The sequence below is a fragment of the Emys orbicularis genome, chromosome 20, assembly GCF_028017835.1.
Source record: "Emys orbicularis isolate rEmyOrb1 chromosome 20, rEmyOrb1.hap1, whole genome shotgun sequence".
In the NCBI taxonomy this organism is placed as follows: Eukaryota; Metazoa; Chordata; order Testudines; family Emydidae; genus Emys; species Emys orbicularis.
This window is the reverse complement of record NC_088702.1, coordinates 1,310,516-1,544,050: the sequence shown is the minus strand read 5'-3', so window position 1 is coordinate 1,544,050 and position 233,535 is coordinate 1,310,516. Positions and strand designations below refer to the sequence as shown.

The 233,535-nt window shown below is 55.2% G+C and overlaps 9 protein-coding genes across 9 annotated transcripts; 2 read left to right on the top strand and 7 right to left on the bottom strand.

Moving 5' to 3' along the window:
• Positions 1-544: 544 nt before the first annotated feature.
• On the bottom strand, positions 545-30,115 carry GATAD2B (GATA zinc finger domain containing 2B). The gene is made up of 10 exons (XM_065420491.1): positions 29,787-30,115; positions 21,432-21,561; positions 21,010-21,141; positions 20,519-20,650; positions 17,444-17,614; positions 12,804-13,119; positions 11,102-11,304; positions 9,311-9,421; positions 8,130-8,247; positions 545-7,357 (listed from the first exon to the last, which is right to left on the bottom strand). Exons 1-10 carry the CDS (start codon positions 30,113-30,115, stop codon positions 7,224-7,226), a joined length of 1,776 nt encoding a protein of 591 aa, XP_065276563.1. The 3' UTR covers positions 545-7,223.
• Positions 30,116-86,109: 55,994 nt separating this feature from the next.
• Positions 86,110-100,548, bottom strand: DENND4B (DENN domain containing 4B). The gene is made up of 27 exons (XM_065419821.1): positions 100,230-100,548; positions 99,726-99,978; positions 99,500-99,569; positions 98,901-99,070; positions 98,026-98,267; positions 97,807-97,873; positions 97,004-97,062; positions 96,680-96,824; positions 96,416-96,591; positions 96,057-96,157; positions 95,764-95,979; positions 95,535-95,680; positions 94,785-94,924; positions 94,587-94,710; positions 94,141-94,347; positions 93,880-94,008; positions 93,599-93,749; positions 93,289-93,456; positions 92,687-93,147; positions 90,406-90,528; positions 89,946-90,121; positions 89,436-89,586; positions 87,414-87,659; positions 87,203-87,308; positions 86,910-87,075; positions 86,558-86,622; positions 86,110-86,255 (listed from the first exon to the last, which is right to left on the bottom strand). The coding sequence occupies exons 1-27, from the start codon at positions 100,526-100,528 to the stop codon at positions 86,110-86,112; spliced, it is 4,503 nt and encodes a 1,500-aa protein (XP_065275893.1). The 5' UTR covers positions 100,529-100,548.
• An 8,068-nt stretch (positions 100,549-108,616) lies between these two features.
• Positions 108,617-134,602, bottom strand: CRTC2 (CREB regulated transcription coactivator 2). Its single transcript, XM_065419981.1, has 14 exons — positions 134,438-134,602; positions 125,597-125,698; positions 125,035-125,151; positions 124,751-124,812; positions 121,129-121,197; positions 117,546-117,649; positions 116,927-116,956; positions 116,412-116,494; positions 115,986-116,035; positions 115,395-115,639; positions 114,013-114,449; positions 112,237-112,518; positions 110,613-110,826; positions 108,617-109,620 (listed from the first exon to the last, which is right to left on the bottom strand). The coding sequence occupies exons 1-14, from the start codon at positions 134,600-134,602 to the stop codon at positions 109,415-109,417; spliced, it is 2,166 nt and encodes a 721-aa protein (XP_065276053.1). The 3' UTR covers positions 108,617-109,414.
• Positions 134,603-139,296: 4,694 nt separating this feature from the next.
• On the bottom strand, positions 139,297-142,166 carry SLC39A1 (solute carrier family 39 member 1). The gene is made up of 3 exons (XM_065420310.1): positions 141,968-142,166; positions 141,116-141,246; positions 139,297-139,986 (listed from the first exon to the last, which is right to left on the bottom strand). The coding sequence occupies exons 1-3, from the start codon at positions 142,164-142,166 to the stop codon at positions 139,297-139,299; spliced, it is 1,020 nt and encodes a 339-aa protein (XP_065276382.1).
• Positions 142,167-149,703: 7,537 nt separating this feature from the next.
• On the top strand, positions 149,704-162,377 carry CREB3L4 (cAMP responsive element binding protein 3 like 4). Its single transcript, XM_065420477.1, has 11 exons — positions 149,704-149,856; positions 150,437-150,629; positions 151,353-151,489; positions 151,828-151,923; positions 152,483-152,589; positions 152,901-152,969; positions 153,880-153,964; positions 154,556-154,652; positions 155,193-155,457; positions 161,442-161,525; positions 162,350-162,377. The coding sequence occupies exons 1-11, from the start codon at positions 149,704-149,706 to the stop codon at positions 162,375-162,377; spliced, it is 1,314 nt and encodes a 437-aa protein (XP_065276549.1).
• A 3,614-nt stretch (positions 162,378-165,991) lies between these two features.
• Positions 165,992-168,292, bottom strand: JTB (jumping translocation breakpoint). Its single transcript, XM_065420605.1, has 5 exons — positions 168,228-168,292; positions 167,574-167,614; positions 166,795-166,880; positions 166,441-166,520; positions 165,992-166,148 (listed from the first exon to the last, which is right to left on the bottom strand). Exons 1-5 carry the CDS (start codon positions 168,290-168,292, stop codon positions 165,992-165,994), a joined length of 429 nt encoding a protein of 142 aa, XP_065276677.1.
• A 1,832-nt stretch (positions 168,293-170,124) lies between these two features.
• RAB13 (RAB13, member RAS oncogene family) lies at positions 170,125-183,458 on the bottom strand. Its single transcript, XM_065419877.1, has 8 exons — positions 183,326-183,458; positions 173,838-173,898; positions 173,348-173,408; positions 172,855-172,932; positions 171,849-171,938; positions 171,482-171,547; positions 170,938-170,988; positions 170,125-170,199 (listed from the first exon to the last, which is right to left on the bottom strand). Exons 1-8 carry the CDS (start codon positions 183,447-183,449, stop codon positions 170,125-170,127), a joined length of 606 nt encoding a protein of 201 aa, XP_065275949.1. The 5' UTR covers positions 183,450-183,458.
• Positions 183,459-186,072: 2,614 nt separating this feature from the next.
• RPS27 (ribosomal protein S27) lies at positions 186,073-188,411 on the top strand. The gene is made up of 4 exons (XM_065419876.1): positions 186,073-186,139; positions 186,466-186,574; positions 187,283-187,393; positions 188,168-188,411. Exons 1-4 carry the CDS (start codon positions 186,134-186,136, stop codon positions 188,194-188,196), a joined length of 255 nt encoding a protein of 84 aa, XP_065275948.1. The 5' UTR covers positions 186,073-186,133; the 3' UTR covers positions 188,197-188,411.
• On the bottom strand, positions 188,204-232,809 carry NUP210L (nucleoporin 210 like). The gene is made up of 40 exons (XM_065419857.1): positions 232,637-232,809; positions 230,729-230,865; positions 230,061-230,192; positions 229,041-229,134; positions 228,251-228,401; positions 227,047-227,179; positions 226,343-226,501; positions 225,709-225,777; positions 223,869-223,975; positions 222,597-222,737; positions 220,563-220,700; positions 219,493-219,648; positions 218,710-218,908; positions 218,208-218,353; positions 216,992-217,213; positions 216,286-216,459; positions 215,633-215,825; positions 213,996-214,084; positions 213,572-213,676; positions 210,365-210,466; positions 209,339-209,467; positions 207,975-208,102; positions 206,889-207,021; positions 206,200-206,262; positions 205,543-205,722; positions 204,768-204,848; positions 203,323-203,454; positions 202,508-202,666; positions 201,096-201,187; positions 199,607-199,781; positions 198,764-198,939; positions 198,105-198,325; positions 195,983-196,119; positions 195,317-195,443; positions 194,486-194,635; positions 193,940-194,190; positions 192,383-192,587; positions 191,479-191,583; positions 189,745-189,819; positions 188,204-189,260 (listed from the first exon to the last, which is right to left on the bottom strand). Exons 1-40 carry the CDS (start codon positions 232,807-232,809, stop codon positions 189,169-189,171), a joined length of 5,631 nt encoding a protein of 1,876 aa, XP_065275929.1. The 3' UTR covers positions 188,204-189,168.
• Between the last annotated feature and the right edge of the window lie 726 nt (positions 232,810-233,535).

Sequence of the window (233,535 nt, the reverse complement as noted above, 5' to 3'; positions counted from 1 at the left end):
CAACATGATGTCATTGAGATCAGCTGTTAAAGGCATAAAGGGAATCATCCACTGAGAAGAATATCTAGTTAGAACAGTCAAACTGCAAACAAGGATCCAAATGTTCCTGCTTCAGGACATGAGCCAATCTCCAACTGCAGGTGCAAAGAAGACACTTCCCAGGGAAAGGCAGGCCGGGGAGCAGGCCAAAGAAAGGGGATTGGTGTCTGGCAGGAAATTGCAAGATTTTGAAACATGGTTTAATCCCAAATGGGGACAAAGTCAAAATCTCAGAATTTTTGGCAGACCCTCCCCCCCCCAAAAAGTTTTATTTCTAGAAACAAACAGTTCTGTAATTTCTCACTAAAACTGATCAACATGTTTCATGGCAATAGATTTGAATCAGTGTTTTCTGAAGGAAAAACGATTCCTGGAGAAATGTTTCTGCCAACTAGAGGGACAGGGACATGTTCCAGGGGGCTCTGCTGCTGGGTGAGAGCGGATCTCCCTCACCCCCTCTGGGGCACCCCCCCCCACCCCAAATGCAACGCACCAGCCTCATAAAAAGTTATAAATCATTCCTTTCTTTATTAAACATAGCTTGCAAGTGATAAATATTACAAAGTTTTTTTTAATCCTTTCTCCAAAAATTAGCTTATTTTTAACCAGTCACTGCATAATCGCTTGGCAGTATTTAAACAGCTTTTTTTTTTTTTAAACCAGATTTCAAAACACAATGCAAAAAAAAAAAAAAACAACTTAAAATTGTGCAAAAGGCCTGGTTTCCCCCCCCCTCGGTTAGCTAGGCTGCAGGTGTGAGGCTGGGACCCCTTCGCTTTGCCATGCTGTACCCCTTGCTATCCACCCAGACGTCTCTCTCCCCTCCGAGCTCAGAGGACATCACTCAGGGAGGATGTGCAGTCAGGACCAGGGCAGAGCACGGCACCAGTGCCTTTGCACCAACTGTTTGGGGGAAGTAGACCTCTGCTGAGAAGTTCGATCCAGCAGCACCTGTCCAGGGACGTCGGGCATTCAAGGCGGTGACTCCAGGCCCTGAGCAGCTAGACTGGAAGCAGCTACGGAACGAAGTTTGCGGAAGTGGGTAGCGATTTTGCGTGCCCAGTTGGAGATGCCTTAAAGGGGTCTAGGCTTTCAGGAAGGGCTGCCGGAAAAGCCAGGCCCCTTTGAAAGGCTCCAGTTGGGCCTCTAAAATCACCTGTGAAGGTTTGGGCTACACTTGAGGTGGCGGGAAGGGACATGACACCACCTGGGCCAACCCTGGGAAGTTCTGTTGAGAGGCGCGGCGGTTTCTGCTCTGAAGTGCTATGCTAACGGGAAGCCTCTCGCTCCCGCTTTACCGCCTTTCCCTTGGTTTGCTCTGTCAGAGCTAGCCACAGCCTGGCTGGAGAACTCAACCTCCTGCTCGGTTTCAGCCCTGCAAACTGGGTGCAGACACAGCGAGAACACGCTGGAGGAGAAGGGCGACGACCCGGCTCCCAGCTCCCGAACGAGTTTAGCAAGAGTCGTTGATCTGGAGTCTTTCCAGAGCAGAGCTGCACGTGCTGGTGACAGAGTGCAAACAGAAGTCTGCAAAATGCACTGGAATTGCCCCTGTCCTCTCTAAAGCACCCTGGTGTAGCCCTATGCCCAGACCGTCCCTACCACAGCACCCCGAGGGAACGGGGTCTGCCTGGAGCTGCTTAGCCCGTTTCTGAGCCAGCCAGTCACCTCCGTCAGTGCAACCTCTTGGCCACACGGACAGCTGGAGGGGCTGAGGGTGTTCGTGGGAGGGAAAGCACGTAAGTGAGACACTAACACACCCTTCTCCACCCCCAGAAAAGAGAAGGGGCTGTAGCTTCCCACCCCACCCAGTCCAGCGCATTTCAGTCCCCTCCCGTCATGCACAAACGGCTGGGGCAGCCTTCGCTGCTGGTACCAGGAGCCCACCCTGGAAGGGGATCAGTCCCTGGGTGTTCTGGTGCCGTTGATCCCTGGGCCCTCTGCTCCAGCTGCCAACAGCGGGATGCTCGCGGGGAAGCAGGTGGGTGCATGTGCTGATGTGGAAGGCTTCAGAGGAGCCAGGAACTGGCAGGCAGGGGTGAGGGGGACTGGAGAGAACAAGCCATTACCCAGCCCTGGGGAGCAGAGACCCCACACAATGGGCTGCCTGTGGGCCACGCTAGGGCAGCCCTAGCACGATGCTGCTCACCCCGTGGGGTTTGATGGTTTTTCCAGCAGGGCAATGGGTGGGCGAGCAGATTCTGAGCCAGGACCCGCCAGGCTGCGGCAAGAGAAATGCACCCAACTGGGGTGAACGGGAGTCGTCAGGCAGGGTCAGTTGCAGGGAGTGTAGGTGTTGGCTGGCTTAGACTCGGGTGCCACGGGGGGGAAGGTGACGAGAAGCCGGGGCTCCAAAGGGCTCCGGATCTTACAGATGCCATTTGCTCTGGCAGATGCACCCAGGGAGAGTGTGGTCAGGCATTGGTAAGACACTCGGAACCCGGGGAAGGGTTAAACCAGCACCCAGTGCCAGCACCTTTATGTCGGACCAACAACTGCTGACGCTGCCCCTCCACGGGAGGGGCTAACGACCACAGGAATCCTGGGGCAGCCAGTCACAGAGCACTGGAGACCACGCGTCTCGAGCTCTTTGGATTGTCATAGCTGCTGGGAAGAGATGTTCCCCCCATTCCCAGCAGCCGGTCTGAGCAGCTCTGTATCGTTTCATCCTGGGACTCTGCTCAGCATCTGCACGGGCTCTGGCTGGCAGAACATGAAGGAAGCCGCACACTGCAGGTTGTTATAGATGTATATTGTATATATGCCAATGCAATAATAAAAACAGTGCAAATACAATTACAGTTCATAATACTTGTCCCCACCCCGGTCCCACTCCCCAAGATCCGGATGCTCCCCACGGGAATGCACCACCACTGCTGGTTAGAGAGACATCACGAGCTGTAAACCTAACGCTGGGGGAAGAAACTTCCTGCCTCCACTGCACTAGGGGGTGCTGGTAACTTGTAGGGTCCTTCTTTGTGTGTGTGAAAGGCACAGATTTGGGAGGTGGCGATTGCCACCAGTGCATTTCTGCAGGCTAGCAGTTCCCGCCCGGACAAGAGCGCCAGCCTCTGGGATCTTTGCCCTCTGCAGCTGTCTGACTTCGCTTCCCTAACCCACCCGCCGGAAACCACCCCTTTTGCACGTTTCAGGTCATACACAAAAGGTCACACTACAAAAGGACGTAACAACTTTCACAATATCCATGGCGAGGCTGTTTTTTTTTGTTTTGTTTTGTTTTCTACACAATGTACAATTGTTTTTAATGTGTCAAGAAATAGCTTATATACACGAATGAGTCCTTGTTATAACATTTCGGCAGCAATATCATAAGCTAATTAAGATCTTGTCGGGGTGGGTGAGTGGAGATGGGTGAGGGTTAGAGAAGAAAGGGGGAGGGATGGGTTATGCCTTTGGAGGAACAAAAAATAAACCCCACTAAGCGTTCACAAGCAGCTCTACATCTAGCTGTAAAAGAAAAGCTAACCAAAGCGGGGAAAAAATCCCTATTTCTGTATCTAAAAAAAGAGACGATTTTCTACCGTACATCACATCCATAAAGGGGGAGGGGCACTTTACCAGGGACTGGGGGGTGGTCGCGCGCTGTGGTCAAGACAAAAAAAATTTAAACCTGTGCAGATCACAGACAAAGCAAGCATCTTAATTCCCCTTAGACACAGAGATCAGTAGGCAGAGTGAGGTGGGAGGGATGGGGTGTCAAATACTGCAATGAACCAAACTGCTGTCTGTAGAGTCGGACACTCCATCCCCAGCGGCAGTGCAAGGGTCTAGGCACCAGAAACTCACTGGGGATTTAACAAGACACAGCCAGGGAGATTCCCCAGTGGAAGGGGTAAGGTGCCCAGGGCAGCAGGAGGAGTGAAGGATGGGCTCTGATGACTGGGGGATGGAAACAGCATTGAAACACGAAGCAGTTGCCATTTTTGGTGCTCCCAGGTGACACCTGCCGACTGCTGCTGGATTGCTGTGCATGAACCCAGCCCAGGGCCCTGAGGGAGCATTTGCTCTGTGCTTTCTAACTTGGGGTGCCCCTCTACGAAGTGTGGGAAGAACCCGCTTGTTGCAGGAAGCGTTTACAGAACCAAGGAACAAAACCAGAGATGAGGTTCAGCCCCCCCAGGCCTGCTGGAGATGAGAATTTCTGTTTCACGTGAACAGCTGGGGCTGCACGCAGGGAGAGAGCCCCTTAGCACCACAGAACCCATCGATGTGCGGACACACACTTCCAGGACGAGAGTCGGGGGAGAGGGGGGATTCATGAGTGATTTTACGATTCAGCAACCAATCGGCAGGAGTGTGGGAACACGGAGAGGGGGGAAAACAGCTGCGGGCCAAGTAATATGACTGGCTCCCGTCGCTGGCTGGGGCTTGAGAACAGCTCTCTGATGACATCAGCCAAAGGGAAGGAGCGATTCAAGGCTACAGCCAGCAACAGATGGGCCAGCAGGGTCTGAGCAGGCCTCACCTAGCCCAGTAAAGCCACTGGGCACCTCCAGCACTCGACGGACACCCGGTAGCCCACACAACACCCCTGTGAGGCAGGGAAGCACTACCTCCAATCTACAGCTGGGGAAAGAGAAAGGTGGAGTGACTTACCCAAGGCCACAGAACTGGGAGTAGAACTGGGGAGTTCCTGGCTCCCGGACCCAAGCTCGGACCATGCTGCCTGCCACAGACGCAGGTCAGCCTTCACTGCACTGGGTCAGACAGGGTGATCTGCGAGGCCCGGGCTGCAGGATGGAAATAAATCTATAAGCAAGCGACAGGGAAGTTTTCTTTCACCAACCACTGCAATAATCAACCTGGGGTGGGTGGGGGACCCTGATCCCCTTCCCAAGAAATTTCACTTAGCACCATTATTGTTAACTTGCTCTCTGACAATTAACTAGTGCACCAGGCCCCAGCCGCAGGGACTCATTAAGTATTGCACATTTTTAATTTTCGTCTCAACTAATCTGCTTGGGCCACCTCGTACCTCTCGGTAACACCCACTGGGGGAAGATGGGGGCAGGGGACAGCGGGATAAAGCCAACTCCATGTCGAGAGGGGGCACAAAGAACGGGCTGATCATTTCTCGGGTTTATCAAAGGAGAAGAAACAGTTAATCAAAGTGCTTCCCTCTAAGCACAGCAGGTTGATACAGAGAATCAACGTCCCAGTGCCGCGCCAGCTACACAACAGTGAACCACAAAACAAAAGAAAAAGAAAAAAGCCACTGCGCATTCCACTAGTTTCCAAAAATCCTTTCACCTCTGGAGGTCCCCGGCCACACATCCACGCCCCTCGGGTATTATTAAGTGCTCACTGAATCGAGGGAGTGGAGACAGGGGAAGGGCCTGTTGTACCAGCACAGCCCCCCCCCCCCCCACTTTGAGATGATGGGGTGAGGGAGAGGAGAAGTAGGGGGGGCCTAGTTCTTGCATTGATACAGACCCTCCTCTCCAAAGACAGGGGCAGGTGTGCTGTGCCTTTTTGGGAGCAATCCGGCTGGCTTTCAAAGGAAAGGCATCAGACCTGCTTCCTCAGTCACTCGGCAGCTCTCCGTGCAGACTCTGGCAGTTCAGGTACGGCAGCCACAGTTGCCAAGCAAGACGGCGGCGACGCAGCCCGGGGGCATGCTGGAAAGACGGGTGCCTCTTCCCAAACAGCAGGGACTGCCGGGCACCCCGACAATGAAATCCACGCGAGTGGCGACTTAGCACTTCATTGCACAAGTAATGTTCCATCAGGAAACGCCTTCCAAGGAGGGCAGGGTCCCCCTCAGGAGCAGCAAATCAAGCATATTCGCTTGGTTTTGTAACAGTTTGGCCAAGGAGGTTCCCCCCATTAACATAATTCAATCAACAGCAAGTGGGAAGGCTCCCCACCCGGCTCCTGCTCCCCAGACTGCAGTTCTGCTGGGCCTCTTTCCAGGGCACCGGCGAGGATGTGGCGCCCTCTGCTGCCAGGAGATGGTTCTGCTCTTTCCGGGTTCAGGTGCGGGCCCTCTCGGCGCGAGGGTAAGTGCAAATAGAGCGATCCGCGGACGACGACTCTCAGCTTGCTCTTGCTTTGGGTTTGCGAACTCAATCCAATCCAAGCTCCCACCACTGCGCCCTGCAATGCTTCCTGCTCGGCAGCTGGGACGCTTACAGCTTCATGGGGTCAAGGGCAGGGAGCTGCCCTTGAGAGCACAACAGCATGGGGGCGGGGGGATTAAAAAGGCATGAGGCCCCTGTGCCCTTTGGTAGTTCATCACAGTCCCTTCGAGAACTTCAACTTCTAAACAGGGAGCATCAGAATTACTGGGAGACGGAAACACACACCAGGCGGCATCCCGGGTCCTCTCCTGGGGCACACGCCCCATGCATTGCCGCTGCACTGCATTACGGGGTCTGGTAGCCCAGCCGCATCAGCACAACTGATGGGATTCCCTGGCACAACTCGTCAGCCCTGCCATCCCTTGCACTGCTCTGTCAAGCACAGAGATCTGCATCCAGCCACACGTGTTGCAAGTGGCAGGCGCACTGCACTGAAACACAGCTCCTTCACACCCTGGGCTGACTTCCCCAGGGAAAGACGACATGCCCCATTAACAGATGCATGTGGGCCAAGCTACTATGGACCAACCCCTCAGCGAGATTCAATTGGACGCATCCACAGAACCTCTGTCCCTTACCTCTTTTGGTGAGCAACTCAAAGAACGCAAGTCCTAATTCGCCCTACTAAGTGCATAGAACAGCTGTCCAAACGCCAGCACACTGCCACCTCTCCCCCCTCCTTCCCTCGAGTCAGCACTGACCACCCTTTACAAATGGTCACTTGGAGTAGAGTGGATGCTCTTAAAAAAAATCTCTGGAAAGGAAAAAAGTTTAACCATCCATTTAGCAGAGGAAAAAATAAAACACAATTAAAAATTCTATGCTTTGTCATTACAAAAAAAATAGCATAAAACGAGCATTAACACATGTATAGTGCTGATTTCAAGCAGACAATTGTCCTGACCTCGGGCAAGGGGAATGACCTCACTGCTATAGAAAACCAAAGAGAAGAGTTAAGGTTTGGGAAAGGACAGGTCGCTGAAGTTTTGAAATGTTTTTTTGTCTTTTTCCCGTGGATGGTAGGCACCAGTACAGGCACTGCATGCGACGGAAGTGGGGAGGGAGGGGAAGGGTCAATAGGCGTTATTTCTGTCCACTGATGGACTGCGATATAGACCGGGGTGGGATCATATCTAAAAGGTATTCCCGCTGCCGGTCTGCCAAGCTCGATGCTTTGTGGCCTCCGATCCCAGCATTCAGGTATGCAATGTTAACACCTAGAGGGGAGAGAAAAGCAAGTGGGGACAATTACTCCTGTAACCAACGTGACGCACCCAAACCCACCCCATCCCACAGAGCGCAGAGGGGGCGAGCTCAACAGAACTCACGTCATCGGATCTTACCGCCACTCCCTGTAAGAGAAGACTCCACCCCACATCCCCGGTCTGTCCCCTACACGAGCCAGCATCCTGCCAAGCCACGAGGCTTCCATGCCTTCCTTTGGGAGCATGCGCCAAGTCAGGAGCAAATGTGTGCCAGGAATAAATGAAGGTTCTACAAGGTCTCTATTGTCCTTGACTGATAATCATTACGCTCAACAGTAATTAGTACAACTGACCCCTATTTGTTTGAAAGGCCATTTGGTTACAGAACCAATGAAAACACAGGCCTAGCCTTATAATACAAAGCCACTGTCCCAGAAGGACACACGAGCCGTGATCAGCTCTCTCGTGTGTGTCAGAGCACTGAGCAGCCAGCCAGGCAATATTAGCACTTGTGCAGGGTCTCCAACTTCCATGCACTTGACAGACATTAACCTGTCCTCCCAACGACCCTCAGGTCAGTGGGAGTATCTGTTTTAGAGATGGAGGAACTGAGAAGTGCAAGCCCAAGGCCCCGGAGCAGGTCCCCGTCAGCACAGCGAGTTCCTGCGCTCAGGCCACGCTCTGGGGAGCGGACTTCCAGCCAGCGACAATGTGGTTAAGGTTCTTAGTCTAGTCTGCAGCCCGGCCTCCCCTTCCCATTCCGCAGGCCAACGTTTGACATTACCTGGCATACCAAGGAGACCACCCGCAACAGACAGCTGGGGCGCCTGGGCGAAGTTGGACAGCATCGAGCGGGCAGAGGTGGGGATGCCACGCTGCAGAGTGCTCTGGGGCTGTGGAGCCTGTGGGCCGAGAGAGCAAACAAGTGGAAAGTGAGCAGTACACAAGCACCCCAACTTTTCCAGGAGCAGTACCAGTGAAAGAGCAAGGGCCATGAAGGGCTCTGGCCATAATCCACACCCACTAACACAGAGATCCTGACCCAAAGCCCAGCTCCGGCACGGGGAAGTCCGGCAGCTTTGGTTTCACTAGGCAGGGACAGGGGACGTATTCAGAGCTCCCATCTCTGTGGGAACAAGAGGCAGGAAGGTCCCAGAGCAGTGTCAGAGCAAAACGGTGACCAACCTTGACAGGTCATTGACCGTCTGGCAGCAGGTGCAAGTGGAAGTAGCAAGTGAGCAGCAGCCAGAGCCAGACTGCTCTCTGCCTTTGGCCACGTCTTGAAAACCCAACGTTTGCCAAGGATTGATTCCAGGCCTTAGGCAGCCTTACCGGGCTGGGCGCTCACTCCGCTGCCTGCTCCCCCTGCTGGCTGATCTGGGACTGACCAGGCAGTCGACAGAAAGGGGGTCACACGCCTTCCTGGCACTTGGCATGAGGTGCCAGGGGAGCGCCGCAGGGCAGGCAGCAGAGGGAGACCAAGCAGCTCAGAAAGCTGCCCCCATCACCTCTGCTTGTAGACCAGGTGCCACCCAGACTCAGGATCACTGCAGTGCCTTCGACTACTACAGCGTGTGGACGGGGGGAAGAATGACAAAGGGATGGGAATATTGAGAGGGAAAGGGCCCACAAAGTACAGGGGATGGATGAGAAATGGCCCCCCAGTGTTATGAAGAGCTGCTTGGAGGCGACAGGATAAGTCTCTCGAGGTAGGCTGGCTGCTACCTCTGGTCTCACACAGCACTGCAGACTCAGCGCCCCAGCTGCATGGGCGCTGGCTCTGGCCATCAGGGCGATGCATTCCACTGACGGAAAGGGCCTGGCCACCGAGAGGCTGGCTGGTCTCACACAGCACTGCAGACTCAGCGCCCCAGCTGCATGGGCGCTGGCTCTGGCCATCAGGGCGATGCATTCCACCGACGGAAAGGGCCTGGCCACCGAGAGGCTGGCTGGCTGCTGTCTCACCTGTCGGAGTGTGTGGTGCCTCATGATGGTCTCCTGTTTGCTGACACTGGACACGGCAGGAGCTGCAGTGGGAGACAAGGCTGCCTGCTGCTGTAGCCTCTGCTCAATTTCCTGCAGGAAGCAGAGGCATTTTAGAGCAACACACAAGGGGCCAATTTAGGAGCATTTACCCCACTGGCTATTTTCAGTGATACGCAGGAACAATCCCTTCTCTGGGGCCTTTATGGGCAGCAAGGTCAGTGTATAGCAGAGAGAGTCCCAATTAAATCTGCTGCCTAGGCCGGGGGGCCGGGGAGGCGGGGGTAGAAAAAATGCCAGGGAAAGCCAGCCTTGGGGTCCTTCTGCCCTCAAAGCAAGAGGAGCACAAGCGGCAGTGATGTGGTTACTGAGCAGCCCTCACTGACGCTCCCCTTCCTCCCAACACCCCTCTGCCTGAACTGCTGCCCAGGGTCGGATGTTTGCTGGAGATGGTAAACTCGGTCCGGCTAGGTCTGGAAAACGCCTTGTGCACCAACAGCGATACACAAAGACATCTAATCAGCCCTACCCAGAGCAAAGGGCGTCCCAGTTTAGTCTGAAGTGTGAATTGCCAGACGGGTGAGAGCTGACCAGACTGGCACTAGAGGGGGGATCTTAACCTACACCCCCCAAGCCTGGACCAGGACAAACGGGCTAGTTGGAGTCCTTGCAAAGGAGGTGGCTTGCAATGGCCAGGCGGGGAGAGCAGCAGCGTCAGGGGATGTTCCCAGTATTCCCACCCCACACAGGCTGAGTCATAGAGAAGCCATCCCAGTGGATCTCGGCAGCCCTGAGGATGTGGGGGTCAGTGCTCCCCACTGGACTTTAGGGGAGCTTTTCAAAGACTGCCCAATTCCCACTGGCCTCCACAGGGGGCTGGGCAGCTCCGCCCTCAGGGGGAGCTTTCCGAAGGCACAGAGCGACTGAATACTGCAGCTCCGGAGTAGCTGGCCGTTTGTCCGTCCTGAATTACACATTCCCCAGCCCGCTTCCCGCATGGACCTCAGTTGGCTGAAGTCTGTTCACCTGACCCAAGTGATAAGGAGGGGAGGAGAACCTGCTCAGGGTCCCTCCCCCTGCCCCTAAGCTCTAACCCCCACACTACGGTCACCATCCATCTAAAAAGGGAGTCGGCAGGACTTTGTTCAGAGCCGCCCAGCACTGCTCCCCACTTAGCTGCTCTGGGGGGAGCAGAGCTTCCCAGCAACGATGGCAGCAGCTAAGTACACGGCATCTAGAACGCTCCCAGCCACAAGCAGAGGGACGAGTCCTACTCCAGGCCCCCACGATGTTCATTCAGAATCACTCCTGTGGCCCGGCAGGGGCTCAAAGCACTGCAAACACCAAGTGTGGAGGTAGGCAAATGTCCCCATGTGACAGCGAAGCAAACAGGCACTGAGAGGTTCAGTGACTTCTCCAGTATTACAGGAAGGCAGTGGCAGAACTGGGAACAGAAGCCAGTAGCCCTGACTCCCAGTTCCCAGGCCACTCTGCCTCCCACGGCTAGTGTGGCAAATGAGTTATCAAGCCATTGGGAGACCGTACAGAAAGGGAAAGGAGTAACGGACCTCAGGAAATACTCCATTCACTGCAGGAGAGGGTATTTTTAGATACCTAGCATTGAAACAGGGCCCCCCTCAAGGAACTGAAACATCGCAAGGCTGCGCGGAGGAAAGGGAACAGATTGCCTCTGCACGCACTGCCGGGGAAGGGAGGAGCAGAGACTGGAGCTGGAGAATGCCTGGCTCTCCAGCAGGTTGGGGTAGAACTTGCCTGCTCCTGCTGCAGTGCTTTCACGAAGGCATTCTTCAGCCGGTTGGTGTGCTCGGCTTTCAGCGCCTTCTTCTGATTGGAGGTCATGCACTGCTCACACAGGATCTTCCCGTTCTTCTCCTGCTTCCAGTGCGGGGTGAAGTCAGTGCGGCACTGAGCACAGACAAAGGGCTCCATGCGCAGGAGGGAAGCGCAGCCTTTGCCTAGACACCACCAAGAACAGGGGTTATTGGGGTGGCACGGACTCCCCCAACCTCCCCCACAATCATGGGGACAGAACCAACCTGCCCCCTTGGCTGTGTTAGGAGAACCTGGGTCAATCTGCATGCTAACTCAGCACTCAAAGCATGTGTCAGCATTCCCAAAGAGTAACTTTGGATGGGAGAGACTAGGCTTTGCCATAAGATATGCTCAGGGCGAACGCGAGCATGGGTCCTCCCTGTGCAGCCATGGATGAGATTCCAGTCTTCTCTCATTGCCAGGCTCTAGGGAACTGCAACATCAGGAGGCTCTCAGGTAGGGGGCTGCCCAGTTACTGCCCACAAGGATGGAAGTTGCCAGTGGCCAGCTTTAAAACCAAGAGTTAAACTGTCAGGTTCCAAACAGGGCAGACACTGACATCTGCTGAGTTCCACTGGCATTCAGCAGGACAAAGCCAGCAAATGATGGATGACTTTAAAGAGACCTCATCTAGAACCTGAAATTCCCTCATGCAAACAACTCCACTCTGCAGAGTAACCGCTGTGACAGTGCATCCCTGTTCCAGGGCAGTTACCCTACAGACAGTATTTGCTCCCCCTTCCCAGATACAGATTGTATCTTGCCTAAGAACACTGCAGAGGGATTTACATAACAGAGTTCTTACAACTCTGCTCCTGGCTACTCTTCCTGTTCCCATGGTAACAGACATTAGAGCACTGAAATCAGGGTGAGGTGCTTTTAAAACAATTATTTCAAAAGAAGGTGCTTTAAAAGACAGGCTGTCGGTGGAGATTCAAAGTCCATTTCCATGGGAATGGGAACAGCGGGCCAGACAAAGGAGCCCTGGGCAATTTCAGTGCCAGAGAAGAGGGACTTGTGCCATTCTGCATCTGAACTCCAGAGGTTTGTTTTGTGGGTTTTCCCAGGTAAAGGGGTGGGGGGGGGGGTTCTTTAAGAAGTCTCCCCTTTACCCCCTCACTCAAGGATAGCGTGAAGGGGGCTAAGCTGACCAGGGACCCGTTCAATGCTTGCTAGCCAATCAGCAGTCTGCTCTCTCAAGGACCACACCTTACGTGTGTACACACGCAGGCAGTTCTCCAGCCTGCTCGCTGCCATTAGCACAGCACTAGGATTCCACTGCCCTGGGCACTGCAATGCTAGACTACTACTTAGCGCTGACCTTCGAAGCACTTTACAGCCATTAATCCTCCCAACACCCCTGTGAGACCGGCAGCCACGCACGGCCTGTTTTTCAGATGGAAAGCTGGAGGTGGAGAGGTGAAGTGACAGAGCCAGACTCCCATTCTTTAAGCCAAGGATCTCAGCACTATGCAAAGGAAAGTATGGCCCCATTTTACAGAAGGGGAAAACAGAGGGAAAGTGACTAGGCCAAAGCTACCAATCTAGGAATAGAACCCAGGCATCCTGACCTCAGGTCTAGCCACTGTTGTCTTTGTAGTAGTCATGCTGCTCACCCAGCTTGTGCTGCCTTGTAACTCACCTTGACTGTCAATAACACTCTGTACCACCTCCTCCAGCCCCACCATGTAGATGAACTCGCTGTTGGCTGCGCTGGGCAGGAAGTGAAGCAAGGGTGCCGGCGGTTTCGGGGGTGGAATCTCCAGCAGCGTTTTTTCCAGTTGCTTGCGCAGGGCAAGCTTGGCGGCTGCCTGGGAATTGGCGGCATCATTCAGAGCACTGGGGCTGGGGAGTGGGGACGACACCCTGTTCACAGGCCCGGGCTGGATGTGAGAGGCAAGGTTCATGTAGATGGCTGAAGAGGTCGTACGCTGGCAAGGAACAGAAGAACTTGACTGCTGGAGAGGGAAAAGAGAGGTTAGGGCGGGCGCCTGATGGCCATGCAAAGAAAGGACAGTGCAATCTGACTGATGGGACTTGCGAGCACACTGTACTATGGCTCTGGGTAGCCTGCTGAAGCCAGGTACGGCTCAGTGTTAGAGACGGAAGTCACTACAACAGAAAGCCAAGGGCCAGGAGTGACCTGGGTCCCAACTACAGGGTATGTCTTAGCCTCTGCCATTAACTCATCAGCAACATCACAAATGCCCCAAGAGACATCTCTGGAGGAATTAAATCTGCATCAAAATACTCTTCTGCAACATCCAATGGTCTAATGAACCCTACAGCCAGCTTAAGGAGACCCTGGCTACAGGAACACAAACTCAAGCCCTGCATTTGGGCGCCTGCACCACCCTCGGCTGGAGTGTAGGCAGCACTATGTGCTGTGACTCACTAGCTGGCACCATTGCGCTCCTCCACCTTTTGCCTCACTCATCTGGCATGTGCCCAAGCACCACCACCACTGCCAGATGGTGTCCCTCTCCTCCCACACAGGTGTGCAGAATACACCAGCTACCTCCTCTTCCATCCCCAGCAGCTGTCTTCTGTATCCTCCATTTGCTTGGGTTCTCAGCCCTCGATTCCTTTGGCACATGATAGGAACAAAGCACCTCACACAATCCTCTGCTGACTGCAGATACAGTATTCAGAACCACTTCCTGCAAGGAACCAGATCCACATGTGCAACCAAAGTGCGCTTAGAGGCCTTGGCTGCCAGTCCTCCCCGTTCCAAGTGGCTTTCCCATTTCATATGGCTGAACATTGCAATATGGGCAAACAGAAGACTGTCCCAACCAGTAAGAATATATATATTTGGTTCTTCAAGAGTTAATTTCCCAAAGCTGCAGAAAATTATGAATTAAACTGATTGGAGGAAAAATTTAGACATCCAGTTCTGCTATCCAATTTTCAAAAGAATGTTGAAGATTGAAGAGGGTGCAGAAAAGGACACAAAAATTATTCAAGAACTAGAGAAAGTGCCTGAGTGAGAAACTTAAAGAGCTCAAATTGTTAGACTTATCAAATGATTGAGAGGTGACTTGATAACAGTGTCTAGAGACCTTCCTGGGGAGAAAACACTGGGTAATAAAGCGCTCTTTAATTTAGCGGAGAAAGGCAGAACAAGAACCAGACTGGAAGCTGAAACTAGACAATTAGAAATTAGGCACAAGTTTTTAACAGGGTGATTAATCACTGGAACCAACCATTAAGGGAAGCAGTGTATTCTCCACTGCTTGGAGTTTTCAAAATCGAGACTGGACGCCTTTCTAAAAGCCAGGCTTTAGCCAAACCATTGCACTCAATACAGGGGTAACGGGATGAAATTTAATAGCCTGTGATATGCAGGTGGTCAGACCAGATGATCTAGTGGTGTGTTTCGGCCTTGAACATGCCCAGCTCCACTCCATGTCATGAGGCATTCGCCATCCTATCAAGGGCAGCAGCTGACTTAATGCCTTCACTTTTCAGCAGTTCACAGCGTTGTGCTCGCAAAGCATCACCGTCTTGGCCCTTTCACACTCATTAGTTTCAGCCAAATCATTCACAGGTCCAGAAGACCTTGCCTGTGACTTGGAATGTACACGTCAGGACAGCATCTGAGTCACAAGAAGCAAGGCCATTGTGCTGCAGTGACTACCACGCCCAACAAGCAATGTGAGCATCTGGTTTCTCCAACTGCTGTGATGGAGTTGGCACCAGCAGCCCTTTTTCTAAATCTTTAGAGGACATTAAAGCCTTGATTCTAGTCAGGCTTTTGACACAGTCCCACATGACATTCTCATAAGCAAACTAGCAAAGCGGGGTCTAGATGAAATGACCAGAAGGTGGGTCCACTACTGGCTGAACTTGAAACCGGTACTTATAGTGACCAATGGTTCACTGTCAAACTGCAAGGGCGTATCTAGTGGGGTCTTGAGGTGGTCCACTCCAGCCCTATAGGTCTATGAAAGTACCATGCTGTACCCTCTTTATCCACTCTCAGCCCTAGTGGTCTGATTTCCAGATGCAGCCCCTGTGTATCCTGATCTAGGACAAATGATGGCTGTAAATTTCTTGCCTTCAAACTGCAAGGAATATTCTGTGATCTTCAGGCTCTTCCTTTCTCTTTGAAAGGAAGGGTAGATGCCTAGACTGCCCTATATCAGTCCTCTGATCATTTGATTTATTACGTTCTTTAAATCTTGGGCGGGTGATGGTTCTTGCTCCTGCCAGCAGCTAGAACTTATTCACAAGAGACAAAGTTGCCCCAGCTGACTGAGATCCACAACATCCTCCTTCCAGGTGTATCACAATTAGACTTGCTCTGCAGTGGACCCCCACCTGTAGGATCAAAGCCTTCTGTAGCCAGCAGTCCCATTACAGAAAGTTTCCCAGTTGAGGATGTGGGGGAGAACCCCACCCCCAAGCCATACTTTTTAGGTAACAAATCTGAGGAACTGTCCCAGAGCGAGGTGTCAGTACAGAAAGACTTGGAACAAACTGATCAGTTAAACAGCGGTAAGTCACCAGGACCAGATGGTATCCCCCAGGAGCTCTGAAGGAACTCAAACATAAAATTGCAAAACTACTAACAGTGGTATGTAACCTATCGCTTAAATCAACCTCGGTACCAGATGACTGGAGGACAGCCAACGTAACAACTTTTAAAAACAGTTCCAGAGGTGATCCTGGCAATTACATGCTGAGGAACCAAACTTCAATACCAGGCAATTAGGTTGAAACTATAGTAAAAAAACAGAATCAGACACACAGATGAACACAATTTGTTGGGGAAGAGTCAACACAGGTTTTGTAAAGGGAAATCACGCCTCACCAATCTATTAGAATTCTTTGAGGGCATCAAACATGTGGACAAGGGGGGATCCAGTGGTTATAGTGTACTTGGACTTTCAGAAAGCCTTTGACAAGGTTTCTCACCAAAGGCTCTTAAGCAAAGTAAGCAATCATGAGATATGAGGGAAGGTCCTCTCCTGGATCAGTAACTGGTTAAAAGATAGGAAACAACAGGAATAAGTGGTCAGTTTTCACAATGGAGAGAGGAAAATAGTAGTGTTCCCCAAGGGTCTGTACTGGGACCAGTGCTCTTCATAAATGATCTGGAAAAAGGGGTGAACAGTGAAGTGGCAAAGTTTTCAGACAATACAGAACAACGTAGTTAATTCCAAAGCTGACTGGAAAGAGTTAAAACTGGGTGACTGGGCAACAAAAAGCAGATGAAATTCCATGTTGATAAATGCAAAGTAATGCATGCTGGAAAACAAACCTAACTATACATACACAATGATGGGGTCTACATTAGCTGTTACCACTCAAAAAAGATCTTGTAATTATTGTGGATAGTTCTCTGAAAACATCCGCTAAATGTGCAGCGACAGTCAAAGTTAAATGTTATGTTAGGAACCATTGGGAAAGGGATAGATAGATAGTAAGTCAGAAAATATCAATGCCACTATATAAACCTATGGCACACCCACACCTTGAATACTGCCTGCAGTTCTGGTTGCCCCATCTCAAAAAAGATATATTAGAATTGGAAAAGGTGCCAAGAAAGCCAACAAAAATGCTTAGGGGTATGGAATAGCTTCCATATGAGCAGAGATTAAGAAGATTGGGACTGTTCATCTAGAAAGAGATAATACTAAGGGGGGATATGACAGAGGTCTATAAAATCATGACTGGTGTGGAGAAAGTGACTAGGGAAGTGTTATTTATCCCTTCACATAACACAAGAACCAGGCGTCACCCAAAGAAATTAATAGGCAGCATGTTTAAATTCAACAAAAAGTATTTCTTCACACAACGCACAATCAACCTGTGGAACTCATTGCCAGGGGATGTTGTGAAGGCCAAAAGTATAACTGGGTTCAAAAAAGAATTAGACGAATTCATGGAGGATACGTCCACCAATGGCTATTAGCAAAGACAGTCAGGGAAGCAATACCCAGGCGTCCTGCAACCCCTGTCTGGCAGAAGCTGGGACTGGACAACAGGGGATGGATCACTCGATAATTACCCTATTCTGTTCTCTCCCTCTGAAGCATCTAGCCTGATGGACCATTGGTCTGAACCAAGTATGGTTGTTCTTTTATTTACCCTTCCACTTCTTCGTGCTTTAGATGTATTTCCATCTAGTGGCTTCATTTGGTGTCTTCACCCTGAGCTCTGCTCTCCTACAAGTGTTTTGAGTCATTCAAGTGCATAAAAAAACCTAGCTGGCATTTCCCTTCTTATCTCCACCATACTGAATCCAATTTTAAGCAGAAGTAAGAGGTAACTTACCGGCTGGTAGTTGATGGCTGGATTCATGCTTGGAGTTGTAGTGCGGATGAGGCCAGGTTTAGGAGGAACGCGCTGCCCTTGTAACTGGGCGGGATTCGGAGCAATCACACGCTGTGACATAAGCATATGGGGAAGGGTCGTGTTTGTGGCAGACCTAATGACACTGTGACCCTGTCCAGGGGGAAAAAAAATAATAGGGGACATCAGGCAAACTGGGATTTTTAACAGAACATGTAAAATACAAATGGGTGTAAACATGAACTCAAATTAACTTCTCTCTCAATAATCAATTAATCCGACTTTCCCTTTAATCGCTTTGTGTATTTTACATAACCTGGTTTTACTTGGACTGGAGCAAGGTCTGCTATAAAATGAAAGCACTGGCCTCTCAGGTGGAGAGACTGGGTTTTCAACTGCAACAAGAACACGAGATTAATGATCTAATCTCAGTTGCTACTTCCCCGGAATCAAGCAATGTTCTCTGGAAACTGGATCTGTATTATCTAGCTCTGGTGGACTGTCGCAGAAGTTTCACATCCCAGAAACGTAAGCTTCCTATGAAACCAAGTGTTCAGTCTGTCTTCATCTACCCGCCTCTGCTATTAATTGACTGAGCTGGTCTAATCCATGTGCAAAACTGCAAGTTGAAGAAAAAAAGTAGGTAGTTTGCCAGCTACATGGAGGCTACTATATTCAGATTTCAGAGTCAACTCCACAAGGGTTGAAACAGTGCCTGCATTTAAAATAAAACCGTTATAGCAAACAGGATTTCTCCGACTAGTGCTGAAGGATTTTTGTCTGTGACGTCATTACAATAAAATAATGTCCAATAGAATTTTTTTGGGTGGGGGGGTGGAGAAAGAGTTCAGAAAAAATATCAGTCCATCGAACCATGCTACCAAAACCACTAACCAAGTGCTTGGTATGGGTTGAACCATAGCAGAAGGTCAGCAACTAGCTTCCCAGGCGAGTTCTCTACATTTCTGGGAGCCATGGCAATGTTCAGACAGGAGGATGGATGTGTATTAAAGGGATGATTTCTCATTTAAAAAAAAAAAAAAAAAAGAGGTAGATTTAAAAATCTGAGTGCCTCATCCCTAGCAAGGCTACTGTTCCACAAGTTTCTCATTTCACAAATAAGAAAACCTCCACAAAATGTGCAAACAGTGTGCTTCCTCTTTCCTTAAAGCCCATTTCCTTTACCAGCCTGATCCTGCTGTGAAGTCACAATAGGCTTGACCCCAGAATCGTTACCATAGCAGGGAAACAAATGCCATAAACACAAGGGGATGGCTAACAGGAGGAGAAACTGATCAGTGAGATTTAGACTGAAACCTCAGCGATAGCAGGCGAGAAAGCTACAGGCAGTAAAACAGCTGAACCTCTAATCCATGCACCCCGTGACACATAACGTGGACTATCGCACCACCTCACAGCCATGATTTGATGGAGCGTTGCTGTGAGGTTGCATTCCTGAGACTTCCCTCTATACTATGGACTATATTGTAAACGCAGTTGAGTAAGTGAAAACCATGCTTGTCCAATAAATAGATGAGGCACATTGTAATGTACTAGCCTTGCTTTTCCACTGCACACAGTCACTTACTCAGTCTGAGAATCCTTTATGGGCTGTGTCAGTCAGGGCAAACTAGCAAGATTCTACTGTAGATGGATTGGACTGAGTCAACTCAACTGAATGTTGTGCAGATTCCCCCAGGGAAGGGAACAGCAGCCCACAGCAGACATGGGAGGGAGGCAAGGGGTAATTCAGGAGGCTGATCTGCAAGCGTTTTTAGATTTTATAGTTATTGTAGAACTCTGTTGGAGGCATGTTTTGTAGCAGATGCTTTGATCTGGCTACCAGGGGCCTGTCTAGATTTTTAAGCTGTGTCCATCACTACATATTGCTCTGCTTCACAAAAAAAGGAGTGGCTGTGTAATCTGTGCCGGAGAGTGCACATGGCAGCCAAAGCAGAGGAAGTTATCTGCTAGTGAAGAGAGACACATTTCTGGTGGGAGTTCTTCAAGATGGCAGGAGAGCACTGGGCCCTACAGCAGAGCCGGGTGAAATGCCAAGAAAAAAATCCATATCGCTTGTCAGTGTAAACATCCTGCTCCGCACACGCACACTCAGAGTCCTTGTTCTAGTGAGCTCATACTGTTGGCTTTTCGTTTATCTCCATAACATTAAACACTGTGTGACATCTAGGATTAGCATTTTTCCAGTAAGCATACATGAAGGTATCTTTGTTCAACAGCATCCAGCTCTGTCTATATTTACCTTCTTTGGGAAACAGCTATTCCAGCTTGACGTTTTGTTTGTGTTTTCCTTCACCCCCTTTCCCCAGGCACACTGCATTGTCTCAGGACCTAGTTCCACTGAGAGTAGCCATCCTTGCTGCTAAACACACGCTGGTGGATTTCTTTCAGTAGTCTATATGCCAGCAACCCTGCAACTCATATCTAAGACCCTTACCGCTCAGTATGTGATACCAAGTGGTGACCAAACACAGCCTACCATCATCATCATCCACACCTTGCACTGTGCTAGCCCTTTCATCCCACAGGACCCCAAAACAATGTGTGCTATTAAACCACCTACCACTTTACTGAAAAGCATCCAGCTTTGAAACGGAAGGATAACAGCCAGAATAACCCATTCGTAGCATGCACTGCAACACTAGAGAGGGGGAAATCTGCCAGGGACACAGGGTACACTAGAAATCTTAATTATGCAGAACAGAAAAATTATCTTCCAGAGCCTCTTTCAAGAACCTGTCCCCTACAGAAGGCAAGATCGACTAGATGGCAGTGTCTGTCTGGTCTGACAGTGCTCACTGCATCTGCATTTTGTGACCACACACAAAGAACAAAGACAGTTCTAGTCACGGGGCTCAGAAGTGCCAACAGGTATTTATTGGAAAAGCCATCTCATCTGCAATACGGTTAGAAATTATTGGCAAAGAAGAAGGTTTTGGCTTTTTGAGGAAGCATTGTGGTGAACCCGATTTTAATACGGCACAGAGAAAGTCTCGGATGTCACTGACAGCAGAGTGTTGTCTCCATGATGCTTACCTGTAATGTTCTTAAATTCTGAGGCTCAACCCCCTGGGCTCCAGGCCTGGAGGGAAGCTTGGACAGTCCCTGCTGTCCCACATGGGCAGGAGATGGCTGAACAATCGATGCAGCATTCTGCACAACTGGAGTCTAGATTGAGAGAGGAAACATTGGCATCACAGTGGAGCACTTATGAGAGGAAATGCACAAATGGACTGATCCTGGACCAAGCCGGAGTATGATCAATCAGATGCTAACACTTAAGCGCTACCTAGATTTATCTTTTGCTGGTCTCAAGGACAATGAGCTGGTTTCGTCACAAGAAACAGATATTGCCCAGGCTCTGGAACAGGCACCTACAGGGAAGCCAGTGTGAAATAAGGGGCTAATTCTAACGCGAGTATCGTCCCAAGAGACCTATTTGGCCTTAAGATGTACCACCGAATGGGCTCCCACAAGCCTGACTGAACACACAATTCCATGCACCCACCCATCTCCCAGAACTTCACCTTCTGTACAACATTCTCCTTTTGCAGTTGACTTTGCCTCAGCTTCTTCAGCAACACCAGCCTGGCCTCTTCCAGTCGCAGCTCATCCCGGAGTTGTTTGATAAGCTGCTGTCGCTCCTCTATGCCTTTACCCTGCACAGACAGAGAATCACTCAGGACTTACATGGTTACTCTTTGGTAGCAAGAGATCGTTAGCGAGAGTTAACCAACCTGGCCCTCAAACAGTCTTTTTGTGCTGTACTAAATCTGAACTAAGGAGGATTCTTGGGGTGAGCTGGAGCATTATCAACAATGTCATTGTACTGCCCACTATTCCCCTGCAGCTCCCAACTCTCCAAGAGCTTGTGCCCCCTTTCCCAGGGGTAGGGCTCTTTACTGCACCAGACTCCAGTTTCTCAGGGAGCAGACTGGATACACCTTACCTTAAACATTTCAAGATTGGCTGCTTTAAGTCTTTCTTCCATGCGAGAGCTGGAACGTGGACTTGATGCCTCATTATCGGAAAGGACAATTATATCTGGTGAGGGGGTCAATCGACCCCTGTCCTGGTCACTGCACAGAGGGAAATGAGACAGTTGAACTGCAATGCTGTTCCAAACATAGAGACATTTAGAAATCCGTGACCAGTATAACCCCCGCACGCCAGACAGAACCATTCGAGTTTTACACTTCTCCTTATAGCCGCACACGTGAAGCTGCATAAACTGGTGGCTTCAAAAAGGAAAAGACTGCTTTCTGCTCACAAACATTCACACTGAAGATAAAAGGATTCACTCCAAATGCTTTCTTCACTAGCAGATTTCTCTAGGGACAAGGTTAACACACAAGCCCATGTCTGAGACAGACTTGTACATGTTGTTAATAAGGAGCTAAATATTAACCAAAACAGGGAAATGACAAGCGATTAGGTGCTGAGGCCCTGGATAAAAATTAAGGGGGCATAGGCAAGCATAACTCCAGACATCTTTGCCTGTTATGCAGACATATTGAAAAAGTCACTGCTACTCACATGATGCTTGAGATGATAAAGGGGAAAGTGCTCAAAATTTAAGACACATGTAAATACCCCAAACCTATATTCATACACATCTGTTTAAAAAAGGCCATAAGGGAAAAGCTACACAGAAATATTCCGCCCAGTCAATAGACCCAATAACAGAAAGGAAGAGCAGCTACAGAAGCCTGTCGCTAGGAAATCAATGCTATAATCCAGTGGTAACCGAGCAGAGTTACATTCATTGTGACATCATTTGGAATAAGGTGGTTACAATAAAACCCCTTCAGTGTCACCAATTTAATGTAATGGAGCTTGGGGAGGCGAACTAGTGAAAGCACGCTTGGGGTAAGGTCCTCTAGCCCTGAGTGGCAGACAGACAACTCTCAGGACTTTAGTTTGAATCCACTGCTATGACTGAGGTGGGGATGTAGATTAGTTTATCTGAAACTTGGCTGGTGAAACCCAGAAAACAGCATTAGGTTAAACCAAAATTAATTCCTAGGTCTGACTGCTCTGTAGCCTTTGATTTCAGACAGGACATTAGGCTCAAAGGGGCCGTTACACACAGATTAAAAGACACAAACGCTTTAGAAGAGTCAGATCAGAACACTGATTCAGCCTCAGATTCCCAGGTGTCACTGGCAACTCCATGCAGCTAGGAGGCACCTTGACAGCATTAGAACAGGGCAATCTCAACCTCTGACTGCACAAGCTCTGCCCAACTGGCCGCTGCTGTTTGCGCAGGCTCCGCTGTCAGATGATGGTTTTGGCCTCCGCAGCTCCCTGCTGCCATCACCTTCTGGCCACCAGCGAGACTGGGAAAGCTTTGTTGTCTATCACCATTTGTTATGCATCTTCCACGCGACTGGATTTTTATCCCCACACAGGACAAGCACAATGTCCAGTCAGGGGATCGTAAGATGTGGTACTCGTCTTAGATGAGAGAATCTCTGCTGGTGTATAACCATGGGAGAGTAAAATGGCAAAAGGGCAAAGGCCAAGAGGGAACGAGGGGTGTGTGTCAGACAATAGGGAGGAAGAGAGGGCATGAAAAGAAAAATATGCACCAGAGATTGTTGTCAGAGGCAAGTGGTACAATCCCCAGAAGAGAGCGATTCAGGCATCCAGGAAATGGAAGGGGTTCTGTGGAAGGAGGGGAACACAGCTATCATCTCCTGACCTGTGTAAAAGAATTGGGGCATAACCCTCAAAGCTTTTATCCCCAAATTACTGAAATGGTCTGACTTAAGGTCAGCCTCGCTTTCCCTTTGAGCCATTGCAGAGATACTGCAAGAGTTGCATTCTGGTCTCACTTCTGCACAACTTTGCAATTCCTGCCAACCTAAGGAAGGAGGCTAGCATTTGCTACATCTTGGCACGTATTAGCCAGTTCAGGCTGTGTGTCAGTGTGATCGGTTACCAAAAGACAAGCTCATCACTAGCTGTGACCGAGATAAAAGCCAATTGCCGAGTACTATGGAGATGGGCTCTTCCATCCACTGCCGTCCTACTGATCAGAAATCTAGTGTGTTAAATTACAAACTCAAGTTTTGATTGACAGCTCATGGATGGCAGTACATCTAGAGAAACACTCCAACAGCCTGCTCCCTAAAAATCAAAAACAGAGCCATATAAGCAATTTGCTGACACTGCAAGCACTGGGACATTACTACGCAAGATTTTAAGGACTCTAAAATCATTATGGCAATCAATACCCTCTTTGTGGGTCATTACATGCTTACAGCCTCATATGAATACGACACCGTACAACATATAGGATGCTCAAAAGAACAAAATCCCTATCCCAGTATAACGAGACAATGTGACTTAATCACAGGACCAGAATCCTGGAGCTCTTGATCAGAATCCCAGCACTCTTTTTATGGCCTTATGAAGAGATCTCTTTGCCTCAGTTTCCCCATCTGGAACAGAGGGGAAACTCCTACCTTGCATGGGGGGTGGAAGACAGTAAGCAGGAAATCAAGGCCAAGTATTACCAGCTTGAGTAATTACAGTACAAACTGGTACCACAGGCAGACACAGGACTCTGGGGTCACTGCAGCTTGAAGGCTTCACAGAACAAGAGGCAGGATGCATTGGTGACGATTTGGCTCCATGTTACTATGCGCTCAACCACATCCCTTAGTTAATAATGAGTCTTTCGAGGTTCAAAATCTTGCATACTGTGCACACACACTGCACAGAGATCTGGTCTGGCTTGTTTCAGCAATCTGCTGTGCCTTATGTTTTGAGCAGTACCCTCAGGTCTACTGCAGCTGGCCTATTTGTGACTCCTCTATTGGTGGGATCTCTGGGGTGCACCTTGGAGCTAGGATTCCTTGTTTCTGACGACTCAACTGACAATTTCAACTCGCCGTATTAGTTTGGCTTACCGTCTGCCTTATTAGCACAATCAGCGAATCGGGCCCAGGACATCCTAGAGGCACATGGTGGCTGCGATCTGTTCAAGGCAGATGACTCTATGCCCAGGGTTTCACATTTAGCCAACTGGGGTAGTTGCTTCTTGACACATCTGAAGTAGTCTCTGGTGCGGGAGTTATGGGTAACCCCGCTCTGTTTGAGTAGCGGAACTCTGCTGTAAAGTGCTACCAGCTTCCAAACACACCTATTGCCACATTACTGGGAACTGGGAATTAGGGCTTGCCTCCACACAGCGCTATTGAAACACCTGGCACTGGCCGCTGCCGGCAGACAGGACACTGGGCTAGATGGACCTTTGGTCTGACCCGGTACGGCCGCTCTTATCGCCAAGTGTGGATGCTCTTATTCTGGTACAAGAGTGCCTTGTTCCATTTAAGCATAATCTACTTTGAAATGGGAGATGTGAGCAAAGCAACTATCTCCATGCCTTTCAGCCAGCACCTGGCCCAAAAGCTCTCGCTCTCTCTCTCTCTCAGCACCAGGGTCCCCGTGTTTCTGTTGCTGTCTGGTGCTTCCTTTCAGGCTGCCTTCTCTTGGTGTTTCTCCTGCTTTTTTATACACCCCCCCCCGTGAAAACGGATTAAACTAAAGCAGAACAAGGCACACTCATTCTGGAATGAGAATGTCCACACACAAAGTTCATTTCGATTAAGGTAGGGTGTAAATTTAATGTAAATAAGCCCTTAGCTGATCTACTTGTGATTGGGAGGCTTTTTTGCATATATGGAATGTCGGAGGCTAAAAATAAGAGGCATCTCGACTCTCTCTTTATTATTAAGTACCAATAGCTAATATCTAAGCTAGTTCTCACTTTCCAATATGGCCTGTTCCTGGCTCTTGACCGTCAGGGCTGATCTACACACAGAGTTGCACCACTTTACTTAAACCAGTTACCTAAAACCAATTTAAAGTATTTTGATGCAAGTCTGTGAGAATGCTCTTATTTTGGAATGAAGGGGCTTAAGTCAGTAACAAATATCCCCACGCAGACTTTGCACCATTATACCCCGATTTTAATTCACACCTTTTGTTATTTCAGTGAGAGTTCATACATAGACACGCCCTCAGACATCTCAGGTGGTCTGTGTTCATGGGCAGAATGAACCTCTGTTAACAAGACTGCTCAAAACATCCGTTTGTCACAACGGATTGCTGCTTTCCTCAGCATTCCTGTAGTCTTTTCTTGGTAACTGTAGTTGCTTTGCTTGCTCCAGGAGGGTTTAAACTCCTCATATCTTTGGCCTCCACTTTCCACACAGGCACACTCCAACGGATTAGAAAGCACCATATTTTGGCTCCTTTGAGATTTTCCTGAATTCAGATGACGGATAGAATTTCTTGCAATTATTTTGGACAAATGTTCAGATGTGGCTGGTGCATTTTATTTACATTCCATTGACAAAAATCAATGCCAAAGCCAGAATCGGTAATAGGTCAGGACTGTTATTTACTTTTGTCAAGGCAAGAGCAGAATTATAACAAAGCCACTGGAAGAGAAGCAGCATGGGGCACGCAAGAGACAGGCAGAAGTGGAGGTGGATGAAGCAGGCCTTTGCAAGCCAGACCTTGGTCTTTCCAACAGGACAGGGAAACGGAATAGCAGACATACTTCTATTACTACAGAGTCTGTTTTTCCTAAATTATGCTTGAAATTTTTGAAATATTTTCTCCCCTCTTCTTTAGGGCTGGTTCTGTTTGATTCATCAGTGTTTACTTTTGAAGCCAGTGTCTCTCTTTATGGTTATCATCTTCCACTCCAACCTCTTCTGGGAACACACATCATTGGTAGAAACTTCTTAAAGAGACAATGCCATCCCTACACATTGTGTGGTTATGTCTGGTTTAGTGCAATTCTAGCACTTGGCCAACTAATCTCAAATTCAACTTCCTCTCCCCTCCCCACAGTGACAACTGAAAACTCAAAACGGGGACTCCGAAGGAGAGAACAATCCCCTAACCATGCCAGGCCTCCACTCTGCCACAGACTGATCCACTGGCCCTTGCATGAGGAATACACAAGTTAATAGCCCATGATAATGCATCATACAGAGCTGCTATTATTCCCGGTATACTGTGCATCTATATGGAGCTTTAACACTAATCTCATCACCATGGTAAGGTGGCTAAATGTTATCCACGTGTCACAAATGAAATGAGTTGCCCACAGCTGCAGGGCAAATCAGTCACAGAGCTGGGATGAGAACTCCCCATTCCTGGCTCCCTGTCCATTGGGCCATGCGGTCTCTCCCCCAAATGATACACAATATGAACCTTGAGTGACCTGACTAACTAATGGCGACTTCACAGCTCAGAGGGGCTGTGGAACTTGCTTGTGCCACAGATCAGGCCAAGCCCAGGGTCTGCAAGGCTCACGCCTTAGATCAGACAATTCTCCAAAGAATTAGTGGGATTGCGACGACACTCCTGAAGCAGAACCTCCACGTAAGAGTTTAAACAAAGGGAGACCTCTGGCTCCATTAAAGTGTTTCTTGTACATGAAAATATTTCTGTAACAATGAAGGATGTAAAATATTAAACCGTTAACCAGTAAGTATTAGTCTTACCGTTAAGCTGCCCTAACAGTTAACCCCGTGCGTGGGTCTCCTGCCCTGGGCCAGCGGATCCCAGTCCTGGCTGGCTCTGGAGGCTTCGCAGGGGGAGTGTGTTTAGGCCATGGGGGCGGGTAGGGACTGCGGGCCCCGTCAGGAGGTAAACGTAATCCGCAGCCTCCCCTTGTGCCAGTGGAAGGGGTTTGGCTGCGGAGGTGGACAGCCTACTGGTCAGTGAAGGGAAGCTGCTGCTGGGGTGGCATGGAGTGTCTGCGGAGGCCGCATCAGGACAAACTAGGTACCTGGGGCCCTTCTCCCTTTAACTGGTTAAACAATACAATTTAAAAAGAGAAACGTAAACTATTAAAACGATATTTACATCCCTAATAATGATTACCAAGACTCTACACTGATGGATACAATGTTTCCGCTTGTGCTCAATTGCATTTCTTTGTGATAAAGGAAACAAAATCAACAGCAGAGGCAACTTACTAGATGGAAAACACATGATGGGTTATTGCTAGCCAAAATGAAATAATCCAGGCAAGTGTACATTAGAAAGAGACTTTCTCCCTCCTGCTATTGGTGTCTCAGGCCTACTCACCACCCATAACTCATTGCAAGTCAGAATTTGACACATAAGCGAGTGTCTAAAAGCATTAATTTGTGTAGAACACAATACACTAGCATCACCCACATCAGCAAGGAGGGGACCCGGAATACATGTAAAACCTCCCACCCCTGTACACCAGCTATTTCGAAGAACCAAGGAGTCCTCCTTAAATCCAGAGATTACTCTTCAGCCAAAAAACTCACTAACACAAAAATACTTGGAAAACAGTAACTAAGACAGACAGTTAGGGTTTTGCTGAATCACAATCCAGTTGCTTTTAACTCGGAATGGGAAGAACAAAGCGCTGGCCAGAAAGCATCCCATCACCAAATGAGACGTCTTTATTGTTAAAAGAACCATTAGGAGGAATTTTTCCTGCCTGCTGTTATATGCAAAACAGTTCCATTAAAGAAGCCGCTCTGCTAGTCCATGAGCAAAGAACTATTCTGCCAACCAGGAGATTCAAATCTGGCTAGCCCATAAGGACATGGAGCAAGCTGCTAGCATAACAGGTTGCAGTTCTTGAAGTGGAAGGAATTTGGCTTTTAGGAGCACTGCCTCTTTCAAAGAAGTTTCATTCCAAGTCACTAACAACCGGTTTCTGGATGCAAACCAAGCCCCTCCTGTATACCATACCAATTTATTTTATTTTTAAACTACATGACATCTGCACCCAGCAGTGGATTTGTTAGACCAGCAAGCAGCAATCTGCACAAGGACCAAAATGAGTTCACAGCTAAGTGTCAGAAAAAACAAAGAACCTGATAGCCCACTTAAAGAGAGTGTTAAAACTTCAAACCCCCCCCTCCCCCCCGCACACACACACACCCCCTCCCCAAGGTCAGAGCACTGTACTCTTTAAAATAAAAAGAACAGGAGTACTTGTGGCACCTTAGAGACTAACAAATTTATTAGAGCATAAGCTTTCGTGGGCTACAACCCACTTCTTCGGATGCATATAGCATGTAGCCCACGAAAGCTTATGCTCTAATAAATTTGTTAGTCTCTAAGGTGCCACAAGTCCTCCTGTTCTTTTTGCGGATACAGACTAACACGGCTGCTACTCTGAAACCTGTCTTTAAAATAAGAATCTCCTATTCAGTTTCTTGCTGTATGGTGCTACTGCCTCTTCTAGTTCACAAGTTCTTGCACATGTGGCTATGCTATCTCAAACTTCCTTAATATTCACCACCAGCCCACCCTCAGGGGATGCCTGAAGAGAATTTGACAGCTGGAGCCCCGCTGCAGCAAACCAAGTAGGCAGGCACTGCCCATGTGCACAGGGTACCAAACCCTCCTCCTGGAAATGGACGGAACTCACCAGCCACTGATAGCCTTTTCACATGCGGTCTAAGGGCTTGTCTACACTACCCGCTGGATCCGCGGGCAGCAATCAATCCAGTGGGGGTTGATTTATCCCGTCGACTCTGGCACTCCACCAGAACGAGAAGTGCAAGCGGAGTCGACGGAAGAGCACCAGCTGTCAACTTACCGCAGTGAAGACACCGCGGTAAACAGATCTAAGTCAGTCGACTTCAGCTATGCTATTCACATAGCTGAAGTTGTGCATCTTAGATCGACCCCGCGCTGTAGTGTAGAGAAGCCCTTAGACTCTGCTAAGAAAACAATTACCTTCTTACTCCTGGAGTCACCAGTTTCTCCAAGGTTAGGGTCAAGATTGATTATCTGTGCAGTTATACCATACTTCACCTTCAGCTAAATAGAGGATTTTAGTTGTCACTTTTGTAGGAGCTAATAAAAGACTAAATGGAGTGGGATTGTTTTGTTAAATGCACAGACAGGCGTCTGCCCAGCCACCATGTTACTGCTGTAGTTTATATACGATACACAAATTTATCGGTAAGGGAACAAAATCCACTTGCGTGTTGAAGGGGGGTGGTTTGGACAGCAAAAATAACGGGTAGGCTTCTTGACAGTGGGAGAACACTGTTAATGTTCCCAGAGAACCTCTGCTGGGAAGCACAGCAACTGCTCCTCCTAGCTGAGCCTGCCAGAGAGATTTCACAAGCAGACATTCAGATGCCATGGAAGATCCGCAGGCAGCCCCACTAAATGCTGCTCTAATTCCCATGACTGTGGACTTCATATCTGGCTGAACAGATAGAGTCTGTGCTGAGATGTAACTGACACAAACTCCAGTTGTTCAGTGGCCTACCTTCTCCTTGCGCTCATGTCCACCGGCTCATCATTAATGTTCTCCTTGCCCGGCCGCCCTGCAGTCCTGCCATCTGCATGGGGCCGCAGGCTCCCATTCAGCTTCTCTTCATAGACTTTAACACCGTCCTGCTTCACTGGGAGCTCATGGGGCACCTCGAGGCCAGAAAGATCCTTCCTCTTCAGCAGTGCCAGCATCTTCAGGCGCTCCATGGCCTCGTGCCCTTCCATTTTCAACCTTTTTGCCAGGACATCCTCCCGGTCGTCTGCTTGGTCCAAGCTCCGTTTTAAGAGGTTCAGGCGCAGTGCATCTTCAGTCATTCTGTCCATCCTATGGAGAGAGATTGGCATAAAAGCAGGGTCAGTATCAGGGCAACAGGGAGAAAAAGCAGCAAATGCAGCCAATTAAGAGTCTCATGTGTGGAGTTAGGAGACTGTTAAGCTCGGACCACAGAGGCTCTTTCCAGGCTGATAACTTGGGAACACCCAAGCTCTGGTGCAATCGCTAGCATTCTTCCCCTTGCCTTACTGTGTCCTTCCTCCCCTGAACTCTAGTGCCAACCATTGGGCCCAGCCACTCTACTGGGCACTGGTGTCCCACTGACATGGCACACAGACGGCCGACCTCCTGCTCAGCTGGGCAAATTAACCCATAGACGCAGCTCAGGGTGCTTTTGTTCCCAGCCTCACGCAACCTGGTGTCTTCCATGATTGGATTTTCCCTAAGTGCTATGGGCTAGAATGCACCCAACAGAATACAGAGGGTGGGGGAGAGCTCCAGCACAATGGGGCCCAAGAACAGGGAATGGAGCCGCAAGGGGACAAGGCTGAGGTCTGAACCAGTAGGATAATACATGAAAACCATTCAGACAGATTACAGGGGAGGTTCAACCACTTCCTCCAAGAGATATTTGGGCTTGGCTTTCCTAAGAAGCCTCCTGTTTTCTTTGCAAAAATAGTATGTTTGGTAACAAAGAAGCCAGAACCCTTGTCTACACTTGAGAACTGCCCCGTGGCAACCTGACTTGCTGGAATGGCATGCACCCAGGGTGCCTGGTCCAGGGTGCACAGCGCACCCCCTGCCAGTATTGCATGGTCCACCTCCAGACTGCTGCACCTCTCCCAAAGCCCAGCAAGTCCCTGGAGCAGGTGCATACTATCTATGGGCTATGTTTGTTTACACCTGTTCATAGAGGTGTCAAATGGTTCCAACCCATGTGGGAGAGGGTTGAGGTGCATCCTGCTATGCTCCCACAATCAATAGGTCATGGCAGAGAGACAGAAGAGCAGCCTTGTGCCAAGCCCATGAAAGACTAGCTCGGAGCATGGAGGCCCAAGGCTGGATTATAAGCACAGTTACTTTCAGAAGTTTGACCATTTTCATTTGTGCATACAAGAGTTTTAACAGGGTTCATGTTCCATCCCATTCTCATTCTATAGCTGAACTAAGGGTCTCTCTCTTGTGCTTTCCCTTCAGAAGCCAACTGGGAGAGGGGTCTGGGCCAGCAGGAAGGTTGTACCTCTTGGCCCCTCCATGCAGGTCATGGAGTTCCACCACACTCCCTCGTAATGTACTGGGGTCGCTGAAGGCTGTTCTTGTTGCCCAGGGGTAGGGTGGAGAACAGCAGGATGTCAGGTGTTTGCACTGGAGCACCATGGGAAGGGGTTGTGCTGGATGAGGGTGGGGCCTTTAGTCTTTGGGTACGTCTATACTTACCGCCGGACCCGGAGGTAAGCAATCGATCTTCTGGGATCGATTTATCGCGTCTTGTCTAGACGCGATAAATCGATCCCGGAAGTGCTCGCCGTCGACGCCGGTACTCCTGCTCCGCGAGAGGAGTACGTGGAGTCGACAGGGGAGCCTGCCTGCCGCGTGTGGACCCGCGGTAAGTTTGAACTAAGATAGTTCGACTTCAGCTACGTGAATAACATAGCTGAAGTTGTGTATCTTAGTTCGAAGTGGGGGGTTAGTGTGGACCAGCCCTTTGAAAAAAAGACACTCAAACCAAGCAAAAAAAAGTATTTCAAGTCATCAGGTCAGAGACAGGGGAGCAAAGCTTTTTTTCTTTAAAGAATAAAGTCTTCTGTAAAGTGTCATTTTTCTGCAGTCAGCTGCTTTCAGTTAAGTTACCCTGTTAGTCTGTAAAGAATGTGATGCACTTACAGTGACAACGCTGCATCTTACCAAAAAAGGTTAATACAATACAAGACCATTCCCTTCACTTTTTTCTGCTCCAGACACTGCCATGCACTCGAGGTGCAAAACCCCACGCAGTGCAAATCAGAGCGGATAATTATTTAAATCAATGTATTAAAATTTTAAATTACAGGTTTACTTTTCAAAACAACCTATTTAAAGTTTAAAAAGGACAACCTGTATTAAGGCTTAAACTTGCTATAATCTATTAAAATCATTTAAATTAAACACAAAGATATTAAGCAATACATGAAAGCTGCAAAGTTTCAAAAGAAATTCAACCCACTGCTCTGATGGAAGTCAGTGGCTAAGCACCTGGAACCACGGTTTTCTGAAGTGCTAAACCAGCTTTTGGCAGCAGTAGCTTCTTCTCCAGGCGCAGAGAGAATGATTTTCTTCTGCTATGTACACGCCACAGCGTATGTCGGTATAAGTTATGTCATTCAGGGGGGTGAATAAGCCACTCCCCGGATCGACGCAAATTACACCGACCTAAGCTCTGGTGTGTAGAGCATTATGTTGGCAGGACAGCTTCTCCCACCAACACAGCTACTGCTATTTGTGGGGACTGGAATAATTAAGTCAATGGGAGAGCTCTCTCCTGTCAGCTTAGAGCGTCTGTGCTAGAGCAGCGCAGCTGCATCGTCGATGCACCACTGTAAGCTCTGTAGTGTAGCCATAGCCTCCGTTTGTTTATTCCCCTAGTTCAGTTCAATGACCAGTTCATTCAAAGTTAAGAAAACAAATGGAAGTTGAAAAAAGCTTGTTTTCCTCTTTCAACTTATGAATAGAAACTAGGTGTGAGAAGCTGAGATCGACTAGTTCCATAATCTTGAAGGACATGGTTACCAGAAACAATCATTAATTACAGATAATACTTCCTTTTTTTAAATGAAGCAGTTAGTTTTAAATGCAGCATGTTTTGATAAGAAAAAAGTTTATCAAAAAGTTCAAGTATGCAACACTTAAGGTAGTTTTATTTACTAAAAAATAAAATACTGTTTTGTGCATGTAAGAAATGCATCATTCACCAATTTCTTAATTTTTATATTTTTATGTTAGAATCTGAATAATGTAAGTTAAGCTATATAATTGCTTAAGTAAATGTATTTAGATATACTGTATCCTCGTGTTAGCAAAAAGTAGCACCAAAGTTAATGTAAAGGCTGTACTTAGCTGCAAACAACATGTTTTAATGGTTACCAGCTAATGAGACCCAACCTTTCTTCAGGAAAAGAACTAAAATGTACCAATTAAAAAAACCCAACACAATTTAAATCAAAGTTTCCTGTTTGATTCAAATCAAAGTGATTTAAACCCCTGATTTTAATCATGATTTAAAAATCAGCCACATACCCTGGTGCAAACGGGAACGGAACATGAAATTAGCTGTAATGGGTTATCCCTTAGACCTGACAAAAAGCTCACTACACAAGACAACAAAACTCCCATTTGAAAGGAGGTCAGTCTCCTATGGTCACTCAGAGAAAGGTCAGTTCTTCTAACAGGATCTTCACCATTCAAAAAGTGGTTTGGAAGAAATACAAGTTATGGAGGAGAATCCTCTTGAACTAACAAAATATATTAAAATTTTCATGCATCCTCAAAATATCTCCTGTGTCTAAGTCAAAAAGTCATGATGGCACAACGAAGATGCTGGCAGTTTATTTCAATGGCCTTTCTACATGAACAATTGAGTAGCAGCACGTAGGACAACTCAACAGAATAAGCCCAGCTAAGTACAAACTATCAAGGGGTTTAGCAAAACGTCACAAGCACAACAGTAAGAGTCAGTGGAAGCTGTGTCCCTGAATTTATACTTCTCTGTACCTAACTGCACGTTTGGTACCAAAGAACCTGCGATTTGAAGTTCCTTGGCATTTGCCAGTTATGATCCCCATGATTTAAATGCAATCTATATTGCAGCACCAAGGCAGCTGGGTAGGAATGCCAGACTAAATGTTAACTAATCTCTACCAACAGAAACAACCCAGAAGCTGATGCAAAAACTCTATAGAAATCTTCACTGGCCTTGTCTACTCTACCACAGAATACTGCTCACCTGTCTGGTGTCACAGCTCCCACACGTCACTTCTGGACTTCCCACCACCACGCGGATCACTACAGGCACAGTAAAAACACCACAACTGTGGCTTTCTATACTCACACATCCACACACGCCAAATCTGCTGCAACATGAGAATCCTTTGAGTCCCATCGGATTTGAGGGAACAACGATCTTCCAATACATGAAGCCCTAAATAATATATCAAGATTCTGACTGAAATCTAGAAAATCTTGTTCCTTTGCAGCGCAAGAGCTCGAAGACTCAGGGTTCTTCCCCAATCATCAAGATGAAAGGTCGCCAATGTCCCAAACAAACACCTCATTAAGGACCCAACTAAAGAATCCTGTGGCTTCTCAGTCCCATGGAAACTACAGTCCACTTTGAACTACATCTGTGTACCACAGGGCAGATGCACCTAGCTCCTCCATAAATGGGGACTGAGACAATACTATTTGTGATTGGAGAAACCAACTGCAAACTATAGAACATCTGGTCAAGTAGTGTCCTAAAATGATTGCATCCTGATATATGCCACCCACTTTGTCACCTGATGCAACTAGTTGGATTGCCAACCTAGACTTGGACATCTAACAGAGCTGTTTTTAAGCCATAGAAAAGAAGACTAATCTCTTCCCCGTTTCCCCTTTTTAAAAATCAGACTAGTTTTTGTACTCTATGAGCCCTGAAACATGGCCAATATGAATCAAGCTCATATACATGAACTCCACCTTAAAGGGGGAAAAGAGGTAGGACTGTTTCTAAGTTTGGTTTTAAAGTAAGTCACTCATGGGCTGAAGTCTTGAAACCTAAATTTCTGCCAGGAATAAGTTGTTTTGACTCCTTTATACATCCCTCATAATTACATGTCTTTAAAGTAGAACCCCAATACAAGCCGAACTAGCCTAGAGCATCAAGACAATGCTGTGATATGACTGCAGAGGTATCAGCTATGCCATAGCAGTAGTGTGCTGTTAAAACAGTACAACCACTTTACACAGCAAGGAAAACACGTGGAAATCTGCACTGCAATATAAAAAGTCCAGCCAGCCTGCTAAGGCAGCTCTGACCTCGAACAGGTTCTCTTACTAAAGTGAACACCAGCTAGAAGTCTTCCTAGTCTATAATTGGGCTTCGCTGCCGGAGCATTAACGTATTCGGTAACCAAATACAGAAAGGCAAGCACAGACAAGCAAAGAAAGTGCTTTGGGAGAGGTGTCAAATGCAGATCCCTGATTTAACTTGGGGTCACTTCAGAGAAAGAAAATAATTCTTTAAGTCTAGGTGAGTCACATGACACCACATGCAGACACACAAACTCATCACACCCAGAGTACCAGCACAGCTCCAGCTGCTTGGAGAATGCACAGCTGCAGTTAAGTCTGCACGAGAGGACTTCAGCACAACTTTCCTAGTTTTAATGCTCTTGGAGTTGAAAAGAGGAGGGTACGGCTGAACAAGAGGGCTATATACTTGGCAAAGGCTGGCACAGGATACAATGGGTATGAACAAAATTTCCTCCTAACTTGCTTCACACTCAGTATCACTGAATGGCAGTCCTCACTATTTGCTTTAGGATGTCTGAAGTTCCATACCCAACCTCACTGGGTACAGTACGTCCCACCCAGGAGGAAAGGCATGTTGCAGATTTTCTTTCTGAACAGAAGGCCATTATCTTGCATATTAAATGTGCTCCAGTTTGATATATAAACAAGAAGCGCCACTGTGTTAAACAAAAAAAACAAAAAAAACCACCCTAGGAAAATAGATGCCACCTTAAGTGATAAGCAATCTAATGCAATTTCACTGAATTATATCTTGGTACTCAAAAGCCTTGCACTGCTTCATGCACAAAGATCTTTCATGTCGCATGACCTGGCACTAAGACAAATGCAGCTATAAGATTTGCTGGCAAGCAGAAAAATAAAACAATACCAGAGTGCATAAAGGAGATTTAGGCCTCCTGAAGACACAATGGTCTTGTCCTGGACTGCAGAAGGGCAACAAGCCCATCATTCACACTGACAGATTTTCACTCGGTTCCAGTACTTTTCCATGGTAGCCTCTTTTTTTTTTTTCCCTTTTCTTTTTTCGGGAAGGGATGCAATAATCTTTGTCTGCACCTGAAGTATCTCCATTTTCCACAGTGATTCTATGAGCGCGACACAGAATAACGCTGTTGTATTTACCAACAACCAAGATCCACCTATTCTAGCATTGCACTTTCTGAAGTGTAAAAGCCTTTTAAACAAAAAATAAAAGGTTATTTGTTAAAGCTGCCAGACTAACTTAAACTCACCAGCTATGTTTGTTTGGCATCTCAGAGGCCCGTCAGTTCAGACCACTGGATTGGAGAAAGTAAGTAACCTCTTCCTACTAGTAACTGTTCTTCCAGAGTTGCGGCTGGGCATTCACACTGACCGGATTCAGCATCTCTAGTGCTGAGCTGCAAAACTGTTCAGAAAAGCTGTGTCCACTGAGAGAGCGGTAGCACTCTTGTGCTAGGTATCACCACATACCAGGAGCATTTTGTTGGCTCCATGTACATAAGGGTGTGCACCCCCACCCACTTCCTAGGTGCCCTTTTCTCCCTCTTCACTTATCTGGTCAATCTTATCCGCAAATACGAACTCAACTACCATCTCTATGCTGATGGTTCTACCTCTCTACTCCAGACCTGTTTGTCTAAACAGAAATCTCAGCCTGTCTCTGACATCTCCTCATGGGTGTCTGTGCATCAGCTCAAGCTCAACATGGCTAAACCAGAGCTCTTTAATCTCTCCTCCCAAAGCCCGCCCCACTACCTCATTTTTCGATCACAGTGGACACCACCACCAGCCTGCCTATTACTCAGGCCTGTAACTTGAGTGTCATCTTTTGACTTGGACTTCTCTCTAGGGCCTCACATCCAGGTTGCATCTAAGTCCTGCAGATTCTTTCTGCATAACATTTCTAAGACACAGCCTCCCCTATCCATCCACACAGCTAAAACTCATCTCACATCTCAATTACTGCAGCCTTCTTCTTTCTGGCCTTGACAAATGCAATCTTGCCCCACTGACGTCCTTGCAAAACATTGTTGCAAAGATCATTTTCAAAGCCCGTCACTTGGACTATGTCACCCTCTCTTCACTGGCTCTACCTTCTATCATATCAAACAAAACTAATTATTTTCACTTTCAAGGCCCTTCATGACTTATCCCTACCAATTGTCTCGTCCAAGTAACGAAAGGTAGACTCCAGTTGGCCCAGGATGAAAGCCTCTGTCGCCCACTTGTTAAATTTTCCAACAAGTACCTGCGTGTTTTCTCCCATGCTGCCCCTTGTGCCTGAGACAAGCTCCCTGTAAACTTTTGCCAAGTTAATTCATTATGCTCCTCAAAACACTCCTTAAAACTCCCCCTTTGCTGTGAGGCCTACAAAAGCATTGACAATTAAGCTGCTAGTGTGCTGAGACTACAGCCTACCATGCTGACCATACGTGTTTCCTTATACTCCCTCATCAGTCAGCATCCATCTGTTGTCACTTGTCACGCGGAGACTGCAAGCTCTTTGGGGCAAGGACTCTTCTGTTTGTACAATGCTTGGCACAATGGGGTCCTGGACTCTGAGTGGAGCTCCAAGGTGCTGCGATAATACCAATAAAAAACAGCAACTTCAGTTCCTTCTCCCACGTCTGCAGAGTGCCAAAACACAAAACTCCGAGGCAGAGGGAACGGTGGGTGGCATAAATACAACAGTCACTAGTAACCATGGGGTATAATAGGCTGGGGAGGCCACAGCCGCCGAATCCCTGGTTGCAGGGTTCGGGGGGGGGGGGGGGGGAAGAAGTTTTTGCTTTATTATGCTCCATAAGAACGGCCGTACCGGGTCAGACCAAAGGTCCATCTAGCCCAGTATCCTGTCTACCGACAGTGGCCAATGCCAGGTGTCCCAGAGGGAGTGAACCTAACAGGCAATGATCAAGTGATCTCTCTCCTGCCATCCATCTCCACCCTCTTACAGACAGAGGCTAGGGACACCATTCCTTACCCATCCTGGCTAATAGCCATTAATGGACTTAACCTCCATGAATTTATCCAGTTCTCTTTTAAACGCTGTTATAGTCCTAGCCTTCACAACCTCCTCAGGTAAGGAGTTCCACAAGTTGACTGTGCGCTGCGTGAAGCAGAACTTCCTTTTATTTGTTTTAAACCTGCTGCCTATTAATTTCATTTGATGACCCCTAGTTCTTGTATTATGGGAATAAGTAAATAACTTTTCCTTATCCACTTTCTCCACATCACTCATGATTTTATATACCTCTATCATATCCCCCCTTAGTCTCCTCTTTTCCAAGCTGAAGAGTCCTAGCCTCTTTAATCTCTCCTCCTATGGGACCCGTTCCAAACCCTTAATCATTTGAGTTGCCCTTTTCTGAACCTTTTCTAGTGCCAGTATATCTTTTTTGAGATGAGGAGACCACATCTGTACGCAGTATTCGAGATGAGGGCGTACCATCGATTTATATAAGGGCAATAATATATTCTCAGTCTTATTCTCTATCCCCTTTTTAATGATTCCTGAACTCCAGAGAGATCACTGGGGAACCCAGGAAGCTGAGTAGCAAATATGCCTCCATAGCAGCCCCTGAACCTGCATGGGGCATATCAAAAGCTTCTTCGCAACAGTGAGACACTTCCACCCTGGGCAGCTTGAAGTCTGGGAAGGGGAGGCACAACTGGCCTGGGGCTCCTCCAGGCAGGGGGAGGGAGGGCAGCTTGTGGCTCCAGCCATGCGGGGAGCAGGGGGTCACGGGGCTGCGGCTGAGGGGGGGTACTTGGGCCTCCAAACAGCCTGGGGCTCCTCTGGCCTAGGGCAGGCGCTTGGGTCTCTGGTTGCGGGGGGGATGATGGACAAAGGAGGAAGGTATGGGGCCGGGGACTAGCCTCCCCAAAGGGGGTCTCCACCCACCGCCCATGCTAGTAACTAGCCTCTCTTCAAAGGCCTGTGTGAATACCCACTAATGGAAGATTAGCAAGCAGTGCCCGCATCCGAGGACAGCAGGGGAAGAGTTCTAGGCAAAAAACCACACTGTAGCATCACTCTAACAAAAACAGAATCTGAACAGGATGGCAAGTCCAATGAGTGGTGCTTAATGAGAACATGAACTGGACTCCACGTTGTTGCTTTGAAAACCTTTACCGGGGGAATCTGTCTTAAACAGGCCTCAGAAGCTGCCGTGGCCTTAGCACAGGGGTGGGCAAACTTTTTGGCCCGAGGGCCACATCTGTGTAGGGAAATTGTATGGCAGGCCATGAATGCTCACAAAATTGGGGTGCAGGGGAGTTCCAGCTGGGACTGTTGGCTCTGGGGTGGGGGGTGCAGGTGGGTGCTCCGGGCTGGGACCGAGGGCTTCGGAGGGCAGGAGGGGGATCAGGGTTGGGGCAGGGTTTGGGGGCATGGGAGGGAGTCAGGGTGGCAGGCTCCGGGTGACGCTTACCTCAAGCAGCTCCCAGAAACAGCGTCATGTCCCCCCTCCAGCTCCTACATGGAGGTGCAGCCAGGCAGTTCTGCATGCTGCCCTGTCCACAGGCACCACCCCTGCAGCTCCCATTGGCTGTGGTTCCTGGCCAATGGGAGCTGCGGGGGGCGGCGCTTGTGGTGGGGGCAGCATGTGGCACACCCTGGCTGCCTCTATGCATATGAGCTGGTGGGGGGAGTGCCGCTGCTTCCGGGAGCCAGGTGGAGTGGAGTAAGACCCTGACCCCGCTCCCCAGCTGGAGCGCCGGAGCAGGGCAAGCCCCAAACCCCACTTCCCGGTGGGAGCTCAAGGGCCGGATTAAAACGTCTGGAGCGTCAGATGTGGCCCCTGGCCCATAGTTTGCCCACCTCTGCCTTAGCAGAATGTGCCTTAGCCCCCTCCCGCCGAGCACTGGCTTCCTGGGTAAGAAGTAGCGTGTTCAACACATCTCTTGTTACAGTGGGAAAGAAAGTCTGCTTTTAATTGGTTCCCTCTACATCTCCCCCATAAACTGCAAACAGTTTGACCTTCAAAGGATTTAGTCTTTCCTAACACAAGGCTCTTTTAACCTCCAATGATTACAAATGCAACTCCCCTGGATGAGCTGGGGAAGAAAACAGGGAGGGAGATGCATCGGGACAGGTGAAAAATCGGAGACAACCTCAGGCATAAAATTAGGGTGAGGCCTTTTGACAATTTTATCTCCCTACGACTGGGCAGCAAGCTCACACCCTCCTAGAAGAACTAACAGCTATTAGAACACTGCTTATTCGAAGATGCCTTAGCCAGGGGATTGTAGGGTAGACACAGCAGCACGGTGAAGACTAGATTCAAGTCCCAGGTAGGGGGAGCCTCTCTCACAGGGAATAGGCATTCAACATTCTCTTAAGGAAAAATGAAACCGAGGAGTGAGAGAATATAGGTTTCTCTGACCACACTGTGATGAGCAGAGAACTGCTACATGAACCCTGAAGGAAGTCACTGCTAACTTTCTGATTTCAAGTACAGTAGATATTCTAAAACCCCAGGGATACTTGCCCATAACAGGGTTAACCCTTTAGTCCGCTTCTAACACAAACCATGTCCATTGCAATCTGGAGGGCAGAGTTTTCCTGGATTGTAACAGTACCAACTTGACCCTAACCCTAAGTAAAATCAGCCTCCACAGTGATCAGCCGATTATTCTTTCTGCTGTCAGATAATGTGTGTTTGCGTTGGGGTGAATACTTCCTTGTTGCTGCGAAAGGAAGCCTGGAAGGAGTGGAAGACAAACCTGCAGCTCTCTGGACAGCTGGAAGTCTGTGCACCAGAGATATCGGGGCCAGACTGGCTCCGCTTGGCTGATTTTCCTTCTGACTCTGTGGATCAAGGGAATGGGAGGGAAGGAGTAAAGGAGAGGACTGCTCCAGTCCTGCAGGAATGTGCCTGACCGAGATTTTCTGTCCCCGTGTGCCCTGATGAAGTACTGATGGCACTTGGCATCCTGTCTGGACTCAAACAGGTCAATTAGTGCTTGTCCTGACCTGAAGAAAATGAGGATTTCATAGACTAGTTTAGGGATTAAAGCAGAGGTGTTAATGGACCACTTTACCTTGAATGGTTTCTTAGAATGTGTTTACTTATGTTAAAGAATCTGTTCCACATTGCATTTAGCTGTGATACTGAGTACCTTTCCAAGAGCTGAAGAAGAGCTCCACATAGCTCAAAGCTTGCCTCTCAGCAGCAGGAGCTGGTCCTAGAAAAGATACTACCTCATTCACCTTGTGTCCCCAGGACCCCTTGAATGCAATACAGGACCAGGATCCCTAGACATCTTTTTATAGGAGCCATTTTAGAAAAGGCCGGTATCGCATCTGAGGCTGGGTGCTCTGGTGGTGCTGAACTGTGGGGGGCTGTCTCTGAAATTGAAAAGATGTACGTCTCTCTCCTAAGCAGCAGAGGCAGACTTGGAGAGTCTGGACACCAGGCTGTGACTCTTGGTCTTGATTTCTTCCAGAGTGTCGCCTGTCTTATCACTTATACGCATGGAGCCCAGGAGATCGCTACCGCACCCCTAGTGGACACGGCTTTTCTATATGGTCCCACAACTCAGCACTAGAGGTGCTGAATCCCATTGGTGGGAATGCACAGAGGCCCTGGATGAAGAAATAAGGGTTTTGATTTTGACAAGTTGGAGGCAGAAATTCAGCTGCCCTGGCACCCTGAAAATGAAATACCCACCAGAAGTGGGACATTTTGCTCTGGGCCATGAAAACTAAAAATGCTCCAATTCCAAAACCACTCTGGCTAATAATCAGCTGGATGTTGACTATAATATCGTTTGCATAAAGTAGTCCACTTGCTGAAGGAGAAAAGCTGAAGTTAGCCTACTACGGATAACATCCTGACTCTCCCTGCCACAACCCATCTGAGGGCAAAGAGTCCTAAAATGCTGCCGATTCTTTACTAGAACAAGAAACCAAACCCACAATCGCCATAAGCAGATATCGTAACATTTTAATCCTCTTGACAGGAGACGTTACTGGCTTGGTAAATCAACATGCACTTTGAGCAAGATTCAATAAAAATTAAATCAGGCTTCAGACATTTTACTTACTGGAGCCCTTCAGTGTTAATAATTCAGTTGCAAAAGCAAGCATGGGGGAAGGAAGAGAATAGAGGGTTGATGAGGGGAGAAACTGCAGCTTTATTAGGATTTATATGAATTTCCAAAATACCCTCCCCTCTTCCTTAACTGTAGGAAAGAAGGCACCGTGGGAGTAGCTAAGTATTTTTTCATCTAACTTAGAAGGAAGAAGAAACTTAATATTCAAGTAAATCTGAAGATCTGACAGTCATGAACTTGCAAAACGCTTCCCAGTTTTGTGTCAGAGTAACCCAAGTAAAAAGTAGTTAAAAACTAGAAACACTTCTAATTTGACTCAGCTTTGAGAGTGAAGCAGAGCATGCACTGATTAAGGTTTACCTTTATACTAGTAATCTGGAAGTAAACAGCAAACAAAAGCATAATTTTTTTTACTCCTAACTTTACATTGATATAGACTTATCTATCAGAGGAAGGCATTTGAGTGTTTGGCAGTTAAAAAGTTGGCTGGCAATAGGATTACTTTAAGATGGATAGATACATAAACAAACACTCTGAATCTTATCATTCAAGTGCATTAAACAATATACTTCATTTCAGGGTCACACCTGAAAGCCAAGATATGATGGGCTTTACAACACATCTTAATCAAAAGATAATACAAACCAGATGATTCAGAATTTTCTCCTGCTACCTAACACAGCAATTCCCCTGTAAATCACTCCGAGCAATTCTGCACATCCAAGGAAGCGGATTCTCCATTTCACTTCCCTAAAGAAACTCACCGGAAAAAAAAAAAAAAAAAGAGAGAGAAACAAAATCCTCAAATGGTGGCGAAGTCCCCTAAGGGAAAACAAAAGAGCTATAAAACATGTTTTGTTTCAGACTTGATAGAGACTGTAATTATCTCCAACTGTATCTCTGTAGGTGCGCAAGCTTTATTGACTGGATCACAAAAATGCTGGTGTCAGAGTTTAGAACCAACACTTAGGAGTTAACAGACCCCAGGGAGAAGGAGTCCAGAAGAGAAGCAGAGAGGACACCCCCATTACACCCCCACCCCATGCAGTCCTACAAGAGAAAGTCTAGAGACATAGTAAATACTTTGATATATAGGGGAAAACTTCCCTCATTGGTTGGAGCCTATTCCTCTCTCTTCTACTCCTCATTAGTCATCTCTCTTTTGGGGGGGTGCTGAACCCCACTCTGGAGAGGCAAAGCAGCTTCTCAGTTGGACAGTATGTGACCTGGGGCTGGGCATGCTGCCTTCACACCAGGTTTGTTTTTCTCCAAAGGCTACAGTACAAACTTGCTTTTTGATCAGATTCCTGTAAGGCGAAGCTGGGGACATACAGAAAGACCCTCACCACCCTTGTTCTCCACCTACCGTCAGTAACTTCCTGACAAAGGAACAAATTCATAGACCCAACCAAGGTGCAGAGACCAGAGCTTCCCACTGCCCCCAGTTACTGCAGCTCCCTTCTCCAATACAGCCTCATGCTTTAGCTCCCCAGAGTGCCTCATGTGCCAAACACTGCTGCTGCTAGGACCTTCACGGACTTATTCCAACCCCTCCTTTTCTACTCCCCCACGATCCCACACCCTTTACCCTCACCTAGACTCAGCCGGCCCACTGAGCCCCTCCCTAGTTTCTCAGCAATGAGTGCAAGAGCCTTCTCCTGGACATCTCTTGCCATCCTGAATGGTTTTGCAGCATCTCTGCCTTGTTGACTCCCCAGCTGCACCCATTCTCTCCCCCTTGATTGGGCATCTTGGGATAAAAGCCCTGCAGCATGGCTGTGGCTGGCCCAGGTCAGCTGACAGACTCATGGGACTTGGGTTGAGGGGCTAAAAATTGCTGTGTAGACATTTGGACTCAGACTGGAGCCCGATCTCTGGGACCCTCCCCCATTGCAGGGTCCCAGAGATCGGGCTCCAGCCCGAGCCTGAACATCTACACAGCAATTTTTCAGCCATGAAGCCCAAACCCCGTGAGCCTGAATCCATTGACCCGGGCCAGCCACAGGTTTATCCCTGTGTAGGCAGATGCTTAATTTCTCCCCCTGCCTCGGCTACTATTCATCTCTAAATTAGTTCACTCTAATGTGCACTGGGGTACAGTGTAGATAAGAAATGCTACCTAGAGTGTTGCATTGTTCTGTATTTCAGTTCAAGAAAAACATGCAGCCACAGCCACAAGATTTACAGATGAGCTGTGCTAGGATGAGCTGTGCTTGCTACTCCAAGTGCAAAGCTTAGAGTCAAGTGCGTCTGTTGTAGCCTAGTGCAGCGACAGCCAGGGAGCCAACCCGTTACCAGGCTCACATCATTGAGCTGAAGTTCAAGGCAGTCACTGGCAAGGCAGAACTTTCGCCCTAACTTGCTCCTTCACAGGTCTCTCTAGCTTTGGGCTGTTTCACTTCTCTGGTACTAGAAATGCAGGTTTTCCATTCCCAGACACTGAAGAAACAGTATGACCCAACGTCTCATTTCCATGGCATCCTTGTGCTGCATAGATTAAGCAAAGAAACAAGAAAGAGGATTTGAAAAGCTACATATGAGTTGTTAATGTAGACAATCAAGGGATGGATAGTGGACCAGAGCTGCTAATGTTGGACTGATTCGATGAGACGTGTGCACACACACCACCCATTACACACGTGGGAGTGGGACAAGTGCTGTTCCGAGGTTGAACTGATAAGCCTCAGAAACAGTCAGTAGATCAACAAAAACTCAATTACAACTGAAACTATTCAGTAAAGCTAAAACAGAGGGGCCAAGCTACACAGCTGTGCATGGAGACGGTTTTCCTCCAATGGCTCCTTCGCTCCATGGCCCCCACCTTTAAATGTCGCAAAACATCTCTCCATGCTGGAGCAGCTACATCCTTCCTCCAAAAAGCAGAACTTCCATTAGTCCAGGCTGATGGGTTACAACTCTTGGACTGACACTCAGCAATGCCAAAGCAAGTTTGTTAACATTGTTGCCCCTTCGTCCTATGTGCCATCCTACATGCCTAACGCCACATAACCCACAAATACAAAGAGGAGGCCTATGGGGGAAAAAAAGCAAGGCCTTTGATTAAACAGATTCTCCTAGTAAGGAGATGATAAAACTTTAACCATCACTCAACAACAGGGAAGAATGCTCCAGGCTGGGGTATCCAGGGGCAGAAGCACAGTTGTAGCTATAGTAATTCTATGTTCTGTACCCTCAGAGCTGACCCAGACGGATGGAACGTGAGTAGCACTGTCTCCCTTGCAGAAATAATAGGGAAGGTAGTTTGGAACCTGGTGCTAAGGCTACAACATCCAAGTGCCACAGAAGCAAAAACAGGTGTTTCCAGACCTAAACGTTACACATTTCTATTTCTACGAAGGCCTCCAGTCTACACACAAGCAGCAGCTACAGTAGCAATGACAGCAAGCAGGCAGCAGTAATGCTGGCTAACACATCCCGAAAGTTTAAGTCTTCCTTTTACCAGCCAGATCTCTGGCCTCAATTACACTGATGGATTATCGAGGACTAGACAAATTCTGTTGCCCCGTCCCCTACCTGAAGCAGGGCAAAAGGAACAATTTTGCTGGTTTCTTCCCATGCTGACTATGCCACAGGGAAAGCTTCTAAAAATGATGTTTTTGAAAAAAGGTCCAGAAGACTAAGAACAGCATCTCCCCGGGAAGAAGTAGAGCCCCTGTCAGAGACCCTTCAATACCTGGTCTGGTGCCACTGCAAAAATATGTAACGCTTTGTTTGCACTTTTGCTCTAGCAATCTCAAAGCATTTTACAGAAGTAGGCAAGCCTTACTCCTCTTCTACAGATGGGAAAGAGGAGGCATAGAGTGGTTAGGGGACCTAAACTTTGTCTAGTCCTCGATAATCCAGCTGTGTAATTGAGGCCAGAGATTTAAGCTTCTTGGGTCACAAATCAGTAACGGAAGAGAACCAAGGAGTCCCCACTGCCAGTCCCCTGCTATTAAGAACAAAGAAATTGCAGAGTGGATCAGATTTGAGACTCACGTAGTCCAGTATCCCGTCTCCAACACTGGCTAGCACCGGAGGCTTCAGAGGAAGGCAGAAGAGCTCTGCAGTAGGCAGACGTGGGACAATCTTTTACTCCCCTATTAGTTAGAAAAACCCCTCAGGATTTAAGCCAAAGGGTTAATCTCTCTTGCCTTTTTTTTTTTTTTTTTTTTAAAGGCATTCTGGGTATTCTTGATATCCATATAAATGTCCAATTCCTTTTTGAGTCTGGTCAAGTTCTGGGCCTTAACGTCTTCCTGTGGCAATGAGTTCCATAGTCTAATTATGCGTTTTGTAGTTCCTTTTATCCATTTTTAATTTGCCATCTTTTATAATCCATTGAATGTCCCCTTGTTCATGTGTTTTGATAATTTATGAGACAAGAAAAAAGTTCTCACTACCTTCTGCCTACAGTTTATCATTTTATACACTTATATCCCATCTTCTTCTTCTTCATATTACCATTAAAACTACACTCTCCCACACTTGTCATTAGACCCAGAAGAGTCTTTCCTCTGTGGTGCTTTGAACACCACTCTCCTCCACATAAAAGAAAGCAAGTCAGTTGACTTCAGGACTGACCTTCAATCCCAACTGAGCCAGAAAGTTTGTCTGGTTCTTGCATGTGGAAAGCGATCACTTTCCACAGGGTTTCATTCTACACGACGTCCTGGGAATCACCTTTTGAAGGGCGCTATCATTACCCCACATTCAACAACAAACCTGGCTGTATACCAATCATGGATTAAATTAACAACCTGTGTCATAGATAAATCAAAGGCTGTTCCTACCCTGCAGGACCTTCTTGATATGACAGATGAGGGTTATCACTGAGAACAGCAATGCCATACTGACACAGGATGCCTCTGCTAAGTATACGTGGGTGACATTCCCTCGATGCTGAATCAGGTCCTGGAAGGCCTAACAGCTTGGAAAGCTGAGGGACGTGGGATGGCAAAGCAAGTTTGCTAACAAGAGTCTGCTGTGTGTCCGTAGATACTGCAGATTATCTGGCATTCTAGTTAAAGCAAGGGACTGGGAACCTGGGCTCCGGTCACAGGTCTGCCAGCAACACATTGTGTGCCTTGGGGAAAGTCATCAGTCCTGTGACAATTTCCAAGTGTAAAAGGGTAAGAGGGCATGTATTAGTAAGTCATTCTTTAACATATGTACATGATTCTTCCTGCACAACATCTCAAAGATCCAGCCTTTCCTCTCCATCCTGTGAGAACTCTCATCCCAGATCTCAGTCATGTCTTGACTCCTGCAGCACCCTCTTCTGTCGCCTTGACAAATCCATTCTTGCCCCCATTCAAAACATTGCTACAAATATTTTCTTCTCTCCTCACTTTGGCCAGTGTCACCACACTTTGTGTCACTCCACTGGCTCTCCCTACTCCACTGAACCAAACAACTTCTCTTAACTTTCAAGGTCCTTCACGGCCAATCGCCATAGTACCTATCACCTTATATGCTACTGAGATGCGGACTCCTGCCTCCGCTCTGTCAACCATGCCAGACCTTACTGCCCAGTTCTTAAACTTTAAACAAGCACCTTTGTGCTTTCTCCCATGCTGCCCCTCACTCAAACCGTCACAACGTTACCTCACTGCCCTCCTTAAACTCTCCTTTGCCACAATGCCTACAACAGAATTGGTAATGGTTAGACAGCTAGTATGCCATGGCCACTGCCCATCCTGCTGACCAGTACTGTTTCACTGTTACCTTCATCTCCAACCATACTAAGACTGTAAGCTCCCAGGGGCAGGAACCACCTTTTTGTTCCATGTTTGTATATCACCGCCTAGCGGAATGAGGCCCAGGTCCAAATAACTTGGAAATGCTCTACTAAACTGATGAATGGGGGGGCATAGCTTTGCTGGTCCCTTCCTCCACACGCATAGAGCCTCTAGCATGAGTCTTCGGGTCTAAAGGAGTGAGAATTACATTTCTAACTAAACAGATGCCTCTATCTTCTTTGGCTCAAAGATTCCACATCTCTATCGCAGTGAGAACGATTAGAGGCATGAAAAAAATCTCCAATGGAGATTGCAGAGGCGGGATGTTTGTTTTACTGAGGAGATGTGGTAAGGGCACAAAAATAATGGTCTCAAGATAAATCAGGACCTCCTATTCACCCTGAGATGAGATGGAAGAACAAGTGGACATTCAATTAAACTGAAAGGTGGCAAATTCAAAGCTGTTAAGAGGGAATATTTTCTCGGACACTGGAACTCCTTGCCCCAAGAAATCATTGGCAGGATTAAAACAGGATAGGGCATTTGTACTAAATGTAAGTATTACAGTATACATATTAGGCTAGATGGACTGCTCAACTGATCCAGTCTGGCATTTCTTAAAGGAAAATTTCCCTGGCCAAGTTAGTCTTCAGCAACACAAGGCCTCTCGCTCCCGCCCCCCTCTCACCTGAGAACAAGCAGTGCCCACTTTCCTTAGTCATCTTTGCTCCCGCTGCACCAGAAGCTATTATGAAGTGAGCTGCCAGTGAGGCGCAGGTGCAGCTCCCTGGGCTCTTGCCCCCGAGAAGAAAGCAGGACAATACCAGTGAAGAAGAAAGGAACACACATCAAAACGGGCCCCAGCTCCTGTTGCTCATGGAGCTGGTCATCTTGCATAAAGTCAGAGAGGTACAGCTTATCCAGCATGCCCTTCTGCCGCTGCCTCGGTAGTTGGTCCACAGTGTCTGTGCACTGCTGCACATGTGTCCTGTTATTGAGCACGGGGGGGGAGGGAGAGTTTCACATGCAAAACTTCCTTTTCTTTTGTTTTTTTCCTTCCCCATCCTTCCATTTAAAAGTCTCAGTTCCCCAAGCAGCAGACGTGCTGCTGTGACTACTGACAACGTGGGACATCCAGTCCCTGGAAGCAATTCATGGGACATAGTTTAATTGGGGCTGCTGTCCACCACTCACACAACAAGAACTACAGTCCATCAGTCTGGATTCAAAAGGATGTTAAAAGCCAGTTATTTATGGGTCACCCTAGATTGCAAGCTCACATACAAATACTATTGCACTAAAGTAGCTTGAATAGTCCAAGAGCAGAACCTGTCTCCTGAACAAGTTGGTAGGGTCCACCTGGGGAGCCAATGCTCAAACACTACGTAGTTTGGGGCTCATTCTCTGCTACTCATTTGGAGAATATTGTGCCCTAAGTTTGATTAAACTCTGCTCATGTTACACTAGTAGACACTAAGCTTGATCATACCATGAGAATTATCACAGGCAAACTGAAACCAAACAAAACTTGTATGGTTACCAGTCCTAGCCAATATTCCTCCACTTATCTATCGTCAGAATGCAGCCAGTAAACTGAATGCCAAGGTAAAGCAAGGAGAGAGATCACTTGATCATTGCCTGTTAGGTTCACTACCTCTGGGGCACCTGGCATTGGCCTCTGTCAGCAGACAAGATGCTGGGCTGGATGGACCCTTGATCTGACCCAGTATGGCCATTCTTATGTTCTTAAATGCCACACTTGCCATTGATCAGGGATATCTGAGATGCACCCCACCACCACCTGTGCAAGAGAAATCCTACATGGACAGTGCTGCATGCTCACCATCCAGCTGGTATCAACAGCTCACTGAGGCAGACAGAATGGGAGAGAGCTGCTGCCATTACCACGAACTCCCACATCACCAGGCTGGACAAATGGCTACCAGGCTTTGAGCTCCCATACCACCTTTAAAGCCAGCTTAACAGATTCAGGTGTGGCATGGTTCACTGTGCCAAGACCGACCATACCCGGGGCATCCAGGGAAGCCCATTGTGCATCTGTGGAGGATGCTGCATACATGCTGGATGGTTGCTCTTTTTTGTGTTGGGCTCCCTAGGGGCTTTCCCAAATTGAACCTTGCTGACTCAGCAGCTGCTGACTGGCTCAAGACCATTTAGCTTTTTCTTCCTTTTAAACCTTGCCTTGCCCATATCAATCGCTATCTATAGAAAGAGTCTGGACTGGTAAATGAAAGGGCATGTTGGCCCTGCCAGCTCATACCAGAGGACTAAGAGAATCTCACAGCCCTTCTCCAGTTCAAGAAATTCATCAAAATATTACACAATTTAAACCAATAATTAAAGCATTTCATTGTGTCCACTGAAACCCACTGTAGGGGACAAGCCAAGACAAGTCACTTAAGGCTCCCACCCAACTGCTGGTGAAAGGCTCAGGGAGTCTAGGCCTCCTGTTTGAAACAGGTCTGAGTCTAAGCAAGACCATCTCTGCCCTCCAATGTTTTCAAGGAAGAATAACCAAGTTGCCCTGGGGGGATTTAGCAGAGGAAACCTTAGAAGCAGAGTTTGTTTCAAGGATCTGCAACCTTGGTACCAACACATTTCATCTCTCTACAGACCTCAACTCTGCCTCACCTGCACCTTCCTTTCCCCTCCCACTAAACTTGTATATTAGGGAAGTCTGGGACCGGAGGACAAGGCAATTGAAATGCAAGATGTTACCAGGCACCAGCTTAAACATACAGGGAAGCGACAGCACATCAGCCTCCATCTCAAACAGCTCCACTGGCTCCCTATTCATTTCAAGATCCAGTTCCCAAGAGCCCTCCCCCTTTACACAGACTCTCCAGGGACCTGCTCCCCACAATACCAAAGACCTTGCCTCACTCCACTCCCACCTCCCTGCTTGTCTAAACTCTTCCTCCAGGCATCTCCACTCTGCACGCACCGTGGAGACCCCAGAGCTTTCTTTGCACCTTCCATGATCTAGAACAGGGGTTCTCAAACTGGGGGTCGGGACCCCTGAGGGGGATTGCGAGGTTATTACATGGGGGGCTGCGAGTTGTCAGCCTCCACCCCGAACCCCGCTTTGCCATCAGCATTTATAATGGTGTTAAATATATTTAAAAGTGTTTTTAATTTATAAGGGGGGGTCGCACTCAGAGGCTTGCTATGTGAAAGGGGTCACCAGGACAAAAGTTTGAGAACCACTGATCTAGAACATTTGTGAAATGTATCTGATCATTTGCAACTCATCTAACACCTCTCCCCCCTTTGCCTATAGAAAGTAATTAAGTTAACTACTCTGCTGGGAGTGGGAGAGGCTGCCCTGGTGTTCTTGACCAAAATTTGACACCATCCTGTGACACAGGCTACTCTACAGTCCACCTACCTAGGGAGGTGGTTGCATCTCACTGCAAGTGAACTGATTCTTGGCATATGGGGACACAGGTCACTTGCCTTGAAGGCCAGTAATCTCAGATCCTGTCAGTTGCTCCATACCAGCGCCACCCTGCTTTAAACACAGACATATGGCAGCCCCTATGGCAGCCATTGAGATTTTTCTGTGTAGCCATATTTGTAAAGTGAGATCCCTCAGGACACAAAGATGTTAGAAAAGATTCTAAATGAACTACAATAAGGGAAAGGACTGTGCTAAAAGCAGCAAAGTAACACTCAAAATGGGAATAAGTCTGTATAGTCCTTTGAAAATGCTATCTGACAACTTTTCAGAGTAGGAAGTTGTGGTAAAAAGACAGCTACCATTGCCACCAATACAGAGAAGCAAGAACAGAACTAGACTGCCATCTACAATAACTGAAGGACATTTAGAAGCCTCCTTCATGCTAGCTGAGAGGCAAGAAGATTAGCTTGTGTTCTCTTCTTCCCAAGTGGAAGGCAAACAAATACACCTACATGACAAACTGACCATGTCCCTGCACAGGAAGCCTCAGGAAACAATGGGACAATTCCCACCACCATGTGAAAAATAGGACCAGGGAAGAAGAGAAGCCATCCAATCCCCAGGGCACCGCAAACAGAGTGGACCAGTCACAAGGGTTCCAGTTAGCTAAAACCAGCCTTCATGCAAGCCACACTCAGACCGATTGGTTTTTACTCAATTTCATTCTCCCACCCACCTCAAATCTCAACTCTTCTAGGCAACCCAACCCAAACTGTTTCTCCACCTGCACTTCTGCACCAGACCCACGCTCCCTAAAACACAGGATCAAACTAATGAAAATCAGTCTAAAAAACTGGTAGAGCATTATTCTCACACAGGTCTATGTAATCTTCTTCTTCACCACCCACAGGGAGAAGAACTTGCAATCCTGTAACAATGTCTTTCCATTGATTCCCATCTTTTATGCTGTGGTGCACCTTAAACTAAACCTCTTACTAAAGCATACAGGACCTTACCCCAACTCACCAGCAGGAACTCCACAGACAAATGGATTAAACTTCAGAGACCAGAGGAAGACAGTAGAAGCAACATATACATATATACACATATATACACACACACACACATATATATACACATACACACACACACAAAAACAAAAGCCACAGGAAAACAGATTCTTCAAACAGAAATCAAGAATAGTTGAAGTTGCATTAATTCAAAGATGATTTACTAAAACAAGTTTATAATCCACAAGGTTTGGGGGTAAAAAAAAAAAAAATGTGAGCCTACTCAGATGTATACAATATTGAACACGTAACTCTAACAGCTTCTTGGTCTGGAAGCATGCGAATGAAGTTATGTATTGGTCCAGTTTAAAGAAACACATGACATCCCCACATTATCCATCACATTTGCACAGAAAGAAAACTAGAACTAAGCATTCAACCTAACCATCTCAATGCACATTAAAGCTACAGGCAAATTAAAAATGCTGAAGTCTTCTTACTTCTGCAAATCCAACTGATTTTCAACAGAGGAGTCAATCCAAAAAGCCAATTTCCACCATCTTGGTATCTAGAATTTCAAACAGAAACCCTGCTAGATCCTAATTAATGTATTTAAAAATAAATCTTTTGGACAAAAGAAAATATTAAATCAGCCTTCTATTGTTTACTGGTATTGAAAATTCTTTACATGCTCTAACAAAGCAAAGGTCCTGCTTACCTTAAGACTCTCCACTCATGCTACCCAAGAGCCACTTTAAATTCAGACATGCTAAAGATTCCAGTTTCACCCTTAAACAAAATGCAAGCCTTTATATAAACTAAAGATTTTAAACAGATTTTGGCTTCTCATTCTGAACCTGCTGGGGCAGCTAACCGGCAGCGTACGATGAAATCATTTGTCTAATGACTCAAAAGAGCCTGACATATGCAATGATACAATGTCTTAACTTCCATCTATGCTGAATACAAACCAACATCTATGTCGTAAAATGCATTTCAACACAGCACATACAAAATGGCTGGCTCCCAAGATGAGCATTTCCATACAATACTATAAAAAGGATAACAACCTAAAAAGGTAATTATGACTTAACGACTAGGCAGTCAGAAGAGAGATCTTCAATAACACCGGTACCTAACGCTAACAAATAAAAACATGCTGCTCTTCGAATCCTGATACTTCGGCTTGTAAGTTGTCAAGAAATATTACACACTAACGTGAATTGAGTGTAACTTGCAAAGAAATACTATGGTGTGATTGGGTATTTGTGGATGGGGAAAATTTTATGCAGCTAAGGAGGCAAAGTAGGCCTATCATGTAGGTTTTATCATGAACAGAAAATGCATCTTTCTTTAAAAGGAACACACAATCCTAAATCCTCCTTGACAAAGGAAAAATTGAAAGCAAAGAAATATTCTTAAATATTCCAAATGCTGAAAGTGAGAAGAGTCATTCATAAAATTAAGAGATTTAAATTAGGTTTTTATTCATAATTTAATTCAGATTGTGCAAGAGTAAAACAATAAAGATAACATTCAAAAAGACAAACCGTAATGCTAGTTCTCAACAGAATCAGGGAGCTGTCTCTAGATTGCAGCAGACCATAAATTCTTATAGTCATTTCAGCGCAAACTCACTAAACAGTCCCACTGTTTTCCCTTACAAACCGGTTCTTTAGATCTGAATGATCAGAGCAAATATAAGTACTCACATAGAGGAAACGGTAACATTACGACAGCTCTATTCATTAATGTGCATACTTAATTCTCATCTCTCCAACACAAATTCGGGGTCTGTGCAGTACAATGTATCTAGAAAGCAAATTTAAAAAAATGAATGCAAAAAAATTGTTGTGGTCAGTAAGATAAAATTACAACTTCTAAATCAATTCACTGTCTCACAGAACAAAATGCCCATAACTGCAACGGAGTATAGGAACCGTACAGCAGTTAACACACCATCACCCCAACCAGAACCCAAAACTGCAACTGTCCAGATGTGTGGAAGCTCAGAACGTTCTATAATTTTGCTGCCATGTGTTTGACTTTTGTACGGTACAAACCCAACTGTGTGTAGCAGATGGCATAAAAAAAGTATTTCTACTACAATTTGTCAGACTCTACCAAGAAAGAGGAGCAGAATGAGCAAAATATTAGTATTTGCTCTAGTATCTGACATTTCATTTTTCAGGTGTTTTTTTTTCTGAAAAGCTAAGTTATTAAAACCAGTTTGGTATTAAAACAGAGACCTTAACTAACCACAGCTGTTGGATACAGCAAGGCATTCTGTATGTTTCCCCACCTCAAAATCATTTAAAATATGAGGAGACAAAAATATAAGCTGCTTCCCCCCTCTTTCCAAAAGCCAATGGGGGGGAGAAGGGGGGGAAGAAGAGGAATCTCTTTTCCTCACTAGAAATGTGGCTGTAATTGAATGTTTGGGGAAACTGGTCCTGCAAGGCTGCAAACATTATCCACTCTCAAAGAACTGGTCATTTAAAAATAAAGAGGGGGCAAAGGGGGAGTTTTCCTCTTAACAATCCTCCTCCAGCTTTACTCCCCATCCGTCAGCCTGAGCAAGCAGAGATGACGCAGGCTGCCTTATATAATAGCCTGTGATTTCCTAGACTGCAGGCCTTCCCTTTGTGCTCTGTATACACTTACACACACGCACACACAGATTCACAGCCCCTGGCACCGTGCCAGCACTAACCCTCGTCAGCTGGTTGACTCCATTCACAGAGAGGGGTTGGAGCTGACATGAAAAGAAGGGGGGGGTGAGCTATTACATCAAGCCATCAGCACTACAGACAAAAGAAATTTTTTTATATACCCAAAATAAGCCTTCCCTTGCAGCTTTAGATCAGGGAGAGTCGTATTTAGTAATTCCACAAGAACACCGCACTATGAACAAGGAACCTGAACAGAGGTGAGGTTTTTTTGGGAGGTAGGGGAGGGAATCAGTCCAACAGCAAACACAAGCAACAGTGCAGTTTTCTCTTTAAATATAATGTAAAAACATTACATTTAACCTTCCAACTCATGTTAAAGGAGAGAAAAAACAGCCATGATAATCCATAAAGAGCCTTTTGTCTGTTAAAAAGGACAGTCTAAAGAATACTTACAGGTACAATATCTTGCTGCCTCCTTTAGTTGTCAAGAAAATTAGAGACAGAGAGAAAAGAAGGGGGAAGAGAGACAGAAAGAAGAGAAGACAGAGTGAGAAGGGGGAGGGAGGGAAAGAAAGACAGATTTTTTTTTATGAGAAGCCCTCTCCGTAGAACATGGGCGGCCCCGCGTGCCATCCCCCTCTAGGGACCTGCAGAAACCCTGTCTCAAAACGGGCACTTCCCTGCCAATCATGCGCTGTACTGTTATATTAAACAAAAGAAAAGGGGGATGCTTACTTTTACCCATGATGCCTAGCGGGGGCAGGGGAAAAAAAACCAGTTGCAGCCGGTTTGTAACCTCAGGACATGGAATTATCTCTTAATTTTTTTAAGTCGTTTGTGGTATAAAAGTCAGTTAGCTGCCTCCCCCCGCCCCTCCCAGCAGATTCTGGCATCTTGCCAAACTTTGTCTTCATTCATGAGAGCTCATTTCCTCCAACGCTATTTTAACTGTTTAGTTCCCAAAACAAATTTTAAGGACATTCCATCAATGTGGAGAAGCAATTAATAAAGATGTATCCATAAGAAAGAGAATGCCAATAATCTCATTTGTCTGCATCTCGCCAACACACATGCTTACCTCTCTGGTGTTAGGAGTCAGAGAATAGCCAATGCAGGAAAGATGGGGATTTTTGTAGCATTCCTGAAATCATGGCGTCAGACATCAAGGCATCAACCCCTCAATTTTTCCCCTCCAATACCAGTAACTTGATTGTAACTGGCATACTCTCTTCCTACAATCAATTTGTTACAGGTGTTTCAGAGGTGATCAGTTACAGCTCTTGTACACGTTCCAGCCAAACCCAGGTAGATCACCATACCAAGATTACTCTACCTTCCATGCATGCCACACCATCAACGGAAATGAAACCACTTCTTCACAGCATCCTCATTGTCTTAACAGCTCTATCCCTGACATGCTCACAATGCATTTCTCTACACACTAGGCTTATGACTGATATTTTGTTGGGGTTTGATAACACACTAAGAAAGTACCCAAAGGTTCCGACCAAGGCATCATGTTTTTGTAGGAAAGGTGGTGTGCAAAAAAAAAAAAAGTTACTTTATATTCCATCTGGTGTTCATGTAATATAATAGCCCTTATTCCAATACCTGTGCAGATCAGCAGGGCTTGAAAAAAATGTATCCAATGCTTACTAGTCCAAGTAAGCACTCAATTTATTGTTCAGGCCAAAATACCCCAAACCCTCCCCCGACCCCACTGCACGTCAGTCGCTATTACCTAGAGAGAGATAAAACAGTGCATGTGCTTACAGTACTCAGCAGTACCTCCCCAGAGCAAGGGAAATCAAATCAAGTGGTTTTAAGTCTAATTTACATGCTTTTTCCCCTGAACCCCCTCCATTTGCCTAGTCTAGCTAAGTTGCCCATCTGCAGATGGTCGGACATGTTCAGGCTGTCCATCCCCAGAGTAGGTCTGGTCTCAGATCTTCCCTGACTGGCTGAGCTCAAAGACTCTGGCCTCCTGCTCTCAATTTTCCTCTACCTCATCCTCCACTGGTCAGCCATCCACTAGAACCCTGGACACCCCAGACCCATAGTAGTTGGGGCCCCATCTGCCCAGTGTCTCCTGCTCATCAGGCCTCCCCATGACTTGACGTCCTAGCAGCAAGATGTTGGGTCCTCCCCCAAAATTTGGGCCTGAAAGCTCATCTTCCACCAGCTGTTTCCTTTCTGACTATATCCCTATGAGGACTAGGTCTTGCCCAATGGACTGGACTCAATACCACTAATCTCTGCTCCCCACAGCAATGTTGGTCCTTTGGAGATGTGGTGTACCACTCTGGTATGCCCAGTCTTTGCTTCTCTTGGACTTCTGCTACATACTGCATCTAACTCCAGGCTCTGAGCTATTCCTTAGCCCTCTCACTCAGACTTTCGCACACTGCCGGGGGACAGTTGATGGGGGAGACAGCAGGGCTGAAGAGCACCACTCAAATGGTATAAGTAGGAACTGCCACACCTGCACTCCTAAAGGAGCCCCAATCACCCAGACTAATTATGTTTGGGGAGAGTAGGTTTTTCAAGTCCTACGTTGATGCATTACAACTGTGCCAATATAAAGCAATTTCAAACTGCAAATTCCTGCAGCTCTATATAGTACAGCATGTGTACATGGCACTTTATAGGTACACAGGAAGGCAAGGTCCTTGCCCCCAGGAGAATTTAAGTCTAGATTATATAGGTGCAATCTAACAACTAAGGATCAGGTGCAAGAGTGGAAGCAGATGGCACTGGAGGCTTGTGAGGAGAAAAGTCAGATGCAAGTTGTGAAGAGAGATTTGACAGAGGAAAAGAAGGTTTGGTTGGTGCAACAGAGATAAGGCAGATCCATTATTAGGGAATGGTGTGAAATTGGTGGTACTGAGGAATCTCATGAGAATTTTGTTCAGTAGAACAAAAAAACCTGAAAAAAAAAAAATCCCTCAGTAACCATACTGCTGGCTTCCTCCAGCCCAATGAATGCCCATCAGCTCTGGGTCTCTTTACTGAGATCATTTTCAAACACTGCCATGAACTAGAATTAAGTCCTACTAAGATGACAACATTCTACACCCATATTTGCTGCAAAAATATACTGAACTACTAAGAATGCTCAGCTACCATGAGGTAACCCAATACAAACTAGCTTTTGACAGATGTTCCTAGCAAACATCTGCTGGCAGCTTCAGCCCTTCAAAGCTTATTGTCCTAGAACTGGGTGTGAATTTAGCAACACAAGATAATAAAGGGCATTAATTTATGTTGCATTTACAACAGAGGCCTATGGAAATCTGTCACTATCAGAATACCCAAAAAGTTCAAATATGATGAGGGTGATTACAAACTGATAGTAAATAGCAGACCTTTCTTAAATGTTACCATGAAGACTTCTGAATTCAGACACTCATGCCACATTGTTGGAAGGCGCAAGTCATTAATTCATTTGGTCTAAGTGATACATTAACTGAGGCAAATTCTATCTTCAGACATAGGTACCCAATTCCATTGATGTTAAAGAGGCTGAGCACCGCATACCTACATAATAGCAGAATTTGGCCCATTATATTTAACTCTTTAGTTACTTGTTGTTATATTGATAAAATATATACTAGTTCTATAGAGAATTAACACTTGTATAGTACTTTACATTTTCAAAGCTATACCTGGACTACCTCACACCTGCAAGAGAGAGAAAATGAGGAACAGACACGTTAAGTGGCTTTCTCCAAGGTCAGTGAGTCAGAAGAAGAGCAAAGAAGAAAACCTAAGAGATCCAACCCCCTGCTCTATCCTCTAGAGAGACTGCTGCTCACACTCCAGTTCATGTGCCTTTGAAAACCAAATCCCCACACCCGCAGAGAGGCTTCTGATCAATTCTCAAAGAAATTCAGCTAATAAGCAAGAGACTTGCTGCACTTAGGAAATTCATATGCAGCTTTCATCCGAATATATTGAATGCTTCAGCACTGAGTGCCTAACACACATTATATACATACACACACACACACACACACACACACACACACACTTAAAATTTGCAAAGCAAATTTTGGGAGCAGTTCATCCCTGTTGCCAACACACAGTACTGAGCTCGTGTCCCTGTTTCATGTCTTGTCTTTTTTTGTTTCAAGTAAACTTATACAGTAGATAAATTGTTCTGTACAACTTTCATATAAAGTATCTCCATATCACCTTAGACCTCACAAGCAAGACTACACTAAGGATATACACATCATCCAACTCTGTTTGTAGTGATCTCTAGAGAAGTTTTCAGCCATTATATTGTGTGTTGGTGCATTTGCTGCCCCAATCTGACCCACTCTAATACCAAACTAAGATACCCTTGTGAGCTTTTGAAGTGTGGCCATGACACCTTGAGACCTTGTTAAGGAATCAGATTCTGTTCTAAGCTTTGTACAGTACAATTCTTCTAGAAAGCGACAAGGACAACAGCAACTCAGATTTGACCCAGAGATTTACATTTTGCTAAAAACCACCAAATATTTATGAAATCTGGACTGACTGAGTTTTTAAAATAATCCTGGAAATATTTCTAATACAGGCAGTTTTTACAAAAAATCTCCCCTGCATTTACAATCCAGACATTACAGAATTAAAAACCTGAAAGTGAAATCCATCAAGAATGTGAAACTTAATTTTCATCACACAAGCACCATGTAAAAAGTTGTATTTTTAAAGTTTTCCATTTCAATCATTAATGCATTAACACAGGCCAAAGAGTTAAAAACATCTAATGTTTAAATTCGTATGCAGGATTGTTGTAGCTGTGTTGATCCCAGGATATTAGAGACAAGATGGGTAAAGTAATCTTTTACCTAATACTTATCTATTTCAAATATCCTATATTGGACCAAAGAAGTTCTTCAGTCCAATACCGGTATCTCATTCACCTCGTTTTTCTAATGTTTAAATAGACAATATCCTTTTAATTATATATAATTTTCAACTTATTCTGTTATGAACAGGATTAAAGCTCCTACACAATATTAGACAACTAAAAACTACAGGTTAACTCACTTCTCTGTACCATCTATTAGAAATGGACTGTTCAATTCTAGTAAAATCTAGTACATTAATGAAGGTTTTAGTATTTTCCAAAGCTGATAAAACATTACTTCAAAACTTAGCACTCCATTCTGTTCGGCAAACACAAATTAAGAATCCAATGTGTCAGTCAAACAGGATGTAAACTGTTTATTGTGTTAATACACAGCAGAAATATCTTGCGAAATGGGATGTTTAATTTTTGGTGGCAAGTTACAAAATTACAATAATCAAAGGTTAACAAGAGCACTATAGTAAATTTGGAGATACTTACTGCATGTAATTAGTACTACATTTAATTTATTTGTGGAACAACCATAAATATGACCAACTTACAAATTACATCTTTTACAATGTTTTGCATGCAAACCAATGAAACCTGCATGAACTAAGTATCCATTCTTCTAAAGATAAACTATTATACAGTGCACAAATAACCATGTAATCTATAATACATAGTTACTATCATGCACTTAATCCATGAGGTGCAGAGAATCTGGTAATTATACTAGAGTTTCCATGCCATTCCAAGCATTGGTACCATCTGAGTTAGCCTTATTAAATAACATGGAACAATTTGGTTTACAAAAGGGAGAAATATCTAATTAGTCTGTAATTACATAGTAGTTACCATAGAATGATGACCTAATGAGGTGGTTGTTTGGGCCCAACAAGATGTCACCGCTAATTCTTTTCAGGATGTGCACGCACTGAAAATGTTACAAACAGCAAGTGATGAAAGGATGCTCAGCTTTAGAAGCAAGGAAAGGAAGTGGCCAAGCATAGACTATACGCAAGTGAAGGAGGGATAAATCAATCATATGGCGCTAAGGAGTAAGAGAAATCAAGGCTAAAAAAGGAATTCCAACACAGCTGTCAAGCAGTCTGCACTGTGTAGAGTGCTTCATAGTTTTACGGAAGATCCTGAACATCCTTTGTTGTACTGCCTGTGGAAGCAAGGCTTCTTCAAAATGTATTAAGGAAATCTCTCTCCTATGAAGAGTGGAGCTTTCTGAAAGAACACATCAGCTCAGTGTAGATGGCTTGGCCAAGAATTGTCTCTGATCTACTCAGAGCCAGCATGTTTCTTTAGACATCATGCCCATGGGTTAGTGGCAGCAATTTCTCTTCACTCAAGTGAAGGGTTTTTTTTTTTACTTGCCTTTCACTAGGTTCACAATCTAGGAGTCCCTGTTTGGATTCTAGAAATTCAGGAGCCACCTAGTTAGCAAAGAAGTCCAAGCGAGCTTCCTCTCATACAGGGCTTTGGAGCTGTGCTCCGGAGCAAGCTCCAGGCAAAAACCTGCAGCTCCACTGCTCCGGAGCTGCTCCGCGCTCCAGCTCCGGGCTCCGCTCCAAAGCCCTGTCTCAACCACTATATCCAATCATATTTACTTGCCAAAGTGTTCATAACTTTTCCTTTTGGATGCATGCTAAGTTACCATCATCCACTCCTTGGCTGCTCCTACACCAATTCCTACAGAGCACTTTGAGGTTACCCTTGAAGGCCACTAAGAAAATTCAGGTAATGTCAGATGCTACCTGCTTAACTCGCAGTGTTTCTTGCGTGGAGTACATCACACACGCGCCCCACAGACTGCACACATTTCCAATTCATTTCCAGGTAATGCCTGCCTTGATCTAACACACACTATACACTCTGGGGTCATGATTAGGTCAGAGATTGCCCCTCCTCTCCTCAGGCTTAATCTCAACAGCTGAGATACTCTTGCTGATTGTCACTAGATGTGTCCATTTGGGAACTGGGTATTCTCAGTTGAGGGCCTTCAGATTTGAAATTCACTCCCAACAGAGCCATGTTTGACCTTCAAGGTTCACCTTCTCACAATAGCCAACACTTTTAAAGCCAGGTGCTTAAAGTTAGGTGACTAAGTGGCCTGGTTTTCAGGAGTGATAAGAACCCACAAAGTCAGTGGGAGATAAAAGGTATTCAGCACCTCTGAAAGCTGTGCTGCTTTTACTCACGTGCCTGAACAGGGATTTAAAAACAAAAATTTAGGCAGCTAGTTTTGCAAGCCACAGGCTTCTGTGGACTGGGTCAGTTGGGAGGGATTCTTTGAGTTTGAATTGTGTCAAGTTCAATTTTAATTCATGTGATTTTACAGTTTGTTTTGAGGTCATCAGGCATATTTTGTAAAATTCAAAGCATCTTGCGTTAAATAAGGTCAAACCACTCATACATCAGTTTCCCCATCATCGTCTCACCTTGGCTTGCTCCAAATCACTGGTTTATTTCTCTACAGGGCAATGAGCATCATCTTCCCAATCCTGGAGCTCCAAGCCAGTAGTTTCTCCTCCATGTGGTAGACAGTAGTGAATAAAGGGTGTTTACCCTTCTGATACACTATTGTCTAACCCATACCCCTCCACAATCCAGTCTTCTCTTCACCTCATTTCCTGGTCTGCAGTAGTTGGTAGCAATTGGCCCAAAACAGACAGTTTAACAGTATTTGCTATCTTTATACACCAATATTTTTGAAGATGCTTTTTTCCTTCTCTGCATTCCTCATCGGTGTCCAGCTCTTTAAATCACTGCTTTGAGGTCTCTCGGTGATTCAGCAAAAGTGAAAGCTTTTTTTTACCAACTGGGGTTGGCGCAGATGCAGAGCATATGCGCCTCCAATCCCCTCCTCTGCCTCCCATCCAAGACCTCTGATGATTTTCTATAACCAGAAGGCAAAAGGTACTGGTAAGATGTCACTGGACTATTCACTTAAATGTATTTTAGGATCGTTTCCTCTGGATGCTTCTATTTCCACTTATTCAAAGGCCTTTTCATAGTCTACAAGAGTGGTAACAATAGCTGGTTGTATGCAGCACTCTTTCCAGAACCTGATGATCTTCAGGTGATCCATGGCTGAGAAATCTCTCCTGAATCATGCTTGCTCTGCTGAGAGGTTAAAGTCCAGAAGTCCTTGCTTTCTCTTCACTTGTACTTTTTAAAGGATCTTTATATAACTCAAAGGGCCAGTGTCAGGGGTCTATAGTGTGAGAGCCTTCATGTTACCTTTCTTATGAGTTATCTGAGAGTGAAACAGGCAGCTGACCAGAAAGGTAGGAAAGGATGGTATGTATGCAATTGCTTTGAGTTATTGATTTAGATTTATTGGAAATCTATCCAAATTTCACACAAATTAAGATTTGTTGCAGTCACTTTTTCAAAAGTGGAATAAATCATAGCATATGTAAGCAATGACAAAACAAGATGTATGGCCTAACTTGGACACTGCACACCAAACCGGAAAGCTGGGCTGATAGCACAGTTCTAAAATAAACGATAAAGGTGGCTAGGGCCTTCATAATATTTGGGACAAGTACCAGACAAGTCTATTAAATGTAGCCGGGCAGGACAAGGGTTAAAACAGGCACAGGGAAAATGGCAGCCAGGAGTGAAGGCATACACTGTTGTGCTGAACCTTGCCCTTGGTTGAAGTCTTCGATCCTCTACAGTAGGCGAGACATGGCAGAAGGTTATTTTAACCAAGAAGCACGTTATCAGAAATTATTGTTGACAGAAAGCACAGAACTGACTCTCCCCACAAACAGGATATTTAATGCCATTTGAGACATTCAAATGAGAGGGGAAAATAAGGGAATTAAAATGAAGGCCCAGTTGATTTTTAAACAGTCAATATTTTAATTTCTCTCTCTCCTGCACTCTGTGTGTGTGCGCGCATCTGCACACACACACACACACTTTAAGAACTTCTTGTTTGGTGGCGTTCTACAAGCAAAACCAGCTACCTGGCAACAGAATATCCGAGCACAAGTTTGTTACTGTTGTAAGAAAAGCAACAAACAAAGCAATTTAAAAGCAACAGCCCAAAAACAAAACCTCATATCACCAATACACAGCAACGTGGGCACCATTAAGTTTTCATGCTACTTCATTCTAGGCGCTCAGTCCAATGTTTGGCTCAGAGGACTGGAAGCGATCTTCTGGTCATCAAGTCCAGTCTTTTGCTATCACTGGCAACCCCGTCATAATCCCATTCATAAATAAGGACTTCCAGGTCCCCTTGAAGCTACCAAGTGTAAATTGGGGAGGCTGAGCTGATGAATCCAGGTAGGAGATGTTCCTGTCTTGTTAGGTGGGTGAGGCTACCTCTCATTTACATTTTATTTTTTTGGATAAAGTGCTGTAGTGTCAGCAAAGACACTGGGCATGACCAGGGCCCTGGAGGAGGTCTCAATGACAGCAGGCTCCCCACTCCGAAAGAAGACATCTTAAACTCAACTAGCGTTTTGTTAGACAATATAAAAAAACTGCAGGGCTGACACAAGATGATCAAGTTTGCCACCATGGGTGGAATGGGCCATTTCTGCTGATCTTTGTTCTCTTAGGATTCTTTGCTTTCCTGTGCAATATTTGAGTGAATAATTTGACCAAGCATTATAACGACTGCGTGTGTCTTTCAGAGCAGGTTTTTCCATTCTCACAATTGGCAGCAACTACCAACTGCTCTCTGAAGTAGAAGGGTGAGAGATCCGCTTTCCTATAAACATGTACCTTGACGCTAAATAGGAGTGAGGCAAGAGGCTTCTCAGACCTTGAGAGACTATGCACTGCATATAGTCTGAAGGTTGTAGCTCTATTAGTAAAGGCATATTTGAGTAACGCCTAGCAAGAAACGGTGCATTTATGGTTTCAAGAGGTCACAGTGATTCCATAATTCAGAGAATTAACCCAACAAGGCTGATGCAGTTTGGTAGAATCCTGCAGGTTAGCCAGTGGGACCATCACACTTTAAGCAATTGGAAAGCCTTTTTTATTATTATTATTAAAGCAACGTGGATGAGAACAGCGTCCATTTCATGAGGGCTCATCTGCTCCCCTGTTGCTTATTCTTCACCTTAGGTTTTCCTAGGTTACGAATCTTTCACTTCAGCAGTGCAATGCTCTTCTCTTCCAGACCAGAGATCCTGAAGCACCTTTTCTCCTCTTATTTTAAGTGTGGTTTTGTGGCGGTGTTTTTTTACATTAACAGTCCCCGGTTGCAGTCAGATGATGGCACAGTTTAGGATCAATGCTAAGACATTTGGAGAGGCTTTCAACAGAGGTGGGTCACAGTTTTGCTAGGAAAGGTGAGAGAAACTTTTTTAAACAGGAAGCCCAAGCTCACATTCAACATAACTTCAAAAAATGCTCTGAGCCAACCACAGCACAAGGAAACTGATTATGCAATAACTGGGTGTTACCCCCAAACTAGAATGGAGCAGAAGAATGGGGATAAACAGGAACAGGCAGCAAAAAGTGGCTCAGTGTAGGTCAAGGACATTTCCATTTCAGAGGAATGGGAAAAACGAAGGAGGAAATTACAACTGGAATACAACCACCTCACACAGACTTCAGGTCAATTTGTGTCTGGCATTAGCCACCCTGAAGTTATGACGTTTCCCAGTAAATAAAATGCAATTAAGGATTTACTGACTTAAACATGCCGTTGGACTTGTTCATCTCCTCAGCAATTACACTGCAATGCTAAAGGGAGCTCCCCCACCCCACCAGTTGTTCTTAATATCCAAGACAATTTAGATCTCAAATTAAAAAATAATGGACTCTGGTTACTAGTCTGTGTTATGTACCTTACCTGCACAGGAACATTTTCATGACTGTTACCCAACTGAAAAGCTAGTTCACAGCTATGCTATTTCATAGATTCCAAGGCCAGAAGGGATGACTGTAATCATCTAGTATGACCTCATGTAGAATACAGACCAGAACACTGCCCCCAAATAATGCCTAGAGCAGATCTTTTAGAAAAACATTCAATCTTGAATTAAAAACTGTCAGTGATAGTGAATCAACCACAACCCCCTTGGTAAGTTGTTCCAGTGGTTAATTACCCTCTTTAAAACATACCTCTTATTTCCAGTCTGAATTTGTATAGCTTCAACTTCCAGTCATTGGACCGTTTTAAGCCTCTCTTTACTAGACTGAAGAACCCATTATTAAATATTTGTTTCCCACGTAGATACTTAAACTAATCAAGTCAACACTTAACCCTCCCTTTATTAAGCTAAGTAGATTGAGCTCTTTGAGCATATCACTATAAGGCTTGTTTTCTAATCCTTTAATCATTCTTGTGGCTCTTCTCTGAACCCTCTCCAATTTATCAGCATCTTTCCTGGATTGCGGACACCAGAACTGGACACAGAAGTCCAGCAGCAGTCGTCGATCCCTTGAGGTTGAGGATGATCTTTCACGGGTTTTATTTTTCATGGGTCCTTTGGTGACAGAGAAGTCTGATCCTTGAGCCACAGGCTCGTTGGCAGACAGTGCAGATGGTGTTGGACAACAGGGTTGGCCCCTGATTGCTGTGTGACGGTTGTCTTTCCTTTCTTTTCTGGTGTTTTTCCTGTGACCAGGGCAAGGCGATTTTCCTCATAAGTGGACGTTCCCTCTCTGACAAGTCTTCGCCGGTTATCCTATCCTGGGCTGCTGTCTCCCAGTGTGTGGTGTCGATGCCACATCTTGAAGTTTATGTTGAGGGTGTCTTTGAAGCATTTCTTTTGGCCCCACCAGAACTGGACACAAATTCCAGCAGCAGTCACACGAGTGCCAAATACAGAGGTAAAATAACCTCTCTGCTCCTACTCAAGATTCCCGTTTATGCAGCCAAGGACTACATTAGCCCTTTTGTCCACAGTGTCACTCTAGGAGCTCATATTCAGTAGATTATCCACCATGACCCTCAAACCTTTTTCAGTCACTGTTTTCCAAAAGTTTCCCATCCTGTAACTTTGGCCAACATTCTTTATTCCTAAAGGTATGCATTCACAGAGCCATGTTAAAACCCATATTGTTTGCTTGTGCCCAGGTTACCAAGGCTCCAGATCACTATCAGTGATCTGTCCTCTGCATTATTTACCACTCCCCCAATGTGTGTATCACCTGCAACTGATCCCCACGGGACGCCTCACCACTGAGAGAGAGGAGCTGCTGGTGTCCAGTGGTTACAGAAAACAGCTGAGTCACAAGAACCAGTAGAGTCCAAGGCTGAAGTGTAGAATGAGTCATTAGGACCAGATCCTGTGAGGTGCCAACTGCCCTTCTCAACCTGTGGATCTTTAGGCCAGTTCAGGGGAGGATGGGGAGCAGAGGTCAGTAAAAAACATGAAATCATATGAAAAGAAAAAAAAAACCACAAAGGGAACTTAGAGAGAAACTAGACAGAAAGCAAGGAGTCACAGCATTGCCTGCCAGGACATGGTGTGAGGGGAGCCCATCCATCAACCCATCACAAGGTGGGGCTCCAACACCCCCACAGGATGGTCAGGAACCACCATCTGATGCTCAGCACTTTGCAGGACCAGTCCCTCAGTGATCTCTAGTGAGGGCCTGGACCTCCCATTGTTGCTTTAACCCAGTTTCCCACTTGAGCAGACAGAGTCCAAACCTCACTGAAACATTCAGCCTTAACAAAACCACTAAAGTACGTTAAGACTAAGTTAGATGGATAGAAAATCAGAAACTGACATTTTGTTAAAGCAGTCCTAAAAGACTATCCCAGAATCTCCTATTTCAAGATCAAGGTATTGTAATGGATACACACCCTCTCATGTGCTCTTGCTGTATGTCTTAGAGGGCTACTAAATATACAGCATTACATTAAACTAAGCAGAATTCTAGAAAAGATGCCCCTGAATTCAAAGCAGAGATACTCCAGTGACTGTATCTGTGCATATTTCAGTGCCACATTCTTCCATACTGCTGCTAGTTGGTTGAAAATTGTTGTGAAGATTGACACAATAAGCTATTGAAATACCAATTCAGAATCACATTGCACTAGTAGGTATTTAAAACTGTCAAGTCTCCAAGATTAAATTAGAATTAGGGACTTTAACAAGCAAGTAAGTTAACAAATGATTCATTGGGTGGCGGGGGGAGGAGGGGAGAAAGGAGAATGCATTAGATTTGGACTTATTCAACAACAAGGGACTATTACTAAGCAACCATTTTGAAACTCCCTGAAAGTCTGCATCTGTCTGATTTCCTTTCACTCAAGATTTCCTTTTACAAACAAAATCTGAAGATAACTATCTCTGGCTTGTTACAAATGTATTCAAGAAACTCACATGCATAGCCACACCTCACATTAAATCAGAACTGTAACAAATTTGTTTAGCAAACAGACAATATATTTTCAAATGCAGGCATAATCATCTTCACCTGCACATATAACAAGCTACCCCCAATACATTAGAGTCCCAGGGTGCCTCAGTGAATATTACCAGACACTGTTTAAAAAGAGAAGACAACTTAAAGTTGAGAGTAAGTCAGCTATTCTGATCCAAACACAAGCCTATGGAGGATACAACCCCACCACCTGAAAGCCATGCAGAGCACTTTTATTTAGCCATATAACAAAAACAAAGGGAATTTCGTTCAAACATACAGTATTGTTACTCCTTATAGAATGTCACTTAAGATTTCCCAATGGCTTAAAGATCAAATTACTTATAGTATTAAGGTTAAGAGGTGTAACTTTTTCACAAATCCTTTTAATCCATTAGGTAACAGGACAGAAAACTGCCAGAATTTACAATGGGAAGTGTAATATTCCAGAGATTTCACATACATTCGATTAAACAGTTTCTTAAATTTTATGGACCTGCTTTGCCTCTGGATACATGTACACAACATCCATTGACTTTAAAAGGGAAAGCAAAAAGACAAGATTTCCAAATAATAAAAACACAAATAATGTCAGTTTTAAATGGCAAAGTGAAAGAAAACCTGAACCCTCCAAAACATTACGATCACCATAACACGCGTGTCTTACCGTACTCACACATGCCCTCCTACAAACTCACTGGCAAATAGTTTCAGTCTCTGAAAGGGTGAGTTAAATCTAAGTGAATTTTATTCTAGTCAAACAGTAAATCTGCTGCAGAAAGAAAAAAAATGAAGACCCACTGCAGTGAAACAAGTTTTATAATTTATTAAAGTTAATTATTTTTTCTCAAACAGTATTAGGCAGTGAGGGGAAGGAAAAAGAGAAGAAAACTGTTAAACCAAGCGCTAGTCAGCAGTAAAAATCTTGTCTCCTGAAGAATTTGAAGTTATCCATCTCACTTAATGGCCCCCACACTCCTCGAATGTAGCATTCAATACCACCAGCCTACTGCATTGTACAATCTCACAATGACTCCTCACACAGCAAATGCCCATGCAAAGATGTTAATGAGAAAAACTTATGTTAAATATTTTTTTGGGGGGGGGAGGAGGAGTTTAGATTTTAGGCAAAAACTGTTTTTAACCATGGCAAGAACATGCCCCCTTGCCTCACAGCAGTGCCAAGGTTACTGGAGTCGAGTTCTCTATTCAAGTTATTTCCTTGTGGGAAAAGATTGACAAAAGGTATTCTGGAGTGGACAAAGGAGAGAAGGGGGTCACAAAGCAGCACAAATCAAGCAGATTATTTTACCAACACAGATTAAAGGAGTGCTTATGTTTTTACTCCTTTTCTTTGGAGTCTCAGTTTAATCATCCATTTCTTAGGATTCGTCTGTTGGGAAAAGGGCAGGTGCTCCTATCTGCTCCCACCCTAAAATAAAGAATTACAAGGAATTTCAAAGCTCCCGTGTCACCCCAGACTTGGGCCAACTGGGATTCAGACACATTTGGGTTTGTCTCCACAGGCTAGCACAGGGGTCGGCAACCTTTCAGAAGTGGTGTGCCGAGTCTTTATTTATTCACTCTAATTTAAGGTTTCGCGTGCCAGTAATACATTTTAACGTTTTTAGAAGGTCTCTTTCTATGTCTATAATATATAACTAAACTATTGTTGTATGTAAAATAAATAAGATTTTTAAAATGTTTAAGAAGCTTCATTTAAAATTAAATTAAAATGCAGAGTCCCCCGGACTGGTGGCCAGGACCCGGGCAGTGTGAGTGCCACTGAAAATCAGCTCGCGTGCCGCCTTCGGCACACGTGCCATAGGTTGCCTACCCCTGGGCTAGCATATCCATCTGAGAACAGACTTCACAGCTCAAACATTCTTCCACCTACCAGTCCAAAGGAGTTGTGAGACTAAAGCTGAAATTAGAAGGTCTGCTTGTTGATTAATCCTGTTCTCTCTCTTTGGAAGGTCACATATATCCTTCCCCTGTTCATCCACTTCAGCGCTCCAAAAGGCTAATAGTTGGACAGAGTAAGCCATCACCTGAGATAGATAGCATGGAGAGAGGGCTTTTTTCTATTCCCTTCCTACTATCAACTTGCAGTCCCTCCTCTTTGGAAATAAAGATATTGCAATAAATTTCAGTGACATTTATCTAGATGTTGCTATGGGACCATTTATGACACTGCAACAGTGAGATTGTCTCATGAAACCTGAGGCCTCAGATCCCTGCATGCACATGGAGACCCAGTGAGTTCAACTGAATTCCAAATGAGCACAGGCCTACATGGATCAGAATGTGGTATGAGGGCCTAAAACATGCATTCTTTGGATTAAAGGAGAGGACATCATCCATTTTAAAGTTTAAAATAGTTTCAGATACCCCAAAGTCTTCAGGCCAATTGTGAGCTTTTCACAGTTAACATAAACAAGTGTCCCTCTCCTCTGTTGTGGCTGTGCTTAAGAAACTGACCAACTGCCTGCACCAGGGGAAACACTGAAGCCAACCATATACAAACTGAAAAAAAGAATTCCAGGCCTCTCCAATCTCTTTTAGATGCAGTAATTTTGGCTCCTCCTTTTAGCAAGTGTAGAGAGACTTTTCAGACAGATGTAAAATTTTTAGACTGGCTCTGTCTCTTAAAAACCTCAGTCAGTTATTTCATAATATTGGCTTTTATTTCTGGCTTTGAGATACCTCAATAGCTGAATAAAAACACCACAGATTAACTTGGACGAAGTGCACTATTTCATGCTTTATCTGCACATACTGAAAAATGTAGGAGCTTTAGTCTAATTATTAAATATTTAATATGGTATGACGGAGATGAGAAGGCGAATGAGGAATAATGGGTAGTTCTCATTTGCCTGAATGGCGGACAAGACTCTGGCTGGGCACGTTCTGCCAGAAGGAATGAGGCCTTTCCATTCTCTCGATAAGGCCTAGGGAGACTGAGGTCTGGTGCTCATTCGCCTACAACAGATAGGGTGCCACAGATGAGACCTGATCAAGCACCCAGACGGCGCCATCTCCAGTGTCTAGGTCTCTGCCGAAGCATCCTCACCAGGTTTAAAGGCATTCAGGGTGGGCTTTGCCATTCTGTGCTTGTCTGTATTTTGCTCTATATTTTGGAATTATATCATTCCACTGAGGTTTGTTATGGAATCTCAACGTGCCCATTTGAGAGTTAACTGTGTTCACACAATTCATTTAGTGATACAAATTCTAGCCTATATTAGTTACCGCAAGTCTGTTCCCTTGGTACCATAATGATGGGGCCCTTTAACTGCACAGAGTTCAAAAGTCTAAACCCAGAAGAAATAAGTTTGGGGACAGAGAATGGAACAAACTGCTTCTCTCCTCAGTAGCAGAAAGGGGAGTGCAGGCATGCATACCACACAAAACAGAGTATTGGTTTATCACCATTTAATACACTTTAAAAATTCCCCCAGTACCCTTCATATTATTTCTACACAGTCTCCTTTCTATCACCGTTGAACTATCCATTACATTCTTTCAGCATGCATGCATTACAGAGGTAGTTCGCTTGAAACCCTGAACATTTGTTCCTAAAGATGTTCAGAACAGGACATGTCCACAATGGCTCTCAGCTGTTTTAACATAGCTACTGGCCCACTTATTGACATGTAGCTCTGACAATAAGCATGCTGCTCAGAGAAATCACACACCAGCAGCATCTTATGCCACCTAAGTACAGTACAATATATTTGTATATTGAACAGAATGACGTTTGCCTTTTTAAAAAAAAGTAATGAAAATTTTACACAGGAAAGGAACTGCCAGGACGATACCAACTGCTGTGATGAAAACCAACAAAAGCAAGGAAATGTATAGTTAAGGGTGAAATCTACCACATCTCCTCCAATACCTCTGCACACAATGGGGCATCTTCCACTCCTTCCTTAGCGCTCCCCGTGGTGCTGAGTACTGGTGGAGATACAGTTCATTTAATCCCTAACTGAGAATTCCTTTGGCTTTCATTTTCTGTTGCAGCCTTGATGTTCTTTTAATGGATTTTTCCCCCTTGTGACTCTTTCAGTCATCCTGCAAGATACTTCCACTTTGAGGAACGAGACAGGTCCCATGGACACTGTGAATGAGGACTATTGTTAGAACTGGACTGGGATTTCTGTCTCAAGTCATTTAATAAGGTTTACCCCCAAAACTGTGCCAACTCCCACAAATGAGGTAAGTAGAGAGGATCCAACATTATACACAAACTACTAAACCATTTAGCCACCACACCATAACTGACCACACCAGCTAACACTGTAAATTTTAAATACTTCAATGAAAAATAAAGCAAAATGGATGTGGCTGCCCAGAGATTCTAGACCCAGCCTTATGATTGATAGACAATGGTCATATTGACTCAAGTTGCTAAGGCTAGCGTGGAAAAAGGCCCCTAAGGTTCTTTAGATTCCTCTGCAGTTCTAAACAATTCTTCATTCTAATTTTAGACCGAAGCTTTGTAAAGTATTCTTTTAGCACCTTCATATTTATATGGGCTTGAATTTCCAAATGCTGATTTTAACTCTTATTCAGGAAGATTTCAGCCATATTCTGGATACTGCGTTGTGAATAGCCAGTTTAATGCTCCCTTGTTTTAAGCTGACTAGATTTTAAGGTTTGCACTGTTGTAGCCAGATTGGTCCCAGGATATGAGAGAGACAAGGTAAGTGAGGTAGCATTTTTTATTGAACCAACTTCTGTTGGTGGAGAAGACAAGCTTTCACACTTCACAGAGCTCTTCAGACCCTAAGGTCTGGAAGCAGTGGCATTAGATGAAACAGTCATTGGAAGGCTGGAAGCAGTAGAAATGAGAGCCCTTCTGAGGATAGCAGGCGTAAAGGAGAATTAAGTGGAAATGAAAGCAGGCTTTGAAGTCAGGGTACAGGATTGGCTGCCATCAAATGTAGAAGAAAAAAAGATGACAAGAAAATAATGCAGACTCAAACAAGGTCAGTCAGACCTAGAGACCGACCACCAACTAGATGTCAGGAAACTACACGGGGGCACGACCAGGCTGGGCTTAGCGGAGGACAAACCATGGACAGGACAGAATGGCACTGCTGTACTGCTCCCCATGTCTGTAAAGATGCTTTGGGATGAGAAGTAGTAGGAGGCACAGGACCAAGAGTGCCTTCAAAGGGTTATTTACTACATGAGGAAGACACTAAGACTGCAGCAAAGGTTCTTACTGAACCTTCCAGCATCACAACTACAACTGTAAGCAGCCCTCCCCCCTCCCTTCAATAACCTCATACGTATCCACATCACACTAAAGATCCCAACCTTACAAACACTTACACACACACAACTTTACTAATGTAAGTAGTCTCATTGAAGTTAATAGACCTTCTTATGTGAGTAAAGTGGTACACAGGACTGGGGTCTAGACATACACAACATGACAACGTCGATACAACCTGTATCCCCTGCCTCATTAACAGAGAAAAGTACTGTATTTGTCAAAGTCAAATCCACTGTACTTATAACACAGCAGTGTTTGAAGTCCACATTTCCAAGAAGAGAGTGTTAAAACACATTTCCCAGCTCATGCATCCACCACACAAGTAACACCTTTGGGTATGTTCTATTAAGTTTGGAATGCAGGGGGGAGTTAGTATTGCCCTGGGTTATTTTTAAATAACTAGAAAGCACCAGAACTACCACGAGGTACACAGCTCTGTTTTAGGTTAGCTAAACATTATGTTCATTAATCTCCACAGCATAAGAAAAAGAAACATTCCAATTCCACGTCCCTAAAGATTTTCTACCTTCTGTGCAAGAGATGGAATGGAGGCTGGAAGATTTGCTGTCTCAGTGGGCCACCAGCATCTCTCCGGAAATGAAGTTTTTGTTGCTCCTGGCCCAGACTCACTGAGAGTTGAAACCTTACTCTCCTGCTTCCACTATGTCAAAAGTAAGAAGGTGGGGGCAGGAGTTCAATTACACCAGACACTCAGGGAGAGAAAGAAGAGAGAAGCCCAGGCCAGCAGCAGTAAAAACAGCTTTCCTGTAGAAGCATCAGTGCTCCGGAAATAGTGTTGTCACTGTAAAAATATGGCAGTCCACCCCAATAGCACTAGAGCACGCTGCACAAGTTTGGATGAATTGAGAACACTACTACTGCATGCTGTCTGATTCCACAGCAATACCTTGGCAAGCTCCAAATGCAAGACTCAGATTCTTGCATTATCCTGATTTAGGAACTGAAATATTTCAGACTCTACACATTGTACAAGGGCTTTAAGATGCCATTTTCAAAATAATGATGTTCCTTAAGGGAAAAAAAATACATATTTTTTTTTTTAAAACACTACTCAGATAAGCATGGCAACTCCATTTCTTCAAGCAGGCACATATTATGCCAAGACTGGCTACTCTTTCACAATATTTAGGCCTTTTTTGTCTCCTGGAAAACATGCAACTGTTGCTGACACCAGCACAGCTCCATGCATTTTCACTCATGTTCCTTGCAGAACTCCTTTCAATAGGTTCAGACAACACAGTGGTTAAAATGCTAGTGATCACCTGGAACCATCTCCTAACTGCTCTGGCACTAACAATAGTGAGACATTCTCAGAACAGAGTCAGTATAGAAATAGCCATACAGAACTACCCCATTATTCCAGTGTTACAGAAATTGACTCTCCGGCTCTCTGACTGCCTCATCTCACACTTGTCAAACAATAAAAGGTTTGGTGTGTGCTGGCAAGGAGCAAATTCATCAAGATTTTTTTTTTTTAATTGCCAAATTATCCCCAACTATTATGCTGATGTTTAAAACTGATTAGGAGTAACAACTTACAGTTACACAGATAATAGTGAATGCAAGAAATATGGGAAACAATACATTTTATTTTCTGAGAGCCATTGTTTGGTTTATCACACCGAGCAGATGTAAACTAAGAACATTTGTAGAATGGAACTACATCATCCTGCACGTTTCAAAAGGCTACCCCGTGCAGATACATTATACATGCAAGAGAAATTATTCAGAATGAAATGCCAGCACTCTTACATTGGGCTTCTCGGAACTAACCTGAGACAAAGGAGCAAACATACAAGATATGATTGTTTCTTATATTCTTTTTGACGTAACCAGGAATCTGTACATTCTACATGGAGATTGCTGGAAGTGTTCTGAGAGTTAGAATATTCAAAGGAGCCAATGGAACGCAGGCTCTTCATGTGCACATACAGAAGTACCAGCAAGGTTTTGACACAAGAAAATGTACTGAAGGTATGTGCAAAAGTAGAAGTTTCTTATGCATTTTAGAGGGGTTTATCCAATGCTATAAAACTGCAGCTCCATGTGGCACGGTCTGATGGGTTGAATGTTTGTGAGCGAGAGGCGGGTGGCTTTACACTGGGATTCGATTTATAGCCGGGGGTGGTGGGTTTTTCCTTCAGCAGAAACATTTTGCTGTTGTGCCTCAATATGAACATGATGCAGAGCTTCAAGTTCAATATTTATTATATAAGAGCGGCTTTAAATGGCACCTTGCAGCTCCTAAAGTAGAACGGGACTTTCTGAACAGATGTCTTTTTATTAATGTATGAAAGTGTCCATCCTCTGCCGGGCTGTTGGAAGCATGAACTTTTAAAAACAAAAAAGACACTTTGACAGTGGTTACAATTTAAACATTTCTCTTCATCCAGTGGCAGGGAGCCCCATGGCTTAGGCTGGCCCAAGGTTCATACTTCAGTCAGGATCCAACACAACAGAGTTTTTCCCACCAGCCTGGGAGCAGAGGGGCTACTTTCTAGACAAAGGTTTGCATTTTCCCCAAACTGGGCTTCTAAAAAGAAACACATTCAAAGTCTTAACCTAGCCTGCCACACTGTAAACGTCCACCTCACCCAATAAACAAATGAGAGGAAAAACAAAGGGAACAGTAAACAATGAGACGGGTAGGGTTTATTTTAAAAAACTTCAGTTTTTTAAACTGCAAAGCAGATTAAAGAAATCAAGAGAATGCATCCAGAAAATACACTTCCTTAACCCTGCGCATTTTCTAAATAGCTCATCTTAAGCACCATGTCTCCTCTCCAGCAGAAAACATTGGCTGAGATACAAAAAGGCAGACAAGACACTTCCAAGAGCACCTAAATTTAATTCATTCTGTTAATCATGTATCCTCCTGCCGCTCCTAACAGTGTTTAAGTGGAGACATGAAGAGCCTCAGCTCTTTTGTTTGAGTAGCCTAGAGCCTAACAAAAAAACAGTTGTTCCAAGTCAAATATCAGAATTCACAGATACCATTTAGACAGCTAAACAGGAAGTCAGACCATACTAGGTAAAGGCAAACCACAGTACCACAAAGATGGATGCTCCCTGTCAGCTGCATGTCACATTCAGTTTCACACAACTATGTGATCAGGAAAGCAGAGAGGCAGAGGATCCACCTGGTTCTGAAGGCCTTGGCTAGTCAGAAACCAGGTCATCAGTCCAAAGAGACCTTCTGAGCACCTAGGGCCTCTCAGTCAGCCAGGAGACCAAGGAATGCAATCAACCCCAAACATGTGCTTAAATCAAAGCTCATACACACAAAGGTTTCCTTTACACAGCTGTCCAGGACAGGATCTCAACTGTGCTAGGTGAACCACATTTACACACGTTGTCGCTATAGTTTTGACTTGAGGGTGGATAGGGCCCAAGCACCTTTGTTCCTATGGTATGTGCAGCACCCTTTACCACCTGGCTAAAAGAAGCTCAAGTAGTCTATCAATCATCATCAAAACTTACAGGAAGATGCTTGATGACAGAGGACACTGTCCATTTAAAACAAAACATGCTATTCACATGTGCAGAACATAGAAGGCAGAACTGTCTTGGATAAATAGGGTTTCCAGGGGAGGGGAGCCTTCCCAACGCACCTAGACTGATAAAGAGCTTGGTCAGTCCTTTACTCCATGCACACTTAGAGGATAGAATAGACTCATTTGCCTGCAATCAGCCATGTATGATCCTTAAAAATCACTGTCCTCTCTAAATGCTTGTTTGTTGCAGCCACCCTCCAGAACTGCTGCAAAACAAGAGTCAACCTCCCACATAATCTTCAACAAGGGCACAGTCCCCCACCCACCCGAACTCCCCACTCCACCCCCAGCCTGTCAGTATCCAAGCGAGGCGCTACAAATTCCCTTTTGGGGGTATGCAAAGCAAGTAGAATGCAAAACTGCAGATCACTAAGCCAGCATTTATATGATGCCTCTTCCTCCCCGGTTTTCTTCTAAATTCCCCCTCCCCACAACACCACCACTTCTACTGCTCAAACCCTCAAAACCGAGACTTGAAGTTTTAGACTGGTTGCACAGGAAGGGCGACAGTGTGATTTAAACTGCTTGCAAATAAAATGTCCTCTCCTAGGGAATCAGGTGAGGAGCTGTACCATTACCACACAAATTGCCAAAGCCCAGGATGGGAATTTCCTGGGAAGGGGAAGTCTTCCAGGGCTTTCTAAAAATCTAGGCTGAGGCAGCCTCTGAAGCCAAGAGCTCAGTGCACCCTCCCTGTTGTGAAACTACCCCTGCCCCAAACAGGAAACATGGGCATGGACATTGCTGCTCATACCACCCACAGGGGAGGCAGTAATGCCTGGGCAGGGGAGGAGACAAGGCAATTACTGGGCTCTCTGTTCAATGCACCACATGAAAGCATGTGTGTGGAGGTGTTCTTGGCAAACGATGGTCTCCCTTCCCACTTCCAATGTGGTGAAACAGCACGAGGAGGGAGGGGATGGTGGAAGTGTCAGGCAGAAGAACCTAGATTTCCAAGGAGGGGGTGGATTTCCAGAGAGACACCACAGACAGACACACACAGGAGAGCACAGGAAGGCCAAAAGGAAACGCAACGGGAGGGAGAGAAAAATGACGATTGTTCCCCAAGACCCACTGTGCGGGACAGCAGGAGAATGACCCCGCCCCCAGGAAGGGGGAGAACAGGCGGCCTCCCCCTCCCCCCCGCCTCGCTTTCCCGGGAGAGGGGCTCCCACACCCGCACCCCATTGGGGAGGCTCCATGGCAACAGCACGGAAAGGGGCCACTGCCCCGACCCTGCTGTGGGGGAGGGGATCCCGCCCCGCCTGCCCAGGGGTGCGGGGGGGGGGGTGCTCCCGCTCCATGCCCCGCCCAGGGAGCAGCCAGCCCCCCTCCCCCCATGAGCCAGACATAGCCCCCGCCCCGCCCCCTCCCGAGCCCCCCCCGCCAGGGAGCCCCGCCCCCCGCCTTCTCCTTCAGAATCCAGCGCCTGCCCCTCCCCCCAGGGCGGCCCGGCCTAACCGCCCCCCGGCCCGGCCCGGCCCGGCCCGCCGCGCGCTCCCCCGGGAGAGGAGGGGAGGGGCTGGGCCGCCCCCCCGAGCCGGCCCCGCTCCCGCTCCCGCTCACCTCGGCCGGCAGCGGCGGCCCCGCTCGCTCCCCTCAGGCCGGGCCGGGCGGGCGGAGCAGACGCTGCGCCGCAGACACCAGCGGCAGCCGGCACCACCACAAACAATGATGCTGATTGGGCCGCGGCCCCGCCGCACCGGCTCCGCCTCCCGACCTGAGCAACGACGCCCATTGGTCGAGCCGACAGACCGACGGAAGCCTAGACCAATCGAAGCGGAGGCTACACCTCGACGCCCGCCCTCTCGCTCCCACTGGCTGATGGCATCGTTGATTGGCGTAGGCCGCGACCACTGGGCGGCGGCAAAAGCGCCCCGTGGGGCGCCTTTAATGGGTCCCTTAGCCTGGACATCCGGGTACCCTGTGGCCCTATTATATGTCGGCGGGCAAAAAGCAAACTTGGCCCTACTCGGAAGTTTTGGGCCATGGCGGCCACCGTACATCTGTTGCCCCAATCCTCCTCCTCCCCCACACTGTACCTGGGGGGGTGACACAGGGGTGACACCCAGCTAAGGCCCCATCACCAGAGTGGGTGCTGGGCACCTATGCCAGCACAGGCCAGGCCGGGGGGCGCCACGGGCAGATGCCAAGTCTGGTTGGACGTAGTCCTGGAGGTTTCATCACAGGCCACTATTGTCAATTCCTGGCGACGCCAGGGCCCCTGGGGGTGGGCACCCCTATGTGGGGCAGGCTGGCATGGGGGACAAGAGAGGGGCGCGGGGTCAGGCTGGCACAGGTGACGGGGGAGGGATGCGGGGTCAGGCTGGCACAGGTGACGGGGAAGAGGTGCGGGGTCAGGCTGGTGCGGGTGACAGGGGAGCGATGTAGGTCAGGCTGGTGCGGGTGACGGGAGGAGTGCGGGGTCAGGCTGGCGCGGGTGACGGGAGGGGTGCGGGGTCAGGCTGGTGCGGGTGACAGGGGAGGGGTGCGGGGTCAGGATGGCACAGGTGATGGGGGAGGGGCGCGGGTTCAGGCTGCCGAGGGTGACGGGGGAGGGATGTAGGTCAGGCTGGTGCAGGTGATGGGGGAGGGGCGTGGGGTCAGAATGGCACAGGTGACGAGGGAGGGGCGTAGGGTCAGGCTGCCGAGGGTGATGGGGGAGGGATGTAGGTCAGGCTGGTGCGGATGATGGGGGAGGGGCGTGGGGTCAGGCTGGCACAGGTGATGGGGGAGGGGCACGGGGTCAGGCTGCCGAGGGTGACGGGGGAGGGATGTAGGTCAGGCTGGTGCGGGTGATGGGGGAGGGGCGCGGGGTCAGGATGGCACAGGTGACGAGGGCGGGGCACGGGGTCAGGCTGCCGAGAGTGACGGGGGAGGGATGTAGGTCAGGCTGGTGCGGGTGATGGGGGAGGGGTGCGGGGTCAGGATGGCACAGGTGACGAGGGCGGGGCACGGGGTCAGGCTGCCGAGGGTGACGGGGGAGGGATGTAGGTCAGGCTGGTGCGGGTGATGGGGGAGGGGCGTGGGGTCAGGATGGCACGGGTGACAAGGTGCCAGGCTCAGGTTGGTGCAGAGGATGGGGGGAGTGCTGCCGAGGTCCAGTGGCCCAAGTGAGGGGGGGGCACCACACCTGATGACTCTCGGGGCTGCCCCTCACACAGCTCTGGGAGCCAAGGGGAGAAGTGGGGGGGTGTAGAGGGAGATGGGGGTGCATAGCACTTGGAGGGGTTTGTGCAGGAGAGGGCCACATGGAGGTGTTTGGAATGGGGTTTGTGCAGGGGCATGGAGCTGGCGTAGAGAGGCACAGGGAGGCAGCAGGTTTTGATGCTGCCCAGAGGATAATGTTTCAGATTCCCCCCAGGCCTGACAGTGAGATTGTGAATTATCACCTTTAACATTTATTGTTTGCATTGTGGTAGCATCTAGGGGCCCTAACCGGGGCCCAGGGCCTGTGGTGCCAGATGCTGTGCACACACAGAACAGACCCACAGTCCTTGCCCCGCAGCACTTACGTCAGAGTACAAGAGCTGACACAACAGGTGGCTACAACACACAGTCAACCTGTGGAACTTGTTCCCAGGGGATGTGGTGAAGGACAAAATGATAACAGGGTTACAAAAGGAATGAGAAGTCCTGGAGAATAGGTCCATCAGTGGCGCTTAGCCAAGGCGGTCAGGGATGCACCCCCATGCTCCGGGTGTCCCTAAACCTCCAACTGCAGAAGCTGGAAGTGGACGACAGGGGATGGATCACTCAATAATTGCCCTGTTCTGTTCCTTCCCTGTGAAGCACCTGGCACTGCCACGCTCAGAAGACAGGATGCTGGTAGCTGGCACATCGCTCTGCCCCACTATGGTCGTTTTTATATTCTCACAAATGGTCAGTCAAGCACTAGGTAACAATGAGAATTATGAACAGCAGAACACTCCCTGCTCACAGCACAGCCGTGGCCTAAAACGAGGTCCTCCCCATAGGTGGCGCGTCAACCACTGGCTTGGGAAGCCCTGCCCTTCTGCCCAAGGCTCTGCCCTTTCCACCCCCCCACCGCGGCCGCTGGTCCCCGCCCCACACTAGCACCCCCAGCCCCTGGAGCTGGGCCACAGAGCGGAAGCAGGAGGCCTGGGGGCGGAGCGTGGGCAGGGCCACCCCTGGCTGTTTGGGGAGGCACAGCCTCCCCCAGCCTATGGTACCCGCCACCCCTGGTCTTCCCCGTGCACTGCGCTGCACCCCACGGGAATGATATTCCACCCCAGCAGTGTCACACTGCCACAGAATCCAGGGCTCCTGCCGCCCCAGGGCATCGCACGGGGCACAGTGAGATTTCGGCGCAATGTTGCATTGCTGTTTTTCGATGCACCAATGTCCCATGGCTGCCGGAGGGCACTCTGCTGTGACTGTTCTGTGGACACTGCACAGCCCTGCTCGCAGCGTGACCGTGCTGGGCTGCATCATCAACCAATATGGCCTCACTGTTTCCTTGCAGGCCCCCCTGTCGCTCTGTCTGTCTCCACTTGTCTCAGACTTAAACCAAGTCCCCCCCTGCGTTCCTCACTCCAGCCGTGGCAGCGGTCGAGCGGCAGCCCACCCACCCTGCCGGGACAGCTTCAAAATCCACCTAACTCGAGCTCGAGGTTCCAGTCGCGTCGCAGTTTAAGCCGACTGTGCTGTGAAGACACCCCCTAAGCTCGTCGGTTTCTCTTGGTTCGGTATGTGTAGCGCCTAGCGCCAGAGGCTTGTTGCTGGTACAGCAGTAATATCGCATCACAGCAGCACAGGTCTGCGACACCAGCTCGGCACCACAGCGTAAACGGCTCCATGGAATTTCCCCCGTCCAGCTCCGTGGGACCCAGAGAACGCTACGCCTAGTTGCTGCTGGAAGCAGGGGGAGTCGGCCGTTGGCTTTGCCTGCCTGGAATATGTCACACCAGCTCCAGGTTTATCGCTCTCCCGCTAGCAGCACCAATCCCAGGTTTGCCTGCCCCACGCACGCAGCGATTCGCCCCTTTCTCCTTTGACATGGGGGCCGTTGACTAGGGGCAGCTCTTTTTTCCTTCTTTTGGGGAGAGGGGATTTCCCTTGGCAAGCCGACGGGCCAGATGCTGTGTGTGCCTGTGCCCTGTCGCCATCGGTGGGTGGCACAGCTCTTGTGGGCCCAGGGAATGACTCAAACGTTGCCTCCTTCACGCAGCCGCCTCGGGAAATCGCGTCACAGGAAACCACAGAACTTCTGAATGTAAAAACATGTGGCCCGGGCCTGGGAGCCTGTCTGCCAGAATTCAAGATGGCTGCCAAGTGAGAGAACTGGAGTCAAGCCAACACTCTAGCCTTTCTTGTCCATGATCTATGGTTTATTAGCGCCTCTCTCACCTCATTGGCTACCCGCAGGTGATTGACAAGCCCCCATTGCAGACACAGGGCTCTCCGATTGGCCGGGACTCACTCAGGCCCATAGCTTGGACGTAGCCCAGCCAATAAGCAGGTAGGGACAAAACTCAAAGCCGGGACCTACTGATTTCCTCCCCTGGCTAGTTGTGGGGCGCTGGAGCAAGCGGCTGTGAAGTGTCTGCGCGGGCCGTCCCGGGGGAGGCTGGAGTTCTCTTCGCCGGCCCTTCCCGGCCGTTTTCCGGGCGCTGGGCTCCGTGGCAGTACATCCCAGCCACGGGAATTGCTTTCGCCTTGGCCTCCGGTGTTCGATCTCCTGCCAGGCTGCGCTCGGCGCACAGAATGGGGAGGAGACGCCGAGGGGGGGGGGGTCACACAACAGCAGGAGGCTTTGCTGCGAGGCGCCCCAGCCTCTCTCACTCAAACAAGGGGGTTGAAAGCTCGCACCAGAGGGGCCGTCGTGGCTTCGGCTGGCGCTTTGCAGGGACCGTGGGGGGGTGGAAGTGTAGACGCCCTGCATCCAGACAGCCCGAGAGCGCACGGCTCACTGTGCCCTTGGCTTCAGGCCGGCGGCCGGGCTGCGTGAAGTAGGAGGGTCCCAGCCCGCAGGGCCAGGCCGGCGTCTCCCACCCCTGGCACGAGGCTCGCTCAGAGGGGTTTTATTGGCCTAGGGACAGGCCCCAAGCCTGGGGGTCCCCACTCCGCTCCCCGTGCACCGCACCACAGAGGCCCCATGGCCCTGGGCCTGGTGCGTCCCTCCTTGGCGGGCAGCAGGCCAGCCCCAAAACACTAGTAGGACCTACACAAAAACAAGGGCTACATTCTACTCAGAGATTGTTTTTAAAGTCTTGATTGGAGGTGGGGGTGGCGAAGGGGGCAGGGACACACCATGCTCAGAGGGGCATGTTAGGGGCAAAGCTCAGGCTAACAATCCACACGTGCCCTGGGGGCAGGCAGAGCCCCACACAGCCGTGACGTGGCTCCAGATGGACGTGGCCCTGCCCATTGCTGCAGGCGGGATGCCCGTGGGCAGCTGCTCTACAAGGACGACAAGACAGCAGGAGCCAGGGCACCCGCTCTGTTTGCAGCCCCCGGCCCTGCTGCTGCTCAATGCGTCGTCGGCAGCACAAGTGCCGGATGGACAGAGCCAGCCCCATGCCGCGGAGGTGCCCGGGGTGCCCAAGGCCAGGGTGGCGGCGAGTAGCTCCTGCCAGCCTCCTGGACAGACCTCCTCTGTGAGCGGCTGCTGTGAGGCCGGAGATGCAGAGGGTGCAGCCCGCAGGGAGCAGCGAGGGGAACTGGGGGGGCTGCACACAAGGGGTGAATTGTACACACAGGCCGCAGCAGCGCTACCTTGGCTGAAGCCACCCGCGAGCAGGGCAAGGACGAGGAGCAGCCGCCCCAGCCCCCACCCGGGACCAGCCTGTGGCACTGCAAAGGGAGGCTGCAGCAGCTGCCCGGGGAGGGAGGGGCTCTCGCCTGGCATTAGCAGAGAGGTTCAGCCAGTCCTGGAGCAGCGAAAGGAGCCAGCAGGGCTCGGAGACACAACGCGCGGGGGCCTGTCGGCGCTGTGAACCTCACTGCAGAGCCCCCCGCGGTGGGGCTGGGACGGGCCCCGGCACAGCTCAGGCCACGGGCCTCTGCCAAGCAGCCGATGGAGCCAGACCGCTCCAAGGGGGAGGGCGGATGCCAGGGCGAGACTGGGGGTGATGGGAGACACCTGCTGGGAGTCATTGGAGCCTGGGAGGGGAGATGGGACGAGTCCTGAGGGGGGGCCTGGGGCTCCCCATGGTGCTGGATGCCCCCAGCTGGGCGGGTGGGACGTCTCACCGAGCCCTGAGTCAGGCTCCAGAACCCATGAGATGCTGGTAAGGGCCCGTGCCTGGATTTTTGGGGTGTCTTTGAGCCCCTGCCCCACAGCAGGGGTGACGATCGCAGCCCTGCCGCTCCCCCAGGCAGGCGCTGGCGGGATCCAGACACGCAGCTTTGTGCGAGATGCTGCCGGTGGCATGGAGCACCCAGCTCCCTGCCCCCCGTGTGCCAGCCCCCGGCAGCTCCAGTGATCCCCCCCGGCGAACACTGGCTCTGCTCCCCCTTCCCTGCCTGGCTCCTTCTGTTCCCCCAAAACTCCTCCCAGCTCTTCCTGAGAAGGGGGGGCTCCGCCTCACACTGCAGCCGCTCTGATTGGCTGCTCTGCCCAGGGAGGCAGGATACTCGGGAAGGCAGCCAATTAGATGCTAGGGGGCAGGGGGCTGCCTCCCAGCTCTGCTCCTCTGGCAGCAGGTGGGGCCAGCCCAGACCCGCGCTGCTCCTCGCCACCACACCCCACTTCAGCCATGGGGGCTCCTCTCGGCCACCCAGAGCTGGGGGGGGGTCAGGGCAGAGACAGATGGTTGGGGGACGGGGGCAGAGGCTGCAGCCATGCAACACCCCCCCACCCCCGCACACACACACACACACACACACACACACACACACACACACACACACACACACACACACACACACACACACACACACACACACACACACCACCAGGCAGAGAAAATACTGAAGCGGTTTTATTTACAGACCCAACAAAAACCCAAACGAAACAAAGGGGTAGGGGAGGGGTGACGCCATATTGCACAGTGTGAGCCCCAGAGCTAGGGGAGCCCCCACCATGTCCCCCTCAGTGCCACATACTGCCCCCTTCCCAACCTCAGGTGGGGAGAGAAACAGCTTCCAGTGCAGGACAGAGTGAGATGGGGAGTGGGGGAGGGCGCAGCGACCCAGCCCCACGGCAGCCCAGGGTGTCCCCCGCCTGCTCCAGCAGGGGACACTGGGGGGGCCGTGGGGCCCGGTTCGCGTGGCACCAGCTCACCAGCACAGCGGTTACAGCACAAGCTAACGGCGGCCGCGGGGAGAATAAATAAATTACAAAATATATTAACACTGACGTTAAAAAAAAAAAAACACCACCAACTGCCCCTGGGGGAGGGGCCGCCCCCTGGGGGACCCCCCAGGACAGTGTCCGAAAAAAGAGAGCGCTCTGGGGAGGCAGGAGCCGTGGGCTGGACGGACGCTCACCCGTCTGCGTGTCCGGTTCATTACCAGTGTCTGGCCGGGCCCCGGGGCCTGGGGGGGAGTCACCCGGCCGGGCTGAGCAGCGCCGACCCCCCGAGACCCAGCCCATCCCTCCAGCACGGGACAGCCGCTGAGAGCGGCCGACAGCAGAGCCATCAAGGGCCCCAGTCCACTCGTCACAGGGGGGGTTAGGGGGGGCTATGCCCAGAGCAGGATCTCAACCCTGCCCGACCAGCCCCCCACTTCTTTGCCCCATGCCTGGGCAGCAGCTGCCCCTGCTTCTCTGCCCAGCCCACGGGGTGGGGCCCAGCGCAAAGACGCCCCCAGGGGCAGGGCTGGCTGAAGTGCCAGGGGGCAGCCGGGGGCTCTCCAGGTCCCACCTGACCCTGCCTCGGCTCAGAGGGCACCAAGTGCTGCCCCCGACTCCCAGGAGAACCCCCAGGGGGCAAGTGGGGGGGGTGCATGGTTTGGTAGCAGCTATGCCCTGCCCCCCCCCGCCTGCCGTAGAGCTGCTCACTCCCCCCACAAGACCCGGTCCAGTCCCCGAATTCCGTCCTGGGGGGAGGGGTCCTGGCCCGGCCTGGCCCCCAGCTCTAGCACTCCAGCGTGGCACCGAAGCTCCGGCGGCAGTCGATGGCCTTGGAGCTGGGTGGCTGTGCCCGCCGCCTGCTCAGCTCCTCCTTGCCCAGGCTGCCGGCCACCTTGGCGTAGGCGGCTTTGTACTTCTTATCGAAGGCGGCTGCGGAGGAGACGGGGATCAGGCGCTGCGGCAGCCGACCCCCCGCACCCCGGGGCCCCAGCTCCCCCGCAGGCCGAGCGAGTGTGGTGGCCCCCCCCCCCGCAACTGGCTCAAACCAATGGGCCCGGCTGCACCCATATCCCCCCTCCACCAATGGGCCCAGCTGGCCCAGTATCCCCCCCCAACCCCGCCAGCCAATGGGCACAGCTGGCCCAGTATTCCCCCCGCACACCACCACCAATGGGCCTGGCCGCAGGCTCCTCTCTGTCCCTGTTCTTTCCAATGCCCCCCCAGCCCCATACCAATGTCGACGTGGTCCCTGCCCAGCGCGGCCAGCATGAGGAAGAGGATCTCCCGGTAAACGCTCCTACGGGAGGAAGGGGAGAGAGAATGAGTAGGGGGGAGAGCACGGGGGGGGGCAGAGTGGCAGGGTAGAGTGGGGGGAGGGGGCAGAGTGGTGGACAAGGAGCAGAGCTGGGGGGCAGGAGGCAGATCCAGGGGGCAGAGCCGGGGCCAGGGCAGGGGGCATACCTCTGCAGGGGGCGGAGTCAGAGACAGGGGGTGGTACCTCTGCAGGGGGCGGAGTCAGAGGCAGGGGGTGGTACCTCTGCAGGGGGCGGAGCTGGGGACAGGGGGCGGAGCCAGGGGCGGTACCTCTGCAGGGGCAGGGGGCTGGGCTCCGCAGCCAGGGTCTGCAGGAAGAGGGCGATGGCCTTATGCATCTCACCCAGCCCCACGTGGCTCAGCACGGCCTCCAGGAACGCCAGCGAGAAGGGGCTGCTGGGGCACCGCCAGGACTGAGGCCGGGCAGCGCTGTTCCCTGTGGGGAGAGAGTGGGGGTCACCGCACCGGCCGATCCCCCCCAGGCCCCCGCGCTGACCTATGGGCACCCCTCCCCCACCCCAACCCCCCTGCGCTGGCCCATGGGCACCGCCCCCGCTACTCACTGTGGACCCTCCAGAGCACATAGAGGGGGGGGCAGCTGTCGGGGTCTGGGGTCAGGACATCCCAGAGCAGGCGCACGCACACCGGGGGGCCCTCGGGGGCCTGGGCCTGCAAGAGAGACATTGTGGGGAGTGCGGATCAGAACCGGTGGGGACCCCCCCAGCCCCTGGGAGCCCCTTGCCGGTGCCCCTCCCCCTCCAGCTGGTCCCGTACCTGGGGCGCGGGTTGGAGGTGCTGGGAGGCCGGCACCAGCTGCAGCAGGTTGCTGGGCAGGCCGAGGCGCCGGAAATACCAGACCAGGTTCCAGTATATTATGGGATGGCTGTCCACCAGCTCCGGCTGGGCCAGGAAGTCGCTGCCCTCATTCTCCAGCAGGCTCTCCAACTCCTTGCGCAGCACCAGGGGGCTCAGGTAGGCAAAGGTGACCAGCTCCGAGCGCGAGGCAGGGCCCCTGGGCGCCTGCGGGGAGACAGCTGTGCTCAGGGCCCACGGACCGGGCAAAGCCCTGGCCCCTGCTCTGCCGCTCGGCCCCTGCCCCTGACTCCCGACCCGCAGCCCTCGCCCGGCGCTGCCCCTCACTCCTGACCCGCAGCCCCCGCCCGGCGCTGCCCCTCACTCCCGACCCACAGCCCCCGCCCCTGACTCCCGACCCGCAGCCCCCGCCCGGCGCTGCCCCTGACTCCTGACCCGCAGGCCCCGCCCGGCGCTGCCCCTCACTCACGACCCGCTGCCCCCGCCCCTGACCCGCAGCCCCCGCCCGGCGCTGCCCCTCACTCCCGACCCGCAGCCCCCGCCCGGCGCTGCCCCTCACTCCCGGCCCGCAGCCCCCGCCCCTCACTCCCGGCCCGCAGCCCCCGCCCGGCGCTGCCCCTCACTCCCGGCCCGCAGCCCCCGCCCGGCGCTGCCCCTCACTCCCGGCCCGCAGCCCCCGCCCCTGACTCCCGACCCACAGCCCCCGCCCGGCGCCGCCCCTGACTCCCGACCCGCAGCCCTCGCACGGCGCTGCCCCTCACTCCCGGCCCGCAGCCCCCGCCCGGCGCTGCCCCTCACTCCCGGCCCGCAGCCCCCGCCCGGCGCTGCCCCTCACTCCCAACCCGCTGCCCCCGCCCCAGACTCCTGACCCGCAGCCCCCGCCCGGCGCTGCCCCTGACTCCTGACCCGCAGCCCCCGCCCGGCGCTGCCCCTCACTCCCGGCCCGCAGCCCCCGCCCCTCACTCCCGACCCGCAGCCCCCGCCCGGCGCTGCCCCTCACTCCCGGCCCGCAGCCCCCGCCCCTCACTCCCGGCCCGCAGCCCCCGCCCGGCGCTGCCCCTCACTCCCGGCCCGCAGCCCCCGCCCGGCGCTGCCCCCCACTCCCAACCCGCAGCCCCCGCCCCTGACTCCCGACCCACAGCCCCCGCCCGGCGCTGCCCCTCACTCCCAACCCGCAGCCCCCGCCCCTGACTCCCGACCCGCAGCCCCCGCCCGGCGCTGCCCCTCACTCCCGGCCCGCAGCCCCCGCCCCTGACTCCCGACCCGCAGCCCTCGCCCGGCGCTGCCCCTCACTCCCGGCCCGCAGCCCCCGCCCCTGACCCGCAGCCCCCGCCCGGCGCTGCCCCTGACTCCCGACCCGCAGCACCCGCCCCTGACTCCCGACCCACAGCCCCCGCCCGGCGCTGCCCCTCACTCCCGGCCCGCAGCCCCCGCCCCTGACTCCCGACCCGCAGCCCTCGCCCGGCGCTGCCCCTCACTCCCGGCCCGCAGCCCCCGCCCCTGACTCCTGACCCGCAGCCCCCGCCCGGCGCTGCCCCTCACTCCCGGCCCGCAGCCCCCGCCCCTGACTCCTGACCCGCAGCCCCCGCCCGGCGCTGCCCCTCACTCCCGACCCGCAGCCCCCGCCCCTCACTCCCGACCCGCAGCCCTCACCCGGCGCTGCCCCTCACTCCCGACCCGCAGCCCCCGCCCCTCACTCCCGACCCGCAGCCCCCGCCCCTCACTCCCGACCCGCAGCCCTCGCCCGGCGCTGCCCCTCACTCCCGACCCGCAGCCCCCGCCCGGCGCTGCCCGCGCCCCTGACTCCCGACCCGCAGCCCCCCGCCCGGCGCTCGGGCAGGGGCGGGTAATCCTTGGGCACTGCAGCCAGGTGCCTGGCGGAGTCAGGACCGTGGGGCTCTGGAGACCGTGCCCGCAGCGCCCCCTTCTGGCGGCTCCGGAGGGAGCCTCACTCAGCTGCTGGGGGCAGGGGAGGCGCCGTACCGAGGAGTCCATGCAGCCGTTGCAGAGCGACGGGGGGATCCCCGGCTCCGGCTCGGCCTCATCCAGAGCCAGGCACTGGGAGCGGTCGCTGAGCACCGGGCCCCGCCCGGCAGGCGGCTGCTCCCCGCGGCTCTGGGGAGACTCCGAGGAGCTGCGGAGGGAGCGGGGAGGGGGCAGGTTACTGCTGGGCTGCTCGGCACCAGCCCCCACGCCCGGGGGGACACGTCCGCCCCCCCATCAGCCAGCCCCCGCCCAACGGTTCCCATGACAACGGCGTGAGGGGGACGGCGAGATCCCAGAACGAGGCAGGATCCATACCCCTGAATGATGTGAGCCCGCCCCCCGGGTCACCCCCCCCGCCCATCGCCCCCCCAAGACACCCCGCCCCCCAGACTTCAGAGGGCAGAGCATGGCACGGCAGGGGTCCCCCCAAGGACAGGAGAGCTGCAGGGCGGTTTCCCAATGAGGGCGGGGGGGCAGCAGGGGGTCCCCCCGAGGGCGGGGTCTCACCTGGGGGGCTGCTGGAAGTCCTGGATCTCGATGCTGAGCAAGGGCACGAAGGGGCGGGTGCAGAAGGGGCAGGTGGTGTTGAGGTTGGAGTCGTCGGGCGTCCAGCCGGCCATCACCTCCTCGTCGTGCACCAGGGAGCCGCATGTGTGGCACCGCGAGCAGCTGGAGAGCCGGATCTGGGGGGAGGGGGACTCGGCTCAGCCGCACCCCCACACTCCTGCCCCCCCCAGCTCTCCCCAGGGGGCAGGGGACTCGGGTCAGCCCCCATGGTCGCTGCCTCCCCTCTCCCGGATCACAGGGCCCCTCACTGGGCCGTGGGGGGGTCGCTGTCAGAGCCCCTCGCTACCCCCTGGCTGGGATGCCGCCCCACAGCCCCATGGCTACGGGACCCCCACCCAGCGCAGACGGCCTCAGGCAGGTCCCGAGGGGAAGTCTGGCCCAGCTCCGGGGGGGGGCTCACCTCCACGGGGGGCAGCTCCGGCCCGGCCAAGGCCTCAGGCAGCGGGTCCGACGACTTGCGCAGGCTAAAGCTGCCGAGTGACGTGTCTGACAGGTCAAACTCGCTGCCCAGGGAGACGGAGCTCTGGGGGGAGAGGAGACGTGAGCCCCACAGGACCCCCCCAGCTCAGCGGGACCTGCTCCTGCCCGGCCCCGGTGGCACCAGGTCCCTGCCCGTTCCAGGAGTGCAAAACCCCCAGCTCCAGCTGAGACCCCAGCCCCGGAGCAGCAATGTCCCCCCCGGAGCAGTGGGGGGCGGTTCCCAGCCCAGCAGCAATGTCCCCCGCCCGGAGCAGTGGGGGGGCGGTTCCCAGCCCAGCAGCAATGGGGCCCCCCCGGAGCAGTGGGGGGGCGGTTCCCAGCCCAGCAGCAATGTCCCCCGCCCGGAGCAGTGGGGGGGCGGTTCCCAGCCCAGCAGCAATGTCCCCCGCCCGGAGCAGTGGGGGGGCGGTTCCCAGCCCAGCAGCAATGGGCCCCCCCGGAGCAGTGGGGGGCGGTTCCCAGCCCAGCAGCAATGTCCCCCGCCCAGAGCAGTGGGGGGGCGGTTCCCAGCCCAGCAGCAATGGGCCCCCCCGGAGCAGTGGGGGGGCGGTTCCCAGCCCAGCAGCAATGGGCCCCCCCGGAGCAGTAGGGGGCGGTTCCCAGCCCAGCAGCAATGTCCCCCGCCCGGAGCAGTGGGGGGGCGGTTCCCAGCCCAGCAGCAATGGGCCCCCCCGGAGCAGTGGGGGGCGGTTCCCAGCCCAGCAGCAATGTCCCCCGCCCGGAGCAGTGGGGGGGGCGGTTCCCAGCCCAGCAGCAATGGGCCCCCCCGGAGCAGTGGGGGGGCGGTTCCCAGCCCAGCAGCAATGGGCCCCCCCGGAGCAGTAGGGGGCGGTTCCCAGCCCAGCAGCAATGTCCCCCGCCCGGAGCAGTGGGGGGGCGGTTCCCAGCCCAGCAGCAATGTCCCCCGCCCGGAGCAGTGGGGGGCGGTTCCCAGCCCAGCAGCAATGGGCCCCCCCAGAGCAGTGGGGGGGCGGTTCCCAGCCCAGCAGCAATGGGCCCCCCCAGAGCAGTGGGGGGGCGGTTCCCAGCCCAGCAGCAATGGGCCCCCCCAGAGCAGTGGGGGGGCGGTTCCCAGCCCAGCAGCAATGTCCCCCGCCTGGAGCACTGGGGGGGCGGTTCCCAGCCCAGCAGCAATGTCCCCCCCGGAGCAGTGGGGGGCGGTTCCCAGCCCAGCAGCAATGTCCCCCCCGGAGCAGTGGGGGGGCGGTTCCCAGCCCAGCAGCAATGGGCCCCCCCGGAGCAGTGGGGGGGCGGTTCCCAGCCCAGCAGCAATGGGCCCCCCCGGAGCAGTGGGGGGCGGTTCCCAGCCCAGCAGCAATGGGCCCCCCCGGAGCAGTGGGGGGGCGGTTCCCAGCCCAGCAGCAATGGGCCCCCCCGGAGCAGTGGGGGGCGGTTCCCAGCCCAGCAGCAATGTGCCCCCCAGAGCAGTGGGGGGCGGTTCCCAGCCCAGCAGCAATGTCCCCCGCCCGGAGCAGTGGGGGGGCGGTTCCCAGCCCAGCAGCAATGGCCCCCCCCGGAGCAGTGGGGGGGCGGTTCCCAGCCCAGCAGCAATGTCCCCCCCGGAGCAGTAGGGGGCGGTTCCCAGCCCAGCAGCAATGTCCCCCGCCCGGAGCAGTGGGGGGGCGGTTCCCAGCCCAGCAGCAATGGGCCCCCCTGGAGCAGTGGGGGGGCGGTTCCCAGCCCAGCAGCAATGGGCCCCCCCGGAGCAGTGGGGGGGCGGTTCCCAGCCCAGCAGCAATGGCCCCCCCCAGAGCAGTGGGGGGGCGGTTCCCAGCCCAGCAGCAATGGGCCCCCCCGGAGCAGTGGGGGGGCGGTTCCCAGCCCAGCAGCAATGGGCCCCCCCGGAGCAGTGGGGGGGCGGTTCCCAGCCCAGCAGCAATGGGCCCCCCCGGAGCAGTGGGGGGGCGGTTCCCAGCCCAGCAGCAATGGGCCCCCCAGAGCAGTGGGGGGCGGTTCCCAGCCCAGCAGCAATGGGCCCCCCCGGAGCAGTGGGGGGGCGGTTCCCAGCCCAGCAGCAATGGGCCCCCCTGGAGCAGTGGGGGGGGCGGTTCCCAGCCCAGCAGCAATGGGCCCCCCTGGAGCAGTGGGGGGGCGGTTCCCAGCCCAGCAGCAATGGGCCCCCCCGGAGCAGTGGGGGGCGGTTCCCAGCCCAGCAGCAATGGGCCCCCCCGGAGCAGTGGGGGGCGGTTCCCAGCCCCTACCTCCGAGGCAGTGGAGTCGGGGCGCTCCTGGGGGTGCAGCAGGCTCTCCACAGGGCTCTTGCGCCGCAGGGACTCTGTCTGCACCGAGGCCCGGCGCAGGGAGCCGGCGTCCTGCCGGGCGCTGGATTGCTCCACGCTGGCAGTGTGGCGCAGGGAGGGGCGCTTGGCTGGGGACAGCAGCTGCTGCAGCTTGGCGGCCAGCCCCCGGCGCGGCGTCCCCCCCAGGCTGTTGTGGTTCTCGTCGCGCCGGCTCGGCTTGGTGCCCCGGGCGCCCGGCCCCAGGCTCAGCTGCACCTCGGCGCTGTCCAGGGCCGGCCGGTCGCTCTCGTCCGTCTGGAAGCTGACATCCGACAGGCTCCCGTCCTCCGAGGTGCCGGGCCCGTCCAGGAGCTGGCGCAGGCCTGGAGGGAAGGCGACTAACGAGTCCCTGCCAGGCTCCAGCACCCCCAGGGCCTTGATCACTGGGGGGTGGGGGAAAGAGTTACGGGGGGGCCAGAGCCGGGTCCCTCCCAGTTCCTAACCCCAGCACATCCCCCAAGCCTGGTGACCCCTGCGCCCAGGTTTCGTCTCCTCCCCCCCCCGCCGGCTGCGATGCAACTCACTCTGGGCCACGCCAGCCTCCACCGCGGAGGTTTCGCTGCGGGGGAAGGTGCCGCTGCTGCTCTTCACCAGCTGGCGGCCGGGCGAGGGCTCGCGCAAGCTGTGCCCGGCCCACGTGGTCTGGCGCTGGAGGCTGGGACGGGGACGGGTGTCCTGGGTCTCTGCACAGCCTGGGGGGGAGAGAGAACATGGGCTGCTGGCCCCGCCCCCTACCCCCGCTGCATGGGCCCGGCCCCTCTACCCCCGCCCCAAGGCCCGGCCCTCCTACCCCCGCCCCAGGGCCCCGCCCCCTACCCCCCGCCCCACACGCACCTGGCAAGGCGCCGCCACGGGCCTCGCTCTCCAGCTGCCGCTGCCGCAGGGGCTGCCGGAACTGGGCAGTGCCCAGAACCACGTTGCGCAGCTTGGCCCAGCGCAGCCGCCCGCCCTGGGTGCCCGAGGGCCACTTGCTCTCCAGCACAGCCTGCAAGAGAACGGGGCCATGGTTACCGGGGAGACGGGGTTCCCCCCGTGCCCCCCCCCGGCAGCAGACACTGCCTGGCTCACCCCGCCAGAGGGAGCTCCTCCCCCCAGCCCCCGGCCCAGGCCGATACCTTGTTGTAGTAGCCGTAGGTGACGGTGTTGGGCACGATGCCGGCCCGTTTCATCTCCAGCAGGACGCGGACGGAGAGCACCGGCTCGCCATACTGCCCGCACAGCTGCATGAGGCTGCGGTAGCAGACCTGGGGGGCAGAAAGCACAGGGCCCCGTGAGGGGGTGGGGAACCCAGGGGCTGCTGGGACACACGGACAGGGCCCGGGGGGGTGGCGCCAGGGAAGGGGCCGTGGGAACACGGGGGGGGGAGGTGTTCGCACCTCGTCCGGCAGCACCACCTTCCTGCTCTCCATCTGCTTCAGCACCTCGTAGGCCGTCTGCAGCGCCCGCACCTTGGAGGGGGCGGCCCGCACGTAGGTGGGCAGGTAGATGAACCACAGCCCGTAGCAGTGTCCGAGCAGGCACCGCGCCCACATGTCGGGCACGGACGAGTACTTCTGTGCCACCCGCTGCGCCACCTTCATCTCCTGGGGGGGCAAGCCGGGTCAGGGGGGCCAGCTCCGCCCAGGACAGGCCCCCCCACCTCACCCAGGCCCTGGCACCCCCCCCGCTCCACCCAGAACAGGCCACCCCACCCACCCAGGGCCTGACACCCCCCAGCTCCCCCGAGGACAGGCCACCCTCCCCCAGGGGCTGGTTCCCGGTGCTCCCTGTGGGAAGGGCTGAGCCCAGCCCACTCACTGCATGAGTGAGCCTGGGCCGTCACCTGCTTGGTCCTGCGCGGCGCAGGGCTGCTGGGGGCGCTGCTCTTGGGCTGGCCCAGTGGAGCCGCCAGCTGGTCCTGGGGGCGCTCAAAGAACTCGGCCCGCAGCACGGGGAAGCTGTCGTAGCTGTGGGGGAGCAGAAGGGCCATCAGGGGGCGGCTGGGGATATGGGGGGGCGGGGAGCTGGGGGGGTGTCTCACCAGTAGAGTGCAGGCAGCTCGGTGCCATCGGGGCCCAGGGGCTCCTCGGGGGGCATGATGAAGACCGTGTGCTCGCTGCCGTGCGAGTCGTCCAGCTCCATCAGGGGCGCGTCCTCAGCCTTCTCCAGATCCACCTGCACCTGGGGAGGGGAGGGCAGCTCAGGGTGGGGGCCGGCACGTCCCCCGGAACACCCTCCGGCTGGGAGCTCCCTGCCCCCGACAGGGCCCCCTGGGTCTGCCCCCCCCCCCCGACACTGGCCCTGGTCCGGGAGCCACCTGAGCCCCCGCCTGGTCCAGTCACAGGGTCAGGGGCGGGGCGTTGCTAGGGGTGTCAGGGGCAGGGTGTTGCTAAGGGCAGGTGTCGGGGGCAGAGGCAGGGCATTGCTGGGATGGGGCGTTGCTATGGGTGCATGGGGCAGGGTGTTGCTAAGGGCGGGGTATTGAGGCAGGGCATTAGGGGTGTCAGGGGCAGAGTGTCGCTATGGGCGAGGCATTGGGTGGGGCGTCGCTAGGGGTGTTGCTAGGGGTGGGGCATCGCTAGGGGCGCCAGGGGCAGAGTGTCGCTAGGGGCGAGGCATTGGATGGGGCGTCGCTAGGGGTGTTGCTAGGGGTGGGGCATCGCTAGGGGCGCCAGGGGCAGAGTGTCGCTAGGGGCGAGGCATTGGGTGGGGCGTTGCTAGGGGTGTTGCTGGGGTGGGGCATCGCTGGGGCGAGGCATTGGGTGGGTCGTCACTAGGGGCGGGGCGTCACCTTGTCCACACAGGTGTCGAAGAACTCCAGGCAGGCGTGCCGGTCGCTGACGAAGGAGCACTCGTGGATGAACTGTGTGAAGAGCTGCGTGCGCAGCAGCTGCCCGTAGAACTTGTGGTAGGCGCGGTCCCGGGACTTGAGGAAACCTGGGGGGGACGGGGGGAGGGGGTCACACGGGAGCTCAGCCCCCTCCCCCCCGCCCCGCCCCCCCGGGTTGGCGCCCCCTCACCCTGCAGGGAGAAAAGGCTGCTGGAGTCGTGGGTGGTGTCGCAGGGCGCCCGGGTGATGGGCAGCAGGAAGGAACGGTAACCCTTCAGCACGCAGGCCATGAACCGCAGGAAGGAGGCCTGGATCTCCAGCTCCAGCTGCTTGCGCCGCCCGTACACCAGGTCGTAGTCGGTGAGCAGGAACTCCAGCGACGCCTCCTCCACCGGCTTGTTGTACACTGGGGGGAGCGGCGGGGTTAGCACGGTCCCCCCAGGCTCCCCGCCCCCCAGAGCTCCCCCCCAGCTCCCCACTCACTCTCATCCAGCTGCTGGAAGTGGGCGAGTAGCGCAGCCTGCAGCACCTTGCAGGGCCGGCGAGGCAGCGCGCGGGGCGACAGCAGCTTCCTCTCCTCGCTCCTGGCAGGGGAGACAGAGACGAGCACAAAGCCGGGCTGCCCTCACCGTTAGCGCCTCCTGCTGGGCTGCCCCGGCCCCCCGCTCGCCCTCCCCGGCCCAGTGCCGAGATGCAGCCGCTTCTGGGCTGGGACCGCGTTAGGGGAAGGCCGGCCAAGGGCCCAGCGGGAACTTGGCCAGGACACCGGGGTTCCGCCCGGGGACACGCCCAGGAATACGGACGCGGCGGCTGGGGAGGGGGCCGGGCCCAGGGGAACTCACAGGAAGATGGTGTTGGTGTCAAGGTCGACACAAATGACGTCGCGGGGCGGGTCGTGCAGGTCGAAGTAGCTGGAGTGGATGCCGACGATGAAGGGCACCGGGGCGCACAGCACGTCCGCCAGTGTCAGCGGGCACAGCGGGATGTAGGGGCACTGCCAGCGCAGCGGGAAGATCATCTGGGGGCGGGGCAGGGAGAGAGGAGTCAGCGAGCCGAGGGGGCGGGCCCCACTGCCCCCCCCCCCCCCCCCCGGGGGCCGGACTCACGGAGACGAGCGCCTCGCTCACGCTGGTCAGCACATCGGGGCGCAGCGAGTGGATCAGCAACTTCTGCTCGGTCAGCACAGCCAGCAGCAGCGTCACGGCGTTCTCGGGGCCCAGGTTCTGCAGCAGGGTCAGGAAGCTGGCTCCGCTGGGGGGCAGAGGGGGGCAGAGCATGTAGAATCCAGACAGCACAGAACCCCCTCCTCCCGCACCCACAACGCAGCCACGGCCAGAGGGGGCACAGCCCGTCCCCCCCACATCACCAACGGGACCCTGAGCCCCTGATCGTCCCCCCAGGCTGCCCCGACCACCCCCCCGGGGCTGTACCTGAGTGGCAGCGGGGAGGACACGGGCTGGCACAGCAGCAGGTTATCGTAGGGAGACATCTGGGGGAGAGACGAGATTGATGGCGTAGTCGGCTTCCCCACCCAGGCAGGCAGGGGGCAGCCCCAGGGCAGTGGTGGGGCGGGAGGCAGGGACGGGAGAAGTGGGGGGCATCCCAGGGGCCAGGGAAGGAGAATGCGGGGGGCAGCCCCGGGGCAGGGATGGGGGAAGTGGGGGGCAGCCCCGGGGCCAGGGAAGGGGAGAAGCAGGGGGCAGCCCCGGGGCCAGGGATGGGGGAATGCGGGGGGCAGCCCCGGGGCAGGGATGGGGGAAGTGGGGGGCAGCCCAGGGGCCAGGGAAGGGGAGAAGCGGGGGGCAGCCCCGAGGCAGGGATAGGGGAAGTGGGGGGCAGCCCCGGGGCAGGGATGGGGGAAGTGGGGGGCAGCCCAGGGGCCAGGGAAGGGAGGAAGTGGGGGGCAGCCCAGGGGCCAGGGAAGGAGAATGCGGGGGGCAGCCCCGGGGCAGGGATGGGGGAAGTGGGGGGCAGCCCAGGGGGGAAGCCCAGGGGCCAGGGAAGGGGGGAAGCGGGAGGCAGCCCTGGGGCAGGGGTGGGGGGCAGCCCAGGGGCCAGGGAAGGGGGGGCTCACAGGAGCCTCGGGCTTTCATAGACATGGGCTGGGAATCACTGACCCAAAACATCAGCTGAAGGCCAAATGTGAGCAGAGTCACCAACGTGGGGAAGAGCAGGGTCGGGGGCCCAGGCAGCCCCAGCAGAAGAGCAGCTGCCCGGGGCGGGGGCCACTCACCTGCACCAGGATGCGCGGTCGCTGCGGAGACGGGAAGGGGACGTTGTGCATGAAGTGGGAGATGTGCCTGGGGGGAGACAAGCCCGTCAGAGGGGGGTGGGGGCTCCCCAGTCCCTTTCCCGGGGGGGGTCCTTCTACCCCCCATCCCTTCCCTACAGATCCACCCTGCGGTCGCCACCCCCAGGGCACTTCCCCCCCCCACCTCCGCCCAGCGCTCACGTCTCCAGGGGCAGCACGTGGGGCCCCGAGATGGAGTAGCGATAGATGAACATGAGGAACTTGCGGAAGACGTCGAAGAGGGGCCAGTGCGACAGGACGCAGATGCTGCGGCGAGTCTGCACCGACTTGCTGGCGATGGGGCGCCGGTCGACCACACTGAGCAGGCCCAGACGCAAGCTCTGCTTCTCCGACAGCTGCTCCCGCGGGTAGGCCTCGTGGAACTGGATGGCAGCGCCGTACACCTGGGGGCAGGGGGGCCTGGTCACTGCAGGGCACAGGCGTGGGAACTGCCCCCCCAGGTTTTGTGCAGGATCCCACCCGCCACCCTGGGGTGCCGACTCCCGGCTGCAGGACCCACGCCCAGGGCTCCGCTTCCGGCCCCACACGTGGGGTCCCAGCCTTGGACCCTTACCTCTGTCCGTGTTCCGCGGCCCCCCCCGCCAGAGCCATGGCCCCACTCCTGGCCCCAGCTCTGGGGGGTGGGGTGGGGGACACGGACAGGAGTAAGGGGGGGTGAGGTAAAAAGTTTGGGGACCACTGGCTTTCAGCACCCCCATTGTAAAAAATGCTCCAGCGCCACTGGGGGGTGGGAGACAACGGAGCAGGGGGCCCGGTCATGGGGGAGGAGATGGGACAGGGGGCCCAGTCATTGGGGGAAGGGATGACGGGGCAGGGGGTCCCAGTTGTGAGGGGAGGAGACGGGGCAGGGGGGCCCGGGCCATGGGGGGAGAAGGGAAGATCAGGGGCAGGATAAGCAGCACCTTCGCTCACCTGTCAGGCAGGACCCCCTGATTCTGGGCTGTTCACCCTGTTCCAGGTCCCCGGAGACCCCACCCCACCGGGATGGCCCAGGCCCCCCCTCCAGCCCCTCCTACCTTGTCCCCTGAAGCCCCCGTCAGCACGAAGGTGGAGAAGATGGGCAGCTGGTACTTGGTGTTGATGGGCCAGCTCTCAATGGTGGCCCCCATGGGCAGGCAGAAGACGGGCACCGAGTCGGGCAGTGGGAACGACTCACTGTCCTGCTCAGGGTAGCGGCTCAGGAGACCTGGAGATAGACGCACGTCAGGCGGAGCGTCTGGGGGGGGGGGCAGGGCTGGCAGGGGCTGCGGGTCGGGAGTGAGGGGCACCGGCAGAGCTGGGGGGGAGCCCAGGGCTGGGACGGCAGGGGGCAGGAATGCCAGGCAGCAGCAGTGCTGGGGAGTGGGGCTGGCACAGCCCCTGCCCACCCTATACCTAGTGCCATCAGCTCCTCACTACATGTCACTGGCGGGAGCCAGGTCTTCCCTCCCCCCATCTCAGGGGGCAGCGGGGGCCAGGTCTCCCCTCCCCGCAGGCTCGGGGGCAGCGGGGGCCAGGTCTTCCCTCCCCCCATCTCAGGGGGCAGCGGGGGCCAGGTCTCCCCTCCCCGCAGGCTCGGGGGCAGCGGGGGCCAGGTCTCCCCTCCCCCCATCTCAGGGGGCAGCAGGGGCTTTACCTGCTTCGTAGACCAGGGTGTTGGCTTTGGACATCGCCATCTTGTAGCACAGGAACACGGCCGGGCCCCACTGCGAGGAGAGAGCAGAGCAGGGTCAGTGGGGCTGTGGCACGGGGCAGAGGGACCTGCCCCTCCTCCTCCCGGGAGGGACAGTCGGCCCCAGCCCGAGGAACCCAGCACAGCCTGCCCGGCACCGGCCCAGAGCCAGGGGGCCGCCAGCACCCACCATGCCAGCGTTGAGGTTCCTGTCCACCCGGCAGAAGGTGTGCGGCGTGTTCTCCCCCTTGCTGGGCACGACCAGGCAGATGTCGGTGATGCCCAGCGTGTTGTGGCCCTGGGACTCGGCGGCCCGGCGGTAGGTGAGGAAGGTGCGCTGGTGGCCGGCGGCGCCCGAGCTGAGGTTGGCAGAGCGGCTGTAGGGCGTCGTGCGGATGATCTCGTAGCCCGGCTTCAGGCGGTCCTTCCCCTCACAGTGCACCCTGCGAGGGGACGGAAGGGGCTAAGCAGGCCCCGCTGAGTGGGGAGAGACACCCCACACCCAGAGCGGCTTGCCCAGCCAGCCCTGGGGAGGGGAACAGAGGGGCCCAGCCCAGCAGGAGGGGTGGAGTCCAGTCGAGGGGGAGGAGCTCTGCCCAGCCCTGGGGAGGGGCCCAGCCCAGCAGGAGGGGGTGGAGCCCTGGGGAGGGGGCGGGACTCCCAGAGAGCGGCTGAGCGCGGCCCCCTTACCCACCCCAGCTCGATGAGGGGCGGCTTGCCGCGGCCCCGCTTGTAGCAGAGGTACATCTGGGGGCTGTTGAGAAGGCTGGCATTCAGGTCCACGGGGTGGCCGGACGTGCTGCTCTCGATGCAGGTGAAGCCCTGGGGCACCTCCTCGCCCTGCGAGCGGATGACCACGGCCACGTCGGTGATGGGCTCGCTGGGCCGGGCCGGCCGGGGCTGCTGGCTCTCCTCTTCCAAGGCCTTGGAGGAGTCGGTCAAGCCGGCCACCACGAAATAGTCGACGAGCTGCGGCGGCTTCTCCTCCGCCATGGCGGCGGGGCTCACGGCATCTGGGGAGGGAGCAGGGGGGCGTCACTGGGGAGGAGGGCAGGGCCAGGAGGGCAGGCTGTGGGGTGAGGGAGAGTGCCACAGGGGTGGGGGCCAGGGGGGGGGCGAGGCCAAGGAGGACGGCGCCATGGTGGGGGGAAGAGGTCGGGTGGGACGGTGCCATGGGGGAGGGGAAGAGGCCGTGGGGGAGAAGAGGTCAGGTGGGACGGCACCATGGGGGGGGGTCTGAGGCCGGGGGGGGGAGGGGGGAGAAGAGGTTGGGGGGGGGGGGGGAGGAACGCCACCCGGATCCCAGGGACCAGCCCACACAACAGACCCACAAGGTGACGTCACAGAGGCTGGGCCCAGCGTGGCCAATGGGAGCTGCGGGTTCCAGGACAGAACACTCTGTATGGTGACATCATGGAAACAAGGCTGCCAGCGGCCAATGGGAGCTGCTGTTCCTGCTCCCCTCCCTGGGGGAAGGAGTGGGAGCGCTGGGGGGGTGTCACAGGGAGCATGGGGGCAGGGCTGTTTGGGGGGGGCTGTAGGGAAGGAAGGAGATGGGGCTGTTTGGGGGGGATATGGGGCAGGAAGGGGGTGGGGTGGGGTGGGCTGTTTGGGGCAGGGGAGAAAGGAGATGGGGCTATTTGGGGGGGATATGGGGCAGGAAGGGGGTGGGGTGGGCTGTTTGGGGCAGGGAAGGAAGGAGACAAGGCTGTTTGGGGGGGATATGGGGCAGGAAGGGGGTGGGGTGGGCTGTTTGGGGGCAGGGGAGGAAGGAGATGGGGCTGTTTGGGGGGGATATGGGGCAGGGTGGGCTGTTTGGGCAGGGAAGGCAGAGGAGGGGGCTGTTTGGGGGGAATATGGGGCTGGGTAGGAGCTGCCCCGGGGCCAAGCTGGATTGATTTCAGCGCAGAGTCAGCGAGAACCCAGGGTACCTGGGGGGCGCGACCCACTGAGCCCGCCGGGCTGAGCTGACAGAGTGAAAGTGCCGGGAGGGAGGGAGGCAGCTTCCTGTTTCCTGCTCAGGCCCAGGCCGGCTCTGACATCAAGTCAGTCGCTGGAAAATCAGGGGGATCCCTGAGGTTTGGGGGGATCCCTCCCCCCCCGGATCCCCACAGCACTCCTGGTTTCTCAGACACTTCCAGGACTTCAGGCCGGCTCTGCCCAGGGCCTGTGGCAGCCCCAGCCTCCCTTCCCCCCTCTCCCGACCCTGCTTCCCGCCCCGGCCAGCTGCTCGGCCCCCAAGCAAGGCAGCACCCCCGGCCATCCGGGAGAAAGTCACAGACCCTCTGAGGCAGCCAGGATGTTCCCAGGGAAGGACCCGAAAGGGGAAGGAAGAGGCTGACGGCACAGGGCGAGCAGGGTTAGTCACGGCGGATGCAGGTGCAGGACCGGGCGGGGGGCGAGATGGAGGAGAACCGAGAAGCCCGGGTCACGATGGGGCGCCCACCCCTGGCCACTGGTCCCCGTCTGGGAATGGGCAGGGCCGGCCGGAGAGGGGAGCCTCGGCCGAGGAGATGCTCCCATTGCCCCCGCTCACGGACCAGCACCCGAACGCACACGCTTACAACCCAGAGAGGGAAGCCCCATTTCACAGCACACACCAGCAGCCAGCGGAACTCCCCACCACAAGGTCCCAGCGAGGCCCAGAGCTGGGCAGGGGTCAGGAATGGCTCCGAGGGGGAGGGCACTCAGCGGAGAGCAGTTTTCGAGGGCTCGAGGCCTGCTCAGGGGAAAACACCCTTCCTGGGCAGGGTACCCCAAACCGAGGCAGCTGGTACCAGCCCGGGGGAGGGGGGAGAAACCTGGCCGTCTGGGCCCCTGGCCTGATTCGCTCTGGCAATTCCTGGGATCCTGGACGCAGGGTCCTTTGGGCGAATCAAGCCGACCCCGGCACAGCCCCCAACCAGCCGGGTCTCCCAGCTGCTCCGCAGGCCCCCAGCAGGGTCACGCCAGGCCAGTGGGAGCCAGCTCCCTGCACACAATACTTCATTCTCTCCCCGTAACAGGGGCGCCCTGGCACTGCGGCCACCACCTCCTGTCGGGGGGCAGGCCCACAGCTGGCAGACTGGGCAGCCCCCCTGACACGACACAGCCGAAAAGCTAAACCAACCCAGCTCCTGCAGCAGGGTTACCATGGCGAGGGAGGCATGGGGCCCAAAGGGGACCCCCCCCCACCCCAGGGGCGACCCAGAGAGGAGCCGGGGGTATGTTGGGGCTCACCAGCAAAGGGCCATGAACGCCCCTCGGGCCCAGCACAGCACAAGGGAAGAGACGCTGCTCCAGCGTGGGGAGCACATCACCTGTTCCAACTTCCCCAGCGGCTCCTGCCCCCCATCTCCCTCTCTGGGGCACAGCTGCCCCCAGCCCACTCCAGGGTTACCCTGCTGCTGGTCTAGATCCCGCCCCTCCGCCCTGGGCAGCTCCCCAGGGCACGTGGCGAATGAGGGGGAAACAGCTGCCCCCCGAGAAGAGTGGATTCCCAGCTCGCCCATGTGGCTGGGCAGGGGGGTGTTACACTGTCCCCCGAGACCCCCCATGCCCCTAGTGCTGCATGACATGGACCGGCCTGCCCTGGCCCCCCAGTGACAGGCACTGCCAAGGTACCACCCGCGCTATATTTAGCCCCGGCCCATGTGATCCCTCGTGCTGCGGCAGGAAGACACACAGGCGGCTCTTAATTTAGCTTCCTGTAACCTAACGCGGGCCGGGGAGAAACTGCCCCTGCTGCCCCCCCAAATCTACCCCCACAGCTCGGGGCTCAACCTCCATCCCACCCCCAGCCAGCCCGGCAGGTCATCTCGACCCCCCTTGGGGGCTCAGCGGGGAGCCCCCCACACGCTACACTCTGGGTTGTACGGTCCAAGCACAGAGCTAGGGCTTCCCACCAAGCCCCACAGGAGGGGCCCTGCTGACCTGCCTCGCTCGGCCCCAGGCCTCCCTAGCAGGACCCTGCGCCCACCCCAGGGGACAGCAAAGGCCAGGCCTGCCCGGGATGAGAGGTGCTGCCGGCTAACCCACGCTGCCTGTAGCCCAGCGCTCCCAGTCCCGGGGCAGACGCACCAGACAGGCCGAGGGCGGCATGGGGACAGCCCAGAGCCGGGTCAGCCAGAGCCAAGGCCTCCCGCGGTGCTGGGAGCTGCACAGACCTATTTACCTCTGATCTGCTGCCAGCGCGGCCTAAATAATGCAGACTGCTCCAGACTGCACAGCTCCCCGGCCTGCCTGGCACCTGCCGCTTCGGAGACACCCTGCCCCACAGCTAGGCGAGCCCAGGGGCCAAGGACAGCAGGTGCCTTTAACCCCACTGTCCCTTGGGTTCGGTTCCTTGCTCTGGGAGAAGAGCAGGTGTGGAGTCGGGGGGGGGGGGGGGGCTGGGAGCCAGGACTCCTGGGTTCTATCCCGGCTCTAGGAGGGGAGTGGGGTCTGGTGGGTTACAGCATGGGGGGCTGGGAGCCAGGACTCCTGGGTTCTATCCCGGCTCTAGGAGGGGAGTGGGGTCTGGTGGGTTACAGCATGGGGGGCTGGGAGCCAGGACTCCTGGGTTCTATCCCAGCTCTGAGAGGGGAGTAGGGTCCAGTGAGTTAGAGCATGGGGGGCTGGGAGCCAGGACTCCTGGGTTCTATCCTGGCTCTGGGAGGGGCGTGTGGTCTACCAGTCAGAGCACGGGGGCGGGAGCCAGGACACCACAGCCGTCGCTAACTAGCCCCTGGGCCACCGACAGCACGCCCCCCTCTCCCCCGAGCGGGAGGCCCCTCAGGGCCAGCAGGGAGCTGGCCCCCCCCGGCCGGGGCTGTACCTGCTCTGCAGACACACAGACACCTTTGCTCTGGCGGCGCGTTACACCACCACCTCCTCGCTGCTCCGGAGGGACCTGCCGGACCCCGTCTGCTGTGGGCAAGGGCCGCGGGCAGAGGCCGCCCGCCTCCCCGCAGGCCAGGCAGGGAGAGTGGGACTTTCCATTCTTGGCTGCAATCGCAACCAGGGCAGGAGGCAGCAGCCCAGCCAAAGCAGAACTCAGAATGAGGAAGCCGAGAGCTCCCTGCAGAGGGGCGGGGCGGGGCGGCCCCCCAAAGCCAGCCTGGGCGGCTCAGGGCCCGTTTCCTGGGGGGCAGCAGAGAAGGGCTGGGGTCCAGGCGCGTGTACATCTAACGGCACCGCTCTGGGGCTGCTTAGACAGGTCCAGCCCTTCAGAGCCCGCCTGTGCGGGGGGCACCCACCCGGGGGACGGGCTGCAGGGACCAGGCCCTGGCACCAGCGCGGGTGGGGCCGTCCCAGGCTGCCAGCCAGACCCCTCGCCTGTTTCCAGGGCCTGCCCCGTACTGGTCTGGATCTGGCCCAGTCGCTGAGTTTGGGGGAGGTCCCCCCACAGTGCAGGGGCGCAGCCGGCCACAGGGGCAGAGCTCCCGGCTCGGGGCAAACAGCCCGGCTGCGCCTGCCCCACGGCTGCACAGGGGGCCCCCAGGCACTGTCCCCCCCCCCCGACCGCAGGGGAGGCAGCTCCCACCCGAGCAAGGGGGCAGCCCCTGCTGCCGGCCCAGGGGGCACAGATCACAGGGACCCAGACCCACCCGCCGCCCCGCCTGGGACCTGCACCGGGGGTGGGGGGCAGTGAGCTTTGTGCCCCCCCTTGGGCCAGCGCAGCGCAGCACGGGGGGGGGGGGGGGCTGGTCTTTAAAGAAACCCAAACATGTAACTGGTTCCTGGAACAACCCAGTCACCCCCCCCCGTGCAACTGGCCCCTGCCCCCCACCTGTCCACACCCGGCCTGCCCCAAACCTGCCCCCCCGTGCAACTGGCCCCTGCCCCCCACCTGTCCACACCCGGCCTGCCCCCCACCTGCCCCCCCGTGCAACTGGCCCCTGCCCCCCACCTGTCCACACCCGGCCTGCCCCAAACCTGCCCCCCCGTGCAACTGGCCCCTGCCCCCCACCTGTCCACACCCGGCCTGCCCCCCACCTGCCCCCCCGTGCAACTGGCCCCTGCCCCCCACCTGTCCACACCCGGCCTGCCCCCACCTGCCCCCCGTGCAACTGGCCCCTGCCCCCCACCTGTCCACACCCGGCCTGCCCCACACCCGGCCTGCCCCGCGCCCCCCGGCCGTGCTGACCGGCGCTCGGGCCCTACCTGCCCCGCCGAGGGAGCGGGCGGGGGCTGCGGGCGGGTCCCGCGGGGGGGGACGGGGCGCGGGGGGGTCCCGGGGGGGTCCGGGGGGGTCCCGAGGGGCAGGGCCAGGGGACGCCCCGCCCCCTACCTGCGCTCGGCCCCCAGGCCCCGCTACCCGGCTCCCGCCATCGCCGCCGGCCCCGCCCAGACCCGCCCGGCACCGGCCCCTGCCGGCCCGGAGGACGCGCTGCACCTGGCGGGCCCGGCCGCCGGACGCCTGGGTTCCGGGGCGCCCAGCTGTCCCTCTGCCCGCAGCCCCCCTTCCCCTCCCCGTCCCACTGCTCGGGGGCAGCCCCCCAGGGCCGCCGGCCAGTGTTGGGGGGCAGCGCGCCCCGCCCAGGGCGGAGGGAGGGGATCAGGGTTCCTCGCACGACGGCACCATTAGCTCACCATGACTCGTGCGTTCACCATGACTCGTGTGTTCCCGCCGCGGTAGCCCTGGCACGTTGGCAGCACCAGGGAGGAAAGACGCAGCCTGGCCCAGCTACCCGGGGCCCCGCCACACCATGACCCCCCAGCCCCCACGGAGGCGGCCGCTGTGTTCAAGGGCCCAGTTCCACCTGGCCCCTCCTCCCTCCTGCATTCCCCAGCCGATCAAACCCGGGGGCTTCCAGGCGACAGGGGCCAGCCCTGGGCCTTGGTTGGCAGGTAGCCAACGTCTCGGTGATTGGCTTCATGGACTCTCCAGTGACGGGGGGTCCAGGCCCCAGACAACCGGCGCCAGCCCCACCTGCATCGCTAGGCCTCCCCGGAGCCTTTCCCACCCCCTCTAGCTGACAATGCACCATGTGGGGGAAACTGAGGCACGCACAGTCTTCATATAAAATATTTACAGAAAATCCCCCCTCTGTCCCACGGGGTCCACCGGCGACCAGGCTCACCAGCCCCCGGGATTATACTGCAGCCTCTAAGCAGGAGCGTGATGGCAGCTGCAGGGTGGGGGGTGGAGGAGGCAGTAAGGCCAAGGGGCTGCGCTGGAGGAAGAGGGGGATCCCGGGGGGCTGGGGCTGGCTCACTGAAGGGAGGCTCCTGGACACGAGTCCAAAGCTGGGGCTGTAGCACCGGTTCTGTGGATCCCGGGGGGGAGTCCAGGCCTCCTTTATTTGGGGCCTCCCCAGCAGGGAGCTTTGCACAGCAAGGCCCAAGCAGAGTCAGGCTACGAGCCAGAAGGGTTTGCAGGGAGCAGAGGCGGGAGGGGGGGTAAAACGAGGAGCAACAGGCTGAAATTAATGGCAAGAAAATGTCCAGTGACCAGGGGCAGCCACCACCGGGATTGCCTGGGCCAAGGAACCTCTGCCCATGTGTGTGGGGGGGAGCAGGGACCAGGAGCCTCCTGCTGCCTGGCCCAGCAGTGGGGAGGAGGGCTGAGGCAGCCAGGCCGGGGCAGGGAGCACGCCGGGTTCCAGGGCCAGGGAAACGGGTGAAGCAGCTGCTGTAGAAATGCAGATGATGAAGGGCAGAACCTAGCGAGGTGGCCCAGCGTGGGGGGCGAGGGAGTGCAGCACCCAGCTGCAGGCCCAGGATCTGTCCCATTCTCCTGGAGAGAGAAATAGCAGGGCCCCCACGGATCTGTACTGGGACCAGCCCTGTTCAAAGTGAGCTGGAAAAAGGGGTAAACAGGGAGGTGGCGACGTTTGCAGACAATACTAAATGACTCGAGCTAGTTTCGTCCAAAGCTGACTGGGAAGAGCTCCCAGAACTCGGCGAGGGGCAACCAAACGGTAGAGGAAATTCAACGTTGATAAATGCGAAGTGATGGACATTGGAAAACACAATCCCAGCTACACCTACAAACTGATGGGGTCTCAGTGAGCTGTTACCGCTCAAGAAAGAGATCCTGGAGTCATGGTGGATAGTTCTCTGAAAACATCCGCTCCGTGTGCAGTGCAGGCAGAAAAGCTCACAATGTGACACGGGCTAGCTAATAACACAGAGCACAATGCAACTAGATCAATCCACGGGACACCCACACCTTGAATATTGCCTGCAGGGCTGGTCGCCTTCTCTCCAAAAATCATACCACAACTGCAAAAAGTACCGAGAAGGGCAACAAAAATGCTTAGGGGGCTGGAACAGCTTCCAGGTGAGGAGAGACTAGAGAGACAGGGACTGCTCAGTTTGGGAAAGGGCCGACGAAGGGGGGATATGACAGAGGTCTATACAATCATGGCTGGGCTGGAGAAAGTGACTAGGGAAGTGTTATTTACCCCTTCATGTAACACAAGAACCAGGGGTCACGCAATGATATTAACAGGCAGTGGGTTTAACACACACACACACGGAAATACTTCTTCACACAATGCACAGTCAACCTGTGGAACTCACTGCCGGGGGATGCTGTAAAGGCCAAAACTGGATTCAATAAAGAACAAGAGAAGCTCATGGAGGACACGTCCAACAATGGCTGTTTGCCAAGATGATCAGGGATGCGACCGCCTGCTCCGGGTGTCCCTAAACCTCCAACTGCCTCCAGAGACACCCCCGCTGCTCAGGCTGCCCGGCCCAGAGGGGATTTGGAAAACTCTAGGTCAGGGACTAATGTTGGCTGCAAATGCCCCCAGTGCACAATCCCCACCCACCCCCGTGCAGGCCCCAGGGCAGCATCAGGGTCCCCCCAACCTGGGCCCAGGCTTGGAGGGATATGAGTGAGGGGACCCCACTCCACCAGACCCACTGCCCCCCCAACCACCCCCCATCACCCACACATCAATGCAACGCTGTTAATTAACAGAATATATTTAAAAAATAATAATAATAATAAATCACTCTGGCTTTCTCCTCCATAGCAAGGGGTCCGTCGGGGAGCACAGAGGTCTGGGGCCCCCACCTCCCTCAGCCCCACGGCATCTGCTCCCCCCTAAGGGCCCCCCCAACACAGACGCAGGACGTGACCTCACAACAGACAAGGATTCAAAGTTACAAGTGCTTTATACATAGCCCTGTCCTCCCCCGCCCCCGGGCAGGGCCCCCCGTACACACGGCTTGGCAGGGGACGGGGTACACACAGCTCAGCGGGGAAAGACGGGGAATAAATTTTGTCTTTAAACGTTATGATTAGCAAAAACAAAAACAAAACCCAAGGCCCAGGCCTGGAGCGCTGGGGCTCAGGTCACTAGCTAACAGAACAGCTATATACATGGCCGGCCCGGGGCTGCACACGCAGCCACGCCAGCATGTGGACAGACTGTCGCCCGGAAGCTGGGGACACAAGAGCCCCATGCTCGCCTCCACCCTGGCCGTGGGGTTAGGGGACCCTGGACCACCACGGGCCCACTCCCTCCGGCACGGGGACGCTGGATTCACCACCACCCCTCATCTAGTTGGAGGGTCGAGGTCCCTGGACGCAGACTCCATCCTTCACAGAAGTCGAGGTCCCCCGGACCTCTGGCACAGAGCTAGAGGACCTCACGTTCTCCCCTGCTTAGCGGGCGGAGAGCCCTGGCCACCTCCCAGCGCAGAGCGAGGGGTTGCTGCTGGGAGCAGAGGCTGGCACTGGCCCGGCTTCGAGTGATTCTTGGCGGAGTCCTGGCGCCTGGGCCCAGCTGCTCAGTGCTCTTAGCCCTGGGAGGTTTCACGCAGAGCAGGGCAGCGAGGGTGGGCGCAGCGCCAGGCCCAGGGCGGGCGGTTTGTCCCTGGAAGTCAGGCTTGTTTGCGATGCTCGAAGTCTGTTCTCTCCTCTCCAGCACTCCTCTGCCACCTGCCCAGGGCGGGTCCCCCTCACTGCAGCCGGTCCGTCCGGAAGGAGTCCTCCACCGCGGGGTCCGTCAGGAGGGCGTAGGGGTCGCTCAGCATGCTCAGGCCGTCCAGGGTGAGGGGCTCGATCTTGAGATCCTCCTCCAGGCCCAAGGACGTGTCCACCTCGAAGCCGGGGACCCCGGCCAGCGCCGATGCGATCTCCTTGGAGATGCCGGGCGGGGAGTCCCCTGGGGTTGGAGAGGAAGGGTCAGACCCAGGGCAGGACGGTGTGTGGTGGTGGTGGTGGGGCAGCCGGAAGAGCCCATCCCACCAGCGGGGGGGACTGAGCATCTGGGGGGCCCTGGGAAGTGGGGGGCACGGGGCAGTTTTCCTTTGGCAAAGCCCAGCCACCCTCTCAGCTGGCTCCCAGCTGCATTCCACTAGCAGGGCAAACTCCCGCCCTGGAGGAACCCCCGGAAGAGGGGCCTGGCCTCCATGGCCCACGCGGTGTGTGGCTCTGCTATTGGCTGCCGACCAGTCCCACTGCAAACTGGGCTGAGACCCAGCAAACTCGCTCCACCGCACAATCCGCACGGTGCGGGAGGCCGCTGGAGGGGGTGGTGCCCAGCCCCTGAGCCGGGTGCACCCCAGCCCAGCCCCCGAGCCGGGTGCACCCCGGCCCAGCCCAGCCCCCGAGCCGGATGCACCCCGGCCCAGCCCAGCCCAGCCCGAGCCGGATGCACCCCGGCCCAGCCCAGCCCAGCCCGAGCCGGATGCACCCCACCCCAGCCCAGCCCGAGCCGGGTGCACCCCACCCCGGCCCAGCCCCCGAGCCGGATGCACCCCAGCCCAGCCCAGCCCGAGCCGGGTGCACCCCACCCCGGCCCAGCCCCCGAGCCGGGTGCACCCCAGCCCAGCCCAGCCCGAGCCGGGTGCACCCCACCCCGGCCCAGCCCCCGAGCCGGATGCACCCCAGCCCAGCCCAGCCCGAGCCGGGTGCACCCCACCCCGGCCCAGCCCCCGAGCCGGGTGCACCCCAGCCCAGCCCCCGAGCCGGATGCACCCCAGCCCAGCCCCCGAGCCGGATGCACCCCAGCCCAGCCCCCGAGCCGGGTGCACCCCAGCCCGGCCCAGCCCCCGAGCCGGGTGCACCCCAGCCCAGCCCAGCCCAGCCCGAGCCGGGTGCACCCCACCCCGGCCCAGCCCCCGAGCCGGGTGCACCCCGGCCCAGCCCACGTACCTGTGAGGATGATGTTGGGGATGGGCCCGTGGCGGCTGCAGTTGCTCAGGTTCTGCCGGCTGAGGAGATGGGGGTCGTGGAAGCTGCTGCCGCTGGCCGAGAAGCCCAGGCTCTCTGCCGAGTGGTAGTTTAAGGCACCCAGGTCGTCGGGGAAGGTGTTGTGGTTGAGCGGGAAGCTGCCCGGGGGGCTTTCGCCCATGCTGAACTGCTCTAGCTGCAGGGAGACACGGGGCGGGGGACTCAGTGACTCGCCCAGGAGAAGGGCCCCGGCGGCCGCTCCGTGGGCAGAGCCGGCGCTGGGAGCCGGGATTCCTGGGCCAAAAGGAGAACGTCTCAGAGCCGTGTGACCGACGCCATCTCCGGCGCCACAGGCAGGCTCCCTGCTGCCCCGGCCCCATGCTGCTCCCGCAAGCGGCCAGTGCCGGTCTCCCTACACGCGCTGCTCCTGCCTGCAAGCACCACCCCCGCAGCTCCCATTGGCCGGGAACGGGGAGCTGTGGCCAATGGGAGCTGCGGGGGCAGTGCTTGCAGAGGGGGCAGCGTAATGAGCCATATGCCCCCCATGTTGGCCCCTGCCAGGAGCAGTGTGGGGTAGGCAGAGGCCTGCCTTAGTGGCAGCCACGTTGTGCCGCGCCGCCGACCGGGAGCCGCTGGAGATAAGTGCTGCCCGGCAGGAGGCTGCACCCCAAGCCCCAGCCCCCTCCCAGAACCAGCAGCACCCTGTACCACCCTGCACCCCAACACTCTGCCCCAGCCCAGAGCCCCCTCCTGCACCAAACTCCCTCCCAGAGCTTGCACCCCTCACCCCTCCTGCACCCCAACCCCCTGCCCCAGGCTCAGCCCAGAGCCCCCTCTCACACTGCAAACCCCTCGGCTCCAGCTCAGAGCCCGCACCCCCTCCCAAACCCCTACTCCAACCCAGTGAAAGTGAGTGAGGGTGGGGGAGAGCGAGTGATGGGGGGGAACGGAGTGAGTGGGGTGGGGCTTTGGGGAAGGGGGGGTAGATCCTGGGTTGCCCTTAAATTCAAAAAGTGATCTTGGGCGTAAAAAGGTTGGAGACTGACTTAGAGGAACCCGCTGCAAGGACCAATCAAACCGGCAGCCTCCTCTACTCCTCGGCATCTACGGCTGCAGGGGGCACGCGAGGAATCGCCCGCGGTGGGGCCAGCAGCCGCTGTGACAGAAATCTCCATCCTGCTCCCACTGCCTGCGCCCCCTGCTGGTGCAAGCCAGTCCTGCCTCACGCCGACTCCACCTCCCTTGCCCTGAGCTGGAGATGGTGCCACCAAACCACCCCCCAAGGAGCCCCGCAGGCTAGTCATGGCTCCCAGAGATCCCAGCACTGACTGGCGGGCGAGGCCAGAGACTGGGGGGAAGCAGCCCAGAGATGGCAAAGAGCAAACTCCAGAAGCAGCCTGGAGGGCCGGAACCGGGGGCTGGGACGGCCCCAGGAGCGTGGCCTGAACACAGCTGGGGTCAGGTGGGCCAGGCCAGGGCAGCTGAACGGCTACGTTACTGGTGACTTGGAAGGAAATCCCCAGCCCCCCGAGGGTCTCTGCTTCTATCGCCCCGGGGGCGAGCGCCAGGGCCCCCCAGCAGAGACTCAGCCTGCGCTGGCACTCACGGGGCCCAGGCCGAAGTCGCCCAGCGGCTGGCCGAGCTGCTGCTGTAGTGAGGAATTATGCTGGTACTGCGAGAGGTACGGCCGCTGCGTGGGCGCGCTGTGCTGCTGGGACGGCTGCTGCCGGGCCGGCTGCGTCTGGTGCTGGGGCTGCATAGGCTGGTGCTGGGGCTTCTGAGTTTGCTGCAGAGGCTGCTGGGATTGCATGAGCAGGCCGGGCTGGTTGTAGGGGTATGGCGGGAGCCTCTGGTCGGCTGGCAGCTTGCTGGTGTCCAGTGGCACGCCCTGCGAACACCCAGCACAGCAAGGGTTACAGCCACGCACCAAGCCTGGCAGGGATCCGGCCCAGGGGTCCCGCTCCTCCTAAACAGCTAGGCTATTTGTGAGACACCACCCGGCCCCCACCTCTGGAGCCAGCCCCCGGCCCACTCTCCTGTCGTTGAGCCATCAGCGCCAGCTGCTTCAGGGACCATTCTGAGGGGAAGGAGCCTGTCTGCTCGAGGCCCAACCAGGCGGGGGCTGACCCGTCCCCTTGTTCTCTACCCTCCAACGGGACTGGGGATGTTCTCAAGGACCTTGGCTACGTCTACCCCCTTATATCTTGGGACTCAATGAGATCCTGTGGCAGAGAGTTCCACCGGCTACTTGTGCAAATATGCCCCCTGCACCCGACAGATACTCCAGGCTTTTCTCTGGCCAGCCATCTGCGTGCCAGAGGTCAGGGGAGGGAAATGCACCCGTTTCCCTCCCCCGCCTAGAAGCGCATTCACCTGGGGCATCAGACCATCCCAGCGAGGCTGGGGGGAGGGCGCTCAGGAGAGGCAGAATTCAGAAAGCCTCGGCCAAGACCAATCTCCAGGTCCACAAGGACCGAGGTCCCTGGATCCCACCAGCCCCTGCAGAGATCCATGTGCGGGGGAGACCCCCCTTCCTCCAACCCACTGCAGGGTGTTTCTGCCCCTTCCCCAGGGCACGGGAGCCAGTGCTACTCCCCGGCGGGCAGCAGGGGGAGCCCGGTGCTGCTGCGCGGCCCCACGGCTCAGCTGGAGCGGAGCTTTGTGCACCCCACCCACGGCCAGCAGAAGCCTGGTTAATGGGGTGCAGTCCAGCAGACGCCCTGCTGCTAGCGCTGGCCCCCGTCTGCCTCGGGAGCAGCAGCCAGAGAAGCCTTCACGCCCAGCGCCACGTTGAACCTTCCACGTCCCGAGCAGCTGCGGCTTCCCCGACACCCAGCCCTGGCCCAGAGCACGCTCAGGCCCCCGGGGCTGCCTCCCTGCACAGCCTGGCCCGGGGGGGGGGGGGGGGGGGGCGGGTGTGTGGGTTGCTGGGGCCTGGGACCGAGACCCTCCAGACTGGTTCCCAGCTAGACTGGCTGCCTTCAAGTCAGCTGGAGACTACCTCCGGCCCCCGGGGCCAGCGGAGGAGCTGGGAGTCGGGACAGGACGGTCGTGCTCCCAGCTCCCTGGGCCGGTCACTGCGTCTCTCTGGGCCTTGGTTCCCAGAGTGTGACCAGGGAGAACAAGGCTTCCCTTCCCCCACCCTCTGACTTGTCTGTCGACCGCGGACCATCTGTGCGGCACCCGGCCCAGCCCGAATACACACAATCATCTCCGACTTCTCCGAGCGCCCCGTGGAGCAGGGACCCGCGAGGGGCCAGGGCAGCGCCGGGCGCCAGCTCCCCGCCCTACAGCTCCCAGCCTCCCACTGAGATGAGGATGGCAAAAACAGGACGACAGGAGGAACTGAAAGAGGAACGGGGTGACGATGGATCATGCATACCTGGGTGATGGAGGACAATGTGGGTGACATTGTTGGTGAGAACTGTTTGGGGTGCTGCCTTCTCGAGTCGCCGCCCATTGGGAGGGTGAGGGGGCTGAGCGGGGCCCTTCGGCGGGGCGACGTGTTTATGGACGCCTGCATCAGGGGGGAGTAGGAGGAGCTGCTAAAGCTGGCCTGCAGGCTGGGGTTGCTGGGCGAGGACTGCATGGACTGGCTGCTGAGGGAGGAGGGGAGCGAGGGGGTGCTGAGGGAGGAGGGGAGCGAGGGGGTGCTGAGGGAGGAGGGGATGGAGGAGCTGCTCTGGGAGGACTGCAGGGAGGGGTTGCTAAGGGAGGAATTCAGCGACTGGGGGCGCAGGGAGGCCTGCAGGTTGGGATTGCTAAGCGAGGACTGCAGGGCGGGGTTACTCAGGGAGCTCTGCATAGGTGAGGTAAGTCCTGTGGGGACAAAAAAAGAAGAGACACCACCGTTACCCATGGCAATCAGCTCGAGCGAGGCTCCGCCCCCTGGGCGGGATGGAGGGGGAGGGGGAGACCAAAACGATGGAGACGCAACAGAAACAAACAAACCCAGCGATGGAATCGGATCATGGCCCGAGACCCCCTCCAGTGGGCGCCTGGCTCAAGGGACGGCTCCCTTCTGCAGGGCAAGCACCGGGGCCCCCGGGAGGGGGGCTCGGCTCTTCCCTGATACGACGCCCCAGCTCGTGTCCTGCTAACCCTGACGCTGAAATGACCTGAGAGGCTCTCGTGTGCCCAGACGCTGCAGGGGGAGGTGCCCAGCTCGGCCCAGGCCAGGCCATTCTCCGTCCCCACCTGGGACAGGGGCAAGGCAGGAGCTTGCTGGAGGTGCAGAATCACCAGACCCCGCTGCAGCTGCTCAGTAATACCCAGTCCCCCCCGACCTCCCAGCGCCAGCAGCCCCCTCCGAGCACATGCTCAGGGACCCCTGGGGCCTGCTTGTCCTCCAGCTCTGCTCCGCGGGGATCCGACACCCCCACCACCCTGGGCCAAACTCAGCCCTGGCTAAGTCCCATGGGCCGGGGCGGAGCTAGAGAGAGAGAGAGAGAGAGAGATACCTATCTCATAGAGCTGGAAGGGACCCTGAAAGGTCATTGAGTCCAGCCCCCTGCCTTCACTAGCAGGACCAAGTACTGATTTTGCCCCAGATCCCTAAGTGGCCCCCTCAAGGATTGAACTCACAACCCTGGGTTTAGCAGGCCAATGCTCAAACCACTGAGCTAGGCCCTGGGCGGCCTGGCTGACGTCCCATCCTCAGCACTGGGCTCTGAGGAGGAAGGAGCCCAGTACGAGTCCTACACAGCCCTTGCCCGCACGGTCACAGGTCGACTCCTCTTCTGGGCAGCAGCCCGGAGCCCTCACCTGCGGAGCCGTAGCCCGTCCCCAGGCCCATGCTGCTGCTGATGCCCAGGTGCGTCATGGTGTTGGCCAAGTTACCGGTGCTGCTCCCGCCGCTCAGGCTGGGGTAGTTCGACTCGTCGGGGTCCAAGGGGGTGGGCAGTGGGGAGGGGAAGTGCAGGCTGGTGAGGTCAGGGAGGGAACCGCCCGTGTTCAGGGCGTTGGGGATGAGCGGGACGTTGGCAGGCTGATCGGGGGATGGAAAGATACTGAAAGAAACAGAGAGACGCTGCTCAGCAAAGGCGACACTCCCGAGCGCCCAGAGTCAGAGGTGGGGGCTGGGCACCAGGACTCCTGGGTTCTGGGCCCAGCTGCGGGAGGAAGTGTGGCCTAGTGAGTGAAGAGAGGACTGGGAGGCAGCACTCCTGGTTCTGTTCCCTGCTCCGCCATGGACTCACTTCTGTGGCTTTGGGCAAGTCCCCATGCCTCAGTTCCCCCCCCCCTGCCCCCCCGTGAAAGGGAGACGACCCAGACACTCCCCCGAGGGGCTGAGCGATGCCCACAAGGTGCTAACAGTTATTACGGCAGCGTCACGCGCCCGGGCACAGCACTTACTGGATCCCGGGGACTTCGCAGGATCTGGGCCTGGCCGAGGACGACGAGAGCTGGGAAATCAGAGAGGGGAGGGGGGTGAGCCTGGGCAGGGCGTTTACCTCACCCCACCCCCCGACCAGCGCGGGTGGCCGCAGTTTCTGGGCAGGAGAGAGGTAAACACACATTGCAACACTCCAGGCACCAGAGGCAGGAAGCCGGCGCCCACAGCACCAGCCGAGCTGAAACGTACGGGCACTGGGAGCAGCACGGTCCCACTCCCCACCCCAGGACCTCCAACCCCGTCATGCAGGCCCACCCCCCACCACGCGGGGAGCCCTCCCACCACCACATACCCCATACCAGTACTGGGGCTCTCACACCCAGCAGGGCATCCCCCATCCCCCCACTGAGAGCAGCGCAGCCTCACCCCAGGACCCCCACACCCACCTTCTTGGTGTCCCAGGGCTTCAGTAAGTGCTTGTTGTCATCCAGGAAGTTCTCCTCGATGGGAGGCACTTGGAAAAGAAACACTGGCAAGGGGAGAAGGGCAGGGGTGAGCCTTGTGCAGAGGGGGCCAGCCCAGCCCCCGGCCCCGCCAAACCCCAGGGCGCTGGCGACTGGAAGTGTTGTTAAACGGTAGTCATGCCTGGCATTAACAGGGCAATGGGCCCGAGAGACTACGGGTCCCAGCATGCAATGCTCCATGTGGAGCCAAGCAGCCTCCCGATGAAGCAGTGCACACTGGGAACTGTAGTTCTGCCAGGCCTGCTGGCCCCTTAGGCTTTTGCGCTCCCAGGCAACTCCCCTTCCCTGCCCCGGCAATGAAGCAGAATGTGCCACCCTCTCCGAAGCTCCCAGCCCTGCAGGGGCCAGAGCTGCCCCCCTTCCATGCACTGGGATCAGACCCCGCTCCATGCCCCACTGTGACTGCCAGGCAAGGTGGGCAGGGACGGGGCATTTACCTTTACTGTCCATGTCCCCGTCCAGAAAACCTGAAAGAGGGATGGGGCCACGGTTAGCTATGAGCAGGGGACCCACCGCGTGAGCCAATGCCCAGACACACCCCTGGGGAGAGAAGGCAGGAGACCCGACCAGCTGGGCACTGCGAGAGGCAGGGCACCAAGCAGCAGCGCTCGGACCAGCTGCCCAACGGGCGAGCCAGTGTGGACGGGAAGGTGAGGCCGACCGTCTGGGGTGACGCGGTGCAGCAGGAAAGGGGGTGCTGAGCTAGACATGCCTACGGGGGGACGTGGTACAGCCGTTCTCGGACGAGGCTAGGAGATGGATCTGGCAGATACAACCCCGCCGGGAAGTCTGCGGCTTTCCTGGCATGTGGGAGCTAGCGACAAAGAGTATCCACCTGCCGCCAGGCTGGCGCCCCAGGGCACCGACCGTACCGGGCGGCCCGGCCATCAGAGCTGCCTCCTGGGCTACCACAGGACTCAGCCGGCCTGCACACGGCCCAGGGTACAAAGCAGTGGCCAGAGGCTGGGCAAGGAGGGCAGGTGGGGAGCAGGGAGAGGCAGGGAGCCGGGACATGCACCTGCTGCAGTAGGGGAGCAGGGCTGGGGCGTTACTCACCGCTCCTGCGACTGGGAGGGGGGACGCCCTGCGAGGGGCCCAAGTACATGTCCTGCTGGCTGGGGTTCATCACACTCGTGTGAAGCGCCGAATCCGAATTTGTTCTAATGGCAAAAGATAAGGCCCCAGTCAGACCCCCCCTGGGCGGAGACAGGACCCAACAAGGCTGGTGCATCCTGGGAGGAGCGCGAGCTGCCAGCATGCCTGCTGCGGCGGGACCCCTCCCGCCCCTCAGCTGGGGGATCCACGCTCCCCTCCCTCCGGCTGGGGGATCCACGCTCCCCTCCCTGCACGCGCTCAGCAGGAAGCTGCCTGGCTCTCGTGGTGCCAAAAGCCGCCTCCTGCTTCTCGAGGCTCGCCGGGTGGTTCTCAGGAGAGCAGGCTGGTGGGATGATGGGGACCCTCGGAGCTCAGACCGCGCAGGGATCCCCGAGGGAGGAGACCCCCACTGGGACAGCGACCGGGGACGGGACAGCACAGGGCAGGAGGCTGTTTTCAGTGAAACACAACAGGTATCTACAGAAACCCTGGGGAACAGCCCTGGGGGAACCCCTTCCCAAGCCAGCAGCTGCCCCGGCCCAGCTAAGATTTAAGGAAGCTCTAGGGTACCCCAATGTTCTGCTCGCTGTCCCTTGGGGGAAAGGCCAGGCGGGGGGAGCTGTGAGCTGGAGCAGGAGGTGACGTCTGGTTTCTAGAGGCAGCTGTCAAGTCCCCACCGAAGGACCCAGCCCCTTCCTCAGGACATTCCTGTATCTGCCGTACCGGGTTTGCTCCAGCCCAGAGGTGGCTGCGAGGCGAAGGATCTGTTGGGGGAGGCGCTGCGCACACACGGACTCAGCCCGAGGCCACCCCAACCCGGGGGCACGGCAGGGCCTAGGCCCTGGAGCCACTTTTCCTGGGCTGGCACAAAGCATGTGCTGCAGCGAAGGGGCTCCCTGAGGCCCCAGGGAGACACGTGCATTGTCTTCCTAATGAGTCGGCCTGGGGCACGGGGAGGGGGCAGGGCAGGCTACTCCAGCTAACGACACACAAGGGGGAGATTGTTCAGCTGAGGGGCCTAGCCTGCTCACAGGCAGGAAATTCTCTCTCCCGCCCCCCACAGCCCCCCATGGGCCCAGCCTCTGCACTAACGAAACCCCACGGTGGGCAAGACGTCAGCGCTGAGCCCCACGGCGACGCCCCGGGAGCATGAATGGGGACATTGTCCTTGCTCCCGGCACACGGTGCGCGCCGAGGGGCCGATGCTGAGCACGGTGCATGCCGGGAGGGGAGCCGGCCGCTGCGCCTGGGCACTGAGCCAGTCCCGCAAAGCCGGGCCACAGGACAGGGTGGCTGGGCCTGCCTGCTCTTACACCCGCCGCTCCTTCAGTCCCCCCTTCACTTCCTGTCCTAAACGGCCCCCTGGCACCAGCAGAGCCCAGGGGTGGGGGGCTGTACAGCACCCTGGGACCCATTTGGGGGAAGGCCCCTGTAGAACAGCAGCTAATTGTTACCCCCACCCCACCCGTCTCCCAGGCAGCAGCCAGCAAACAGCGCCTCCTGCAGCCCTCCCAGCGCCGGCTCCTCAACAATGGCTAGGAAAGCAGTGGCTGGAGCCCTCCCTGCTGTGACATAAGGGCAGCTGCACCAAGCTGGGGAGGGGCAAGGCCTGATCAGCCAGGGGCAGATCACCTGGAGCAGATGGGGGGGGGGGCACAGGGCAGACCAGCTGGGGGCGGGGGGCACGGATCAGACTGGAGCAGGATGGGGGGGCACGAAGGGCAGACCAGGTTGGGGGGGGCACATATCAGCCTGGAGCGGGGGGAGGGAGGGGCACAAAGGGCAGACCAGGTCGGGGCGGGGCACAAAGGGCAAACCAGGTCGGGGGGGGGGCACAGATCAGCCTGGAGCAGATGGGGGAGGGCATGAAGGGCAGACCAGGTGGGTGCAGAGGGCACAGATCAGCCTGGAGCGGGGGGGGCAGGGCAGACCAGACCAGAGTGGGGGGGCAGGGCAGGGGCCGATCAGCTGGGGGCAGGGCAGGGCGGGCTGCCTTCAGCTCTTGCTGCCTGTACCAAACTCCCCCTCTGGCCGGTGGCTGTTTCCTTCTCCCCGGCCCCTGGGGCGCCCAAGGCCACTGACTGGCCCGTTCCCCCACCCAGGGCCTGGTGGGAAGGTGGGGGAGGCAGCTCCCCAAGGCCAGCCCGCCCGACACTTGCAGGATTCCAGCCGCTGCGCAAGGCCAGCTGGAGCTGCAGCCTCCTCCCGGCTCCCCCGGCAGAGCTCGCGCCCAGCCAGCCAGGCACTGGCAGGAGGAGCGGGGCCTCGGCCCCCAGTTCCCCCCAGGCCCAGTCACCAGCCCTCAGGGGAGCGGAGCTGGGAGGGGCCCAGCCCGGCTCTGCCAGGCGTGAGGGTGCAGAGTGCAGCTCGCTCGCGGGCGGGCTGCAGCCGGGGCCGGGGCCTGGCAGTGCTGCAGCCCGTTACTCCGTGGGGGCTGGGCAGTGCTGCCTGCCGAGGGTTTCATAACTGCAGCCCTTGGCAGGCCGGGCCTGAGCCGGCATTGCCACCTGCTCAGGACACGGGATGCCCGGCAGGGGAGTTTAACGGCCCTGAACCTGCTGTAACAGGACCAGCTGGGGGCCGCTGGCCGGCTGCTGATCACCCCCTTCCGCCCACGGCCAGCAAGAACCCTCTTCTCCTGCCAAGAGGCTGGGCTTTCCCGGGCAGTTCAGTGGGCTGCACCCCAGGACATGGCCCCAGCCCCCTTGCGCCCAAGGGACAGACCCGGGGCTCCAGGACCCACTCCCTCCCTGCTGACACTGTCACCAGGGGGCACTGGGGGCTGTTTGAGAGGTCTGGGGAGGCTGGGCCCTGCCTTGCCCCCTTGATTAGTTTCTCCTAAGCCCATGAACAGGAACTGGACTAGAGGAGCTAGCAAAGGCTCCCCCTCCCCCCCCCCCCCGCCCCATCCCCTCTCAGCGGCATGGCCAGCAGGACCTGGCTAGGGCACTGCGTGGGCCGACCCATCACTCCTGGGGCAGAGCTGCCGGGCTCTGTGCTGCTCCAGGCGCAGCGCGCCCGCCCTCCCATGCCCAACAGGCTCGTGCCCTGCTCCGAGGGGAGAAAGACGAGGGACACGTGAGCCCTGTTACTAGCTAGCTCAGTGTCTTTAGAGGGGCACAGCTGGGCGCACGAACCCGGCAGCATCTCACGGAGGGCGCTGCCCTGAGCCCAGAGAGCCGTTCGCGAGCCTCCCGCTCCCTTGGCCAGACACCTGGCAAAACGCCCCGCCACTGGCCCCTCAGCGGGCTACCGACCCCACCGTGATCCCTGACAGCCAGGTGGGGCGGCCATGTGAACCCGAGAACCAAGCTCTGAAGGGCAATGGGACCCTGGGCCAAATCCTCAGCTGGTGTAAATCAGCGCAGCCCCACTGAGCCGCCCCAGCCTGAGCATCCCAGTCACCCATCGGGGGTCAGGACCTCAAGATCCCCCCGACCCAACCGGACACTGGCCATTGGGCCAGGGCCCACTGGGGGCTGCGGCGTCAGCCGGCTCAGGCACAGAGAGGGAGAGAGAGAGAACGGAATCAAAAACCATTCACCTGTTGAGAGCCGACGGCAGCCTAAACAAGTGTCCTTTCTCCATGGGAAAGTTACCCCAGGGCATGGTCCTTTGTAACGAAAAACAGCAGGTTACTTTGAGGGGCAGGGAATGGGCCCCGGACCCCACCCGGGCAGCAGGGAGGGGTTAGTAACGCAGGCGGGCAGCAGGCAGCCTGGAGCTCCGGGGCCCGGACGGGAGAACATGGCCAGGGGGCACAGCTGACCTAAGGGTGCCCCACGGCAGCCTCCTCTCAGACACACCCAAACAAGGCAGCGCCAGCCAAGCAGCCCTGCCCTCCCAGGCCCAGGGCACCCCGCCCAGGAAAGCTGCTGCAGCCTTGGGCCTATTCCAAGGACCACAGCAGCTCCCGTTCAAAAGAGAGGGAGCCTGAAACAGCTCCATGCAAAGCTGCCAAAGGGCCCCAAGCGTCAGCCCCGTGGGGCTGGGGGCGGCGGCCGGACGCCCTCCTTGGGCAGGTGGCCCACTCTCCCCTGGACAGCGCCGAGCTCTCTGCAAAGCATAGACAGTGCCCTGCCCCCAGAGCGTCCCCTTGATCCGCATGGGGGCGCTAAGGGGTCTCCCCTGGGCTGCCCAGAACCCACCACCTCCGGGCCCCTCAGCGTAGCAGCAGAAGGGACCTCGGCCGGGGGAAGGGGCGGTGCCACACCACGGCCAGCTACACTGAACCTGGCCTGGGAGCCAGGGGCTCCCGTGTCCTGCCAATCCCGGGGGGAGCCAGAGGCTGCCTGGGAAGGGGGGGCTGGTGCTGAGTGAGGCGCACTAGAGGGGTGCCAGGTGACCGGCAGAGAAAGGACTGAATGCAACAGAGCGGAGAGGGAAGGCTCAAGCTGGGGGGAGTTAGCAGCGGGATGCGCAGCAAGGGGCGACCCCGAGCCGGGGTGTTAGGAAGGTGGGGGAGGAGTCCAAGCTGCTCTGTGTGCGGGGGGGGGGGGGGGGAAATGACCCTGCCGCCACACCCCCTCCGGGCGCCCGCGAGGCGCTGGCCGTCTGCCCCAGCAGTCCCTGGGCTGCACAACTCAATGTGCCAAAGGGATCTGGACCAGTGCGGGGCTGGGAGCTCAGCACCTAACTCCCCTAGGCCAGAGATTCCCACCTGTCAGCTCTTCTGGTGCAAGTGGCATCCAGGGGCCCTGGTGCCTGCGGAACTGGGGCTGGATCTGCTCCACGCACAGCAAACCTTGGCCGGGGCACCCCATGCCCAAGCCCCCCCCAGCAGGGCAGGACCCCCAGATATCTGGCTGTTGGACGGTGATCCGAGCCCCTCCCTGCCCCTCTGGGCTCAGGGGGTTTCACCCTCATGGGGCCTGGCTCTCAGCGCTGGCTGGGACGAGCACCGGCAGCCTCGTGCTGCTCTCGGGGGGATGGGGGGCTGCACGGCCTCCACCAGAGAAGCAGACAGTCTGGCCGGTCCCTGGGGAGAGCCCCGGCCAGCTGCAGCCCCAGCAGGTGCTTTGGGCCCCAGGGCTCCCGAGGCCTCCAGACGGAGGTAGCACAAGCCCCAGCATGGAGCTGCCGACAGGTGACAAGACAGACTCCTGCAAGCCCCTGGGCTGTTCCCCACAAGGTCCAGCTGTCTGCCCCCGATCCACTGCCTTTCCTGCCCAGCCTGGCCCCGTGGAGGGAGGGAACACCCCCTCTCAGGAGCGGCCCCAGGCTTTGAGGCCTCCCTTGTGTCCCCTGGCACAGCCAGCGTTTAACCAGGAGACGCTCCAGCGGGAAGCGTCCTGGCAGCTGCCCCCCAGGGCGATCTGCAACCAGCCTGCTAGAGGGGTTTAGGCCAAACCACAGCTGCAGTTGGAAATGCTGCTCCCTCCACCTTGGAAAGGTTCTGGCAACCCAGGGAGGGGGGGACTGGCCCCTGGCTATGAGGCTGGGGGCTGAGCCAGGCACTGGGAGGGAAGCACCACACACAGATCTGTCCTCCACCAGGCCAAGCAAGGTGAGCCCCCCAGAATGAAATGAAGCCACGTTTGCACATCACGCATGTCCAGAGACAGACAGATTTATCCCATACCAGCCCCACAAGCCATCCAGCCCCTGGGACCTTGTGCCACCCCCACCAGCCTCCTGGGGGACTCGGGGCCACACGCAGCCTGAGTGTGAAGTGAACAGAGCGACTCTAGGGCTGACTGTGGTCCCACACAGGCTGCTCCCCGAGACACAGGCTGGGGAGGCCTGGGGAACGGCTCAGCAGCAGAGCTCTCAGCCAGCCCCCAAGCGATGCGCCGTCTCCACTGGGGGAATCGCGGGGGGGGGTAAAGGGAACCAAGACAAACCGTCTCCCCTACACACCTGCTCCTGCAGGGCAAACAAGCAGCACCAAGGCCCTTGATGTGCGACACTGATGGAACGGGGGAGGGGACCGAGTACATTTTGAAGCTCCCTTCCTCTCTGGGGACACAGGGTCCAATCTGGCCCAGGAGAGGGGGGTGGCTCTGCCCGGCCATCGCCCGGGACGGCAGCCACCCGCTGGCACTGGGGCACCAGGGCTTCCCGGGGACAAGACAGAGTTAACAGTCGAGGCAGCCAACATGCGAGGAGCAGAGTTAACTGCTCCACTCCAGCAGGGAGACAAGTCCCAGCAGGTAACGCGCCATCCCGCAGTCCGGGCCACGCAGGGGCACTGCCCGCTGGGACTTGGGGCTGCCAACGGCTCCATCACCTACAGATCGCGGGCACCCTGGGGGCTCCCGGCAAGTCACCGGTGCAGCCTGGGCTGGGCCCACCAGCTCCCCAAGGCCGAAACACTGGCTCTGTCCCGAAGCAATTCACACCCAGCCAGAGGGCTGGTTCTGCTCTGACCCTGGCTCTGGCCAGCCCTTGGCGTGTCACAGGCAGCAAGCTCCAAGCCCCTGGGAGAGCCCTGGAAGGTCCCTGCTGAGTCACTGCCCCTCAAACTGCTCGGCCAGCTGGACGCCTCTCGCCCGCAGCTGGAGCTGCTCCCTGACTAGCCTTGCTGAGGCCCAGCGAGGGCCCGGGCCCCTCCCCACGGCGCCACGCCTGGCAGGGCTCTCCCTGGCAGCCCCTCCGGGATTCCAGAGGACACATGCTGGGACTGTCACCGTATGGCAAACGAGGAGGCCTGGTCCCTTCCACAGAAAGGGCCTATGGGGCCCAGCCCAGCCGTTCCTCCCCCTGCTGCTGCAGGAAGCTCCGGCCTGCGCAGCCCCCTGGAAATGCCACACCCACAGGAGGCCAGGAGCGAGGGGACCCCCCAGCCCTGTCCAGCCACAGAGGGCGTCCAGGCAGCTGGCTCCGGTGGGAGCTTACGGGGACACCGCGGGGATGGGACGTTGTACCCAGGGTCGTGGCAGGTAACTCCTGAGATTACTGAACTGGGTGTTGGGTCAGTCTCAGTCGCTCCCTCCCACTAGCTCCTTCTGCCTGGCTGCAGACACCAGCAGGGAGCAGGAAACCTGCAGCCAGCTCCCCGGGACTTCGGGCACAGGCCGGGTCCTGCAAAGGGGATTTCATCAGCGACCCTTCAGCTGCAGCTGGTATCCCAGGGCCAGTGACCCTGTGGGCTGGGGGGGAGGGGAAAAGCCCTGGCAGTCCCGTGGCCCAACAGGGCTGCTCCTACGTGTCCGGGGGGCGATTACCTTCTCCAGCTGGGCTCGGGGGGAGGCGACAGGTAGGCCGGGCTGTAGGGCGAGTTGTCCACGTGAGCAGAGAGTTAAGGATCAAGCCGAGAGCGCCTATGAAGAAGCAGAGTTGGAGCCACCCGGAGGGGCTCTGGCAGGGCACGTGTGATCACAGCAGCCCCACCGAGGGGTTAGTGCCCCCTAGCCCCAAGGAGCCGCGCGCCCCGGGCCCACGCAGGAGCCGGCTGGGAGGCAGCCGCGGGCGCTGTCCTGGAGCAGGCCACAGCACTGCTAAAGGATATATGGCGCACGTAGCGGCGCAGAGGAGACACCATGCGCCGGGGGTCTCGCTGCACTCGCTCCACCAGGCCATGGTGCCGGGTGCTGCGTGCCGAGTCCAGCGGCGAATGCAAGGGGCCCTGCGGAGACACAAAGGGGCGTTGCTCTGACCTGCCACGGGGCTTCGCCGTCCCACCTCCCCCCACAACTGCTGGCGGCCGGCCCCAGCGCACTCCCCCCGACTCCCATGCACCGTGAAGCATGCAGGGCCCTGCAGTATTGCAGATGGGGGGCCCCCAAGGGAGGGGGGATTTCTTCCCAGCCCACTGGCCAGGGCTTGGTTGAAGCCTGTGCGTGACGGAGAACCAGCATTACCCAGCCTTCCTCTCCGACTCAGCGCCTGGTATCCCAAGCAGAGCACCACGCATGCTGCCCCGTGTCTACGCTCCCCTGGTTTTCCCATGAGCCCCAGGGCTGTGCGGGGTCGCCCCCAGGCAATAGGACAGGACCTTACGGATTGGGGACGGGAGTGGAGCCTGCCAGTGCCCACAGGGGGAGCTGCCGCCCGGCTTCTGGGCCGGTTACCTGGAATTCAGAGACGCCGCTCCCGATCTGGTTGACGTTGGGCAGCGAGCCGCTGTAGTAGGGTCCCCGGCTGTGAGCCAGCCGCAGCTTCTGAGCCTGCAACTGGACCAGAGAGAGATGAGGCAGCGTCAGAGCCGGCTGGGCAGCCCCCAGGAGCAGGAGTCAGGGACACTCCGTCAGCGGCAGAGCTAGGAACACGCATCTAATCCCTGGACCCTGTTCTTGCCACTGGACCATGCTGTTATCAGGGGGGCGCTGAGGTTCCCGAGCGGCCCGGCCCTCCACACGCAGCCCCCAGCTGGCTTTTCCAGCCCATCCGGAGCACCTCATGCCCGCCAGCCAACTCGGCGCCACAGCTGGGAACGCTCTCACGGCTCCTTAACCCCCACTCCTTTGCAGGCCTGGTGGGCGCAGCTGTGTGCGCCAGAGACTGGAGGGTAGCGAACAGAACACGATCCTGCCAATGACAGGCCAGCAGCCTCATTCCGCACCAGGGAAATTGGTTGAAACGGTTGTGAAGACCAGTTACCAGAGAACCCGGCGTCTGTAAAGGGACTCATGCCTCAGCACGATTAGAAGACTTGGATGGGGTCACAAGCATGTGGACAAGGGGGATCGGTGGTTATAGTGAACTTGAACTTTCAGAAAGTCTTTCACAAGGTTCCTCACCAAAGGCTCTTCAGCAAAGTAAACACAATCGTGGGATGAAAGCGAAGGTCCTCTCCTCCCTCAGTAATCGATTAAAAGACAGGGAACAAACAACAGGCACTAAGTCACCCGCGTGCCCGGGCGCCGAACACCCCATTCCCAGCTGCACGCCCGAAGCTGGGTCAGATCCCCACATTTGGGACCCATCCCAGGCCCGAGCGAACATGTTCCAGCTACTCAGCGCACCCCTGCGACGCGAGCCGGCTGCCCAGGAGTCCCCGGCTGACTGCAACGGGGGGCTGGACACTTCACACCAAGTACTGGCCCAGAGCCAGCGTCCACATTCCCTCTCTGGCCTGAGGCTCCCAGCTCTGCAGCGCTCTGGGGAAGCCCAAACTCAAGGGCAGGGGAAGGAGGGGAAGTCTGGCAGGAGAGGCTGTCATTGCAAAACCACAGGGAGGGGGAAGCACAGAGGAAATTCCTGTGCCCGCGCTGCTGTTCGTGGCACAAGCTGGCATGGAGGGGCAGGAGCCGCAGCACGCTCGGCAGCGGATACCCTGACAGCCCCCAGCTGGGGCAGCTGTTCAGATCTGCAAGCCACACACTGGGGGCCGACCTCCCCCGCCCTCTCGCTGCTGGCATGGCAAGGAAGGGAAGCGTCTGCCAGCAGCCGGGGGCATGGGGCTAGGGCCACGACCACCAGTGGACCCAGCTCAGCTCGCAGGCAGGCTCCAGAGCAGAACCAGCGGCACGTTTCCCGTGCCCATCTTGGGGAAGGCAGGGCCACAGCGCTCTCACCAGCGAGCCAACTCCCAGTGGGAACAAGCCCGCCAGGCTGGACTCAGATACGTGGCCACCGGGAGCAGCTCAGCCTGCTTCTGCCCAGCATCGGGAACGGATGAGGAGGGCCCTGGGACGGGCCAGGCACGAAGCTGGACCCAGCCAGAGGCTGTCTGGGGTGGAGGGGCACGGAGAATCCCGGGGCTGAACTCACCCCCCCACTCCACAGCTTGCCCGGCTCCACAGCACCCCCTCTGGATGAGCCAGGAGCTGCAGTGACCTGCTGGGGAAGGAGACATGCGCTCCCCAATAATAAACTCAGCATCGGCTGCACTGGGCCATCCTCTCCGGGGGAGGGGCGCCCTGGGACATAGGAGCGGTCAGACTGGGTCAGACCAAGGGTCCATCTAGCCCAGTATCCTGTCTTTCGACAGTGACCAATGCCAGGTACCCCAGAGGGAATGAACAGAACAGGGAAACATCAAGTGATCCATCTCCTGTCGCTCATTCCCAGCTTCTGGCAAACAGAGGCTAGAGACACCATCCCTGCCCATCCTGGTTAATAGCCATTGATGCACCTGTCCTCCATGAACTGATCTAGTTCTTTTTTGAACCCTGTGATAGTCTTGGCCTTCACAACATCCTCTGGCAAGGAGTTCCACAGGTTGACTGTGCATTGTGTGAAGAAATACTTCCTTTTGTTTGCTTTAAACCTGCCGCCTATTCATTTCATTGGGCAACCCCTAGTTGTGTTGAGAAGGAGTAAACAACGCTTCCTTATTTCCTTTCTCCACACCTGTCAAGATTTTATAGACCTCTAGCATATCCGCCCTTAGTCGTCTCTCTGCCAAGTGAAAAGTCCCAGTCTTATTAATCGCTCCTCCTACAGCAGCCATTCCAGACCCTTCATCATTTCTGTTGCCCTTTTCTGAACCTTTTCCAATTCCAATAGAACTTTTTTGAGATGGGGTGACCACATCCGCCCGCAGTATTCAGGACATGGGCGTCCCATGGATTTATAGAAAGGCAACAGGATATTTTCTGTCCTATTCTCTCTCTTTCCTAATGATTCCCAACATTCTGGTCGCGGTTTTGATGCCGCTGCGCATTGAGCAGCTGCTCCAGCACCAGCCGTGCCGCAGAGGGGGGCGCGGCCAGGCCCACACTGGGAGGGGGCTGAGTGCGGGGGATCCGCGACGCAGGACGCTCAGGCTTGCCAAGGGCACGAGGCTGGAGAGCGCTGAGTCTCCCCTCGGCCAGGGAACACGACGCAGTCACACGGGGGACGAACCCTGGGCTAACGTCAGATTCAATCACCGCTGCCTGGCCCCTGAACCAGCTCAAAATAACGATCTAGAGCTGGGCTCCAGAGCCATCCCAACGAGGTAGCGGGATCAGAGCAAAGCACAAGATGCCGCGGTCTGGGGACAGCCCCACAGCGACCCCGGGGGGCACAAGGGCCCAGCTCCTTGGCTAGCACGGGCAGCTCTGGGGAGGTGCCTGCACAGCAAAGCCTGTGGGCTTTACGAGGCAGGACCTGGTGAGAAGGGCGGGCAGAGGGGCGGGCAGAGGAGTTAGCGTGAGCCAGGCACTGGTGGGACGGGCGGGCAGAGGGGTGGGCAGAGGAGTCGGCGTGAGCCAGGCGCTGGTGGGAAAGGCGGGCAGAGGAGTCAGTGTGAGCCAGGCGCTGGTGGGAAAGGCGGGCAGAGGAGTCAGTGTGAGCCAGGCGCTGGTGGGACGGGCGGGCAGAGGGGCGGGCAGAGGAGTCGGCGTGAGCCAGGCGCTGGTGGGACGGGCGGGCAGAGGCGTCAGCGTGAGCCAGGCGCTGGTGGGACGGGCGGGCAGAGGCGTCAGCGTGAGCCAGGCGCTGGTGGGACGGGCGGGCAGAGGCGTCAGCGTGAGCCAGGCGCTGGTGGGACGGGCGGGCAGAGGCGTCAGCGTGAGCCAGGCGCTGGTGGGACGGGCGGGCAGAGGCGTCAGCGTGAGCCAGGCGCTGGTGGGACGGGCGGGCAGAGGCGTCAGCGTGAGCCAGGCGCTGGTGGGACGGGCGGGCAGAGGGGCGGGCAGAGGCGTTAGCGTGAGCCAGGCGCTGGTGGGACGGGCGGGCAGAGGGGCGGGCAGAGGCGTCAGCGTGAGCCAGGCGCTGGTGGGACGGGCGGGCAGAGGCGTCAGCGTGAGCCAGGCGCTGGTGGGACGGGCGGGCAGAGGCGTCAGCGTGAGCCAGGCGCTGGTGGGACGGGCGGGCAGAGGCGTCAGCGTGAGCCAGGCGCTGGTGGGACGGGCGGGCAGAGGGGCGGGCAGAGGCGTTAGCGTGAGCCAGGCGCTGGTGGGAAAGGCAGGCAGAGGCGTTAGCGTGAGCCAGGCGCTGGTGGGACGAGCGGGCAGAGGCGTCAGCGTGAGCCAGGCGCTGGTGGGACGGGCGGGCAGAGGCGTCAGCGTGAGCCAGGCGCTGGTGGGACGGGCGGGCAGAGGGGCGGGCAGAGGCGTTAGCGTGAGCCAGGCGCTGGTGGGAAAGGCAGGCAGAGGCGTTAGCGTGAGCCAGGCGCTGGTGGGACGAGCGGGCAGAGGCGTCAGCGTGAGCCAGGCGCTGGTGGGACGGGCGGGCAGAGGTGCTGGCAGAGGAGTCAGCATAGCCTGGAGAGGAAACCTCTGGCTCCAGCAGCACATGAAGCAGCCGGGCTGGCCCACGTCTCCGCTGTTGGGCCTTGAGCTGCGAATGCACCGAGGCGTCTTGGCTCCAGCCAGGGCGGGGCTGTCGTGGGGACGGGGAGACAGGCAGCTCCTTGGGAGCACACGGGGTTATTTTAACATCATCTCTAAAGACACCTGGCCCCCAAGCGCCACGGCTCAGCCACCGCCACGGCACTGCCAGGCTGGGTTCCCACGACGGGCCAGCCACTGGCATCGGCATCCCAGTCACCAGCCCAGCGCCGAGCAGCCCCCTTCCCTGCCTAGGGGGTCAGACACGGGGCTCGGGGCACTGCCCTCCCTCCGGGGGAGGGGACCAGGGCGGGGCTCGGCCAGACCAGGACAGAGCAGGGAGGGGCAGGGAGCCCCCTACATGGGACCTGGAAGCTTCTCTTCCGGCCCAGGCCTGGCACGGTGCCCACCCCGCTGCCCTCTCAGCCCTTCCTGCTGGGGGCCAGGGCACACCTGCCAGGAGAGACCCAGACTTCCGCATCCTCCCCGTGACACCATGAGGGGCAGGAAGCTCAGCGCTGCCACCCGTACGCTGGGCAATGGCCCAGCTGCCACTTCCACAACAAGTTCCAGTGAGTCAGGATCCTGCTGCCAAGCCACAGGCCGACTCCCCGCCCCGCAGTCCCCATGGTTAAAGGTCGGCGCGGCGTGCAGCTGCCTGGGAGAGCTCCGCGGGGTGGGGGAGGAGCTCCGTGGGGGAGGCTGCCCTGGGAGAGCTCCGTGGGGGGGGAGCTCCGTGGGGGGGGGCTGCCCTGGGAGAGCTCCGCGGGGAGGGGGGGAGCTCGGGGGTTGCCCTGGGAGAGCTCCGCGGGGAGGGGGGGAGCTCGGGGGTTGCCCTGGGAGAGCTCCGCGGGGTGGGGGGGGGGCTGCCCTGGGAGAGCTCCGCAGAGGTGGGGATTCGGGGGCTGCCCCGGGGAAGGAAGCAGAGCGCAGGCTCCGGGGACGAGGGGAGACAAAGGATCGCTAGGGACTCATCTGCCCCGAGCAGGGTCCCAGAAGCCCAGCCAGGCTGGTGCCCAGGGCACCTGTCGAGCTCTGGCCAGTGAATCTGGCTCGCCGGCGCCCAGGGGCAACGGGGCTCTGGCCACAGGCTGCAGCCATGGAGGGAGTCTTAAAGCTGTGACCCACCGGGGGGGGGGGGGCTTCAAGCCGTGCCCCATGGAGGCAGCTGCAGAGCAGGTCTCTGCTCAAGACAGGACAAAGCGATGCTCCCATTGGCAATCTCGCTCCCCAGCGACTGGCCCTGCTCCCGAAGGAGAGAGAGGGCAGTAAAGGACAGGCAGGCGAGTTAGCGCTGGCAGCCTGGTGCCCACAGAGCAGGCACCACAAGGACACAGCCTCTCCTGGCCAGACAGTCCCATAGAAAGGGCAGAAAGGCTGAGACTGCCAAAGCGAAGTGGGTGTCGATGACAATTCCATCTCAGCCCCACAGAACCAGGAGGCAGAGATTCAACCCTGGCACCACTAAGTCCCAGCGCCACCAACAAGCGCCACAGTCCGGGCAGTTTGGTTCCACTGCAGAACCGACCGTCAGCCGCCCAGCCCCTCGCCTGTCTCGCGTCACCCCGCAAAGGCCAATTCTCACCCACGACTCCAATAGCGAGCGCCTTGGCCATCAGATCTGCTGGGAACAAGGCCGCCCACAGTAGCAGCAGAGACACCGACGCCAGTTCACTCCTCCGATCCCCCTCGAGCCCTGGCTGAAGAGCTGCCAGCGCAGAGCAGCTCAGAACCCCCGGCAGCAACGAAGCCCCCGATCGTAAATTCCTCAGCTTAAAACCAGCAAAATCCTGACCCCAGAAAAAAGGGAGATTTAGTCACCAGCTGTCTCCGCAGCGCTCCGGGATTAGGGCTCCGAGCCTGCCTGGGTTCAGGGCTCGGGATTTCAGCTCCATGTCCCAATGCCAGGGCCCCTGGCGGGAGAAAGCCGAGTCAGCCCCAGGGGCCGGGGGATGCTGCCGTCTGGCTCAGAGCAGGAGTGAAGAATTCCTTCCTGACCCCTCCAGCTGGTCCACTCCCCCCCAGACACCGGAGCTAAGACTCCCCCGTCTTAGCACAGGGCCACAGCGTTATTCCTGGGTAAGGGACATTTGCTTTGGTAAAGTGCTCTGGCAGAGTCAGTCCCATTGACGCAGACACTCCCCCACCCTCTGAACTCCAGCGGCAGACCCCGACCAGGCGCTCGGGAGAGGACAGCACCAGCTAGTTTGGAATAAACCAGCAGCGAAGACAAAGGCCCCGCACAGGGCACTAGCTGACAGCACCAACAGCACAGCCACTGAACACGGCCCTAGAGGTGTCTGACGGCTCGTGAGAGGAGCCAGCTTCCAGCAGCTTGGTCAAGGCCCTGGAGACGGAACTCCCCGCGGGTGGGGGGCTCAGGGCGAAGCTGCCACTCCACAGAGCGCACCTGATCTGGGACCCTGCAGGGCTGCAGGGGGCGGGACGGGGCTCCCGGGGATCAGGTTCCTAACATGCAGAGACAGGCAGGACTGGTCCCTACAGCACGTGCTCCAGGATAGCATCTCACGCTACGTGGCCAGCCAAGAGCCCTGGCTTCTGCCACGCTCCTTGCCAGTCCTCCGCTAGCGGCTCTGTACTACTGCTGCCCACACGGCCCCTTGGCCTCAGTGGGCGCAGGGCAGCCCGTAGGAACGTCGGACGCACTGCCTGAGCCGCTAGCTGGCCCTGGATCTCTCTCACGTTTCCTGAGCAGCCAGTCCTGGGGTCACCGGGCAGCACTGCAGGGCATGGGTCGCAGGGAGGGTGGTTCTGCCAGGTCCCCCAGCTCTGCTGTACATTAACCAGCTGTTTACTGCGCAAACAGGGCCCTGCAGCCTCTCAGTCAGGACCACGCTCAGCTGGCCCGGCTCTTCCCTTCCAGCGTGACAACGGGGCTGGGAATCCCAGCCAAGCTCACATCCCACTTGGTCATTTCTTATCTGTGTGTCTGGGGCAGGGCTCACTTGGCCCGTCAGGGAGCGCTGGGCTCAGCACGCAGAGGGACAAATCGCTGCCTGGACCCAAGGAGCTGGCTCGGGAACTGCATTACGCCCCGGGCTTGGAGCAGTGACCCCGGTGACGGACGCCTCCCAAGGCATCTCCTGGCCTGCACTACGGCTGCCTCAGCCCCACCTCCGCCCCCCGGAGGGCTGCAACCCCCTGCGCCAGACCTCCCGAGTCCCCGGAGTGCAACTCACTCGGAACGCCGCTCCCAGGTGTGATCCCCTCCCTGCAGCCTCGCTCAAGCCCACGCGCTCCCCATTCACATCGGTTCAAACCCCCCCTCCTTTTCAGATCCCACCCACCTCCTGGAGCTGGCTTCCCCACTGCCTAATGCCAGCCTCTCCCTGTCCCTTCACTGCCATGAATGAGATCCTCTGCAGCTCCCACCACCTGGAAGGGCCCCCCCGGATCTCTCAGCTCCTGTATGTCAAATTGCAGCTGCAAACAGCTGTCCCCCATGTGCCTGCCCCCCCTCCCCTGCCTCCCTCAGCAGCTCTTCTGGGAAGGACGTCTGGTTGGAGCATCGTATGTCCCTACGAGTGGATGGCATTAGCCTAGGATGCAGCCTGGGACAGTAGAATCAGCGGCTCAGGCAGCTGGCTGCTGGCCAGATCCCAGGTTTGGCCATGTTCACGCATCCCCATCGTGTGCAAAGAAAAATGGGACCTGTCCCCCTCGCTGCTGGAGGGCTTCTCCTGCCCCCGGAGCCAGGTCAGTGGAGACACAGCGCTGCCCCTCCTGCTCTGCCTCCCAGCCCGCCCCAAACGTTGCCCAGCCCAGGGCTCAGGGCCTGGGTTTACTCTTCGCCACTGCCGAACCTCTTCTGACAGCTTTGGACAAAGCACTGATTGGGAGGGTCGGTCCCGAGCCTACGGGGAGGGCTGCTCTGGGGTGGGGGGGCCTCCCTGGTCCCACATCCCAGATCACACCCAGGCCGGCCCCTCATGCTTTACCCAGCCTAGGGATGCTCCTGGAGGGAGACTAGGGCAGGGTGGCCCCAGCGCCTGCTGCCGGGCAGGGCTGCCCGGGGCTCGGCCTCGAGCTTTCGGGGCAGAGAGCAGGAGCCGGCGGCGGGTAAAGCGCCCCAGGCCCGAAGCTGCGGCACGATGGCTCAGTCCGGCGTGTCTCCTGAGACCCACGCTGCTCCCACGGGCCCCCGCGTGGAGACCACGGCCCGTCTCGTGGCACTGCCGAGGGGCGCTGGTGTCTCCGGCGTGGGCCGAGCGGCTCGGGCTGCAGGCCACGTTCCCGGCCCCACGCACAGGAAGAGCCCCCGCCGAGCCCCAGCAGCGATGGAAACCAGCCGCCACCCACGGCCACCTGTCAGCCGGCCCCGGCCCCGGCCCGACCCCCCGACCGGGCAGCGCAGCCAGGCGCCGGCTGCACCGGGCAAGGGCTGCCGGGGACACCGGCCTCCGCTCCGCTCCCCTCCCCTCCCTCGGCTGCAGCCTGGCGCTGGGCGCCCCCCGCCGCGCCGCCCCACGGGCTGATCTACCGGCCCCACTCCCCGCCCCGGCCGCCCCCTGACCTGCGGAGCGACCCCGGGGCTCTGCCCGCCGGGCTCGGGCCAGGGTCAGAGCCGAGCCCCCGTCCCGGTCCCTGCCCCGCCCCGCCCCCCTGCCCCATTCCGACCCGCGGCCCGGCCCGGTCCGGTCCGGTCCCCTGCGCCGGTCCGGTCCCCTGCCCGGTCCGGCCCGGCCTGCTCACCCGCGTGGAGCCGATCTCCATCATCACCTCCTCGAAGGCCGCCGTCTCCTCCGCCTGCCGCTGCTTCTGCAGCGCGATCTTCTCGCTGAACTTGCGGGGGTTGGAGGCGCCGGCGCCGGCCGAGGAGCCCGGCCCGGGCCCGGCCCCGGAGCCAGACGCCGCCATCTTCCCTGCTCAGGCAGCTCCTGCCGCCGCCTCGCAGGCCGCAGGCCTCCGCCGAACAACACGGAGGCGCGGGGCATCACGGGATGCGTAGTTTATTTACCACCTCGCCCGCCGTTCTCCCCCTAGGGGGCACCCGGCGGAAACGGACTACAGCTCCCAGAGCGCCTAGCGCGCCGCAGACGGGGACGCCGCCTAGGGCTGCTGGAAGTTGTAGTCCTGCGCAGGGAGGAAGCGCGCACTCTTCAGCGGCTGACGCGGGGCTCGGAGACTACAGGTCCCGCCGTGCACCGCGCGCCCTATAACTCATGCCCCAAGAATCCATCCCAGGCGGCCTGGACCGCACGGGCCCGCTACGGCCTGTCAGGCGTGGGGCTGGGGGCCGGGGGCTCCTGCTTTTGTTGCTAATAAACGGCTTGAGCTGCCGGTGGCTTTACACTGATACAACAGCAGCGGGGCCAGAGCACCCCTACAGCTGGTGGAAGCTTGCAGCTGGAATTGCACGGGGCACTAGTGAACCTGGCCTGACTGCCCTTTGCACCACTGCCTAGTGCAAGGAAAGGGAACACTGCACACAGCACTTGTGAACCTGGCAACCTGGTGAACCCCTTGCACCATTGCTGAGGCCAGGTGGAACAAACGCTCACAGGATCCCCAAGCTGCTACTGATTCCCCCCAGCTGCCGTTCCAAGCACAAAATGCATTTTTTTGATCTGCTTCCACTCATGAAACCACCTCGCACGGCCACCTCAGCCAGCATTATTTTTAAAAATTGCCAAAAGAATTTTCAGGAATCAATTCCCTGCGCAATTCTCAGCCCGAGAGGAAAAGGAAGAGAAAAGGCCAGAACCACATGAAAGAGTCCAGTCAAGTGACTTACACAGCCCTCAGGCAGAGGCGCTGGCTGCAACAGAACAACCTCAGTCAGACTGAACGGCAAAGGCAAGGCGCACACACGCAGTGATTCCCCAGCTCTGCCTGGCTCCTCTGTCGCTCTGCAGGGCCAGGCGTGCGTTATCCGGCACCAAGCAGGGCCTTGGCCCTAAACCCCTTTCAAAGCACTCTACAAACATGCACTGAGAAAACCTCGTCAAACCTGCCTGAGACGGTGAAGAACGGCATCCCCTCCTCTCTGTTCTGGCTGGGGCAACAGGCCCAGAGCAGCGAAGGGACTTGCCCCGGGTCTCTTAAGGGGTCTGTGGCAGGACCAGGAGTCCTGGAGCCGCTGGGCACGTTACAGTAGATAGCGTTTTACAATCCGACCTTGCGGGAAGCAGAGTGAAATTAGCCACTGGGCTCCCTTCCAACCCATTCTGTGATACAGTTCAACCTAAAAACGTCCCCACAATGAACCTCCCCATCAAACCAAGCTCTGCTTTCCCGCGAGAGACCAGAGCTTTCCCAATGGACAACAAACTCCAGAAGCAGCGGGGCTAGCATGCTGCCTCCCTGGCAACCTAGATCCAAGCTGGCAGGCCAGCCGGGTTTGCAGTTGAAAGGCCTGTACAAGTGCTAAGCATGACTTGAGAGGGCAGTAACCCCCGGCGATTTGTTCTAGCCCGGAGGGCTGCGAGCAGGGCTCGTTCAGTACCAGCCAAAAGCCTGAAGCACTTCTTGCTCCATCCCACTGCAGACAGGCAGGCTGTGGCACGGGGGGCTAGTGGAGGTTGTTGGTAAGTCACTGCCCTCTGCTAGAATGCGTCACGGGCCTGCTTGGCACTTCTGTGAATTTCTTCTGCAGAGCCAAGGGGCAGAGACTGCTGCTCTCGCCCAGTTAGCTGGGTAAAGCGAGATGCCCCGTAGGTTTGGAATTTGGCCCCTCTCCCCCGTTAGAGCTGCACAGCAGGTCAGCTGAGCTGGGAGCGTCTGTGCGAACAGTGCCTAGCGCAGCATGTCTGGGAGCACGGCCTCATGGCTCCAGGGCTCTCCTCCACACTCCCCTCAGCCAGGTGCAGCCCGAAGAGGCAAAGGCCCGAAATCAGAGACAGGCACAAAGCATTCATGCAGACAATGTAAAACGCTGGGGGATCCCTTCCCTCAGCGTCAGTGAGTTTCCTGGGTCATTTCTGATGCAAACATTTTTTAACTGCAGCTGTGAGGGGCCGGGGCCAAAGGCACAGAGATCGTAGGTGACGTCGGCACTAACACGAGCGACATTCGGGCCCCTCTGTTACTCCAGCGTCTGGCTTTGTTCTGCTTAGTGAAACTGACCAAGCGCTGGCCCAGGCTCCCTATGGGCCGGGCACGCCAGAGGGAACTGGGTAAACCGATGGGAGTCGACAAGGCAAGGATGGTGCTTTTAAGTCCCAGCACTGGGCTGAGTGGCTAGCTGTACACGTTGGTGTCAACGGGGGGGACAGAAGAGGCAGGATTCAAACCCCGTTAGCAGCAGAGGGGCTCACGGCTGGCCCAGAGGGCTCTGCTCTCACTGACCCGCTCCGGCACTGCCCAGGCAGGAGTTAAAGATGAACACGCTGACGCCAAGGTACTGCCGAGTGCATTCAGGGATTACCGGGGGATTGCCGAGATTTGTGCAGCAGCAGCAGCAGGATAACAGCACTGTGAACATGCAGAGCGGCGGCTCCCTCTAGAGGCGACGTGGATGCTCCTGCGCGGATGAGGGCTCTGCTGTGCCCCACCACCACCTCGCTCAGTGGGGCTGACAGAAAGCGGCCTGCCGTCCTGGAGCCCCCCTTGGCTGTGTCAGAGCAAACAGCACGCACCAAGCTGGGATGGAGATTGACCTCGCTCAAGCCCGCTGCCCTTGCACCCCGAGGGTCCCGTAATGCGCTCTGAGCTCCAGCTTTGGGCCGAGGACACCAGGGCCTTTTCAGGACCCACATGGACATGGCGTGGGCAGCTGGCTAGAGCCACGTAGCCTGCCCCACGTTCCTGTGCACGTAGCTAAGCCCGTCTGTGAACCCCGGACGGACACAGGCCCAGGCCTGGTGCTGATTCGGGGGGGGGGGGGAGGGGGAGGAGATACGTCACCCATAGAGAAATGGCTCTTTAAAAAACAGGAGGCGTCACTGCCCTGGAGATCTGACCTGGGGGGGGGGGGGGGGGGGGTTAAAAACACGGCACCCAAGAAGCTACAGAGATTAAAGTCATTTTATTTTTCAAATTCTCAAAGTTTCTCTGTCAGTATTTTAACCAAACAGCTGCGTTTCCACCAGCAAGGCGGGAAGGAGAAACAGGCAGTTAGTAAAATAGACTCTCTGTACGTAAAGCGGCTGGGCGTGGCTTTCCTACCACCTCCCAGGCAGCTGGAAAGAGGCTGTTTATAAAAATAGTGGTGTGGGGTTAAGGCCGTTCGATCGTGTAGCCCAGGAAGCCAGGTCTGCACTTTAGATGCTGGAAGCTCTTTGAGGCAGGCCCATCTTTTTGTTCGGTATCCGCGCAGCTCCTGGCACCTTGGGGTCTTGGCCCGGCCCAGGGCAACACCAGTGGCTCCATTGGAAGACTCCATGCGGGAAGGGGACCACGCTGGATGGCTCTAAGGCACTTTTATACCGGTACGAGCAGGGGACTGCCCCGGCAGGGACATCCCCCCAACCACAGGTACAGGAACTGGTACCCTCCAGCGGGTGTGAACCGGCGCCACGTCACTGATCTCACTGGCTGAGCTAGGCCGCCGGCCCGGTGTGTATAACTAGGCCACAGATTCAGTCTTTACTCTGTATTCCTTATAAAAATAATTCATCATTCCCAGCTCCTCTTCTCAGCCGTCGCACTGCACCAAGGTCGGGATCACGGTCCCCCAGTTACAGATGGGGAAACTGAGGCACAGAGGGTGAAGTGACTTGCCCAAGATCGCCCAGGGCACCGCCAGGAATAGACCCCAGGGCTCCTGAGTCCCAGTCCAGTGCTCTAGCCACTAGGCCACACTGCCCTCCAATTGGCTGAAAACTGCAGTGGGAGGGGAGCGGAAGGAGGCATTGGCACTGCAGGGCCCAGGCCCAACCCGATACCCAGCCCAGGAGCATGGAAGACTGCCGGGCAGCCAGCCCCATGCCGCCCTGCACTCTCCTGGCCTGAGGGCTCGGCTAGGAACACGCCGTCCCGGCCGTCCCGGGGATGGGGAGGGAAATGCTGCCAGCTGGGAAACCGCCCCCCTGCAGAGGAGCTGGGGGCAGCGAAGCTACCACAGCCCCCCGGTGCCCCCGCAGGCCCCAGCTCAGCCAAGCATGCGCCCGAGGGCTTTGCGGCAGGGTTACGGGGCAGTGCTCATATTGAAGCATCCTCTGACTCTCCCCCAGCATGGCCAGGCTGGGGCCCTAGAGGAGCCATGCCAGGGTGGAGGAAGCTGCCCTGAGCCCCAGGCAGGTTTAGATTCAGGGGGCGCTGGGATCAATCCATGGGTCCTGGCAGCAGGCAGGGTGCAGAGGGACCGACCAGCACTCTACCAGAGCAGGACCCCCAGCATTTCCTCCAGTGCAGGGCCAGACCCCGCCAGTCCTGGGATCCATCCCACGCTGCTGGCAGCAGGGGCACAAGTGCCAGAACGCCTGCCGCCAGGGCGGACGTGCTGCTCCTTGGCCGAGGCTGGGGAATCGCTTCTCCGCGGGGCTGTGGCGGGAGGGTTCCCAAGCACCAGACCCGGGTCAGAAGGCAGCTGGATCAGCCAGGAACCACCACAGGGCTGCATCTGCCCCCATAGTCCCGGTCTGTCCCTGGCAGTGGGGGCCGTGGGCAGCTCAGATCTTGATGAAGAGGATGCTGGTGACCAGGGCGAAGCCGGCGAGGAGCAGGATGACCTTGAGGATTCTCTGCTCGGAGGAGCTGAGCTCGTGCGGCAGGATCTCCATGAAGGTGATGTAGATGAAGGTGCCGGTGGCCAGCCCCTCCAGCACACTGCGGGAGAGCTGGTGCAGGGCGCCCGAGGTCTCCGTCAGGGCCACCCCCAGGCCGATCCCCAGCGGGGACATGAGGGCGAAGAGCAGCAGGCAGCCGACCACGGCCCGGGGGCGCAGCCGGCCCTGCAGCAGCTTGAGCGAGAGGCTGAAGGCGATGACGCACTTGTGGATGAGCAGGGCCAGGCAGATCTCCAGCACCTTGGCGCTGGCCTCCTGCAGCCCCACGGCCAGCCCCTCGAAGACGGAGTGCAGCGAGAGCGAGAAGACCAGGATGAAGGAGCGGATGGCCGAGTGCGCATTGAAGTCAACGTGCACGTGGGGGCGCTCCTGGGCAGAGCCCCAGGCGGGGCGCAGGGGCCCCTCCTGCCAGTGCTGGGATTGCACGGTGCTGTCCTGGGCCGAGGCCCCCAGCAGAGCCCGCGTCTCCTCTAGGGAGCCAGACTGGTCCTTGTAGGCCAGCACAATCTGCTCCATCACCAGCACCAGGAAGAAGCCCATGGCCAGGATGAACTCCTGCAGGGGGAACTGGAGCTGCAGAGGGAAAAGGCAGGTCAATGAGGAGCTCAGCACCTCCCACTCCTCCCCGGGCCCACAGGGCTGGTGCCAAAGGTCCCCAGGTGCCCCGTCCCCTCGCCCCAGGGCCTCACCTCCTGCCCGCCTGGGGCGAGAGCCTCCCCCGCCCCCGCAGCAGCCATCTTGCTGCTAAGCATGCGACGCCCCTCGGGAGGTGGGGGGCAGAGCAGGGGGGCCCCCATTTCCAGCTCCAGAGGGTTCAGCGCCACCGGTCGCAGGGGACACAATGCGCTGTCCCCACCTGCATGCTGCAGCTCCCCCCGCCACAGCGAGGGGCCCGGCTGGAGCGCGGGGGCCTGCCCCCAGCAGCGAGCGGGGAGTCGGCTTTTCCCTTTGCAGGTTCCCGGGGCCAGAGGGGCATTGCTAGGATTTTAATCAGACCTCGGCCCAGCCTAGCCCCCGGCTTCCCCCGCACACCCCCGAGCCAGGCGCCCCAGACCTGCCCCCCCAGTGATGCTGGAGCAGAAGGCATCACTGCCGAGAAGCTGGGGCCGCGGCTGCCAGGAAGCCGCGTGGGAAGGCCAGGCGGGGGCGGGGGGGAAGGATCTTCAATGAGGCAAGCGGCTCCAGTGAGTCACCACAAGCCCCTGCCGTCCGATAGGCCAGACTCTGCCCGGCCCAGCATCACCCCCCCCCCCCCCCCCCCAGCCATTGCAGGGACACCGGGTTTGCAAACAGCAACAGGTCCTGGCCACAGGCGGTCCTGGCCACAGGCAGCCCTGCCCAGCCCCAAAGCCCCCTCCCCACCCCGCCCCAGCCAGGAGCTCTGCCTCTCAGCACACAGAGCATCCCCACTGCCCCCCAGCCATCCCCCATTCCATAGCCCTGAAAATCCCACTTCAGTCAGAGCCTCGGTGCTTCCCGCCAGGGCCCCCCACAAACCACCCACCCCAGGCCTGTGTCCAGAGCCCCACGGCTTCCCCCCAGCCCCCGAGCAGACCTGAGCGTGCAGCAGCAGGGGGTCTCCCACCAGGGATCAGGGCAGCGCCCGGCCCGCTGGGGACCCCGGCTCTGGGTGCTCCCGTTACACAGACCAGAAGGAGCATTGTGCCCGTCTCGTCTGGCCTCCGGCATCGCACACACTTACTGTGACGCTCAGGGAAGCCAGCGCTCGGTTGATGCTCGCCAGGTAGTCGGGGACCAGATCGAGGAGGCAGGTAGCCAGGAACACGCCACCCGCAAAGCAGCTCACCAGGCTCAGGACCTTTCTGCGCGTGTCTGGCAGGGAGGGAGGGAGGGAGACACGAATGACGAGCCCAGGCAGGGAGACGCACGGCTCTGCTGCTCTGCCAGGGCGCCAACGTGGCTTGCCAGCGAGCTGGGCTCCAAGATGGGACACTTCAGGGTCCGATCGAGCCTGCGGGCGACGAGCGAAGCCACGTGCCGCTCGGCGAGTTACGAATGCACAGTCTGCCCCAAGCACTGCCCCTCCAGTGACGTTTCGGGGGGGGGGGGACACAGACGCAGCCGGGCGCCTGGAGCCCATCAAACCGAGCCCCTGTCCTGGAACGCCAGTGCATTTCCCCAGCCCCATCTCTCTGCCCTCCGGCCCCAGGTGCCACTAGCCATGAGGACGCCCAGGCTCCGGCTCAGCGGCAGTGAAATGCTGCAGGGTTCTCAATGCTTCCGGCTGCCAGCGGCGTCGCCCCCAAACCTCCCCCCGGGCAGCGGAGCCCCCGGCGGCAGAACAGCCAGCAGGAGCCTGGCCCAGATCCCAGGAGCCTGGCTTTGATCCTGCCTCCACCACTGACCCTGGGTGAATCGCTGTGGTCTCAGCCGTCCCCCCCACCCCGTGCCCTGGGGGTGATCGTGCTGCCCCAGACCCTGCGTCTGGCTGCTTAGTCACCAGACACTTGGAGCCCGGGGCCAGGGCCGCCTCTTCGCCGTGCTGAGCGGCAGCTGCCCCGGAGCCTGGCGCGCCCCGCAGGCCGGGCCTTACCCAACGAACCGGCCCCGCTCCCGTGTGGCCGGAAGACGCAGAGTGGAGCTAGGCCGCACAAGATGGGCAGCAGCAGCAGCGTCACCAGGGAGCCCAGCTTCACCTCCAAGCCCGTGGGGGACCGGAGTGCAGCCACGCTGGAGCCAGGGCTCCAGATCATCTGCTCGGGGTCGGCCCTGGGCCCCGGCCACTCAGCCATGGCCCCGGAGCGGCTGGAAAGGCCTCTCCTGCTCCCTGTGTTCCCCTCGGGGGGGCGCACAGCCCGTCCACAGCGCGGGAGCCGAGAAGCTCAGCTAGCAGGAGTCTCGGCCTGCCTCCGAAAGCGAGGGGAGAGAGTGTCCTCCGCGAGCAGCGTCTGCCCTGCGAACGCAAAACAGACATCAGCAGACCCAACCGTGGCTGGCCAGCCGCTCCCCCCCCCCCCGATGCCACAGGGGGACCAACGCACCCCGGGCTCCAGGGGCTCTCACTCTCGCTGGCATCGTGGGCCGGGCTGAGCCATCCGGACCCCGAACCCCCAGTTCAGTTACGGGTTTAACCCTAGCCCCAGAACAGCTGCTCCAGGATGGCCCCGCCTGTGCCACGGGGCTCAGGGGAGCAGCGCAGGGCGGCTGGGATGGGGTTCCTAGCTGGGGGGGTTTCCCCAACACAAGACAGGGCACCAGCCCCTTTTGTCAGGTGCTGCCCCACAAGAGGCCATCTAGGAAGGATCCCCCCCAGAGCAGGAACAATTAACCACCCAGCCCGAGTTCCTCCCCCGCCAGGCCAGGAATGGATGAGCTTAATACACTTCCCCCCACCCCTCCAATCTCCTAGCAAATCTCAGCTCCCGGGCACTTCCGACCTCTGGTTACAGCACGTGACTCATCCCGTTCCCAGCACATTCCTCCTGGGTGAGGCTGCCCTACAGGAGACCAATGGGCCTTAACCCCCTGCCCCCAAGGTAGGGCTGGCACCAGCTGGGGAAAACAGACCCTGCTAACTCCTGTGGGGTCGCACCAGGGGGAACTTGGCCCCTTATCTGGGAAAGACCCAGAACAAGGAGATTTCAGAACTCGCGCCCTGAACCAAGCCAGCAGGCATTTAGCAGGAGGGCTGGGATCCCAGCCTGCCCTCAAGCCAGCTGGGAATTTCGGGACTCCAGGGACCCAGGAAAGGAAGCCCACATGCCCGCCCGGGTTTGCCCAAAGTGTCCTGAGCTGCCAAACAGCAGCTTTGGGCAAGTTCTCCGGGGTGCAGCGCCAGCGCCGGCTCTGAGCTCTGCCAAGTCATCCAGCCAACAATGCTGGGAATTTTGAACCCTCTCCCAACCCCAGCCAACCAATGGTCTTAAGATGAAAGTTCCCTTGGGAGTATTTATAAGCGGGTCTGCAGGGCACAGGCTGGTACTTCCTAACGAGCGGGGTACGGCCACCCCGAAAGAGGGGCAGCAATTCCAAAACATCCGGACAGGATGGGAAAGGCATGGACCTGTCTCCACTCAGTGAAACCTTCACTCTTCCTCTCAGCATGCTCTGGCAAGAGCTGCCACCCGGGACAGGCCTCGTCCCGCACTTCGCGGCTCTCCGTAGCTTCGCCCACATCACCTCCTGGCAAGAGCTCTGCCGTGCCCATCCCCACAGGAGCGGGACCCACTCCTTGGTTGGCCTTAACTACTAAGTCACACGTGCCTTGGGAGGGCACCGCCCTTAAGCAGCGTTAGCGCGTTTCATGGAGAAACTGAGGCACAGAAAGGCAGCTGCCCAAACACACAGGGCATCAGGCCTTCCCAGCTCCCAGTGTTCACCCCACCCCTGACCCCACAGCAGCGCCACCTTCTCCCAGCCCTCCTCAGTACCAACAACATCTAGTTATCATGACTGATGTGATGTGATGTGACGGGGGGGGGGGGCCCATCACCACCTACAGCTGGAGACTTTCCCGAGGGTGACCCTAGGTGCCAACAGAGAAGTCCAGGAGTCCCCCGTCCCGCTCGGAGCCCCTGAAAGCTGTTCATGCCCCCCCATCCCCCCGGGGCGCACAGCCCAGGGGAGAACTCCTGGCCTGGACATGGCTCGAGTCCGACCTGGCACCGCTGGGCCACTGCCCGGGACTTCGCCTCTTCCGGAGATCACACGCCGCGGTTCTAAAAATACCCGTCCCCGGAGAGCGAGCGGCTGGTCCCGTGGGCGAAGCCCGGAGCGCAGCCATGCTGGACAGGCTGGGTCAGCCGCCACCAAGAGCCCCAGGCTGTCAGGGGGCCCCCCAAGGCCAGGACAGGGGCAGGTTTTTAGCAGCCCTGGGCCGGCAGCACAAACACAGACGGGGGGGTACCCTCCCCCTGCGGGTAGAAAACCAACCCGGCTCCAGCTGGAGAGCAGGTGGGGGTGGGGGCCTGCGGGCCTGGGGGGCCCTACAGGGTCTGGCCCTGGGGTGCAGCTGGGGCGCAGGGGGCAGCTGGAACGGGGGTCTCCGGCTGGGGAGCGGCTGGAAGGGGGGGGGCCCGGCTGGGGGGAGGTTGGAGAGGGGGGGCCCGGCTGGGGTGCAGCTGGGGCGCAGGGGGCAGCTGGAACGGGGGGGGCCGGCTGGGGGGAGGTTGGAGAGGGGGGGCCCGGCTGGGGTGCAGCTGGGGCGCAGGGGGCAGCTGGAACGGGGGGGGGCCGGCTGGGGGGAGGTTGGAGAGGGGGGGCCCGGCTGGGGGGCGGCTGGAAGGGGGGGCCCGGCTGGGGGGAGGTTGGAGAGGGAGGGGGCGGCTGGGGGGGGGCCGGCTGGAAAGGGGGGGCCGGGAACGGGGCTACTCGCTGGGGGGCGGGACTCAGGCCCGGCCCGGGGGCTCCCCCCGCCCGGACTCACCTCCGGGCCTTGGCTACTTTGTCTCCGGGCCCGGTGCGGGCTGTGGCTGAGCGTTCGGAAGGGGCGTGGCCGGGGAAGCGCTTTCCGCCAATGGGGAGGCGGAGGACCGGCGAGTGGTATCGCACAGGGGCCAATGAGAAGCAAGGAGATCCAGAGCCCTCCCCCTGGCCTCCTTTCCCCCCCTCACTGCCCCCCAGCCCAGGGGCAGCGCCCCCGTGCCAGGCCAGGCTCCAGGGCCATGTCTACACTAGGGGTAGTGACCCCGCACACTCCTCATGGCACATGTGGGGTCCGCTCCCCGCACGCCCCAACAAAGAGCCGCGTGGGGGCGAGGGAGGTGGGTCTGTGCCCCACGCGGCTCTTGGTGCGCCCGAGCCAGGCACGGGGTCCGGCTCCTTCGCCCTGCCAGAGCCTTTCACCTCCGGGTGCAGATACCCACTGCCGGGCGGGCAGCCGGCTTTGCACCGGAGCCTGACCCCTCCACGCCACCGCCAGTGTGGACGAGCCTAGGCAGAAGCTGCACTGCTAACACGTTTACATCCCAGTGCGGACGCGGCTGTTGGAGCGCTCAGCCCCTGCCAGCTAACCTGTGTTACGAGCGACAGCTGCCAATGCCAAGTCCGTGCAGGCATGGCCCACCCCCACGCCCTGGTCACCCTGTCCCGGGATAACTTCTCAAAGCTGCAGCAAGCCTGTTCCAAAATGTCAGGGAAGGCTCTAAAGGAACAGGAGGACTTGTGGCACCTTAGAGACTAACAAATTTATTTGAGCATAAGCTTTCGTGGGCTACAGCCCACTTCATGGGATGCATAGAATGGACCATATAGTGAGGAGACATATATACATACAGAGAGCATGAAAAGGTGGGAGTTGTCCTACCAATTCTAAGAGGCTAATTAATTAAGAGAAAAAACTTTTGTAGTGATAATCAAGATAGCCCATTGCAGACAGTTTGACAAGAGGTGTGAGAATACTTAACATGGTGAAATAGATTCAATGTGTGTAATGGCTCAGCCATTCCCAGTCTCCATTCAAGCCTAAATTGATAGTGTCTAATTTGCATATTAATTCAAGTTCAGCCGTTTCTCGTTGGAGTCTGTTTTTGAAGCTTTTCTGTTGCAAAATTGCCACCTTTAGGTCTGTTACTGAGTGGCCAGAGAGGTTGAGGTGTTCTCCTACAGGTTTTGGTTTTTTTAGGGAAGGCTCTAGTCTTCATTGGACAAACCCGGGTGATTCTGGAGAAAATCAGTGGGGAAATGGAGGATGCAGGGCCAGGGCCAGGGCCACCCAGGGGGGAACAGGACAGGTTTCCCCAGGCCCCGAAACCGAGTGGCATTGCGATCTGGCACGGGGGGACCTGTGACTGGGCCAATCCTGAGCCGTGCTGCGACCCTGCGCACCAGGTCACGATGCCTGGAGCAGGAGCTGCTGCTGCAGGGGGTGTGTGGGGCTCCCCTAACCACACCCCAACGCTGGGGCCTTCCCCCTCAGGGGTCACTTTCTTGGCAGGGTAGTGGGGGGCTTCAGTTGCAGATTTTGCCCCTGGGCCCTAAAAACCTCTGTGCGGCTCTGAGAGCCCCAGACAGCTAGTTAGCAAACCCAGCAGCTGATGGCCCCATAACACCTTCCAGCAACACCCTGCACCTCAGCTCTGTCCCCCCCCCGCTCGAGGGCAGCGCGCTGACCCCTGAATGACAGCTCCCGGCCAAAGGAAAAGAAGCAGTGATGGTGGGGGAAAGAGTGAGATTGGGGGTAGGGGGAGCCTGTTCTTTGCTGTGCCTTGTTCCCAATCAGTAACCCCTGGGATCCGGGGCTTGTCCAGCCGTGAGGGGGTCATAGGCAGAGCGTCATTTGGAATGAAAGAGGCGCTGGGGCTATGAATTGCCAGCCCCAGAGGTGCCGGAGCTCAGCCCTGGAAGCCTCGATACAAATTAAGCCCTGGTTTGAGGTGGCTGCCCCAGTACCACTGCCCAGGTCTGATCCAGCCCCTCCGCCTGCCCCCCATTGGCTCCTGAATTACACCAGCCCGGTGGAGTGAGAGGAGGATCCGGCCCTGGGCAGGATCATGCCAAGCCCAGCTGCAGCCTGGGACAAAGCACAGAGCTGCCTGCAGCCCCACCTCAGGCGGGTCAAGGTCCAACCTCCTCCACCCGCCTGCGAGCTGCTTAAAAGGGCAATGCCAGCCTTTCCCTGGCACAGCCTGGGGCTGGCAGCTCAGTGCTTGCTAATGGGCCCAGCCGTGTGCCTGGGCTCTGCCAGCTTGTCCTGGGGGCCAGCGACCCCCCAGCAACTTCCCAGCACTGGTGTTGGTGCCCTCCCCTCATCCTCATCTACTGTGATCTCATTTATCCCCCTCCCCCCACGCCTGGCTATCCCTCCATCCCCTACACACCCATCACCTAGCTAGCTAGCTATCCATCCCCCCAAACTCCCCTCTGTCTATCCCTCCATCCCCTACACACCCAGCATTTATCTATCCCCCCACGCCTGTCTATCCCTCCACTCCTACCCACCCATCACCTAGCTAGCTAGCTATCCATCCCCCCAAACTCCCCTCTGTCTATCCCTCCAGCCCTACACACCCAGCATCTGTCTAAACTAACCTATCTAGCCCCCCACGCTCCCCATCTAACTACCCATCCCCATACACCCCCCAGCTATCTAGCTATCCATCCAATCTAGCTAGCTAGCCCCATACATCCCCCAGCTATCTAGCTACACTCCCCACACACACACACTCACTGCTATTGTGTAACGATCATCCCCCAGCTCTCTTCACCCCCACTAGAGCCAATGCGCTTTGTAAATGGAGACTCAAAGCCCCAGCACCCCTGGGGGAGCCGGACGGGGCTGGGGCCAGATTTTAGCAGGAGTGCGAATCAGATCTTGGTGAGATCTCCTGAGCCCTTCAGCGCATCCCCTTCCTTCGCTAGTGAGACGAAACTCCCCCGGGGCTGCCCCCCCCACCCGCTGGTGCCACTTCATAGACTCCACTGACAGCCGGAATGTACCGGGGCGAGGTCAGCCCGAGTGAGCAGTTTGCACAAGCTACAAAGGACCCAGGGTTTGCTGCAGTAACGCTACACTGATGGGACCAGCAATTTCAGCAGGGTGGGTCTGTGCGTGTGACACCAGAGGTGGGTGTGTGCCTGCGCACAAGACCCTGTGTGTGTGTGTGAGAGAGAGACCCTGTGTGTGCGAGATCATGTGACTCCATGTGTGACCCTGAGGCCTTGGCTACACTCAGGACTTCCCAGCGCTGCCGCGGCTCTCCGAGGGGAATAGCGTGCAGCGCTGCGAGCGAGCGTGCAGCGCTGCAGGCTCTGATTACACTCGCGCTTTACAGCGCTGCACTCGCTGCGCTCGGGGGGGGCGTTTTCACACACCTGAGCGCAGCAAGTTGCAGCACTGTACAGCGCCAGTGTAGCCAAGGCCTGAGTGTGTGAGAGAGAGAGAGAGACCCTGTGTGTGTGTGAGATCATGTGACTCCACGTGTGACCCTGTGTGTGAGCGATCACGTGACTCCACGTGTGACCCTGTGTGTGTGTGAGAGAGAGAGACCCTGAGTGTGTGAGATCATGTGACTCCACGTGTGACCCTGTGTGTGTGAGCGATCACGTGACCCAGTGTGTGATTGGGCGGGTGCCTGCCATGGAGTAGTGCATGCCGGCAGGGTGGGTGGTGCTGCTGCCCGATGGGCTGGCCATGCCGGGAAGGATGCGGGGCCCGGGTTAAGCGTGGGAGGAGGGACAGCATGAGGCTCCCGCAGGTCACTGGGCCAGGCTTGAGCTGGCCGAGTGCTGTAGCTGTCACACACACAGGACACCACAACCTGGCCTGTTTGCTTGTTCCCTCCCCGATCTGCCGCCCCAGCCCGAGGGGCCGGGGAGAAATACGGGGGCTGAGCAGCACCAGGGGACAATGCGTAACGAAGGGGCACCCCGCACCAACGCACCTCCCTTTGCCAGAGGGGCGCTGGAGAGCAACACCTATGGCCCTCTCCCCCAGCCCCTGCCCCCGTCTTTGCAGGGCTCCCCCGCCCCCCTGCCCAGGCATAGTCCTGGGGCTGCAGCCCTGTGTCTCTGGGCCCGGGGCCCTTGCAGGGAAATCCAGTCCATTGACTGCCAACAGCCAGGCCCGAAGCCTCCACCCGCCACACACGCTGGCAGCTAAAGCCCCGGCCTCGTCCGGGTGCACTGGGTGCCAAGGAGCCCTTTGCCCTTTTAAGGCCCCGGGGTGGGCGTTGGCTGGGGCTGTCCAGGATGCCGGAGATCCTGGTCTGAAGCAAAAGGCTTCAGTGTTAGGTGCAACCAGTCTGGCTGGGTAACAACCTGCTCCCTGGAACAAGGTGAAGGTAGGTTGTGCCGCATAATCGCCCCAGGCCCAGCCCTGGGGGCCCCGCACCGGGGCATGGAGCCCCCCGGCCACTCCCAGCCGGCGCCTGGCGCTCAGGTACCAGGGGATTATAGAAACGCAGCTCTCAGCGGGAACAAGGACTGACTTCCCCAGGCACCTCCTGGGAGACCCTCAGCTTCGCAGCCAGGGCTTTGTGAACCAGCAGAAAGTGTTTCCCGTGTGTATGTGTACACGCGTGTGGCTCTGCACGCATGTTCACTGTGTGTGTGTGTACATGTGCCATGGGAGTTTGCATGTACGCTGTGTGTCCGGCTGTGTGGCGAGCGTGTGACCCACAGGTGCTCAGAGGGGTGCTCGGGGGGAGCAGCGCCGGGCCCTGCACTGCCCATGACGGGCCCCGCTCACAGACCACAGGTGAGGCTCGTGCAAGGGGACGCCCAGCCAGGCCTGCGGGTGCGCGGGGTGCCTGGTGCTCTCGGGGCGGGGGGAGGGGGGCAGTGACACTGCCTGACCTGCTCTCTGTCTGTCTGTCTGTCTGTCCGTCCCAGATGGGGGAGTCCGGCAGCCCCGCACTCCAGGCTGTTCTCTTCGAGCCGTTCCCCAGCAGCACCGTACCGAGCCCAGATCCCCCGTTCGCCCTCTCAGAGCAGGCTCCCGCCCTGGAGAAGGGCTTTGAGGAGTGGGCAGTCAGCGGGGGCAGCGTGAGTCGGAGGCCGAATGCAGAGGGGGGAGGGGAAGGGCAAGCCGGGGGCTCAGACACTAGCCCAGGTGGCCTGCTCTGTAGCACGGGGGCAGGAGCAACAGCCCAGGTCGTGGGGTCCGCGCTTCCCAGGGCCCTGCCCCAGGTCCTTAGCCCCATGCGGCCCTGCCTGCCTCCCTGGGGGGGGGGGGGGGATAAGGCTGGCCTTGCCCCTCCCTGCCTGGGGGATCCCTCTCTGCCAGCCTTCTAAGGCAGCCACCTCTGGGGAGGGAGCCAGCAGCTGTCCCACCACATGCAGCCAGGGGCCGGAGAAGGGTCCCATTGGGCTTTGGCCCAGGCAAGGGAGGTCAGGCCCCACTCGCGGCAGACGGGCCCTGGCATTGCCGAAAGCGCCAGCAGGCAGGGCCTGGGCGCCCCAGCCCCATTCCGAGGCCCGGGGCCTAGCACTGCCCACAACCCCAAGGTGCCCCCTCCAGCTCCTGGGTGTCTCCCAGCCACGTACCAGCCCAGCCTGGGCTGCCTCCCGTGCCGGGCAGGCCAGGGCTGCCGGCCCCAGCCAACGTCCCCGGTGCCTGTTGCAGGGGCTGAACGACAGTGAGCCCGAGGACTTCCTCAACGTGCTCATCAACCCCAACGAGGTGTACAGCCCGGGCAGCGACAGCGGCATCTCGGACGAGCCCAGCTCGGCCAGCCCCCAGCCCGGCGAGGGGGCCCCCGCCGCCTTCTGTGACCAGAGCGCCCCCCTCCACAGCGACGTGGTCTCCATCCAGCTGGGTGAGCGCGGCGGGGGGCAGCCGGCCCTCTGCTGTCCAGGGCGGCTGGCTCTGGGGCACGGATCACACACAGCCAGCACTGGGCTCCCTGCCCCTCCCGGGCTGGTGTTTAGTGGGGGTGGAGTGCAGCCTTAGGCCGAGGGGAGTCAGTCGTCCCCCCGAATGCTCCACGCTGCCCCACTGCTGCCCCTTGTCCTGCCGATGGGGCGGCCGGCGGAGATGAGCGCTCCCAGCCTGCAAGGGGGCAGCTTGTGCCATGTAACCAGCCACGTTGCATGCTGGGAGCTCCCATCCATGCCCCTCTGTCCATCCATTCCACTGCCCCCCATCTCTCTGTCTGTCTGTCTGTCTGCTGCACTTTGTACCCCGGAGCCCCGACGTCACCCCGGGCCTTTGCCCCTCACCCCAGGAACAAGAATCAGCATTTGAGCCCCCGCCAGCCCCGAGCCCCAGCAGCTCCTCCCCGCTCCCAGTTGGGAACCAGAGAGGGGGGCGGGGGCTGAGGGCAGCATCTCAGGCCCCCACGCCCGGGGACGCTCGCTCAGGTGGAGGTGGGCCGTGGGGATGGGCCAGAGGAGCAGAATCCCCACTCAGTCCCGGCCTTAGCGCTCCCCGCACTCCTGCCCCGCCTTTCCCAGGCTGGGCACACGGGAGGGGTCTCTGCCCCAGGGAAGCAGCCATTTCTGCCTCATCCCTGACCCCCGTGCTGTGTCTCTGGCCCCAGGTGACTGGTCGTCCCCCCTGCTGATCCCTGACGCCTGCATCGTGAATGAGCTGCCGTCTGCACCCCCGTCCGCCCTGGCCAGGCCTGGCACGGTGCCCATGGTGAGCACTGGGGACAGGCAGGCAGCTGTGGCCCTGGTGAGTCGGCTCAGGATCCCCCTCCTCATGCTGGACTGTCCAAGCCAGCTTTCCAGCAGGGGGGAAGGGCCGGGCAGGGCTCGGCTCCCCCCTGCCCCCAGCAGCAAGGAAAACACTTGGTTTTCCCCTGGTCCCAGCCCACAGCCCCCCCCCCGCCCCCTGCCCCCCACCTGTAGCTGAGCAGCTGCCCACAGTGCCCGAGGCGCCGCCCCTATTCCCCAAACCCTCTCTGGGATCAGAGAGAGTCGTGCCCCTCCCCGGCCCTGAGGGATGTGGGGGGCTGGGGGAAGAGGAGGGAGGACCCCGCCCCGGGCTCTGCAGAAAGTGATTCTCTCCAGCAGCTGCAGTTCCCGGATCTGTTCCTGACGGACGAGGAGAAGCGGCTGCTCTCGCAAGAGGGGGTGTCCCTGCCCAGTAACCTGCCCCTCACCAAGGTACAGGAGCCAGCGAGCGTGAGTGTGCGGGTGTAGCCAGTACCGTCCTGAGCGTGCCTCCGAGCGTGCAAGGAGCGTGCAAGCCTGCACGAGGGCACGTGAGCGTACCGATGTGCGCAGGCCCAAGAGGAGAGGGTGACTGCTGGTGCGCGTTTGCAGGGCAGAGCCTGTCCACAGGGGAGCCCGTCCTGCCTCGGGCATGCGGCCAGCAGGTTTTATGACTCACCAGCTCCACCAAACCGGTGCAGCCGGCCCCAGGGCAGGGAGTGGCCAGTCCAGCTCCACCCACCTGGCCCTACCCGCCCCTGCAGGGCCTGAGGGCTGGGAGCCCTCCACATGCCCAGGGCAGGCAGGGCTGCAGCCACAGAGACCTGGCTGTTAACCCCCAGGGCAGGGGGAGCCCTGGGGAGGCTCAGACCAGAGACAAGCACAGGGACTTGCCCCCCAAACCAGCTCCCTGCAGCTGGGACCCCTGAAGCCTGGGGGGACGTGAGCAGCGCTGCCGGAGGGCAGGGGGGAGACGGCCCCGCCGAGCTTTCAGGTGGCGTCTGCCCCCCAGGCCGAGGAGCGTCTCCTGAAGAAGGTGCGGAGGAAGATCCGGAACAAGCAGTCGGCCCAGGACAGCCGGCGGCGGAAGAAGGAATACATCGACGGGCTGGAGAACCGGTGAGAGCGGCCCCCCCGCGCACAGACCCCCCCCCCCGCGCACAGACCCCCCCCCCCGCGCACAGACCCCCCCCCGCGTACAGACCCCCCCCACGCACAGACCCCCCCCCCCCGCGCACAGACCCCCCCCGCGAGGGCACTGCCGGCCCTGCTCAGAGCCAGACACCGGAGTGTCCCCCACTGCCGAGCTGACCCTTCTCCGGCAGAGCCTGTGCCACGGGCGCCAGGTGTCTGGGCGTGCGGGGGCAGGGAGGGCTCTGGGAGGGCAGCCGGCAGGGACCCGAACCCCCCTTGCTCCCTTCTCCTGGCAGGGTGGCAGCATGTTCAGCCCAGAACCAGCAGCTGCAGAAGAAGGTGCAGGAGCTGGAGAAACACAATTTGTGAGTGCAATGCATCCACCAGCCCCCACGCCCCCATCCGGGGCTGGGAGAGAACCCAGGAGTCCTGGCTCCCAGCCCCCCGCCTCCCCCTCTAACCGCTAGACCACACTCCCCTCCCAGAGCCAGGAGAGAACCCAGGAGTCCTGGCTCCCAGCCCCCCCCCCCCCGCTCTAACCGCTAGACCCCACTCCCCTCCCAGAGCCAGGAGAGAACCCAGGAGTCCTGGCTCCCAGCCCCCCCCCCTCCCCCGCTCTAACTGCTAGACCCCACTCCCCTGCCAGAGCCGGGGAGAGAACCCAGGAGTCCTGGCTCCCAGCCCCCCTGCTCTAACCGCTAGACCCCACTCCCCTGCCAGAGCCAGGAGAGAACCCAGGAGTCCTGGCTCCCAGCCCCCCCCCCTCCCGCTCTAACTGCTAGACCCCACTCCCCTCCCAAAGAGAGGAGAGAACCCAGGAGTCCTGCTCCCAGCCCCCCCGCTCTAACCGCTAGACCCCACTCCCCTGCCAGAGCCGGGGAGAGAATCCAGGAGTCCTGGCTCCCAGCCCCCCTGCTCTAACCGCTAGACCACACTCCCCTCCCAAAGAGAGGAGAGAACCCAGGAGTCCTACTCCCAGCCCCCCCGCTCTAACCGCTAGACCCCACTCCCCTGCCAGAGCCGGGGAGAGAACCCAGGAGTCCTGGCTCCCAGCCCCCCCCCTTTCCCAGCCCCTGAGGATCAGGGTGCATTAGCAGAGCTGTGGGGAAGCCATTGGAAGGTGTGGGGGTGTTGGAGGGTGGCTGGTGATGCAGGGGGTCCCTGACACGGTGGTGGCACAAAGGCCAGTGGGTGAGCACCCGCCTGGCTTCGCTGCTGGGTTCTGTGCCCCTCCCTCCTCAGGAGCCCCCCTCGGACGCTGTCTCCTCCCCACAGGTCTCTGCTGGGCCAGCTGCGAAAGCTGCAAGCGCTGATCAAACCCACGTCCAGCAAGGCAGCGCAGACCAGCACCTGCGTCCTGGTATGGGCCGAGCTCCCGCGCCCGCGGCCCCACGACGGCCTGCTCCGGGGCGGGCACAGAGCGCTCGGCCCCACGCACGGCACAGAGCACATGGCCCCACGCACGGCACAGAGTGCACGGCCCCATGCATGGCAGAGCACGTGGCGCCTCGCACGTCACAGGGTGCACGGCACAGAGCATGTGGCCCCACGCACGGCACAGAGTGCACGGCCCTGCGCACGGCCCCGCGCACGGCACAGAGCGCATGGCCCCACGCATGGCACAGAGCACGTGGCGCCTCGCACGTCACAGAGTGCACGGCACAGAGCGCACGGCACAGAGCACGGCCCCACGCACGGCACAGAGCGCATGGCCCCACGCACGGCGACACCCAGACAGCACTGCGCACAATCCACGTCTACGCACAGCCCTGCACAGCCAGACAGTCCCGCTCCTGTGCACACCCGCAGAGCCAGGGCCGTGCCCGTGCTCAGAGCCCCACACAGCCCGGGCCCCGCTGTGCACCCACTGACCCCCCCCCCCCCCCGAGCAACCCCCACCCCCCCGCTCCTGCACAGGGGCTGGGCTTTGACCGTCTCCCTCCTCCTGCAGATCCTGATCTTCTCCCTGGGACTCATCATCTTCCCCAGCTACAGCCCCCTGCGCAGGGGGGCGCGGGGCAGCCAGGACGGCTACCAGCCCACCGGAGGTAACAGCCGGGACGCTGGGGGGTGGGGCTGAGCTGGGGGGCGGGGCTGAGCTGGGGGGCGGGCGGAGCTTCCCCATAGACCCAGAGAGGGGTCAGAACCGAACACCCTGCCCCAGAGCTGACCCTCTCCAATGAGCTCCCCGGAGCTCTTCCCCTCCAGGGCGGATTCCTGGCGCTGCCTGGCCTGGCTCTGCCCAAAGGGATCTGTCCAGAGACCCGGCCACAGACAGCATCTGTCTCACCCCCGTACCCCACCCCACTGGCACAGGGCCCCCCGGCACAAGGGGGCCCCCTGCCCCCCCAGCCCCCAGCACAGGGCCCCCTGCCCCACCAGCCCCCAGCACAGGGCACCCCCCATGCCCCCACCCCACTGGCACAGGGCCCCCCGGCACAAGGGGGCCCCCTGCACCCCCACCCTGCTGACACAGGGCCCCCTGCCCCACCAGCCCCCAGCACAGGGCACCCCCCATGCCCCCACCCCCGGCACAGGGCACGCCCTGGCAGCCAGCCCCTAATGCTGCCCTTCCCCCCACACCCCAGTGATCTCCAGGAACATCCTGAACCAGGGGGAGTTCTCAGAACTGGCCGAAGCCCCCGGCCCCCAGGAGCCGCCGGCCCCAGAGCCTGAACCACCCGTGGGGGAGCAGCTGGGGCCCGAGGCCGCGGCGGAGGATGGAGTGGAAGGGGCAGATGGGAGCCAGAAGAAGGGCACAAACACGTCCGCTCAGACCCAGCTGGAGCAGCCGGCGGCTCCCATGGGGCTGCCCCAGGGGAACGGACCCGGAGCCAGCAGGGACGCAGCTAAGTCAGCCCATGCCGAGGAGATGTGAGGGGCAGCAGGGACCAGACTGGCCGGAGAGCTGCTTTCCCAGGGCTGGCTGGGGGACGGGGGGCCTGGGGCACCACCGAGTCTGGACGAGCAGCAGCTTTCGAAGGAATTTCATCACAATGCACCATATTTTCACTCGAAACCAGCGATTGGAATGCTCCGGGGAATACACATTCCCTTCCTGTAGTGCCTTCGTCGACGATGAAAACGCGTTCGACGGCGTAGAGATCAGTGCAGGGCTGAAAGCTCTCGCAGAGCAGGGCATCGACACAAACTATATCAAACTACACAGGAAGCAAATGCTGACGGCACTACGGATAGAACTTTGTTTGATACCCCCCTTCGCACCCCAGGTAAGAAAGGTGTGAAACAAGGAGAGACGGTTTCCCCGAAACTCTTCACAGCCTGCCTCGAAATGTTAATGCGGCGGATGAATTGGGAGGGTGGAATCAACATCAACGGAGAGCAGTGAAACCATCTCAGATTCGGGGACGATATTGTGTTGATCGCTGAAAATACTACCAGACTAGAGAAAATGCTACAAGAACTCAACACAAAAAGCAGCGAAGTTGGACTGAAAATTCACCACTCCAAAATGAAATGTACGCGGTTTGGTACCTGGCAAAAAGCCCGAATAACAATCAATGGAGAACCAATCGAAGAAGTTGAGCAGTACGTCTATTTGGGCCAAGAAATTAGCATCAGGAAGGTGAGCTCTCGCGAAGAAGAAAGCAGATTGGTGCGCATTCAATTCTATCAAGGAGGCTTTTGACTGGAAGGAAATAAGTAGCCGCAGTCAAGCTCCGCCCACAACCCCCAAACTCCACCCACAATTCCACATTGCCCAGCTGTTTCTACTAAAATGCTCAGCCAGGCAATTGTCCACCATTAGGTTCCAGAGTCAGCACCGTACCCCAGGCTGCTGGCGCCTCTCTCTGTGCTCTCTGCTGACCCGGAGGGGGGGGGAGTTTCGTGGGAACCAAAAGGGATAGAAATGTTCCATTTTAGACTAAAGCTTTAATGCTGCCGGCTGCACCAGGCACAGGAAAAGGCCGGTCTGGGCGGAGCCTGCGCCCGGCGCGTGGCAGGGAGCTGGGTCGTATCGCAGGGCGTGCTAGTGGCACAGCTGTTTTCTGTTATGAGCCCCCACCTACCCCGTGCCAGTGGTGGGTGGTGTCTCTAGTTAATAAACTATCCTGTTTAGTTTTCACCCGGCAACGGACTGGTCTGGGACGGGCGGCTCCGGGCGCAGAGAATGAGAACACATTGCTGTGAGGATCTCAAAGCACCTAACAGGCTCTGCAGAAACATGGGGTTTGCTTCACCTAGCACTGAAATGCAGCTACCTCTGGGGTGGGCCTCAGCAGCTGTGCGACAGCAATGTACACAACAGATTGGGCCCAGAAGTGAAGAAAAGGATCAGATCCATCCGGAACGACAAGGGGAAACCTGAGCTGGAGCCAGGGCTAAGACACCATAACCTGCCAGGGGTGAATGTCATATCTAATCGCAGCCCCCCCTCGCACAGAGCACACCCCTCCCCCACACCCTGCAGCACAGGACCCCAGGGCATGGGGGTCAGCACGGCTGCCAGGGGAGCCCCCCAGCCCCAGTGCTGCTGGGCCGGGCTCTGTGTCCTGCTGCCTCTGGAGGGAAGAGGGCACGGGAGCTGCCTGAGCCGACGCCGGCCCCACCTGGGACTGACACGGGGGGCTCCGGCCCTCGCAGGGCTCTGCTGATGGGCTGAGCAGGGCGAGGGCCCAGCCCTGGGATTTTGGCTCTACACAGAGATGGCAAAGAGCCAGTAGTGCCAGCGTTAGCGCTGCCTCCCGCCGCCCTCCTCCTCCGGTGCCCAGGGAGCCGGCTGCCTCCCGAGCGCCCCGGCCCCACAGCAGCCCCGGGCCTGCCTGCACTGGGTGTTCAGGGGGGCTCCTGGGCATGGAGCAGCTGGGGTCAGGGGCTCTGGGCGCCCATCAGGCCGGCTCCTGTCCGGTGCCACTCAGCCCCTGGCTAGAGACTTCAGGCTGTCGGGGGCTCATTGTCCCTGCCCTGGGCCCTGCTGCAGGTGCTCGTGCCCCCCAGTGGGGCATTGGGATCTGGGGTGGTTGGCACCCCCCTGCCCCCCGTTGGGGCCGACACACGGGGAGGGGCCAGGCCGCAGCGCCAGGCTCATTCCCACACAGCTGAGCGGTTAGAAGCTGCAGCCCGGGCCCCCCTGTCCTCCTCTCCGACAGCCACCCCCCCCCGCTCGCCTGCCCTGAGCCCCCGGGCATTTGCGTCACTCAGGGAAGGAGATTTCCGGCCACGTGGGCGAGATGCTGCTGCTCAGGGAGCCCCCAAACCTCAGCTCTGCACTAATGAGGCAGCTCAGGGGCCCAAGGGGCTGCTCAGCCGGGGCTGGCGGGGGCTGCTGTGGGGCTGGGGGTGAAGGGGTGGCACTGGATCTTCCCGGGCACCATCGTGATGGGTCTGCTCCAGCCGAGCCCCCGAGTTCTAGCCCCATGGGAGGGTTCTAGCCCCCTGCTAGATCAGCCCCCACTCTGATGGTGCCCCTCAATCTCGTCCCGCAGCCCCCTGCTAGCCCAGCCCTGGAGCCCCTTCCTGGCTGCGCAAGGCAGATTAATATTAATGGCTTTTAGCTGAGGCTTCCCCACGGACTCATCCCTCAGCGCGGGGCGGCAGCAGGGCTGTCTCCAGAAAACCGGGGGGGGGGGGGGAGAGCCGGGACTCCTGGTTCTATTCCAGCCTTTGCCACTTGCTCAGCACATGGCCTTAGGCAAGTTGCTGCCCTTTTCGTGCCTCAGTTTCCCCAGGAACAACACGAGTCGCCAGCCCCCTTGGGTGTCTGTGATGCTCCGTTAGTGACCGGACGGACCCGGGGACGGGCCATGACCTCTGCCGTGGCTGCAGCCAGACTCCTGGGCCAGCCTCACTGACCCCTGACATCAGGGCCCAGGGGGCCAGGAGAGACCAAGAGGCTGATAGGATGGAGCTGATCCCCATCTCCACTCGTGCCCCCCGGCTCTCCCCCCCCCGGGGGCCATCAAGCCCCTTTTCTCCTCAAACCCAACTGCTCATCCACAGCTGTGAGCCCCCAACCCCCCCTTCCAACCTCCACTGGTGCCGCTCCCCCATCAGCCACCCCGGGGCGCTGCCGGTCACCCCCTGCCCAGGCACCCGACGCACCACAGGAAGCTGCCCCCCAGGATGTGGTTAATCCCAGTGCAGACTGGCGGGATTACGGGGGGGCGGATTAGCTGGGCTTGTCCATCCCTTACATAACTTGCCACATGGCGCACGAAGCTGGGGGGGGGGGGGGCGGCTCAGGGCTCTGCTGATTTGGATGCATGGAGGGGGCTGGCGCTGGGCCAGTGTGGGGTGGGGGGTCCCTCGGGCCGGCACCTCGTACTCGGGGGAGTGACTCATTCTAGCAGCTTGTGGGCAGGATGGCGCCTGTTAGCGTCCGGGGAGCATTCGCGCAGCGATGCCAGGCTGGTGGGGCAGGGCTGGGGCCGGGTTTCTTCCCCTCCCCCCAGATCCTCCCGTTGTGCCAGGCGCTGCCCAGTGACCTCCCAACCCCCCATGATACCTCAGATCCACCTGCTGCATGTGGGGGGACCTCGCAGGCCCCTGCCTCCCCACAGCACTGGCTCTGCCCAGCGTCCCCAGGCCCTGCACTGGGCACAAATCCAGGGTGAGCTCACGGGGATGGGCGAGTGCCAGGTGGGAGCCAGGCGCTGTCCCACGGGGGGCAGCGTCCCCTGGGGGGCTGGCACCGAGGGGCCGAGCGGCTCTGCGACAGCAGCTGCAACCAGAACCCCCCGTCCATACAAGGGCCCATCTGCTCCTGGTCCAGCCGGGCACACTGCTCCATGGAGTCGAGGATAGCCCCATCCAGCAGCCCCCGAGGGGCACGACTGATCTCAAGGCCGTTGGGACAGGCCCTGCCCCGAAGCGCTCACAGCCAGGGCAGGCAGAGGGGCAGGGACTGGGCCGTCACCCAGCAGGCAGCGGGTAGAGCCCGGGTGCCCTGGCCCCCAGCGGGCGGGAACCTGCTGAGCTCCTGGCTCAGGGCAGAGCCTCCTCCAGTGGCTTAGAGGGGAAAGCCTGAAGCTCGGGAGCGCCCGGCAGGAGCCCAGCGCAGTCAGCGTCTCTGCCCGGGGCCTGGCACGGGCTGGCGGCTGGGAACGCCAAGGCGCCCAGATGCCAGCAGCCCTGCTCACGGCCCAGGAGGGCAGCAGCTGCCAGACGCACGAGGGTTAGCGCGTAACCTTGGCGATGGGGTGCATTCGGGGACCCCCCAGTCTGCAGCAGGAACTTGTAACCTGGTTCCATTGGACAGCTGCAAATGGGGCCCGGACCCTGTGCCCACAGCCCAATTCTGACACGGGCCAGGGGAAAGCTGCCCAGCACCCACCTGGCAAAGTCAAGCAGAGCTGGGGCGGGATTTTATCTGTCCTGGGGCCGAACCGAGCAGGGACGGGTCCATTGTCCCTACGCTGGCTCCAACCCCGCAGCAAACAGGGGAAAGCGCTGCTCCCGGGAGAGACCCGGCAGCCAGACGCCTCCTCTCGGCTCACGTGCCGAACAATCGCCAAGCTCCTCGGGATTTGGCCCAAGCTCAAGTTGTCAGCAGTATGGAGAGGTGGACACGGCCGAGCGCGGGAGCCGGCGCCTCGGGGACGGACAGACAGATGCTGTGATTAGCTAGATGGACGCACATGGGCCCAGCCAGAGCGCTCTGCCGAGAGACAGATGAGCGCTGAGGGGATAGATACCCAGACACCGAGATTAGCTGGATGGACGGGCGTGGGGGGGACAGACACACACCGACAGAGAGATTTCGCTGCCCGTTGCCGGGGGGAGCCCTCGGGAGCTGGCGGACGAGGGATTTGTTACATTTAATTCCCCTCTTCTTCGCCAAACACATTTTAACCCTCTCATAAATATTGACGCCCCCTCGGGCGTCTGGCTCCAGCCCCCCCATGACTCCTCCATTCATCCTACTCCCCGCAGCCTGCCCTGGCAGCAGCCCCCCGCCCCCTCAATGGGGGAGGAGGTCTCTGTGCCAGCCCCTGGCGTGCTGCCCCCAGCCTATCAAACCTCAGCCCCCTCCCTGTGCGTGGGCTGGGCGCGCGGCTTGCCAGGCCAGTCTCTCCCTGCGCTCGGAGAGGCACATTGGCAGCAGGCACCAGTCCTGCCCCAGCACCGAGGACAGCTCCCCGCCATGCAGCGATCCACCATGGTCCTGCTCTGCCTGGCTCTCCTGGCCCACCAGGAGGCAGATGTGGATGCCCGGCTACCCCAGGACTTTCCCCTGAAACACTCGTACCAGCCGCATGAGAAACAACTGGTGAGTTCCTATTTCCAGCCTGGCGCGGGCGCGCTCTGCCGTGCCACCCCCAGCACCTCCCACGGGCCAGGGTATTCACCCCAGCCTGGCTGCCTGTGTCTTTGCATGCACACGCGCCTCCTGGTGACCCCCGGGGTCCCTCACGGCCCCGAAGGCTGAGGTAGTCTGGAGAAGGGCAGGGCAGCCCCGATGCAAACCCCGGAGGAAAAGACTCTTAGAGGCCAGGTGGAGACCCAATGGGGGCAGCGTTGCCCCATCACTGCGGGGTTCTTGCTCTTTTCTCTGAAGCGGCTGGTGCTGGCCAGCGTCACAGCCCAGTCCCTGTGCTCCCATGTGAAAAGCTGGGTGGGACGGTCTGCTGCAAAGGGGAGCATGGGGGGAGAGGGGCTGGGCAGGCAGTTTTCAGCCCCCCAACTGGCTGTGTCAGTTTCAGGAGAGGGTGAAGCCGGGAGCCCTGGATCAGGTGGGGGGGGGGCAGGGTAACTCCCTGTCACACCCACTCCTTTAACAGAGCAGCAATTTCCAGCAGACCAGCTCCTCCAGCCTGCCCCGGGGGCAGCACTTTGCACTCACCCTCCTCCTTCTCCTTGTCTCACACCACACCCAGCTGGAGCAGCTGCAGGACGTGCTGGAGAAACTGCAGAGCAAGAGGATTTCCACCTGGGAGAAGAAATATAACCAAGTCCCCCAGGTACCGTCCGGGGCTGACCGGCCCCTTCTGGTTCCGTGGCTAAAGGATCCATGTGGGGAACTGAGGCCCCAGCAGTTCTGAGCTTCCATTTCTCCGCCCGCCCAGCGGAGTTTGTGTGTGTCCCTCTTCCAGGGGCAGGCCCGGGGCAGCTCCCTGGCTGGTGGGACCCTGCCGTGCTCCCTGGGGATCCGTCGGTGACCAGCCACGCTCCAGGGCGAGGGTTTGCTTTAGCAGTCTAGGTGCAGGGTGGGGGGCCTGACCCGGGCCCCGCAGAGCCAGACAGGCGCATTTTGGAGCCATTAGAGCAGTGGGCCTCAACCTTTTTCGTCTGGCGGGCGACGGACGACAGGCCACCGCGGACCATGGCCGGTGGACGAGCATCCACCGAAATGCCGCCGAGAAGCGGCAACGTCAATAGGCTTCGAAAATCAGCAGCATTTCGGTGGTGACGCCTCTGGATGACGCTGCTTCTTGGCGGCATTTTGGCGGATGCTCGTCCGCCGGGCAGTACGGGGGCGCACATAGATGCCCCGGTGGGTGCCATGGCGCCCGCGGGCACCGCGTTGGGGACCACTGCATTAGAGTGATGGGGAAAGGGCAATTAACCAGAGGTGCCAACGCTGGGATTGGGCCCAGCCCCCACTTGGGCAGCCAGTGCCCACCCAGCGAGCTGCAGGCCGGAATACAGCCCCTGCCCCGCAGGGGGATCGTACTGACCCCCGAGACCCTGCTGCCGAGGGGTTTCGGGGGCCCGGCTGTAAGCACAGGGTCAAAAGGCCCCTGCCGGGGGGACCCCTACAGCTCTGCCTCCCTTGTCCCCGCAGTGCTCCATCGGCCAGGTCTGCGCCGTGAAGAAGGGTGCCCGCATCGGCAGGCTGTGCGACTGCCCCCGTGGAGCCACCTGCAACACCTTCCTCCTCAAGTGCCTGTAGCCACTGCCTGCGAGGGACCCCCAGTCCAGATCATCTTCTCATGCCGCTTTGTGTTGTGCTGCACGTGCCTCCGCTTCCCCCGGGCAGGGTGCCAGGCAATGGCCACGCTGCTCAGCAGAGCCGAGGAAGGGGGTGGTGATAGACGGTGGCAGGGCCAGCATCTGCTCCAAGAGGCTGCCGCAGGGCTGGGGTCTCCTGCTGTCTCCAGGGCAGCCCCAGGTGCTGGGCACACCCCCACCCCGGCAGCAGCATGGCCCTTTAGACTACGGCGGGGGGGCCACAGCCTCCCCTGGCACCAGTCGGCCCTGCTGAGCCCCCACAACTCCCAGCCTTTAAGTCCCCCTAGCACTTGAGAGAGGGACACTTTGGAACATGGGGCCCTGCCAACAGGCTCCTAAATCTAGCGGCGAGCAGCCTGAGCTGCCCTCCCCCGCTGGCTCTACGCCCAGGGCCCCAACCCTGCCAAGACCTAGGGCCATGTTTACCCCTGTCCTGCTGCTCCAAGGGTCACGACTTGCCCTGGTCCCTACAGCACTTTGCAGGGCTCAAGCTCCACGAGAGATTCAGGTGCCTGAGCCCAGCCTCCCGATCCTCCGAACACCCAGTTCCCAGAGGCGCTGCTCAGCCGAGACGGTGAAACCAGCCCCCTAGCTCCCCCAGCCCCCTCGCTGCCCGGCCCCCCCACCGCTTGCCCCCTTAGCCAGACGCTTTGACCTTACAGCCAAACCAAACCACTGCTTTGAAAGGATTTTTAATGACATTCTTGGTTCCATTCGGTTTTGTAAAAGCCTTTTAAAAAAATAAACCCCAACCGTTCGAGCTGAGCCAAGCGTGGCCACCTGCAGCCTCTGTCTAGCGGGCAGGTGACACCCCCCAGCGAGCTGAGACTGGAGGGAGAGCAGAGGGGAGGATTCGAGCCAGCCTGTTCTTGGGAACCGCCAGGCCTGGGTGAGGGTCTGCCCCAGAGACCCCCTGGCAGCACTGGGTCCCAGGTCACCAGCTCTGGAGCCTGGCACCAAGGGTCAGTCACCTCAGCCCCACGGAGCAACTGAGCCCAGGGCTCGGCCCCGGGCAGCACTAAGGGGACCGGAACAGGAGGGCTGCAGGTACCCGGGCGGGGGAGGGAGCCGTGAGCTGTAACTCTCCCCTTATGGGAGCAGCAGGAGCTCTGCGGGGCTGGTCGGGCGCCTTCCTGGGCCTGTCCCACAGGGAGCGACGCTAGCTGCACCGGGGGGATGGTTGCGGGGCGCTCTGCTGGGGGGAGGTTGGAGGGTGCTGTACAGCAGTGCACGGGGCTGCTCTCCAGCGAGATGGGGGAGCAGCTGGGCGTGTGGGAGGACATGCGCCCCCCCCCCCCCCCCCGGAGCAATGACACAGAACCTCCCTCAGCACAAGGGCAGCCCCAGGAGACAAGCCTGAATCCCAGCTCCCACTTAGCTCCAGCGGCGCCCACGCTCCCCTCTCTGCCGATGTCCGGGGCGCCCGAGGGAGGGCTTGGCCCACTGCCCCTTCCATGCACCGGCCGGTAACACCCGGAGACAGGCCAGCTCATGGGGGGAGGGATGTTTAAATGGCGCTCCAGATCCCAGCCCAGCCCACTCCGGCTGGGGCAGGGACAAGCAGGCTGTTGGGAAGTTCCTAAACATCCATGTCAGTCTCTTCTGTCCCCCTGCAGGGCTGCCCCGACCCTGCTGTGAGCCTGGGCAGCCCAGAGAACATGGGAGCTTTCATCCCCCTCGCCGTTCCCGAGGTGCAGCCAGGAGCAGGCGACACTCAGCGCTTTAATCAATGTTATCCTAGGGAGTTTAGGAGGAGCTGGTCCCAGCCAGCGCTGGAGGGAACCCACCTGCAGGGGGCATGGCTCCCTGGTCTTTGAAGGGGGTAATTAGTGACAGCTGTGACATGGGCTCCCTGGCATGCTCAGATCATTGCCCGCAGGATGGGACAGGAACACGGACCACTGAGCTCAGACTGATGCCCATTACCAGCACCAGAGACATCTCCTCCATCCCCTCCCATGCACCCAGCCTGCCCCTGCACAGGTTCAGGGCGCAGTGTGACAAGACACGTGGTTCCCAGGAGACTGGTCTGGCAGAGCGGGAGGTCAGCGCTGGGACTTACCCCAGGAGCTGGACACTGATCAAAGCCCTAAGCCCAGGGGACACCACCAGGCCCCCAGGGCAAATCTTTGCCCTGCCTGTTGCTCCAGACCCTCAGCTGCGAGAGACACTGGCTTGGCCAGGACTTGCTGCCCTAGAACCGGGGTGACGGGGACATGAGGGAAGCGGCTAACCTCGGCATTCCTAGGTAGAAGGGCACATTGGTGCCCAGAGGCCTGGCTGAGCTCCTTCTACACCTGCAGGAGGCGCTGTGCTGGCAGGGGTAATAGCATCAGCCCAACACGGTGCCCGGGGAGGGGCAGCACCACTCCAGGACAGTGGCCAGCCCAGCAGTTTCCTACCACAGGGATCCCGGCAACCCCACAGCCAGCCGGGGGGAGCAGCTCCCCCATCCCCTGCAGGCGGCTGCATCACGGGCAGGCAGTGCCGGTCACCCAGCTAGAGGAAACCGTGCCCACATCTCCCCTGATCCTAGCACTCGTTAAAGCAGAGCCATGGGGCTGGTCTGATAAGCTCACTGCAAACAGGCTGGACAAGCTTCGAGCCCCTCGTGCCCCCGAGACCAGCCCCAGCATCAGCACGGAGCAGCAGGGAAGCGTGTGCCAGGACCTGGCCTGCTGCTCTGGGGTCATGGGACGGATGCACCCAGGGCAGGGAGAGGGCTGGCCGGACTCCCTGAGCAGACAAGCCAGCTGCCCGGGACTACATGTCACCCTGAGGGAACGGAGGAGCCGCTGCCAATGGCGTCCCTCCTTTGCTCGAGGGCTGCGCTGTCCCTTGCTGCCCCTCAGCCAGGCAGGGTCACGCTCTGCTCCGGCAGGAACTGGACAGCAAGTCCCCCCCAGCCTGCGGCCTGTATTAACCAACAGCCTCCCTCACTGCACCGGGCTGGACAGCCAGCACAGCAGGGCACTGGCTGCCCAGAGGCGGCTCCTGCATCCAGGCTCAGGGTTTACTGTCTCCGAACCTGCGGAAGGAGGGGGGCTGCATTAATTCTGAGGGATGCAAGGTGGCAGCCCCCACTGGGCACACGCCCCATATCCCACCAGGAGCTGCCAGTCACAAAGGGACTCCTCGTGCGCACTGACGGCAGGAGAGAAGGGGCTAAGAAGGGATGGGACCCCGGCCCTCCTCATGGCAGGTGAGATGGACCGAGGGGAACCCCCAGCCGGCTGCTGAGTCTCCAAGGAGCAAGCCGAGTGGCGTTCGGCGTGGCTCTGAGTTGGCTGAACCACGCTCCCAAGCGGTCAGAGAGGTGCTCTCTGCCAGGACACAGCAGATCTCGGTCTCTGACGCCAGTCTCCTCCTCCTGCAGCTCCCTGGAGCGGGAAAGGGGATTAGCATCCGTGCCCCAGTTCCCCGCACAGGACAGAGGAGGTGGGCAGCACCGGGGCTGCTGGGAGGTCGACAGATACTAAATGGACTCGATCTGCTTGCGAACTTTCTCCAGGGCCTTCCTGTCCAGCACCCTCTGGCGGCACATGACCAACAGGGCAAAGACCACAGCCACACAGATCATGGCCCCCTCGAACTTCCAGAAGCTGTGTGCTTCCGTCACCACTGAGCGGCAGCTGCAGAGAGAGGAGAGAGTCGACAGGGCTGGGATCGGAGCGCCGCACAGCCAGGCAGCTCCAAACGGCTTGGCCAGCGGATTACAGGGGAGGCTGGCTGCAGTGGGCCCCATTATAGCCATGCTAGGTGCAGTCTCTCCCCCCCCCCCCGAGCTGAGGTGCTCCGGATACAGCATGAAGCAGCCACGCCCAGGAGCCCAATGTGCCTCCCCGGGCTCTGTCCCAGTGAGCCCGGGCCGCCCCACACTGCGCCTGAGCCAAACCGAACCGCAGGGTCCCGGCCTTGGCTTACCTCCTGTACTCCTCCTTCTTGGACACGGCACAGTTAATTTGCTCGATGAAGCCAGTCGTGCTGCACTCGGGCATCGTCTTCTGCAATCAAACCAAACCCACTTTCACACACTCTGCGGGGCAGGCTGTGTCATTCCCCCTGCCAGCCCTGAGGGGTCTCTGCTCCGCGGGGCACAACAGCTGGTGTCTCCCCCCCCCCACCCTGAGGGATCTTCAGGCTGACCCAGGCAGGGTGCATCCCACGCAGCACTCCCCAAGCAAGGGACCAGGGCAGGGTGTAACCACCAGCACTAGACAGCGAGCCCCCCACCCCCGGCCCTGCTACCCAGCTGCAGGGCAGTTCGTCTCCACTTACTGCTTGGAAGATCGTGCATGGGGCACAATCCTGAACAACGACAAAGTCTTCTGCTTGCCAGCACAGCGTGGCCACCAGCGGGCTCACTGAGAAGAGAGGGGAGAGGGGTTCAGAGTCTGGGCCTGCAATCGGAGCGGCCAGGCTGCGGAGAGGAGGTGCCACTTTGGATAGAAGGGCAGACGACACCCAGGCAGAAGAAAGATTTTACTGTCAGCACTCGTCAGGTTTCCACTGAGTCTAACAAGCTTGTGAGTGACACTGACTGAGCCCCAGCAGAGCACATGCCAGGGCGGGGGGCCCCCAAGAAAAGGGTCTTTGATACTTTCTGGCCAACAGCCTCCCCCCATCCCTATGATGTCACCAAGGGAGTCTGGGTCAAACCCAAACTCAGTGTGGGGAGCCAGGAGCTCCAGGCTCTGCCCCCAGTGAGTCACCCACCCCCAGGCCCTGCCCCTCACAGGAGAATTAGTGCATCTGGAGCATGTGCATTCTCATTGCAATGGGATGCTCTGCTGGGATTCTCAGTCCCACACAGAGGCCCCAGGGATAAACCCCACCGGGGAGGGGGTGTGTGTGTAGCTGAGGACTTGTATTATGGCACCGCAGCTCACCCCGGGGGGCTCAAGTGCGGGGGCTTTATCTCCAGGAAGAGCCGTGCTCCTGCCCTGACCCCGCTGCCAGTAAGAGCCCTGCAGGCCAGACGGGTGCCAGCTCTCCACAAACCAGGCCCCGCAACCATGGGCACATTAGCAGCGCCAGCTCCATCGCCTGGCACCCACCTGAGCGCTTGGCCTCACTCGACGCCGTCGCCTCTGCCAGCCTGCAAGGAAATCAGAAAGGGGCCAGTGTAGTAAACCAGGGGGGCTCTCGGGACCGAGCAAGGGGGCGGCTCCGCCCCAGGGCCCTGCCCAGCCAGGGGGCCAGGGCCGCTCACAGGCTGCCAAAGCCACGGGGGCTTCGCCCGCAGCTTCACCCGTTTGCCCGGCTAAACCCTCAGCCCCCCCCTGCACCTGCGGGGCCTCCAGCGCCAGGCCCCGGCTCCCCACGGCCAGAGGGTGGCTCCGTGGGGGGGTCAGGCGGTGGGGGGCGCAGCTGGGTGGCACAGGCCAGGGGGGTCCAGGGCAGGCGGGGCTCCCAGCGGGGGGGCAAGGCGGTAGCGGGGGGGCTCCCAGCGGGGCAGGGCAGCGGGGGGGGGGGCAGGCGGGGACCCAGCGGGGGTCCAGTGGGGGGGGGGCAGGTCGGGCTCCCAGCGGGGCCGGGCAGGGCGGCAGCGGGGGGGGAGCAGGCGGGGACCCCGCGGGGCCGGGCAGGGAGGCCAGGCGGGGGGGGCTCCGGGGGGGGCAGGGTGGCAGCGGGGGGGGACTACGGGGGGACCCAGCGGGGTTTCTGGGGGCGCAGGGAGGGTCCGAGGGGGTCTCCCGGGCCCCGCTCACCTGAGGCTCCAGACCAGGGCGCCGAGCGCGAGCAGGACGCAGCGCCCCAGCGCGCGCGGCCCCATGGCGACGGGGGGGGGGTGACCCGACCTCGCTCTCACCCGCCTCGCCCTGCTCGCGGCGCCGCCATCTTGGCCTTCGCGGGGCCTTCTGGGAACTGCCAGCGAGAGGCGGGGCCAGAGTGACGACGGCGGCGCGAGGCATGACGGGACAGGCGCAGGCTGCGGGAGGATTCCAGGGGCTCGCGGGGGCGAGGTCCATGGGGCGGGGCCTGGCTGGGGGCGTGGTCTATGGGGCAGCCCCTGGAGCTGGGGAATCCGCTCCCCCCATAGCTGGGGGTCTCAGCCCCCCATAGCTGGGTGCAGCGCCCCCCCCCCCGGGCAGGATCGGGGCCAGCCCAGCCCTCAGGACGGGCCAGCGGTTGGGGGGGGCAGCCCCCTAACCCCCGGCTCAGCCCCAGACACGGGACCCCCAGGCCTGGCGCTGCCCACGGGGTCCCCGTTCCTTCCCCGCACTAGACCCCGCTGGCCGGGGCAAGGCAGGGATGAGCTGCCCCCGCGTGCCCCATGCCCCGGGGGAGACGCTGCTCCGAGGGCCTGGGGGCAAGATGGGCAGGAGCCCCCCCAGCAGAGCACTCGCCTCAGGACCCAGGTTCCTGTCCTGCTCTGGTCCCTGCAGGCAGCTCTGGCCCAGGGCCCGTCCCACCTCCACATCAGCCCACGGAGTCTCCTTGGCCCAAGCAAGCCTGTGCTGGGGTGGGGGCGAGAGCCGCTCCTGTGGGCCTGGCCTGGGGGGGCTCCTGTCTTAGGGTGCTGGGAGCCAGAGGCCAGGGGCTGCCCCGCAGAGGGCACTGCAGGCAGCCGGCCTCGCGGCGGGGGTCACATGGCAAACACGACGCTGTGCAGCTCGAAGGCTTTTCTCTTCCCCCAGCAGAAGCTGGTTCAATCAAAGGTCTGAGCTCGCCCAGCCTGGCTCTGGGGGCTGCAGCTGCCTTGCTGGGGGTTGGACAGGCCGGCCAGGAGCACAAGACCCAGCACAGGAAACAAAAGGGACACAGGTGCCCGTTTTCATGGGCTCAGCTGTGAGAGGCCCAGGAGAAAAGCAGAACCCGGGTGGAGCAGGGGTGTGAAATTTGCCCTTTAAGGCTCTTTGTGTCGATGGTCTCAGGCACATGCAGCAGGGCAGCCCCACACCAGCCTCCGTGCTGCCCATAGTCGGTGCTGTCAAAGAAACACCCTGGAGCCGAGAGCGAAGGCACACGCTGGGGCTTTATATTGTTAATTACATCGCGCCGGGCGCCGGAGGCACGCAGGGGGCTCTGCCGGCCCCTGGCAGCGGAGACACTGGGCCCCACGTTGGGCTTGGGGGCCCCGGGTTTTCGACAGTCATTCCTATGTGTGATGGAGCAGCCAGTCCTATTGACAGTGTTTGCCTGGACCCCGGGGGACCCGCAGGCTGGTTTGGGAGAAGGGATCCCGGCTTCCCAGGGCTTCGAATCAACGCGCCCCTGGGAGCAACTAGCGGCTGCAGCATGGCCAGGTCTCCCCCGCATCACTGCCCTCTCCCCTGCCCTTCCTCTCTGCAGCCCCCCTCTTCTCCAGCTCCTCCCTCTTCACTCTCCCTCCCCCCTCTGCTCCCTTCCCCAAATCAGCCTGCAGGTCGCCTCCCGTTCCTCCTCTCTCGGAGCACACAAGCAGCTGGAAGATTGACTGGCCCCCTCAGAGACCCCAGCTCCGGAGCTCAGCTCTGCCCAGCTGCAGGGAGCTGCCCGGCCCACGCTGTCACCGAGGAACAGGAGAGTGGCAGAAAGGAGAGGAGTGGCACAGTGGCACTACGTGCTCCAGCGTGGCGCCCGGGAGGGGTGGCACCCTGGGGTGCTCCTGCGGCGTGGCTGCTGCTAGACCACGGCGCATTTACTGCTGCTTTTCTTTGGAGCATTTTTCAAGTCCAGGTTCCCTTTGGGGGTTTTACCCTGAAAGAGAGAGTGAGCCAGTCACTATCGGGTGCCCTTTCAGCCCGGGGTCACTCAGTGGGGGCGCTCTCCTCTGAGCCAGGGCGGTCCCCATGCCCCAGGATGGGCTCCCTATGAGCAGCGTGACTGAGCCAATGCCCCGACAGGGCACTAGGGGGCGCTGTGCTGCTGGGAGTGCGGTCTGGGGTCCGGCTTCGCCACCAGTGATCATTAAAGATCCCAAATTACTGCCCTGGCCATGTTCCAATGTGGGGTGTTCCCATCAGCCTTAGATACCATAGCCTCACCAGGGTCCTGGCCTAGCCTGCTGTATAGCACGGCAGTGTGATGGTTAAACAGCTTCTGCGCCCCACCCCAGAGGTGGCTGCACCTCAGCACCAGACAATGGATCCCTGTATAACCAGTCCCTCGCCCCACCCCAGGGGCAGCTGCATCTCAGCACCAGACGAGCGATCCCTGTAGAACCAGTCCCCACGCCCCACCCCAGAGGTGGCTGCATCTCAGCCCCAGACGAGGGATCCCTGTAGAACCAGTCCCCACGCCCCACCCCAGAGGTGGCTGCATCTCAGCACCAGGGGAGGGAGGTGCTGGAGAAAAGCAAGATCATTCATGGGGAAAGGCAGATTCATGCTGCTTTTCTGTCCCCATCTCAACGCCACCTGCTGGAAGGAGGCCGAGCTGCGCAGGTCACCTCTAACTCGGGGGACTCCCTAGCCCGCCTGGACCCCGCATGCTCACCAGTTTCTTGGTGGATTTCAGCAGGATGTCCTGGGCCAGGGTGTTGAAGGCCTGAGGGGAGAGAGGAGCAGGTTAGGGAAGGCCAGCCAGGGACACTGGGGTGGGGGCTGTGAGCTGGCTGGGGGAGGGGACGCTTAGCAGTGGGAAACAAGAGCCTCTGGGTGAATCTTAGCGTCCCCCTCTCCCCGCTTCCATGGGAACACATGGGGAGGACCTGCCTGTGGGCCAGAGGTCCTGAGGGTGGGTCTCACAGCCTCACTGGAGCCCCCCACCCAATCCATTCCAGGGATGGGCAAGAGATCTGCCTGGGGTCCTCCTACAGCCCAGATACCGGGAGAGACCTCTCTTCCCTCCCCACGGGCACTGCACCACCCACCACCCAGCCCCTGGCAGCAGCCCTCGTGGGCCGGCCTGGGGGCTGCTTCTCCCAGGCTGCCCCTAGGCAGTGAGTGCCCAGTGCAGGGGGCTGGAGGCACGACGGGGCAGGGCCCAGGGACCTCGGGGAGTCGTCCCCTGGCAGGGAGCCAGGTCCCGCCCTGCTTACCTCCTCCACGTTCACACTGGACTTGGCACTAGTCTCAAAGAACCGGATCCCATGTTCCTTCGCGAGCTGCCGGGAGAGAAAGGGACCTTTGAGCCAGGCACCCACAGCCCCCCCGACCTCCTTCCCTCTCGCTAATGGCCGAGACCCGGCACGGCTGCCCCTCCATCCCGGGGAGACACAATCACGGCCTCAGAGACACCCCAAGACAGGGGGGTGAGATGGGAGAAGCAAGGCCTGGCCCTTGGGACTCTGCTGCATTCAGCGCCGCTGGGGGCTGCCACCCTGTGCCCAGCTGCCCCCACCCCCCAATCCAGCCATGAAGGACAGTGGCACTCGTGCCACCGACCTGAGGTGTCCCCCCCCGTACCTTCTCTGCACTCTCCCGCTGCACCTTGCGCTTGGTCTCCATGTCACACTTGTTCCCCAGGAGGAGGCGCTCCACCCCCGCAGAAGCGTTCTGGAGGAGAGAGCAGATCTGGGGGAGATCAACCCCTGGGCCCCGAGCCCACCATCCATCCCCCCTCTGAGTCCCCCTTCAGCCATCCTCCAGGTACCCCCACCCCTCCCTCACATCCCCAACCGGCCCCCAGTCCTGCATTCCCCATGGTCACAGCTCTGCCGGCGCCCCTCGCTCCCGACCCGCAGCCCCCTGCCCCCATCCGCCTCCGCCCCTCGCTCCCGACCCGCAGCCCCCTGCCCCCATCCGCCTCCGCCCCTCGCTCCCGACCCACAGCCCCCTGCCCCCATCCGCCTCCGCCCCTCACTCCCGACCCGCAGCCCCCTGCCCCCATCCGCCTCCGCCCCTCACTCCCGACCCGCAGCCCCCTGCCCCCATCCGCCTCTGCCGGTGCCCCTCACTCCTGACCCGCAGCCCCCTGCTCCCATCCGCCTCCGCCCCTCGCTCCCGACCCGCAGCCCCCTGCCCCCATCCGCCTCCGCCCCTCGCTCCCGACCCACAGCCCCCTGCCCCCATCCGCCTCCGCCCCTCACTCCCGACCCGCAGCCCCCTGCCCCCATCCGCCTCCGCCCCTCGCTCCCGACCCACAGCCCCCTGCCCCCATCCGCCTCCGCCCCTCGCTCCCGACCCGCAGCCCCCTGCCCCCATCCGCCTCCGCCCCTCACTCCCGACCCGCAGCCCCCTGCCCCCATCCGCCTCTGCCGGTGCCCCTCACTCCTGACCCGCAGCCCCCTGCTCCCATCCGCCTCCGCCCCTCACTCCCGACCCGCAGCCCCCTGCTAGCCCAGCCCTGAGCAACTTGTAACCCCACATAACACCTCATGTGGGTGAGGACCAGACCATGGCCCTTGCACAGCTCCCCCCCACAACCCCCAGCCATGACACAGCTCCCTCCCCCAGCCTCCCTTCCCCCCACCTCCTTGATGCTCTTCATCCAGTTCTGGATGTTCTCGAAGGATTTCTCATCCGTGATGTCATAGACGAGGATGATTCCCTGGAAGAGATGCTCGCTCAGTGGGGCTGGACCCGGGCTCTAGGCCCCTGCTAGCCTGGCCCTCAGCAGTGCCCGGAAGCCCCCCAATGGTTAATGGAGGAGCTTGGACTGAGCACCTCCCACCCCCATTGCCTGGCAGGGGCCCGGGCCCCAGATCCTCCGGATGGCCCACCAGAGTTCCAGGCTAGCCCCACTCCCTCCAGTGGGGCCCACTGAGATAGAGGCACTGCCCCACTCCCAGCTGCACTGTCGGAGGGGGGGGCATGGGCTTCTCTGAGCCCCCACATTCCCCTCCCTGCTTGGCAGGCGCCTGCTGCCAGGAGCACTGGGCCAGACTCCCCTTCCTGGGGCTTCTGGGCCCTATTCCCAGCTCGGCCACGGGGGTGCCCTGGTGAGGCTGGGCCCAGCGCTGTACCATGGCTCCTCGGTAATACGCCGTCGTGATGGTTTTAAACCTCTCCTGTCCTGCCGTGTCCCTGCGAGAGAGGAGGGGAAAGGGGTCAGCAGCGTCTCCAACCCCAAGGGCTGCCCTGGGATCCACGGGGGGAGTGGGGGGGATTCCTGGGGCAACCACCCTGCCCTGGGGGACCCTGGTTCTGCCTCCACGGCTGACCCAGCCTCGGCCCCCCTGCCCAGGAGGACGACAGGCGCTGGTTGCTGCTCCATGGGGTGGGGGCAGACTGGCGACCCGCAGCAGGGCACAGCCGCCATCCAGGGCCTGAACTGGCAGCCCAGTGCGGGCAGGCTCCGGATCCCCCCTTCCCAGCCCTGGGGCCATGGCAGTACCCCCCAGCCTGCCCCCCAGCCCTGCCCCTGGCCCTGTAGGTGCTAGGCAGGGCTCTAGCTGTGGTGTGGCTGGAGACGGGGGCTGGGGGCAGCTTTGCTGGGGACGGGGTCCCACTTACCAGACCTGGAGTTTGATCTTTTTCCCCTCAATTTCCACTGTCCGGATTTTGAAGTCGATCCCTGGAACACAAGACGGATGACGCCATCAGAGCCGCAAGGGGAGGGTCCAGGGGCCCCGGCACGACCCCCACCCCGGGGCCAGGCCAACTGCAGGGCTGCTGGAGGCAGCGGCGCTGGCCTGGGGTGACTGGACTCACGCCTGCCCCCAGCACAGGCTGCGTTGGGGGGCGGGGATGGGCCGGGCTGGGGGCTGTGGCAGGGCGGGCGGGCAGTGCCAGCCTGGGGCTGTATCCCCACTCTCCTGCCCTGCAATATTCACCCTTCTCCCAAACACAATCCAGCCCCCAGCCCCCCCGCACATCTCCGGTCTCCCAGCAACAACCTGACGCCCCAGGGAGCAAAGTCCAAGGCGGGTGCCCCCCCGCAGTGAATAAACAGGCTGCAAGCGGGTGGGAGCGCAGAGCCCTTGGCCTCCCGCAGCAGCCGCTGGCATCACGCCCGCACCCCCCACTGTCCCGCTATTGTCTGGCTGGCTGCACATGGCGGCGGGGTGGGGGAAGCCAGACAGACGGAGCCTCTGGTGCATCCTGCAGCCCCCCCAGCCCGGCCCTGTCCAGACCCTCCCTGCCAGGGACGCTGCGTGTTGGGCCGGGGGGCCGCCCTCGGGGGGGGGGGGGGGGGAGGTTCCTGCCCCGTTTCCCAGGGCGGGCAGAGGAATGACGCAGCCCCGGCCCTACTCTCAGCCTGGCACCAGGGACCCCACATGCAGCATCCCCGGTGCGCCCCCCCAGCACCATGGAGCAGGCTCGGGACGGGGGCAGCTCCAAGCAGCCCCCCCAGGGGAGGAGATTTGTGGTCAGTGGGGTTCGGAGTTTCCAATGGAGATTAAAGATTGCAGCCCCCCGCACCTAATGACTTCCAGCCCCACTGCCCCGCCCCTCTCCAGCCCTGCTCCCAGGCATCACCCTCGGACCCCCAGCACATGAGGTGCATTTGGAGCTGTCTCCCGGGGCACGGAGCTGGGCTGGAGCCAGGCGGGGGCCGTCCTGCCTGAGCAGCTCTGTGGGGCTGGCAGCAAGAGGGCCCCACCGCAGATGGAGACTCCCCAGAACCACAGCGGGCAGAGATCCGGGTAGTCCTGTATGGAGTGAGGCTGATCTACACGAGCTGGCCCTCAGACCCTAGTGACGGGGGGCCCGGGGAGGGGTCTGTGGAGCCAGGGCTGCCCTGGGAGCCAGAAACAGACCAACCGGGGGCTCTTGAAGCCCTCGGGAGATGGGGCCAAGGGTTTGGCTCTGTCCCTGCAACTCCCATGGGAAGCCCCAGCAGCCCAGGCCGGCTGCACCCTCCCGCCTGCCCCCGGAAGCTCTTGCCACGCGGGGGTTTGCAGACCTCGCCGCTCACGGCCAGGAGGCAGAATGTGACCGGCCCAGAGGCCTGGCCATAGCTCGGGGTCCCCACCTGCCGGCCCGGCCTGCACAGGCAGGACAAGTGGCTGCGAAGCGGAGCTGGGAACAGAGACCTCGGGGGTGGGAGGGGACTTCCTGCCAGCAGCTGGGGCACATCCCCACCGACCCACTGGGACTGGGGCGAGCTGGAGCAGTGGAATTCCCCGCCGGGCGCCCCGAGCGCAGGAGCCTGTGTGTGAGGCACACGGATGCGTCAGGCTGTTTACGGCTCTATAAGCGCCCTCACTTGCCTGAGGCCCAGGAAATTGTTTCACCATCTCAGGGGCAACTCCCCGGCTTGGGACGGGAGCTGCCAGCTCCGGGGGGGGGGGACCTGCAGCCCCAGCGACGCTGCCCCCAGCCCGCACGGCCCCTTGGCTGGGGCCAAAGCCTCTGCCCGAGGATCACTGACGCTCTCGCCCTCAGGGGCCAGAGCTGGCCCCGGGTCTGATGGAGATGCCGGGTACGGTGCCCCCCCAGGCTCCGGGCACTGCACACACTCACCCAGCCCTGGGGGGCAGGGGAGCACTCACAGGGACTTGCCCAAGGCAGCCCAGCGGGTCACGTGACAGAGGCACAGCAAGAACCCAGGCGTCCTGGACACCACTGGGTGACCTGCCCCCACCCGCATCCCCAGCCAGCCCTCCCGCCCCCTCCCCATCTGACCCATGGGGGGGGGGGGGAACGAGCCTTCCATGCCTGGTGACAAAGCAACCAGACTCACTCCCTGAGCAGAGTCGCCTGCATCATGGGGCGCTGGGTCCGGGGCAGTGCCCTCCACGGGGGCAGGGCACACGCATGTACACACACACACATGCCTGTGCCATGGGGCGCTGGGTCCGGGGCAGTGCCCTCCACGGGGGCAGGGCACACGCATGTACACGCACACACATGCCTGTGCCATGGGGCGCTGGGTCCGGGGCAGTGCCCTCCACGGGGGCAGGGCACACGCATGTACACGCACACACACGCCTGTGCCATGGGGCGCAGGGTCCGGGGCAGTGCCCTCCACGGGGGCAGGGCACACGCATGTACACACACACACACGCCTGTGCCATGGGGCGCAGGGTCCGGGGCAGTGCCCTCCACGGGGGCAGGGCACACGCATGTACACGCACACACACGCCTGTGCCATGGGGCGCTGGGTCCGGGGCAGTGCCCTCCACGGGGTCAGGGCACACGCATGTACACGCACACACACGCCTGTGCCATGGGGCGCAGGGTCCGGGGCAGTGCCCTCCACGGGGGCATGGCACACGCATGTACACGCACACACATGCCTGTGCCATGGGGCGCTGGGTCCGGGGCACTGCTCTCCACGGGGGCAGGGCACACGCATGTACACGCACACACACGCCTGTGCCTTGGGGCGCAGGGTCCGGGACACTGCCCTCCATGGGGGCAGGGCACACGCATGTACACGCACACACACGCCTGTGCCATGGGGCGCAGGGTCCAGGGCACTGCTCTCCACGGGGGCAGGGCACACGCATGTACACGCACACACACGCCTGTGCCTTGGGGCGCTGGGTCCGGGGCAGTGCCCTCCACGGGGGCAGGGCACACGCATGTACACGCACACACATGCCTGTGCCATGGGGCGCAGGGTCCAGGGCACTGCTCTCCACGGGGGCAGGGCACACGCATGTACACGCACACACACGCCTGTGCCTTGGGGCGCTGGGTCCGGGGCAGTGCCCTCCACGGGGTCAGGGCACACGCATGTACACGCACACACATGCCTGTGCCATGGGGCGCAGGGTCCGGGGCAGTGCCCTCCACGGGGGCAGGGCACACGCATGTACATGCACACACACACACACACCTGTGCCATGGGGCGCAGGGTCCAGGGCACTGCTCTCCACGGGGGCAGGGCACACGCATGTACACGCACACACACTCCTGTGCCATGGGGCGCTGGGTCCGGGGCAGTGCCCTCCACGGGGGCAGGGCACACGCATGTACACGCACACACACGCCTGTGCCTTGGGGCGCAGGGTCCGGGGCAGTGCCTTCCACGGGGGCAGGGCACACGCATGTACACGCACACACATGCCTGTGCCATGGGGCGCAGGGTCCGGGGCAGTGCCCTCCATGGGGGCAGGGCACACACATGTACATGCACACACACACACACCTGTGCCATGGGGCGCAGGGTCCAGGGCACTGCTCTCCACGGGGGCAGGGCACACGCATGTACACACACACACACGCCTGTGCCTTGGGGCGCAGGGTCCGGGACACTGCCCTCCATGGGGGCAGGGCACAAGCATGTACATGCACACACACTCCTGTGCCACGGGGTGCAGGGCAGCGCTAGGTGCGCACACACACAAGTGCTCAGAGGTGCAGGGGGCAGGGCACTAGTGAACAGGATGCCTGCGAGCAGTGCGGGGGGGAGGCAAAGCTCACTAGTGAGTGTGCATCAGTCCCCATTAACCACTGAACCAGGCCTGGGCCATCCCAGGGGCTCTGAGCTCAGACCGAGCACCCTGTCAAGTGAATACCCAGGAGGAGGCGCCCCAGCCCCACTCCTCTGGCCTCGCCTGCCCACCCCTTGCTGCTCTGTACGCAGAGTTGCCTGGGGCTGGGCAGAGACCAGACCGATGGACAGACAGGGGGGTTATCCAGCAGGATCAGGGGTTCCAGGTTGGCACTCGATCCGAGGACCAACCGCTCTCCGGGCGTCCACAGGAACCAGGCGCCTCACAAACATCAGTGGCTTTGCGGGGCATGACTCTGCCAGCGCAGGAGAACAGGGCCGTATGGAACAAGATGTCGTCCTGTTGGCCGTGGGTGGCGCCTGCCCATAATACACCCCAAACCGCTGCCATGGGGACCCAGCTGCTCGGTTCAGACTGTGGCTGGCCCAGGCAGGGCCCGGCTCGCACTCTGTCTCTGCAGCACCTGGCCCCACAGTCAAAATACCCCCAAGCACCGCAACCAGCGTTTACCGGGACGTCTGGCAGAGGGGCAGCACCGCGCGGCCCCTGACCTGGCCCACGGGCACTGGGGATTTGTAGGGGGCAATTCTTTAACTCCAGGGGAAAACATGAATTTAAAGCAAGAAGAAATGGAGTTTGCTGCTACACAAATGAGCCAGAAACTACCTAGAAATAGCGACCCCGAACAGAAAACAGGAAGAGCGCCGGCCGTGCACGTTCCCCGTGACCGTGTAGCTGTCTGCAACTGGGCCGTGTGGGACAGACCCGTGTCCGCGTGTCTGCCTGTAACTTGGTCGTGCATCACTGGCCCGCGTCCGTGTGTCTGTCTGTACCTGGGCCGTGCGGGACTGGCCCGCGTCCGCGTGTCTGTCTGTACCTGGGCCATGTGGGGCTGACCCGTGTCCGTGTGTCTGTCTGTACCTGGGCCGTGCGGGACTGGCCCGCGTCCGCGTGTCTGTCTGTATCTGGGCTGTGTGGGGCTGACCCGTGTCCGCATGTCTGTCTGTACCTGGGCCGTGCGGGGCTGGCCCGCGTCCGCGTGTCTGTCTGTACCTGGGCCGTGCAGGACTGGCCCGCGTCCGCGTGTCTGTCTGTACCTGGGCCGTGCGGGACTGGCCCGCATCTGCGTGTCTGTCTGTATCTGGGCTGTGTGGGGCTGACCCGTGTCCGCATGTCTGTCTGTACCCGGGCCGTGCGGGACTGGCCGGCGTCCGCGTGTCTGTCTGTACCTGGGCAGTGTGGGACTGGCCCGCGTCCGCGAGTCTGTCTGTACCTGGGACGTGCGGGACTGGCCCGCGTCCGCGTGTCTGTCTGTACCTGGGCTGTGTGGGGCTGACCCGTGTCCGCATGTCTGTCTGTACCTGGGCCGTGCGGGACTGGCCCGCATCTGCGTGTCTGTCTGTATCTGGGCTGTGTGGGGCTGACCCGTGTCCGCATGTCTGTCTGTACCTGGGCAGTGCGGGACTAGCCCGCGTCCGCGTGTCTGTCTGTACCTGGGCTGTGTGGGGCTGACCCGTGTCCGCATGTCTGTCTGTACCTGGGCAGTGTGGGACTGGCCCGCGTCCGCGTGTCTGTCTGTACCTGGGCTGTGTGGGGCTGACCCGTGTCCGCATGTCTGTCTGTACCTGGGCCGTGCGGGACTGGCCCGCGTCCGCGTGTCTGTCTGTAACTTGGTCGTGCATCACTGGCCCGCGTCCGTGTGTCTGTCTGTACCTGGGCCGTGCGGGACTGGCCCGCGTCCGCGTGTCTGTCTGTACCTGGGCCATGTGGGGCTGACCCGGGTCCGTGTGTCTGTCTGTACCTGGGCAGTGCGGGACTGGCCCGCGTCCGCGTGTCTGTCTGTATCTGGGCTGTGTGGGGCTGACCCGTGTCCGCATGTCTGTCTGTACCTGGGTCGTGCATCACTGGCCCACGTCCGTGTGTCTGTCTGTACCTGGGCCGTGTGGGGCTGACCCGTGTCCACATGTCTGTCTGTACCTGGGCCGTGCGGGACTGGCCTGCGTCCGCGTGTCTGTCTGTAACTTGGTCGTGCATCACTGGCCCGCGTCCGTATGTCTGCCTGTACCTGGGCCGTGCGGGACTGGCCGGCGTCCGCGTGTCTATCTGTACCTGGGCTGTGTGGGGCTGACCCGTGTCCGCATGTCTGTCTGTACCCGGGCCGTGCGGGACTGGCCGGCGTCCGCGTGTCTGTCTGTACCTGGGCCGTGTGGGACTGGCCCGCGTCCGCGAGTCTGTCTGTACCTGGGACGTGCGGGACTGGCCCGCGTCCGCGTGTCTGTCTGTACCTGGGCCGTGCGGGACTGGCCCGCGTCCGCGTGTCTGTCTGTACCTGGGCCGTGTGGGGCTGACCCGTGTCCGTGTGTCTGTCTGTACCTGGGCAGTGCGGGACTGGCCCGCGTCCGCGTGTCTGTCTGTATCTGGGCTGTGTGGGGCTGACCCGTGTCCGCATGTCTGTCTGTACCTGGGTCGTGCATCACTGGCCCGCGTCCGTGTGTCTGTCTGTACCTGGGCCGTGTGGGGCTGACCCGTGTCCGCATGTCTGTCTGTACCTGGACCGTGCGGGACTGGCCTGCGTCCGCGTGTCTGTCTGTACCTGGGCCGTGCGGGACTGGCCCGCGTCCGCGTGTCTGTCTGTACCTGGGCCGTGTGGGGCTGACCCGTGTCCGCATGTCTGTCTGTACCCGGGCCGTGCGGGACTGGCCGGCGTCCGCGTGTCTGTCTGTACCTGGGCCGTGCGGGACTGACCCGTGTCCGCATGTCTGTCTGTACCTGGGCCGTGCGGGACTGGCCCGTGTCCGCGTGTCTGTCTGTACCTGGGCCGTGCGGGACTGGCCCGCGTCCGCGTGTCTGTCTGTACCTGGGCCGTGTGGGGCTGACCCGTGTCCGCATGTCTGTCTGTACCTGGGCCGTGCGGGACTGGCCTGCGTCCGCGTGTCTGTCTGTACCTGGGCCGTGCATCACTGGCCCGCGTCCGTGTGTCTGTCTGTACCTGGGCCGTGTGGGGCTGACCCGTGTCCGCATGTCTGTCTGTACCTGGGCCGTGCGGGACTGGCCTGCGTCCGCATGTCTGTCTGTACCTGGGCCGTGCGGGACTGGCCGGCGTCCGCGTGTCTGTCTGTACCTGGGCTGTGTGGGGCTGACCCGTGTCCGCATGTCTGTCTGTACCCGGGCCGTGCGGGACTGGCCGGCGTCCGCGTGTCTGTCTGTACCTGGGCTGTGCGGGACTGGCCGGCGTCCGCGTGTCTGTCTGTACCTGGGCCGTGCGGGACTGGCCCGCGTCCGCGTGTCTGTCTGTACCTGGGCTGTGTGGGGCTGACCCGTGTCCGCATGTCTGTCTGTACCTGGGCCGTGCGGGACTGGCCTGCGTCCGCGTGTCTGTCTGTACCTGGGCCGTGCGGGATTGGCCCGCGTCCGCGTGTCTGTCTGTATCTGGGTTGTGTGGGGCTGACCCGTGTCCGCGTGTCTGTCTGTACCTGGGTCGTGCATCACTGGCCCGCGTCCGTGTGTCTGTCTGTACCTGGGCCGTGCGGGACTGGCCGGCGTCCGCGTGTCTGTCTGTACCTGGGCTGTGTGGGGCTGACCCGTGTCCGCATGTCTGTCTGTACCCGGGCCGTGCGGGACTGGCCGGCGTCCGCGTGTCTGTCTGTACCTGGGCCGTGTGGGACTGGCCGGCGTCCGCGTGTCTGTCTGTACCTGGGCCGTGCGGGACTGACCTGTGTCTGTGTGTCTGTCTGTACCCGGGCTGTGTCTCCCCCAGTTTGGGTCTGGTTGCCAGGGAGACGGGCTCACGAGGTGTAACACACTTCCACTGCCAGCTCCTCAGGGCAGAACCTATTTGTGCAGGGCCTGGCGCAATGGGGCTCCCACCCCCAGTCCTGAGACCATCGTAATACAAGTGATGGGGAAGTGACGCTGTGGGGGCCGGGTTGACGTAGGGAGCTCCTAGTTTAGGGGTGGCCTGAAGGCTCGGGGGGAGGTAGGTGCTGGTGAGGTTGGCATGGGGTTCACCAGGGATGGATGGGGAGTTCCCAGGGGGGAGGTTCCAAGCGACACACACCAATGGTATAGGGGTTTCCCAGCGGGCTGGACTGAAGGGTATCAGGGGGCATTCACCAATCGGGGAGATGTAGGTGCTGGTAACGTTGGCGTGGGGGAGGTTGCAGGGGTTCCCCAGAGGTGGGTCCAGGGGAGGATCCGATGGTGGAGATGTAGGTGCTGCTGAAGTTGGGGGTTCCCCAGGAAGAGGGGGCTGGGGGGATTCCGGGGGGGGCACTCACCGATGGTGGAGTTGTAGGTGCTGGTGAAGTTGGGGGTTCCCCAGGCAGAGGAGCTGGGGGGGGCACTCACCGATGGTGGAGATGTAGGTGCTGTTGAAGTTGGGGGTTCCCCAGGCAGAGGGGGCTGGGGGGGGGTTGGAGGGGCACTCACCGATGGTGGAGATGTAGGTGCTGGTGAAGTTGGGGGTTCCCCAGGGGGTTCCCCAGGCAGAGGGGCCAGGGGAGGTTCCGGGGGGGCCCAGGGGGGCACTCACCGATGGTGGAGATGTAGGTGCTGGTGAAGTTGGGGGTTCCCCGGGGGGTTCCCCAGGCAGAGGGGCCGGGGAGTCCGGGGGGGCACTCACCGATGGTGGAGATGTAGGTGCTAGTGAAGTTGGGGGTTCTCCAGGCAGAGGGGCTGGGGGGGGTCCGGGGGAGGGCACTCACCGATGGTGGAGATGTAGGTGCTGGTGAAGTTGGGGGTTCCTCAGGCAGAGGGGTCAGGGGGGAGCCGGGGGGGGCACTCACCAATGGTGGAGATGTAGGTGCTGGTGAAGTTGAGGGTTCCCCAGGCAGAGGGGCCGGGGGGGGTTCGGGGGGGCCCGGGGGGGCACTCACCGATGGTGGAGATGTAGGTGCTGGTGAAGTTGGGGGTTCCCCAGGCAGAGGGGGCTGGGGGGGGTCGGGGGGGCACTCACCGATGGTGGAGATGTAGGTGCTGGTGAAATTGGGGGTTCCCCGGGGGGTTCCCCAGGCAGAGGGGGCCAGGGGCGTTCCGGGGGGGCACTCACCGATGGTGGAGATGTAGGTGCTGGTGAAGTTGGGGGTTCCCCAGGCAGAGGGGGCTGGGGGGGGTCGGGGGGGCCCGGGGGGGCACTCACCGATGGTGGAGATGTAGGTGCTGGTGAAGTTGGGGGTTCCCCAGGCAGAGGGGGCCGGGGGGATTTCGTGGGGGGCCCCGGGGGGCACTCACCGATGGTGGAGATGTAGGTGCTGGTGAAGTTGGGGGTTCCCCAGGCAGAGGGGGCTGGGGGGGGTTGGGGGGGCACTCACTGATGGTGGAGATGTAGGTGCTGGTGAAGTTGGGGGTTCCCCGGGGGGGTCCCCAGGCAGAGGGGCCAGGGGAGGTTCCGGGGGGGCCCAGGGGGGCACTCACCGATGGTGGAGATGTAGGTGCTGGTGAAGTTGGGGGTTCCCCAGGCAGAGGGGGCCGGGGGGATTTCATGGGGGGCCCGGGGGGGCACTCACCGATGGTGGAGATGTAGGTGCTGGTGAAGTTGGGGGTTCCCCAGGCAGAGGGGGCCGGGGGGATTTCGGGGGGGCCCGGGGGGGCACTCACCGATGGTGGAGATGTAGGTGCTGGTGAAGTTGTCCTCGGCGAAGCGGATGATCAGGCAGGTCTTGCCCACCCCGCTGTCCCCGATCAGCAGCAGTTTGAAGAGGTGATCGTAGGACTTGGCCATGGCCCGGGCCGGGCCGCTCGGCTCCTGGGCAAAACTTTCCTGCAGCCGGGAAGCGCCAAGGGGCGGTGCCGGCTCCGCCTCCCGCCTGCGCCCGGTGGGTGGGGGAAGCCCCGACCCCTCCTCCTGCCGGGCCGGGGAGAACCGGCTCTTGTGCGGGGGGGGGGGGGGGGGGGCGGCGAGCCCGGCTGGGGAAGGGTTAACACCGGGGGCTGGCTCCACTCCAGCACAGGGGTCAATGGCCTCCAATTTGTCTGCAGAAGCCCCCAGCTGGGCTGGCAGGGGCTGCAGGTCGGGAGTGAGGGACACCGGCTGAACTGGGGTGGGGGGAGCCCAGGGCTGGGGATTGAGGGGCACTGGCAGAGCTGGGGGGTGGGGGGAGCCCAGGGCTGGGGATTGAGGGGCACCGGCTGAACTGGGGTGGGGGGAGCCCAGGGCTGGGGATTGAGGGGCACTGGCAGAGCTGGGGGGTGGGGGGAGCCCAGGGCTGGGGATTGAGGGGCACTGGCAGAGCTGGGGGGTGGGGAGCCCAGGGCTGGGGATTGAGGGGCACTGGCAGAGCTGGGGGGTGGGGGGAGCCCAGGGCTGGGGATTGAGGGGCACTGGCAGAGCTGGGGGGTGGGGGGAGCCCAGGGCTGGGGATTGAGGGGCACTGGCAGAGCTGGGGTGGGGGGAGCCCAGGGCTGGGATATGTTTGAGCTGAGCTGGGTTTCTTTGGAATTCCTGCTGAACAAAGTGGGGCGCGGGGCAGGTTTACTGAAGCTGTTTTGTCTAACTCTTAGCAGGGTGGGTCCCGCAGCAGGGGAGGGTCAGTCCTACCCTCTCCCTCTTCACACACCAGATGCTTTTCTCCTTCACTTTCTCTTGCCCCAGGTCTGGGAGCGCCTCAGGCAGAACAATATTGATGATGGGATCCAGTTCCTCTCCCCACCGTGCTCTGCGGTGGGCAAGCAGGAGCCCTTCAGTCACTGCGGGTCAGGACTCAGGATTGGGATGTGTGGCGCCCGGGACTGGATGAGCAGCAGGGACGGGCTGTGGGTGGAGACTGAGGGGCCTCTCAGGGCTGTGTTAACTTGCAGGGAGCCCAAGCCTGAAGTAGCAGAGGGGCTGTGGGACTGAGGGACACTGGCAGAGCTGAGCAGGGACTCAGGGCTAGGATCGCAGGGGGCTGCAGGTCAGGAGTGAGGGGCACCAACTGAGCTGGCAGTGGCAGGGGGGACCCAGGCAGGGGTAGTAGAAACTGCATATCAGGACTGAGGGGCATTGGCAGAGCTGTGGGGGGCCCATTGTGCTGCAGACATGCTCCAAAAACTTCCTGACATTAATTCATGGCGTGACCAGCGTCCCTGGGTCACCATCGTGGTTTGCTGACACCACATAAATCCTAATCCTGCAGCTCATCCCTTTATCTGTGTCATCAGAAAGATCCTGGGCAAAACTTTCCTGCAGCCGGGAAGCGCCAAGGGGTGAATTTTTCTCCTGGGATGTGCAGGAAGGAAGCGGCAGAAAGGCCTCTGTGCATTCCAGCTGGGCAACAAGCGCCACTCTGCCCTCCAGTGACCAAACCACAGGACACCTCGCTCTTGGCCTGCTGCTGTTCCCTCTCTACCCTGGTTGTTTGCTAACCTCTTTGAGGCGGAAGTCCAGGTTCCAAGGGGAGCAAGAAATCCAGATGTGCGGGGCCCACACCTCATGCCTGTGGCCCCGCAGGCTTCCAGCTGCAGAGGAGCCCCTCACTGGACCTGCCCTGTGCTGCTGGAGATTAGAGAACGGGGCCTTCGAGGCCTTTTCTAGAGTTCTCGCAGACTCGCCTAACTGCCCTGCCCGGTCTCGGACTCACCCCGCTGACGGGGGCACCGTTAAGCTCCTCCCACATCCACGCTTGCATTGATGACGGTCACTTTCGCGTGGGAAGATCCCAAAGCCGCGTGCGGCCTGGCTGCACGGGGGTGACGTGGCAGCCAGCGCCTAGGACGGGACGCGACGGAGGAGCCAATCTCCGGTCGAGGCCACAGCAGGAATTTAGGGGGGTGACAGCAATTAACGAATTTCGGGCTCAGAGAAATTGGAGCCCATCAGTCTTTGCGGGGCATGTTCCCACTAGCCTGGCACGCTATGATGTCATCATCCCCTCCAATGACATCACCCAGTGCTGAGACGCATCAGCGTCTCCTTGTGTCACCTCCTCCCATCACCATGGCACCCACGATGATGTCATGTGGGTCCATGGGGTGGGCGGGACTGCGGAGCGCGACCAATCCGGGGGCACCTCAGCAGCATGGGGCTTGTAGGGAGGGATCTCAGGGCTCATCCCATGGGCCTGGGTCCCCAGGGACCTTCCCAAGATGGCGTCATTTCCCGCTTCCTCAGCCCCTGGACAAAAGACTGACCCTCTTAACATGGCCGCTACTTCCGGCTATATTATTCCTTCTGGCTGAAGGCAAAGACCTTTACAATATGACGGCGCTTCCGCTAGTCGTTGCGCTTTGTTGGCGTGAACGACCTTCTCAAAATGGCGACACCGCCCAACTCTCTTTGCGCATTGGGTGGCAGTTTCGACCTTTCCAAGATGGCAGCGGAGCCGTGCCAAGCGCTCACTTCCGCCCGTGTGGGGAACCCCGGAGCGGATATAGCAGCCCCGGTTTCCGGTCTAGCTCCTTTTCGGCCGCGGCTGCCTCCACGCGAACATGCCTGTGAGTGCGGCCGAGTGGCCCGCGGGGGGGCCGGGCCCGGGAGCATCCCCCTCGCCCGGGGCGGCCCCGCTACGCCGGCCGGGGCCGGGCTCTGCCGGCGGGGGCGGGGTCCTGCGGGGGGGGGGGGTAGCGGGAGCCGGGCCCGGAGCGGGGAGATGGCGGCGGAGGAGGGGGGGAGGAAGGAGGGACCAAGATGGCGGCGGCTGGGGGGCGCCCCTCTAGAGGGGTGCGGGGGGGGTGCTGCTCAGCCGCGCGGGGGGGCTGCCCCCCCCCCCCAGCGAGCCGCCTCCCCCGGGCCGGCCTAACCCGCAGTGCTTGGCTTGCAGCTGGCGAAAGACCTGCTGCATCCCTCCCCCGAGGAGGAGAAGCGGAAACACAAGAAGAAGCGTCTGGTCCAGAGTCCGAACTCCTATTTCATGGATGTGAAGTGTCCAGGTGAGGCCCTGGCCCCCCCAGGCGGTACCTACAGCCGGTGTGGGGCAGCCCTTGGGCGCATGGCCCCAGGCTGCCCCCCGGCTGTGAGCAGTCCCGCTTCGCTCCCCAGGCAGGAGTCCGAAGGTAACTTGGTAGCCCCTGTGATCAACACTGACCCTGAGCATGTAAGACTTGGTGGTGGTTGAAGTTGTCCTACTCTGGAAAGCGAACTGGGCAGACTTGTAAGGAATGCTTATCTCGATAGAGCTGTGCCGGGGATAGACCGGTGGACTGCAGGCCAAACCCGGACCGCCAGGTGCTTTTGAAGGGATCCTGGAATCTTACCTTTTTAAAATTTTCTCTGGAGTCTGGACCTTGATTATACTTTGACCAAGAAATTTGGACCTTGACAAAAAATAGACTACTGTTGGACTAGACCCTGCAGTCTGCTGTAACTACCTGTAAAATGCAAGCTTAAAACGTTTGCTTTTGAGAACCCTTTAAATCCCCATTATGGCCAGAGCAATGCACAACTGTTTGAACATTTTTCACTGTCGCCCTTAGCCCTCTTCTTTCTCCAGCAGATTAAAGTTTCACTTGCCTGCTGAAAATGTCAAAACATTTCTCCAATAATATGCCAGCTTTGTCATTGCTCCAGCAGTGGAAATAACCCTGCCCCAGCTCCTTTGTAGAGAAATATACTCACCTCAAACTTGTGCTTTCTTTCAGGTTGCTATAAAATCACCACTGTATTCAGCCATGCTCAAACTGTAGTTCTGTGTGTTGGCTGCTCAACTGTGCTGTGCCAGCCCACTGGAGGAAAGGCAAGGCTTACAGAAGGTAAACAGCAATTTGTACTTGAGAAAACCCAGCCAGCTACTACATTGTTTTACTGTGTCATCATAACCCCCTCACCTGTTTTGTCTTGCTCTTGTCTGTCTTGAACTATAGATTCCTCAGGGCAGGGAATGTATATCTTGGTTCTTAATGCATTGTACACCCTGAGTTAGAATACCCCATATCCAGAATTTTACCTTGAGTGGCACTTCAAAAGAGTCTAAGATTGTCCAATATGTGCCTGAAGTGCTTGCAGGGAGTGGGTTTGCGAAGTATAATGAAACTCCTCTTAAGTGACCAGCGACAATTAGTCTCTTAGAGCAGTTGGCAGGACAGAACGACTAGAAACCTTGGGGATTCTTGAAGAATGCTTAGGATGGATGGCTATTTACTGGTGTTCCTCAGAGGGTCGTTGGGAATATACTTACTATCTGTTGGCCTTCATGGTTACGAGCCACGCCTGGACTATTGAGCTAGTTCCATGTTCTGTTGGCTCTGCTTCAGTTTTACTTCTATAATGATGGATCTGACTTAATGGATTTTGGAGCTGTTGATACCTGAGGATTTCAGACTCTCTCCCAGTGGCTGAGTCCTTGTTGAGCTATGAGAATACAGTCCGCCTCCCTCACAACCCCTAGAGGCCTTGTGGTGCTGGTACCCTCCTGAGGACTGGGCACAATTCACTATTTAAGATAGTCAAAGGGGTAAACGACCCAACCATCCCCCACACAGGCTGGTAATGTGCTTGGGATTACTTACTGTTCTTTCCTTATCTAGGATGCTCCTTCAGACGAAAGCAGCACTAAACGAAAGTCTGAGATGGGTGGGACTACCTGCACAGTTGGCAGCACAAATACAGATGGTTCAAGAGCATGGGATTCAGCCACGGAGCAACATTAAGTGTCAAGATGTGAACAGAAGGCTTTAAAGACGTCTCTAGAATGTGAGGGGAGAACATGACTTTCATACTGTCCCTGTAGCCTCACCCATCTGACTGTCAATAAATTTTGGATAAAATACAGCTTAGTCTGTTGCTTAACTTGATACTTGCATAGTGCTCTTTTGGGTGATATGAGCAAAACTGTTCAACAGGAGTGAACACACACTTTCTGGGCAGAGTTTCACTCTGCCCTGCCTGTAACTGCAACAGGCGCTATGACGACTCTCAGCAGGGAAAGAATATGGATATGCAGTGAGTCCTTGTTCACCCTGGAGTGAAACTAGTTATTCTCTCATCCCTCCCTCTCCTGAGACGTCAGCATAATCTGACCATTCTTAAAATGGAAGGTTCAACCACTGGGAATCCTGACTTTGCCCTGCTGCCAGCACAGGCTTTTGCAAGTGACTCCCAAATATTCTTCAAACCACAGTAAAGTACCTTGTTACCCTCTCAGTGCTCTGACCTGATACTCTGCCTCTGCAGGCAGGCACAAGAAGCCTGCTGTATCATACATTACTGGCCTGAAAAAGGTCTAAAAGTCAAACTGCGGGGTGGCTTCTGGACTTTATTCTGGCCCAAATCATGAGGGAGGTTTTTCTTGTTGCAGGATCTACCACACTGATCATTTAAAGTAGAATGGCACAAACTCTATTGTGTCTTTGGCAACATGATAGTGGGGCACCTGTCCGGTACCCATCACTGTGACCTGAAGAGTCTAGAGTCAGACTGTTGTCCCAGAGAACCAGGAAGGTGCTGTGACTTCCAGTTACAGAAGTTGGAACTACACCTAACATCACGCTTCACTAGACATTTATTGTTGTACAAATAGGTACTTCTTTCAAACATGCCTTCTCCGTACGCTCCAAAGCCATAGCTGTGTCCTGTTTCTTCCATTGTGTTGTTGAGTACCAACAGGAGGATATGAATACCCTAAGCGTAGGGGGAAAAGGTTAGTCAGATAAATACCGGACTGCTTGGATATCCCTAGGACACAGGAACAAAAAGGACAGGGTTTTACTTAAAGACAGCTGCTGCCATCTAACCTTGCAATTTATAGAAAACAGTTCCTAAAACTTCAAGCCCTTTCCTGTACCTGAGACAAGGTGGGGGAGGTAATATCTTTTATTGGATCAACTTCTATTCTTGTCACCAACAAAAGATTACCTCACCCATCTCTCCATATCCTAGGACCAACACAGCTACAACAAAAGTACCTGATCTCTGCTAGGGGAATTCAAATTCGCTTTTCCAGGCTGGCTATTCTGCCTCCAGAGAAGAGTTTGGGAAAGAGCAAACAGGGTGAGAGAATGTCCTATCTTAAGCAAGTGATGTTTGCTACTGACCTTTGTATACAGCTGTTCCAACAAATTATATACAGTTCATTACACAAGTTTCAAAAAGAACCCCAGCTTACCTGTCTGAGGTGTAGCTGAGGTAGGAACATACACAATAGGTACAGTCTGTACTCTGGTCAGAAAGGCATTATATGCTGCAAAAATAACCAATTATGTAATATCAGTGGAACAGGTGTGAAGGTATAGTCTCATTGTGCTAAAGGTTTGTGTACACTGTTAACAGCAATTTAATTTAAGGTGTGATTTAAACCAACACAAAGCTGCATGGCCATTTTGAAGTCTTAAGGATTATACAAGGAACTAAAGCCACTATTCCTGAATGATATTTGGGGGGGGGGGGGGAGCTAAGATGCTCTAATTTATGTGTTGACATCACACTTATTGATTTGCTTTAACTCTGAGTGTTCTACAGAGAGATGTGCTGTTTAGCTTGTCAATTAGTATGGGTTTAAGACAGTGCAATAAGCCATGCAAACATAAGCATGAGTTTTTCCACAAGTTGAATTAAACCACTGCAACTTTGTCTAAAGGCCAAACTGGCAAATAAGATATTCCCACAAAACACATTTCACAGCTTGTGTGGGTCAAAACCCTATTATGAGTCTTCTCCCTACCATTTATGCAGGTGTGTGAAGGGGGAAGAGAATGTGCATTTTGGCACTGTTGGAAAAATCTGATAGATCAGAATTGTGAGGCACAGAGTACCAAAATCAACAGGTGAAACTGACAGAAATGTTGCACTATTTAGATACCATTATAAGTGTAAATAAACATCTATTAAAGGTTAAATCAGTAGTGCTTAAAAGGTACCCCTGTTGGAGCCAATAATCTTCTCTATCCAATAGTGACAGGGCAAGTTTCCACCACACTGCCCTTTGCCAATATACCTCGGCCCTGCTCCAGAGTGAACATGTCTAGAGAAGAGAAAGGAATTTGGCTTTTCCATGGAGGGAAGCAAATTCTTTAGGAACTGGACTCATTTCATGTAGGCCACTGAGCCTGCTACTAACTTGGTTTATTTCAGGTTTAGAGTAGAAGCATCAAGCTTTAGCAGTGAAAGGCTCCATGTATATCCCAGTGCAAAGAACCCGCATTGCTTTTTTCCCCTTAAAGTTTACCTAAGGTGATTTTTCATACCAGGATGACAGTTTAATATGACCAATAGGGGCCTGGCACTGCCGATGTGTACAACATGTCCCAGCGGCCTAAACCTCAGGAATTACAGGTTCTGACTGCAGTAGCAGAAATTCAGCCTGTTATTCTTCAGCGGCAGATTCACTAAGTTACATGACATTTATTATGGGTGGTGGGTTTTTCCCTCCTCCTGAGATTTTATAAACTGAGAGCCTGTCTGCTTTATATGGTCATTAAAGATGGCAGGGTACTTACCTACATATCTATCTTTCTTACTGGTCAAAATGCCCTTTCCTCATTGGTGGATACTAGTTGGTGTCTACATGAAAGGTGGCTGCATCCCTGTACAGCAGTATGTATACAGGTTCTTGAAAGGCATTACAGAAATAGCACAGACACCAGGATGATCTTTTGGGGGTTAAACCTTTGTGTGCTAGATGTATTCTATTTCAGGACATGGTCTGAAATGTGGTTGGTTGTGGTGTGTACCGTTTTTTTTTTTAAATCAAGGTGCTTGTAATTTTCAAACACACTCAAAACAGTATTGCACTCTTAAAAATATACACAAAGTGTAACAGACAAATGCTTGTATTCCATGACTGAATGAACACACAGGTAAAGCTGCCTGTTTACCTGCAAACCTCTCTGTTTTCACTTACTGAGAAAGATTACAGCTGTCGATGCTAGAACAGCAAAGAGGGTGAAGAGAAGGATCTGGTAAGAGCCCATAAGCTGTTGGACAATTCCTGCTTCACTGCACTGACCTACCATTTTCCAGAAACAGGAGGTAAGATTTAGTCGTGTGTGTAGGCAGACTCCTCGTTTCTGTAATAAATGACACTGTAGAGACATGTATCTAACCACTCTGCAGCTTTGTTGCAAGAACTAACTGAAAAGAAATATGAAATAAGCGGTTTCAAAATCATTAATCCTTCCACTAGGACTTTGGTGCTGGAGCCTTAAGGAATGAAGTTCTCTCCCTAGACCAGGTGCAGTGAAAGTTTCCTGGCTCAGGCCCCGTCAAAGTGCCTCACTAGAAATAGGAGGGACCCACCCCATGGACTAAGGGCAATTCAGTCTCCTGCTTCTATCGGAGACTCCCCTCTGTTCACTAGGAAATAGACCCAGACCAGCAACTCATGTCATGTAGACTACTAAATACAATCAGATGGAAACCGCTTTGCATCATTCTTAACCTGCAGCTCCCTACAACACCTCTTCCCACCCGCATCAAGTTCAGCTGTTCACACCTAGGGAGTAAGCCTCTTCCTTGTGATCCCAGTCTTCACTGTGAAATGAACAAAAGAGGGCCCCCTCGTTACGGAGTTAGCATTCAGAAGGACCAATGCTGGGTGGTGTTGGGTACTTAACTCCCACTAAGGTCAATGAGAGTTAAGATACCGCACAGGTTCAGGCCTAGACACAGTAAGGTAGACGCTTGTTTCACTTTCTTGTAACAGGAAAGCAGACTGGAATGGTAAAGAATGAGGATCCAGTAACTAGCAAACCGCTTTGATGGCACTATTGCATCTTCTCATGCAAATAAGACCAGCTGATACTTACTAAACAGATGCTGCCCTGCCAGAACTCTCACAGTTATGGTAACTCTTTGGCCTGTGAGAATACAAGAGACATTGATAAAGATGGGGGCTGCCATCTGGTGGAGAGATGAGAGATTGACCACACTAACTGGGTAGGAGACAAGTCCAGGCATGTTGGGCGAATGTTCAGGCTGCCTCACTATTATCACAGGAGAGTTGGGGTGGACCTTTGAAAACAGACAAAAAGCAGTTATTGAAAAGGTAAACAAAAACAGTACAAGCCAGTTCTGTATAGTACTAGGGTTCTACCAAATTCATGGTCCATTTTGGTCAATTTCATGGTCATAGGATTTTTTAAATCATAATTTTCATGATTTCAGCTATTTAAAGCTGAAATGTCACGGTGTTGTAATTGTAGGGGTCCTGACCCAAAAAGGAATTGTGGAGGGTCACAAGGTTATTGTAGGGGGGGTTGTGGTACTGCTACCCTTACTTCTGTGCTGCTGGTGGCGGCAACTGCCTTCAGAGCTGGGCAGCTGGAGAGCGGTGACTGCTGGCCAGGATCCCAGCTCTGAAGACAGGGTGGCACAGTATGGTATTGCCACCCTTACTTCTGCACTGCTGCTGGTGGGGCGCTGCCTTCAGAGCTGGGATCCTGGCCAGCAGTCACCGCTCTCCAGCTGCCCAGCTCTGAAGGCAGCACAGAAGTAAGGATGGCAATACCGTGACCCCCTTAAAATAATCTTGTGACCCTCTTGCAACTCCCTTTTGGGCCAGGACCCCCAATTTGAGAAATGGTCTCCCTTGTGAAATCTGTATAGTATAGGGTAAAAGCACACAAAAGACCAGATTTCATGGGAGGAGACCAGATTTCACGGTCCGTGACGTTTTTTTCATGGCCGTGAATTTGGTAAGGCCCTAAATATTACACACTTAATAGCAAGGTTATTTACAACAATGCAGTAGTGATGATAAGTATTCCTGTAATTACCATCATTTGCAGTGGGTAGCAGAATACTGGATGTGCTGATACTTCCAGAAACGGCCTGGGCCTGCTGGCATGACCTTGCACACACAGTGCGTATGAGGTTATGCGGCATGGGAGGTGCCATTTTGAAGACTGCACCACCCTGCCCTGGCGGGTGTGACCTCGCACATTGTGTGTGTGAGGTCACTCCAGTGGGGACAGAGTGGCGAGCTCTTCATCCAGTTTTCTTTCAGTATCAGACAGGCGACAAACCACCCCAAAAGAGGATTGTCCAGTTGGAAACTGGACAAATGGCCTGCCTAGCAGTGGGGTTACTGTAACTTAGGTTCTCCCTTGTCTACCTGCCCACCATTTCCCCCCTCCTGACATAAAAGAGGGGGAGTGCTCAATTACTGTAAAAAAACACCACTATTTCCAAACACAGAAGTAACTCAATCATTTCTTGAAGAATCTCCCACAAGGGACCAAGGGACTGCTCAGACCACACCTACTGTACCGGGATCAGATTTTCCCTACAGATACATCCTAAACAGAAGGAAGAAAGGTATATGTATGCCCCAGGAATGGAGGGGCAGAGAGCTTTTTATGTACCTCCAGCTTTTCTAACACTTTCTCAGCTCCCAGCACTCTGATCTTGCCATTTAGTTGTTTGCTGCTAAAAACCAATTCAGACTGGTTGAGGTAAAATGCGGGGAGGAAGGGAACCAGGATTCTTTGCATTCCATCCTTGCTTTGTTCACTGAAGAGACAGACCATCACATCTACAGAGATCTCAGCAAAACTCAAAGCCAGCAGGACTTCATCAGACTGGGGTTTAGCAGTGATTATGCAGGCATAGAGACCTAAATTCAAGATGGGGAAAACCAAAGAATAAACATTCAGAGGCCTTGTGTTTGATTGTTTTTAATACATAAGCCATCTATCACCGGAAAACTACAAATAGTGAGGGGAAAGGAGAATTCACTATGCATATTCTTACCCAATGCTACCAAGTCAGCAGAAACAATGTTTGTGAAACAACACCACATTCTCAATCCGGTGGAGAAATGGGAATTTTGTGGGAAGAAAAAAAAATCAAAAATGAAAAATCCCCCCAAATCCCTGGCCCTTTCCCTTGAAAGGGGCCGGCGTGCCTACCTTTTTCAATACTGAAGTGTGACCGGACATGAAAGACTTTACTTGCTGGAATATCCAGCACTGTGCTGCTGAACTCAACTTGACATAGCAGGTGAGACTCTGGGCGAAGCAGATTAGTGATTGCATAAACCTGACTAGGGCTGCATGGGCCTAGAAGAAAGAGAACTGGAAGAATGAATGAGCCAGTAGTATCACATGGATCTTTCTATCAAGCCCAGGTGATGAAGCTTTCTCTGGTGGCTAGACCAGCTGAGAGGCCAGTCTATCATTTCCATCCAACCTACACTTCCCAGACAGAAGATTCTTTCCCAGTAGGTCACTGACACCTACAATCATTTCAATGGCAAAGTACAAAGCTGAGTTTGAAACAGACAACATGTTTTTCTTACTTAAAACCTAGGGCTTGGAAACTGAAGTTTTTATTGACAGCATAAGAATAGGCCTTGTCTAGACAAGGCATACATTAAAAGAATTTCCTATTTTACATGAGAAAATATCCCTAATTTTGATATTCTTGGAAGGACACATAGGATGTACTAGTAATCTGTAGTCTAGCAGTTACAAAGGTTGAGCTGTAGTTTCATCACATTTTAGGGTTATAAAGCCTGCATGGTTTATACTGACTTTGAATAAAGTGCTAGAGGACCAGTTTATAAATTGCTTTTTACCTGCAACTCAGTTTCTCTCAAATATGAGGGCTCCTACAGAATAAATACATTTGCTCTCCCATGGAACAAACACTAGAACCGAACCACCCCATTAACTGCAGCAGTTCAGTAGTTTAGGCCAAGCTGGAGGAATTTAGAAGAAGCCAGCAGTAATAGGTCTTACCTCTGAGGCTTGTTCCTGCCCTGCCTGTGGCAACGAAAACCCAGACTTCAGAAGAGGTAGGAGTATTGGTTAGGTAGCTTTTGGGACCAAGGTGGAGGCTTAATCTTGATGAACCATTGACAACTACCTAAAACATAAATCTGGGTATAAATTTGTGTTCGAAAGACTGGTGTGTTCATATGGACAATGGGGAGTTTTATTGCTGTAACTATTTTTCTGCTACTGAACATTCTCCCGTTCTCCAGAACCAAGCAATGTTATTACCTTGGGGACCAGACTGTCATTCACACTAAGTCCCCTTTACACTGTCAGAGTGGTGTAAAAGAATCAAGCTCTTAGTGTCTTCTTTTTAAAGACCCTATTAACTTACTTACAGGACTGTTTTTCCTATCGAGCAACTGAATCCAGGTTTGCAAATTATCCCATGTTAAGTTACAGTAAAAACTCTGTTTTTGCAGCACCATAACAGAGTCTTCAGCCACTATGCTAATAGTGCTGCTTTCAGTTTCTAAGTATGGGCTGTGCATTCTTATAAACAAAAGGATTCCAAGGTAAATACAGACTAACTGCCATGGGTGCAGCATACAAGTAATTTATGGGAAGAATTTCCTTGGCACAAGCAGTAGTAAGCTGGTCTCTCCTACAGAAGAGTGTAGCAATAAATACCTCTCTGTATGTTTTCACTATCCCTGGGATGTCATGGAAGATTGTAGCTGTCCCAGCATTCTTCACAAATGCTGCTCCACTCAAAGGGTCTGTCTCAAGAATGCCAGTGGGGGAGACTTGCCACAGCCCAGGTTCACCTATAAAGGCCAAGTCATAAACCAGATTCCTCTGGTCAGTCTCCACTTCATGAAAGGAATCACTGAATGTGCTGGGAATAGGTTTCAGACGTCACTTCCCCTATAGCACGTTCACAGAGTTCATACGGTGTAGGCCACACTCACAGATCTTGTATTTTTAGAGCTCAAAGAGAACCTTTCAAATAGTCACGCTACACAAATGCCCCCCACCCAGTGGAATACACTGAGCTAACTGTCTGCTTGATTGCAAAGGCAGACTGTAAATTGTATTTACGTGAATAAAATAGAACCATAAGGCTGCAGGTTAATTTTTAGGGTCACTGAGTCAAGAGAATGCTCAGATGAGGTTTTATAGATGAAGGAAAGGGTTTGGCATTCCTGGCAATGCTCTCTGGTTACCTTTTGTTCCAAAGACACTGTCAAAGCCTAATTTACTGTGCCGTGATGAGAAGACAGTAATAAAACTGGAGCTGCAGGAGCACTGACTATTATGTATTGAGTGAACCCTTTGTATAAAGAACACCAGTCAGTCGCCCCTGTGCAGCCTGCCCTCTTGGATGGCTGTGAAGTGCCCCACCGGTGAGTGAGGAAAAAAGAGGAAAATAGCAGCCCTGGAATGAAAGGATGCAAAACACTCAAGGTCAGGGACAGCAAGGTTGAGCCCACACTTGAATCCTAGAGCAGCGGTTCTCAATCTTTTTCTTTCTGAGTCTTCTCTCCCCCCCCTCCCCCCCAACATGCTATAAAAACTCTATGGCCCACCTGTGGCATAACAACTAGTTTTCTGCATATAAAAGCCAGGGCCAGCATTAGGGCGTAGCAAGCAGGGCAACTGCCCAGGGCCCCATGCCACAGGGGCCCCCCATGAAGCTAAGCTGCTCAGGCTTTGGCTTCAGCCCTGGGTGGTGGGGCTCAGGGCCTCGGGCTTCAGCCACGTGCGGTGGGGCTTCAGCTTTCTGCCGAGGGCCCCAGAGAGTCTAATGCTTGGCAGACCCCCTGAAACCTGCTCACAGCCCCCCAGGGGGCCCTGGACCCCTAGTTGAGAACCACTGTCCTAGAGCACTGGAGAAGGGAGGAGATAGGCCTGATACTCCTTTTACTTGTACTGGTGTAAATCCGTAACAAAGCCAATGTAGGTGTAAGGATAATTAGGTCCCTTGTCATTTGACGGTAAGAAGCAGATACTCTCTTTTGAGGACCCACTAAAGCTGACACTTTCTGGTTCTGGGCTAGCCAGGAATTGCCACTGGAAGCGCTTCACTGCATTAAACTAGGCTCTTGTAGGAACAGGATTTCCACCAGACCCAACAGAGCTCCCTTTGTGCTCAATCCCAGAAACGAACCTAGTGCAGAAGTCATGCCAACACCGCTTTCCGCACGTGCAGTGGAGCCGGAGCCAGAGCCGTGCAACATGCTTCATCTCCTTCTTACTACTGGATGCCAAAATAAGCTACACAGCTCTTCCTGGTATGGCAAGCTAAAGCTGAGAGCATTTTAATATGTCCAATATTAACTCCTTGATGCCAAAAAGCATTCAAACTCCCATCGCTAAGCAGTTACGCATTTTACACTGGCCCTTATCCTGACTGTCACAGAGTTAATGGAGAAATTAGAAGCCGTACCAACTTGAAATTGGACGACTTTATGAAAGTGGAATGTGTCTGGATTAGAATTTGGCCAGGACACTGGAGTGAACACCCCTCCCACAGCCACAGTTTTATGTTGCCTTCAAGTCAATACCTTCAGCTGCGGAGGGAACCCTAACACCATGCTGGGAGCCCAGTTCAGTTCCGACTCTGGGGAAGATGGTCCCCTATTAAATCCCCAGCACTGCTCCGTTGTCCCTTAGTGGTCTCTCATTCAAGTATGGGCTGCCTAGCTCTGCTTAGCTTGTGAGATCTAACATGGTGACCGGAACAGGTCATGTTAACACCACAATAGATAGAGACTACAACACACCAGGAGCAGAAAAACAACACACAAACCTTCTTGGTTTACAAGGGGAGTGCTGAAACAGATCACATCTCCTACTGCAATGGGCTTTGAGAGGTCTGGCTCAATGACATGCTCCACGGGCATGTGGATATAATCAGCCATGCCTGGGTGCTTCTCATCCCAGATTCCCAACAGCGTCACTCCTCTGTTCACAGCCTGAGCAATGTAGGTGTAATTCTTATTCCCAGGTCTGATTAGCAGCAGGTCATCTCTGAAAGCAAACAAGCCCCAGTCAAAAGAAAACCAGCAGAGCTTCGGATGCCCAGAAGAGATAAGCAGCATATTTCAAGTATAAAAACCCCACGGCTAACATAGCCCAGTGAGTACGTGAACCAGCTTTTCACTTCTGAAGAGCTCCTTTCAATTCTGCTTTAGCCCTAGGGTGACCAGACGTCCCGATAAAATCAGGACCATCCCGATTTTTAGGTGTTTGTCCCAATATTTCGCTCCGCCGGGTTTTTTTTTTGCTCCGCCGACGGACCCCCCCCCCCCCCCATGTGTCCCAATATTTTCTTCCTCTCATCTGGTCACCCTATTTAGCCCTGAAATACAGGTCCTTTCACCTATCCCACCACTTGTACTGCTAAAATTTTACCTGTGAGTTTTAGTTACCCTAGTCAGCTATGTGCCAACCTCCTCAGGACTGTACCTGTTCAAAGCCAGGTAAAGCTGGGTGTTCTGGGCATGGAATTTTTCCCCAATATTGTCATAGAACTGGACTGTGAGAGTAAGAGCCATCCCCAGAGGAAATGCCATCAGAGATGTGCTGCTAATGGTGTAGAGTTGGGGACTGGTACTTATCCTCAGGTATGACACTGGAGCCACCTGTAAGAGACAATGCTTCCTTTGGTTCACTTTACAAAAAATACATTAAATGTATGTCTTTCCCACTGAAACAGATCCACTTATTGTGTACAAGTGTACAATGGTACATAACTATTTCAGAAGGAAGAGCACCACCTACTGAACCATCGATATCTCTTCCTGCAGCACCTAGGTTTTGCTTGGTCTCCCATCACTCAAAGCATTTAAGATTGCCCTTAAATTATCAATAGCACATGAATCAATTAAAAAGCATACAATATATTTATGGTGAGATCATCAGCACTGTTTCTTAGCCCTTATTTTAAGCTGTAAAAAATGAAGTAACAGATAAAGTTACTTTGCACTTCTGTGGGGCCTTTCACACAATGGGGTGATTTACAAACATGAAACCTCACACACATTATCATCCCCCATTTTACAGATGGGTAAATTAAGGCTCAAAGAAGTGATGTGACTGGCCTCCAAGGTCACACTTTGAGTCAGAGGCAGAGCTGAGGTGGAACCCTGGAGATCACAAATCAGGGGACCTTACTCACCCCTCCGAGACACTGATCCTGATACAATGAATAGTACATGATCTCTCAGCATCAGCAGGTTTTACTGATTTAAAAAAATCAGACGCGGGTGCTATTTCCTTTACTTGCAACAGTACTGGCAAATGTCTTACCCGGACCCCAGTTATGACTGTCTGGTTGACTCCAAAGAGTTCTAGAGAAGTTACTTCTAGCACTGCAGTGCCTGTTACAGCTCCTGCTCTCAGGAGCCCCTGGCCATGCTCCTCAATGACGGAAGAGTTGGGGAAACACTGCAGGATTTGAGAGCTCACAAGCGCTGCCCCATTCCTAGGTCAAAAACAGAGTGAACAAACCCTCGGTTACACTCTACCAGGCTGAAAATTTGGGTCTAAATGGAGGGCAGTGAAGCCATGAGAAACCTCAGCAAGAAGGGCTTTTCTCAGACAAGCCATGAATCCAGCAGTTTCAAAACTCCCCCAGGATAGTGTGCCTCCAAGCTCTTCCAGTTCACAGCTTAACGTATTTTATTATTATTTAAATGAGACATGAAAGTGCTAAGCCAGTGGTTCAGTGACAGCACCACCCGTTCATTCACAAGAGATCAGAGTTTGGGCCCCAAACTCCATCTCATTCCCTATGCTGAGAGACTGAGAGTAGGAGGAAGGCACAATATTGTCCAGATGGTCAGACCCCGCTCTGCTCAGGGTCACTCAGATATGTTGCACATTTGAGGGTGGTAGGGTACCAAAGGATACCCCTCAGAAAAGTGCATATTATATTCCCAACAGAAAAGAACATTTCTGGGAGTGTGCATAATCTAAGAACCACAAAAACTACCACCCCAGAGACAAGCATTTGCAGTTATCCAACAGTTCATTTCTTGCACTGAGGGTAGAGCTCAGCCTGGTCTCAATCCTCATTGGATAAAATTCATCCCTGTGCTGGGGGATAGCACGCGGCCCGTGGAACACTTACATTTCACTTCAGCCCTTCTGTGCAAGGCTTGAGTTTCATTTAATATGCACAAGGTATGGCTTTAAAGACTAATGTTCAGGCAATTTCAGAGACTGAGCATGCCCCAAAGTGGTCTCCCATGCAACAGAATTCTGCAAATCTGTGCAGCTCTTGGAAAGAAGATAAAAAGTTGACTGCAATGCAGAGAGACTGACAGCTCCCTGGATTGAAAGGAAGAACACATGCTGTAAATTGGTGGTGCCCAACTTTATTACACAGGAGGGCCACATAAACCTTGTGTGGGCCAAACAGATTCTACATATTTTGGGGGTTGGACTAGATAACCTCCTGAGGTCCCTTCCAACCCTGACATTCTATGATTTTAATGTCACCTGTATCGATTTCTCTTTTAAGTTCAGCTTGTTTCGTACGTATTTAGATAGAAGCAACCTATGTCCAGTATTGTCTATTTACACAACTGTGTAAACTAAATGATGTAAACATGATGACAAAACGCTAATGAATCAGCTGTTAGTATTTTGTGTTGAAGCAGGCTACGGGCTTTATGAAATGCTCTGGTGGGTCACATATGACCCACGGGACATAGGTTGTGCACACCCCTGCTGTAAACTGTTTCTCTCTCCTATATTTCCTGGGTTCAGAATGGAATGTCTTTTCTTTGTTTACCTGTTTGTATACAGCTTGAGCTGTGAGTTTGTGGACATCAGAATCTGCTCTGCAGGGCACTCAGGAGAGAAAAGTAGAAGCTTATCGAACACCTGTAGGAACAAAACAAATCATTTTATAAAGAGAAATTCAGAAAAATACATCTGGGTTAAATTATTACTATTAGAACCAAATTAGGTACTATTAGAACCAACCAATGAAAGAAAATGCTTTTTCACACAGCATGTGATCATCCTGTGGAACTCCTTCCCACAGGGGATCAGAGATTAGATGTTGTGACTAAAACGTAGAGATTGGATAATTTTCTATCCATAACTTTATACGTGACATAGTAGGGATTAACACATTTTTTAAGTTTGCGAATGCAAGCTGATTGCTGTCCGACAGAATCCACCACCATCCATATGTTCGGTAGAGAACAACAGGACTGGAACATATGGATTTTTTCCCTCCCTTCTTACTCCTACAGCATCAGGTCTGAGTCACTGCCAAAGACAGAATACAAAAAGTCAATTGACCAGTAACATGATCCAGTATGACAAATCCTATGTTTCCATGTAGGCTGGTCAATAAGAAACCAGAAGAAAGCCCCTCAATATGGGGGTGGAAATGATAATGGCTGCCTGGATAGCAATGCACAGTGCTCATCAGCAGAGAAAAGCACTTGTATTGTTGGGAATCTTTTCACACAAGGAATATACAAATACAAAACATAGTAAGAAAGTACTGAAAGAAACAACTAAGCATTCAACTTGCATTTCCAGCGGCTGTTATGGGAGCTGTACGGTTAAAGCTCTTCACATTGCATGGAAATGAGGAACTTTCTCCTGCTTACTGGCTGATATTTGCTTTTATTCTGAAAATGCCAAGACTGTTTGGCTCCAGGCTCGAGAGCAGTCACTGAAACTGCCGCTGTGCAGGGGGTGAGGATTTCTATTCCAAAGGCTTCAAGAGGCAAATCTAAATGAAAATCCACAAAATCCATATCAAAAGTGTGGGCTGGACATTTAATGTGGACAGGCCAGCTCATTAACAGAACTCTCCCTTGCTTTGCAGCTGAAACAACACTGCAGCTGGGGGGGCTGGAGTTACACACAATCTATATTCACCCCATGGGCAGCATGAATGAAGTCACCACTAACCAGGAGTATCAGTTAGCAAGAAATACAGAGACATGCAGAGAAGGGTTTACACATCTCTGTGCACACTGTGACCACAATACATCTTTTGTGATGCACCTGTCCATGCACAGCCCACAGCGTACGCCTATCCATGGCACACCTGCCAGCCTGACTTCGTATCTTGCCTAGGCTTCGTTTCCGTTTTCCTCCTTGCTTCAGATATGAAATCCTGTCTTCTACCTCTTCCCATGAAAGTAAGAGATCCCATTTGGAGTGACCAGGAGAACTTACCAATATTTGTACTTCATCTGAAAGTTCAGCCATGTTTCCTTCCAACTGACCGGCGGATACATTCAGACATTGCACTGTCACTTTAATACTGGTTCTCCCAGCCGCCTTAGTATGTACAACCATAGCAAAGTTATTCTCAGGTACAACCCGCAGGGAAACCTGACAGAGAGATGGTAGGGTTGTCATTACAGGCTGCTCAGGCCTTTCTGATCAACTGTTCATTTATAGTAAAGGAAAAATGCAGAACGATGCCATATGTGGGGTTCAAGAGGTCATTTTTTCCTTGGATTTTCTTCTTTATGATGAGAGATGCAATTATAAATTAATTGCCTCTAGATACAATGGTTAATGAGCAACTCCCTCAAGAGCCTAGTACTGTTCCTCTTAAGATATACAAAGATCAGCATCCAGCTCAGTGCAGCTCCAGCTGGCTCTGCTTGAACAAGGAGACTGCTAAAGACAGTCTCTGCCCCGAGGAGTTCACAATCTGAAACCTGCACACAGCAGACATAGTATAAGGAAGTCTAAGGCAAAGTCACTGCAGAGGTCACTGTTCAAAGGCTTGTGTAGAAGACTTTGTGAAAGGCTTTGTCGGTTTCGAGGAAGGACTAGGAGGAGGAAGGGGAGGTCACTTGGTGTCCTAATTTATGAAGCCAGGGTGGCAGGGATGCTGGCACTCAAGCCATATGGTCTGCAAAGCAGTGCTAATCTGCCCAGCAAGGAATTCTAATGCAGCTTGCCTTATCCCCTGATGCCTTTAGCCACCACCTGCCATGCAGTGGGCTTTAATCGCGTTCTTGTGGACAGCTCCATACCTCTGAGTGTCGGGGGAGAAGGTCCAGAACATCCCGTTTACTCATTGACCAATGGAATATCAGCCCTGGGTTGGCATTACCAAAGGAAAATGGAGTCAGAGTGCTGGTCAGCCCCATGACATAAACAGGCATCTGCAAAGTAAAAATACTGTCACCATGGGAACTCAGGGTACTGCTGATGTTTCCTACACTACAGTTTGGGCGTCTAAGTGTAATTCTGTAGGGAACAGCTTCCATACGAGGAGAGATTAAAAAAACTGGGACTGTTCAGCTTAGAAAAGAGCCGACTAAGGGGGGGGGGAGGCATGACAGAGGTCTATAAAATCATGACTGGTGTGGAGAAAGTGACTAGGGAAGTGTTATTTACCCCTTCACATAACACAATAATTCAATAAATGCCCTGTTCTGTTCATTCCCTCTGAAACATTTGGAACCAGCCACTGCTGGAACACTGGGCTACATGGACCACTGGTCTGACCCAGTATGGCCGTTCTTATGAACAGCAGACAGAGAAATTAATAGGACATAGACTATGAGGAGTTACCAGCATGGTGATACAAGAAATTAATTGTAAACTCTTCAAAAATAGTTAGCGTTTGTAGTATGTGTCATGAATATGTTACCAATAGCATATTCTCTGAAGTCCCTTAACATTACTGTAAAACATACAAACAACCTTGCTAAATGCCTGGCCTTAGAGAAAATATCACAACTCCTTCCTACAGTGGTATATACTTGTGTGCAGAAGACCCAAACTCAGTCCCCCGCTCCCTGTACTGATGGGAGGAGCTGTGTATGCAAGTAGAGCAAGCATATTCTACCTGGAGATACACAGATCTTCGGCAGCAGCCAAGCAGTTCACCTTTTCAGTGTACATTCCATGCTGCCCTGCACAGAACTTCCTTCTCACTTATACACACAAAGCATTTGAGAGCCCTTCTAAATTCCAAGTATGAGAAAGTTTCAGAAACTATCTTACAACAGTGGACTAGATGCATGATGCTCCACTAGCACGGTTTCTTGAGGCATTTGTGACTGATATTCCAGGCTCCCTCTCTCCACTTTAATGCTATGTCTCTGCTGGGCCTTAGTGCACTGTCATTTTCCAGCTCCCATTCAGTGGAGCACAGAGCTCTAACCCACTGTAGGACTTAGGTTGCTTATCACTGTGAGAATGGGGTTTGGAGCAATCCAGGTTTGAGCATACACAGTAGAACAGGAGTCAGCTAAAGTCTCCATTTGGTAAATTGGTGCCATTTGCTTGAGAAGGTTGGAAGTTACTGGCCTAGTTGACTAAAGAAGTCCATTTTCAGTTACTACATCACTTTAGTAAACCCTCTCTCAGGATTTTCAGCACTGCTTGGATTTATAACTCCAGCTAGAGCTAGAAAGTCGGTCACTACTTGCAGGTCACTGTGGTTTCCGATATTAGCTACAGAACTAACCTTGGTGGCTGTTATAAGCCTAGTGGCAGGTGCATGAATTCTTACTGCTCTCAGCTGAACTACTTCCAGTTCCACTTGACCCTGCAATATAAGACAAACAACATGCTTTGAGATATAGGAGTAAAACGGACAATCTGAGGAAGGAGACTGGGGACCTACATTCAAAATAAACAGTGTGTAGGCTGGTTAGGGGCTCAGCTGGTAGCTTTAAAGGAGAACTAGATTTGCATGCAGTCCCAGAGGTTAGCAGAATTGTAGAAGTGACAGTCCCTGAAAAACATTAAGCAAACATGGCACTATGGCCACCAACATAGAGGTAGCAGCAGCTTATTTGCTAGCCAAGCAGGGAAAGTTTCTGGTTGGCATAGAGCTATTTGATGCTCCATTGCTTTCTCCCGTGAATTAAACATCTATTTTGTTTCAACAATGCACTTCCCACCGAGGGTGCAAAAAAAGCAAGAAACACAGAGATGTAGGAGCTGATGCCACTTAGTCAATCATTTCTCCCTCCAACAGGCAAAGGCCTTATCTCTCATTTCAAATATAAAACCAAAGAACAATGCACCTACAGTAACCTTTACTTCTGTCTAGGCACGGCATGCATATAGCATGGGGTCTTGGGGATGATGGGAGTTTTGTCCAACCAAGGATTTCAGGATCAGTTCCACTGAGATGCCCAAACCCACCTGCAGATGTGCTTCCTCAGCAGAGGCCAGTGCAAGGGAAATAAATCAGAGAAACAAATAAGGAATTACAAAACAAGATAGGAAGATACCTTTGAGAAAACTATTACTTTTCCTGTGTCTTCACTGACCGCCTGAATGGTACCCTGTATTATGGCTGTTCCAACTGCCTTAGCCATCACCTGGCCCAGCCTGTTAACTACAGCCACAGTCTGGTTACTGATAGAGAAGTGAATGATGGACTGTGGCTGTGGGCCACCTTCTGACATCACCTGCAATATATTTAAACAACAGGAAACTGTAGCCTCAGAAAATGAGGTAAACCCAACTGAACCACATGCCAGATCTGCGCTTTTCCCTGTCCACAAACAGAAAGAGTATCACATATTGGAAACAAACGACGCAGTGTCTCTTCCCCGGCTTCTCAAGTGAGTGCGTCAGATACACCCCACAGTGCAAATAAATTTAAAGAAACAGGAGAAAGGCCAAACATACCTGATGTAATTTTGACTTCTACTGCTTAGGAAAGAGTGGGGAAGGTTAAGTGCGGAAGAGGTAGTAAAGTAGGAAATAGAAATAGGACTAGTAATAGGATATAGAGCCTTTACCACCTGTTCTATCAGACATTTTTTACTCTTTTAACATGGCAGGGGGAGGGAGGGAAAGGAAGGAAGGAAGGAAGAAAGAGGCAAAGGGGATTGGGTAAGTCTCATTTGTCTCTGGAAGAACTAATATACTTTAAAGCTCACCTGCCTCATGTTATGCGGAATGAGGGTCATTTCCTCTGGGAGGAGTCTGAACGGAGGAAAGACCTGGCAAAGGGAAAAGGAGGGAGAAACTTTTCTGCTGCAGGATTTCTTTTTAAAAGACAAACCGTTACTATTAAAAATACTCCTTGCTTAGTGGTGCACTACATGGCACCAAGCCAGTCTGCACTTAGTCTTGAAGTGCCACAGAAATTCTACCACCGCTGCCAACAAAAAACCTCACAAGAGCTAAAATTACCTATAGTTTAGAGACCAACGAGACTGATGGTAGCTCAGTATCTGAATTCTTTGCTACAGCATAAAAAATAAATCACATGTGCATTTCTCTAAACTGATTATGCCACATCCTTTTGAGATCTCTATAACAGAGAATGGGACTCCCAGTTAGCAAACACCCTCTGTTTTATAAACATCAGGACTACACAGATTTTTATAAGGAAAATGGGATAATTTGGTAAAATATACAAATAGCAGCAAGTTGCCCTTACAGGAAATCTGTGATTTCTTATAAGACCTTTCCATTCTTTTATGACTGTCAAACCCATCTAAACTCCAAGCTTTTCAGGCCAACATTATCCAAGTGTTTTTTTCACTGCATTTTGAAGGAAATGATTCTACACCAAGTGAGAAACATCTGAAGGTAGGCAGGCACAAATGGTGAGCATTCTTACTTCAACCTTCCGAGGAGCAGAAGTGAATTTTCTTCCCATCTTGTCCCAGGCTGTAGCCACCAAAGTTGTCTGGCCTATTGCGACAGCTCGGAGTACATAGACTTCAGAGTATTCACCCACTTCCTCCATTAGCCTGCAAAGATACTTAACAGTTATTTCACGTTTCCCAGCTTGCATTAAAATCATATGATGCTGGGGACAGAAAATGTCTTTAACTAGTTGATGAGTTTAAAATGAGTCTCTAATACCGAGGTTTGTGTTTCTAGACAGCCAACACAGTCCTAGACTTATGTTCCACAAAGCTCTGAGTGGCAGAATTCACAATCTGTGATAGTTGTGAGAATGTCTGTGGCTGTATTCAATCATGTTAATGCTCTGGAATCTATATTTTCCAGGGAAATTAATGTCTCTTTCCTCATGCACACAATATTTTTGTCATGCTGTGGCAAGGTTAAGTTATATAATCCATTTTCTCTGACATCATTGCTGAATACTAAGATATTTGTAAGTAAGTACATATATTTTCATCTGCCTCCACAGTAAGCAAGCAGTACAGTATTAAGATAATAAAGGGATTCCAAGCTATTTCAATCAAAAGAGCTATACATTTATGGACTAACCATGCCAGAAATAAACAATGTAAACATATTTAATACACAGCTATATTTTTCTGTGGCAAGGGGATTCCGTGGCAGTGTAGAAAACCGAGTGATGGGAATGGAGATAACACTTTGCCTTCTGCATCGCTTTTCATTGAGGAGCTACACTGAGAGGTTTACAAATACGAATTTGTAAACCTACCCTATGAGGTACTTATGTATGATCCCCACTTTACAGAAGATTAAACCTCAGACATGGGGAGGTGAAGTGACTTTCTCAAGACCACACACGCTGGGACAGTGACATGACTGGAGACAGAATGAAGGAGTTTGGACATCTAGTCACCACAACACTCCTTTAGCCAGGGGATGGATAGGGTGCTGGATTTTGCTCTGTAGTAATCAGTTCTATTTTGCAGTAGAGGATGGATATTCTCAGCTGCTATTTGCGGTGGAAATGCACCAGGCTGCCTACTGTAGTACTCACATAAGTGTAACAATAGCAGATGCTGCCTGCAGTTTGAGCTTCATGTACTTGAAATATTTACTCCTGAATGGATGTCGATGAAAACCAAGGACTCGCACGCTGACTAGGACAGATTTGCCAATCTCGATCTAGGTAAAAAGAACACTTTTACCATTTTTGGCGGGGTCTCTGTACCTATGCCTAACCTTGGATGGGCTGCAAAAGGACACCACCCACCTTACCTCTCTTAAGTTCTCCTTCCTACCTGCAGAGAGATACTCACATAGGCAGGACATTCAAGAGGATGCAGGCAGGCTCCCTCTTCTTTCAGTGTCACTTCTTCATCAGAAATAGAGAATTGTTGCTGTTAAAATTAGAGGCTCATCTCTTCTAAGAGCTGCTGTGGGGCTGCCAGAATGTATGGCAGCCCCTACAGTATGAGGCAGGGATTCACACTGGGTCTCCCATTGTGTAGCGAGTGACACTATTGTTGGGACACTGAATGGCCTTAAATACATTTTTTAACCCAGGTAAATTAAGATTTCACATTAATAAAATGTGAAAAAAACAAAACCAAAAAGACTGGCCTGGTCCTTCTACAGCAGTATGATTTACTGCCAAAAACAAACCTCTGAAGTGGATGCAAGATCTCATGGTTTATCACCTAGCTAAGACACTGCATTCAATCTTCAACATAAGCCCCTTGCAGCTCAGTTCCAGAAGAAGTTGTTTACTCCCCCAGGGAAGAAGAGAAGAGTAGATACTAGGGCAGGAGTGGGTAGCGTCTAACCAAGTATTGAAGAAAAAACAACTTTTCTTGCAGTCCTGTGTACAAATCTTGCACCAAGTGCACCAAGCCCAGCTATGTGGCTCATGTGAAATATCTCTGCCCCACAAGATTTGAAGAAAGAATCGTAAGAATTATAGAACCAAAGTGTAACTCTCATATTTTTGAAGCCTCAAACTCTCAAAACCACCACCCACCATAGTTAAGAGTCTATCTTCGTTACTAAGCAACCTAGAGAGAGATGAGTTTCTTCAGGATGATGAATGCATGTTGTGCAGTCACATACTTTGTCCTTGGGAGCCAACAGCATATTGGAATAGCCAAGAATCCTGTTCTTGGATGCCTAGATGAAAGGCTGCCACACTGACGATGTCTCTTGTATTTAAAAAGAGACGTTCATACAGATTTCTCTAACAGTGTGAAAATAAAACAAATATCTTTTGAAAGGAAAATTACTTCACAGATGGCTCCATACAATGCAAAAACAAACAAACAAACAAACAAAGTGTGAACGGAAATAAGAACAAACAAACAAAATATCACATCCCAGCAGGCTAGGTTTTTTACAGACATTTCAGTTTCCCTGCGATTGCCTCACCTTGTCAATGAGATCCACCTCCAACTCGTGCATATCAGACACATGTATATAGACTGTAGCTGGTCCCAGAAATGCCAGACAGAGATCGTAGACCTCCAGGGTTAGAGATCCAGGATGCAAAGGGATGATCTACAAGGAAAGTGAGGAGGTACTAGCCATACTATCTGCAGTGGATACCGATTTAATTTGCATCAAGCTAAAGCTAACTTGTAAAAGTGACCAAGTTTGGCATTCTGCTGAAAAGTCATTGTTCAAACCACCATGTAAACAAAAGAGGGAAAAGCTCTGTTAGGGTCAACCAGAAACCATCACAGGACTGTTCCTATAGCACAGTTCCAAGAGCATTGTGTCCAGTCTAGTTTTAAATGTCTCAACTCATGGTGTTTTCACCACTTTCCCTGGAAATTATTCAACAGTCCAGAAGGTCACACAGTCAGGATGTTTCTTCCTGATATTCAGGCTAAATTTCTCTTTACAGGAAAGCAAAGCTGACTCAAGTGTGATTTCTGACTCTGCTGCTCACTCATGCCTCTGGGCCCGTTAGCACCAAATAGTATATTGTATTATATTTACTGTTACAGGAAATAGCAGCAAGGAAAACTACAGGAGAGAATTAATTTTGATTGAGCAACTATAATGCTTGAAAGTGTCACCCTATACAGGATCTGGAAGTCAGCCAAGTCCCTACCCATATAATAAAACCCAAAAGGTAAATACAATCTATACACAGTAGCTGATACAGTGTATTTTGTACCATTTGGTGACAGGCATACTTTAATCCACTATTCTAATATTTTCCCTTACTAAGAAATCTAGTCTAACAAATATCTGGCCCACTTTACACACTTGCTGGCAATAAAGTAATTCAGCATGTTAAAGTGAACTGCATAAACAGTTCTGAAGGTAAAAAGAAATGAGAGATGGAAAGTAAGAAAAAATATCTATTTCTTTCCAGGAGGGTGAATCTCACTGTGAGATTTTGAACCCAGGCTTTTCTCCAGGGGAAAACATCTTGAATGTGCTCACCTCGATGGCACTCTCTGCTTCCAGGTATGTAGTGTTTACAATCTCCTCTTTGCTGCTGTTGACCAAGAAGTACCCAGATCCTTCCACTAGATCAAATATTTCCTAGAATGGTACAGAAAAATGAGTAAAATCCCAGGGCACTCACTCCTCTACCAACTCAAACTGCTGGCTCACTGACTTAGGGGTTTAAATCCTGCAGTCCTTTCTCAGCTTTTACTCAGTCTCCAAAGGGAGTTTTAGCCCAAGTAAGAATTGAGAATTGCAAGCTGCATGAAACATTTTCAAAACACTGTAATAAAGGCTCAAATTACAGGTATACCCCAACTAAAAAAAACCAAAACAGTAAGACCACCAAAAAAATGCCACCGTGGCTAAACAGCAGAGTAAAAGAAGGGATTAGAGGAAAAAAACACTTATTTTAAAAATTGGAAGTCAAAGCCTACTGAGGAAAACAGAAAGGAACATACACTCTGGCACATCAAGTGTAAAGGAATACTTAGGCAGGCCAAAAAAGAATTTGAAGAGAAATTAGCAAAAGACACAAAAACGAACAGCAACATTTCTTTTACGTACAACAGAACCAGGAAGCCTGCCAAACAACCACTGAGGCCACTGGATGGTAAAGGAGCACTGAAGGAAGACAAGGCCACTGCAGAGAAGCTAAATGAATTATTTGCATCAGTCTTCACTGTAGAGGATGAGAGGAAGATTCCCACACCTGATCTATTCTTTTTATGTGACAAATCAGAGGAGCTGTCCCAGATTGAGATGTCAATAAAAGGAGGTTTTGGAACAAATTGATAAATTAAACAGGAATAAAAGTCACCAGGACCAGATGGGATTCACTCAAGAGTTCTGAAGGAACTCAAATATGAAATTGCAGAACTACTAACTGTGGTATGTAACTTATCGCTTAAATCAACCTCTTTACCAGATGACTGGAGGTTAACTAATGTAACACTGACTTTTAAAAAGGCTCCAGAAACGATCCTGGCAATTACAGGCCAGTGAGCCTAACTTCAGTACCAGGGAAACTGGTTGAAACCGTAGTAAAGAACAGAATTATCAGATACATAAATGAACATGATTTGTTGGGGAAAAATCAACACGGCTTCTGTAAAAGGAAATCATGCCTCACCACCACTCTATTAGAATTCTTTGAGGGGTCAACAAACATATGGACAAGGGTGATCTAGTTGATATAATGAACTTGGACTTTCAGAAAGCCTTTGACAAGGTCCTCGCCAAAGGCTCTTAAGCAAAACACACAGTCATGAGATAAAAAAGAAGGTCTGATCAGTAACTGGTTAAAAGATAGGAAATAAAGGTTAAGAATAAATGGTCAGTTTTCACAGTGGACAGAGGTAAATAGCAGGGTCCTCCAAGGATCAGTACTTGGACAAGTGCTATTCAACATACTCATAAATGATCTGGAAAAAGGGGTAAGCAGTGAGGTGGCCAAGTTTGCAGATGATACAAAAATTACCAAACACAGTTAAATCCAGAGCTGACTGCAAAGAGTTACAAATGGATCTCACTAAATTGGGTGACTGGGCAACAAAATGGCAGATGAAATTCCATGTTAAGTAATGCACATTGGAAAACATAATCCCAAGTATACATACAAAGTGATGAGGTCTAAATTAGCTATTACTGCTCAAGAAAGAGATCGTGAAGTCATTCTCGATAGTCCTCTGAAAAATCTGCTCACTCTGCAGCAGCAGTCAAAAAAACTGACGGAATGTTAGGCACCACAGGAAAGGGACAAATACCAAGACAGAAAATATCATAATGCCACTATATAAACCCATGTTACACTCACATTTTGAATACTGCCTGCAGTTCTGGTCACCCCATCTCAAAAATCATATAACTGGAATTGAAAATAAATATTGAATTGGAAAAAGTGAAGAGAAGGGCAGCAAAACCGATTAGGGGTATGGAACAGCTTCCATTTGAGGAGAGATTAAAAAGACTGGGACTGTTCAGCCTAGAAAAGAGACAACTAAGATGGCGTATGACAGAGGGCTGTAAATCATGAATGGTGTGGAGAAAGTGAAGAGGGAAGTGTTATTTACCCCTTCACATAACACAAGAACCAGGGGCCACCCAATGAAATTAACAGGCAACAGATTTAAAAAAACATAAGGAAATACTTCTTCACATAACACACAGTCAACTTGTGGAACTCGTTGCCAGGGGATGTTGTAAAGCCCAAAAGTAGAAGTGGATTCAAAAAAGAATGAGATAAGTTTATGGGGGTAGGTCCATCAATGGCTATTAGCCAAGATGGCCAGGGACGCAACCCCATGCTCCAGTGTCCCTAAACCTCTAACTGCCAGAAGCTGGGACCTATATGACAGGGGATGGATCACTCAATAAATTGTCCTCTTCTGATCATTCCCTGTGAAGCATCAGGCACTGGAAGACAGGACACTGGGCTAGATGGACCACTGGTCTGACCCAGTCTGGCCATTGTTATGTTCTTATGAGTAAAAACTGAGTAAAGACCTCAAATTTGGCCCTAAGTGATGAGGTGATCAAGACTAGCCAGCTCTAATACACAAAGTCATGTTTCCCCTGCTACCGTACAAAGAAAGGAAGCTCAAGGGCATCAGCTAATACCATGTATCCAATTAAAATAATTGTGAATGGTCCAGCCTGGGGGTTAGTGCTTTGGATTTTCAAATGGAAAACCCAAGATTGATTTCCCATCACTCACTGGCCAGTGGGCAGGGATTGGGAGTGCTACAGAGACACTCAACAGAAGGATGTCTTAAGGCAATGAACAGTGATTCCTCCACTAATTGCACTGTCTCTTCAGTTTCACTGAAACAGGACAGGCCTCATTAAGTGTATTGCGAAGAATACTTGCAGATCATCTCTCTTAACACTCATCTGGAACAGTGGCCTTCTTTTCAGAAGCACTGCTACCCTTGAACATAAGCAGCACTTGCAGTCCAACACCACACTGTATTTACATTTCATTGAGCAGAAAGGGAGAGATCAAAGAGTTTATCATTCCATGAAGTGATGAGCAGTTATACAACAGATGGGCATGAGCTTTATGCAGGGACACACAGTCACTGTCCTCCAAATGTTCATGAAGGCAGTTGAGGGGAAAAAAACATCTACTGATGGTAAAATGACACATAATATACCAAAGACTGATGTGATATAATGTAGCCATACTAATAACGTTCTTACCTTCACAGCAGGATGATTATAGATAGTGGCATTGTCTGGCACCACCGTTACATCCTCTACCAGTAACAACTCCACAGCCGTGGAGGTAAGCAAGTTAGATACTTCCTAAATATGCAACCAAAACCAGAGAGAAGTGACATTAGTATTCCCTCTAGTCACAAAACCCCAAACCTTCTCTTTCACAGAAGGAACTGATGATTGCTGTGGCAGTGCACTAGCACTTCTCCTAACTGGCTGGGATGGCAGAAATAGGACTTTCCTCTTGAAAGAGGACAAAACCCAGTATTCAATCCTGAAGATACAATTATTTGCACAATCCTAACCTACTCAGCTCAATTTATCAGTAGACTGCAACAGTTTGCTAGACAGATCAGTCAGAGATTAAGCAATCCATACTATGCCCAAAATGGCCTCTTCCACTCACTCTTGGACTGCCTCTCTCTGAATACTTCACAAAGCTGACTCCAATCAGAATAGTCCCTTTGATGCGGTGCACCTCCAGGAGCTGATGCCCTATAAGCAACAGAGAGCAGATAGAACAGGAGTACTTGTGGCACCTTAGAGACTAACAAATTTATTAGAGCATAAGCTTTCGTGGGCTACAACCCACTTCTTCGGATGCATATTTCACTGGAAACAAGAGATGGAAAACAAACAAAAACAGCAATTCCACCTTCAACTAGGAATAAGAGTGAGCAGGATGCAATATTTGCAAATGAGGTTCATGAGCAATAATTTCAGTGTTAAGAATTGGAAGCAATTAATTAATTGTTAGAAATCTGCTTGAATTGTTCTTTGACAGCTCCCTTGTGTTATACATTTAAAAACACACATCTATAATCCATTACCCATGCTATGGCACTTTTAAAGGCTGTAACAGAGTAGCAGTGTTTATCTGACATACCCCACCCACCCTGGAAGCAGGAGGAAATTCTGTTGGGAAAGGGTTAAGTGAGTGCTGCTGACTCAGGCAGGTGGCTTGTTACTCCACTTGCAGATGTAAGGGAACTGGGACTGGCTCGCTAAAGAAATGCTCTAGCGTAGGGGTGAGCAAACGTTTTGGCCCGAGGTGTATGGCGGGCCATGAATGCTCACCAAATTGGAGGTTGGGGTGCAAGATGGGGTGAGGGCTCTGGCTGGGGGTGCGGGCTGTGGGGTGGGGCCAGAAATGAAGAGTTCAGGGTGCGGGAGGGGGCTCTGGACTGAGGCAGGGGGTTGGGAGGCGGGGGGGAGTGAGGGCTCCGGCTGGGGGTGTGGGCTCTGGGGTGGAGCTGGGGATGAGGGGTTGGGAGTGCAGGAGGGTGCTCCGGGCTGGGACTGAAGGGTTTGACTTGTGGGAAGGGGATCAGGGCTGGGCAGGCTCCGGGCAGCGCTTACCTCAACCAGCTCCCAGAAGCAGCGGCATGTCCCCGCTCCGGCTCCTATGTGAAGGCGCAGCCAGGCGGCTCTGTGCGCTGCCCTGTCCGCAGGTGCCACCCTGTCCGCAGGCGCTGCCCTGCAGCTCCCATTGGCTGTGGTTCCTGGCCAATGGGAGCTGCGGGGGCAGCGCTAGGGGCAGTGTGTGCAGAGCCCCTTGGCTGCCCCTATGTGTAGGTGCTGGAGGGGGGCATGCTGCTGCTTCTGGGAGCCGCGCGAAGTGGGCCAAGGCTCTGACCCCACTCCCCAGCTGGAGCGCCGGAGCGGGGCAAGCCCCGGACCCTGCTCCCCAGCGGGAGTTCAAGGGCTGGATTAAAACGTCTGGAGGGCTGGATGCAGTCCCTGGGCCGTAGTTTGCCCACCTCTGATCTAGCGAGTGGGCTGAACAGTCCTTAGGGAAGAACCTAGGAGGAGCCCAGCCTAGGGAGGAAACTTGGAGTTTGAGCTTAATTTATGTTAAATTCTTTATTAATAAAGCCAAAATCATTAGAGAAAGTGAAGCCCAGATATCATGGTGATGCATAGATATAGAGATTATATTAGGAGGAAGGAGAGAGAGAGTTTGAGCTAAATTCAGTGCTGGGGTAAGCAGGTGCAACTCCAACTGACTTCACTGGAGTTCAGTGTATAAAACTGAACAGGTACCGTGCAATCTGGTCTGTCCACTCCCATCATCCTTTGCTACCATCTGCATGGACTTTGAGTCAGTAAAGTGTGCGAGACTTTCATTGGCTGATTTCCACTCCAGCACCAGGGAGCTAAAGTTGTCAAACTTCCGCCGGTGCTGATCAAACACGGCCAACTCCAAAACTGTATTCCTCAAACTGGACACGGGGATCTACGCCCAAAAGAATAGAACTCAATCTCATTAGTAACTCGGAGCCTGATTCTAGAGGAAAACCACCTTGTACAATGCAGCCCATAGCCACATTCATCTGAACGAGAGAGGTGCAGCCTAAGGAGACTACAGGGCCCAGGATGCTGTGATTCCTCTTTGGAGTTTTCTTATGCAGAGAATGAGTTACTGCCAAATTACACAGTAATTTGACGTAATTACCAAGCCGGTTTGATGGGCAGAGGAACTGAGCAGGGACCATCAAAGTAGTTTCATTTGACAGAGGTGATTCCATCTTCAGATAATAGATTTCCTGATAAAAGCTATTAAATTACCAGTTAATGCCACACAAGCTTCATCTGGACATCAAATATATCACACGCATCATGGGTTTCCAATCACCCTACAAATGATTATAGGAGAGGAGTGTTATTCACTCATTTTAAAACATATAAAGTCTTACCAGCTGTTTGTTGTGCTGAGGCAACGGGCAAGGCTGGGCACCTGCAGCTATCTTGTACACTGGAGTCACAGACATACTGGCTGGATGAGCACAAATGAAAGTCACCTGCACAGTTTCCACGGCAGGACTAGGGTTCAGGACTCCTGGCTGATTACCTACTCGGAGCGTAAGTACCTTCAAGGATATGCAAGGGAGATGGTTAACCAGCAGGCTTTTCAATTTCAGCTATACCCATGATTTCCTGTTGAACAGCATCCCAAAATGGGTTTATTTAAAGAAAACAAAAGCAAGACCATACCGGGGGTCAGGGGTTGTGATAAAGGTCTAGTCTATATATAAAAAAAATACTGAGACTCAAAAACAAACATTCTATGGGAGAATCTCTAGAGGCCCAGGGTGTCTGGGGAGGCACCATCACTAATGAAGCGTCTCTGCTCCCAATACTTTTAAGTATCAGATGCAGCAATACACTATCCCTTTTTCTATTTCCACAGTGAAGTAGACAGTAGGAGTTTCTAAAATGACTTTTTGGTACACAAGAGTCAAACTGTCCCTTAGTTAGATTGTGCTGGTGCAAGCCATGAACTTTCCTGTCAGGAGAAATGGAACATGTTTTTTTCACACTGTATTGCTTTATGTGTGAGATATTAGCCAATCTGTTGCCAACTAGTTATTACATTGTAGAAAATGTAGGTGTTTTTCCTACCTGCTCCCCCAACTCCAAGCACAAAATCCGGTAAATGTACTGGTTCTGTTTCCTTTTAGTTGGCAGTCGGACCTGTGTAACATCAATTTTTTCCTCATGCTCCACAGTCAATTCCAAAAAGAAACGAGATGGTTCCAAAACCCATGGCCCCGGCCCTCCATCAAACACCATCTGCTTTGCTGACTGCCAAGTCACCAACGCCACCTCCACTGGGTTTAGAGCCTGATCACACAAAGAGAAATTAACAGACAGTGCTATTTTAATATATAGTCTCAGCAAGGACATACAAAAGGTAACGTCTATAATACAACCAATGGGCCTGATTCTCATTTACATTCAGGCTCCTTTATACCACTTGGCAATGGAAGGGGCCTTTAAGTAGAGCCAACTAGCCTCTGTTTGCCAGAAGCTGGGAATGAGCGACAGGAGATGGATCACTTGATGATTCCCTGTTCTGTGCATTCCCTCTGGGGCACCTGGCATTGCCCACTGTCGGAAGACAGGACCCTGGGCTAGATTGACTTTGGTCTGACCCAGTATGGCCGTTCTTATGTTCTTATGCAGGCCCAAAAGGTTGAGAAACTACACAATATTATAGGAAGAGGCCATTTGTTACTGGATCTGGGTTGGACTATACTGAGCTATCTGTAAGAAAACTAATACTATATATAATCATCTGCACCAAAAATAAAAAAAGACACCCTACTGGGGCAGCAGAAAGCTCAGCTAACAGAAAAAAAAAATTGCTACTGAAATAGAGGACCTGCTCAGATACATTTGATGTTTTTTTCACAAAAGGAATTTATTCAATCCTCTGAGTCTGGTAGTTGCAAAATATGGTTTCAACTGTGGGCAGGTGTAAATTTAAGGAAAAAGAGGTATAGGAGGAACTTCCTCCTCCCAGAGAAAAATATAGCAACATTTCAGGGTGATATGCTTTAAACTCCCCGCTCCAAGGGACTTGCCAAATGTTAATTAATAAAGCCTCACAAATCCCTCAGCGGGGAAGGGGTAAAGTACCCTCTCTTTCTGACCACAATTCCATGACAACATGAATACGGCAGGTAGTCCATAACAGAAGGGAAGTGTGCACTAGCATTGGTGCCTCACTACCATCAGTGGGTTCGCTCCAGAAGCAAATATGTGAAGACAGCAAAGACAAAAGAATGACTCAAATAGCAGGGAAGGAAGTAGAGGGAGGGGAGCAGCTCCTCACCTTGAGAGGCTCATAAGCAGCAAATGTGGCACTGGTTTCAAAATACTCCTGGAACACTGTCACGCTCACCGTTACTAAAGTGTGTCCCAAGGACTTTGCTGCTAACTGGATACTGGAGCAGAATGTCAGGCCAGGTTTCTGATTACCTGTAAATTTTAGAGCATTTTTTCAGCACTTTCTACATCTCAGATGAGCAGGGCTGATGTCTGGACACAGGGTTACGGCTGTAATGGAATCCATGACTACCAAAATTTTTCCTAAATGTTTCCCAGACTGTCCCCCTCTCTCCACTTGTCCTGTCCCCGTTAGCTGTCGGAAGAGTCGAATGATACAGTTCCAGACATGATGACAGGATGACTATCCCTCTGGCTAGACCTTGTGACTGGTTGACACAATACTCAAACTGGAAAACAGGGAACGGCACTTTGGGAAATAAATTATAAATTGACTTTGCAAACAGGTATTTTAAAAAGTGAGCAAATTTGGAGCTCATCTATCTTACCCTCTTCAGCAAGGATGAAGACTCCTTGCTTATCCATGCTTATGTCCAGGGCTAAGAGGGAGCAGTCCGTAAAAGCAATGGTCTCCCTTGTCTCCCTATCGGTGTGGTACATCATGAGTGGAACTTCCAAAACTTGGCCAATCTCAATGTCTGCATGAAATGGCAAAATCTCCATCTTCGTCAATTTCAAGACATACACCTGCACTGACCAAGAGTCTCAGTCAGCAAAGTAGGAAGGGTTAGATCCCCCAGGGTTAGAATCGAGTCACACTGCAAAGTGCCGCTGGTTCAAGAAGGAAACCGAGAATCTCTCATGAGAGGCAGGCAGAGTACATAAAAGTGGAAGCCACCTCAGGCTTAGCAGCTGAATTCCACTTGCAGCCTTAATCGTATAGGCAGAATTCCACTATACAGGTTTAAGAGATTCAGTTATAGCTGATTTTATTGTTACTGTACCGCACCAGGCATCCTGACTCAAATAAATCTTAATATTGTTGTGCTCAGCAGACAATTGTTAATATGTTGATAAGAAGTCTGTGCTTAACAAACAAACAGCAACAACCCTGGGGGTGATTCTACTCCCTCCCTCCAGCGAGTATCAGGAGACGGAGTAACTCGTCTGAAGCACTGAACTGCAATGTAAGTCAGAGGAGAATCAAATCCAACATTTCTAAGCAGGCGCCCCTCATCAACTTTGTTCTTCAGATACGAGTTTTAGATTTCTAAACCTGGATAAGCAACCCCCTCTGTCACTGAAGCAAGTTTTGTCAGGAAAAGACTTGCCTTTATTTCTCCATAATGGAAGGGGTTCTGCACATCTCTGGCCTGTACTGTGCTCTGCCCTCTGACCACCCCGGCGGTCACTATTCCTTTTATGGTGACTGTGACTACAGTCTGATTGGAAGAGGTCCACGTGAAATTGCTACTGCCTCCTTCTACCTATGAAACAGCAGAGGATAGAAAAGGTAAACAGTTCAGATTACCGAGTACTAAAGCGGGAGGAGGATTGTGTGCAGGGATCAAGATTAGTGTTAATTCTTTGGCAAACTGTGTGCTTGAGCTGATTTGGCTGTGGAACAACATGCTAATAGGGTAAAAAATAAAGTAATAACAGCATTTCTTCAATTCCTTTCATCTGAGGATCTCAAAGCACTTCACCTGCATTCATTAAGTCTCACAATCCCCCTATAGGGGGGGATAGGAAAGTATAAACCATACTGAAACAAATGAGACACAGGAAGGTTTTTTTATCTAAGGTAAGTCAGTGGCACAGCCAGGAACAGAATAGTGAAAGAAGGTTGTCGCAGCCCCCTTTTCTAGTTGCTTAGACAATACAGTTTAGAATGATACAGGAATCCAGTGGGCTTGAAGGCTGTGTAGCCAGACTAAAGATAAATGGTGCTAGAAACATGGGCGCATGATCAGTAAAGAAGGGAACGAGAAGAGATGACAGAGGAAGACAAAGCCTTGGAGAAACAGGATCAAAAGGAGCAGTTTAGGACAAAGATAAAATGTGACCACCTGTGAGGGAGGGAAAGAGCAAACAAGCCTGGTGAGGAGGGGTGGGGCTTGCAGAGGGGCTAAAGGAAAGCACTAGTCATCTGCCTGTGATGTTGCTAGCACGGGGCTTGCTCCTGTCCCCAGTAAATTCAATGAGCATTTTGCCCTTTATTTTAATGGGTGCAAGATCAGGCTAGCAAAGAAACAAAGGCTGTCACACCCTCTCACTAGCTATTGTGGATACTAACAAGGTCTCTATTTGGCTAGAAGTAATTAATAAGCTTTTTTTCCTGGAAGGGACTCTCATATCAAAGAGGTCTTCTTCCTGATGTTCCATACCATATATACTTCACCTGAACTTTGTACCGATACAAGATTTCCATGGGATGGTGTGGAAATGCAAGGAAGGAGGGTGTCAGCTTGATCGGAAAGTAAATCTTCACCTCCTGTTCATGGCTGATTGGGACAGGTAAGTAATCCTCAGAGCCAGCCTACAGGCACAAAACAAGGAACAATAATCTTTCAAGCAACGATGCCACCCTACTCACAAAAGTGGTAAACTAGTGCTTAACTGCCTGTACAAGGAGGTGGCAGCATGTGCAGACAATGCATATTGGGGAGAGGGATAGCTCAGTGGTTTGAGCATTGGCTTGCTAAACCCAGGGTTGTGAGTTCAATCCTTGAGGGGGCCACTTAGGGATCTGGGGCAAAATCAGTACTTGGTCCTGCTAGTGAAGGCAGGGGGCTGGACTTGATGACCTTTCGGGGTCCCATCCAGCTCTATGAGATAGGTATATCTCCATATATACCATACTCCTCCCTTCAAGCTGCAGACAGATTTGACACTTTGTGAAGAAACAATGGTTCTTATTTGTACTGATTACCTGGAAAACAAGGTGGGAATAAGGAACGCTGTGTTTCTGCTTTAAGTCAATTGTTTTTTCTTTTTTGTATAAGCTTAATCAAAATTCCCCCAAAACAGCAGCAATACCTCCAGCTGTTCCCAACAGCTGTTGCCTCGTGTGTAAAACTCTAGGAGATAGTCAAACACTACACGCCTGAGAAATGTACAGTATGTCACCAAACAGAAGGAGCGGGGGCAAAATCTAGATTTCATAAAAGGAAGATTGCTCCTACAGTTATAAAAACAAAAATAGAATATTCTATAAAAGCAGCCTTTAATGCTCCTGTTTGTATGGTCTATAGGACAAGTAAGCACACTTGCTGCCAGCAGAGAATTAAAAGAGAAGAAATAACACTAAACTGCACTTTACATCAAGTTTAGAGCAAAGGTAGAGGAATCCCAGCTACTTAGTTACACCAAGACCTCTCACTAGTTCAAAACCATTTAGAAGAGAACATTACAACTGGACAGAAACAACCAGCCAGCTTAACAGGCTAACCCAAGAATTCATTTTAGTCAAGCCTATTAATCCAAGAGACATATACTGTCCTCAGTGCCCATTCAGTTCAGTTAGAGATGTTCTCCAGATCAAGGGCCGCATGTGGCCTTAATCTGTGCACATTAAGCAGACTTCTACAAAATCTTCCCTATATAACACATTTACTAAAGCCTGGAATTGTACAGAGAAAAATGTTTGGTACATTAAAAATACTTTCTCCCTAAACCTAATCCTTAATAGGTCATTTTCTTTTACTTATTGTCTATCCACTGATTTTAAGTAAGGTTCTTTATAGGGGAAGTATAGCTCGCTTCTTTAGTCAGTGTGAACAGTATCCTGGGAGTTACAAATGGAAAAGGTCCAACAGCGTCCGCATCTTGTCCATCCTATGAGCAGCGCATGATAGTTCCCTATACTATGTTCTCAAGGGCTGTGTTCTGAAATGTCCTGAGCAAAGCATCTTCCATCATCTCCCTTGGCAGACAATCCTATAGCTTTTCCTGATAGTCAACATACATTTTCTTTTTCTTCATTTCACCCCCTTACTCCTGTTTGGAACCCCTAGAAAATTCAGAATAGTGTAGGAAAGGGTGCAGCACTAAAGCAGCTTAGTGAAGCCTATTGATCTTCAGCACTACCTAGTTCAATTAGTCATGGCATTTCTCTCTAGTCCTTAGATTTCATGTCTCTGAGGAAATCACGCTGTCCTTCAGAGAGAGCTCGCTATCCCAGGAGCCCCAGGAGGAGATGCTTATACACACAGGTTTTATAGGACCATCTGCTACGATTCAAAGTAAAGTACTGCCATAACTTGAAACATACAGGAGTTCATCTTATACATTTGTGAACAGTAATATCATAGGGTCTGAGTCAATGCCCATTAAAATCAATGGGAGTCTTTCCACTCACTTTAATGGGCACTGGATCAACTCTTTAGGCAACAGTAAATTCTGGAAAGGGAAGGGTACAACCTTCACCTCTTACCTGTAGAAGAACAGATACCAGGGCAGTTTTTATTACTGTGATGCCCTCCTTCAGGACTTGAACTATATGGTAAGAACCATTAACCGAAGACAAGAACTCTTCAAAATACTCCGTGGGAAACTGGTGAGTTATTCTGAGGTTCTGCAAAACAACAAAAAACAGAAATCAATGAAGGAACGACTTCCCAGAGAAACTGGATTCACGTTCTATCAGAAGAATCGCAAGACATACAGTCAGAGAAATCTGCAAGGCCATGAGCGCACACACACGCTGGGTGTTCCCGGAGTTCGGAAACCAACATGGTTATGAAACAACTGTAAGCTGGGAGTGCATTCTGGATACAGTTGGGTAAATGAAGGGCCCAGTCATCCTACTTTGGTTTCTGTATTGGAATGAAGAACATTTTTCTTAAGGAAATGACTGTTAGGAGAACAACCTCTAAAAATCCCCAGGAGTTAAGGAAACATTGTCATTGCCATTTTAATTACATTGAAACAAAGTCTCAAGGAGGTTTAAGTGACTTGCATAAGGTCACTATAAGCCACTGGCAGACAGCTCAGACTATCACCAATAAGACCTAGCTCTTATATAGCACTTTTCAATCAGTAGATCTCAAAGCACTTCACAATCTTTAACGTATTTAGCCTTACAACACCCCTGTGAGGTCAGGCAGTGTTATCACCCCGTGTCTGACAGATGGGGAAGTGTGGCACAGAGAAGCTAAGTGACTTGTTCAAGGTCAGAAAGGAAGTCTGTGGCACAGCAGGGCACTGAACCCAGCTGTCCCGACTCCTAGGCTAGTGCCCAACCACTGAACCTTCCTTCCTTTCAATAAACCAGGCTGCCTTTCTCCTAGCAAGTATCAGAGGGGTAGCCATGTTAGTCTGAATCTGTAAAAAGCAACAGAGGGTCCTGTGGCACCTTTAAGACTAACAGAAGTATTGGGAGCATAAGCTTTCGTGGGTAAGAACCTCCTAGCAGACTCTCCCCGCGTGCTGAAGCTGTCCTAAATGTAAAGGCATAAGAAAAATTACATTTATTAGAACACTACAGCTTCTAAATGAAGATGGAAGTTGAAATTTGAAAATAAGTTATCCTCTCTTTAGTAACATCACATTAAGCTGAATTCCAGAGACCTGAATACTTCTCAATCCTAAACATCTGAAGAATAAGCTATTTCCAAGAAGACTTTGAAGGGATTTGAATCCCTCAGTTATCGCAGCTGTGGGTCTGTAAGGAATAAAGCACAACAGACCCTTCCCACATACTCACATCAGATAAATAGACTTTAGTGCTGGATTTATCATACACCTCAACAGTGATTGTATATGCTCGCTTCACTTCTAGAACCCACCTGTCTCCTGGGTGAACACTGAAACCTGAAATAAAATGTAAAAGAAAGGTGGCTTATTAAAAACAAGAAAATCATTGAATAAAAACCCAGCCAGGTTTCAGTTTCATTAATTTAATGCTGGTGCAAGGTGCTGCATTCACAGCGTTGAAGACTGCAGCCCCCTTTTCATCCCCTAAATGGTAGAACACAGGCAACAGTACATGCAAATTTCCCTGCAATGCTTCTTACTCCTACTCTGGAGCACTTATAGAAGCAGAAAGGAAGTGTGCGGTAAATCCTTTCCTGGGCCAGCAAAGGGGCAAACCAGTGCCAACAGAAGTGGTGAGTTTTGTGATGCAGGCATCTGTTCGCTGCAAAGTGAACGGAGACTCAACAGCCAATCAGGTGGTGGTAATTTCATGGTCACTATGCATTTACTCTGGATGAGACTTTGTGACCCAAAAGGGTCAATTACCCATCCCTTAAACAATCCAGTCCCTCTTCTCAATACTTCTTGAGCGCCAGACAACTCTCCTATGGAAAACAGCTCTGTAAACAGCGTAGTTACTTTTAATAATGTAGCACGACTGCATAGGTTCATACGGCAACTGAGACCAGTTATTTCCAACTCTGGTGCCCATTCTGTGCCGTTAATCTTTAAGTTTAACTAACGCCTCTAAATTACAGAGCAGGCAACTAGCTAGATTTCTGGGTTGTGAATATGCAAGATTGAATTTTCAAGCCCATGTACCTGGAAGGAGACAAGCAAAGACTGTTTCTTCAATAAGACATAGTCTCATCCTACTATCATGACCTGTTTCTTTCACGAACTGAGGCTAACTGATAATAAGAATGATCTTTTCATTTACAGAAGGCATTTCACTCGTAAGGTTCAAAGTGCTTTATACAAAGCAATCATACAAATTGTGTGTGCACATGTGTGTGTGTGTGTGTATATATATATATATATATATATATATAAAATCACTTTGCCTGTTAATTAATGCAGTCATGTGCAAAACATGGCAAGTGTTGGAATTTTACCATAACATAAGCTTTTAACCCTCTAACATCTAATTATTTGAAAATGGCCCTAAATGAAGTATACAATAAACAAAAATATGCAATAATTAATAAGAGGAAGCTTGAAATAGCATGGGGTTGTTTTCTTTAACAGATATATACGTTTTCTGTAAACTATATGAACAATTTATTTTTACATTTATTATTATTAAAACCAAACACGTATAGTGCTATAAACGTACACAGCACTTTACAAGCAAGAACAGCAGGTTTCTGTGTGATAGACGTAAAACAGATTCTAACACGAGCAATGCTATCATCAGGGCCGGCTCCAGGCACCAGGCAACCAAGCTGGTGCTTGGGGCGGCACCTGGAGGGGGGCGGCGCGGCGCTCGGGCCGCCGGGGAGAGCGGGGCCACAGCCGGGCTCCCCGCCCTCCCTCCGGCGCTTTGGCCGCCCTCCCCCCGGGAGAGCGGCGAGCCCCTGCCGGGGCTCGCCGCCCTTTGCTCTGGCCGCCGGGGGGAGAGCCGAGCCCCCGCCGGGGCTCGCCGCCCCCCCCCGGGCTCCGCCCCCCCCCCCCCGCGGGGGGGGGGGGGGCGCGGCCGGAGGCTTTTTTGCCTGGGGCGGCAAAAAAGCCAGAGCCGGCCCTGGCTATCATATAATTAAGTCACTTTTTTAAAAGTCAAACATTTGATTGGTCAATAACATGAAGCAATAAGAGTTTAAAAATCAAGCTTTTATCTTCTGATTAATTACCTAGAAATCCAGCTTCTACGACATAGACAGTGCAGTTTGGAAGTCCAGATGCAGCTCGCATGTGAATATCTTAGTTTGCGTATAAAGAAGGAATTCAGTCTTATTGTGGAAAAAAAAATAGGAGGGACGTATGGGAGCAACAGAAGCCTTTAAATAAACCATATGTCCTTGGACTCCTTAAGCCCATAAATGTGGGGACCTGGGGCCTGAGCCAACTTCCACTGAAGTCAATGGGTGTCTTTCTATTGACTTCAATGAGAACTGGACTGTGAACCTGGCAAGGAGGCTCATTCTCATTCCAGAAGCATCACAGGTGAAGGAGTTGAGCGAGGAGCTGAGTGATGGGCACTGGCCAAAAAGAACCAATGATATTGACCTCGAAGTGGATGAATGAGTATGTCATCATGCCCAGCTTGAGGAAGGGATAGGGGCTGAAGAAGGAAAATCCATCTTCCTGAGGGAGGGAGTTACCCTAAGAAGTTATAGAATTCTCTGAGGTGTTGCAGGGTGGGGCCTCACCAAATCTGCTTTCTGAAGCATGGTTTTACTTAATTCAGGTCTGACATGCTTAGGAAAGAGAACGGCCACAGTAATAAAGAAGACTGACATGGTTACAACTTTATTTAAAGGATACTTTTATGAACAAAGACCAGACTAATCTGTCCCAACTGCATTGCTGTCACAGTGGCTGTGTCCACATCCAGTCTGGCCACCGGAATAAGATCAGACCCACCAGGTGCAACAATGGGGTCACGTAGTTCAAGCTCATAATGTTCAAGAGGCAAATCTACTTCTGCAGGAAATAAGTTACTTTTTAAAACAGTTATTTCACAATAGTCTACTTCTGTCTTCCACAAGATTCTCTCTTTATAAAGGCACAGATTTGGGTTCCTGACAACCAAAGAAGTAACCCCCCCCACACACAGGGGCAGAGGTATGTTAGCCCTGAAGACCATCAAATAGCTGTGTGCAAGCTTTAACAGTCTTGGTTGGTTAAGTGCATCAAGTATCTGGAGTTCAAATGTTCTATTGCCACAGACTGAAGCACTGTTCCACTCAATAGTCATTGGCCTCTATACAGCGGCATCCACTGCTATTATGATTTGAGTTTTTCTGTAGGACACAGACCCATCACAAGGGACATTAGACACGCATGGAAAACATCTGCTCTGTTGGGTTTCAGGGTTAAGTTTAACCCTGGCTTCCCCAGGAGTCAGGAACAGCAACTGCAGGAAAGTGAAATACCACCTGTGCACGAGACTTTAACTTTTGTAATTTCACTTAGAAAAAAATTCTGAAGATTTTGGGAAACTTGAAGGTATTAAAAAAAGTATTTACCTGTGATCTTTCCCTGTACAATTTTAGCAACTTGGTACTGAATGTAGGCTCCAACCAGAAGGTAAATGTCATAGGATGGTATTAGGAATATATTCTCCAGAACCAACAGACGCACCAGTGCAGCAGCTACTTTCTAATGGAGGACGGATAGAAACCAGAAGCTTACTACCACTCTGCAAAAACTGGATAGAAATGTGTGAGAGAGCACGGCTCCCACAAGGCGTCAATAGAGGGTTAAACAATCAAAAGTAGAACTTTAAAAAGTATTAAACAGAATGCTTGGTTTTAATGGGCAAAAGCTTTGCCATGGTTGTGAAAGCAGTGTCAAAAGCAAGAGGGAAACGAGTTTTAGAGTTTGACATTGGCCAGACATCCCACTCTGTCAATATCACACTGTAATTTTTCAGCAAAAGGGCCACCAGCAGCAGGAGATTTCAAAATTAAAACTCTATTATTAAAAATATTATTTTAAAATAAATTTCAGTTACTCATGGGAAGAAGTGTCTCACCATTTGAACCTTCTGCCTGCTAGATACAGTAAAATGTGGCAATTTTCTTTTAAAGGATGGTCAGCTGAACTCTAGTTAATTAAAACAAAGGTTAAAAGTAGTTTCAGATTCTACATCTGCCCAAGTCCTCTTGCTAATTTTTGTGGTTTTACAATCACATAGAAAATATTTAAAAAATAAGACTTTCTTCTGTTGCTATGTGAAAGACTCCCACAACCAACAAAAAATACTAACTGAATTAATCATTTTGGGATCATAACAGTGAAACTGACTATCCACCAAATGCTAACAAATGCAGTAACGAACTGAAAAAAACCCAAAAAGTATTTTTCTCCAACCTCTTAGTTACAATAGTCGTAGGTGTTGTTTTTTATCTGCTATTGTTACAGGCAAGTTCAGACAGAAATGTGATTTTTTAATCGAGTGTCCTCTTAACCCACTATACATGGGTATATTATATTTTAGGGATTTATAGATCAATTTATTTCTCAATACCGTACTATCAAAACTGTCCAAATTTATACATTTTAAATGGAAAATGGTTTGAATGGTGTCATTGCCTATAACTTCTGAAAGACAAATAATGGTATTGATGGTAAAGAAAATATAATTTTAACAAGCATATGCCTGGAACTGCAATCTACTTAAGGCACAAGTTTTGTTTTAAAGGTGGGAAATCTACAATAAGAATTCACCTTATAAGTTGGTTCCTGAATTCGGACCTTTATGATAGCTGCACCAGTTTTGATGCCTGATACCAGAATCCTATCCCCTTGTTTTCCTGCTCGTTCCATCTCGACAATGTAGTCTGGTGGGGAATACTCTGCTTCAGAGTATTTTAAAATCCTAAAAAGACCAAACTAGGCTTTTACAGGTAGAAAAGGATCTCCAAGATCATTTCAGTTTATATTTTCAGTGTGTGTGTATACAAATGTTTTAGTAATCGAAGGACAAACTTTACAGGATTATGTGGAACGAGGACCTATGTTAGCCAGAATAAAGGGACAAAACCCCGTAACTTCTAAGTTGATATGTGCACATCCATTAATCACCAAGTCAGGGAGACAACAGACCTCCCCCGGTGTACAGGGCAATAGAACAGAGAAAGGTAATGTCTACACAGATAGCTGAAGCTAATCCACTACAGAACCCTCCACCTGCACTCAGTGTCTACTTATTACAGATATGCAGACCACAAGAACTCTTTCAGCCAGCTTCTGCTGCATCTGACTTTACCAGCAGCAGTACTTCTGTGTGACTGAAGAGTCAGCCCATAAACTTGGAAATCAGAACTCCTGGGTTCTATATCCAGGTCTATCACTGACTCACTGTTACCTTGAGAACATCAATTCTCTTCTCTGCATTCCCACTTACCCACAAGTAAAATGGGGATAATAGTACTTCCTACCCCACTGTGAAATGCTGGGATGAAAGGTGCTATAGAAATGCAACAGACGGTATATTAATTATTCTAAATATAGTTACCTAATTTTGCTAGACAGTTCTAAGCCTTCCATGTCATCGTCCTTAGCAATGCTCCACTCAAATGTCATTCCTGACAAACTACTGAATGTGTTTCCTGAAGACAGAAACCAAACAGACAGATTCAGAAACGTGCTGGTGAATACATATGTTTTTAGGTATGGAGTCCTACACAGCTAAATGTGTTAATCTATCCTGTACTGTCTACTGCTCGGAGAACAGGGAAAACCCTGCATTATCACTATGCCACTACCAACTGTCCTTACGTTGCCTAGCTCCTCACATCCAGTTACAGAACCGTGAACAAACTGGCCACAGGCCCATGTTCCAGGTGTGGAATATTTCTGATGACAACTCTCCCTTCTTAATCTTGTATACTTGCCCATGCCCATTATATTCCAAAATATTTCTGACCATATCCAACTTCTCCCTAAATACAAACACACAAACCCATGTACAAGTAGACAAAAACCAAACTAGGATGAAAAGAAGAACATTATTTTATTTTCATGCTGGAAATTAGCTGGAATGAGAATATAACAGTTTTAAACAATTATTAGTAAATCAGCTCTGTGGTGGGGATAATAGCAAAGAAAACAAGAATTCTGGCTACTATTATCTAAGTTTTTATACCAGTTTTATTAGTGTGGCATCTGAGAACCTTGCAATGTCACAGAGTTGTTACGCTCGCACTAAGTGGGATACTACTTTTACTCAGCAGTTATTATATGCCCTCCAAATGAAAGATAAACAGAAGTACAATAAATTCTCATGTTGCTCATATTAAAACATTTTAGGAACTAGTGAGAAACAGGCATATTTTCTCTACCTGAAAATTACATAGCACATGAAATACAGGATTTTGTGATACGCCCAAAAGTTTCTACATTGGGGATGGGAACAAAATCTGCTACATATCAGAATACATTCTTTAAAAAGCTCAGATTAAGGGATGTCTTTGTTTCTCAGGAGGTAGAGTTTAATCCTTGGAGTTGCCCCAGAAGTTTATCCTGTATACAGTACCTTCAACATCCAGAGCTCTCACGGTTAATTCAAGTGGAGAATCTTCCACATATATTTCTCGGGTTCGGGAGATAATCTCAATACTGTTTATCATATCAACAATGATGTCACAACGCAGTAAATGGCCTGTCACTAAAAGGTGAGAATAAATGAGTGTGCTTTAATTCAACATCCCATAAGTTTATGTTGATTTCCCAAATCTTGAGAAGGTAGTACTACTGAAAACAAACAAACAAAAAAGTGGCAATTCTTAAATCAGTGGGAGGAGGAGGAAGCACCTTTGTCGGAAAGCACAAGTTCCTCAACAAAGTCCCTGATAAACCCATTCTGGGACTATGATGGGCATGGATGTTACACTGTTATACTTTTTGCTTTTATCTTTCCTTGAGCCACATGCAGACTGTGGTGTGGCCACTACACGTCACTGTCATTTTGCATGTACATCACTCAGATCTGTGGTTTTGAAACGGATACTGAAATACACCACAGTTCCACATCTTGCACTATTAAAATTAGATGGGACAAAGCACTAGTACCATAGTGCCCAATCCTATATGTGTCTCTTTGGGCAGGACTGGATGATTTCATGAGCCTATTCTATCTCAGCCCTTGAAGTCCCTACTAGACACCCAATTCCTTCCCTATCATGTTGCTCTTTATCCACCTACCAAGCTCCTCAGCTATAACAACACTGCTTAGCTTTGTGGCCTGTGTAGACTGAGTAGACAGCAAAGCTTTTTGCGAACAAGTGGTACCATTCTCGTAAATTGGCTCAACGGTGACTGTGTCATGACGTGTGGAATACCTGGAAAACAGAGAGATTTGGATTTTTCTATTCTTATTTTTATTATCTGGGCAAAATAAGGGAGGTGCAGATTTTTTTCAGTATATTACAGATAGATTCAACATCAGATGGATCTGAAACTCAGAATAAGGAAGTGTCTTAGGGAAATGTTCCCCTTGGTATGAGTGAGCTGCATGCTATCGGAGAGGATACATAGGAACTGCCTGTGACAAAGTAGGAAGTGGGGTGGATTGACCTGTTAATGTCTTGCTGGGACTGTCTGCATGGGGGACGGGAGAGCAGGGGATGACTCCACTTGAGTGAGGATACCTGAGCCTGTAACCTGAGCTGAGAGGGGGTTGGACCCAGGTGACACCTTTGCCCGGGAAACTGGACAAAGGCAGGGGGAGGAGCCGGGGGGAGGAGGAGTGAGACTGCTGCAGTGGAGTTTCAGACTTGGGCTGGCTGGGGAATCAAAGGGAACCCCGAGGTTGTGGTCTAAGCTCCCTACTCCCCAGAAGGACCTGGCTGAGGGGTCCTGGTTGTACCTACACGCTCTGGTTTGGACTGTGTTCCTGTCGTCTAATAAACCTTCTGTTCTACTGCCTGGCTGAGAGTCACGGTGAATCGCAGGAAGCCGGGGGTCGCAGGACCTTGTCTCCCCTCCCCCCCCCCAACTCCGTGACACTGCCATATTGGATCAGACTAGTGATTCATTTAGAAAAGTACCCTGTCCCACCACAAAGGCCGGTACCAGTTGCTTCAGAGGATGTTGCAACAGACAGTCATGGAATGCCCACTCCCAGGAAATGTTTCTTCCTAACTGGCAACAGTTAGAGGTTGGCTTAAGGCCTAAGGAATAAGGGTTACATCACTTCCAAAAATTGTGCAGGTTTATTTATTTTGCCAGGAGAGGGGAGTTAGTATTCACTATTGCCATTCTGGATATTATTGTTATCCATAAAAACGTCTAACCGCTTCTCAAATCCCACACAAGGTTTGGTCTTACTAATATATTGTGGCAATGAGTTCTGTGGGCTAAAACCCACTGTGCCAATGATTAGTTTTGAAATTCACAAGGACCTACATAAATGATAAGGGCTCAGCACGGTAAGGAGGCCACTGAACCAACCGTGTACCAGATCATCCGGCCTGTTGCAGAGCTCTGACCAAACAAACTAATAAGGCAACCCTGCTTTCCCCAGGGTCCCTGCCTTCCCCATAGGCTGTGACCCCTCTAACCCTCCAAAGGCCCATATGCTCCTCCCAAAAAGTCAAGCCCCACTACCCATAACTTACCCCAACAGGCCAAAATCCTTCTTGTCCCCACAGAGGCTCAGCTACTCCCCTCCCCACAGACTCCCCCGGAGGAGAGATCTGGGCCCCTCTCTCCTACCGCAGGCCCAGCTCCTTACTCCCCCTGCCACTGCCATAGACCCAGCTTCTCCACATCTCTGGGGGCTGGCACTCACTGAGCCCCACCCCCAAGGCCAAGCTCCCTCCAGCCCAGGCCTCTCCCCTAGGACAACCCTATGTTCACCTTTTTCCCCAGGTAAGGGCCTCCTCCCCCCATCACCAGGCCAGGCTCCCCTCAACCCTACACCCACAGGCTAAAAACCCTGGTCCCTCCCCCCATCTCTACACAGCCTCAGCCGCAGGCCTACAAGTCCCTCCCCAGCCCCATAGACCCCCGCCTCCAGCCCCTCCCCAGTCCTACAAGCCCCGCCCCCAGCCCACAGGCCCTGCCTCCAGCCCCGCCCCCATCCCGCTCTCGGAGGCCCCGCCCCCTCACCAGGAGTAGCAGCCGCCCTCGGCCTCCAGCACGAAGGGGACGTGGAGCTCTCGGCTGAAGGGCAGCAGCACCTTGGGCACGTTGAGCTTGAAGGGGCGGGCGGGGCCCAGGAGGAGCAGGAAGGGGAGGGGGAGGAGGAGCGGGGGGGGCCGGCCCCGCCTCGGCAGCCTCATGCTGAAGACGAGGAAAGGAGCGGGGACAAGATGGCGGCTGCCGTAGGGCTCAGCTCCCGCTCGCAGGCACGCAGCCGCTACTCTGCGCATGCGCCTTTGCGCGTGCGGCGCTGCCTCCGCCCCTCCGTGTCCCACAGCGCGTGCGTCGGCTCCCCGTCTGCCGCGCTTTAGCTCAGCAACTGCGCCTGCTCCGCTCCGTTCGGGGCGCTGCCGGGTGGGGCGCAGAGTCTATCCATTACGCATGCGCAGGTTGCCCGAGCGGGGAGGGGAGGGCATTGGTGTGCTCCGAGTGCCAGGGCCAGAATTGACGTCCTGGCTGCAAAACTAGGTCCCAGGGGGCGGGTCTGGTGCAGGATTAACTTAGAACAGGGGGGGTGGCTGCTCTGCGTGCACCTTACACACCCCGGTGCCAGTCTCCTGAGCCCGGAATTAACCTACGCCCAGGCCCCCGGTGCCACACCAGAGGCAGCTGCATTGGAGAATGGCACTGGAAGGTTTCAGGATGACTTAGGCCAGGGGTAGGCAACCTATGGCACGTGTGCCGAAGGCAGCACGCGAGCTGATTTTCAGTGGCACTCACATTGCCCGGTCCGGGGGGCTCTGCATTTTAATTTAATTTTAAATGAAGCTTCTTAAACATTTTAAAAACCTTATTTACATCAATAGTTTAGTTATATGTTATAGACTTATAGAAAGAGACCATCTAAAAATGTTGTTAACAATGTA

What these genes read in the sequence shown, in the direction of transcription:
- GATAD2B (XM_065420491.1), bottom strand. Translation starts at nt 30,115, where the DNA reads ATGGACAGAATGACTGAAGATGCACTGCGCCTGAACCTCTTAAAACGG. An exon ending in GACATGAGCGCAAGGAGAAG is followed by an intron (nt 21,562 to 29,786) that starts GTAGGCCACTGA and finishes CCCTCTGTGCAG; the next exon opens with TGACCAGGACAGGGGTCGAT. An exon ending in AAGCACTGCAGCAGGAGCAG is followed by an intron (nt 9,422 to 11,101) that starts GCAAGTTCTACC and finishes TGCTTCCTGCAG; the next exon opens with GAAATTGAGCAGAGGCTACA.
- DENND4B (XM_065419821.1), bottom strand. Translation starts at nt 100,528, where the DNA reads ATGGCGGAGGAGAAGCCGCCGCAGCTCGTCGACTATTTCGTGGTGGCC. An exon ending in GACACCAACACCATCTTCCT is followed by an intron (nt 96,158 to 96,415) that starts GTGAGTTCCCCT and finishes CTCCCCTGCCAG; the next exon opens with GAGCGAGGAGAGGAAGCTGC. An exon ending in GGAGGCTGGCGTGGCCCAGA is followed by an intron (nt 93,148 to 93,288) that starts GTGAGTTGCATC and finishes CCCACCCCCCAG; the next exon opens with TGATCAAGGCCCTGGGGGTG.
- CRTC2 (XM_065419981.1), bottom strand. Translation starts at nt 134,602, where the DNA reads ATGGCGGCGTCTGGCTCCGGGGCCGGGCCCGGGCCGGGCTCCTCGGCC. An exon ending in AGCCCTGGGACACCAAGAAG is followed by an intron (nt 116,036 to 116,411) that starts GTGGGTGTGGGG and finishes CTGATTTCCCAG; the next exon opens with CTCTCGTCGTCCTCGGCCAG. An exon ending in CATTGTCCTCCATCACCCAG is followed by an intron (nt 112,519 to 114,012) that starts GTATGCATGATC and finishes GGGTGTTCGCAG; the next exon opens with GGCGTGCCACTGGACACCAG.
- SLC39A1 (XM_065420310.1), bottom strand. Translation starts at nt 142,166, where the DNA reads ATGGCTGAGTGGCCGGGGCCCAGGGCCGACCCCGAGCAGATGATCTGG. An exon ending in GAGCGGGGCCGGTTCGTTGG is followed by an intron (nt 141,247 to 141,967) that starts GTAAGGCCCGGC and finishes CCTCCCTGCCAG; the next exon opens with ACACGCGCAGAAAGGTCCTG. An exon ending in TGGCTTCCCTGAGCGTCACA is followed by an intron (nt 139,987 to 141,115) that starts GTAAGTGTGTGC and finishes TTCCCTCTGCAG; the next exon opens with CTCCAGTTCCCCCTGCAGGA.
- CREB3L4 (XM_065420477.1), top strand. Translation starts at nt 149,704, where the DNA reads ATGGGGGAGTCCGGCAGCCCCGCACTCCAGGCTGTTCTCTTCGAGCCG. An exon ending in GTAACCTGCCCCTCACCAAG is followed by an intron (nt 151,924 to 152,482) that starts GTACAGGAGCCA and finishes TCTGCCCCCCAG; the next exon opens with GCCGAGGAGCGTCTCCTGAA. An exon ending in ATCGACGGGCTGGAGAACCG is followed by an intron (nt 152,590 to 152,900) that starts GTGAGAGCGGCC and finishes TTCTCCTGGCAG; the next exon opens with GGTGGCAGCATGTTCAGCCC.
- JTB (XM_065420605.1), bottom strand. Translation starts at nt 168,292, where the DNA reads ATGGGGCCGCGCGCGCTGGGGCGCTGCGTCCTGCTCGCGCTCGGCGCC. An exon ending in GCCCTGGTCTGGAGCCTCAG is followed by an intron (nt 167,615 to 168,227) that starts GTGAGCGGGGCC and finishes ATTTCCTTGCAG; the next exon opens with GCTGGCAGAGGCGACGGCGT. An exon ending in GAGTGAGGCCAAGCGCTCAG is followed by an intron (nt 166,881 to 167,573) that starts GTGGGTGCCAGG and finishes CTCTCTTCTCAG; the next exon opens with TGAGCCCGCTGGTGGCCACG.
- RAB13 (XM_065419877.1), bottom strand. Translation starts at nt 183,449, where the DNA reads ATGGCCAAGTCCTACGATCACCTCTTCAAACTGCTGCTGATCGGGGAC. An exon ending in CGTATTACCGAGGAGCCATG is followed by an intron (nt 172,933 to 173,347) that starts GTACAGCGCTGG and finishes CATCTCTTCCAG; the next exon opens with GGAATCATCCTCGTCTATGA. An exon ending in CCAGTGTGAACGTGGAGGAG is followed by an intron (nt 170,989 to 171,481) that starts GTAAGCAGGGCG and finishes CTCTCCCCTCAG; the next exon opens with GCCTTCAACACCCTGGCCCA.
- RPS27 (XM_065419876.1), top strand. An exon ending in CATGGATGTGAAGTGTCCAG is followed by an intron (nt 186,575 to 187,282) that starts GTGAGGCCCTGG and finishes GCTTTCTTTCAG; the next exon opens with GTTGCTATAAAATCACCACT. An exon ending in AAAGGCAAGGCTTACAGAAG is followed by an intron (nt 187,394 to 188,167) that starts GTAAACAGCAAT and finishes TTCCTTATCTAG; the next exon opens with GATGCTCCTTCAGACGAAAG.
- NUP210L (XM_065419857.1), bottom strand. Translation starts at nt 232,809, where the DNA reads ATGAGGCTGCCGAGGCGGGGCCGGCCCCCCCCGCTCCTCCTCCCCCTC. An exon ending in CTAAAGTCTATTTATCTGAT is followed by an intron (nt 222,738 to 223,868) that starts GTGAGTATGTGG and finishes GTTGTTTTGCAG; the next exon opens with AACCTCAGAATAACTCACCA. An exon ending in AAGCAGAGAGTGCCATCGAG is followed by an intron (nt 209,468 to 210,364) that starts GTGAGCACATTC and finishes CTTTCCTTGTAG; the next exon opens with ATCATCCCTTTGCATCCTGG.